General features: G+C 51.8%; 3 protein-coding genes and 1 long non-coding RNA gene across 12 annotated transcripts; 2 read left to right on the forward strand and 2 right to left on the reverse strand.

Moving 5' to 3' along the window:
* Positions 1-27510: 27510 nt before the first annotated feature.
* CCDC88C (coiled-coil domain containing 88C) lies at positions 27511-148565 on the forward strand. Of its 3 annotated transcripts, XM_041758690.1 has the most exons (30): positions 27511-27735; positions 28454-28554; positions 34947-35055; positions 79174-79243; positions 92052-92110; positions 92882-92965; positions 95174-95314; positions 95695-95879; positions 96477-96558; positions 96920-97078; positions 101017-101163; positions 101829-101973; positions 105311-105495; positions 109161-109298; positions 110276-111346; positions 113760-113887; positions 114929-115070; positions 115855-116046; positions 117417-117578; positions 118695-118972; positions 121839-121982; positions 124222-124408; positions 126099-126244; positions 128546-128635; positions 130142-130377; positions 134914-135102; positions 138280-138345; positions 141075-141143; positions 143059-143348; positions 146507-148565. In XM_041758690.1, exons 1-30 carry the CDS (start codon positions 27676-27678, stop codon positions 147491-147493), a joined length of 6042 nt encoding a protein of 2013 aa, XP_041614624.1. In that variant the 5' UTR covers positions 27511-27675; the 3' UTR covers positions 147494-148565. The 3 variants fall into 3 exon arrangements, with proteins under 3 accessions (XP_041614624.1, XP_041614627.1, XP_041614628.1); XM_041758693.1 differs by lacking the exon at positions 141075-141143; XM_041758694.1 differs by lacking the exons at positions 27511-27735; positions 28454-28554; positions 34947-35055 and adding an exon at positions 41867-42263.
* A 14261-nt stretch (positions 148566-162826) lies between these two features.
* GPR68 (G protein-coupled receptor 68) lies at positions 162827-183148 on the forward strand. Of its 7 annotated transcripts, none has more exons than XM_041757766.1 (3): positions 162827-162943; positions 166265-166325; positions 179831-183148. In XM_041757766.1, the coding sequence occupies exon 3, from the start codon at positions 179960-179962 to the stop codon at positions 181040-181042; it is 1083 nt and encodes a 360-aa protein (XP_041613700.1). In that variant the 5' UTR covers positions 162827-162943; positions 166265-166325; positions 179831-179959; the 3' UTR covers positions 181043-183148. The 7 variants fall into 7 exon arrangements, with proteins under 7 accessions (XP_041613700.1, XP_041613704.1, XP_041613702.1 ...); XM_041757769.1 differs by lacking the exons at positions 162827-162943; positions 166265-166325 and adding exons at positions 172292-172574; positions 173384-173612; XM_041757770.1 differs by lacking the exon at positions 166265-166325 and having other exon boundaries at positions 162881-162943.
* A 3949-nt stretch (positions 183149-187097) lies between these two features.
* On the reverse strand, positions 187098-225125 carry DGLUCY (D-glutamate cyclase). Its single transcript, XM_041757776.1, is given in 15 exon segments — positions 187098-187244; positions 192438-192488; positions 192491-192528; positions 200136-200284; positions 203734-203778; positions 203780-203825; positions 209118-209277; positions 209280-209374; positions 216662-216784; positions 217847-217898; positions 217900-217986; positions 220925-221074; positions 223832-224011; positions 224815-224872; positions 225082-225125. Coding segments are annotated over 15 exon segments (1425 nt in total).
* Positions 225126-232467: 7342 nt separating this feature from the next.
* Positions 232468-257635, reverse strand: LOC121492470. Its single transcript, XR_005988243.1, has 3 exons — positions 257463-257635; positions 233484-233625; positions 232468-233067 (listed from the first exon to the last, which is right to left on the reverse strand). It is a non-coding gene; the product is annotated as an uncharacterized LOC121492470 (long non-coding RNA).
* Positions 257636-284364: the final 26729 nt, after the last annotated feature.

The following is a 284364-nucleotide window of genomic DNA, read 5'->3' on the forward strand; positions in this document are numbered from 1 at the left end:
CAATCCTAAAATTTAGATGGAACCATGAAAGACTCCAAATAGCCAAAGCAATTCTGAAACAAAACAAAACAGAACTGGAGGCATCATGCTATATGACAAATAGCATGACAAAGTTGTGATCATCAAGACAGTATGGTAACAACACAAAAACAGGCACAAACAGATCAATGGAACAGAATAGGGAACCCAGAAATGGACTCAAACTCTATGGAAAACTAATCTTCCACAAAGCAGGAAAGAATATCCAATGGAAAAAAAAGAAAGTCTCTTCAACAAATGCTGTTGAGAAAGCTGGACAGGAACACGCAGAAGAATGAAACTGGACCACTTTCTTACCCCATACACAAAAATAAACTCAAAATGGAGGAGATACCTAAATGTGAGATAGGAAACCATCAAAATCCTAGAGGATAGCACAGGCAATAACCTCTTTGACCTTGATGGTAGCAACTTCTTACTAGACATATCTCTGGAGAGAAGGGAAATAAAAGCAAAAATGAACTGTTGGGACTTCATCAAGGTAAAAAGTTTCTGCACAGCAAAGGAAGCCATAAATGAAACTAAAAGGCAGCCTATGGAATGGAAGAAGATATTTGCAAATGACATATCTGATAAAGGGTTAGTACCCAAAATCCATAAAGAACTTATCGAACTCAACACTCAAAAAACAATTCAGTGAAGAAATGGGCAGAAAACATGAATAGACACTTTTCCAATGAAGAAATCCAGATAGCTAACAGACACATGAAAAGATCCTTACCATCACTCATCATCAGGAAAATACAAATCAAAGCACAATGAGATCCCACCTCACACAAGTCAGAATGGCTAAAATTAACAATACAAGAAACAACAGGTGTTGGCAAGGATGAGGAGAAAGGGGAACCCTTTTGTACTGTTGGTGGGAATGCAAACTGGTGTAGCCACTCTGGAAAAGTATGGTTTCTCAAAAAGTTAAAAATAGAAGTACCCTATAACTCAGCAATTGCAATGTTAGGTATTTATCCAAAGGGTAAAAGAATAGAGATCTGAAGGGGCACATGCACTCCAATGTTTATAGCAGCATTATCAACAATAGCCAAACTATGAAGAGAGCCTGTGTCCATCGACTGATGGATAAAGATGTGATGCATATATATATATACACACACACACAATAGACTATTACTCGGCCATCAAAATACTAAATCTTGCCATTTTGCAACAACATGGATGGAGCTAGAGTGTATTATTCTAGGTGAATTAAGTCAGAGAAAGACAAATACCATATGATCTCACTCATATGTGGAATTTAAGAAAGAAAACAGATGAACATATGGGAAGAAGGAAAAGAAAAAAGGAGAAAGGGAAATAAGTCATAAGAGACTCATAATGACAGAGGAAAAAAAAGGTTGATGGAGGGAGGGAGGAGGAAGATGGACTAGATGGGTGATGGGTATTAAGGATGACACTTGTTATACTGAGTACTATGTGTTGTAGGTCAGTGAAGAATCACTGAACTCTACTCCTGAAACCAATATTGCACTGTATGTTAACTATGGTTAAAAAAAAGTCTCTTCTGTTGTTTTCTTTTCTCTTTCCCCCCCTCCCAATGTTCATCTGTTTTCTTTCTTAAATTCTACGTATGAGTGAGATCACAGAAACCATAAAACTCCTTAAAGAAAACATAGACAGTGATCTTTTTGACATGAGCCTTAGCAGCACTTTTCTAGATGGGACACCCTAGGCAAGGGAAATAAAAGTAAAAATAAACATTTGGGACTACACCAAAATTAAAAGCTTTGAACAGTGAAGGAAACCATCCATCAACAAAACAAAAAGGCAACTCACTGAATAGGAGAAAATACTTGCAAAGATATATAACTGATAGATAACTGCAAATTCATAAAGAACTTCTACAACTCAACACCAAAAATACAAATAATTGGATTTAAAAATGGGCAGAGAGGGGCGTCTGGGTGGCTCAGTTAAATGTCTGCCTTGGGCTCAGGATGACCTGGGGTCTTGGGATCCAGCCCCACACCAGGCTCCCTGCTCAGCAGGGAGTCTACTTCTCCCTCTGCCTCTGCCCTTCCCCCACTCCTCTCTCTCTCTCTCTCTCACTCTTTCCTCTCATTCATTCTAACAAGTAAATAAAATTTTTTTAAAAAATGGGCAGAAACCTGAACAAAAATTTCTATGAATACAACAGATGGTCAAAAGACACATGAAAGGATGCTCCACACCACTCATCAGCAGGAAAATGCAAATCGAAACTGCAATGAGATTATCAGTTCACACTTGTCAGAATGGCTAGTGGGAAAAAGACAAGAAATAAGTGTTGGTGAGGATGTGGAGAAAAGGGAACTCTCATATACCGTTGATGGGAATGCAAACTGGTGAAACCATGGTGGAAAACTACATGGAAGTTCCTCTAAAAATTATAAATAGGGGATCCCTGGGTGGTGCAGCAGTTTGGCGCCTGCCTTTGGCCCAGGGCGCGATCCTGGAGACCCGGGATCGAATCCCACGTCGGGCTTCTGGTGCATGGAGCCTGCTTCTCCCTCTGCCTGCTTCTCCTTCTGCCTGTGTCTCTGCCTCTCTCTCTCTCTCTCTCTCTGTGTGTGTGTGTGTGTGTGTGTGACTATCATAAATAATAAAAAAATTTTTTTAAAAATAAAAAAAATAAAAATAAAAATCATAAATAGAGATACCATATGATCTGATAATTCCACTATTGGGTATTTATCCAAAAATAGATGAAAATACTAGTTCAGAAAGATACATGTACCCCTAGGCTTACTGCATCATTATTTAGATCATTATTTACAAACAGCCAAGATATGGAAGCAACCTGAGTCCATTGATGGATGAATGTATATACCACACCCACTTGATCATATATATATATATATAAAATCATATTTTCTTTATATATATGGAATGGAATCATACTTATTAGCAAAGGAGATCTTCCCATTTGTGACAACATGGATGGACTTAGAGGGTATCATGATAAGTGAAGTCAGATTGAGGAAACAACCATATTGATATAGGAATGAGTTAGGGACTCACAGGGCCAGGCAGGGAAAGATGAGGGAAAGGCCCAGAGTTAGGCTCCCAGAAATCTGTGGGCTCCCATAAACCCCAAGGACACTGAGAGGCCTCAGAGTCAGACTCCTACCCATCCCAAGAAAACAGAGATAAGACAATAAAAACAGAGCAAAATAAACCTGGCTCCCTAGCTCCAAAATGTTAGGGAGGATCTCCCTTTAACGGCTACTAAGTAATCACAGAAACTCACCAGACCACAAAGAAGTAGGTCATTAAGGTGTTATCAATAGTCTCCGCTGAAACCAAGACAGCACAGAATGTGCATGTCTCAAGGCCATGGGCTTCCTGTGAGGTTCTCAACAACAGACTAGCCAAAAAGCCCTCAATGGCAACCCTGTCGGGCCCTCTCTCACCTCTGAGCACTTTCCCTGTATCCCTGCTTAATAAACTATCACTTTGCTCACTCTCTGTTGCTCATGAGATTCATTCTTCAACTCTGTGAGACAAAGAACCCAGCTCTCCTATATCAATAGACCATCACTTTTATGTGGTATCTAAAAAAGAAGCAACCAAACAAAAAATGAAATAATCATAAATGCAGAGAATTGGTGGCTGCCAGACAGGAGGGTTTTGGGGAGATGGGCAAAATAGGTGAAGGAGACTAAGTAGTACTAATCCATATCCATTTACATAGCAGTAAGTCACAGGGATGAAAAGTACAGCATAAAATATAGTCAATAATTTTGTAGTCACACTGTATGGTGACAGATGGTAATTACCACTTACAATGGTGAGCACAGCTTAACCCACAGAATTCTCCATTCAATATGTCATACACCTGAAACTAAGGTAATGTATTTTAACAATACTTTAATAAAAGGCTTATTAGGTAGGTGATAAAGGTAGCTAAAGGGTCCAGGGTTTCTTTCTGAGGGGATTAAAATCTCTAAAACTGTGGTGGTTACTACAAAGATCTTTAAATACACTGAATTTTACACTTTGAAGGAGCAAACAGTATGGTATGATAATTACACCCAAATACAGCTATTTTTTAAAATAAGAAAGTCTCAAAACAATCTAGCGTCCACTTTAAGAAACTAGAGAAAAATGTAATTAGACACAAATCAAGCAGAAATAAGAGAAGAAATCAATGAAATTAATAGAAAAACAATAACATTTTTTTTCTTAAAACAGTGTTGAGGGGCACCTGGGGGGCTCAGCATTTGAGCATCTGCCTTCGGCTCAGGGCGTGATCCTGGGGTCCTGGGATGGAGTTCCCCATGGGGTTCCCCACAGGGAGCCTGCTTCGCCCTCTGCCCGTGTCTCTGCCTCTGTGTCTCTTATGAATAAATAAATAAATAAAATCTTAAAACCCTGAAGTTGATAACCATTTAGCTAAACTGACCAAGGAGGGCAGCCCGGGTGGCTCAGCGGTTTAGAGCCACCTTTAGCCCAGGATGTGATCCTGGAGACCAGGGATCGAGTCCCACGTTGGGCTCCCTGCATGGAGCCTGCTTCTCCCTCTGCCTGTGTCTCTGCCTCTCTCTCTGTGTCTCTCTCATGAATAAATTGATAAAATCTTTAAAAAAAATAAACTGACCAAGGAAACATAGAGAAGACACAAATAGCAAACAGCAAAAAGCAAAGAAGAAGCATCAACGTTGACATCACAAATGTTAAAAGGATAAGAGATTAGTATGAAAAACTTTATGGTCATAAATTTGACAATTTAGGTGAAACAGACAAATTCCTTAAAAGAGACAAACTACCAAACTTTAATCAAGAAGAAATCGATAACCTGAATAGTTTGTATTTATTATGGAAATTAAATTTGTAGTTTAAAAGCCTTCCAGTAATCAAAATTCCAGGCCTAGATGTCTGGGGCAAAATGTATCAAATATTTAAGAAAACATAATGCCAACTCCACATAAACTCTTGTAGGATAGAAGAGGGAACATACTTTTTTTTTTTTTTAAAGAACTTTATTCATGAGAGACACAGAGAGGGGCAGAGACACAGGCAGAGGGAGAAGCAAGCTCCCTGCGGGGAGCCCCATGCGGGACTCAATCCCAGGACCCCAGGATCATGACCTGAGCCAAAGGCAGACACTCAACCACTGAGCCACCCAGGTGTCCCAAGAAAGTATATTCTTCATTTTAGGAGGTTAGCATTACTCGATACTAAAATCACGAAAAGAGTACAAAAAACAAAAAACAAAAAAAAACACCACTAACCAATATCCCTCAAGAATATAGGTGTGACTATTTGCAACAAATTACTAGCAAGTTGAGAAGCAGGGCACATAAAAAGAATCATGGCCAACTAGGGTTTATCCCAAGAATGCAAAGCTGGTTTAGCATTTGAAAAAAAAAATCAATCAGTGGCTTTCACCATAATCATAAATGTGAATATGTAGCAATACATCACATTTTCATAGCAAAAACAAGCATCATAAAGTCAAAAGAAACGACAAACTGGCAGAAAGTATATGCAACAAGTATCACAGATAAAGGGGCAAAAATCCCTAATTTATGTCAAGAAACCTGAAAAAAATTTTTGGGCATCCAAAAATCTTGTAGGAAAAAAATGGACAGAAGATTTTTGAAAAGACACTTCAGAGAGATACCCCAAGGCGGCCAACAGATGTGGTGATGCTCAAGGTCACCCTTAATTAGAGAAGTGCAAATTCAGGGAGATGCATTTCTCATGATTACACTATAGACTCAAAAGCTGGTCACCCTCTGTTGGTCGGGCAGTGGGACACTGGTGCTCTCATATTTTGGGGCATTCGCTTAGGTCTTAACACTTGATCACAGATAGTGTTCAGAACTGCAATCAGGACACCAGTCAGAGCCTGCCACAGGCCCTAATGACGCTCTGTCCCGTTCTGGCTTGGCCATAGGAGCGGAGGTCCTGAGGTAACTTCCTCAGTGGCACGATGAAGTCCTTCTGTTGATTTTTAGAAATCCCTTACACCAGCCAGTCTGTGTTGCATACATACTCACGTGGTGGACCATAAACTGTGGTGTCACCCGTAGACCATTCCAGGAGCAAGCACACTACACACATGGGGTTGGTCTAGTCACTGCGACATCTGGGTGGCCCTGTGTGTCTCAAAGCTGTTTCTCCTCTATTACCCACATACCTCTGATGCCAGACAGGTCTTCCAATCCTGCCTCTTTGCAGTGAATCCATCTTTGCCAAAGTGGAGGCTCAGGCTAGAGGCAGGCCGGAATGGAATCAATGCTTCCCAGACTCCAACATGTACAAGAAGCAACTACAGATCTTCTTAAAATGCAGATTTTAGTTCAAAGACACCTTGGGGGAGTGCTGAGATTCTGCATTTCTACCAAGCTCCTGGGTGATACCAGGGCCACTGGTCCACAGCAAGGGGCCACGAGGGAGACATGTGGGTAGGCTCAGGGGTTGGTGGCACAGCTCAGTACCCGTCCCCCCCCCCCCCGCTGCGCCCCTGCCGCCTCCACGTTCAATCAATCACCAAACATCTTCCCCACTTCCCCTGCTCTAGTCTGGACTCTAGTTGTCCTCACGTGGATTACTGCCAGTGTCCAGACATATCTCCCAGCCTCCCCTGCTTCTTTAATCCATCCTTAGTGGTTGCACAGAGATGATCTTCCTAAAATACAGACCTAGTCAGGTCCTATCCAGCTTCAGCCCTTTCGAGGATGTCTCTTTTCCTCAAGTTAAGGTCTAAACTCCTTGACTGGGCCCATCAGGCCCCTGCACAGCCTGGGTGGGTCCCGCCTGTCCCCTTCGCTGTGTCTCAGCACATGTCAGGTCACCCGTGAATCCTTCGAAGGCCTGTGCACATGGTGTACCCACCTCTCTGAAGACAAACTCTTATCCTTAAAAATTCTGGCCCAATATACACCCTCAGCGAAGTGAAGGGTTGGTTAATCACAGCCTCCTCAGTACTATTTCTACACCTTATGCGGGCTTTCCGAGATGTCTCTGAAAGGGATTTATTCATGTGCTGTTGGCACTAGAGGACTCCCAGGGTCAGGGACCATGTGCTGGGCTTCACCATGTTCTCCGTGAACACAGAGTTCTGAGTGGGCCCACAGCTCCACAACGTGGCAATCTGTCTTCAGAGTCATCAGAAACAGACAGCAAAAGACTCATTCAGGACCCCTGGTTCTTAGTCCCAAATCTGCGGATGCTCAGCAAAGTTAGGCACAGGACGAATGAGAATGCTTGGGAAACTAGCAAGTGCTGCAATCATTTGAGTAATAAAAAAAGTCCCTTCCCACCAAATGCTTCCAGTATGCTATACACTTTCCACTCTCCTAATCCTTGTGCCATAGGTGAGGGAGGAGTAGGAGCCCACCTTGCAGAGAGGCAAACCACGGCTAAAAGAAGTTAAGACTCTGACTTAACGGGACGCCACTGGGATGTGGTGGGGCCGGGTCTCAGATCCTTGTTGGCTCTGAACACATGCATTTTCTAGTAAGGTCTCGTGCAAGGTTTTCTCATCGCCTAAAATCATATTGCAATGTTTAATAACCCAGCCTCATAATAAATGATATTTTTATTGGTCCATATATGGCTCTTAAAAATACTAAACACTCAAGTTTACCTGTGTTCACTTCTCACTGTCTCTTGAAAAAAGGTTCCTATCTTACTCAAAGTGCTCATCATGCTTAGCCCTTAGCAGAGGCTTGATGTTTATTAAATGCATCCATTAGGGACATGGTCTTCTAACTGTAAAACAGGAACAATGACCGTGCCAATTTCATAGGGTTGTTGTAAGGACTGAGTAACATAAAATGCTCAGAAAACTGACTAGCAGAGTAAGTACTAAGTATTTGCTATGAATTAGAGATTTCTTTTTTTTTTTAAGGTGGACCATATTAAGTTGCCAATTTTGTAGTTAAATTTTGATAAATATCAAAACTTTCACATGGTTCAACCTATACCTTTAACAGAAAATCAAAGGAAAAAGAAATTGGTTGACATATAGTTTACTCAGGCTTCCTGGTTTTCAATAAAACATTTATACTTCAGCATTGCCATGTTTTAGTGTACTAACTCATGTTCTCTTAAAAATATTTTCTTCAAAATAGTTCATTGAAATTTCCCTCTAGTGGTGGTCTCACATTAATCAAGAGTAGGTTGGCCCAGATACTCTCTTATGCTTTACATTCCAAAGGACTCCAAATCATTTATTCTGTTCCTGCATTTGACAGTAATATTAACCTATTTCAATATTTTAGGAATGTTCCAAAACGTCAGACCTGTGACGGAATATAAAACTATCATAGAATATCATCTTTTGTTATACATATTAATATTCCATTACTTACTTTACACTGATTTCTGTAGAGATATATTCCTTAAAAGGCTGTATTTAAATTAAACCATTAAAAATGAAGTGAAATGACAAAGTTAAATGAATTCAACTAAAAACTGACCATTTAAAGGACATCCGTGACAAACCCTGCATACATAAATATCCACTCAACTTATAAAGATCAAATTTTCGGGATCCCTGGGTGGCGCATCGGTTTGGCGCCTGCCTTTGGCCCAGGGCGCGATCCTGGAGACCCGGGATCGAATCCCACATCAGGCTCCCAGTGCATGGAGCCTGCTTCTTCCTCCGCCTGTGTCTCTGCCTCTCTGTCTCTCTCTGTGACTATCATAAAAAGAAAAAAAAAAATTTAAAAAAGATCAAATTTTCTTTTTTTTAAAGATTTATTTATTTATTTATGATAGACATAAAGAGAGAGAGAGAGAGAGGCAGAGACACAGGGGGAGGGAGAAGCAGGCTCCATGCTGCGAGCCTGACGTGGGACTTGATCCTGGGACTCCAGGATCGCGCCCTGGGCCAAAGGCAGGCGCTAAACCGCGGCGCCACCCAGGGATCCCAAGATCAAATTTTCTTACGCACATTTGACTTTTAAAAAATATTTTTAAGCTTTTCCTCTAAGATCAGGAACAAGGGAAGGATGCCCATTGTCACCACCTCTATTCAACACAGTACACCTACCCAGAGCAATTAAACAAGAAATAAATGTTTTCCATATTGGGAAGAAGTAAAATGATCTGTTTGCAGATGTTAGGATCTTTCTTTTTTTAAGATTTTATTTCTTTATTCATGAGAGACACAGGGAGAGAGAGAGAGGCAGAGACACAGGCAGAGGGAGAAGCAGTCTCCATGCAGGGAGCCCGACGTGGGACTAGATCCAGGGTCTCCAGGATCATGCCCTGGGCTGAAGGGGGCGCTAAACCACTGAGCCACCGGGGCTGCCCGATGATGTTAGGATCTTAAATGTAGAAACCATAAATATTCTGAAGAAAACTTAGAATAAGTTCAATAAAGTAATAAGATATAAAATTAACACATGAAAATCAGTTGTGTTCCATATATTTACAATGAATAATCAGAAAAGAAAATGAGAAAAAAATTGCATTTACAGTAACATCAGAAAATAAAATACTTAAGAATGAACTTAATGGAAGAGGTGAAAGACTTGCAGGATGCCATCTACAAAAGGTTGCTGAAAGAAATTAAAGATATATATAAATGGAATCACATCCCATGTTCATGGGCTGGAAGACTTAATACTGTTAAAATGTCATTATTAACCAAAGCAATCTACTGAATTTACCCAGTACAATCCCTATCAAAATCCCAATGATATTTTTTTGCAGAAACAGAGAAATTCATCCTAAAAGCCACAAGAAATCTCAAGGGACACTGATTAGCCAAAACAATTTTGAAAAAGAACAAAACTAGAGGACTCATATTTCCAGATATCAAAACCTACTACATGATAAACCTAAGGGTTCTCTGAAAAGATAAACAAAATTAATAAACCTTTAGCTAAACTGAGGAAAACAGAGAGAGGACCCAAATCAACAGAATTATAAATAAAAGAGACATTACAACTGATACCACAGATACATAAAGGATCCTAAGAGGCTACTATGTACTATAAACTATATGCCAACAAACTAGACAACCTAGAAATCATGGAAAAACTGTTAGAAACATACAACCCATGAAGACTGAATCAGGAAATCTGAACAGATGAAGCACTAATAAGATTGGATCAGTAATAAAAAAAATCTCCCAATGAAGAAAGCCTAGGACCAGATGGCTTCACAGGTACATTTACCAAATATTTAAATTGGAATTATTGCCAATTCCTTCTCAAACTGTTCCGGAAAAACAGAAGAGGCAGTCAAGGATGGTGACACAGTTACAAACAAATAAATAGACATTTCAAGTGGATTATCACATGAATTAAGTCATATAAGAAAACAGATCAATATACTAAAAAAGGTGAGGGTGATAAAAATCAGTAATCAGAAGTGTCTGGGTGGTGCAGTTAAGCATCCGACCCTTGGTTTCAGCTCAGGTTGTGATCTTGGGGTTCTGAGATCCAGCTCTGCATTGGCTCAGCCCTCAGCACAGAGTCTATTTGGGATTCTTTTCTCCCTCTCTGCCTGCCCCTCCCCACTGTACAGGCACACTCTCCCTCTCTCTCAATAATCTTTTTTTTTTTTTAATTCAGTAATCAACCATGTAACACATTCCATCAGCAGGAAAAAAAAAGTGATATAGGAAAATCTTGAATTCACCTCCTCCCGTAGACGCACTGAATCTACAGCTACATAAAATAAATTCCTATGGGAAAAAACATACATACACCCCTAAAAAACATACACCCCTAAAAACTAGTGGAGGGACTTTGCATATTGGTCTTGTGAAAAGGAAATCATATGGAAGCAGGTAGGAAAGGCTGAGACACAATCCTGCCATATACCCTAGCTGGTGGTGCAGCCACCCATATTCAGGAGGGAACACAAAACCCTGAGGTTCCCCCTAAGGGCTGAGGGGTTCATACCCCACAGATGGAACCCCAATGTTTAAGACCTGAACTTGAGACCAGCCCCCAAAACATCAGTGGGGCTGAAGCCCATAAGCATGGTGGGGCTGTGGCTAACGGAGAAGCAGCTCTTCAAGGGCTCGCATGTAGATTCACTTGCCCCAGGGCATAGCACAGAAGCAGCCATTTTATTTATTTATTTATTTATTTATTTATTTATTTATTTATTTATTTATTTTTTAATTTATGATAGTCAGAGAGAGAGAGAGAGAGAGAGAGAGAGAGGCAGAGACACAGGCAGAGGGAGAAGCAGGCTCCATGCACCGGGAACCCGACGTGGGATTTGATCCCGGGTCTCCAGGATCGCGCCCTGGGCCAAAGGCAGGCGCCAAACCGCTGTGCCACCCAGGGATCCCAGAAGCAGCCATTTTAAAAGCACCCATACTTTATGTGAAGCAGGCTCATTTGATCATTTTAAAGCATCAGACTGGGATCCCTGGGTGGCGCAGCGGTTTGGCGCTTGCCTTTGGCCCAGGGCGCGATCCTGGAGACCCGGGATCGAATCCCACGTCGGGCTCCCGGTGCATGGAGCCTGCTTGTTCCTCTGCCTGTGTCTCTGCCTCTCTCTCTCTCTCTCTGTGACTATCATACATAAATAAATAAAAAAAAAATAAATTAAAAAAAAAATAAAGCATCAGACTGAGGGGTAGGGTCCTGCTAGGATACTCTCCAGGAACAGATGCTAGCAGGTGCCATTTTCGTGCTCCACCTCTGCCTTGCTAGAGCAGACAAATGCCAACTTTTTCTTTCTCTTTTATCCCTTTCTGGCTTTGTCCCCCCTCCCCCCCGCCGCACTGGTACCATCTTGACACTTATCTTTCCTTGCTTCAGCGGACAGGCACCATGTCCACACTTCTCCTCTTAGGCACTCTAGAATGCCAGGGGCTCCAGAGGGAACCTCTTCCCTACAAGTATCAGGTGCCTGGTTTTATATCTGGTCATCTGGTTTTTGCAGATGCCATCCAGGGAATGCCCCTTGACTGTCTGGTTCTGGAGATGGGAAGTGGAGGGTGGGTGGTTGGAGGTATCCCTGGGATTGTTAACAATCAGAGAGACAGCTGTTGGCAGACTACCACTCCAGGTGGTACCAATAACCACCTGAACCACCTGAAAACCACCTGCACCAATAACACGCTGAAAATAGCCCTAGTCCTTCTGTGAAAGAAGCCTATTTGCTCATCCTGGAGCTTCAGCCTGAGGGGCAGGCTCTAGGTCGAGCACATTCTAGGGGCTACAGAGGGGCTTTCAGGAAACGTAGGCTGAGGGAGGCCACCTTGGAGCTCTCCCTGTGCCTCACTACAGCTTGCCAGTATCTCCTAGAAAGAAGCTTACACACGTGCTGGAGCCCCAATTTTCACAACTACCACCTGAGGGACACCTGTAGATTGCTCACTTCTGGTGGGCAGTAGGGCTTACACTTGTGACCCCATAGGACTATATACATGTATTCACATAGTTTAAAAACTGCTGCCTTGAGGGTCTGGCTTCCAATCAGTTAGAATCTAGGTGCTGACTGAGATCTTCTCCTTTGGGACACTAAGTGTTGGCACACCCTCAAATGCTTGGAGCTATTAAAAATGGAATATGCTGTGGGGATCCCTAGGTGGCTCAGCGGTTTGGCCTGCCTTTGGCCGAGGGCACAATCCTGGAGTCCTGGGATCCTGGCATGGAGCCTGCTTCTCCCTCTGCCTGTGTCTCTGCCCCTCTCTCTCTCAATCTCTCTGTGTCTATCATGAATAAATTTTTTAAAAATCTTAAAAAAAATAAAAATGGAATATGCTGCTTGGACCATCACAAAGGTTTGACAAGCAACCAAGAGGTAGGGCAAAGAGGTGAAGGACAAAGTTTATCTCCTACAAGGAACCATTCCTTCAAGACAGAGGTAGCTGTTTCATCTAATGCTAGGAACCAGCACAGAGAGCCAAGCAAAATGAGAAACAGAGTAATACGTTTCAAATGAATAAACAAAATTAAAACCTCAAGAAAAAAAATCTTGGGGCAGCCCTGGTGGCGCAGTGGTTTAGTGCTGCCTGCAACCTGGGGTGTGATCCTGGAGACCCGGGATCAAGTCCCACGTCAGGCTTCCTGTATGGAGCCTGCTTATCTGCCTGTGTCTCTTCCTCCCCTGCCCTCTCTGTGTGTGTGTCTCTATGAATAAACAAAATCTTAAAAAAAAAAAAAAAAAGAAATCTTAATAAAATGGAAATAATAAATCTACCTGATGAAGAGCTCAAAGCAATGGTTGTTTTTTTTGTTTGTTTGTTTGTTTTTTTTTTAGTTTTTTTTTCAAAGCAATGGTTGTAAAGGTGCTCACCAAACCTGGGAGAAAAATGGACAAAAACAGGGAGAATTAAACAAAAAGACAAAAAATATATGACAGTACCAGACAGAAGTCACAGAGCTGAAGAATACACTACAGAAAGCCCCTTGGAACCTGGGTGGCTCAATCAGATGCTTAACTGGCTCACAATCACATCTCACATCATGACCTCAGGGTCCTGGGATAGAGCCCTACATCAGGCTAGGAGCAGGCCTCCTGCTCAGTGGAGGGCCTGCTTTTCCTGATGCCTCTCCCCTTCTGCTCATGCTCTCTTGCTTTCTTCTTTCAAATAAGTAAATCTTAAAAAAGAAAAAAATAAAGCTCCTGACGTACAATGATTCATCTTTTGATTTCTTGACTTTGCAATGGTATTAAAGTGGTATGTACTTGGTAGAAACCATAATTCGAATTCTAAATTTTGATCTTTTCCCAGGTTAGTATATGTAGTACAATATTCTCTTGTGATGCTAGGGTAGTGACAGCAAGCCACAGTTTCCAATCAGCCACACAATCACAAGGGTAAACACTTATAACAATTCTATACCCACAAAACCATTCTGTTTTTCACTTCCAGTATGGTAATCAAAAAATTACACAAGAGGGCAGCCTGGGCAGCTCAGCGGTTTAGTGCCGTCTTCAGCCCAGGGTGTGATCCTAGAGACCTGGGATCGAGACCCATGTTGGGCTCCCTGCATGGAGCCTGCTTCTCCCTCTGCCTGTGTCTCTGCCTCTCTCTCTCTCTCTCTGTGTGTCTCTCATGAATAAATAGAATCTTTAAAAAAAATTAAACAAGATATTAAACACTTTATTATAAAATATACTCTGTTGGATGATCAGTCATATTGCCCAACTACAGGCCATTATAAATGTTCTGAGTACATTCAAGGTAGGGTAGGCTAAGTTATGATGTTTGGTAGGTTAGGTATATTAAATACATTTTCAAATTATGACATTTTCAATTTGAAATGGGCTTATCCAGATGTAACTCTGTCTGCAGAAAGGTTCAACAGCCAAATAGATGAAGGAGAAGAAAGCATCAGTTAATTTGAAAACTGGGCAGAAGAACTCACTGAATTGGAGCAGCTAAAAGAGAAAAAATGTTTAAATGAAGACAGCCTGAGACTTATGGGACAACACCAAGAGGACCAACATTTACACAACACGTGCCCCAGAAGGAAAGAAAAAGGGGTAGAAAGCTTATTTAAAAAAAAAATTTGCGGGAACCCCGGGTGGCGCAGTGGTTTAGCACCTGCCTTTGGCCCAGGGCGCGATCCTGGAGACCCGGGATCGAATCCCACATCGGGCTCCCAGTGCATGGAGCCTGCTTCTCCCTCTGCCTGTGTCTCTGCCCCTCTCTCTCTCTGTGTGACTATCATAAAAAAAAAAAAATTAAAAAAAATTTGCTGAAAATGTCCCTAACTTCAGGAAGGAAACAGACATTCAGATCCAGGAAGCCAAAAAGTTCCAAATAAGACAAACCCAAAGAGCCCTACAAGACACATTGTAATTAAAATGTCAAAAGTTAAAAACAAAGAGAGAATACAGAAAGCACCAAGAGAGAAAAAAACAAAAACAAAAAACTTGTTACATGCAGAGGAACCCCAATGAGACTATATGCAGATTTTTCAGCAGAAGCTTAGCAGGCCAGAAGGGAGTGGCATAATATATTCAAAGTACTCAAAAAACACCTTGTTGGGGACCAAACACTACCCACAATGGGCAAAGGGAGCCTCTGTAAATAAATTAACTGAAGGGAAAAGAGGCCAGGACTCAAAAGCAGAGCATAGGTAGCACACATAGAAGACACTCCCTGAAGCGCCAGGTCCTGGGGAACAGGGGACACTGCACTGCAGGGCAATACAGGATGTCTTCTTCATGAGACCATTACCTTCGAGAGAAAAAGATGTAGCTAACTTTCTTAACACACAGAAACAGGCACAGAAAGTTAGACAAAGTGAGGAGACAGAGGAATATGTCTCAAATGAAAGGAGGACCAAAACACAGCAAGAGATCTAAATGACACTGAAAAAAGTAATATGCCTGATAGAGAATTAAACTGATCATGGACTTGAAAAAAGAGTAGAGGATATCTGGGGCTCCTGGGTAACTCAGCTGGTTAAAGTTCCAGCTCTTGATTTTTGGCTCATGTCATGATCTCAGGGGTTTGAGACTGAGCCCCATACTGGGCTCCTCATTTAGTAGGGAGTTTGCGTGAGATTCTTTCTCTCCCTCTGTCCTTCCCCCTCCCATGCACACATACTCTCAAAGAAATCTCTAAAAAAAAAAAAAAAAAAGGTGAAGGACATCAGTGAGACCCTTAAAAAAGAACCAATCAGAGATGAAGAACATAATAAATGAAATTAAAAATACACTGGATGGAGCAGATAGTAGGTTACCGGAAGCAGAGGGATAAATTAATGCCTTGTAAGTAATGAAAAGTAACCAAGCTGAGCGAATGAGAAAAAAAGAATTGCACAAATTGAGGATAGTCTAAGGGAACTCATCAAGCATAATAACGTTTGCATTATAGGGATCCCAGAATAAGAGAGTGAAAAACGGGCAAAAAATTTACTTAGAGAAATAATATCTGATGGGGTGTTTGGGTAGCATAGTTGCATAAGTGTCTGACTCTTGGTTTTGGCCCAGGTAGTAATCTCAGGGTTGTGAGACTGAGCTCTGCATCGGGCTCCATGCTCAGCGTGAGGTCTGCTTGGGACTCTCTCTCCCTCTCCCCTTGCCCATCCGTCTACTAACTCTTTTATCCATAAATAAATAAATAAATCTTGAAGAAAACAGAAGACTAATAGCTGAAAACTTCCTGAATCTGAGGAAAGAAACAGATATCCAGGTCTGGAAGGCACAGAGATTCCCTCCCCCAGCTTTTAAATCAGCAAAAGAAGACAGTTACATACAAGGGAAACCCCGTTCAGCTATCAGCAAATTTGTAAGCAGATACTTTGCAAGCTGGAAGAGAATGGCATGATGTATTCAAGATGCTAAAAGGGAAAAATCTACAGCTAAGATACTCTATTCAGCAAGGCTATCATTCAAAATACGAAGAGAATGCTTCTCAGAAAAACATAAACTAAAGGAGTTCATGATCATTAAACCAGCCCTACAAGAAATGTTAAAGGGAACCCTTTGAGTGGAAAGACCACAAATGAGAGCAAGAAAAGAATGAAAACAAAAGTTGTAAAAGTATTTCTGTAAAAAGTTAGTCAAGGATTCACTGTAAAATATAATACTTAATATGTGGGAGGTGGGGAGAGGAGTAAAGAATGGGCTTGAAAAAAAAAAAAAAAAGAATGGGCTTGAATTTAAGTGACCAACTTAATATAGACTGCTATATGCAAAAGATATTATATATGAACCTAGTGGTAACCACAAACCAAAACCACTGATATGCAAGGAATAAAGAGACAAGAATCCACATAGATCATTAAAGAAAACCAGCAAACATGAAAGAAGATAAAGGATCAGAAAACAATTACAAAAACAACCACAAAACTATCAAAATGACAATAAATATATGTCAATACTTAATTGAATGTAAATGGACTAAATGCTCCAATTAAAAGACAGGTTTACAGAGTAGATTAAAAAAAAAAAACAAAACCAAAACCCATCTACATGCTGCCTACAGGAGACACATTTCAGACCTAAAGGCACTTGCTGATTGAAAGTGAGGGGATGGAGAAACATTTATCATGTAAATGGATGCCAAAAGAAAACTGGGATAGCAATACTTACACTGGATAAAATAGACTTCAAAACAGACCCCCCCCCCCCAAAAAAAAAACAGCCTACAAAAAGAAACAAAAAGCATACTATATAATAATAAAAGGGACAATCCAACAAGATTTAACAATTGGAAATATTCATGCATCCAACACGGGAGCACCCAAATATATAAAACAATTAATAACAAACATAAATGGGGGATCCCTGGGTGGCTCAGCGGTTTAGCGCCTGCCTTTGGCCCAGGGCATGATCCTGGAGTCCCAGGATTGAGTCCCATGTCGGGCTTCCTGCATGGAGCCTGCTTCTCCTTCTGCCTGTGTCTCTGCCTCTCTCTGTGTGTCTCTCATGAATAAATAAAATCTTTAAAAAAACAACAAACATAAATGAATTGATAGCAATACTATAATAGTAAGGGATTTTAATACCCCATTTACGTCAATGGGCAGATCATCTAAACAGAAGATCAACAAGGAAACGGTGGCTTTAAATGACACACTGGGTCAGGCGGATTTAACAAACAAAACCCTAAACCAGTAGAAGGAAGGAATATAGATTAGAGCAGATATAAATGATATAAAAACTAAAAAAACAGAGCAGATCAATGAAACCAGAAGCTGGTCCTTTGAAAAGATCAACAATACTGATAAACCTCTAGCCACACTCATAAAGAGAGAGAAAGATATAAAGAGAGATAGAATTACCCAAAGGAACAAATCACAGATAAAAAAGGATTAACATCACCACAGAAATAAAAACTGTATGACAATATTATAAAAAATTATATGCCAAGAAACTGGACAACCTAGAAGAAAATGGATAAATTCCTAGAAATACATAACCTACCAAAACTAAAGCAGGAAGAATTAGATAATTTGAACAGACCAATTACCAGCAATGAAATCGAATCAGTAATCAAAAAATGCCCAACAAACAAAAGCCCAGGGCCAGACAGCTTTGCAGGCAAATTCTACCAAACATATATAGAAGAGTTAATACCTATTCCAATCAAACTATCCCAAAAAACAGGAGAGGAAGGAAAACTTCCAAATTGATTCTGAGGCTGGTATCACCCTGTTACTAAAACCAGATAAAGGTACCACAAAAAAAAAAAAAAAAAAAAGTACAGGCCAATACCTCTGATGGACATAGAGCAACAGCCCTCAACGAAATACTGACAAACCAAATCCAACAATACACTAAAAAAAAAAAAAAAAAAAAATCATTCACCATTATCAAGTGGGATTTATCCAGGACAGAAGAGTGGTTCAATTTTTGCAAGTCAAGCATTGTGATACCGTACATCAGTACGATAAACTCTATGAACATTTCAACAGATGCACAAAAAGCATTTGACAAAGTACAACACCCATTCATGATAAAAATTCACTACAAAGTAGGTCTAGAGGGAACATACCTCAATAGAATAAAGGCCTTATATAAAAAGCCCACAGTGAATATCATACTCAATGGGGAAAAACTGAGAACTTCCCCCTAAGGTCAGGAACAAGAAAAGGATGTCTGCATTCACCAACTTTGGTCAACATACTACTGGCATTAGACAAGATAAAGAGACATAAACATTCAAATTGCTAAGGAACAAGTAAAACTTTCACTACTTGCAGATGACATATATAAAAAACCCTAAAATCTCCATCAAAAATCTACAAGAACATAAATTCAGTACAGTAGCAGGATACAAAATTAATGTACAGACATTTATTGCATTCCTACACACTAATAATGAAGTAACAGAAAGTGAAATTAAGGAAATAATCCCATTTACCACTGCACCAAAAATAATAAAACACCTAGGAAAAAAACTTAACCAAAGAGGTGAAAGACCTGTACTCTGAAAACTATAAAACAGTGATGAAAGAAATTGAAGACAGCACAAAAATAGAGGAAAGACATCCTATGCTCACTGATTGGAAAAACAAATATTATTGAAATGTCTATACTACCCAAAGCAACCTACATATTTAATGCAATCTCTATCAAAGTACCAACAGCACTTTTTTTTTTTTCCCAATAGCACTTTTTGCCGAATGAAAACAAACAATCTTAAAATTTGTATGGAACCACCCAAGACACCAATCAGCCAAAGCAATCTTGAAACAAAACAAAACAAAACTGGAGGTATTATAATTCCAGACTCCAAGTTACGTGAGAAAGCTGGAATATCAAAACACTGTGCTGCTACTGGTATAGGAATCGACACATAGATCAATGGAACAGAATAGAAAACCCAGAAATAAACATACAATTAAATGGTTAATTCATCTTTTACAAAGGAAGAAAGAACATAGAATGGAAAAAAGATGGTCTCTTCAACAAATGGTTTTGGGGGACACCTGGGGGCTCAGGGGTTGAGCATCTGCCTTCTGCTCAAGGAGTGATCCCAGGGTTCTGGGATTGAGTCCCACTTCAGGCTCCCTACATGGAGCCTGCTCCTCCTCTGCCTGTGTCTCCATCTCTCTGTGTGTCTCTCATGGAAAAATAAATAAAATCTTTTTAAAAAAACAAAAGATTTTGGGAAAACTGGACAGTTACATGCAAAAGAATGAAACTGGACCAATTTCTTACACTATATAAAAAATAAACTTGAAATGGATTAAAGATCTAAATGTAAGACTTTAAACCATTAAAAATCCTAGAAGAGAGCAAAGGCAGTAATCTCTCTGACATCAGCCATAGCAACATTTTCCTAGATACATCTCAGGCAAGGGAAATGAAAGCAAAAATAAACTACTGGGACTACATCAAAATAAAAAGCTTCTGTAAAGCAAAACAAGAACACTAAAAGGCAACCTATTGAATGGGAGAAGATATTTGCAAATGACATATCTGATAAATGGCTAGTATCCAAAATATAAATAATTTATACAACACCCCCAAACCCCCAAATAATCCAATTAAAAAATGTGCAGAAGACATGAACAGACATTTCTCCAAAGAAAAAATACAGATGGCCAACAGACACATGAAAATACTCACGAGCACTCATCAACAGGGAAATGTAAATCAAAACTACAATGAGATATCACGCCACACTAGTCAGAATGGCTAACATAAGAAACACAAGAAACAACAAGTCCTGGCAAGGATGTGGAGGAAAAGGAACCCTTGTGTACTGCTGGTGGAAATGCAAACTCGTGCAGCTACTATAGAAGACAGTACAAAGATTCCTCAAAAAGTTAAAAATAGAATGACACCAAGATCCAGAAATCACACTACTGGGTATTTACCCAAAAAAGTACAAAAACACTAAATCAAAAGAATACATGAACTCGTATGTTTATTGCAGCACTATTTACAATAGCCAAATTACGGAAGCAACCCAAATGTCCACCAATAGATGAATGGATGAAGAAGATATGGTGTGTATACATACAAGGGAATATTATTCATCTGTAAAAAGGAATGAAATTTTGTCATTTGCAATAACACGGATGGAACTAGAGAGTATAATGTTAAGTGAAGTCAGTCAGAGAAAGACAAATGTATGATTTCACTCATATGTGGAATTTAAGAAACAAGACAAATGAACAAAGGGGAAAAAGAGACAAACCAAGAAACAGATTCTTTTTTAAAAAAAGATTTATTTATTCATGAGAGAGAGAGAGAGAGGCAGAGACACAGGCAGAGGGAGAAGCAGGATCCTTGCAGGGAGCCCAATGTGGGACTTGATCCCCAGACCTGGGATCACACCCTGAGCCAAAGGCAGATGCTCAACTGCTGAGCCACCCAAGCGGCCCAAGAAACAGATTCTTATCTATAAAGAATAAACTGGTGGTCATCAGCAGGGAGGTGGGGGTGGGGGATGGGGAAATGGGTAATGAGGATAAGAGCACACTTACCCTGAAGAACACTGAGTAATGTATAGAATTGCTGAATCACTATATTGTAGACCTGAAACTAATGTAATACTGTATGTTAACTATCCTGGATTAAAATAAAAAACTTAATTTAAAAAGAGTGCTAAAAGACACAACTCCAACCAAGAATACACTGCCTGAAAAATAATCACTCAGAATTGAAGGAGAGAGAGAGTTTTCTAGACATACAGAAGCTAAAGGAGTTCATCATCACTAAACCAGCCCTAGAAGATATGTCGAAGGGACTTTTTGGCTGTAACAAGAGAACATTTGACAGTAGAAATCTCACTGATAAAGGTAAATATATGGTAAAACTAGTAGATAAATCACATAAAGCTAGTGCGAAAGTTAAAAAACAAAAAGTAGCAAAAATAATTATACAATAATTAGTAAAGGGATATACATTAAAAGATGAAATATAGGACCCCTGGGTGGCTCAGCGGTTGAGCGCCTGCCTTCCACTCAGGGCGTGATCCTGGAGTCCTGGGATCGAGTCCCGCATTGGGCTCCCTGCATAGAACCTGCTTCTCCCTCTGCCTATTTCTCTGCCTCTCTCTCTGTGTCTCTCATGAGTGAATAAATAAAATATTAAAAAAAGAGATGTGAAATATGACATCAAAAATATAAAACATGGGGAAGGGCAGTAGAAATGTAGAGCTTTAGAATGCCTTCAAACTTAAGTTGTTAGCAACTTAAAGTAGGCTGTTATGAATTGTTGTAAGTAATCCCTATGGTAACCACAAGCAAATACCTACAGTTAATTTTATATGGAACCACAAAAGACCCTGAATAGCCAAAGCAATCATGAGAAAGAAGCAAGCAGGAGGCATCACAATAACTTCCTAACTTTAACCTATATTATATATTAGAAAGCTATAGTAATAAAAATACTATATGGCATAAAAAGAACATCATATAGACCAAAGGAACAAAACTGGGACCCCAGAAATAAGCCCATGCATATACAGTCAGCTAATATTTGACAAAGGAGCCAAGAATAGTCAATGGAAAAGAGACTACCTCTGCAGTAAATTGTGCCATGAAAACTGGGTATTTGTAGGTAAAAGAATGAAACTAGACCCCATCTTACACCGCTCACAAAATTTAACTTAAGATGGATTAAAAATTTAAATATAAGACTAGAATCCATAAAAATCCTAGAAGAAAATATAGGAAGAAAGATCCTTGGGGATCCCTGGGTGGCGCAGCGGTTTGGCGCCTGCCTTTGGCCCAGGGCGCGATCCTGGAGACCCGGGATCGAATCCCACGTCAGGCTCCCGGTGCATGGAGCCTGCTTCTCCCTCTGCCTGTGTCTCTGCCTCTCTCTCTCTCTCTCTCTCTCTCTCTCTCTGTGACTATCATAAATAAATAAAAATTAAAAAAAAAAGATCCTTTACATAGGTCTTGGTAATGTTTTTTTTGTTTTGTTTTGTTTTGGTTTTGGTTTTTGTTTTTTTGATAGGACACCTAAAGTGCAAGTGACAAAATCAGAGATAAACAAGAGGGACTACATCAAATTAAATAATTTTTCTGGGCTTCTGCACAGCAAAAGAAATGATCAACAAAATGAAAAGACAACCTATAGAATGGGAAAATATATCTGCAAACCATGTATCTGTTAAGGGATTCATATTCACCATATATAATGAACTCACACAACTCAAGAGCAATAGAACAAATAATCCAATAAAAAATGGGTAAAGGACCTGAATATATATTTTTCCAAAGAGGACATAAGAATGGCCAATAGGTATATGAACAGATACTCAATTTCACTAATCATTAGGGAAATGCAAATCAAAACCACAATGACACATTACCTCTCACCTGTCAGAATGACCAAACAGATGAAAGACAACAAATGCTGGCAAAGATGTGGAGAAAGGGGAACCCTTGTGCACTGTTGGTGGGAATGTAAACTGGTGGAGCCACCACAGAAAGCAGGATGGAGGTTCCTCAAAGAAATTAAAAATAGAGCTACCATATGATCCAGCAACTCTACTTCTCTCCTGGGTATTTATCCAAAAATAAAAAATAAAATAACCCCAAAACAGTAGCTCAAAAAAATATCTGCATACCCAGGTTCACAGCAGCATTATCTACAATAGCCTACACATGGAAACAAGCTATGTAGCCATCGACCGATATAGATAAATGGATAAAGAATTTGTGGTACACATATACAGTGGAATACCATTCAGTCACAAAAAAGACTTAAATGTGGCCATTTGCAATAGCATGGATGGACTTTGAGGGCATCATGCTAAGTGAAATAAGTCAGAAAAAGACAAAAACCATATGATTTAACTTATTTTCACAAACCAACCCCATACGAACAAGAAAATGTGGTTATCAGAGGCAGGGGCTGAAGTGGAGGGAAAATTGGATGAAGGCAGTCAAAGGTACAAACTTACAATTATTATTTTTTTTTCAAACTTACAATTATTAATTAATACTAAGAAATGTACTAGTGATTCTAGTTAACACTGCATATGAAATTATAGCTGTTAACTACTTGTGGTAATCATTTTACAGCTGCATGCTTTTAACACTGCTGCAGTTCAATTTTATCTCAAACTGGAAAAAGAACATTTTAAAAGCCTACTATAAAGTCACAGTAATCAAAACACTGTGGTATTGGCATAAAGGCAGACATCCAGACCAATGGAATGGAGAGTCCAGAAATAACACTTACATATGCGGTCAAAGGACCTTTAATAAAAATGACAAAATGGTGCCATGACCATTCATGGGGAAAGACTGGTCTTTTCAACAAATGATGTCAGAAAAACTGGATTACCCACATGCAGAAGAATGAAATTGAACCCTTAACTAAGACCACATACAAACATTAACTCAAAATGAATCAAGTTCCTAACACAGTAAAATTTAGAAGAGAGCAGCCTGAGTGGCTCAGCGGTTTAGCGCCGCCCTCAGCCCAGGGCATGATCCTGGAGACCTGGGATCAAGTCCCATGTCGGGCTCCCTGCATGGAGCCTGCTTCTCCCTCTGCCTGTGTCTCCACCTCTCTGTGTCTCTCATGAATAAATAAAATCTTAAAAAAAAAATTTAGAAGAAAACATAGGAGAAAAGCATCACGATATTGGATTTGGCAACGTGTTCTTGGATGTGATGGCAAGGCAACAAAAGAAAAAAATAAGTTGGACTCTGCAAAAAATTTTTTAAAAGTTTATATGTCAAGGGACATTCTCTAGAGTGTAAAAAGGCAACCCATGGAATTATAAGATATTTGCAAATCACCTGTCTGTGTAAGGGATTCATGTTCAGAATATATAGAGGACTCCTTAAATGCAACCACAACCAAAGACATTCAAAAATAGACATTTCTCCAAAGGGGAGATAACAAATGGCAGTAAGGGCACGAAAAGATGCTCGACATCACAAATCATCATGGAAATGCAAATCAAAACTGTAATGAGATGTCATTCACACCCATTGGGATGGCTACTATCAAAAAACCGGAAGATAAGTGTTGGGGAGGATGTGGCGAAATCAGAACCCTTTGGCTCTGCCGCTGGGACGTAGAATGGTACTGCCGCTGTGGAAAACAGGAGGGAGGCTCCCCTCAAAACTAAAAACAGCATTACCATAGGATCCAGCAATCCCATTTCTGGGCATACATTCAAAAGAACTGAAAGCAGGGTCTCCAAGTGGTAATAACAGCATCATTCACAATAGCTAAAGCAGAGAAGCAATCCAAGGGTCTATCGACTAATAAATGGATAATCAAAATGGGATATGTACATACAATGGAGTAGCATTCAGCTTTAAAATGGAAAGAAATTCTGCAATGTAGTATAACATGGGGGAACCTTGAGGACACCACATTAAGGGAAATAAGTCAGTCGCAAAAAAGGCAAATAGTGTATTATGGTCAAAATCATAAAGTCAGGAAGTAGAATGGGGGTTGCCAGGGACTGGGGGTGGGGAAGGAGAACAGAGAGTGATGGCTTCATAGATATACAGTTTCAGATGTACAAAAAGGAAAAGAGGGATGGGGATGAATGGCAGTGCTGGCTGCACAACAATACGAATGTATCTAATTCTACTAAACTAGACATGCAATGGTTAAGGTGGTTTTACATTAGATCTACTTTGACCAAACAAAAAAGAATTATTTTTAAATCATGAAAGCAATATACTCTCATTCTAACAAAAATAGAATACAGAGACATGTTAACAAATAGCCATTCCTCTCCCCCTGACCTCCAAGTTGTACAAATAATCTCAGGTCCTATCAGGTAACCAAGATATGCCATTAGCTTACATGCCATTAGACAGCATTTTCCAGGAAGGGAAGAGAAAAATCCTTTAAAGAATGAAGAACAAAATTAAAATACTTCTGTCCATGAAGCAAAGTATAAAGCAGAGAAATTACTTTTTATGCAGAAATGAGTGAGAAAAGAAATTAAAGGGTTAGGTCTCAGACAGAGTGAGAGCCGAGGGGCATCGAGGCGAGGATGGGGGGACTCTGCTCAGTGGTTAGGAGGTGCTCCGTGTATGCTCCCTGAAGCTTATGCCCCAACCCAAAGGAGACATATGGGGGAAACAATTTTTGTTAAAGTAGTGATAGAACCCAGCAGAATATCAGGAAGATAGTCATCAATATCTTTATAAACTGTTTTACATGCACCACCTTGACCCTCAAAATTATTGTCATATAGGGGGATATAATAATATAATTCCACTTTTAGGGATTAAGAGGCTCCTAGAAAGTATCTCGTCCAGGTCATCCAGACCTTCAAAGCTTTTTCAACCCTGTAACCTGGGCACCATCTAGTTTACCTGATCCCCTGCTACTCAGGCAATAAGGATGCTGAGCTGGTTCTGAGTGAGGCAGGATCTAGGCAATGAACGATGGATACATCCATGATCATGAACCGGTGCAGACAATGACTGATCCCAACATCAGAAATTCCTGAACTGGCTGTGGCCCAGGGACTACCAACATCCCCAGGGACAAATTCTCTCACCATGATGAGAAACGTCCCACCGCAACTGTCAGAAAGCATTCACTAGTCCCCTTGTGCTCCTCCGAGTGAAATAGTAATGCTTATCGAATAACTTTAGAGATCCCACCTCCTTGTGCCTCAGAAAGAGCTTAGGTCAACGCGAAAAACACTCTGGTCTCACAGACATTCTCTACTTTGCAGAACGAGGATCTTCTACACAAAGATGGACGGATACCAGTTACACCTGTTTTCCAACCCATTTTACAATAAGGGCAATTAGGGAATTAATGCATTCCTGGCGCGTAAGAAAACCACTAAGCTACAAACCTCAGTTCCTCCACACTGTCCCCCACCTCCCCCAGTTACCCTGACTTCCACATTTCTCTTAGGACTCTTCATCTCCCACCTGGCTCCCAGGGCCATAGTGTCATCTCACAGGACCAAGACGCGAAACTGGGCTGCAATACCACACTTCACCGACAGATGCCGCAGCCTCAATACCTGACAGCCAACCTTCAAATTACTACCACCACAACTCGCAACCATTCAGTGCCTACTGCATACTTTTTTCTTTTTTTTAAAGTAGGCTCCACGCTAGGCGTGGAGCTCAACGGGGGGGGGGGGTAGGCAGTGGCGGGGCTCGAACTCACGATCTTGACAGCAAGACCTGAGCTGAGATCATGAGTGGGATGCCCACGACTGAGCCACCCAGGCGCCTTGCCTACCGTACCCTAGGCACTTCGGGTCCATCCCGCGCCAGCTGGCTCGTGAGGACCTTCGTTAATTCGCATGAAGTGCTTTGAACAACGAACTGGATCATAGCAGATTATTACCAGCCCAAGGTGAAGTGGCAGAGAGCGACGGGAACGTGGGTCACCGCAGCTGTCTCAGCAGGGTGGTCTGGGCCAGGGCCTGCTTCCCATCCAGGTGGGGCCAGCCACCGTCCTTTCTCCTGTCGCCCTCCACTAAGCTGCTGCTAGGTCCTCCAACCTGGAGTCCGGGATTTGGCTCCCCGACCAAGTGGCAGCAGCAGTGGGGGTTGGGGTCACAGGTGGTGCGGCGGGGCACTGGCCTCCCGGGGAGCTTGCAGAAGGCAGGCAGAGCGGGAGGTGGCGGGGGGGGCGCCAGAGGTCGCGCTCCCACCGTCTGGACTCAACACTAAGTTTCCTCCCTGGGGCCGCCACCCCCACGAGAAGCGCGCGGGCTCCGCTCCTGTCCCGGCGGCGGGCGGCTGGAGCTCCGCGCGGCCGAGGGGCTGCACCTGCCGCGGGGAGGGCGGGGCGGGGAGGGGCCGGGAGGGCCGGGGCCGCGGGCCGCGGGCGACTCCCCAGTCTCCGCGCTCCGCCGCCGGGGGAGGCACGCAGGGGCCGGGGTCCGCGCGCTCGGGTCCGCGCTGGGCGTCCGGGCCGCCGCAGGCGCACGCGCGGGGAGGGCCACGTGCTGGGGCCCGCGGGGAGGGCCCGGGAGCCGCGCGGAGCCCCCCCCGCCCCGCGCCCTGCGCCCCGCGCAGCCGCGCCCGCGCCCGAGCGCCCGGCCCCGGCCCCGGCTCCCGCCCCGGCACCGCGAGGCGGCGCGCCTGCCGCCCAGGGCCGCCGAGGGGCGGGGCCGCGCCCGCATTGTTCCTCCCCTCGCGCCGGGCCCTCCCCTTCCCCCAGCCCCGGGCGGGGCGCGGGGCCGCCGAAGCCGCGGAACGTGGGCTCGCGCCCCGCCTTTGTCTCCCGGGTGCGAGCTGCCGCAGCCCCGCGCCCCGCTCGCTGGCGGAGCCGCTTTGTGCCGCGGCGCGGGGGACCGGGCGTGGAGCCGGCGGGCGCAGCCTCAGCATGGACGTGACCGTGTCGGAGCTCATGGAGCTCTTCCTGCAGAGCCCGCTGGTGACCTGGGTGAGTGCGCCCAGCTCCCTGCCCCATTGTTGGTGCACCCGCCGTGGCCGCACCACCTCCCCGCCCGGGGGCCCGGGGAGCCTCCGGGACTCGGGGGACTCAGCGCGTGCTCCCGGCTGCGGTCGGGGTCCGAGCCCCGGGTCCGGAGGCGTTTCCAGCTCGGGAGCCCGCGCGCCCGGTGCGGGACCTCGCCGCGTTGCGGGCCGGGCGGGGCGGGGGCTCCGCGGGTGCACCTGTTGGCGCCGGGGCGCTGGGCTGCGGCCCCCGCGCGGACCGGGTCTGAGTACCCCCACCCCCCGGGGCTTGAGCACTCAAGGAGAGGACTCCCTGCCCCAAAATACACTCGTGTAGTGTCCGAACCTCAGGCCAGCAGGTGGGTGGCGGCCGAGCGAGAATGGGTACAGGCGGGGGGCGGCGCAGTCACTTCCAGTAGATTTGAGACGTGAGAAATTTATTGAAAAGTCTCTCTCTCTCTCTTTTTTTTTTTTCCGCCTTGGGCCGCTGGAGAAAAGTGGGGAGGAAGTTTTCGTCTTGCAGTCTTGCGTCTGTTGCCTGGCGCAGGATGGGGGGTAGAGGCCCCTGCAAGGGCGGGCGGGCGGGCGTGGGTGACCCCCTGTTCCCGCACCGGCCCTGCCCGCCTTTGCCCTGGAGAGCCCTAAAGACCGTGCCCTCGGGGCTCACTTCCTGCCTTTCTCTCCGCGCCCCGTTTCCCCGGCAGGTGAAAACTTTTGGCTCCTTCGGAAGCGGCAACCAGGACAATCTGACCATGTACATGGATTTAGCGGATGGCATCTTTTTGAACCAAATCATGTTGCAAATGTAAGTTATCTACGGGGAAGAAGGAAAGAGCGATGCTTCGGAAAGTTTAAGGTTGTAGAATGGGAACGTGTTCAAACAGAGAAGGTTCTTTGCAAGTGGGGGGGGGGGGCGCCGGCATCTCAAGATTAGGGTGATTTTTTTCCCTTTCCTGTGAATATGAAGAATTCCGGGACAGCAGGTTGGCAGCTTGTTTGGTTAAGGCAATTTGGAATTGAATGACTTGACTGTCCTCCACGTGGTGTAGATAGGACAACCGACTTCATGCTTAGATATTTGAAGTTTGAGCAAGGAAGTTAAAACAAAAAAACCCTTTTGGGGGGCAAGGAACTGTAACAGTCTGGTTACAGGAAGTGTTTGGGGTGTACCCAGAGCATCCGTGTGACTATGAAGTTTCACTGTAAGTTGGGATGCCTGTGTTTCTGAGCTTCTTTTCACTTGATCATACGTTTTGTTGCTCTCTGGCGAGTGCAGTTGGCTAAGGCCCTTCCTAAGGCTTAAAGTCACCATGTTAAGAGAGCCTTGGGAGTCCGAATGCTGTGTACTGTTTGTAATACTGAGCTTAAACGGGTCTTGGTGGAAGTTAAACTCACTAGCGTGTATGTTTGACCACATCCTTTCCTCTAGCTAAATTCTGCAGCGCCTGATTGACAGCCTGCCACATGTAGGTGTTGGCTCCTACCTCTGCTTTCTGTTTTTAACTCAGGCGCAGGGAACATATTGGAACTGAGTGTCAGTATGATTCCCAGGCACTAGAAGCCAAATAAAACGTCCTAATAATACTCTCTGTGGATCAGCCCCTCGGGCTTACCTACTCACTGGCAACTAAGCAAGTTGTACTTGAGCACGAACCCATTAGCTAATGAGGATCAGCTTTGTGGCCCGCAGAGGAGGAGCATTTATTTAGCTTTGGCATATTCAGCAAGTGGTTTAAATAGATCTACCCAAAAAGGTCTGTTTCAAAAATTTCCTGGGAACATTGCTTCTTTTAATAAGTCATTTGGTGCCATGTTGTAGGAGAGACACTTCAGTTTTGTTTTGTTTTTTAAAGGCACAACTCATCTTCTGAATCTTGTGTTTGATGAGATTCTAAAAAGACAAATGTGTTGCCAGATTCGGCAGTACTTGTCTGAGAACATTGATGAAAAAGTTTTCCTGGGATTGTCTAGTAGCATATTTAAGTCCTGGCAATTTCTCCCCCCCCTGCCCCATTTTGGTGGACCCCGAAAATGACCGGATTCCATTGGTGCAGTGACCGGTGTGTCCTTACCCAAACCCAAGACTGTTTAATTAAAAACAGCAGTATACCCAGCCTTTTCATTCAGTTTTTACACCCAGGCAGAGGGGAGAACAAAAGCCCTGGGACTGTTTCTCTTTCTTCCCTGACCTTTGGAATTCCTGAAGCGTTTACCACTTGCTTGTAAATCAGGAAAGCCTGATGGACCATTCCTTTGAGAAATGCCAGCTCATCACTTGTTCACACTTGGCCCTGGCTAAATTCAGTGTGAAGGGCTTCTCCACTTCCCTTGTAGGTTTTACATGTTCTCTCCTCTGTGATATGCCAAGATAATTATCCCAGAGGTGGGAACTGAGAAGTTTGCAGCTCGTAAAGCCTCAAGCCATGCTTCTGGTGCCTTCTGGCCTGGGTCAGGAACAGAGGAAGGGACAGTGGGGAAGCCATGTGGGTGGAGGAAATAAAGGAGTGAGGGGCACAAGCAGCACACAGTTTACTGATTGGGTGATCGGAATAACCCTGTTCCAGGTGATAGGCTAGAAATCAGAACATTGTTTGCTCCTGGAGGTGGGTAGGGATCGTCTGGAAAGGAGACACAGGTGAACTTCTTGGGTGGGGGTGGGGGTGATGATAATCTGTATACTGACTGGAGTACATTTAATTTTTCAGGACTCCAAAAGCTATAACAAGATATATGCGTTTCACGCTATGTAGAGCTCTAGGTCTGTGTCATACTGGCCAAGTGATACTGGGCACACCACTCAACAATTTAGTTTCCTCATCTGTGAAATAGGAAGTGCCTCCCTTAAGAGATGGTTTTGAGGATTAAATGGGATGATGTGTTGGCAATTAGCATGGTGGTTTGCCACTTAATAGGTACTAGTGTCAATTGCAAATACACTATCTTAAGCCAGAAAGGACTTGAGGCGTCCTGTAAGAATTTTTCCAGTCTTCCTTTCTCCCACATTCTTAATCTCCTGGCTTAGTGCATGGTTCTTAGCTTCGACCCTCTCTCAATGAGAACCAGAGCATACCTGGACTCTGGGACCTGAGTTCAAGCCCCCATCTAACTACATGTAAACTTCTGTGTTCCTTTCCGCCAAATGGAGAAATGTCGGGCTAGCTAGCAGGTCAGTAATAAGGCTGTATTCTGGTTTATCTCTTATGCCAGTAGCTCTGTGTGCTATTGGCCTATTTTGATAAATTCTCTCCAAGTTGGTAGGACCTGGGAAAATTGTAGAGCACTACGCTGCGTAGGTATGGCAAGCGGCTTGCTGGAACTCAGATAAGAGGCCTGTTACCTAACACTTTAGAGCCATATGGAGGCCGGCAGAGGTCACGTGGCTGCACCTGGGCATTGTCTCTGGCAACCGAAGAAGGCTGCCGTAATAGTCTCTTGGCCCTGGCCTCCCGGTGACATCAGTGCCTGGAAGCAGGAAAGCCCTGTGGGCTCAGCTTTCAGGGGAGGCCCAGGTCCAGGAGAATTTCCCCAGTGAGAGGCATTGAATGGTGTGGACCACGGTGCATGGGGGAACCTGCTGAATAGTTCCTCTGTAAATGCAGTCTTTCTGGGTGATCTGCTGGTGCCCAAGGGAGAACACGATTGCTCATTCACTTTGGACATGTTTCTTACTGTCTTGTAGAAAAAGTATTTAAGTGCTTGGACTCTGAAAGCATCAAGTGGTCAAGTTCACATTCTCCGTTCTGCCCCCTTGGGCAAATTACTTAAACTCTCTAAGCCTCAACTTCCAGGTCTGTAATAAGAGGATAGTATTTTATACACTTGGGAGGATTAAATAAGATCATGCCTATAGAAAATGCCCGACAAACATCCATCATTCTTGGAGTGGGGGCGGGGGTGTTTGTGTGTGAGTGTGCGTGCCCACGTGCCTGAACCTGTACTTTTGAGAACGGACACCTTCTGACTTGACGCAGTGGCTGTTGAGTGCAGTTGGGAACTTGGGATTGGGCCTGAGAGCTTGTGCCTTTGCAAGGCCTGTAGTAAGTCTCGCCGTATTTGCTTTCTTCAGACTTTACCCCTGGTACTCATTGCAAAATTCAAGATAATGTATTATTTATGGGTTGGAAATATCCTTTGGTCAAACTGGAGAGTTTCCTAAGTTTGTTTTTTAAGAAAATATTTTTTAAGCGATCTCTACACCCAACATGGGAGTCGAACTCACAACCTTAAGATCAAGAGTTGCACACTCCACCAACCAAGCCAGCCAGGCATTCTGAGTTTTCTGTTTCTAAAAAGCATTTGTAGTAATGCTTTTAATTCCCCGCCATCCCCCCCCCCTCCCCCAGTGTGTTGGAAGAGGAGTTCTAGTCCTGTTCTGCATATATAAAAGCTGAGGGCAAGTGCTTGTTAGTTGAATGAGTTTGTGTTGGCGGGAAAGTGTTGGAGCAAAAAATATTTTTGTGAACTTATGTTATTTCCTCTTTTGACTACAGAGTATGATACTCGTGGGGGTTTTGAGTTCTTAAAAACTGTACCAAAAATTTACGTTGGTTGTAGAAAAATAGGGAAAGAAAAGTGAGCCAGATAAAATTGTCCATGATTTTACCACGTAGAAGTAGCAATGCTATTATTCTAGTGTCTTCTGGATGTCATCTATAGTATATAGATAGAAACTCCTTAAGGGATTTTTATATGGTTGTGCTTAATAAATAAGCATCCTTATTTATTAACCCATGATACACTGTGGACATCCCTATATCAACACATCATTTCTTGATTGATTTTTAAATTTTGGAAGTCTCTGAACTCTCCTGAGTTGGATGAGCTGTCTGAAGCTTGTACCCAGTGTCTCTCTCCTGTCCTCTGACACCTCCATAGGGGACTCTTGGACTTTTGTATTCTACGGCTATTATGCAAAAAAGATCCTTGTTGTAATGATGGCTTTTGGGGACATGCAGTTGTGCAGTGGTGATAGGATGTCCTCTTCCTGGGACATAGGACCAAGTATGGTCCATGTTTGCTAGTGCAGATCTGGCCCTCTAAAATGACAGCCTAGGGCTGGAAGGATCCTGTAGTCATTTTGCAGCCGAGCACCCTGGGGCCCAGAGAACCTTGGCCAGTCCTGTGTCTTCTGACCCCCCCTTTTTTTTTTTTTTTGAGCACAGAAGGGTGGGGGTTACTCCTTGCTGGGACAGTGATGATGAGCCCTCCTTAACCGCAGTTGACTTTTGTTTCTAGTTGTTTCTCCATAACCTCTACCCTGAGAGCCTTAGTTAAAGGATGGAACACTAATGATGGTGATAATTAGTCTAATTACTCATACGGTAAATGTCAAGGCTCTTGTGGAGTGCTGTTTCAGTGAGCTGAACCTGGAGAACAAAAGCAGAGCTGGTTGGAGGCTTCCGCGCTGTCGTCTGAGAGCCTTGCGGGTCCCCATCCGGGCGGGTCCCCATCTGGGCCTGTGTGGTGCCTTTGCACACTCAGTGAATGCGCATCATGCGTTTCCCCCACCCTCCGGCCCACGCCGGGCCCTTTGACTTCAAGCTGGGACGACAGACACAAAACAGAAAACTCTCTGCGTGTTCTCTGAGTTGTGTTTTAAGAAGTATTTGAGTCGCTTAATGAAGTTGCTTCTCCTCGCTTGAGGTATCTGAAGAGAGGAGAAGTGAGCCTTGAAGATAAATTATTTGTAATGTTAAGTGTATTTTTGTGACTAAAAGTGCCCTTGTGGTTGAAAGGCTGAATGCTGCCTCTATTCCTAAATTAATTTCCACTGAACTGTTAACCTTTGTTTTCTCAGTAATGAATGGCTCCAAGAGACACATAACGTGCAAATGGCTTGGCCAGACTCCATTACTGTGTGGGGACAATAAGAAACGTTGTCACATGACGGTTGAAAAGAGATTCCCTGGTTGCCCCAAGGTACCCATGTGATTATTTTAGGGGATCCAGGCTAACTGAATAAAATCTGTGGCTATTACTGCCCCGAATTGGTAAAGGGCTTTGCATACACGCAGTGTACAGGGCAGGGACTCCTGCTGTATATGTCAAACAGTTAATGGTCAAATTCTAAACAGTTCCTATTTAAAAAAAAAAAAAAAAAAGATTGTAGTTTCAGTGATGTCTGAAATGATTTCTACTTGTGGGTTTTAAAAACATTTTTGTTTGTCGATGTTGTGTTAATTATTGGTTTTGGAATGAGCCGTGTGGCATTGAGGTCAATTTCCTTAACTCCCCAAACCTCCTCTGTGCTCCCATCCCCTTGCGAGGCAGATCCCTGAGGAAGAGGCTGACTCTCTGCCCCCTTGCCACCTAAAGACCCCACAGCTAAAACCCTGAAAAGGGCCCTCATTTGAATTAGTGACATGGGAGGGAGGGCTTTGTTATGAAAAGCGTGGGGTGGTACACGGGGAGGTGAAGCCAAATCTGGTCCACTGGGTCTATTCTCTTCCCAGAAGAATCATTTAGAGAAGTGTCCCGGGAGGGGAGGTAGGTGAGTGGAAATACAGATCACTTGATTCAGATTTCTAGTTTCATCACAACCAGACCTGACTTTTGCCTGAGATTAGAAAATAAAGGACGCCGTGGGGGTTTCCCACATGAATTATGTAGATCTCTGCTCTTAGCCTTTCTCGGAGGGTGCCTGGTACACCATGTCACATCACAGACTCCTGCTGTTGGTTTTTCAGGGTAGAATTGTGTCCCCGACATGTCAGTCACAGGCAGCATCAGCCCTGGACCAATCTGATCCCAGGAATGGGGACCCCAGTGAGATGGAACGTGAATGATTTTAATTTATTATGTCAGGAAATGTACCATATTTTTCCCCTCATTATTTTATATGTTTTTGTTGGTTCAGCTTTTAATGTTTTTAATCTTCAAACAACTTGTTTCGGTCTTTATTCGGTAGAATTTTTGGGGTCTGCATCGACAGCTGGTAGTGGTTTATGGGTGCTGTTAGCAGGAACGGAAATAACTTTGACTCACGGCTGTGCTGGGTTGGTGCGGGGGCGGGAGCAGGGAGGTGATGGGGCCTCCCCTAAGGTCCACAGCTTGGCAATGGGGTAATAAGGATTTGACTCGAGAGGAGCCAGTAGTGTCGGAGGCTGGGGGTGGCCTGGAGCTCACCCTCAGCTGGGAACTCGGGTGGGTGGCAAAATGCTGGGATGTGCAGTTTCCATTCTCCTCTTTCTTTTCTAGAGACCCCAGGCCAACAAATCAGCGCATCAACAAACATGTAAACAACGACGTGAACCTCCGCATTCAGAACTTGACCATCTTGGTGAGAAATATCAAGACCTACTACCAGGTAAGGGCTGGGAACTCTGTTCCCCTGAGGTTCTGTTCTGCATCTGGTGGTATCGTCCCTGAACGGTTTCCCCGCAGGAAGCCGAGAGGAAACAGTGTTCATGGTTAGGCATGTGCTTGCTCAGGCTTGGTGTATTTTCACTTGCATCCTTTTTTCTTTGCGCTGTGGAAAGGGTCAGATGTTGGATCATTTTGTTCAGGGAAATGTCCTTTGCGCTGCGTGCAAAGCATCGTGCCTGGTATGGTGGGGACCCCAGGGACTGTTCTTGATTCACAGCCGCCACCCCAAGAGTGCTCTGGAACGGGGATCGGGCTCTACCTGGGGCACCCTGACTGGGTGTCACCCACAGTTGAGTGAGTCTTTGTTGAGGAGCAACTGAAAGGATGGAGAGAGATAAGGAACCATAGAACAGTTGTTATTCAAGCCCCCAGCTTGTGGATAGGAGCACTGGGGTTTACGGTGTGTCCTCTTGTCAGATGCTCCCTCTGTCTCACCAGCAGACAGGTGATGGGCTGGGCAAGGGGGCCTGATGGGGAACGGCTGCTAAAATCCCCATACCAGCCTTCGGAAGGTCAGCAAGGTGGGAAGGTTGATGTTAATGGGAAATGGATTTAAACTGTGTTATCTCAGAGCTCTGGGTTGTTTTGGTTTGTTTGTTTAACATTTTTAAAGATTTTATTTAACAGAGCGCACAAGCAGGGGGAGCGGGAGAGGGAGAAGCAAGCTACCCACTGAGCAGGGAGCCCGATGTGGGGCTTGGTCCTAGGACCCTCGGATCATGACCTGAGCTGAAGGCGGATGCATCACTGAATGAGCCACCCGGGTACTCCAAAGAGCCCTTAGCAGCAAACCTTTTCTCCCCCTAAACATTTTTTCTTGAGACCCCTGGTGAATCTCTAGTGACTCTGATTGACTTGAGGGTTAGGGGGGCCCCGTGTTCTCTGCTCAGCACCTCCTCTCCCACTGGGGCATCTCTGTAGGTTCCCAGGACCTCAGGGAACACAGTTTGAGAACCGCTGCCCAAGAACAAACCTTTTCCAGAATTCATGCTGGGGCTTCGCTGATTCCTTGGGCAGACTGCCTCTGGGACCTGTTGCTGGCATCTGCTTCCTGGAGTGTACCTTGGTCTCGGTGCTGGGGTTTAGGGATCCTCTTCGGAGGTGAGGTCCCTGTCAGCATGAGGAGGAGCCCTCGGGCTGCCGTGGCTTGCTCTCTGTCCTCATGCAGTGGTTGCAGGTTCTGAGGTCAGCCGAGATGACGTGCTGCATGCTGGGCCAGCTCCTGTTGGGGGCTGTGGTTGCTGCAGGAGCCCTTCCTCTGACTCTGTACGAATTAGCAGATGGAGGGGGTGGGAGTGGATAGTGGGGTGCGTGAAGGAGGCTTACTGTGCTGGGACGCTTCCCTGCACAGCCAGTTTTTCAAGCCACCTGTGCTCACTGCGTGGACCATCAGTGGCCCAGCACCATGGACTTTCTGAGCTGTCCCTGGGAAGCTTAGATCTAGCCCCATCCTCTTATCCACACATCCCCAGAGAGATGTCAACCATGCTGAGGAGCAGGTGCCTAGGCTAGCTGGCTCTGTGGGGCTGAGTGGGTTTGTTTTGCTGTCCGAGGGGCGCCACACTCAGGTTTGGGCATGCTGTGGACAAGCAGGGAATACTCAGCAAGGGTTTCCGTGGGGATGGCCACAGGCAGGGGAAGCTGAGCAAGGGTTGTGGGGCTGCCAGTGAACTTGGTTCTGGCCATCTGGGGGCTGGGCCCGTGGTTCAGCATGCACTTAGGGCTTGAGCCCTATCCACAGGCACTGTGGTGAGCAGGTACTTTTGATGCTGTGTGCTAAGTGCCTGGGGAAGTACATGGTGCAGGTTGCTCGAGAGATGCCTGACCCAGGCTACAGAGGAGTGGGGAAGGCTTCTTGGAGGGGAGGGGGCACTGAGCAGAGTCTTGGTAGGTGATGGAATTTCCATGTTTTGAGGGTCGTGGGAAGGAGAGAAGGGGAAGGGGTGTAGAGGTAGACAGAGACGTGGAGGCACAAGACCGGCCTGTTCTCGTTCTATCAAGGTCTGAGTTGTGCAGTTGCTCAGGTAAAGGTCTGTTTCACCATGTTTCAGGTGAATCCAAACTTGAGAGGAGATGAACGGGAAAGATACAGAAATTCAGAGCAGGCTTGAGAGGCTGGCCAGAGCCAGTGGAGAGAGCTTGACAGGTGTGTCTTGGGCCCCAGGTGTGCTGGGGAGGTAGTAACCTCTCCCTGATGAAACTCCCAGGTGGAAGGAGCTCTCTGCGAGCAGCACAGAGCAGCCAGGCTCTTGCTGCAAGCTGTTGGCCACGCAGAGGCTGTCCTCTGGCCCAAGAAGTCACACCCTAGGGGCGAGCAGCAGCTCCTGACAGTCCAGACCTGGGCTGGCCCAAGGGAACTTGACATCGTGTCAGTGTGGAAGCAGATTGCCACTGTGTAGAATTCCAGAAGATGAGACGTGGGGGTAGGAAAAGAGGAACAGGTCTGTTCTCAGGGCCCAGAAAGACCCACAGGGAGAGAGGAGGACCCCGCATCCTTGTGCTGCTGTTGCATTGTTAACCCTGAGGGCAGGGCTGCTGTGTGTTGAAGCCCAAGCCTGGAGCAGGTGTGGCTGCAGGCACCAGCTAGAGGCTTCAGAGCCGGCTGTGTTCTCAGGCGCCCCTGCTCCCTGGAGAGAGCTAGCGGGCCTCTTCCTCTCTGGGCTGACATGGGTTACGTGTGGGTAGCTCTGAATATTTTTGTTTTCTTTCCAATTTATTGTAAAACAGATGGGAGTCCTGGTCTTATAAGTAATGTATGCTCTTTCTGAATAGGAAAATAAGTAGCAAGAAGAAAAGAACCACCCACAATCCCACCATCTGAAGACAATCCCTATTAATATTTTTACTGTTTCCTTCCAGTTTTTGCATGAATAGTTTTTGTTTCTTACTGTTGTGGTCATGCCGTATATACAATTGCATATCCTGCCTTTCTCCCTTCTACCTGACTTTAAAGCGTAAACATAATTGGTTATGATTATGAAAGGTCACTCAATAAAGTTTCTGAGAGGAGTCCTGCCCAAGTCCTCCTGTGAACGTAGCCCTCCAGGCTGTGAGGGCTCAGGATGAAGCAAGACACATGTCATTCTTTCTATGACGGTGGTGTTCTGGAAGGGCGAGAGCTTGCTCCCGAGTGAGCGGGACTCCCGCTTACCTGTGGTATGTTGGTAGACTCTTTGAGCTCACAGAGTCCAGCCTTGGGTTTTGTTTGCCAAGCAGTGGTTCTGCCCACTGGCCGTCCCCTCCTTTTCCGAGGCACCATGGGGCAGGGGCAGTTAGAAAGGATGGGGGAACCCTTCTTGTGTGTTAAGTCTGTACTATTCAAGGAAGCTCAAGTTTTGCCTCTGAAAACCTGTGGAGACAAGGATCCTTGACCTTATCCTTCCTAGGGCAGAGGGTAGAAGGTGGGCGAAAACCAGCATGACCAGACTCAGTCTGACCCCTGGTGTGTTCGCCAGGGTCTCAGGCTGCCTCCTGACCTGCTGCTTGGACTTTTCTGGGGTTGGGGGCTAGCACCTGCGTTTTCAGAAGTCCCCCCAGCTGTTGGTCTTGCCATTTTTCCAGCAGGCTTGGGAGTCAGTGGGTTTCTTCTCAAAGTGTGGTCCTCAGACCTACAGCATTAACATCACCTGGGAAGTTGTTAGGTGCAGACCATCAGGCCCTTCCCCAGACGGGCTGGGGAGGTCTAGTGGGACGTCTTGTAAGCCCTCCAGGTGGTTGTCATGTGCACCTGTAGGAACCCAGGGTTGCAGTGTTCCTAGAGATGTCTGCAAGAGGCATCTTCAGCTGATCTCCACAGAGGGCTCCTCTCCATCACATACAACAGGGGACATCTCATCTGTCCTGGACAGGGAAGCAGAGAAGAGAATGCTTGGTTTACTCGATGCCTTTTACACAAGAAAAGGCTGATGGTCCAAGGTGGAGGTAGCAGCTCCCGGAGGGGCCTACGCAGACCCAACATCTGCTGAGGGGCCTGGAGGAAAGGCAGTCTTTGACTAGACCTGCTCTCTGCCTCAAGCCACCTGGCTGGCCAGCTCATGATGCCTGTTTTACTTGCTCATCAGCCAAAGTATTTTTTCATCTGAGTCGTTGTCTTTTTTTTTTTTTTTTTTGAGTTACATTTTGGATTTATAGAATGATTTTTTAAATATTCAGATTCTTGAGTATTTACATTAGATGTGTGTTCATTAGCTAGTGGGGCCGGTGGGAAAGTGCATCTAATATAAACAGAAATCCCTGGTACAGCAGTGGCTGATGAGTGTTTATTCTTTGAGGCTTGTGTGTTGGTGTCCCACTGCCATTCCCTGGCCTGGCCTGCTGGTCATGGGAGGTTACTGAGGCTGCTTTGGCTTTTATGCTGGTGGGAAGCACTTCAAACATCAGTCTGGATAAATTCGGTGTGTGTTGATCTTTGTTGTCAGGTATACATAGATCTCTGTCTTGAAATCGGGACCCGCAGGTGGATGGAAGGACCCAGCTGCAGAACTTACCCTGACATGAGGAATTTGCAGAGTCTGGTTGAGCGCCCGTCATTACTAATCATGTGTTGGGAATAGTCGGTCTTCCTTGTCTGGGCCCCCTGGGTTCCCATCTGTCCAGAAGATGATGGGCCCTCGTGGGTCTCAGCTTCCATAGTCACGCGATGGCCAGAGACCGCCAAGGTTTACTGGTCATTTCCAGGAAGCTTTGTTTTATGAGGTCCTTGAACATGGCTCTTAGGAGCTCTGGTCTCTTGCCATGGTTGGAGGCCAGGACCAACCAGAATGTTGTTTGTATCTCAGAAGAAATAGCAGAACGAAGGTGCCTGCCTTTGGCCCAGGGCATGATCCCGGGGTCCTGGGATCGAGTTCCGCATCAGGTTCCCTGGATGGAGCCTGCTTCTCCCTCTGCCTGTGTCTCTGCCTCTCTCTCTCTCTCTCTCTCTCTCTGGCTCTTATGAATAAATAAGTAAAATCTTAAAAAACAAAAAACAAAAAACAAAAAGTAGTACAGATGGTTCTGATGAACTTGTATATCAGAAATAACTATGAACATGTGACTAGCGTTCATATATCTACTTTAGGCTCCCCCCCCCCCCGCCCCCGCCGGCAAATAAAATTCCTCTGATTAAAGCCCCCAGGACACCACTACCATGTCCAGTTATCCTTCCCTCCCTCTCTCCCTCTCTCCCTCTGTCCCTGGAGATAATCCCCATTGTTAACTTGGTGAGTATCTGGTTCATGTCGTTAAATCCTTGGTCCATGTGCGTGTGTCTGTATGTGGACATATATCCATGTGTCGTTTGGGGTGGTGCCTTTATTTTTTTTTTAAAGATTTTATTTATTCGAGAGAAGCAGAGGGAGAAGCAGGCTCCATGCAGGAAGCCTGATGTGGGACTTGATCCTGGGACTCCAGGATCATGCCCTGGGCCGAAGGCGGCACTAAACCACTGAGCCACCCCGGCTGCCCTGGGTGGTGCCTTTATTTTTTTTATTTATTTTTTTTTAATTTTTATTTTTTATTTTTTATTTATGATAGTCACAGAGAGAGAGAGAGGCAGAGACACAGGCGGAGGGAGAAGCAGGCTCCATGCACCGGGAGCCCGATGTGGGATTCGATCCCGGGTCTCCAGGATCGCGCCCTGGGCCAAAGGCAGGCGCCAAACCGCTGCGCCACCCAGGGATCCCTGGGTGGTGCCTTTAGATAAAACTTCCATACACTGCCTGTACCTTTTCCCCACTTGGCCTGTTTTTGAGATCTGTCCATTTTCGGTGGTGGCTGTTATAGATAAGCATGGGCCGACTAGTTAAAATTAGAATTATCTCTGGAAATGCATGCACTCGGGTTGAGAAACGACTTTCATCAAAAGTAAGAATAGAAGGAAATGTACATTTGATAGGTTGGTGGGAATGTGGCCGATGTACTCTGTCTCATTTGTGTGCTTGGTAGGGTGTAAAGCGAAGCCTCCCCGGGTGGGTATGACCTGCTTTCATGGATAGGGAGAGGGTTCGGGGGAACTTAAGAGCCCGCACTGGCCATTTCTGCAGCAACAGCAGAATTTGCCTTATGAATTATACGGTGTATCAAATTTGCAGGGGAGAATTTTGTTTTTATTTTTTTGTTTTTATTTGTTTTTATTCTTTAAGGTTTATTTTATATCACTATAAGCATGAGCATGAGCAGATGGGTAGGGGCAGGAGGTGGGGTGGAGAGGGAGAGAAACAGAGAAGAGCAGATTCTTTGCTCAGTGCAGAGCCAGACACGGGGCTCGAGCTCATGACCCCGAGATCAGGACCTGAGCTGAAATCAAGAGTTGGGCGCTCAACTGACTGAGCTTCCCAGGCGCCCCTCCACCTTTGGTTTATAGAGGAGGGCTGTGAGACTTCATGGGTGGAGAGGGAGGATATTCTTGATTTTGTAGCTTATATTTATATTCTGAGGACGTTAAAAATAATATATTTTTTTAAAGATTTTATTTATTCATGAGAGACACAGAGAGAGACAGAGACACAGGCAGAGGGAGAAGCAGGCTCCATGCAGGGAGCCCGACGTGGGACTTGATCCCGGGTCTCCAGAATCACACCCTGGGCCGAAGGCGACGGCGCCAAACTGCTGAGCCGCCCGGGCTGCCCAAAAATATTTTTATCATAAAAACAAGATTGGGAGAAACAAGGAGGATGAAGTGCACGCATTACCTCACCACTTAGGGATGCCGTGGTCACCCGCCCATCTTTGGTCTGTGTGCACGGGGCGTCACGGTGTGGGTTGGAGCCCTGGTGCTGAGCGAAAGCTGCTTTCTTTTCATTTGCGGTGCAGGGAGCGGCTCCCCGTGTCGCTAAACGTTCCTGCCCGGAATTTTAGCGTCCAGGTGGCGCTCCGTCGTGTGGCTCTGGGTATGGTTGGTCCTGAGTCCCCTCCGCCTGGGGATTGTCAGCACCACCACCGTGCTGGGTGCCCAAACCTTTGACCAGACGTTTCCGGTTCCGTGGGGTCGAGGCCTGCTGCGGAAGCCCCGGGTCAGAGGGCGTGAGGGTCGAGGACTCCGGCCCTCGGCGCGGGCACTGCCTTCTCACAGGCCGTGCGTTCCTCGCGGAGCTGCCGTCGTGCCCGTCGCCTGTCGGGACGATGAGCCTTCCCTGGCCCCGCCGCGGGCTGAAGGGCTGAGCTTCCGAGGTGCGTCTGGGCGAGCTCCCTGGTGTGGGGCTGTCGTCGGGTGCTGGCTTGACGACTCGGTGGTGATGGTGAGGCGGGGCGGCCGGCGTCAGGGATCGCCCGGTCCCATGTCCCCCGTGGGAGCGCTCGTTCTGCCCCGGGCCTGCCCCAGGCCCCGGGAGCTTGCCCGGGAGCCGTCTGTGTACAGTTCCACCGGAACCGTCCAGACGCTGTTGGAAGTGAGCCTGGGGGGCGGTGGTCTGCGGACCCCTCCTTTCCTCTTTCCCTCATCTCACTTCCTGGCCCTCGTCGTTGTCGTCTCTAAGGGTTGTGGTGGAATGTGGGATGGGGAAGCTCCGGGAGCCCAGAGACGTGGGTGACCCTTGCGAGGCGCTGCCTGGCTCTTTTCCTTGTCCTTAAGGCCGTCCTCCGTGCCCCGACGCGACATCCGGTGGTGTGGGGGAGAGGCTCTAACACCCCGGGAAGGGTGAAGCTCATGGGGAGCTCTCTAATGGTGATGCTTGCCCCGAGCCTTAGGAGCTGGACTGGCACAAATTGGGGTGCCTGGGGGGGCGTCCTGGGGCTAGGAACAGCACCTGCAAAGCTTTAGAGACTAAGCTAGCCCCGGGGGTGATTAAATCACTGCAGGGCGGCTAGAGGTTGAGTATCTTTGCTGGGGGTGATGGGTGAAGGAGGAAGACGATGAGGTGCCAGCGGGGCGGATGCCATGCTGATGAATTGACGCTTCATCCTGAAGCACTCGAGAGTCTTCGGGGAACATTCTAAAAAGGAGAAAATTGAAGAAAGGAAATGCAGGCACTCACCCACATCAAGAATGGATTGGTATTGGGAAGGAGTAGGGAGTCAGGGCAGATCCTGGGGGCCTGGACCAAGGGGGGGTCAGAGGGGAGTCCCACAGACACCTGTGGGGTGTTGCCCATGTGGGAGCATGGACTGCACTTTTTGCACACTCCATCTGGGGTGAGCCTCGGGGGGGGCGGGGGGGTTCTGCAGCAGATCTGCCCCCTGCTGCCACCAGGACTTGGGGGAAGGGTTCAGGGCCATCAGATGGGGCTGAGTGAGGTGGAGGTGGAGGGGGAACTGCAGCAGGGCAGCAGCTCTCAGGGCCGCTAGAATTCCCTTTGTTTAGGCCAAACAGAAGGCATTAGCTCCTGACCTGTGACTTTCCCTGTCCTGCTGAGCAGGGATGGAGCAAACTGAGCTGGGGACGCCTGGTCATAGTCCCACCCAGACCTTTCCAGAGGCAGGTTTTGTTTCTGCAAAATGGGAGACCAAGTGTCAGTTGGACTTGATTTCTTTGGTGTTTTTTTTCTCCCTTTTGGTTCTAGAAGAAATGCTGTCGAGGCATATTGAGAGCAAGCAGGGACTTTGAGATTCAGCTTTTTGCCCCCATCAGAAGATTGAGAGAAGGCAGCAGTGCCTCCTGCGAGCCAGGCCTTGGCACCGTGGGGAAGAAATTGCTGTGTCCGTTTGGCAGATGAGGCAAGTGAGGCTCGTGGAGGAAGTCGGAAAGGCAGAGGACAGCCCCAGAGAGCCGAGGCTTTCTTGGTCGTCAGCTGTGTGGTGAAATGTCTTTCTAAAAACTAGGCTCTCTGTAATCCATCGTGTAGGGAGAGAGCTTGATGTGGGCAGAGCCATGTCCTGTGAAGGTTGGCAGGGCTGCTCAGGATCCATACTGCCGCTGGGCTGAGGTGAGGCCTGGGCCGGAGCCTCACATGGTAGGCCAGGCTGGGGTGCTGCTCCCCAAGGGGCTCCTGGCTGTCCCCCCCCACCCCCAGCCCTGTGTTGAAAACTAGATTTCATACCAGCCTGGGGCCCCAAAGGAAGGAGCTGGATTGCTTCAGGCCGCTTCTGAAGCCAGCACTTCCGGGGTTAGGCCACAGGTGGGATACAGGAGTGGCTGGCCTCAGGCTGCAGAGAATGAGGGCTGATTCCGGAGGGTGGGGAGGGTGAAAGGTGGGTCTGATATAATTACTGGAGCTGGACCTCAGCCAGGCCGATGGAGGCTCAGGGCCAGGAGAGAGAGAGAGACCGACCGAGACTGAGGAGGTGGGGAGAGCATGTGTCGACACTGTCCTTCTGGTCTCTGTGGGCTCCTCCTGTTGACCTTGAGTCCAGACCTTGAATTGCTGGGGCTTTTCTTCCTGTCCCCTAGCTGCAAGCTGCACCACGGCGCTCCTTCCCTCCCGGCCCTTGCACGCAGCACTGCACCCAGGTGCCCAGGACGGCCTAGGCGCACCCAGGTCTCTTCTGCATCTGCAAATCCGAACTTTGTCCGGCTCCTCCCCTTCCTCTGACCGGCACGTGTCTCCAGAATCCCATTCCTTTTTTGTTTGTTTGTTTTAAAGATTTTATTTATTTATTCATGAGAGACACAGACATGAGACAGAGAGAAAGAGAGAGAGAGAGAGACAGGCAGAGACACAGGCAGAGGGAGAAGCAGGCTCCATGCAGGGAACCCGATGTGGGACTCAATCCTGGGTCTTCAGGATCACACCCCCGGCCAAAGGCAGTGCTAAACTGCCAAGCCCCCCGGGCTGCCCCAGAATCCCGTTTGTTTTGCGTGTTCTTTCACCAGGGGTTGACTTCTCCACCTTCTGTTCAAGGGTTCTCTGAGTGTGTGGCCGTGGCTTTCCAGAGGCGTCCTTTTACCAGCCCTACTGGGAAGGTTCAAGCATCGAAGAGACCTGGGGGTGGACGTTGGTGTGGGGGGAGGTCCTTTCCAGCCCCCAGTCCGGCAAGTGGTTTGCATTTGTGCTTCCAGCAAAATACGACCTAAATCACAACAGCGGAGCGCCCAGAGGCTGAGGATGGGCCGTGATGTTCTTAGGGGGAGCAAATTGGCCTCCTTTTCAGTTAGTTTGTGTTCATTGTGGGTTCAGAACTGGGCTGTGCATGTTCAAGGGCCTGGAACCCAGCACTGCTGGGTGAGCCACAGTAGAAACTTACTTCGTAGTGCACTAGGCACCTGTGGGGTTGCAGGAGGTAAGAGGGAACCATTCCTTTGTGACAAGAAGGAGGGAAATGGATTTCTCCAGTTTTTAGTGAAAAAAAAAAAAAAAAAGTCTCTCCCCTGCCTTGGGTTTTGGTGTTGAGTGCCAAGATCAGCATGTTGGACGTTACAACTACTTTGTCAGAAGGAGTCTCTGAAGAACTTGCCCGGGCAGGCTTCGCCCCTCCGTGAAGCCGCCCGCATGGCTCACCTCCAGGACTAATAAGTTTTTGTTGTTCAACTGTTCTTTTTGGAAAAGGTGGAGTTTTTCTGCTACTGTGCCGTCACACCCAGGGCCTTGGTCCTTTCCTTTATGACATGACTTGAGCCATCTTTCTGGTGCTGAGGAGGGTGAGGAAGTGCTTGTCTTACATTGGTGGGTTCACCAAGGATGACAGAGGTGTCAAAGAGGCCCCCAATCTGGAGTGTGTTGGCGATGTTTTGAGGGGAGGCAGAGGCTTTGGAAGGGCTCCTGGCTGCACCCTGCAAGGGTTCTGTTGGCTTGGGATTGGGTTTCTCAACAGGTTAAGGGGATGCGGCGGGGTGGGGGTGTTCTAAATATAGGGCCGTGCTCCGAGGGAATGGGGGGAGGCCTCCCATTGCTTCTGTCCACCGCGAAAGGAGAACGAGGAACAAGGTCTCCTGCACTCAGGGTCTCAGAATTGTAACTCAGCGAGTACACATTCGAGAGCGACCAGGGAAGTCTCCCACTTGTGTGGGGGAAAGCAACGAGCTTTTATGAGAAAGAAGGAAGGGGTAATTACATGATGTAGATAAGGGACGGAAGAGGGGGGGAAAAAGGCTCATCCGGGGCTGACTGTTTGAGCTGCTTCTGATTACTATCTCATTGATTATTTTATTGAGGCTTCCAAACAGAACAGTTCCTGGTATATGTGTTAATTAACTTTACTGTCCTAGGTTACAACTGCCTGTCACTCTGTTGAAATTTTATGAGCAGTTGCCTATAAAACTGTGGCCACTTTGGGCCCAGTTCAAGAGTTCATCAGTTGAGCTTGAAAATGGGATCTCTCTTTTTTTTTTTTTTAATAATAAATTTATTTTTTATTGGTGTTCAATTTGCCAACATACAGAATAACACCCAGTGCTCATCCCGTCAAGTGCCCCCTCAGTGCCCGTCACCCATTCACCCCCACCCCCCGCCCTCCTCCCCTTCCACCACCCCTAGTTCGTTTCCCAGAGTTAAGAGTCTTCATGTTCTGTCTCCCTTTCTGATATTTCCTACCCATTGCTTCTCCCTTCCCTTCTATTCCCTTTCACTATTATTTATATTCTCCAAATGAATGAGAATGAAAATGGGATCTCTTTTGTCCAAAATTTTATACTTCGTTGGGTGCCACCTGGCGGGGGCCTGGCGTTGGCTCTGGAGGGGGGAGTAGGCAGGTTTGGCTTCTCAGCTGGGGGTAGGAGCTTAGCCACCGCCCCCTGGAAGCGGTTGAGCCACCTCAGAGCTGGGGGTGGGGGGTAAGGGCCGGAAGGTGAGCTGGAAGTGTGGGGGCAGAAGTGAGGGCAAGCTCCACTGCTTCCTCAGGTTGGGTCACTTAATTCTTTTGAGGGTCTAGAAACTCAAGTGTCATTGTTACTAACAGTGTGACTGAGGGCACGTCATTTGACTTCACATATAACAAACCAGTAATGCCATGTTACAGGTTTTCGTGACACTCAAATAAAGTAACGCCAGGTTTCCTGGAATGCCTTGGGGGCTCAGCGGTGGAGTGTCTGCCTTCAGCTCAGGGCATGATCCCGGGGTCCCAGGATCCAGGCCCACATCTGGGCTCCCTGCAGGGAGCCTGCTTCTCCCTCTGCCTAAGTCTCTGCCTCTGAGCTGAGTATCTCTCATGAATAAATAAATAAAATCTTAAATAAGAAAAAAGAAAGAATGCCAGGTGTCTTGAGTTGGTGAGCCCTATTGGTGATGGCTCATGTTCCTAGGCCAACTTTGTAGTTGGTCTGTGTCCTGCAGCTGGAAGGGCCAAGCAGAGGGGATGGAGCAAGAAAAGCAGCTGCTTTTCTCTGCAGAGGCAGATGGAGACGCAGTTCCTTCAAGCTCACCGCTCACCTTTGTGACCTTGGGCAGCTTCATCTCCCCAGAGTCTTTTTTTTTTTTTACCTGAAACGGGGATGTTAATAGTGCCTACCTTCAGGACCTGAGGAAGGTTGAACAAGGGCCTTGCTCAGGTTCCATGCTGGTGGGTGAGGGTGAGCTGCTCACTGGCTGGGTGGAGGGGTTGTGGGCAGATGCGCCTCTCTGGGCCTGCTGCGTTGATTTATTGGCAGGCGAATTATGAAGGGTCCCCTCCACGAGGTACACTGTGACATGTTGGGATTGGTCCCATAAGCATGCACGTAGGTGTTTGACTTGCCCTTACACATGTTTCTCCTTTATGGGTTTTTTTTTTTTTTTTAAAGTTTCCTATGTGCTTACAGAGCACTGAGCGCCTTAGACCTGTTATCTCACGGTTTTATCTGCCACCAGCAGTGAAACATCTTAAAGGCAAGCTGTGCGTCTCTGTGTCTCATCCGCACACCAGCGCGGAAGCATGTCTGCTGTCGGCATGTGTTAGAGACAGTATACACCACAACAGAACCTGTGACTCGGGAGCAAGTAACTCAGAAGATAAGTAAGTCCCAGCATTCAGGGAACTTGTTCTTGTACTTACTGTGCCTGGACCGGAGAGGCTAGAATGGCCCTACTGAGTCCCCCTGGTTGCTCCTTCGCAGATGAGTCTTGGAGAACAGGGCCTTGCTGTATGGGTTCTGTGTCCCTTGAGTGCCTGACATATCCCGGACATAGGAGCGGACCATTAAGGAGGTCAGAGATGCAGTGCGGGGGTGGTGGTAGTGGTGGTGGTGGGGTGGCTGGCGTCTTTGAATCCCGCTCAGCTTGTACAGGGGTCCCCTGCTGCTTTCATGCCCCCTTGTCTGCTTTTCATGTGGTGTTGCGCTTTGCTGATGGAGATGCCATATGTCAGGTCCCGGGGAGGCTCCGTCCCTGGGGGTGGAAATTACATTGATTGTTTTCAACTTTGTCTAGCCAGCTTGGCTCCCCTGAGCTTTGTAGTGTGTAGGCTTAATGATGTTGAAACTTTAAAAATGAATGCCTCCTTTCCAAACCACAGCAGCCGAACAGGCTACCCATCCTGCTCCTGTCATCAGTCAGAGCAACCTGCTTCCCTGTACAGCTTGGAATCGTGGCTGCTCCGGTTTTCCAGAAAGTATGAAGGCATTTCGGCACTTTGTGTGCTAAGTTGGTCTCCTAGATGCCCTCCCCTCCCCCCCTCTTCGGTGAGAATGTGTGATGTTGGAATTTTATAGACTAGAACTTACAAGGTTGTGCTTTTTTCACATGGAAACTAAGTTGCAGTTGTGGATGTTCCAAGGTTGAGATGCCAAAAGAAAGAGCTAGTGGTTTCTTTTTTCTTTTCTTTATTTATTCACAAGAGATTCAGAGAGAGAGGCAGAGACCTAGGCAGAGGGAGAAGCAGGCTCCCCATGGGAAGCCTAATGGAGAACTCGATCCCAGGACCCTGGGATCACGACCTGAGCCAAAGACAGACGCTCAACTGCTGAGCCACCCAGGGGCCCCTGAGCTGGTGGTTTCTGATAAGTCCAGGCTCCTTAGCCACCTGGGGCAGTCAAACCCAAACAGCTTGCCTATGCTTTCTGTGGGAAGCAGATGGAGATTGGGGTGTAGGTCACCTGGGAGGAGGAGGTGCTTACATCTGATGCTTCACCTGTCATCACCTGTCATCCTGATTTTTTCCTTTGGGAGGTAAACTGTGAGGCCGCCTTGACCTTGTCTGCCCCTAGCCTGTATCTTGGTGGGGGGGGGGGGGGGGGCTGGACAGTGCCCTCTCCATGGTTCTGCAGACAGCAGGCAGGGGGGTTGTTCCTCCCCGGGGGCAAGTGATCTGACCCCTCCAAGCCATTTCCTCTTTTGTCCAAGGGGGACTGGGAGGATAATCAACCTCCCCGGTCAGAGGGTGTGTGCCAGCATGTGAAATGCCCGGCGTGGTGCCTGCTGCAGGATTGGGGCTGCTCTGGGTGTACCGCACCTGTTACCAGGCTGTAGCACTATTTTCGCTCCCCCCCCATGTCCACCCTTCCCCTATACTCCTGTGTCTTGTCTTGGCACTTTCTCCCATCGGAGCACCTTCCCTTGCTCCACCTCTTTGACCCTGATCCCCATCATTTCAGCTCCCACCTGCCTTCTCTGGGTCCTGCACCCTTTTGGAGGCTTTTCTCAGGGAAGGAACTGGCAGCCTTTGCCCTCCCAGGGACTTGGAGGCAATAAATGCTGGGTGGTGGGCCACCATACCACTTAGTGTGATCCCAAGAACTATGTCTGAAAGAAACAGTGCACCTGGCCCATCCGAGGGTCCAGAGCCAGCCTGAGAACTGCCCGGGGCAGTTTTACAAAACAGGCTGTCCCCCACTGTTCTGCTGTAGTGTGTTGCCTGCAAGGAATCTCTGGTCTTTAGTGACACTGGGGCTCAAAAGGTGGGATAATTGATTGCTTTAAAAAAAAATATATATATATATATAGGAGTTCAGTTTGCCAACATATAGCATATCACCCAGTGCTCATCCTGTCAAGTGCCCTCCTCAGAGCCCGTTACCCAGTCACCTCATCCCCTCACCCACCTCCCTTTCCACTACCCTTTGTTCATTTCCTGGAATTAGGTGTCTCTCATGGTCTGTCTCCCTCACTGATATTTTCACTCATTTTCTCTCCTTTCCCCTTTATTCCCTTTCACTATTTTTTATATTCCCCAAATGAATGAGATCATATAATGTTGTCCTTCTCCGAGTGACTTATTTCACCCAGCATAATACCCTCCAGTTCCAACCACGTGGAAGCAAATGGTGGGTATTTGTTGTTTCTGATGGCTGAGGAATATTCCATTGTATACATAGACCACAGCTGCTTTATCCATTCATCTTTCGACGGACACCGAGGCTCCTTCCACAGTTTGGCTATTGTGGACATTGCCATACCACCCTGAACGCACCTGATCTCGTCTGATCTTGGAAGCTCAGGATAAATGATTTCTAAAGGCAGAGTCACTTTGATGAGCTCTTTAGCAGACTTTTTAAACAGAGAGTTATCAGAATTGTCACCAACGGAGCCTCCTTCTTCCTGTGAAAGTTCCCTCCTCTGATTGTGACTGAGGTTTCTCTTCTGCTCTTGGGAGGTCAAGGTCAGGACCTGGGGGTTCCATGTTCATAACCACCCCCCTACCTCCAAAGGGTACTGGGTTGGGTCCTTTTGGGAGTTTGGGGGTTATGTGGTGGGAAGAGGTGATCCAGTGCCAAGGTTGTAGGTCATGCTGCGATGTGATGAACTGGAGGCCATTATGCTGGGGAAGTAAGCCAGTCACAGAGACCAATACTGTGTGATACCACTTATGTGAGGGACGTGGAGCGGTGAGACTCCTGGACATAGCATGCGGCATGGTGGTTCCAGGGTCTGGGGAATAGGGTGGTAGGGATCGGGGTAGAGGTTGAATCTGTAAGGTGAAGAGGAGAGTCCTGGAGCTTGGTACAACAGTGTGAAACGTACTTAACGCTACTGCGCCCAACCCTTGAGATTGGTTGAGATGGTAAATGTGAATGTGTATTTTAGGCGGTTTTATGCTGTGTCTTCTACCATAGTTTTACCCGAAAAAAGGACTGACCCCGACACCCTTTCCTTCTGGAGGCTCCCAGTCCATGTCCACCTTCTGGTTCTGGTGGGTGACCCGTGACCCAGAGATAGGAAATAGGATGTTTCCTCTCCTTTCTCTGGGCTTTGGGAGCGTCCCTGTATTGTTTTGGATTTCTGGGTGTGTTTTTAAGTCCTTTGGGCTCTGGGAATCCCCATAGCAAAGTGAGACCAGCTGTTGGGGTTGTGCATACGGTACCTGGAAGTTGGCCTCAGGGACACTCTTTAGGAGGATGCTGCAGAGGGTGGCTATGGGCGTTACTTCCTAGGGTCTGACAGGATTTGAAACAGCCAGTGAGAACACCAAGAGGTTGGACTGGTGGATGTGCGAGAGAAATGTGGGCGTCACAGCCCCCCAGGGTTTCTGCAGGGGCGGGGGAGGGGCTTTATTTAGCATTGATAGCTGGGAGAGGCCAGCTTGCATTATTCCTGCACTTAGCACCGAGCTCTGGGCATGCGCTGAGTGTCGCAGTCTTACATGGGTCCCCACCTTCTCTAGTACAGTAATGAGGTGGAGACGCTAAAAGCATAAATTAAGGGGGAAATGGAAGGTTTTTGTGGAACGTGTGGCTGTGCGCTGGATGCCGGTCTCAAATATCTTCTGAAGGAATGAAGAGCACATCCAGTAAGAATGTATGTGATGTTGGGACGCCTGGGTGGCTTAGCAGTTGGGCATCTGCCTTTAGCTCAGGGTGTGATCCCAGGGTCCTGGCATCGAGCCCCGCATGGGGCTCCCTGCAGGGAGCCTGCTTCTCCCTCTGCCTGTGTCTCTGCCTCTCTGTGTGTCTCTCATAAATAAATAAATACAATCTTAAAAAAAAAAATGTAGGTGATGTTAATCATCCAGAGCTTGAAATCCTGGCCCCAGTCTAAAAGCCGTGTCTGTCCCGAGAGGTGCCTAAGTGTCCACATATGGCTGGGAGAGCAGGGTCAGTTTCAGCATTTCTTTTCTTTTTTTTACTATGTCTTTTTTTTTTTTTTTATCCCCCCCCCCCTTTTTGCTTTGTTTTAAAAGAATAACCTTTCCACCCAGAGTGAGCGTGGGGGTTTTTCCACATCAAAGCAATTAATCTCAAGTCTGGGCAGCCAAGATACTCCTGCAGATGATGGATAGTCCTAGGAGATGAGGACTTTTTAGAAGTTCTTGTGTAAATCAAACCAGGATTAAATTGTCAGACACAGAACCAGTTCCTTTTCCCCTTGAAGTCTTTTGGGTCTAGGTCAGTGGCTCCAGCTTTGAATTTGGGCTCACATCTGTCTAGAAGAGCGGTCAGTGACGTCCCCCGCCCCCCCCTCCACCGCCAGAAGTCAGGGAGGATCTGAGGGGGGATCTGATAGTGGAGGGGACTGCACACAACCCCCCTCCTCTTCCTATGTCAGAGTCTGGACCTGGATGGAGTGTGGATGGAGGAGTTTTCTCCCCCCTCCCCCAAGCTGTAAAGGCCCCACTCCTCGCAGCTGTGAGCTGCCAAGGCCTTCATGTGAGCTCATTAGACCCTCCTCTAGGTGGAGGACAGGCCTGTGTTCCTCGATCTGTCCTGGATCTGTTGCTGGTCTGACGTTCAGGCTGATATCCTGCCTTGGGCTGGCGAACAATTGCCGGGGGAGAGGTTCCTTTTCCATCTGGAAATGAACTTTTTCCGTGTCCACCCCTTTCCCCCCTCCACGAAGGAGATGTTGACCTGTGCTACAGGGCCAGGTATCTGGACGCTTGCCTTTCTGCCCCTACTGCTACCATGGAACAGGGCGGTAATCAGAATAAAACTTCAGGTGAAAAGAGAGAAGGCCGACGTCTCCCTGTCATCCTGCCAGCTCAGCACATTAGAGTGGCCCGTCGTCCTCTCTCCCTCCCAGCCTGCGGCTCTTCCCTGGGAAGGGAATCTCTGGCTCGCGTGGGGACAGCTGGGGGTTATTAATACCCCATCTTCACACGGGCCCCAAGGGGGAGGAGTCAGCCTCTCCCCAACCCCCCCAAGCATTCTTCTGGGGCACAGCCCACCGAGAGAACAGATCTCATTCTTTATTTGGCTGGAACGTCATGTGTCAGAGTGTTTCGAGCCTTTTTTAGTCATTTTCTGTGCTGCCCAAGGGGTTGACAGTGTGCTGTGTGTATTTCTTGTTTACACATGGGGTTGAGAGCTTACTGTGAGCATCTGAGTTCTGTTCTGAGCAGCAGACAGACTCATAGTCTGCTCCGGGAGGTTGCTGTAATTTGGGCCACGCAGAAAGGGTCCTGGGTCAGCACTGAGAGTCACGATGGCCGAGTGTGACAGACACCTTAGCCCGGGGCATTTGGGGGCAGGTGCTGCCTGGGGCCTGCCTGGATCCCAGAGTGCAGGGAGCCCCAGGCCTGGAGGCAGCAAGCGTCCAAGCTCTGGAAAGCTGTGCAGAGGGTTTTATGTGGGGGAGAGAGAGGGGGTTGGGGTCAGGATCCAGGAAGCAGGAGAAGGGCTTGGCTGTGGGCACAGCTGCACGTCGGTCCCTGAGTAATGGGACTGGGATCTGGGGACGCCCATTGACTGGTGCCCCCTCACTCTGATCCTGTTGCGGCGCAGAGGCGGATTTGGGACAAGCTTGGGACCTGGTGAACGTCCCTATGTGGTGCTGAGGCTCCGCAGGCCGTTGCAGAGGTGTGTTTCCAGACAGGCCGTGGCTGGGGGAGTGGCTGGTTGAACGGGAAAGCCAGGAGGGAAGTGAGGAGCGGCCCAGTGCTCTCACTCTGGAACGCCCGAAGCTCCTGGAACGAGCACATAGGCCCTCCCGTCCCCGAGTGCCGCACCAGGCTCTTACAGGTCCCGTGGGCTTGGGTCCCAGTACCGCGTGAAGGCCCTTAGGTGCCTGTACCCACGTGGGGGTGATGAGCCGCCAGGCCGAGGAGCACTGGTCCTGGGCCGCCTGCCTCCCCTGTGTAGCCAACGGGGGACCGAACACGAGGCCATTGAATCATTTTCTTTCTCGTCCGTTCAGCGGTTCGGAGGCAGCCAGCTGCTGAGTCCAGGCCCCGAGGTCTCGGCACCCATTTCCCTCCTGGCCTTGTTTCTCGGTCCAGCGTCACCCCAGGGATCCTTGTGAGGTCGTGGAAAGTTGCCGGGGTGGCTCCAGCATGCCCAGACTGCTTCTCGGTGCTGTTGTGCAGCCTGACAAGACAGGGCAGGATGGCTCAGGCCTTTCCGTGTGCGTCTGACTTTGGAACCTGGGGGGAGACGAGGTGAGCTCTGCTCTGCGTGCCCCCTTCTAGGGTGGTTTTGTCAGTCCGCCTGGCCTGAGCGGGTTTCTGGGAGCGGACACCGTGGAGCCGCAGACGTCACCTTAGCCTGTGGGCCAAGCGTCCCAGGGCAGGGGACCAGCTCCTCCACCTGGTGTTCCCAATAGGGCGCTCAGGAAAGCTCGACTGTTCAGGCAGGAGACCAGGCGTAGCCTCCAGGGCTTGACCTTGGCCTCCAGGGCTTGACCTTATCAGTCAGGTCCATTGAACCCGAACTCCTAGTGTCCTGGCCCCTAAGGATAAGCCTGGAAAATGCATGGTCCTGGTAGAGACCTTGGAGGCTGTTCTTAGGCAAATGTGTTATTCCCGTTTTGGTGTAATTATATCGTTTTAGGCTTCAACCACCCAAAGGGGTTATCCCAGAGGGTCAGGCGCTCTTCCCATTTTGCTCCTTCTCTACTGAAAGGCTTTTGCAGAAAACCCCGGGTGCTCTGGTGCTCATTGCTCCCAGTCACTCCTCAGCTCCAGGCTGGCCACCTCTCAGAAGACCCTTCCTCTGCTGAGCGCCTACTGTGTGCGCCGCACTCTCACTGGTGCCCCTGAGAAGTTCTGCGATGAGGGAACTGGGGGTGGGGGGGGCGGCAGGGGTTCAGCAAAGTACCTAGGCCAAGGCAGCGCCTTCACAAGGTTCAGAGCGGGAACAGCCTGATGGCAAACTTCTCAAGCAAGTTAAATGATCTTCGCACGGACATTTTATGTTTGCAACCCCACGGTTCATTGTCCCTTCTGACGCAAGCCCTCGCCTTAGAAGCTGCCTGTTTTGGGGGTGCCTGAGCAGCTCTGTTGGTTGTCTGTCTGCCTTTGGCTCAGGCCATGGTTTTGGAGTCATGGGATCAAGCCCCTCGTCGGACTCTCTCCCCCTCTGCTGACTGGCGCATGCACGTGCTCTCTGTCAAATAAATAAAATCTTTAACAGAAACACCCGAGACTGCCCATTTTGATGTGAATGCACCAACAGCTGATGTCACCTTGGGCTTGTCACTCTGCTATTTTGTGGTTCAGTTCACCTCATTTGTAAAATGGGAATCACGACACGGTTGGACTGAGGATAATTAAGCCCATATAGTTAAAATACCCAGGAGAGCACCTGGCACTTAGTACCGAAGTGTTGGCAGTCACTGTCGTTATTGCATCTGATGGTAGAAGATGCCCAGACCAGACCATGGCATTGGGTCCGTGGTTGCCTTCTCTGGCAGAGGTGCCGCAGGTGGTTCTAAGGCCCCTGAGGTGCTCGAGGAGGCAGAACCGACCCCCTGGGTCCCTCAGGTCATCCCAGTGCTGGATGCGAGGAGGGAGGGGTGCCAGCCTAGGGAACTGGTGAGGACCCCTTTGGATGTGAATAGTCCCATCCCGCACTGTGATGTGGGCATTGTAGGAAGCCTGCACCAGGCTATGCAGGCTGCATGGGCAGTAGACAGCTTGGCCTTTGCGACAGAAACTGTCAGCCACCAGAGCAGTGAGGAGTCGAGATGTGACCGTGATGAGGACATGTGTCCACGCCCGTGCAAATACACACTCATCCTGTTGGTTCTGGCCTGAGTGAGCTGGCTACGTTTACGTAAATTGTAGGGTCATCGTGAGAGCAAATATGCCAATAATCACCAGGAGACCTATAAAAAGTACGAGGCGGATGGTTCAGGTATTAGTACCCCTGCTTTACAGATGAGGAGTCGAGGCCTTGGCTTCATTTCTATTGCAAAGTGGTTTACTTGGGGTTGGTCGCAGACGGCTCATGAGTGTCAGACCTGAAATCGGAAGCCAGGCCTTTGTTGTCTTGGTGCGAAGTTTTCCTCTGTGCTGCGTGGCCTCTGAAATAAAAATGCATGTGGACAGTTTTGGAAGTGATGAGAGAGGTGGGCACAGATGAGCCACAAGCAGCCACAACAGAAAGGGACTTTTAAAACCTGGGAACAGGGCAGCCCTGGTGGCTTAGCGGTTTAGCGCCGCCTTCAGCCTAGGGCATGATCCTGAAGACCCGGGATCGAGTCCCACGTTGGGCTCCCTACATGGAGCCTGCTTCTCCCTCAGCCTGTGTCTCTGCCTCTTTCTCTGTCTCTAATAAATAAAATCTTAAAAAAAAAATTAAAACCCAGGAACAGGGGTGCCTGGGTGGTGCAGTCTTGGTTAAGCCTCCAGCTCTTGATTTTGGGCTCCCAGTCATGATCTCAGAGTCATGAGATGGAGTCCTATCGGGGGCATCACATTCAGCGTGGAGTCTGCTTTAGATTCTCACTCTCCTTGTCCCTTTGCCCCTCCCCTGCACACAGACCCATGCATACACTCTCTCCCCCCAACTCTGAATAAAATAAGATCTTTAAAAAGCCCCCAGAACATCCAGACCCCAGTTGGGTGCACCCTGCACTTCCCAGGAAGGACGCCAGCTTCTGGCTTCAAAGCCATCCACCAGCCAGTGACCTGAGGCCTGCCTCCAAGCACAGGTGTCCTGAGGGCCGTGGAAGAGTGGATCCCACCAGCAACCCCCCTCCCCCCTCATCCCTACCCCTGGGGCCAGGGACATGGCATGGCACCTGGCGAATTCCCACCCAGTACCCCTGGCTCCCTTTCTGAGTGAGGCTGCAGGCAGCTCCCAGCATGCCTAGAGACTGTCGTCTGCCAGAACTAAAGGTGGCCTGAGTCACAGGCTGGACGGAGACGGGGTGCCAGGGAGCACAGCCCCCTCTGGCAGAGATGGGGAAAGGCTTGTGGGGACTCTGGTTGGATGACAATCATTGGTAGACTTCTTGTTTTCAGATTGTTAGAAGTAGCCGGAGTCCTTCAGATAAAACAAACCCTGGCCAGCCTACTACTTCTCGCCTGGAGTTCCTGTGTTTCGGAGTCTCACAGACCCTGAACCTAAATCTAAACCTCAAGGACATCCCTGCCTGGAGAACTGTGCTCCTGGTGGACCTTTTGTGTCAAAAAGGGAGAATTTGGGGCCTCCTGCATTAGACTCCCTGCTCAGCGGGGAGCCTGCTTCTCCCTCCTCCTGCTTGTGCTCACTCACTCTGTCTCCATCAAATAAATAAAATCTTTTTTTTAAAAGAATTTGTGGGTACCGGGCTTAACAATGTGGTTCATTAGAAGAGGCTCTTGAGGAGCTAAGTGCTCACATTGCAGTTTCTTTGTGTGTGTGTTTTTATTTTTTTATTATTATTTTTTAAAGATTTATTTATTTATGATAGACATAGAGAGAGGCAGAGACACAGGAGGAGGGAGAAGCAGGCCCCTGCCGGGAGCCCAATGTGGGACCTGATCGCGGGACCCCAGGACCGCGCCCTGGGCCAAAGGCAGATGCCAAACCGCTGAGCCACCCAGGGATCCCCTGTGTGTGTGTTTTTAAAGATTTTTATTAGCACGAGGAGGAATATGTAGAAGCAGAGTCCCCACTGAGCAGGGAGCTGACCTCGGGGCTCCATCCCACAACCCTGGAGCCCAAGGCAGACTTCACCGACCCCCCAGGGAGAAGTTGCTTTGAAGGAAAACAAAGGAAACGTCTGTCTTTGGAGAGTAGGGACTGTATGGTCCTTTGGTGCTGTGCTGGGTGGATGGTGACCTAAAAGCCACCCCCGCGCCACGGGTTTGAGGCTTCACCGGGTTCTGCTGTGTGTCCCCTGTGGTTCTCTTGTGGCCGAGGGCACAGTGGGCCTGGATCCACATGGGCTGTGGCCAGGGAGGAGGGGAGCCTGGCGTCCGGCGGGTGGCTTGTGAGCAGCACCCCGATGAGCCAGTGGAGTAGCCAGATGCGCAGGAGCATGTGGCTGATGGAGTCCCGGGGGTGTCACCGAGGAGCAGTGAGCTGCCCTCTCCGTGCTAGTGCATCCTTCATGGGCGAGCACTGAGAGTCGGGTCTTCCCTTCCAAGATTATCTGGAGGAGCCTGGGCACGCGGGTTTTGATGTGCTGATTGTGTGACCTTAGTGTGTGACCTTAGTCTCCCACCGTGGGCCAGCTGCGGTGCTCTCAGGTCGGCCCCCCAGCATGCCTGGTGTGCAGGGCCTGCCATGGGGCTCTCAGAAGGCCGGTCCTCACCCAGGGCACACACGGGTCTTTGTAGTGGAATGTGAGGACGCTGCCTTTCTGCAGGGATTCAGTGTCACCTGTTGCTGGCAAAGGTCATACACATAGATGAACTTGTTTCTGTCTCACTGTGAGAAAAATGGATCTCACTCTAGTGGGAGGCGATCGCGTTTCGGTGGCACATCCTCTCCCCTGGTGGCCCTGCTCCCTGTCCTAGCACGCAGCTGACAATAAAATGGTTTATAACCTGCAGGAGGGCTTGTGTCTCTTCCCTGCGCTTCGTCCCCCCCAGGGCAGTGCTGTTCCCAGGGGTGTCTGGTTTCCCACCGCTGTTCACCAAGCGCGGTCTCTAAGCGGCGGGAACTGGTTTTGCAAAGTAAACGGATACTTCCGTGGGGATCCTTCCCAATAAGGATGGGGCAGCTTAATAAGTTACTGGCGGACCTTTGAGGAGGCCGGTTGACCCTGGCTCCTGGCCTTTCCCCCACCCCCATTTTTTCTCTAGCTCCTTAACACTTGAGTGCACACCCAGAATGCGGCAGAGCCTTCCCTTTCCTGGGCGTCGTGGGGGAAGGGCTTGATGGGCACAGCCGGTCTAGCCTGGGGCCCTTCACTGCGGGCCCCGCCCCCACCCCCACCCCACCTCCCGCCCCAGTACGGCAGGCCTGGGCAGTAAACAGACCCCTTGGGAGACAAGCTTTCCCACCCACCTGCCTGTTCTGGGCTGACTGCAGCAGATGCTGAGAAGGGGGCTGTGAAGTTTCTTGTGAGGTTTGGCAGGAAAGCCCTGGGGGCTCAGGAGCCTGGCAGGTGCTGAGAAGGAGGTGCAGTGAAGCATGGGAACCAGACCCTGGGGTGCTTCAGCGGCCCTCAGCCTGAACTTAGGGGCTGTGGCTGGTAGCTTGAGAGGCTGGGATGAGGGCAGACAGCCCCAGCCCGGGAGGGTAAGGACCTCATGAGTGTGGCTTGAGGGTCAGGGGCAGGCCCTGAGGCCGTAGCAGCTGCCTCCTCTTATTCCTACGCACAGAAGGGGCCGTGTGTCCTGAGTGGGATAAATCGGGATTGAAGCCTGGTGTGGGCGAGTCTATGCCTCGGGTCTAGGAGGGCCTGTGGTCTCCCTGTGGGTTTTCTGTAGGACCCCAAGGGGACCATCCACTTGGGCTTCACCCCAGGCTGAAGTCAGAGGAGTTTTTATTCCCTAACCTTGGCGACTGTGTCTCTGCTCCTTCTCCGCCCTCACTCTCAACTGCTGGATGCCTTAGGGTGTGTGTGTGTGTGGGGGGGGGGGATCGACGTGGGCGTAGGCCCTGGGGAAGGATGGATAGATAGCCAACATCACCCCATCAGGGTGCTCGGGGTGAAGGTACTTTCAAGCAGTGGAGGCAGAGGCTGAGCTGCAGGCGAGATGGTTTTGTTAAGGGCTTCAACTGGGAGAGCACTTCAGAGTCCAAATACTCCAGTGGGAGTGGTGGTGGGGAATCACTTGTTATTTTGTGCATAGTCCCCTCTGGGTGCTCTGTTGTGGGGCCCACCATGTTTACAGAGTCCTTAGAAGCCTGCCAGCCAGGGAGTGGCTGATGGCTTCACACCTGGGTGCCGGGGGGGAGCCCTTGTGGCAGCCTAGAGTCCTGTGTGAAAGAGGACTAAGAGGCTGTGACCTGGATCTGTGGGACACGGTCTGTCATCAGCAGTGATGCCTGCCACGGAGGTGGGGGGAGGAGGACGACAGTGGGTGTTAACCCCCCCCCCCCCCCCCCCCGTTTCACAGGTGAAGACACAGAGGCCCAGAGACTAGCTCTGTGTTGACCAAGAGTCTGGAACTAACACCTAAGGCTGCTGAACCTGAGCCCAGTGCTCATCCTTCTACCTGGACTTGGAAGAGCCCATCCTAGCTGGAGACTTCTCCTACCCCACCCCCTACACACACACACACACACACACACACACACACACACACACACACACACACACACACGCTTGGCAGGGCTGGCCTGAGGCAGGACAAGCGGAAGCTGCTCCTTCAGCCCTCTTGGTGATGGGTTGGGCTTTGAAGCATCCACCTTCAGTCAGGGGTGGGGGGAACAAGTGACTTTGTGGGCATTGGGGAATGCAGAGAAGATGAAATCCCAAACCCAGAAGATGGTTTCCATACTTGCCCAGCTGCTTCATCACACCTGCTGTGTCCCCAGCACCTGTGCGCTGGTGTTTTTGAGACTCAGGATTTTCTCCCCTCTGTACCGCCCCTTCGGGGACATGTGATGGGTCTGGTGGGTCGCAGCCCCCTTCCTAGGACTCAGGCTCCACACAGAGAAGGCCCCTACACCTTTAATGCCCTCCCCCCATGTTACCACACCCCTGTCTGGTGTCAGCACCCCCCACCCCTGCCCCAGTTTCACTTAGTCCTTGGCCAGGGGTTGGAGTCCCACAAGGAACAGATCTGGGGTGTGCACACAGGAAACCCTCCCTGGAGCTTCCTCCAGTCTCACTGCATGAATTCTGTAGCCACTCACGCCCCACCCCACCCCTCCCCTCCCCATCCCCCACCTTCTCTCCCACTTCCGGGCTGGCCTCCAAAAACATACAGACTGCTTCATTTTAAGAAGCACATAGGAAAAAAAAATTGAAAGACCGTACTTGTGGTTATGTAAGAAAATGCCAGCGTCCTTTAGAGAAGCATTCTGCTGGAGGGGCGTGACGCTGCAGTTTGCATTAAAATGACGTTTACATGCAAATGAGTTTGCATTTAAAATAGCTCAGTGGTCCAGTGTCTGCCTTTGGCTCAGGGCGTGATCCCTGGTCCTGGGATCAAGTGCTGTATGGGATTCCCCACAGGGAGACTGCTTCTCCCTTTGCCTGTCTCTGCTCTCTGTGTCTCTTATGAATAAATAAATAAAATCTTAAAAGAATAAAATAAAATGACATTTATAGCAACAAAAAATGATGCACGCAGTAGCTGTAGCTTGTTCTTGGAATGATGGGTGCATATGGCTTGCTTATTGTACTGTTCTCTCCTTTTATTTGAAAATTTCCACGATCACCTTGTTGTAAAAGCCTATAGGATGCTTCTGGAAACTTTTTGGCTTGCGTGTGATTTTTTTTGGTTGCTTTTCCACCAAACTGCTCTACCTGCTTCAAGACGCGTGTCTGACTCACATGCTGGCATTTGGCTCTTGTGTCCTTGCTCCTCTGGCTGCTTGTGGAAACAGATGTGCTGCTTCACGTAATGTTTTCTGAAAAGCTGGCGAAACATTCAGCCTCCCCGAGGTGACCAGAATTCTATCCCTAGTGTTTTACGAAGGTTTTTAGAGGCTCTTGTCTAAATAGTGATGTGAGCTTTGTCTTTATTGGGCAGATATTTACTGAGCATCTGTGGGTGCAGACTGAACCAATGTGAGGGAGCAACGAGGGGCAAAGGCCCAGCTGGTGTCTCGATGGCCCCTGAAGCTGGCAGGTGCAGCCCCAGGAGCAGAGAGGGTCCTCTTAAGGACCTTGGCACAGTGTGGAGGCACGCTCTCACGGTGGCCTTGTCTAATCCTCAGCCATCTCACTGTCATCTCAGTCCCGATGTCCTGTAACACTTACGTTCAACCCAGACCTCTCTGCTTCTACTTTATGCTCGCAGGGTCGACCCCCTGTCCACTCATTAAACTACCAAAGGGCAGGGGAATGCTGAGCTTTTTGTATGTTGGTTTCAAACTGGGCCACTGGAAATAGGAGCAAGGCCCTCCAGTGGGAGGCCCAAGCAGCCGAGTAGGGACCTGACCTGGCCATGGAAGGCCATCAACTGTCACCTGTCCCTGGAGCCAAGAATAAGGGCAGGTGTTGGGATGGAGGGAGGAGGAGGAGGAGGAGGCAAGCTCCAGGAGCCAGGGCTGGTGGCCCCGTCTGCTGCTGCCTCCCTCGGGTTTGCGTCAAGGATGCTGTGATGGCCAAGTGAGGAAGCGCTGGCTGCCGAAGACCAGTCAGACCTCTCAGCCACTCATTCCAACCCTGGGCCAGAGGCAGGATCCCATACAGACTGGCCTGGGGCGTCTGTGTTTCAGCTCTCGAACTTGATCCTGTTGAGGTTTCTCTGACGTCATCCTTGCCCTTCCAGCCTTCTCCCTCCGGTGGCACTTGGCCTGTCAAGTGGGAGGCTTTCGTGGGTGGGAACACAGGGTTTTAGAGTCAGGCTGGTGAGTCAGGACATGGCTCTTGCACACCGCTAAGTGGGTGGTGGTAGTGCTGGGTCAGTGTTTGCTCCCGGTCTAACAGGCAGTTGGGAAACTCAGGTTTTGCAAATGTTTGCTCTTCTGTTTCTCAGCCGCTCCTGGGGAGAGCACAGGTTGGTGTAGTTACTTTGGAAAACAGTCTGACATGAATGCCAAAAGTTTAGCATCCGCATACCCTACAGCCCAGTGCGTTGTATGCCTCGGTGTAGACCCGAGAGGACTGCCATGTGGACTCTGGGAGACTTGCATGAGAATGTTCACAGTGCTTCTATTCACGACAGTGGAAACCTGGAAACAACCCAGGTGCCTATCAGAACGGGAGTGGGTGAGGGTGAGGGTACGGAGATGTGGCCCCACAGTGGGATATTATCCAACTGTCCTAGCAAATTAATTGCAACAGGCAATGATATTGCTGGATTTTAGCAATGTCATAAATATTAGCTAAAAAGAGCCTGTGCTCCCAAAGGTCACATTACAGCAGTCTTCCTTTTTTTTTTTTTTTTTTTAATAGAAGTGAAAAGCAACAACATGTGCTTTTTAGGAATATTTAGAGATGAAGTAAAGCTGCAATAAAAGAGAGCAAGGGAAAAACGCGCTTGTGATGTGGGAGGATGGTGGTATCTGGGATGGGAGGAGGAGGAGGTGGGGCGGGGGCACCATCTGGTTGGATAGGTGGTCGTCAAGGTCGTAGCCTGTGCTTGGGGTGGTGGTTTTGCAGGTGGTTATTACCTTAGGAAGACTGAATGAATGAAAGTGAGCCATGTGTGACCACAGAGGAGTGTTGTGAGCCAAGGATGATGATGAATAATTAACCCAGTTCCTGCCTATTGGGTCCCACGTACCCCCCTACCCCCTGAGTTAGTTTTCGCAGAGACTGTGATGGCTCTGTGTTCGTGGGGAGGTGGGGGGGGGGTCTGCTGTTCCAGAACAGCCCTTCTGCTTCTCTCTTGCCCCCGCAAGCCTCCACCCTGCCTCTTCTACATTGCCTGCTGGCTGTAGCAACCTCCGCGGTGTGCGGCCCTCTTCTGCCCTAACCACTTGTTTCCTGTGTCTCGGTGCTTGTTAGAGGTGGCCTTGCCCGCTGGTCATTTCCACTTGTGTGTATCTTTCCAACAAGACCATCATTTCCATGAGGCCAGAGGTCGTGTGCTAGTTCCTGTCTCTGGGGGCAGATTCCTCCCCAGTTCCTGTCCACTTGCCCCGACTTCCTTTATTTGAAAGCAGCTCCAGCCCCGCCCTGCAGTGAGGCATGGCCCTGGGGGCTGGGCAGTGTCAGTTGGCAGTGATGAGGGCCACTTCTGGGAAGCCCTCCTGGAAGGCAGTGCCGGCCCCTGGCCCCTGGGCTGGGGGTGGGGGCTCTCGTGGTCGACCTGTCTTCTCAGTGTCTTGACTCCTGTGTCCATCACTGTTTGCATGTCTTTGTCACCCACAGGTTACTGTCATTCTCAAGGCCACATTCTGTAACACCACCACCAGGGCTCCTACAACTGCAAGGTGCCCAGTGACCCACCGTGAGTCTGGTGGGTTCTAGGTCAGTGGGATCCTGAATTGGCATCTGGACTCCTAGGCGCTGGTTTTGGGTCCCACACAGGTGACCTGGGTGTCACTTAACCCCTCTGAACCCCACTAGTTTGGGGAGTTCACACGAGGCCTGCAGGCCCCAGAGCTAATCAGCATTGATGGTCATTCAGCTGTTTGGTGTCCCGTACGCCGTCAGGTGCTCTAATCTTCACAGCAGCCCCACAAGTTCCGGGCTCCAGTCTCAGTCTCGGCCCACCCTCAGCAGTGGTGCCACCTCCCAGCCATGGATTCAGGTATTCCTAGGACCCACCCGTGCCTGTTGAAGGAAGCTGCCCTGTTCCCAGTGATGCTGCCAGCCCTTGGCAGCCATTGCCACCCCTCCGCTCTCTAGAGAAGGCACAGGGATGGACAGTGTGAGACAGGACGAGCTTGCTTTCTCAGGTGCTTTTGCCTGGCTTATTTCTCCTGACTTCTCTGTCTTCTAGCAGAGACTGGTATCTCAGACACAGGGGGAGAGTCACTGTGTGCAGAGGGGGTGGGTAGCTGTGCGAGCGTGATGGGAGCCGCGTAGGTGGTGCCTGTGTGCGCATGGGGCTGCGGCCAGAGTGGCCACCTGCCCACCTGGGGCCATTTCTATTCCCTGCCCAACATCTGGCCTTGTCCTGGGTCTTGGGCCAGGACAATGGCCGAGGGACTGTTGGGAGAAAAGACTTTCCTGCGTCTGTGGGCTCAGGGTGTCCCTGGGCTGTGAGCTGAGCCAGTGCTGCACCCTACTCTACTGCCACTGTCTTACCTCGGGCCTGTGGCCCTGGCTTAGAGGGGATCTGTGATGACCAACAGCTGGCTTTCCAGCATTTCTTCTCTTGTCTGTGTTTATTTGGGAAATGTTTATGTAGAGCCTCCCTTGTGCCCAACTATCCGCTCACCCGCTGAGGGAGGGGGATTGATCAGCACCCCGCTCCCCTAGGAGTCTGCGTTCATGCACCACCATGCACCTGACGCCTCGTGCCCCGCCTGGGGTAGACCCAGGCTCAGTAAACACTGGTATAGTGAACTTCCTCATGACCTAAAAGCCAGACAGTGCCTGTGAGTGTCCGAAGCCCAGAAGGCCGTGGCTGCATGGGGCTAGGCCTGTGCACCCCCGACAAGCCAGACGTAAAACGGGCACCTGCCCCACCGACATGAGCTACTGTGAACACGTGTGGACCAGACTGCACATTCTTCACACACACCTGTCCCACCTGGTGTGGGCTCCTGTAGTTGGTGCTTAGCTGATGTGCATAGAGGAGCCTCGTTGTCCCAGGGCTCGGGCTGGGAGAGAGGCCACCTGCTGCATGGCGAGACGGGCATGGACTGTCCTCCCACCTGATTGGGCTTGGGAACAGCTGGTGACGGGGCCTTTATTCGCATGAAGTGCGGGCTCTCAGCTGGGCCCCCAGGGAAGCCAGAGAAGCTGACCTGCTGTGTGACCAGGGCTGGGGTGGGTGTGCGTGCCTTGCCTTTTCCACCTCCTCCCAGAGGCTCTTTGATTTTGGTGGTCCTCACACCCGCCGTACCCCGCCTCTGAAGGAAAGCTACCCCATTTTGTTTTTAAAAGAAAAAGAAAAGGGCTTTTTGTGTCCTCCTCCACCCTGGCTTTGACTGCTCAGGGCCACGAAGGCCCTGTGGGTCTGCTCGCAGGGCCTTGCTTCTGTCCCTGTGCGGTTGGGATCCACACTTGGGCTGGTCACACCATGAGCCCCAGTGCCAGCTTGGCCCCTGACAGTGGAGCCGGGGAAGGAGGTGGCTCTAGCAGAGGAAGCCCAGGCCGCAGCTCTATGATGAGTGACAGAGAATGGCTGGCCCCTTCCTTGTGTCCCACAGCATTTTATGCCATAAGCAGGTGACAGCACTTACCACCCTGGGTGACAGCAGCGATGCCACTGGGTCTGGTTGGGCAGACATCACTGACGGTGCGTGGCAATTCTGACTCTGAGCCCGGGCCTGGCGGGCTGGTCACACGTGTCTGGCGAGTTCCCTGTGCCCCTCAGGCCTTGGTGGGATGTCACCCCGTGCTCAGCAGGACTGCATGGCAAGTCCCGGCCGCAAGACTGTCGGCCTGTCGGCCTGCCGTTCCCTGCGGCTGCCCACCCGGCTCCCACCATCCCCCCCCTGTGTCTGATCTACCATCACTTCCTTGGGGGCCCTCCTTGGCTATTTGTACTTTCCTTTTCCCTCATTCTGATTGCCTTGCCCGCTGCTCTTTCTTTGGAGCACCTAGCATTTCTTGGTAGATATGTCCCCGATATGCTCATTTACCGCAGCGTTGCCTCCATTTACTGCAGTATCCCCACCAAGCCGAGACATTTGTCCATCTGGTCCATCTTGCATTGGCAAAATGCCAGCCCCAGGGAAGGCTGGAGGTGGGGGGGGGGGACGACGACCACCTGCAGATTGGGAGGGCTGGCTCCTGTGGCACTCAGACCGTGTTCACAAGTGAGTGTGGCTTGCCCTCTGGAAGAAGGGTGTGGGTTTGTTCAGCGGCCTGGGGCCCCAGGGCCTCTGTTGTCACCAGACCCTCCCTCCCTGTGGTCAGTGGGTTGGGTTGAGTCAGCGATTAGCGTCTGTGGGCAGCACGTGCAGGGGCCTGGGGTAGGGCAGAGAGGATTCAGAGATGAGCATCTTAAAGCACCCCAAGAACTTGAGGTTCCTGGTTGCCTTGGGCTGACCACGATGGGTACACTGTGCAAGTGCTCAGGGCCCCCGAGAAGAATTCCTCTTTCCAACAAGGATTTGGGTATGGGATGGCATTGGGTGTGAGTGCTGTAGGGTGGGGAGGATGTGGCCTCAGGTGTTTGGGGCGAATGGGGCTAGCGACCTCCAACCTTGGTCCAGCTGCCATGAAGTTGATACCGTCTGTTGAGATTTTCACTTCCTGCTGAAACGTTACTCATTACAAAGTTGTTGTTTCTTAACCTTCCTCCTCCCCACGTTTTCAACGGTGTCCTGAGCTGCCCTCCCCCAGTTTCCTGCCATAGAGCACATTTTTGGTGACAGAAGAAAAAAGAACCTTCCAGACTTTCTTGGTCTCTCTAGATGAGGCCTGATCGTCAGTGGTCAACGCTCGTAACAGCGGTCACTAGAAGTGACCAGGTCTTAGGAGATTTGTTTGCCCGTACCATCTGTTTCTTCACTGTCGTTCTTCCCCAGTAGCTTCTCTGTTCGGTGGGGAATGCTTCTGCCGATCGGACTCACGTGGCAACTGTTAGCTGAGGATCAGTTTTTAGACGTGCCATCGCTGACAGACTATACTTGCTCTTTCCCCTCTGCTGTCACCTAACGTTGATGTGAGGATTTGTATTCAGAACTAGAATGAGGAGCAAGTGCGTCCTCCCCTTTTACTTTTCTCACAGCAAAATCCTACCTAGTTAGGTAGTTATCTAGTTGATTCCCCTCCAAATGCACAGGTCCTGGTACTCTCCACCCAGCAAAGGGAGCATGTATCACACCCTGTGGGTGTCTCTCCTCAGGGTCACAGAAATCCCTCCTCTTAGAGCCAGACCTCCCCTCTTGGTAACTTGTGCCATCTCATCTGTTTCACCTGCAGCTTTTTTGGAGGGGGACCTGGAGGGGGGGAAGAAGGATAGCCCAGGGTAGGGAGGGGAGGCTGGGGGGAGGGAGGGGAGCTAGGGGGGGAAGGAGGGGGAGGGAGGGAGAAGAAGGGGGGAGGCAGGTGGTACAGTCTTACCAAGAGTTTACTCTTCCCTCCACGTTTTCATAGAACCAGACCAACTTCTCTCAGGCCTTTGCCGTTCTCTGTTCTCCCTGCCCGAGGCAGGGATCGCTAATCCACCATGTACCCCCAACCCCAACCATGTGTGTCCTTAGAGTTCTCAGCACAGCACCTGCCAGCCCTGGGGTTGACCTTGGCCATCCTTTGCCCTATAGGCCGTGGAGTGTGCTTTTCCTCCAGAGACATGAGGGAAGAGAGAAAGGAGAACAAGGAAAGGATGATCAGATGTTCTCTTTTGGTCCTCCCTCCTGCCTGGTTCTGAGCCAGAGCCCATGGAGAAGGCAAAGAGATGTGGGGTGAACGGGGGTATGGAGGATGACCCCATTCCTGAGGGCCTGCAGGGCAAACCCCCACACCCAGGTAGCTTCTATGACAGGCTTGCTGCCAGTGTCTGTGGGCCGCCTGTGTTTGTGCCTCCGAGAGCTGGGCTAGGCCAGGACCTGGAAGGAGGAGAGCGGGGCTGGGCCGGGACCCGTGAAGGGGGAGAGCAGGGCTGGGCTGGCCCCCTGACCCAGGAGCAGCCATGTGTCCTCCCTTAGTGTCTGGAGCGCCCTCTGGGAGCTGCCTGCATGCCTGCTCCGTGCTCCTCTCCTGCAGGTCAGGGTGATGCCCATCTGCCCGCTGGCCCCCTGGCGGGGCTGCAGCTGAGGCCCAGCAGCAAGAGGCTGCTGGGGGATTGGGTTTGGAGACTTGGGAGCTGCTTCTGCCACCACAGTTGCACTGAGCACAGAGCGCAGGCAGGGCCTTGGAGCCCTGAGCGGGTTCTGGTGCTCCACCCTGGGGCTGCCTGGGGCAGTGACTCCAGGGCCCCACGTTGGGACACACGAGGTGGGGGGATGCTTTCTGCTTCTTCCTTTGGCTTTGTTGCCTCCCCCTTCCCCCTGTCACCAGTGTGGCCCCTGTGTGTGCACATGTGCCTGGATGGCACCTGCTCTTCCTTGTCCTGGGTAGCTCAGCGCCACCTCTTCCTGGGAGCCTTTCTGGATTAGCCTCTTCTGGCATTGCTCAGTTCAGGTGTCTCACGTCCTCTCTGCCTGGGCTGTGGGATGGGGTGGAACAGAGTGGGGCACAGTGGATGTGTAGACCCCATGTTCGTCCTGCCCAGCAAGCTTCTTGCACTCGGCTCTGTGGGTGTGCCCAGGGAATCAGCCTGGGGCCCACATCTGATGGGGGTGCAGGGGGCAGCCTGGGGGGTCCTCTGGGGGACATGCACATCTGCCTGCTGCATTCTGGCCAGCGAGTAGTATAGGCTGGGAGCCCCACGCCCGTGCTTGCCTGCCTGTCCGCAGAAACGTTGACTCTGCCAAGGAGCTTGTGGAAGGGGACTGTCCAGTGGCTATAAGATCCCTTCCTGTCGAGGAGTGGGGTTCCTTGTGTCCACCGCAAGCTCTGGTGCTGCTGTCTTGACCAGGAGGAGAGGACAGGGCCACCCGAGCCACTCCGGGCATTGTGTGTGAGCACAGGCCCTCTCCTTCCTCCCCTGCGGCCTCCTGGAGCAGGGTCCTGAAGGTAGGAGGCCCCCCTTGGACATGGAGGAATGGAAGTGGGCTCTTTGCTGTAGGAGAAAGAGCCCTAAGGCTGAGTTAGAGGAGACTTGGGTTTCTAGACCCGAATGTGATGCTGTGGGCCTGTGATTGCCTTTCTGGGCCTCAGTTTCCCTGTCCTGTATGTAACCCGGATGGCTCTTTCCAGTTTAGAAGCTAGTCTCCCTAATGCCCTGCTGTTGCCCGGGATCCATCAGCAAGGCTGTGTGTCCATCCATCTGGCAGGCCATCCGGGCCCCCTGCCCCCACGGTTGCTGATGGCATCAAGGCAGGAGCTCCTCCCTGGAGCCTAGCTTTAGCTGCCGCCGACAGCCTTGTACTTACCATGTGAAGTGGTTCCCAAAACACCATTTATGGGCAGAGATTCTTTTCAGAGGAGCTGAGTCGAGTGCCCTGCCCGTGCTTCCGGGGCCACCCCACCACCTTTTTTTTTTTTTTCTTTTTTGGTCCAGGGGCTCAGGATAGGTACTTCCCAGCATCAGATAAGACAGCTCCTCCCACAGAGCAACCCTCAGCATCATACCAGCCCTCAAGGGCAGGGGACAGGCATTAGTGGGGCCACATGAGCATCCTCCAGATCCGCCCCTGTTGGGGTTCCCCTGGGTTGTCCTGCGACCTGTGGGCACTTGCCTATTTTCAACGTCGGCAGCCCTGAGTCAGCAACTTCGAGAAGCTGGGCTGTGCCCCTCGGTGCCCGCCCATGGTCTGCTTTCCTGGGTCCCCTCCCCCAACTTGTGAAGGGGCCAGGTATCCCTTAGAGATGGTCCTAGTCCTGTTAGAGGTGAGGTTGTGGCTCAGAGCGGGAATGTGGCTTGCCCTCAGGTCACATGGCAAGTAGGATTGCCCACACAGCAGTGATTGAGTGTCCAGGGGCTCCTCTCTCTGGGTCTCTACCCACCCCCCCTCCATCAGCCCAAAGGAAATATTTTGTTTTTCTGTGAACCAAAATTGGTCTTAGTTTGTTTCTGTGAACAGAGCCATGAGGACAGGCCGCCACCAAAATGCTTGGGGGCAGGAAGATTTGTCGCGGGTGGCCGGGTGGGCAGCGCTGGTTCCTGAGATGTGGCGTGGCCTAGTTAGGGCGGCCCCAGCCCTCGGGCTCATGTGAGTGCGAACTGGTTTCAGGCCCTAGGGACCCCAGGATTAATTGAAAGGACTCAGAACAGATGGATTGAATCTATCAGCAGCTTTACGTGACAGCCTCTTAACATAAAAGCACTTCATTACCCACTCGTTTTGCCAGGGCCCCCGCCCCCATCGGGGGTGCAGCAGGAGCCATAGCCCCGCGTCCAGATGGAACCGCAAGCTCGTGCCCCACGGGCCCGGCTTTGAACAGGCAGCTGAGGGTAAATCATCAGGCTTAGGTCTCCACCCAGCAGCTATGTTAGCAACTTGTGCTGTCAGCGGTGATAGCCCAGAGCGTGGGCTGTGGCGCGTGTCTGGGAGTCTGGTCCCTGTTGACCTCAGATGGGGTGATGGTGGGAGGCGTGAGTGGTCAGGGTGAGGGCAGTAGGCTGTCAGTGCTGCGTACCACGGCAGAAGGTGTGAGGCCAGCATCCCCCGTGGGGAGAGCTCCAGTTTGGGGCAGCTGCCACCAGGCAGTGGGCGTGGTGCCAGGGAGAGCTCGCCACCCAGACTGCTGTTCCTCGCCCTTGCTCTGGACCCCACCTGGACCCCCTACCAGCACCGTGCTGTGGCTTCCCCAGACCAGACATTCTAGTGATTCTTCTCCTGACCACTTCATGTGACTGTTGGGAGCAAAGAAGAGATGGGACCCTCTCTGTGGTTAGGTGTGTGCTTGGCCAGGCCAGGCTTTCAGGCAGTGTTTTTTTAAATAAAGATCTTATTTATATATTCATGAGAGACACAGAGAGGCAGAGACACAGTCTCTGTCTCTGTGGGCTCTCAGCCTTGTGGGATCCCAATGGCATCTCACCTGCGTGATCCCTAGCCGGTGCCATGCGCCCCCAGGCAGTGTTCTTGCTGTGGGGTTCAGACGCCCCTTAGAAGGTGCTAGAGTAGGCCCTGGGAACATGGGAGTTCAAGGGATACCTTTCCTGTCTGAGTCACCTCTGTAACATATGAATTCTAAATTAACCTTGTTTTGCTTGGTTTGCTCATAGAACCATCCGATTTGGGCATTAACAATTGGAGAGTGTGGCGTATCCCTACCAGCATCACACAGTTACCCTGAGACGCTTAAACTTTTGTTAACATCTACAGGATTCCCGGCAAAGATCGTTGAGTTACGTCCATCCTGGTGGGGGAGCAAAGCAGATGGTCTTCAGGGCTTCATTCCCCTGCTAGCGTGACAGACAGGACACCTCTTCCAAAAAAAGAAAAAAAAGAGTTTTGTGTTTTGTGTGTGTGTGTGTGTGTGTGTGTGTGTGTGTGTGTGTGTGTTTAAGCTGGCTTCAGGCTGGGTGTGGAGACCAACTCCTGCTGGGTGTGGGGCTTAAACGCAAGACCCTGAGATTAAGACCTGAGCTGAGATCCAGAGACATTTGATGGGATGAGCACTGGGTGTTATACTGTATGTTGGCAAATTGAATTTAAATTTTTAAAAATGTAGGGGAAAAAAAAGAGACAACTAACAGAGCCACTCAGGCGCCCCTTTTTAAAAAAAAATCTTAATATAACTTTTGGGGAATATTTTCGGATGAGTCTAATTTTATCAGCTGTCCCCGGAAATAGCTTTTCCCCACTTCTGAGTGGGGAGTTGAGTTGACCAGGCAACTTGTGGAAGGGCCGCAGATGTGAGCGGAGAAGGCATGAAGAATTCAGAGGAAGGAAGCTCGGATGTGGCCCAAGGGCATCAGAGGTAGCTGTGTGGAGGAGGTGATGTTTTCTGTGAGCTTTGGAGGATGAATTGGGTTGTGAGGGGGCAACAGTCGAGGTGAGGGATATGGGGGAGAAAACGTACCCCTGTGGAAACGGCAGGGCGTCATAGTACAGCTGAACCCAAGGCTTGACTTAGGGCCACAGTTAGCACTGACCCCATCCTGGGCTTTGTCTGTCTTGGGACTCTTAAGCCTTGTGCATAGCCCAGCTCAGAAGCCACCTCCTCTGGGAAGCCTTGCCGACTTGCCTGGGCAGAGTTTGGCTGTGCTACTCTGACCCCTGCCCTTCTGGGCTGGGATTTCTACCTCCCTGCCTTTCCATTCAGGCTGACAGTCCTCAGCTCCCAGCGCGTACTAAATGGTGTCTTCTGAATATCTGAACTGCTGGCCTAGAGAGGGCTAGGTGTGCACTCAGAGCCGATACCGTGCATTATTCCTATTGTCGGTGTGGAGTCTGGGATGAGGCTGATCCAAGTCGATGCTATCTGTTTCTCTGGCTGTGCGGAAGGCACATTTGCTGCTCAGCCTATTGTGATCTCCTTGGTAACCTCCAGGATGCCTCTTCTGTGTGGTTGTGTTACCTTTTCTGGGATTTCCCCTCATTTACTCAGTCATCAGCTCCTATTCAAACCCCTACAGAGGGTCACTTGTGGGCCTGAAAACTTGACCTTTAAAGGCAACATGTATGTATCTGGTCTTCCGGGAGCAATATGAAGCCATAAAATTCAGTTTCATTTGAAGGGAGAAAAATAATTCAGGGTCTTCATGAAACCTATGTTCTCTCTCTCTTTTTAAGATTTTATTTATTTACTCATGAGAGAGAGGCAGAGACACAGGCAGAGGGAGAAGCAGGTTCTGTGCAGGGAGCTGATGCAGGACTCGATCCCGGGACCCCAGGATCACGCCCTGGGCCGAAGGCAGAAACTCAACCCCTGAGCCACCCAGGTGTCCTGAAATCTGTGTTCTTAATCCAACAATCCCGGTGTACATGTCGCGCACGTTTCTACCCTGAAACTTCTCCGAGACCTTGCATTTCTTCCACCATGGGAGAAAACGACCTTTCTGTTTGATGGGGCACAGAGGTCTGGATGGGCCCTGGCAGGACTGTGAGCCCCTTCGTGAGGCCTCTACATGCCCCAGCCCATGGGTAGAACTTCTCTGGGGCCCCCTAAGCCTAGATTTCCAGGACCTCTGGAGCCCACCACTCACTCCCCACAGGGGCCTCCCCCTCCATCCCCAAGGCATGGCCATGCTGTGAGTCAGCCCTGCCCTCCCCTTCCTAGCTGGCATCTGCTCCTCCCAGCTGAGGGGGGCTTTACATTTCCTGGTGGGAGATGCCAGAGTGCTGTTTGATGGAGGGGGGGGTGCGGGGGAGGCAGGGCTTTAAAAGAATGGTAATGTACTTCATTTTCTTCCTGGATATGTGGGGAATTGTCTCACAGGAAAAGATAATTTTCGTGAACCTGTCATTTCACAGCTCAGTGGCTGGCATGGCACGGGGTTGAAATACCGTCATCCCAGGGGGTAGGAGCAGGTTACAGACCCTTAGAAAGGGTGGCGGGGGAGGGGGAGGGAGGTTTGCTCTCATCTGGTGGCTCTAGTGAAGAATGCGCTGTTGTTTTGGTATATGTTCCTTGAGGGTTTCTTTTCCTCTTCTAATACACCCTCAGGGGCCGTGCACATGATTGTGTATCCTCCTCCAAAGCACCTTTTGTGGTCCAACCAGGATAAGCACCAGATCTCTCCGGTCCCAACCATCCCCCCTGGTCTGTTTGTAGCCACAGTGTTGAGGTGCTCCCCCTCTGTCACATACCCTGTTGTACTTTTATTTGTATTTTGAGGTTTTGGGGGCGTTGTTTTAGGTTTACTGAGAGTTTAGGGTATGTGCACTTATTCTCAGAGGTAAGTGTAGGGTTTTAAGGGGCTTGAGCTGAGTCCCCCCTCATTCCTAAACCAAGAGGGGAGGTCCTGGGAGAAAGCATGGGCTCATTTTGGGTCTTCCAGGATATTCAGCTGTCATGGTCAGGTGGGTGCACCCTATATAAGTCCTGAATGGGGACTGGCCAAAATGGAATTGGAGGGCCCACCTCCCCAATGGCGTGACTGGACAGAAGGCAAAACTGAGCCTCACTTCCAAGCCCCCGGAGCTTGGGGGTCACATCAGGCCCCAGGGCAGGCCAGGTGGACTGAGGCCCCAGGCCCCGGTGAGGGTCCATCCGCATCCTTCCCAGGCACTGCTGCACCAGCTCAAGCCTCCGATCCCCACCCCCCCCACCTCTAGCTGGCAGCCCTGTCCACAGGGCAGTGACAAGAGTCTTCCACATCTTTTCATCCTGAAACCTGGCTGATACCTGCCAAATGCAGACATTTAGGGAACTTTGAAGGTTTCCTGGGAGGAGTTGGAGTTGGAGGGAGGACGGAGGAGGGCTGGTGACAGGAGGGATGGCAAGGTTGTAGTGTGACCTCATGGTACTGGCCCGGATTGCAGCCCGGGGCCCCCCATGGGTTCAGAGACCAGCAGGAGGAGTGTGTGGTGTCATGGGTACAGAGGCCATGCTCCTGGGTGCTGGTCCTGTGTGCCGCAGGGTGGTCCACCTGTGGCCACCCGCTTAGTCGTGATCAAGTGTGGGGTTTGCACATAACCAGGTACCTCTGGGATCTGCTTAGCAGCAGCTTCTGTTGCCCTTGGTGTCATTGGCATCGCCCCATCACCTGTGGGGCCTGCAGCGGGGCTCTCCCTCCTGTGGTCTGTGTTTTTCGCCACCGAATACATCTGTATTTTCAGGAAAAGATTCTAACCAGAAGGGAGCGTTTTCCTTCTACTCAGCTTGCTGGTTGCGTTCTCAGAACTTCTCCCCACCCGTGACCTCCGGAGCCATGCTATGGGCCCTGTGTCTCCCTTAGGGTGCTGCTGATGTCAGGAAGCTTAGAGTCCTCGGGCAAGCGCCCAGGCCTGTTGACACCATGTGCAAACACAGGTGTAGGCTCTGGCAACACCCCTCCCCCCCAGCTGGGGTGACAACTCTGGCAATCCCCCCTCCTCCAGGTGACAGACACTCCCTGGAGAGTGTCCTGGCGGGTCCCATCCCTCCCCCAGCAGAAGGGCCCACGTGGCCCTGGGAGGAACCCAGGATTTCAGATAAGATCCTAGCTTCTGAATTTGCAGCCCGTCTGGTGTCAGGTAGGCTCTCTGCCCTCTTTACATTACAAAGCACTCTGTAGCCTCTGTTGCGGAGAACCCATAGACCCCACCCTCCTTCTCTCCCATTCTTAGAACTTTCCTTTCAGTTTGTTGACAGCAGTTAGTGGGAATGGATCCCGGAATGCAGTTAGTGCATCGAAAAAGGAACATCTGGGGTTTCCCCAGCGTTGCCTATTGGAATCCTATAATGGACTCGGAGGGGAGAGGGGGAAGAGAAGGGAAGAGGTATAGAATCCACCCTGGATCTCTTATTTAACCTTACTCTGTCACCGCCCCCGCCCCCGCCACAGGTTCTGCAGAGGGCTGGGGATCTCTGGGGAAGGCTGCACCCTGAGTCTGACTCTGCCCTCCTGTCCATCAGGCCACAGGAAGATGGGTGGCACGGAAGCTCATGGGTGCACTTGTCCCTTGTCCTTGCCTCAGGGTGTGACCATGGCCTTTGCTTGTGCTTTTTCAGCAAAGGCCTGGGTGGCTCCAGGAGGGCTTGCTTGCGAATTTGAGGGCTGCGCAGAGCACAGCACCGGGCTTGTGTTGTCCATCCTGGCTCTGCCCGCCCCGCCCCCCGCCCCCACCGTGCTGCTGGCCAGGGTGTGACCAGGTGCCCGCTGAGCCGCCCAGCGTCAGCTGCAGCCAGCACAGTGGCCTTCTGTTCTGTGTCCCAGGCGGGAGGGTCTCCTTGTCAGCAACCACCTCACGTCCCCACTAGATGGAGGGCCTGGCCTGTCGCCTTGGAGGCCCTGCCACCCCGAGGGGGGGACGAGGGGATGTATTCTCTCCTCTGTCCTTGGGGACTGCCTGCCGCTGCTGAGTGCCCTGGTCATTGGTGTTGGGGGGTGACTGTTGTGATGGGGGTGTGACAGCTGCTAGTCACAGGTGGCTCTTGGAGCCTCCACATGTGCCTAGTGGGGCTGAGGAAGTAAAATTTTAATGAAATTTAAAAACTGATAACTTGGTTCGGTCATTAGAGAACTTCTAAGTGTGTGTGGGACGACTTGGGTGTGTGTGAAGCTACTTTTTCAGATCTGGTGTTCCCAGTGGAGATTCAGCATCTGCATTGAGATGGCTTGTGCCTGTCAATGTCTCCTTGCTGGATTCCAGAGATCTTACTTAGTATAGAAGAAAATGTAAAATATCGCATTTGTGATTTTATGTTAATTATTTGGCAAAGTGATAATATTTTGGGTGTGTTGGCTTAATGTATTATTTGAATATTTTCACACACACACACACCTTTTTTTCTTGCCTTTTTTTAGGGTGGCCGCTAGAATGCTGAAAATTAGTGTCTCTCATTGTCTTTCTGCTGGACAGCCCTGTCCTCGCGACTTATACCCGGAGCCTGCTTTTGCTAGAAATGCAATTGGTGGTCCTTTAGGGAGATGGCTCATGTCTCAGGAGCGCGTTGGGCCACAGGATTAGATCTTAGGAGGCCCACAGTATGTTTTGGAAAGGAACACATTTTTTAAAAAATCCTCTGTTCCTAAAATATTTCTTCTTGATTACACAGGTGACATATTTCTTGTGGGGGGAACATTAAAAGTACTGATTAGGGTAAAACATCCTGTTTGGGGAGGAGAATACGTGGGTTTTCTAGCAATATTTGCTAGCAGTGATTCCAGCCGGTCTTTTGCTGAGATAATCATAAACATAAAAATACCACCTTGTACGACAGCAGAGCTCATGGGGATGATTGCACATTCTGTCTCCTTTCTAGACACAGTAGGCACCCTGATAATGGGGCTGGTGCTCCAGGCGCCTGGATGGTGGCAGAGGGAAACCAGCTAAGACTTCAGAAGGGACCGGAACCTGTTAGACAATGATAACCAGGAATCTCCCAGAAGCCAGGCTGAGCACGCGAGTTTAGTGTCGAGGCAGGGAAGGGACTGCGTGATAGAAGGGGCTCCTCTGGAGTCCTTCCTTTTGCCAGATGGGCCAGCTGGAAAGTGGATTTTGCTGATTTTACTCTTTACCGGTATTTTTGCCACAGGGTGGGACCATGGACTCCTTGGGCAGGAGCATGCAGGTGACAGACTGTGTTGTCTGTGTGCTGACTTCTTTCAGGCCCTGAAGGAGGGTTGACGCTGCTCTGCGGCTCACACTTCTGTCCAGCTCAGGTATTCGCCGACAAAGATGCGTTTGAGAAAACTTGAGCTTCTCTGTTGTGGTGACCCATGACCCCAGATAATAAAAACATGTGCCAGCATTGAGGGGAGACAGTCCAGTGAGTGTGGGGCCACATCCGCTCCCCTCCACCTTCTGGGGTGGACAGGAGCCATAGAAAGACACTGAGGGGGGGGACTAAAATCATTTTATGTATTTTATTATTATTATTTTTTTGAAGGTGGTTGGCCTCTCCAGGCATGCTTGCCAAGGCTGCCACTCTGATGTGATGATTTGGACTTTGCTCTGGGCTGTTCAGCTGGGCCCTGTGGGGTTAGAGGATGGTTTGATTGTCCCTGTTCCCTTCAGCAGCACTGGTTAGCAGGATATGGAATACAGAGATCTTCACATTTATGTTGTGCTGGGAAAAAGCTGTCTCACTGGGAACATTTATAAAAAGAGTAAAAGGGACGCCTGGGTGGCTCAGTAGTTAAGCATCTGCCTCTGGCTCAGGGCCTCATCCAGGGTCCTGGGATCAAGTCCTGCCTTGGGCTCCCTGCAGGGATCCTGCTTCTCCCTCTGCCTGTGTCTCTGCCTCTGTGTGTGTGTGTCTCATGAATAAATAAAATATTTAAAAAATAATAATTTTTAAAAAAGAGTAAGGAAGGGTCCCCTGGGTGACTCAGTTAAGTGTCTGACTGTGGCTCAGGTCATGGTCTCAGGGTCCTGGGATCCAGCCCCGCATCAGGCTCATTCAGCAAGGAGTCTGCTCCCTTTGCTCCTCTGTCCTGCTCACGTGCACACATGTGTGCTCTCTCTCAATCTTTAAAAAAAAAGATGTAGGAGGAGCTTTGTTGGTGAAGAACTTCTATAGTGACCACTTTTGTAAGACCAAGAATACTTAGGAAAACCTGCCCCCTTCCTTGTCTTCCGTAAGATGAGACTTTTACACCTTCTAGTTTGTGAATAACAGGGCACATCTGGGCGCGGAAAACCGACCGGTCCTGAGAAACGTGCTGGGCAACGGGAGTGGTGGGTGGGCGCCTGGGAGCCCGCACACTCGGGGCGGCGGGGGTGGGGGGAGCTTGTTAAAGGCCCCAGACACGGGGGCATGACTGATGGCTGGTGCCTGGGCCTTCTCTCAAAGCCCCTTGGTGTGAGGGCCAGAAGGCGGCTCATTTCCGCGCAGCCTCCTCCCCCCACGGGTGCGGATTAGCTTTGATTTATCCCCTCTCCTGGGGAGCCACTGCTGTAAAGGAGAGAAGGCTCCTCCTCTGCAGCTCCGTATCTGAGACCTGCTGAATGCCAGGATCCTGAAGCATCAGGTTACAAAGACTCAGTAGCATCTCTCTCATCTTTATTCTGTAGTTCTTTTTTTTTTTTAACTGCACCAGCAAACCATATGATGAAAATAAAGACTTCTCTTAAAAAGAACCTTACCCCTAATCCTCTAGCCTTGGCTTGCAGTAGATCCTCATTTTTCCCCAGGGTCTCCGTACAGAGGCGGGTGTGATTTACACTTGTTAGTGATTGAGGCAGAAGTATAATTAACTTGGACTTTTCATGTGTATTTGTATCCTAAATATTCCTTTCTATTATATAGGATCTTCATACGTAACCATTGAGTGGCCATGTGTTCATCCAGTGACTTGATAAACTAATTTTCTTAGTCGTCCTGTCATTTTGTTTCCTGTTCTTAACTGTACCTTTTCCCCTTTGTTTCTGTAGGAAGTTCTCCAGCAGCTGATCGTAATGAATTTGCCCAATGTTTTGATGATTGGCAGAGACCCACTGTCTGGTGAGTAGAAGCTGCCCCCTGTCGTGCCTGGGCAGTGCCGGCGCCTCTGAGCAGCTGCTGGACACACAGCTCTGGCCGCCAGCACAGAGCCCGTGAGGTGAAAACACGGGCTTGTTGGGGTGAGATTCTTAAAGGGTGGTTTATCACGCTGAGGTGCAAAGTCGGGAAAGAGCCCCCTCTCCCCCATCCCACCCCTCGCATACAAGTGCAGGCCAGGCCTGGCTGCTGCCTCCTTTGGCTTAGGGGCCTGAGGCAGTCATATGGTGGACTTGCTCGGGGGGTCTTTCCTTCGTAAACATTGAATCCACACCACCTTGGGACGTGGTTCCTGTTGGCAAGAAAGTGAGACTCTTCGAGGGAAGTCCTGTCCCTTCTGTGAGGATCCTGCTACACATTTATTCACCCGGTGCTCGATCTCTCCCTCATGTCTCACCCTGGATCTGTTTCTATGCCTCCTCCTGGTCTCTGGAGCCCGGATGGGCAAGGTTTCCAAGTCCTAGGCTTGTACACTCGGTGTGACTTTGAAAAGACTGAAAGAAATGTCCTTCTGGGCACCTTCCAGAAAATTAGAGCTTAATGCCTACCTGCCAGCTCACCTGCTGGGTGGGTTTAGGAGGGGGATGCCGTATGTGTATGCCTTGACCCCTGCCCGTGGCTCATGGACATCAGCCTACAGGCCCCAGGCACAGTGTGCTTGCTGGCTGGGCCTTGTTCCAGTGGAGACCTGGTGAGTGCAGGTCTCTGACCGCCTAGGATCGGTGAGGATCCAGGAAGGCAGGAGGGACCCCATGCAGGAGTGGCTTCTACAGAAACTGAAGCCTTCCTCTGTGGCATCTCATACCCTGTTCCCGTGGGCATCTGGCCACCCCTGTTTCTGTCCATATGAGAGTATCTAGAGCTGCCTCAAGGCTTTGGGGAGAGTACCCTGAGGAGCCGGCCTAGAAAGTTTCTCCAGAGAAGCTGTGTTTTAGTGCCATGGCCCTGGGAGCTGCTGGAGGGTCTGGAGGTGCCAGGTCGGGGTAGCCAAGCATTGGGTCACTTTACTCCTGGTGGCTGTGCTGCTGGGTGCCGGCTGCCTGGTGTGTCTACTTTTCTCTCTGTGGGCCCAGAGGACGTGAGGTTTCATGGGTCTCCCCGTGGTCCCCAGCGCAGCTGGCTGTGGTCACTCATGGCCTTAGCAGAGGCTGCCCAGACCCACCTAGAGGCTCCTGGCAGCAAACGCTGCTCCCCTCTCTGTGCATTAGTTAAGGGGGAACCTGATGTTTGCCTTCCCCTGGCTCTGGCTTTATTTCATGGTTCCCCAGGTAGCGGATGCCAGATGCCACCCGCGCAGGCCCCAGCCCAGGCCCCGGCCCCGGGGGCAGTGGCTCCTCTCCCATTTCTGTGGTAACGTCAGGAAGGTGGGGGTCTGCTTTGCTGAGCAGAGTTACGCTGCCTGACCTGGTTTATTCTGGGGGCTGGTTTTATGGGGGGAGAGATGCCTGTGGAAGGTTGGTGGTTCAGGCATGGTTCTAGGTGCTGCCTGCCCCGGAGACACCCCCTGCAGAGGAGCAGGAACAGTGGAGCCTCCCTGTGTGAGCCCCTGGTGAGCCCGCCCTGCGCTGGGTGTCGTGTATGGTAAACACATACAAAGGGGAGCGTACTCCTGGGCTGTGACCGTGCCAGCCCATTGATAGGTGAGAACACAGAGGCTCGTAGGGCTTCGGTGGCAAGCCCTCGGTCACATGGCCCGCAAGTAGACCCTGCAGCCCGAGCTCCCTGGCCGTATCACACACAGACAAATCAGGTTGGGCCAGTCATCAACCCTCTGACCTACGGAAATGGCAGTGGCATGTGGTCCAGTCTGGCGTTACACACGTCCCACTGCCCCATCCAGCCACCCTGTTGCCCCGTCGTGCTGGGCAACTTCCCACCCTCCTCCTGAGGGTACCTGTGGTCTTCCCTGATGATGTCCCCCTGCCGTCTGGAAGCCCATACTCTGGAGGCCCCTTTGCCAGCTACCGCTGCACCCTGGAACCCTGGCTCCTGCCTCCCTGCTCAGCAGTCTCTGTTCCAGCCTCTGAACCACATGGAGCCTGAGAGGGGTTGTCCATACGCAGAGCACACGGGTCTCCTCTCAGGGTCTGCTGCTGAGCAGAAGCCTCTGCAGAGATGTGGACACTGGATCTTGCTTTTGCTTTTTTTCTTTTTTGAAATTGCTTTATTGAGGTATAGTGTGCATACCGTAAAATTGACCTGTCCTTGGTATACGATGTAGTGGCTTTTTTTTTTTTTTCTTTTTTTGTCATAAGTGTCTACAACTATGCACTCTTCACCACAATTCAGGCTTAGGACACCACAGGGAAGCTGTTTTTGAGGCTCTGACAGGTGCATGGGGTGTCCTGGCATCAGATAGGATCAGTATACATCAGTCAGAAAGGTGGTGTCTCCTGCTCTGAAGGACAGGCTGGGAAGAGAATGGGGGGGTTGGCAGGCAGGGGTCTCCGGGGGCATGCGGGGGGTGGGGTGGGTGGTCTCCGGGCAGGGCCTGCATGGTCACGGCCCTGGACGTGGGAGCTGGGTGCGTGCTTGTGTAGGCTCTGACTGGGGTCCCGGGGCCCCCTGAGCAGGGGGGAGGTCAGCAGGGGAGGCCCATCGGCAAGAAGGTGCAGAGACGTATTTATGGAATAGTGTTTCCTGCTTTAAATTGTAAAACATAGATGAGTGAAGCACTTTCAGTTTCTTTTTTAATAAAGACCAAAGTCTTTTTTGTGTGGTTGCCTAGAAGTGGGTTTGGGCGGTGGGAGGGGTGCTTCTTTCTTCTTTCTTCTTTCTTCTTTCTTTCTTCTTTCTTCTTCTTTCTTCTTTCTTCTCTTCTTTTTTCAATTCTGCCCCACGTATCATCTTAGGAGCATGCCTGTGCTCTCTTTGGCTGATATTGATATTGTACTGTTATTTATAACATTTCAGTTTTGGGGTTTTTTTATTTAAAAAAATTTTTTTTTGGCAAATGTACCTCAACGGAGCCATGTGCCAGGGGCAGGACAGAGCCCAGCAGGGCATCTCGTCAGACACACACACACAGGGACACTGATCCTGAGACACTGAGTGTTTGTCCCCTGCCTCCGACCTAAGGAAGGGAGATGTCACAACTCCTACCCTTACGAGAGCTTCTCTGTGTGTCTAACCAACCTGCCCCCCACCCCACGCCACCCGTGGGACGAAAGGATGTTCTCTTTTCTTCTGCCTTGGGTGGGATTCAGGGATGCTCAATGATTGTGAAGAAGAACTTTCAGAGATTTCAAGTCATTGTTAAAAACCTCTCCTCGGTGTCTGGCTCTCCTGGCCCCAACTCTTCATCCTGTCTCTCCTCTTTTGCACCTGAAATCACCTCTCTGCAGTGTCTATCTTGTGGTACACCTGTGGTTTTGCAGCTGTCCTCATGGGCTGTCAGGGGTGTCTGTCCGGGACCTCATCGGGTGGACCCCACATCTTGGAGCCTGGCCTGGGGTCTCCTAGGACCCAGCCCTGAGCCCCTTGATCATGTTCGTATGATGGCCATTGGCAGGAGAGCCTCACGCTGGTGGCCCTCAGGACTGGGTACTGTAGGGTGTCCTTCGCTTTGTGTCGGCTTGGCTGAGTCTCGTCATCTGCTGTCGCCCACATGTGTTCATCAGGCTTCCCTCTTCCTGCCACAGTGGCCTCTTCCCCATCTGCCCTGGCCTTTCCCATCCCCATGTTCTCAGCACAGGCCATGGTCCTCTTAACTGCGGTACCGCCCTGTCCCCTGGCACTGGGGCCTGCGTGCACTGGCCTCGCACAGCTGTACTTGCCCTTAGTAGGCATTGCCTGTGTGCCCCTCACCCTTCAGGATCCCAGTCCTGTCCTGCTTCGCCTTCCCCTTGTTCACAGTGTTTATCACTCTCCAGATCTTTGATCGTTTATTTTCTCATGTCGGTCGCAGGGCTTATCCCCCAGCCCACACACGATGGAGTCTCCCACAAGGGCAAGAATCTTTGGGTTTTTTCTCTTTTTTGTTGCCAGTGTCTTCCAGGTGTCTAGAGCAGTGCCTGGCACGTAGCAGGTGCTCAGTAAATAAAGCACACATGCTGCAGACCCACCTTTGTCCCCTCTGGTCTCCTGTCCCCACTTCCCCAGTCCTTCAAGTGGACGCTCCCGATAGGTGTTAAACACATGCTCCTGCAGATGCCGAGGTCGAAGGTCAGCAGTCAGGGCCGAGCCAGAGTCAATCTCCACCCAGTGCCATGTGTTGATCTCCACCCAGCGCTGTGTGTGGCTCGGAAGCTGCCCTCACCCTGCCATCTTGCCAGCTGCACATCCACGTTCAGCATGTTTCCATGGTTTATCAGAGTCTGTTCTGGAAGAAGTCATGAGAACCACGACAGGATGATGTCGGCTTTATCCGTAAAACGAGGGATGGTTTTGGACCAGATCCAGACCAGCTCCCCGGCCCCTCCGCTGCCGGGCCCTGTCACCTGCCACACAAAGAAGACTAGATTCATCTGACAGGAAGCCAAGGGTGTTAGCAGATTAATTTCTCCGGTGAATCATTCAGCAGGCGCTCGGGAAGAGAGCATTGTATCCACGGGCAGTGTAGTTTTCTGACTTGTACGTGGCTGATCCACGTGAGATGGTGAGAATGGAGGAAAGGCATCTCACGGGTGCGGAAACCTAGCCTTCGAGAAGGCACTCATGCAGAGGCTCACAGCCTGTGGCTGTACAGGAGAGAAGCACGTCTGTCGGGCATCTGGGTGCCCCAGTGGGATCCCAGGCCCTGGGAGGGGCTGAGCCCGTGCCCTGTACAGGGCTGTCTCAGCACAGCTGGACATCTGAGGATAGCCTGGGTGGTTCCAGCGTGCTAGCCCCAGGTCTTCCATGTCCCCTGTGTCCTGCTGGTTCCAGGAGGGCCTCTAGCACAGAGGAGGCCCCTAGGGGCATCGGCGGGTCTGTGTCCGTGGGTGCTGTGCGTACCCTTCCTCCCAGCTCGTTGCGGAGGAGACCCAATGGCCTCTTGCTAATCCTCTCCAGCTTGTGTTTCTCCTGCCACCTGCTGGGCCCAAGGACCCTGGAAACAAATAGGTTATCTCTGCGGAAGGAGCCCCCCAAGTCCTGGTCAGGGCAGGGGTACGTGGGAGGCAGCGTTGGTGACGGGTAGACCTGTTCCAGGGTGAGAAATGGTATAAGCACACTTTTGACGGAGTGCTGTGAGCTCTGCGTGGGCAGGCTGGGAAGACTTCCTGGAGGAGGTGCATGGCCGTGCATCAGAAGGGAGGGTGTCCTGGGATATGGGGGCTCTGAGGGGTGGGACGGCCCTGGGAATCCCATGACGAGCTTCATGCTCCGTACACTGGGAGGAAGTAAGGCTGTGTCGCAGGTGAAGCTACCTCCCCAAGACCCTTGGGATTTAATACTTAACCCTCTCAGCATTGGGTGGCTATCCTGCCAGGGGCGCCGTGGAAGTGCTTTCCAGATCCCACAGAAACCACCCTCGTAGTCCTCACCGCACAGCTCTGCCTTCTGGTGACAGGGAGCTGGTGCCAGGCTGCTGGGCCCACGACTGGCTCACCTCCGCTGCGGCAGCCAGGGGACAGAGCCCAGGGCCCGACTTACTAGGAACAGTCTTGTCGCCCCTAGACCATTCTCCTAAAAACCGCAGGGGCTGGCTTCCCTCCCCTGCCCTCTCCCCGCGGTGCTGCCCCACTCACCAAGCGAACTGGTGGCGAGCATCCGCCGTCCGGGGTTAAGTTAATGGCACATTCTTGCCTTCTTTCTCCAAACCTTTTTTTTTTTTAAATTTTTTATTTGTTTATGATAGTCATACAGAGAGAGAGAGAGAGAGGCAGAGACATAGGCAGAGGGAGAAGCAGGCTCCATGCACTGGGAGCCCGACATGGGATTCGATCCCAGGTCTCCAGGATCGCGCCCTGGGCCAAAGGCAGGCGCCAAACCGCTGCACCACCCAGGGATCCCCTCTTTCTCCAAACCTTATTTATTGTTTCATTTCTTCCCAACTCTGGTCTGGTCTGGTCTCATACACGTGTATTTTTATTTTGGGGGGTTTATGAAAACCTCAGGTCCTTTAAACGAAGAGGGGAGGGGTAAGCGAACGAAGGGAAGCCGCCCTCGCAGCCCTCTGCTCCCGTTTATGCTCCGCGTCCTCTCCTGGAGGGGCCGGGCTCAGGGAAGTCGGAGGGCGCCGTCCAGCCCTTGCTGCGGGGCCTCGGGTGGGGGGTCCCTGGAGCCGAGGCCGGCTCTCTGCTGCTGCGGGCGCGGGGCGCTGGCTCGCGGCGGGCACAGGCGGGCACAGGCGGGCGCGGCCGCACGCCGGCCTCCTGGGCAGCCCGAGGGCTCTGCCTGGATACCAGCCTTTGTTCAGTGGACCGTGAGCGACGCTGTGTACACACGCTGCTGCCCGGCTCTGCCCACGCCATGGCCGCCCACGGGACTGCTCCCCGGGGCCGGGGCCACCCGCGGACGCCGGACCAGACGTTGTTTGTGAGAGGTCTTTGTGGTCACCGCTGGGACCGGGGCTCCGGGTTTTCTGCCTGGGGCGGGGGGCTGCAGGGACCCTCCCCCGCCGTCTCCCGCCTGTGCCGGCCTCTCCTCTGCAGCCCTGGCCGCCGGCTCTCAGGCTGAACTCGGGCCGATGCTGCCTTTCTGGTCATCTGTTGTGTGGAGCCGGAGAGTCAGCGGCCACCTGCTGTGGCCCCAGCGGCCGGGGCCTGGGAGTCCTTTGTGTTGGCGATGCCGTCCAGGGGCACAGTGGGGTGCCTTCAGAGTGTTGTCCATCATCTGGGAGCAGCCGCCTTCTGTCACCGGACACTCGGTGGTGCTGGGGGATCCGGGGTTGGGGACGGGCTTGATGTGCATGGTGGACAGACCCTGAGACAGGGGGCTGCCGGTCAGGGTGTCCTTGGGAGGCCACTGCCTCATTTCGCATGGACACGTGACTCCGTGGCTACCAGAGTCCACCCGTGATAACCATTTATTTAATAATTAGATAAATCGGAGAGGGGGGTGCCTGGTTATGCTAATGCCCGGTGGGGGCTGCATCCCGGGCATCAGAGAGCTACATGAGGCTTTCACAGGGTCGCCCTTCTGATGGTGAGGTGGGGCATGGAGGTGCTTCAGACCGCACACACTGGGACAGGTACGTAGAGGGTCCGCATGGGCCCCCCCACCAGGAGCTCACCCTCCATGCTATTCCTCAGCAGTGCCCGCGAAGGGGGCCCACAGAGCTGGGCCTGCATGCGTGAGTCTCCGGTGTCATTTGACATCGAGGAGACGTGCCCACGGTCGTGCTCAGGGCAGTGCTGTTTTCATATTCACGAGACGGCCCCATGATCATCCCAAGGAAATTGGTGTGTTTTATGTAAGAAACTGGAATGAGCATAGCTGGGAGACTGACTCTGGCACGGACGCAGGGGAGAGCAGCACGGAGAATTATTAGGGGAAAATATGTGCGCACGTACACGTGGTCTCCGTTCCAGCAGGGAAGGAAGGTGGACCAGTTCTCTGTGTTCTTCTACCATGGATTCAATGTGCTGTTTTTGTTTTGTTTTAGATTTTGTTTCTTAGAAACTGTGGGTGAGCGCACAAGCAGGGGGAGAGGGAAAATTGGGCTCCTCAATGAACAGGGAGCCCAAAGCAGGACTTGATCTCAGGACCCGAGGATCACGCCCTGAGCTGAAGGCAGACGTCTGCTCACCCTCAGAGTCCCCTGGGCGCCCCCACGGATCCAGTGTGAGCTGTTAACGTGACCAGTTAACCTCCTGCATGCTGGGCGCCCTGGGATCAGACACTAGACGAGAGAGAGCCTTGCTCTGGGCAAAACCGTACCTGTTCATAATGGCAGTTTTGGAGGAAGGGATTGGTAGGGAGTCAGGGTGAAGCAGGCAGGGACCAGCTCCGAGTTCTGTAGCTGCGCCCGTCCAGACCTGTTCTTGTTTGTAACATGGAGAGGATACTGTCCTGGGGATTAAATCAAACGATGGCCTGTTCTGTGAGGGGCACGTGGGGAGGGCAGTGTCTGCTCGAATAGGCCCGTTTTCCAGGTCGTGAGGGTTAAACCCTCAGCCTTGCAGGCGGTTTGCAGGGCCTGGGCTTGTGGTTGTGGAGAGCTGAGTCGGCGAGACAGGGAAGGGGGTGCGTCACGACTTTGGTCTTACAAGGAATCCCTGTGCCTCCCTCCCGACCTCCGCCAGGCAGAGGATGTGCAGCGGGGGCAGGAGGAGCTCTGTCTCAGAAGGAACCGTGGGCACGTCCTTGCCTGAACGCCCACCTCATCCCTAGGTGGCTGGTTATTCACGACAAGCTTTATTTTCTGTATCCAGACACCAGGAAGTGTGAGCATTCAGATTAGAGAGTCAGGGTAGAGCCAGAAAGGACCCCAGGGATGACATTCGGGGCATGGAGGGTGGGTTCAGTTTCATGGGTCAACTTCTGTTGATGGGCAGTGGCTGTCATTTGCCGTGTTCAGAAGGGTTCCGAGGCCTCCTTCCAGGCTCAGGGAGCAGCTGTTCTGATTGATGAGCCATGTGTCCCCCAGACACAAGATTAGAAAGGGGATTCTCCAGCCCTGATCTCCACGTCCAGCCTCCCTGTTAGAGGCTCACGTGCTCTGACCGTCAAGCTATGCTTCTGTCTGTGCACCCCCACCGCTCATGTAATAGCAGATACTCGTCCTTTTGTCTTGGAATCTGACTGCTTGGAACATCTGGAAGCCTTATACGTAGCTCCGACCAGCAGGTGCACCCTGGCTCTGCAAGGAAAGACTGGGGTGATTTTCTTTGTGTCAAGGCCTCAGGAAGCAGGTAGTAAGGTTTTTGTTAGGCTCGGCCATCAGCTTGGGCTCTCTTGGGATCCCCCCGGCTTGTGGGTAGGTGCAGAGGGTGTTGGATGTGTTCAGCCCTCCCCCACCCCTCGGTTGCATGTGACTCAGTACAGAGATCCACACTGCTGGGGACCCTGTCCCTGTGTGTACCCTTACCCCTGGGCCTTGTGCGAGCTCCTCATTCCTTTCTCCCCCATCACCCCTGGGCCTGAAAAGCTCTGGTTCACCTTCCTCCCTCATAGCTCCTCAACCTTGGATCTCAGGGCAGAGGTTACTTCCCTTAGGAAGCCTTGCCTGGGCCTGACTGTGAACTACATGTCCCTCCTCTGGGTTTCCAGGGCATGTCAGCTCTTTAAAAACTGCTGGTGGTCTTGGTCCGAGCCCAGCGGATGGTGTTGACTCTGGTTCCATCCTCTGCTAGCCCCTGGCATGTAGTAGGCGGTTGGGAGGGAGCCATCTGTATGGTTTATTTCTTCTTCTCTCTTTTTCATGAGAGAGACACACAGGCAGAGGGAGAAGCAGGCTTTCTGCGGGAGCCTGATGCAGGTCTCGATCCCGATCTCTGGGCTCACGACCTGAGCTGAAGGCAGACGCCCAACCATTGAGCCACCCAGGCGTCCCAGGGTTATTTTCTTCTTTTCCTTCCTTAACGGTGTCACTGAGCCAGTCTTACTGGTAGGCACCCAGGACAGACTCTTCTCGTCTGTTGTGATACTATCCAAAACCCACAATCTGGCAGATGTATGAAAATAGCAGTCGTTCTTTGCCTTGCTCATGAAATGTTGAGACAAACTGGGCATCCACTTCCCAGGAGAAACTTGGGGAACTTGTGCTCTTTTTTTTTTTTTTTTTTAGTTTTTAATTTATTTTATTTTTTAAAGTAGCATAGGAATCTGTGTAGTGATAAAACCATCAGGATGCAGTTGTTATAAGCCAATGTTTGTATTCACTTTGCCTGGTGAGACTGAGCAGACAGCATCTCTTCATTTGAATGGGGGGCAGAGGTGGGCGCCTGGGCGGCTCCATAGGTTTAGCATCTGCGTTCAGCTCAGGTCATGACCACGGCCCTGAGATTGAGCCCTGTGTCAGGCTCCCTGCTCAGCGGGGAGTCTGCTTCTCTCCCTCTCTCTCTCTCACTCAAAACGTGAAATCTTAAAAAAAAAAAAAATAAATGAGGGCAGAGGTGAACATCCTAGTACCCTGTTCACCACCGAAAAGTTGTTTCAAAAAATCTTTTCCCCATGAAAATTTTTCTAAGACTCTCTCCCTTTAAAACCTTTGCCCCAACTCTTTTCTAAAACGTAGCAAACAGGAATTCCATACTTTTCTAATGGGTGTGAGTGAGTGAGCGGGAGAGTGACTCACGGTTGGCATTGTGTGTGGCTGCTGGGTGCTGAGGGAACAGAACCCTTTGTTCTTTCCCGGAGCAGCCACAGAATGTCGTTGGGAGCCCTTTGTGTGTGCGCACACGGGGTTTCTGGTCTCTTCCCTGCAGTCAGGTAACTGGCTGGTGCTCCTGCCATTGGCAGTGGGCCTGTTCAGTGCTTGTTCTCATGGGTAGTTTGATGCTTTTTTTTTTTTTTTTTTAAATCTGCCGTGAGCTGGGAACATGGATCATCGGAGTAGTTTAAAGTATTCTAGAGTATGATATAATTAGGACCTTTGGGGCCTTGGCTGTGAATCGGTGAAGATTCGCCGGGTGAACTCTTGCTTCTGTCTGGGCTCACCTGAGACCTTCCAGATGCGTTCCTCCTGTGTGTCTGCTCCCTGCTGGGTATCCACCAGGAGCGTGGCCTGAGGAAGGTGAATCATCACAGGCAATAGCTGGGGGCAGGGGATCTGCACCTGTTATGTGCACCCTGCTTACAGGACAGTCGCTGGGTGTCTGGGGACTGACCTAGGGGACAGCAGAGAGAGGACTCTCAGGCTCTGGATGCAGCTCTGTGGCCAGGGAAAGATTTTCATGAGACAGATTGCAGGCTTCCAATATGCAGGTGGGTATTTCCTTGTTATCAAAACTAAAATCGGGATTGATTGTCAGTTCCACTTTAATACAGAAGTTAGTCATTGTGGTCATGGATTTACTTATGTCCGGGTTAGAACCTCTGAGGCCAAATAAAAGGCCTCTGGTTAAAAAAAAAATGCATAAAAGTCTGAAAAGCTTTCCATTTCACACATTGATCTAGTTTTGCACCTTATCAGCAAGGAGAAGGGCTTGACCATAGTGTGCTGACGGGTAGTGCCAAAGCTTCATCCTAGGTCTATGGAATCTGTGCTCTGGAGGGTCCCTGAAGCCAGCCCCACCCCCTAACCCTTCCTGCCCACCTTCAGTGGTGGTGGGGTGGTTACAGTTTTGACTGAGCAGATGCTTAGCCCCCATTTCTGAGACTCAACTGTGATCTTGGGGAAAAGCTGTTTTGAGCTGTTTGTCAGTTGAGAAATCCTAGGACAGGATCGCATGTCTCTCCATACACGTTACACCCAAGAGACTAGAAATGAAACCCAACGCTAATTCTTGGGACTCAAGTTTGTTCGTCCCAGCAGTTGTTGGGGATACATAGGGCCGTTTTTGTAGGGTGAGTGTGTGCTGGTAAGTCTGTCAAGAAAACCAAGCTGTTTGTGGCACGTCCCTTCTCCCCCACATAGAACAGGACCTCCTGTGGAATTGTCAACTGCAAGTGACCTTGCACATCACCCCGTTCATCACATCATAAGACACAGAAACCATTCCGTAGATATGGAAACCAAGCCTGCGAGGCAGTCTGGCCTGTCAGGGTCACGCTGCTTCTGGTGACCGGGCCAGTCCTGAACCCGGTACCTGACTCTGTTTACGTGATTAAAACTGAAGAGGAAGGCACCTGAAGATGCATTCAGCCTCCAGCATCATCGGAAAGATGTGGTGCAAAACGGTGAAATGAGATTTTCTGGCCTCCCTGGCACAACAGAGAGAGAGCAGTAGGATGGAGGCGTGGGAGATTAGGGACTAGGACCTGCTGTTTTTCGGTTGTGAGAAAGTCCAGTGGTAAAGCCTTTCTGGAGAGCCAATTATTAAAGAAGAAAGTAAGGATGTGCATCACTAGCCACGGAGGTGTTCTCTGTAGCATTGTTTAGATTAAAATAGCGAAAACTAGAACCTCTTGAAGGGGATTGGGTGAATACGTTTGTGGTCTTTGCCCAAAGTCAACATGATTCTATCAAAAATGAGGTATACATAGGGGTGCCGGGGAGGCTCAGTCAGTTGGTTCAGCATCGGCCTTCAGCATGGGTCATGTCTTGGAGTCCTGGGATCGAGCCCCGCATCGGGCTCCATGCTCAGCGGGGCGTCTGCTTCTCCCTCTGCCCCTCCCCCTGCTCATGATCTCTCACAGGCACACGCTCTCTCTCACTCTCTCTCGATTTTTCTCAAATGAATAAAATCTTTTTTTAAAAAAATGACACGTGCGTGTTTGGGATTTGCTTTAGAATACTGCAGCCAAGAACTGAACCAGAGAACACGGGGGAGGCAGCGGGCTCACATGCAAACTGTTGACAACAGGGAGCTAGCTGATGGGGTGGGGGTTTGTGTGGGGCTCTGCACAGTGGAAAGGTAGAGTTGTGTACAGACTCCTCTTGGAGGGCTCAGTATTTCCCGTGGGGATTATCCTCTCCCCTTGTGCTTCCCACGCACCAGAAAGGGCTGCTGATACTGAGGTTCATTCATTATCACAACAGGATATGTCTGCTCTCGGCATGGAAAAGTGCCACAAATAGCTATGGACAGAATTCCCATTTGGTTTCAAGAATAAACCCATCCAAAGAAAACAGATGGAGTGCGTACACCTAGGCGGATGTGGCTGGGCGGAAAGAGTACTTTATTTCTGGCTAGGTTCCCCCCCCCCAACCCCACTCGCCCCCTCGCCCCACAGCAAACACAGATCGCTGGTGAAATTTCATGAACAGTTGAGCTTCATTACATACGTTGCTCTTTTGGTTTAGGGAAGAGCATGGAGGAAATAAAGAAGCTGCTGCTGCTGGTGCTGGGCTGTGCTGTCCAGGTAGGGGCCAGGCCAGGCCGAGGGTGGGGAGGGTCGGCTCTCAGCCATCCTGAGGGAGGAGTGAAGCTGCCACAGGGCTCCTGAGACAGTGGTGGCCACAGACTCTGGCACTGGGCACCTTGGGCCAGAGGGCGGGTGGGAACCCTGTGGGCCAGGATGCGGTTAGCACGCTGTCCCCATCACAGGGGCATCTAGGGCACGCATCAGTCAGCTGTGGCCTGTGGGCCAGATGGACCTGCCACCAGGTTTTTGTAAGTGGCGTTTTGTGTGCACACAGCTGTGCTGACTCCGTTGCATACGTGGCTACGTTCATGCCACAGTGGCAGAGCTGAGCCCACTTGACCCCCCAGTTCTAAGACTCCCCCCTCCACACACACATCTGGCCCTTTTACAGATGAAGTTTGCCAGCCCCTGGCCTAGACCAGGTGGCTTTGTGCTTTACCTGCTTAGGAATCTCCAGGAGAACTTATTTGCAGAGCAGATTTTGGCTTCCCATACCACTCACCCCTCCCCACCCTACTCACTGTTCAGTCTGGCATGAGCTTTTTAAACATCACCCAGTCCCTGCCACAAGTGATACAGGTAGTCCGAGCGATGTCTAGAGAAACCTCCATGTGAGGGCAGATAGAACAGGAGCATGCTGGGTTATGAAAGAAAGTAGAGCCAAGTGAGGGGGTGGGAGGGGCAGTTCATTTTGAGACTGCACTTCGGTGAGGGGGCCATGGGTTGCCCTCTTGTGGTGCTTCTGTTAATGCCCGCAACCTTCCACAGTGTGAGAGGAAAGAGGAATTTATCGAAAGGATCAAACAACTGGACATTGAAACCCAAGCTGGGATCGTGGCCCATATACAGGAGGTAGGTGTGAAGCTTTTGGGGGGTGTGGCTGTGGACTGCTGCTCCCGTGGTCACCTGGACGGGAGCGCTCTCCACCAGTGAAAAGCTTAAGAAAAACATGTCACCCATTAAGGGTCTTGCTAACGTTAGGCTTCAGACACCACAGACAGATTGATTCCATTTGGAAAGGTAACCATCAGCGAACTAAAATGGGGTAAAAATAAGGAAGGTTTTTTTTTTTTAAACCCTCAATCAAGTCGTCTTTTGTCTCCTCTTCTTGCCTAATATGGACTCAGACTATTTTTAAGAGCTGTCAGCGTGGTTAGGCTCAGAATTCAATTTATAGACCCTGAAAATGTATCCTGGCAAATGTCACCCTGCTGGGAATGGTTGATCTTTATAGAGAGTTCTCCACTTCCATCAGTGACACCAGAGAAACAGGCAGCCACCGCTGGGGAAGCTAAAAATCCAGCGAGTCCCAGGGGGGTGTGTCCAGGGACCCTGCCTGCGGGGTGCGGTCAGGAGGGCCCTGCATGGAGGGCAAGCAGCCCCTCTGCCATCAGTCGACCTTGGCAGACGAGGTTTCCCTGGAAAATGAGCCTGTAGAGGCAAGTGCCCACCTGAAAATTCCCTGACCTCTCCCGGGCCCTCAGGAGACATGGTTCAGCCTTCAGGGTAATTGGACAGGTGAGGTAGACACACTGAAAGACAGGAGCAGGAGCCCCCCAAACAGGTGTATAACCGGCCAAGGCAGGTGAAGGCCGAGCACCCCCGTGCTGGCAGCAGCTGCTCTCCTGAGGAGCTCCGAGCCAGGGTTTGAAGCGGGAAACGGGTACAGCTCGCAGCAGGTCTGAGGGCGTCCGCCAAGGGACGTCAGTCATGCAGCAGAGATTCTCAACATCCCATTTCAGGGGCTGGCCCGGCTGTGAGCCTCAGAATGACCCCGCTTCATAATTTTCTTTGCACGTCTGTGTATTCTGAAAACTGTTTATTCCAGGGATGGGGGTCCTTGAGACGGGTCTGTTCTTTCTACTCGCTGTCTTTCCTGTGCAGAGAGTAAGATACTAAGGAGAGAAACAGAGAAAGAAGATGTGTAGCCAAAAAGGAGTCCTGCATGGCTCTCCTCTGGTGGCTGGCAGTGGGGGAAATAGGTGGCTACTTCTTGGACACGCATGGGTCTAGACCCAGGAGAGGCCTTCTGGGTCAGACCCAGGGGAGGAGGGGGAGGAGGGGGCACAAGCCTGTGATGAGAAGCTCCTTGGGCAACTGAGGCGCGCATGATGGGGCTCCTGTGCCCCCTCCCTCCACAGAGGCCTGCCTTCTGCCGGCCTCAGTCTGGGGAAGGCCAAGCGGCGCCCTGTTTGGCGGGATGAGCTTTCTCCTGACCCTTCCTGATCCGAGGGATCTGTTTTTCTTCTGTGAGGCGGGCAGGGGTAAGGAAGTGGATACCTTTGGAGACGCTGGAGCCCCTGTCTGTGTCTGTTTCACTATTTTCTGTATCCGTGTACTGCTCTGAAAAATCTAGGAACTTTTTTCAGATGTGCCTCACTGGGCTGGGTAACTCCGGTTTCTTTTTTATTCAGTCCCCTGTTGAGGCCCTGAGTGCACCAGCATGTCTCTTCCCAGACGCAGGCAGCAGGCGCTCACCGTAGGTCCTCTGCCCCCTCGGCAGGTCTGGATGGGGCAGCGGCGAGAAGGTCACGTGGGAAGAATCCACGGAGAGGCTGCCCCATGCCCAGCCTAGCTGTGGGCCTCAGCTCCCACTTGATGGAAATGGGAAACTGATGATCTCTGGTGGCCCGTGGGGATGACATAGGGGCTTACTACCTAAAGGCAGGCTGCTTTAGATTATGAAATACTTCTCCCCAGAATAAACGGCCCAACACTGTGACACAAGACTGACTGAACACGTGCTGTATTCACGGTCGAGTTTGCAGTGGTAGCACGTGGTCCCACCCCTGCCCCTCAGAGCCCTTGAGATTGCCTCCCTCATAGTGGAAGTGGATCCGAGGGCTGCTAGGGGAGTTGCTGTGTGTCAGGAGTGCTTGCTGGCTCCAAGGAGAAACCTCGGCCCCCTCCAGGGGGAAGCTGGAAGCAGGAGTGCTCGCAGTCCTGGGGCGCCCCCGCCCGTGGCAGGGAGCCTGGGGTGAAAGGTCAGGGGCATCCATCCGTGGAATGGGTAGCAAAGGGAGGTCGCTGGCCTCTGCAGCTCTTGCCGCATGCCTGCAGGTGACCCACAACCAGGAGAACGTGTTCGACCTGCAGTGGCTAGAGCTCCCGGACGTAGCCCCAGAGGAGCTAGAGGCCCTGTCTAGGAACATGGTGTTTCATCTCCGGAGACTCCTGGACGAGCGGGACGAGTGCACGGAGGTACGTGGCCTCAGCGCGGGTGGAGAAGGCCCTGGAAACGCCAGCCAGGGGGCCCTCCCCCATGCCCGTGCCCCTGGCTGCCCCCTGCCCCTCCTGCCCCAAACGACTCCTGTCCTCTTGACCACTTGCAGTGCCTTGTCTGCCTCCCTGACAGTTTCCCTCCCCTCTCCCATCCCGTCCCCTGCCCTGCCGTGCCCCAGGGTGTTGCCGCAGCCCCTGCAGGGCCAGGTGCTGACATGGCCTCTCCTCTCCTCTCTCCCCTCTCCCCCCGCAGTGGGCACCCTCTCTCCCATCCCCTGCCCCAGGGTGTCTGCCACTGCCCCTGCAGGGCCCGGGTGCTGACACGGCCTCCCCTCTCCTCCCCTGTCCGCCCACCGTAGCTCATCGTGGACCTGACACAGGAGCGGGACTACCTGCAGGCGCAGCAGCCTCCCAGCCCACTCAGGTCGTGCAGCGCCGAGTCCTCCCCCAGCCCCACCAGCAGCCTCTCCAGCGAGGACAAGCAGCACCTGGCCGTGGAGCTGGCCGACACCAAGGCCAGGCTGCGCCGTGTCAGGCAGGAGCTGTGAGTCCTTCCGTGCCCCCGCTGTCTGTCTGCTTCCATATGCTGTGTCTACATGATTGGGTCATGCAGTGTGTACCTCTGGGCAGTGCAGCCAGCCGGACGGCAGGGTCTGCCCCAAGCTGGGTCACAGTCCAGGCTCCTGCCAGTGCAGGTCACAGATGGTCTCCACAAGGGGCCTCCTGTCCACATTTGTCCCGTGTGGGGCGGGAATGACCACATGCTGGAGGGGGGATGCGGCTCACCCCATCAGGGGAACCTCTGCCCCCCCATTCCCTGCAGCAGGTGAACATCACCTCCCTGCCTCCCCCTTGGTGCCTGCCCAGCTGTGGGGAAAGCACCTGTGGCAGGGCCTCCTTCCCTGCCCCGCAGCCTCAGGGGGAAGGTGTCTGGTGGGTGGGGTTTGAGAGCGGGCTTTACAAAGTTAAAAATGGGAAAGAATTCGAGTTAGGAACATTTTTGCAGGCTCCACGTGCTGACGGCCCTCCTCACTCGCCGAAGTCCCCTCCCCCTGTCCCTGCTTGGTCTCACGAGGTATGGGGGGCTGCTGGGGCTGCTGGCTGAGGAGCCCTCACCATAGTTCCTCCAAATCATCCCCAGGGAGGAGAAGACGGAGCAGCTTGTGGACACCAGGCATGAGGTGGACCAGCTGGTGCTGGAGCTGCAGAAAGTTAAGCAGGAGGTGAGCGGGAGACCTGAGCATATGCCCAGGGTAGGGGGTTGTGACGGCAGTGGCGGGGGTGGCTGGGACTCCCCAGTAGCTGTGGCCCAGAGCCTCAGGAAGGCAGCATCAGAAGCTTCCAGTAGTGGCCTGTCTCTGTCCAGCTCGCAGCAACACTGCCCAAGAGCCGGTGGCCTGGGGACTGTGCAGAGCAACACTGTGACTTGGTGATGCTGTGTGGGACCCCTCCCCAGACCTGCCCAGCCTCCAGAACCTGGCTTCTCCTGGGAGGTCCTAGAGATGCACTGCAGGGCCTGGCCCCTTCTTCCCTCCCTGGAGAGGTGCCCTAAGCTGGGTCCCCCTGCCTTTTCCTGCTGTCTAGAACACCCAGCTGGCTGCTGACGCCCGCTCTGCTCGTGCCTATCGCGACGAGCTGGACTCGCTGAGGGAGAAGGCAAACCGTGTGGAGAGGCTAGAGATGGAGCTGGTGCGCTGCAGGGAGAGGCTGCATGATGTGGATTTCTACAAAGCCCGCATGGAGGTGAGCCCCTGCATGCTTGAGGCACCTGCGGGGTCTGGGGAGAGGGAGCCAGCTGGCGGGTCTGTGCTGCCTCTGGAGTAAACATCATCTGAGAGGTGGAGATGGAGCAGCACACAGTGCTGGCTGCCACACCCCTGGCTGGGTGTTGGGTGGTGGGTATGGATGCTGCATGAGGCCTTTCCCCACCTGTAGAAGGGGTGCCCTGGCCTCGGGTGCATTAGAGCTCGCTCCCAGTGAGCTGCTTCTACTGAGATTTGGGAACCAGTAGTGCAGTGAGGGGTGGGGTGGGCAGTTGGCAAGGTAGTTAGGAGCTAGGTTGGTGATCAGTCTAACTCACCCCCAGCCCAGCCCCAGGGGTTTCCCCACATGCCAGCCCGTCCTTGCCGCTGCCCAAGGGCAGGCTGAAGTCAGTAGCCTTCTCCATTGTTGCTCATTGACCCCAGGGCCTTAGCACGGGCTGCCTTCCACAAACTCTTAACTGGCCATTCTGCCTCCACCTGTTCTTGTCCACATCCCCTGTCCGGGTGTCACAGTGACCCTTGTCAGACTCCCTCAGGCACCTGTGCATTGTTCTTGGGATACAGTCCACATTCGGCCCCTCATCTGGTGCTCAGCCACCTTTGGTTCCCCAAGAGATGCTCTGTTCTGGCCCCACCTGAGCCCCCTTCTGGTCCCATGGGGCCAGATGAGGAGAGGGTAGGCCGGGCCTTCCTGCTTCCCATTCCCTAGGCCCCCTGCCCACCCCTGGCAGTGCTCCTCTTGGGGTGTCATGCGCTCCTGTTTCCCACCCTGGAAGTCAGGTCGCTGCCCTACTGGCCTCTGACTTGAGTCCTGGAGTGTGTTGTGTGGCGTGGGGACGGCCTGACTGCAGGCCGCCGGGGTGAAGCCTGGCCCCCTCCCACTCTTGGGAATATGAAAGTTTATTGGAACGTTGCTCTGTGCATCCGTGTTGCTCCGTGCATCCGTGTTGCTCCCTACATCTGTTCCCGTGTTTTCGTGGCTGCTGCAGGGGGCACCTGCAGAGCCGAGGCGTCTGAGGAAGCTGGTGACCAAATGTGCGAAGCCATGGCCTGGCCCAGGGGAGCTGCGCAGCAGGGTTTCCAAAGGCGTGGTGATAACCGTATTTATGGAGCTTTCCTCACCTGCCAGGAATGGCAGGGGTCCGACCACATGGCCCCATGTGAACCTCCTGGTAGCCCCCTGAGCCTTAGGGGCTGCTGCCAGTTCCTTTCATCTCTTTCAGAGGAGAAAGCAGAGGATTGATCCATAGCTCGGGCCCTACACCCCATCAGCCAGGATGCAGACCAGGCCTTGAAACCTGTCTGCCTGTCTGTAGGACCTCAGCTGTGATGAGGAAGGAAATCAGGGTGGTGGTGGGGTGGGGGGCTTGCAGACACAGAGGAGGTACAGGGTGAGGTGTCCTTCCTGATGGTTTCTGAGCTCTGATGAAACTGGGTGCAGACTGACGTTCAAGCATGCCGACCCGAAGTGGGGTCTGCAGGTCAGTCCCCTGCACTCCTGGAGCCAGGTGAGGTTTAAACTGGCAGACGCCGTGTGGAGCCTGGCAGTCTGCGATGGAGCCGGCCGAGCAGTGGGGGAGGTCAGCCAAGGGATGTGTTTACCGAGGGAGCAGGAGGTCGCCTGCTCGGGGTGCAGGGCCCAGTGTCCATCCCGAGCACACTCCTGGGCTGGCTCCCTGGTGCTGCAGATGCCTGACCCTGATGTGGTGGGTGCTATGGTGTGAGCACAGTGGGGAGGAGCCTGTTGTGTTTTCCATCCTGCTCCCCCATCCCTGCCTCACCCGGCCGTCCCCCACCCTGGTGTCAGGGGCTTGCTGGGGTCCTGAGGCCCTGTGGAGACAAGGACTTGCCCACTGCTTGGTAGACAGATGCTTGGCAGGTGCTGGACCAAGGGGTGTGTATGGTGTGTGGGGATGGGGCAGCCAGCCCACCTTCCAGGCCTGGGCACCGTGCACAGGGTACACACGCAGGTCAGCACAACGGACCTTGGCTCAACCCCCTTGTGTCAGTCATATGGAGGGAGGACTCCTTTGTCGAGGGACACTGGCTCCACGTCCCACGGCTCACAATGCACTGGCAGGCCTGGGATCTGGAGCCATGGGCCCACATTCCCGGTGTCTGTGCCAGGGCAGTGGCGGCAGCCCCTGAGCCCCTGGGGACCAGCCGTCGGGCCTGTGACTGCCTACATGTGGCCCCTCAGCTGTTTGCATGGCCGGGTCAGGCCTTTAAATAGCTTCCCGGTTCAGCTGAGGTCGGGTGTGCAGGGGGGTGGCTGGCGGGGCAGCTGCCCAGAGCCGCAGGCTGAGCCCTTGACTTTTGCCATGGGAGCTTGGGCTTGGCTTCCTGCAGACCCAGCTTCCCGGTCCTGAGGCCATGGGACACATGAGGCAAGCCCGGGGTACCTCTGTTCCCTGGTACTTAGTCAGCGCAAGATCAAGACTGATCCCAGTAGTGGCTGGAAGTCATTGTGTTCCCTCGGTACTTCACCCCTGGGCACCTTGTCTGTCCCTGCCTGTTGGAAGTCACGGGGCCCTTTGTAGCCCATGTCACGTGCCCTCTGACCGCCCTCTGCTCCCCACGGCGTGATTCAGCCGGCAGGTGTTACTGAACACATGTCTGAGGCCCACAAAGGCGGAAGTGAGCTCACGGTCTGGGGGAGGCAGGCTGCATTGACTGGGTGCGTCCAGGCCCGACGGGCAGGATATGGGGGATTTGCAAGCATTTCTCAGAGAGAGCAACTTAGGCTGGGTTTTGAAGGCTGCATGGGAATTGGCTGTGAGGCTAAGGTGGCAGCCTGTGGGGTGGGAGCCGAGGGCCTGGAGTGACAGGACGGGGGGAGTGCTGGTGGTGGGCCTGCTGGAGCTCAGGGTGTGAGTGTGGGCAGTGGCTGGAGAGGGAGGCCGCCTTCTGGTTCGGAGCCCATCCTGTGCTCTGACTCCTGTGCTTTCCCCACTCGAGCCTCTCGGGGATGGGTTGCAGGCAGCCTAGGCTATTGGAGAGAACGCAGATCTGCAGCTCTACAGCCAGAATTCAAGCCCTAGCTTCACCCCTGGCCAGCTTTGTGACTTTGGGCTTGTTCCTTAATTTATCCACGAGAGTCTCTTCATCTGTAGGAAGGGAGCGTTGCTGCCTCCTTCTTAAGAGACAAGTGGCCGGGGGGGTGGGGGGGCGGCGGAGGGGTGGGGAGCACCCAGAGCAGGGCCAGCTGGACAGTGGGCAGGTTTCCACAGAGAGAGGGCACCTGGGTAATCCTGAGTCCCCAGCCCTTGACAGCCGCCAGCCTTTGATTGGAACCATGACCACTGACCACGCAGCACATGGCTTCCCCTCTACCAGGGAGCTTTGATGCAGGGCAAATGCAATGTCGTGGATAAGCAGGGACTACCCCATCGTGAGGGCACCAAGCCTTTAAGAACTGTGCTGTGGACAAAAGCAGATGCATTCCCCTGTGTGTGGGTTTGTGCACGTGAAGGCGTTCGGGGAAACTTGCCCCCCCCCCCCACGTACCCAGTGGTGCTGGAAGGGCCCCGGGGAGAGGAGAAACCAAGGAGCCCCCCGTAACTGGGTGGGGGAGGTCAAGGAGAGGTGAAGTCAGTGGGCTGAACTTGTCGTTGCCCAGGGCAGAAGTAAGTCCAGTGGCCCCTCGCCCACGAAGTTTGCTGGGACGTGGCCCCTGAGCAGGTGTTCCCTGCAGAAGACCCGAACTCAGATGTCGTGATGCTTGCATTTTCTTTATTTCAGTAGAGAGTGTCCATGTGGCCTGGTGCAGAAGACAGGGGAAGGTGTTGTGAGGGGGAGACCCTGCCCACCCCCCAGCCTAGCGGCCTCACCCCTACAGTGCATGTTTTAGGTCTTGAGCCCCGGGCATGAACCCAGTACCTTAGTCTGACGGCTCTCGTGTGTGTCTTTGCCGAGTAGGAGCTGAGAGAAGATAACATCATCTTAATTGAGACCAAGGCTATGCTGGAGGAACAGCTGACAGCGGCCCGGGCGCGGGGAGATAAAGTTCACGAGCTGGAGAAAGAGAACCTGCAGCTGAAGTCCAAGCTTCACGACCTGGAACTGGTATTGCCAGCCCTCATCACCATGTCACACGTGGGTGGGCGCAGGTTGGGGGTGTACGCCGTGCCCCTCTCCAGGCTTTCACCCCCATCCCCGCCTCCCTGAGTCTGTTCTGCCACTCCCAGTGGGCTGAGGAGAGAGCGGCTTGCTGAGCCCAGTGGGCCTGAGGGCGCAGCCCCTGGCGCCCACGAGACAGGACTTGAGTGCTCATGCTTCTCTGTAAGGGCGAGTGTATGAGTGTGTGTGTTCCAAGAAGGGTGGCCGCCTCGGTGTGGGATGAGCTGGGATCCAGGAGCCTCAGCGCGTGTTGGGCCTGCTCCGGGACCACAGAACTGCCCTTCCTCATGGTACCTGCATTAAAGCTCTGCATGGTACAGCACTTTGTCCTGACAGCTTTCTGTTAGAGACCTCAGGGCTCCATCCGTCACCTAGGTCACCGGGGCAGGTGACCTTTGTGTGGCTGTAATGCTCACAGCTGGCCCTGCATTGGAGACATTTCCTTGAAGCTATGGGGTTTTTTAAATTTTGTTTTGTTTTGTTTTTCTATTTTTTTGTTTGTTTTGTTTTTTTTTTGGAAGTGAGCAGATGCATGGCGTCCCTTCATCCTGGGGAGAATGAGGGTGGGACGTTAGGGCTGGTATTTCATGCTTCCCCTCTCCCTGCACCAGGACCGGGACACAGACAAGAAGCGGATTGAGGAGCTGCTGGAAGAAAATATGGTCCTGGAGATCGCCCAGAAGCAGAGCATGAACGAGTCCGCCCACCTCGGCTGGGAGCTGGAGCAGCTGTCCAAGAACGCAGACCTGTCCGATGGTGGGTAGTGCGGGGCGTCTCGAGCCCTCCTGGCTGCAGCTTCTTCCTCATCCAGGGAGCTGAATGCTTGCCCCAGAATCCTCCCTGTCAGCCTCTCCATTCGCCCCAAGTAAATAGGATTTCCTTCAAGTGCTGTTTGGAACGGTTTCATTGCAGTTCTCCCCAAGGAGGACACGAGGGGTCTGGCTGCCTTGGTGTCGGGACATAAATGCAAATTAAGTGTTGCCAGCTTTCTCATTTCCCATATGGACAGTCCCCGGAGCTTCCAGATTACAGCCTGCTGACACCCAGAGGACGTGTTAGGCTTATCTGTGGATGGTTGAAAGCCCTGCGTGGCAGGTGACATCCCCAGTGGTCATTAATCTCCACTATAAATGTGCCTTGGGCATTATTTCCTCTGCTCATTTGCATAATTGGGCAAGATGGATGCAGTGTGTTTTCTGCCTCTCTGGGTGGGGATGGCTGAGTGGCTGCTCCTCCCAGGCCCCGGGCCTCTTCCTCCCCCGCCTGGTGCTCCGTGCTTGTGTGGCCCCACTGCCCAGCACCCAGACACGTGTTGGCTGGGGCGGGTGGGTGGGGCAGCAGTTAGCGCTGCAGCAGGAAGCCCCAGCCCTGCGCAAACAATAAGCCAGTTCCTTTGTTCAGAAATAGTACATATGCACCTGAGAGCGCCAGGGAACGCGTGCTCAGAACTTTACAGGGTGTCGGTAGGGCATCAGCTGGTTGGGGGTGGCCTGGTCAATTCTAGTAAATGTCCCTGAGCTCAATGGGAAAGATTGCTGGAAGCAGCTGGAAGGTTCCTCAGGCTCTGAACCTACGATCAGTTCAGTAAACTGTTAATCTGGGTGAAGTTAGTTGTGTGCATGTTCCGGGCGTCGTGCTGCGGTGGGGTCTGGGGTCTGTGGTTGAGGTCTGGGGTCTGGGTGGGGTCTGCTGGGGTCTGGAAGAGGTCATCCGGATTCCCTGCTCAGGGAGTCCAGGCCCACGGGGGTGGACCTCTGCCCCCTGGCGGAGCAGAGAGGTGGTGCGGGCTTCCCCGGGCCAGCTCAGGCCGTGCATGTTCCAGTGAGAGAGCAGGACTGTGGGCACCTGGAGCCTGCCTGTTCACGCTCCTCAGGATGTATGTGAGCCCTTCAGGTCAAAGGATATGATTCCCCTCGGTGTTTCTAACCCCTGGTGCACAGCCAGGACCTAAGGGGCATTGGTTTGAGCGGTGGTGTAACAGGAGCAGAGCCCACCCATACTTGTGCGCGTACCGGGGCAGTAGCTTCTTGAGTCAGAACTAGTTGGCTAGGTGACCTCCTTTGAGCCTCGGTTTCCTTATCTGCAAAACAGGGGTGACGAAGCCCCCCTCACAGAATTGCCGTGGGTATGCAATGACAGGAGCTAGTGAAGCATTACGCTGTGTCTGGTGCGCGGGCACTCTCGAACGGGTACCTTTCCTCTTCTTGTATTAAAACCTCCCCCCCCCAACACACACACATACACATGTGCACACATGCACCCATCCCACGACTGATAGCTGGGAGTGCTAATGAGCATAGCACTTGGTAAGGAGCCATCAGTGGTTTTCGTGATACACTGTTGTGTCCTCATCATGGTCTCTGAGGCACCGTCTTTCACGGAAGAGGAAATAAGGCCTAGAATCAATTCCATTGTTTGACTCGTGGCCCCTTCACACTGCTTCTGAATGTAGAACTTCAGTTGGAGTGATGACAAAGTCTGGAGGTGGGTGGGCAGGCGCAGCTGTAGGACAGTGAGAATGTATCTGATGCCACAGTGCTGTACACCAGGAATTAATTGAAATGGTGCGTTTTATATTCTGTCTGTTTCACCACAATTTAAAAATGTTATTTTTTCCCCTGGATGCTGCAGAGGGTCCTGTCCGAGGGACCGCAGGTTCTCTCTGAGTCAGCAGGGTGTGAGGTCAGGCTAGTTTCAAGACACAGCCCTCCATGCATTTTTCTATGTTGAGAGCATGTGTGCACGCTGGCGCCGGGGTGGTCAGCCCCACGGACGACCCGTCCACCTCCACTGCTGCCTGCCTGCTGTTGCCTGGGGTCGTTAGGACATGAGTTTGTTGGGTCTGTCCTGCCGTCCTGGGTGGATGAGGAGAACTCAGTGGGATGCAGATGCCTTCTAGTTCTTAGGGTCACGCAGAGGATTGAAACAGCATGTTGTGTTTCCAGCTTTGTGTGCTTTGCTATGAGAGCCAGCCCATGCGTCCCTCCAGCCCCTGGTGTAACAAACAGGAGCCAGGCAGGGAAGGCTGCCTTGGCTACATGGTATGGTGAGGCGCCCAGAGCTGAGCATGTATGCTCCTGATGGGACAGAGGACAAGACAACTCTGATCCCTTTCTTTTTATTTTTTTAAGATTTTATTTATTTATTTATTTGAGAGACAGTGTACAAACAGGGGAGGGGCAGAGGGAGGAGCAGACTCCCTGCTGAGCAGGGAGTCTGACGAGGGGCTGGATCCCAGGACCCCAGGATCATGCCCTGAGCTGAAGGCTGACGCTTTACCAACGGAGCCACCCAGGCGCCCACACACCCCCACTCCAGCCTGATTCCTCCTTCCAAGGGCTTTCACATACATTCCTTTTTTTCTTTCCCAAAAAGCCCCTTGAGTTACCCAATGCCATTCACCTGCTGAGGCAGGAGGGGGCCAAGAACCCCCGTTCCTGACTCCTGCCCCCTTCTTCATCTGTGTTTGAGCTGTTTAGAAGCAGAGATCATCTGCCTTTCTCCATCTTTAGCTCACATTTTCATCTCACTTAGAATTTTAAACCGTATTTTACACATACATTTCAGTTTTTTTTTTTTTCCTGCAGTATGGTTATGAGATTGCAGAACGTCCACCTGAAGGATGGCCAGTCCTGGGCCTACAGACCCCCCTGGCCACCTGCTGCTCATGGCAGACATAGCTAGTCGATCACCCCACGCCTCCCAGAGCTGGTGCAACACAGGTCACCTGTTTGCCATCTCTGTTGGTCTCTGTGGTCCTCGAGCTGCCCAGTCTGGTTAGCAGCTTGCAGGAATGGTTCTCCGCAGTCTATACCTTCTGCGCTGGCTCCTTCACCATGACCTGCTTTCTTCTCAAGTTGCACTTGGTCCCCTGACCGACCCCAGCAGAGCCAGCAGGACCGTACCTGCCTGAGGGACACTGGGGTGCTGACCACAGCAGCGTCATATGAATAGGGGGTGATGCCCTTGGGAGCCCCTATTGGGCCCCTCAGATGTGGGGTGTGGGGGCCAGTGGCCTCATTTCCAGGCTGGGGGTGGAGAGTGGAAGCAGAGGCTCCTGGAAACCGGCCTCTGACCCAATCTTGCGCTTCAGCCTCCAGGAAGTCATTTGTGTTTGAGCTGAACGAATGTGCCTCCAGCCGCATCCTGAAGCTGGAGAAGGAGAACCAGAGCCTCCAGAGCACCATCCAGGGGCTGCGGGATGCATCCCTGGCGTTGGAGGAGAGCAGCCTGAAGAGTGGGGAGCTGGAGAAGGAGAATCAGCAGCTCAGCAAGAAGGTAACCCCGGCCCTCATCGGCAGGTTCAGCCGGGCGCAGCCGTGGTCCATTGTAACAGACAGACAAGAGTATCATTGCCGAGAGCACAGCCTGGCTTGTCCCTGTACCAGTGCTTTGAGGGTGTGGCCCCAGTGGGACTTGACCTCGTGTGTCTTGTCTTCATCTGTAGAATGGGGTTAACAGGGTGGTGAGGGTTATAGGACTCAGCATAGGCAGAGGGTCTGGCACCCAGGAAGGGCTCCGTGGAAACACAGGACTGGTAAAAAGCACAGGACGGGGCACAGGGAGAGGAAGCAGTGATGGAAGTGTGTGTGCGTGTAGGGGATGCTGGCAGACCAGCCCAGGGCATTGCTGGTGGTAAAACAAGGCCAGAACTCACTTCTTGCGCTCGGTTAGTGGGATGAGGGCAAGGATTTGCCCTTCAGAACGGCTGTGGGTCGTGACCTCTGGCAGGATGCACGGAGGCTTGCTAACTATTATTGTCCCGTAGGTATGAGGACCCCTGTACATCCCGGGGGTGCGGTCTCAGGGGCTCGAGGGGGCTGTGGAGATCTGGGGGTGGCCTCCACGCGTAGGTCACAGGGCTTTGGTATAGCACAGCTGTGTGGTGGGCTCTGAACACACCAGCTGCTGGATCCCAACGAGGGGAGAGCACAGGAGTGCTGGGGCTGGCCGGCAACCACGCAGGACTGACGCTTGCAGGTGTCTGGGTGTGTGTCCTGCCCACAGGCCCTTCTGGCATTGTTGACTGAGGTTGTGCTGGCAGGGAGAAGAGCCAGGGCTTGGTATGGACCCCGTGAAAGGCTCTCCACAGTCCCCTCCTGGGGCTCCCAGGCTCCGTGGCCCTCCCTTTTTGTCCCTTTGAAGCACTGTGGGCCCTGCAGCCAGTGTGGTAGGTGCCAGGAAGCATGTCGTCGTCTCCCAGAGGACAGTGGAAAACACCCAGTCTGGAGCCCCAGCTCCAAATGCAGAATGGCAGATGGAAGGCGTCTAGATGGTTTGAGACCTTAGATTCACACGGTCGAAGCACAGGAAATGTCTTTATAAATGGCAGCCTGACCTCAGCCAAGATAAAACACGTTGACCTTTAGAGAGATGAGAACCTTCGACTCTGCAGGTCCCCATGGTCTGCCATCCAAAGCTGCAGTGTGACCTCGCTGGCCCGGCTCCCAGCCAGCCTCAGAGGGGATGACTGGGACTTCCCCTGCCCGCCCCCGCGGCCACCCCAGCCCCTCCTCTGCACAGGCAGGCCTGGCAGTGAGCACTACCCTGCCAGGCCTGGCAGTGAGCACCCCTCCTGAGCCCCCGTGGCTTAGCACCGCCCCTCCTGCTTCCATGCATTGGCTCCCCGGGGGGACGCCAGCCTTCCCCGCCCCCAGCCCATGGGAGGCAGGTCTTGGCACCGCAATCCTGGTAGAGGGGATGTGTAGTCTTCTCAGACCAGAGCCATCCTGTGTCTGGTGCCGGCTGGAACGCCTTTCGGCCTGTCCCATTCGGCCTGCCCAGGCCTGGCTGCCTCTGCTCTGACTCGTGCGGGTGCTTGTGTGTGCTCCACACACCACGTGGCACACAACGCTGGAGGCAGGAGCCCCTCGACTCACCTTGAATTTACCTTCCCTGACCTTGGTCGCTTCACTCTGCTCTTCTCCTCTCTGCAGGCTGTGTCTCGGCCACTAGCTGGCATTTCTTAGTCTATAGGTGACCCAGCAGCCTGGCTGAGCCCCACAGGGGACACAGCTTTGACACTGACGTTCCCGGAACAGGGGCAGGCTCTGCCTGGGGTTGCCACTCAGGAAGGTGTCTGCAAGGCAAGGACAGGGGCCAACCAGGACACAGGGACCTGGAGGCTCCGACTGCTGGGGCCAGCCTGGCTCTCTCACCATCCCTGGTATAGCCCAGGCTGTAAGCTTGCTTGGGTTTGTGAGTCTGTGGGAACGGTCATCCCCCAAAGTGAATATCCGCCCCCTAACTCATGAAACTGCCACAGACCTTAGAGAAACGGCCTTACTCTCATGCAATAACTTTGTGTTGATATCATGAGAGTTCACATCCTGAGCCAAGTGGTAAATAATCCTTATTTTCAGAGGGAGGAGGACAATCCTTTGGGGGTGCATACATCCCCGGGACTGAGAGGAAGGTCCCTGGCACCCACATGCTGAGCCAGGTACTTGAGGGAGGATGGAAAGCCCTCTCAGGGCTGCAGCTGGCTCACTCCTGAGCCCAGTGAGCTCCCCCAGGGTAACTGCAGACCCTCAGGGTTGGATAACAATCAGGGCTCCAGTTCCAGGGCAGAAAGAACCAGAACAGGGGAATGATGACGATGGACATCCAGCAGCGGGAGGTGGGAGGTGGGGAGATTGTGTCTTCAAACTAGAAACAGCAACAGCGAGAAACGCAAAGGTTGGAATAAGATGTGCTTCTCTGGGAGGGAAGGGGCAGTAGGGGTCAAGGATTAACAGGTCAGGGGGCAAGCCCAGGGCACTCACCGCAGGCCCCCCGACTGTGCACGAGAACAGGCTGAGGTTACCCACTGTGTGTCCACTGCCTGGCACCCCTCCTGAGCCCCCGGCTCCACTTGGTCCTCACCGTAAGGCCCTGGGCAAATCACTTAGCTCCTCTGGCCCAGAGTCGTCCTGGTGATGGTCGGTAATAACTGCCAACACACCCTCAGGGAGGGTCACCTGCCAGGTGTGTGCTGAGCACTTCGTGCTGATGGAGCCCCACATGGATTAAAGAAACTTGCTTGCAGTCCTGTCGTTGGCAGCAAGGGACCAGACTCTGGAGCCTCATCCCTCTTATGTCAGCCCATGCCTCTTTCCCAACTCCCATCCCCAGTGATAAGGAGCTTGGCACTGGCAGGAAGGGACAGCAGCTCCCCCGAAGCCCTCACACTGCAAACAGCAACACAGCCATTGCCCGGGAGCCAAGTGGTAGGCCCTACCCTCAGCCTGCATCGTCGAAATCCACGTCCCCATGCTCTCAGGGTGTCAGGCACAATGAAGCATGGGGAGCCCTGAACTAGGTGGTTCATGTTTAGGAAGGATGGGTGCTGGTGGGTCCCAGCAGGAGTGTTTGGAGCCTGGGAGGTGTCCAGGCAAGAAGCAACGTGGTCTGGCCTGGGGCAGGCATTGAGCCATGAAAGAGAGCTGCCATAGAGAGGACAGGACCTGGAGGAGGAGAGAGGAAGGAGGGGTGTGTCCAAGGACCACCATGAGCAGCTGGGTGGATAGGAGCGTCATCAACCGAGGTGGCTGTCGTGAAGGGAGAGGGCAGGGTGGGAGAGGGGTGAGTGTGACGCCCCTGCAGGGCAGCCACGGGTGGTGGCTGGTAGCCCCTGGAGTGCGGGGTCCAACCATTGGGCAGGTAGACAAGGCCTGAGTTAGAGGCGCCAGACCTTGGGGGTTGGGGGACGAGGTGGGGCTTGAGAGTACAGCGGTGAGAATCAGGAGCAGGGTTGGTGCCAGGCCTTTCCCTTCCTCCTGGAGCCACAGGTGCCAGGTGTGGGCTAAGAGCTGAGGTTGCTATGGAACACCCCTGGGTGTTTCCTCGAGAAGAGACCTGCCCACGTATTCTGTGAAGCTGACAGGGTTTTCGGGGGTTTTTGTAAAATGTTGTTCACCTTGTGACACTGACCTCTGCCCGGGCTGGGCCTCTTGGTTCTGCAGATTGAAAAGTTACAGACCCAGCTGGAGAGAGAGAAGCAGAGCAACCAGGACTTAGAGACCCTCAGCGAGGAGCTGATCAAGGAGAAAGAGCAGCTGCAGAGTGACATGGAGACGCTGAAGGCTGACAGAGCCAGGCAGGTGGGTGCGCCTCCAGGACGGATGCTCCTGCCCCAAGTTAGGGCCGTTACCCGGGAATTGTGGGCTGATACGCGGGTTACCACTTACCTGCCTGAGCTGCTCCTCGGACCAGCAGTTCTCAACCGGCCACGGAGGAGCGGAGGTTGGATTTGGCCTCTCAAGGATGTCGGCAGTCCTGGTGTGACCATCAGGATTTGGAGGAAGAGGGAGAAGGTACTCGTGACAGGTGGGTGGAGGTCAGCAGGCTGCCACATCCTGCAGCATCCATCACAGCCCTGCATGACCAGGTGCTGGCCCAGTCGCATGTATCCACAGTGTCCTCCCAGCAGAGAGCCCTGGCTGGCCTCCAGGCTTTGTGTGGCTGACCACTACAAGGAGTCCAGAGTGGGCGGTCCCAGTAGCTCAGTGATGCCAGCCAGAAGCCAGACCACTCTTGTCCTGCTCTGCTGTCCCCAAGCTATGGGCGGGAAGAAGGTGGTGATGCCCAGGGAAAGGTTCCTGCTGGGTGCCGGGCATATTGGAGTCACAGAGCTGACAGTCACCCTGAGTCCTGCAGGACCAGGAGGAGCCAGGGATGAGCCCTGGCCTTCGGTGCAGGGACCATCATGCAGAGCTGTTCGTGCAGGGCGGGGAAGAGGAGTGCTCCAGGCAGAGAGAAGCTCACCTGGAGCATCTGCTGGGGGAGAGAGGTGTAAGGGGAGGCCACGGGGGCGAGCCCAGGTCATCGGGTGAAAAGCAACAGGGAAATCTCCTTCATTGTTCTCAATCACTGGGAGAGCTGTGGGTCACGTTTCTGAACCATGCAGTGAGTGGCCCTTTATCTCATGTCCATACTGGGCCCCTGAGAAACGGGACTCCGCCAGAGTGGGGGTGGGACTCTTTCAGGGGGTCTGCGCTTCAGCCTCCCGGCCTGGACCCTGATCACTGAACTGCATCTGTGCAATAGCCATGTCATGCTCATTTGCCTTTCTCTGCAGATCAAGGATCTTGAGCAAGAAAAGGATCATCTCAACCAGACGGTGTGGTCATTACGGGAGAGGTCACAGGTCAGCGGCGAGGCCCGCGCAAAGGACATCGAGAAGGAGAACAAGGCGCTGCACCAGACGGTGACAGAGACCAGCAGCAGGCTCAGCAAGCTGGAATTTGAGAAGCAGCAGCTGCAGAAAGACTTTGAGCAGGTAAAGGAGAAGGTGGAGCGGGTGGAAGAGCTGGAGAAGGAGCTGCACCGGCTGGAGAAGGAGAATGAGAAGCTGGCCCAGAAGGTGGCCTCTCTGAAGACGGCCACCGAGAAGGTCGACACCCTGGAGCGTGAGAGCCGGGGCCTGGCGCTGGAGAACCGGAAGCTGAGGAAGTCGCTGGACACTCTGCAGAACGTGTCTGTGCGGCTTGAGGGTCTGGAGCGGGACAACAAGCAGCTGGACGAGGAGAACCTGGAACTGCGCCGGATGGTGGAGACCATGCGCTTCACCAGCGCCAAGATGGCTCAGATTGAGCGGGAGAACCAGGAGCTTGAGCGGGAGAAGGAGGAGCTGAGGGAGAACGTGGAGCTGCTGAAAGCCCTAAGCAAGAAGTCCGAGCGCCTGGAGCTCAGCTACCAGGGCGTGAGCGCCGAGAACGTGCGGCTCCAGCAGACGGTGGAGAGCAGTGGCCAGAAGGCCCGGGCCCTGGAGCAGGAGCTCCGGGAGCTGGAGGCCGAACACCAGGCCCTGCAGCGTGACCTGGAGACCCTGCGGCTCTCCAACAAGCAGCTAGTGAGGTCGGAGGAAGACCGGAAGGCCCTGGAGCAGGAGGTAGCCCAGCTGGAGAAGGACAAGAAGCTGCTGGAGAAGGAGGCAAAGCGGCTGTGGCAGCAGGTGGAGCTCAAGGACGCGGTCCTGGACGACAGCACCGCCCGGCTGTCTGCCGCGGAGAAGGAGAGCCGCGCGCTGGACAAGGAGCTGGCCCGCTGCAGGGATGCGGCCAGCAAGCTGAAGGAGCTGGAGAGGGACAACAGGGACCTCACCAAGCAGGTCACCGTGCACACAAGAACCCTGACTGCCCTGAGAGAGGTGAGCTGCAGTGGCCAGGGCAGTGGGGTCGGTGGGCATCTGCCCCAGGTGGCACGGGCATGACAGACGTGACCCTGAGTATGTCCTCCCCAGTGCCAAACGGGACAGTGTCTGCAGGTGTAAGGAACAAAGGGAGATTGCCTCTTATGGTCTCGCCGCCCCAAGATTAGTGCTACTCGTAGTCCGGCTCGTTTTATTCCATCCCTTCCGATGTGTGTTTGTAAATCGAACCCACATGTAGCATCCTGCTTCCCACAGTCTAACCACCTCTGTGTTGCTTTTTATACCTTTTCTCATTACAGTCAGTAAGTTCTAAGCTTCGGCTTGCTAATGGCTGCGAGGTATTTAATCCTATAGGTTTACTGCCATTCCTTTTTGGAGGTGGATTTCCAGTGTGTTGTTTTTTATAAGATTTTATGTATTTATTCATGAGAGACACAGAGAGAGAGGCAGAGACACAGGCAGAGGAAGAAGTAGGCTCCCTGCGGGGAGCCTGATGTGGGACTTGATCCCAGGACCCCTAGGTCATGCCCTGAGCCAAAGGCAGATGCTCAATCCCTGAGCCACCTGAGCGTCCCCTTTTTCCATTAATTTTTATTTATTCATGAGAGACACACAGAGAGGCAGAGACAGGCAGAGGGAGAAGCAGGCTCCATGCAGGGAGCCTGATGTGGGACTTGATCCCGGGATTCCCGGATCATGCCCTGGGCCAAAGGCGGCGCTAAACCACTGAGCCACCCAGGGATCCCTCCCTTTTTCCATTATTTTAAATAACACGGGGCATCTCACACACACAGCTCTTTTCTCAGGCTGTACTCCTAGAAGTGAAACTACAGGATCCAAGGGTATAAATATTTTAAAGTCTCTTGCTGAGTCCATGTCCTGCTCCTTCTCCAGTGTTTATCACATGGGGTCACCTGGGCCTTCGATCACTACTTTAAGGTGAATAAACTGCTTTCAGAAATGACTTGAACATCTGAATGGCGCAGCACAGAAGCCAGGTCTCATGCATGTAGGAGTCCGGTGAGCTGTTGAGGGCAGCCTTCTGTGCAGCGAGTGGGGCACCTGGTTTCTGTGGCTTGGCTCCCCCCAGGGCGGAGTCCTCGGCTGGCCCCTCCGGCTGCCGTGGGTAGATGAGCGAGAGTGAGAGAGGCCCCGCTCCCCTGTGCATAGCCCAGTCAACAATTACATCTGCTGCAGGTGAGGTGGGGAAATGTGTTTGGTTGTGTTCAGGGAAGAAAAGGAAATAGATTTGGTGAACACAGAGTCGCATCCATGTTCAAAAAGGGGTGCAGACTCTGTGCAGGCCAGTCAGTATGCTTGTGGGAAGAGACAGAAAACACAGGGTGACCCCTCATCCTAGCCCCTGTAAGCATCACATTGGTCACACTGCAGTCACAGATAACCCCAGAATCCTAGTGGCTCCTCTCCCCCGTGGCTGACTTCTCCCTCCCACCCTCGTTTGCCAGAGTCCAGGTGACTCCTGGGGGCCCTGCCCTCTGTGCTGTGACTCAGCAGCTTTGATGAACGGCTCCCCGCCTCAGCGCAGGGCTTGGGCAGTTTGCTCTGGCAGGAGAGAGACAGCTGGGGGGGTCACACACAGGCCCTTATGTGCGGCGGCCAGGAAGTGACCGGTGGCACGTCCGCCGACTGTAGGGTGGCTGGGAAATTTGGGAGGAGGAGCAGTGGAATGTTTGGCAAGTCCCACTGTGTCACACTGCCATCGGAGGCCTTAGTATTTGGCAGCGGGGGTGGGGGTGAGGGGGCCAGCTTACGTACCAGTAGCTGCAGCATTAGGCAGTAAGCAGTACCTACCTGGAGAGTGACCAAGACGCATAAGAGGAAGGTGGCCCAGGCAGAGGGAGAAGCAGCCTCCCTGCAGGGAGCCCAATGCGGAACTCAATCCCAGGACCCCGGGGTCGCGACCTGAGCCGAAGGCAGACGCTCCACCGCTGAGCCACCCAGGGGCCCCAAAACCAGGGTTTAATCTTTGTCCTCAAAAAAAAAAAAATCTTTGTCCTCTTTGTACTTTTTTCTGTTCCAAATTCTTTGCAAGGAGTATTTAATTGCATCAATCCACGGAAGAGACAGCTACATTAGTGTCCAAACCCCCTACATCAAGGTTAACATAAATGGTGTTTCAGACCCCCGTCCTGGCTGCGTTGCCCTGTAGTGGGGTCAGCCTCAGTGCGGGGAGGCTTGGAAAGCACGTCTGCACCCTTCCCTGTGGAAGACATCCCTGGCCCTCCCTGGCCCCGTTGAACAGTTTGTGTGGCCCTCAGGACACCTGAGTCAGCTGGGACTTGGGAAGACAGACAACAATCAGCCTCCATAAGGGCCTGTGCCAGGCCCCTCCCTGCTGGGCTCCTGTCCCTCACAAGTCCTCTCTCCGTCCTACTCCCTGTCCTGGCAGGACCTGGTGCTGGAGAAGCTGAAGAGCCAACAGCTGAGCAGCGAGCTGGACAAACTGAGCCAGGGGCTGGAGAAGGTCGGCCTCCACAAGGATTTGCTGCTGCAGGACGAGAGCAGCCACGGTGACACGTGAGGACCTCCCTGCTGTGACCTGAGGCTCTGTGCTGCTTGCCAGCCCCACCCCCCAGCTCCGGAGCTTGGTTCACTCTGCACAACTCGGGGCTCATTGTCACGCGGTCCTTGTCAGGGGCTTGTATCCTTTACATTACCGGGCTTCTTCCTGGAGATTCCCAGAGAGGAGTGAAAGGATTCTCTCGTGTCCAGTGGAAAGGCTTCTTAATTTGTTTTTTAAACAGATTTTTTAGAGCACGTTTAAGTTCAGGGCAAAATGAAGGGTGAGGTAGAGAGAGCTCCTGAATGTCCTCTGCCCCCCACCCCAGTCATGGCCTCCCCATTATCAGTATCCATGTCCCCCACTAGAGCGGTGCACGTGTTAGCCCCCACATGCCTCCATTGACACCTCACCACCAACGCCCACAGTCAACTTTCGGTTCATGCTTGATGCCGCACACCCGGTGGGTTGTGACAACGGCTGTGATGACCTGTATCTGCTTATGGCACCATCTGTACAGGCTGGGTTCTGTGCCGCACAAACCCTCTGAGCTCTGCCCGCTTCTTCCTTCCTCTCACCCCCACCCCAGCCCTTTAGGTCTTAAAGTTCATCTTTTGCCTGCAGTTCTTTCCAAAATGATCTCATTTCTCAAGGAAATCCGATACCGTGGACTTCCACTGGACTTGTAACTGACAAGATCCACACGACTCCCTGAAAGGCCACACCGACCTGACCGCTTACCTAGCTGGCACTGAGATCTCGGGCAAATTGCTTAACCTTTCTGTGAGACTCAGTTTCCCCACCTGTAAAATGGCCGTGAGCATCCCTCCCTGAGGCTCTGCCTGTAAAACTGCAGCCGTGAGGTTACTTTGCACGAGAAGCACCAGAGAGGGCTCTGGGCAATGGGCTGCGGCCCCTATCACTCTTCTGGGCCAAATGCTGCAGGATTACAAGGGAAAACAGCTTAATGGAGGAGACGGGTGTTGGCAGCTGGGAGGTGGGGAGCTCGTTGGCAGAAGAGACAGGTAAGCACTGTTGTGTATTTGTTATTTTTTCAGGAAATTCAGTATTTTGGAGGGTAGAAATGAGTCCGCATTAAAAACAACGTTAGCCATGAAAGAAGAAAAGATTGTGTTCTTAGAAGCCCAGGTGGAAGAGAAAGCCAGCCTGAACCACCAGCTCCAGAGCGAACTGCAGGTGGTAAGGTCGGGCCCCTATAGCTGCAAGCTGCGAGTCCCAGCCGTGAGGTCCCCTCTTGCCTGGGGGAGCAGCCTGGAAGCCCATTCCTGGAGCAGATGTGCTGATCCACAGGGCTCTGGGGTGGGGTGGGGTGGAGGTGGAGAGGCAGTGCTGGCGTCAGAACCCTACACGCAAGGGTGGATGGAACCTGAGTGAACCAGAGGCCCGCGGGTAGAGGAGGCCACATCAGAGCAGCGCCTGAGTCTGTTAGGATCTGGGACCCTCGTGAGAATGAGAACCCACGTGAGAGTGTGAGCAGCAGGACCAAGCAGAGTCCTAGGGCCTCGTGGGCTCGGGTGGGACAGGCATGGGCCCCCATAAGGATGTCCCCTGCAGGCACCTGCGGGCATCTGCGGTGGGGCCTTGGTGCAGTTCCTGGCTGCGGGATTGAATGAGAGATCTGAGCAAGGCAGCTCCAGAGCTGGATGGGCCTTTGTGACGTCCCCTGGTCCATGGTCCCCAGGCTCACCTCCATGTTGTGGAGTGGGCAGCTGAGGCTCAGAGGTGTGAGGACTTGCTAGGGTCGTGAGGCTGAAGCTGGGCCTGAGGCAGATTTCTGGAAAGAGGGGAAGCACGGGATGAGTTGTGCATGTTCCTTGTAGAGCAGAGGCCAGGTGTGTGGCTCACCTAGTGCCGGGGAGCTGTGGGGTGCACGGAGGATAGGGCTGCCCACTGGCCGTGAACACAGCACGCTGGGCTGGCCTCTCCCTGCCCCAAGTGTGCTGTCCTGCTCCCACACCCGCAGCTGAAGACCGAGTGTGAGCTGCTGAGGCAGAACCAGGAGGAAGGGAAGCACGTACACAACTCCTTCAAACACCCTGTGGAGACTCCAGTCACCACCGCTCACCAGGGCAGGGAGCCCTGGGGGCCCAGCCACAAAGAAGCCACCATGGAGCTGCTCCGAGTGAAGGACCGGGCCATCGAGCTGGAGCGGAATGTGAGTGGGCTGCCCTGCTGCGGTCGCTGAGAGAGAGAGAATGAGAGGGCGAGTGCGCCCCGTTGATGGTCCCATTCATGGGCTTTTTACTGTGAAGGACGCAGGACGTCAGAATCTGTTCAAATTGATCCAGATTTAGTAGAATATTTTTCTTTTTTTAAGCTTTTATTTGAGAGGAGGGCAGGGAGACAGAGCGCAAGAGAGCACAAGTAGGCGGAGAGGGAGAAAGGGTGAGGGAGAAGCAGGCTCCTCACTGAGCAGGGAGCCTGACCCGGGGATCCATCCCAGGACCCTGGGATCCTGCCCAAGGCAGATGCTGAACCAATGGAGCCCCCAAGTGCTCCTTCTCTAGTTGAATACTTGAGTTGTTCTGGCACGGCCCTACGAGCTGCTTTTCGTTTGCAATCCTGTTAGCCTTCCCAGAGGGTAGAGGTGTGCTCCCCGGTCCCCACGGCCAGTCCCTGTCTGCCCACCTGTTGGACACGGTCTATAGCTTGTACACCAGTCCTCTGGTTCCACAGTGCCGTGTATTCTGTGGTCCACCACCTGATTTTGTGTAAATGAAGTTTTATTGGACCAGAGGTACTTCGTTTGCATACTGTGTGCGGCTGGCTTCCGACGTGGTGGCGGCAGAGGTACATGGTGGGATTGGTGACCACCTGCCTGGCAAACCCGAAACCTTGTCTGCCCCTTTACAGAGGAAGTTCACCAGCACACATCTAGTCTCCTCGATACTGTTGGGCTCTGGCTACAACCTCGTGGAACACATGGTCATGGTTTCCACCATCTGACAGATGAGAAAGTGGAGACTCGACCCCACATCCCATGCTAGCGAGGGGTAGCCCCGGGGCTACACCCCATGTGTCCTGGCCCCTGGCCGAGTTGGTGGCATATTTCACACGATCTCTCCCGGTCTCATGTGACATGAGACTACCTGCTGTCACTCCCTTGTAGGATGAGGTGTGGTCGTGGGCTTGGACTCCCTGTGCAGCGGGAGAAGCCTCACAGAAAGGCACCCTCGGGGTGTTGGGCAGAAGCAAGCATCAAAGAGAGAAGAGATGCCTCTGTGTTAACCCCAACTTGCCTGGGCATTGCGCCCAGATGCTCCAGGTTGGAAGCAGCGTCCCCATCACATACATGCATTTCTGTCTGGAAAGCACACAACAGAAAAAACTAGTTCTCTTCTCCTGCCCCACCCAGTTGTGTCTTTTCCAAGAGGGGAACCATGTTACTTCTCTTGCCCTGTGGACTCTGGCTTCAGTTCCTAAGGCGTCAAACTCCTGAGGGTTCTGGATACGCCCCGAGCCTGGGGCCAGGTAGCTTTGGCCAGGCAGGTGTGCGAGGGGCCCTCATGCTTCCGCTTCCCCTAGAACGCGGCGCTGCAGGCTGAGAAGCAGCTGCTCAAGGAACAGCTCCAGCATTTGGAGACCCAGAACGTGGCCTTCAGCACTCAGATCCTGACGCTGCAGAAGCAGAGCGCCTTCCTGCAGGAGCACAATACCACGCTGCAGACCCAGACAGCCAAGCTGCAGGTGCGTCTCCCAAGGACCAGCACCTGATGCTGGCTCTTCGTCATGACGCTAGGCGTGCAGTAATATGTGGTTTCATAAACATGGAAGCCCCGTCTCGGGTCTTTGAAGGTAGTGCAGGTTTATGGCCATTTGCATGACTGAGCGTGTGTGCAGCTGCAGGGCTGGCCACTTGGCGTCTCTGCTTTGACTTGCAGGATTCTCTGTTTCGCAGAGTCCGTTGAGATTTTACTGGGAATGCCTTGGAAGGAGATCCAAGGCTCAAGTGAGTTGAGCTTCACAGAGTTAAGCAGGTTTCTTTACCATAACACCTGGCTGAGCCTTTTTTTAAACTGATGTGAATTTTTCATCTCCACGAGGGGAGTCGGGTGCCATGTGGCTGCCGGGCTGTTGAGAACTTCTAGCAAAACTCGTATTCTGTGCCACCTGTTTGGACATGTCGGTTTTTATTTGTGGTTGACACAGATGGTGGGGAAATGAATTAATCCATATTAGTGCTGTTGGTGAGACAAGTGTTTGAAGATCTGCAGCATGGGTCAGGACAATAAACAGGAAACTGTTTGGCAAAGAGGTTGGGATATGTTCTATTAAAACAGCAGAATAGGATATTGGGTCAGGGTTTTGGTGGTGGCGGTGGTTGTGTCTTGTCTGGTTTGGGGATAGGTCGTCCTGGTGCCAGACTGAGTTAGGCAGTGCTCCTTGTTGAATCTTCTGGCAATTCTGAGTGTCGTTGGGTGGCAGTTGTATAAACATCAGTTAGGTGAGGTTGGCTGGTGGCAGCTTTCAGGCCTCCTAGATGGTTCTGGATTTTCTACTTATCCCAGAAAACAGATGTTTTAAAAGTGGTCAAAGAGGGCACCCAAGGAGCTCATCCAGAAAAAGGACATAATTTGCACCCAAAGGTTGCCTGTGTGGAGGGGCACTGGACCGGAGCCCCCGGTGATGGTGTCGTGCCAGTCTGGCCTCAGAGCAGTTCCTCAAGTCCAGAGAGAACTGTCCCAGCATCGGGGATGTTGCGACTGCCTCCGTTGTGGTGTGGTCACCGTGAGTGGGGATACGGGGCCTGTGGCCCCCAAGGGTCGTGCCAGTGGCAAGGCCGCACCTTCTCCCTCTCGGCAGGTGGAGAACTCCACTCTGAGCTCCCAGAGCGCTGCGCTCACAGCACAGTACACGCTGCTGCAGAACCAGCAGACGGCCAAGGAGAGTGAGCACGAGAATCTGCAGAGGCAGCAGGAGCAGCTGACGGCTGCCTACGAGGCCCTGCTGCAGGACCACGAGCACCTGGCTGCGCTGCACGAGCGCCAGTCCACGGAGTACGAGGCCCTTATCCGCCAGCACAGCTGCCTGAAGACACTACATCGCAACCTAGAGCTGGAGCACAGAGAGCTCCGCGACAGGTGTGTGCTGGGGACTGAGAGGCAAGGAGGGTCCTCAAGTGGAGAAGGGGGTGCCACGGCTGGGCCCAGCTCAGGGAAGCCTGGCCTTGGGGGTCCTTGCTTCCCTAAGGATCCCCCCCACTGACCCCTCCTCTCCAGACCAGGCACATGGAGGTTGTCCACCCCACCTGCAGTTGACAGTGACACATTGCGTGGGCTTCCTGGGCCTTCTTTCCCCATGCGGGTGTGGGATGCCTGCTTCCCAGCCTTCAGTTAGGGCAGCTTTTGAACATACAGGAGACACACAGAAGGGTGTAGTGGAAGCCCCATGTCTGGTTCAGCCATGCTCTCTCTGTACCTGCCTTTCTTTTTTTATTAAAAAAAATTTTTTTTTAAAGATTTTATTTATTCATGAGAGACACAGAGAAAGAGGCAGAGGGAGAAGCCGGCTCCACGCAGGGAGCCCGATGTAGGACTCAGTCCTGGGACTCAGGGATCACAACCTGAGCCAAAGGGAGATGCTCAACCACTGAGCCACCCAGGAGTCCTTCCTTTCTTTTTTTAATTCATCTGCATGGAAATGGACAGGTCCTAAGTTTGTGCTCTCAACCAACCAGGCTCCTGGGCGTCGTGTGAGTTGGGTCAGCTCGTGTCACCTGAGCTCCCACCCTGGCAGGCTCCCGATTGCCACGGGCCCCTAATTGCCCCTGTGGCAGGACCTGGAGTCTGGTGGGAGGGGCGCTGTGCCTCTGATCCTGACCCGGGGCAGCCCTGTCCCTACAGAGCGGCTCTCAAGTACACGGTGCAGATGCCGCATCTGAGGGAGTGATAACCCCATGTCCTGTGCTTGTCGGGTTCCCTGCTTCTGGCATCCCCTCAACTCGTCTTGATCACTGGGCCAGCAGAGCCTTGTGAGGGCATCTGATGATGCTGCGGGCACAGAGGTAGAGTCGTTTATTTATTCGCTCACCCGGGACTTCCTTTTTGCCTCTGTCTGGGCTCCTCGACCTGCTTTATCCACCTGGATCTCTTCCTTCCAGGGCTGCGGAGGCCCAAAACCAGCATCCTCTGCCTTCGGGTATTTCGGTCTCTACCTCCCCGCCCCCACTCTCCTCCCCACCAGAGCCCATCCTAGGTTCACGCGACACGGAGTCAGTGTGTCCTGTGTGCATGCTGCTGTGTCTGCACATGGTAGGGGTGCTCCTGGTTCCCTAGTGAGGTGTAGCAAAAAGCATTCACTGAGCCCTGAAACGGGCTCCATGCCCCCCACTCAGCGGGCACCTCTGGGTCCTATTGTTAACGCCCTGTTACAGGTCATGAAAGCATCTCTGGGTATTCTCAGCATCTGTATAGACCTTCCAGGGAAGGTTTCTGCAGGTGGGATTGGGATGAGCCTTGAGGGGAGGGGGGTCACTCTTTGCCTGGTTCCTCGTCAGCACAGCAGGCCGAACTACTGCAGTACTGGAGTTTTCACTGCCTGGGCAGGCGGCTGGACGGCCAGGGGCCCCTTTGGTCCATCTGCAGCAGGGCTGTAGGTTTGGGAGTATAGGTGCCTGAAACACAGGGATGATGGCTCCATATTCCTTTCACTTGTCACCTAAATGGGATGCTCGTTTCTCAAGGTGTGCCCACCTTGTCGCCAGGACTGACTGGTGAGCAAGAGGCACTGGGTCTGTCCTGTAGCTGGGTGGGTAGTGACTCATCCCGGATCAGTGGGCTTTTCTAAGATGTTACAGTAGAGAAGCAGGATTTGGGGAACCCTAAGCATTTGCCCATGGGCTCTAATTTGTCAAACCTGGGTGACTTGTTGCCACCAGAGAAGCCAGACAGGGCGTCCCCCCTCCAGCTTTACACTTGTCCAAGTGTGTCAATGGACACCTGCCTGACCATGTTCCTGAGTTCGGTCCCCTGATAGGGCCTGGCTCTGGTCAGATGGCACGAGGGGCTGCAGGAGTGGAGGTCTGAGGGCAAGTGGGGCACTTGGGAACACCCTGCCCCTAAGTGTGAACAAGTCCGACAGGGAAGGAGATCTGAGAAGAGGGATTTCCCTGTGTGGGGACCATTGAAAGGCGGTGCCTGAGTTGCGGCCTTGGGCCCGAGGGAGCTCCTGCATCCCCTGTGACCGAGGATGATTCCAGCAGGCAGGAGGACCCAGCCATGCGTGGCATGTCAGGGGTCCATCCTCCTGTGTTCTGCTGCCCTCTAGAGCCGGCTGTGTGGTGACCACGGGGACAGGGCTGCAGGGGGAGGGGGAGAGACCAACGGGGCTGGGGGGCTGTGGTTGGGGGTGCGGAGAAGGGGGCGTGTGCACCTGCGACCTGGCCTCTGGCCACCACCAGGCAAGCCCCTGTCCCTGCAGCAAGGGCAGAAGATTTGGTTCCCAGGGCCAGGAGGGTGAAGGGCTTACCCGGCCCCAGTGAAGAGGGATTAGCTGTTTTGTGCAGAGGAATTCAGCTGTTTATTTTGTGGTTTCTTTTAGATCTGTGCTTAGTGAACCACCTAGTGACGGATTTATACCTCCTGAGGCAAAGGGCTCTGAGTGCAGAAAACATAGTCTGTGCCCTCGGGTGGCCCAGGGAGGAATGGCTGCTTTCATGGGAAGCAGAGGGGGACCTTGGAGACCCATCGGGTGGGAAGAAGAGGGCCACACCTTGGGCTCGGGGAGACCCCTGGCCCAGACAGCTCTCCCATCCACCATCCTCCCGTTTCCCCGCTGCCCTGCTTCTTGCCCATGTGTTCCCTGCCCCATCCTCCTCAGTTCTGCAGAGAGAAGCCATCAGAGGAACCCCATTTTGCACAGGAGGCTTCACAGTCTTCTGGGGGGTTTGTTACCTGGAGGAAAAGGAGGCCCCAGCCAGGCTCCCAGCAGGTGTGTTCTCTCCAACAGGCACGATGAGGTGCTGAAACATAAGGCGGAGCTAGACGAGCTGGAGAAGGTCTTGAACACCGAGCGGGAGGCTCTGCAGCAGGAGCAGAGGACGGGTGCCATGGCTGTGGGTGAGAACCAGCGACTGCGGGGTGAACTGGACAGGTGAGCACCAGGGATCTCACGCGACCTAGTGCGTGGCAGCTGCCAACCAGGATGTCCTGTAGACTGACCTGCCCCACCCAGAGGAGGTCAGCGGGGTCTCCTCAGTCGTGTGTTTTACAAACCCTGTCACGTTCACAGCTGTGTGGCACAAGTAAAGAGGGGACCCAAGCTGGTGGTGGGCACTTGGGAAGGACCCAAGTGACACCTGAGGATGGTGCCTTGTCCGGCGAGGGGCTTCCTCTGACATAGGCCATGCAGCCATCTCAGGAAGGACATGCCGTCGACCCTCATCATTCACACATTCCCTTTTTGTGACTTCACCTGCTTGCTGAGACTTGTCACCCCCGAATCCATGGTCCTGGTGCTTTCATGCATGTGCCCAGGGTGTCCTGATGCCTGAGTCACACAAAGCACAAGTCTCCAGCTGAGGTCAGACAAGGACACTCCTCCTTCTTACAGCTCTCGAACTGCGAATAAGCATCCTTTATGTAGTCTATGTGGTGTCATGGTGTTTACAGATTTTTGTGCTTTTTGGTGACTATTTTAACTTTTTTTTTTTTCAGATTTTATTTATTAGAGAGCGAGCACCTGAGCAGGGAGAGGAGAAGCAGACTCCCCACTGAGCAGGGAGCCCGACATGGGGCTCCATCCCAGGACCCCAGGATCATGACCTGAGGCCCCCCCACCAGGCGCCCTAACAATTTCACTATTTAAAATAGCCCCCATGTGGAACGCTGTAATGTGGTCTGGGGCTCCTGGTGTAATAATGGCTTTGTGGAGGAAGTACACGTTAGGGAAGCTGCATTCAGGCTGCAGCTGTGGTGCTAGGGCCTTGAGCTCAGTACAAGAGATATCTTCAGACAGAAGCCCTGATGAAATAAGGAACATCTTGATGCCATTGACTAAAATGTAACCAGAGCTTGTAGGATCCTATACTCTGTGTTTTCTCAAGAGGCCGTGGTTGGTTCAGTATCTGCCAATCTGGGGATCATGGAGACTTTAGAGCCTCACTGCCTCGAATACAAGAATCCGTTGTACTACTATCATCCCACAACCTCTTTTTTAAAAAAAAAAAAAAAAACAGACAAGGCGATAGGCTTAGGGAGGAACTAATGTGTTCAAAGTCAGTGCGTCTAGTTAACGGCAGAGTCAGGATGTGAGTTGGGTCTGGTCTCCTCACAAAGGCACAACCATATGAAGCTGCCTCCTCTCTGCAACCTTGCACACCCTCGGGGGGCCTCCAGTGACCGGGGAGGCCAGACAGAGAAGACACAGGAGCTGAGGGTTGTTGGCCAGGAGGCAGGCCCAGAGCTTTCCAGGTCATTCTTTGATTTTACGCCTTTCTTCTTAAGGGAAACTGGACATGTGGGTGTTGACGTGAGACCTTCACGTTTTTCAATGTTGGCACACTGACCCGCTGAAAAGAAGCGTGTGGGCCAAACAAGACGCATCTGTGTCCACATGAAGTCTGTGAGCCTCCAGGAATTGGAGCTTCCGGATACAAATCTTCCCCTTAGAAGCCCCCATTGGATGACAGTTACAATGATCATTTTAGAGGATTTCCATAATACCCTGGCGTCTCGTACATTATTCGTCTCATGAGTTGAAATTAGAAAGGAGCTTGGAATTGGGAAGAAGAGCTGGACGTAGACCCAGCATTTTAGAGAAAAGTTCTGGCTCAGTGTTTTTTTTTTTTTTTTTTTTTAAGAAAGAGTGGCTGAACTCTTTTTTCCAAATACGTATGACAATACACCAAAGCTTTGAAGTGTAAAAGAGAGCTTAACAGTGATGGTCTATTGGAGCAGGTGTCTGAGCCCACCCACTCTGTCTCCCCCAGCCCAATGGGGGGGGGTACCCATGGGCCTCATAGAACCCCAAAGAACACGGGGGGCCTGGGTGGCTCTGGGGTTGAGTGTCTGCCTTCGGCTTCAGCTCAGGGCATCACCCTGGGGTCCTGGGATCGAGTTGCATCGGGCTCCCTGCAGGGAGCCTGCTTCTCTCTCTGCCTGTGTGTCTGCCTCTCTCTGGGTCTCTCATGAGTAGATAAAATCTTTAAAAAAAAAAAAAAAAAAAGAGCCCTGAAGAACACAGTTTGGAAACTGCTCATTCTGTTCACCCCTCTCATTTTACACATGAAAACACTGATGCGCAGAGACGCTGCCGTCTTCTGCAAGGTTGCACAGTGGGGATGGAACCTGGCATGCCCTTCAGCTCTTGACCTGTGGCCCTCTGCCCCCAGGGTCAATTTCCTGCACCACCAGCTGAAGGGAGAGTACGAGGAGCTGCATGCGCACACCAAGGAGCTGAAGACCTCTCTGAACAACTCACAGCTGGAACTGAACCGCTGGCAGGCACGGTTTGATGAGCTGAAGGAGCAGCACCAGAGCATGGATATCTCACTGACCAAGCTGGACAATCACTGCGAGGTAAGGTCTCGGGACATGGACAAGTCCCCTGGGCCGGGGGTCCGGGTAGGGTGTTTGTGGTGGGTCCTCATTGGCGCTGGTGCTCGAAGACCACGTAGAGGGCAGTACAGGGGCCAAGAGGGGACAAGGCGTTTGAAAGGGCGGCAGAGGCCACGTGACTGGCAGGGATGTACCAGAAGGCACCTTTCCATCTGCTGTTGTTTCCTGCAGGGTCGGGAGGTGCATGGGAATTTCCATCCTCTCGGCCATGTTTGTGTTTGTCTTTCATCTTTGCAATTCAGTATCCACGAGAAATGGCGCACGTGGGTGGCTGGTCTGGCTCTGGTCCCAGGGCAGCTCAGGTGGTGCTTACCCGTAAGTGCCCCGGTCTCCAGAGAGGACGAGCTATCGGAAATTGCCTTTTTGCGAAGTATAACCATCTCAGATGAGATCACGAGTGGATCCCAGGACCGATGAGATCGAGTGGGGAAGAGCAGCGTGGTGCCTCCCCACTCTAAGATGCCTCAAGGATAGCAGCGTCCACCCGACGCAGCCCCTCTTGCCTCCTGTTTGTTCAGAAACCCTCTCAGAGGCCTTTTCCTTTGGACTCCTGGTGGTCCTGTGGGACATCACAGCAGAGGAATCCAAGGCTTGGGGAGCACAGATGCCTTGAGGACCCCTGGGCTGGGACAGAGGGTGTCTGGAGGAGGTGGGGACTGCACACTGGGGCAGAGGAAGCCTCAGCCACCATAGGCTGTGGTGTCACAGGGAGGTGCTGTAGGATTTCCGAGGAGACCTCAGTCTGGAGCCTTGGGACGTGGTGGGAACTCAGGCTGTCTGAAGCCTAGGCTTGGGGCCTTCCTGCTGCATCAGCCTGATGATGTCCTCAGGCCCTCGAGTCAGACCCAGCCCGCTGCCTGTGTGTCTACAGCAATGAGCTAAGTCTGCCTTTTACAGTGTTCATGCTTGGGAAAAACCCAAAGAAGAATAGTTTATGGCAAGTGGAAATGATTGAGAATTTAAATGTCCGTGTCTGTGAGCGCTTTATTGGGATGTAGCTGTGCCTCCGTGCCTGTGTGTCTTTTATGTGTCATCTTGGCTCCTCCCTGCTACAGAACCACCACCACCACCACCCCCCCCCCCCCCCCGCCCATCCAATCCAACCTGGGGAGCCCGAGATACATAGTGTCGGGCCCTTCACAGAAAAGCTGTGCCAACCCTGTTCAAGAACAGAGCTACCCAACAAATGTAACTCAGGGCATGTACACAAGTTGATGTTTTCTAGTAACCATGTCAAAAAAGAAAAAAAACGGGGGCTTCATTTTAATCTATTTTATTTAGCCAGCCTAACTAAAATACTGTTTTGACCTGTAACCCCCCCCCCCCCCCCCGGCCAAAAAAAAACCTTACTGAGATAGTTCACGGTCTCTTCTTTGTTATCACAAAGTCTTCAGAATCTCTTGGATATTTTGGCACGTTTTATGTGCTCAGTGGCCACGCGTTGCTGGCGGCTGCCTGAATGGACAGGGTAGGCACAGAGGGAACTCGTTCCCTAACCCCCGAGGCCATTGGCTCTCTGGGTCCTTGCAGGTGGTTTTCACCAGTGGAGGAGAGGTGCTCTGTGTGCACGTGGCCCTTTCCCTGGTGGCTGGGTTCTTTGCAGGGGTATCTTGGGATCGCGTGGTGCTTGAAACATTGATTTGTGTTTTAGCTGCTGTCCCGTCTCAAGGGCAACTTGGAGGAAGAAAACCACCACCTGTTGAGCCAGATCCAGCTGCTGAGCCAGCAGAACCAGATGCTTCTAGAGCAGAATATGGAGAGTAAGGAGCAGTACCATGAGGAGCAGAAGCAGTACATGTAAGGACGTGTGTGGGGATAATGGCTATAGACTTAGGGCCCCGTGCTGGGACCTGCGGCATTCTGGACGGTGGTGTCCCAAGGGCAAGGGGATAGACCATCTTACCAGCACATCCTTCTCTTGACTTCTGGAACAGTTCTGGGTTTGTGTGAGTGTGGTGGTTGGTCTTTGTTCGCTTTCCACAGGCAGTGCCCGCCAACAGGAGCTTTGGAATCTGATTTGGGGATTAAGCTTACTTTTAAAAATAGGACCGTGCCAATGAGAAGTATCTCAGGGAAGAATTCCAATGGAAGGCTGAGAACAGGTGCTATAACTGGTGTCTTGCTCCTTCCTCCGTCTGTGTTCCCCTGGATCACAGGACAGTGGGTTACTGGTATGCTGTGGCTGACCTCCCTCAGCTGGTGTTGATGAAGTACCGGCTCTGGCGTGGGCCCCATGAGGTGCACAGAACCCGTTCCCTGGGAGCCAGGCACTGGTGTAGGGGTGGCAGGATGTGTGGGGAGCGTGTCCCTGCTGGGCAGCTGTTGAGCTACAGGTGGCGGGAGTTGGAGTTCTGGTTGCTGACATGGGATGCGGAGAAGGTAGGCAGGTGGGGGGGGGGACCCAAGGGAGGACGGAAGTGGTCTAGCAGCAGGGAATGTCCAAAGAGAAAGTGGCTGGAGAGGGAGGCGGGTGCTCAACTGTGCCCAGCTCATGGGTTTGGATTCACCAGGGCTGCTAGAAACAGAGGTCATGAGGAAGAGCCCTGGGTACTGGAAGCCTTGTGATTTAGAAGTCCAATAGTCCAAGATACGTCTCCTGGATCTGGGTAATTTTTACTACCCTGTGCTGTGGTGGTGGGACTGTCCTGCCTCGTGAGTGGGAATGGCTGGCCAGCATTGGGAGAGCAAGAGGCGACATGTGGCAGGGGCATGTGGTCACGGTGGATGCCAGCCCACTGGCTGTCTTCTCCAACATAATGATTGTCAGGAGCTTTGTCTGCTCCTGTAGAGCTGGCTCACCACCTGCTGGAGGATGGTTCACATTGAAAACCACGCTGTAAATTTGGGGTGCTTACAACCGACCCTTGGCTGAAGTTGGCCCTCTGTAACCAGCTGGTAAAAACTGCCAGCAGGGGTTGGGCAGGTGCTCACTGGGAGAGTAGGGGCCTGGTGCCCATGGGGGATGATTTGATGGCAGTTTTGCATTAGAGAGTGTCTGTCGGGTGCCAGAAGTTGGCAAGTGTCCCAGGGCCTGCTCTGAGCAGAGCACCCTTCTTGGTCGTCTGAGCGGCCGCAAGGCCTGCTGTCTGTGAGTTTGTGTGCATCTGTGGGGCCAAACAGCCATGGAAGCACGTGGAGGAAAAGGCCACACAGCGTGGTGGTGAGGACAGGAGAGCAGCATAGACATCAGGCCGGGGGTGCTGGGAGCAGAGTGGGCTTCTGTGATCAGGCCCGGAGGTTCACCAGGCTGTTGGTCTTTGTGGAGGTGCTCTTGTGCAGAGAGCTCTCCAGCTGCAGCGTGGGGAGCCCCGCACTCACCTCTGGTTCAGAGGCGTCATCTTCAAAGGAGGAGCCCAGTGGGTGGAGGCCTGTGGGCAGTGCAGAGGCCTGGGGGCATCTTGACCCTTCCTGCATTTCTGAAAATGTAAACTGGTTCCCGGAGGCTTTGCTGCATAGCCCAGGGGTTTGGCTTCTCTGGCAAATTGGCAGACTTGCCCTGCAGGCCTCACACGGGCCCGCCTGGCGGCAGGCTGCCACCACTTCAGTCCCGACCGCTCTCCTGGCTCTTTCCAGGCCCGCTGTGCTCCTTACCTTCTCTATCTGGTCCCTAAAAGCTTTTGAGTTTGCCCCTGTGGAAGCATTACCGGAAACCAGCGTCGGAGTGGGTTCAGGTCAGAGGTCACTCTTTCAGCCTTGCTGCCCCTCAAGGGACCCGCTCCCTGAGAGCACACGTCTGCCCCTCACCAAAGGTGTTAATACACGAGCCCGGTGTCCGACCCCAAATGCCCCGTGTACTGCATGACCGCCATGGCTGGCAGGTCCTTCCAGAAGTGTCTTCCGGTGGTTTAGGGGCTTGCTCCCTTGAGTTGACTTGAACCCGGAACCTGAGTGCTCTAACATGAACCCCTCAAGGCACTGGGGCTTCCCGGACCCATGCCAGACGCTCCCGTCCACATACCCCATTTCACGACAGTGGCGGTCATGGGCACGATGACGTCTGAATCCCAGAGAAGGTCCCGCCAGGGCTGGGCTGCTGAGTAAATGTATGGGTCTAACTTAAAACGCAATTGATCATCCTCCTTTCCGCTCTCTTCACAGAGACAAATTAAATGCCTTACGGAGGCATAAGGAAAAACTGGAAGAAAAAATCATGGATCAGTACAAGTTCTATGATCCTGCTCCAAAGAAGTGAGTTCATTTACGTGTCTGTGGTTTAAGTCCAGAGCAGAGAGCTTCTGTGTTCGTGAGCAGAGTGGAAACTGCTCCCGGCCAGAGCAGCGCCCTGCTCCGTGGAGGCTGTCCTATGACTGTCAGCCCTGGCCTCTGTGCTGTGGCCTGTCCTGTGAGGGTCAGCAAATGCCAGCCAACCCTGTGAGGACACGGGGGTGACCCTGAGGACACCGGGGGGACCCTGAGGACATGGGGGCGACCCTGAGGAGACAGGCTCACTTTAGCACGGCTCTTTCAAGGAGGCAGAGAGTCTGTAGCCTGGGAGCCAGACAGCAGGGTTGTCATATCAGAGTCTGTCTCAAGATTTTTTTTTTTTTTTTAAGATTTTATTTATTTATGAGAGATAGAGGTGAGACACAGGCAGAGGGAGAAGCAGGCTTCCTGTGGGGAGCCTGATGTGGGACTCGATCCCAGGACCCCGGGATCACGACGTGAGTCAAAGGCAGATGCCCGACCCCTGGAGCCACCCAGGCGCCCCCGCCTCATGATTTAATTGGACGTGGGAAATCACATTCCTGTTCCGGGGGAAGCTGGTGCGCCCGTATCCTTCCAACACGGGAACCCCTGGGCCTCACGTGGATTCCTTTGGACTCCCTGACCCCAGGGCAGGTTCCCACATGCATCCCTTTCTCCAGGCCCTCGGTGGTGGGCCCAGCTTGGTCTCCGGGGACTGCTGGCCTTGTGCCGCTGGGCTTCCCCCCACAGCCCCCATCCAGCCCCGAGCCCCCAGCAGCTGCCCCAGCCCAGCCTCAAAGTCGGGTCCCTGTAAACCCTTTGAGGTTCTCTGGGGAACCATGGAACTCCTGAACCTCAGTCCTTGCTTTGGCAGAGAGATGAAGACTCAGATGAGGAGACCGTGATTTGTGTAAACATGGTACCAGCTAGTTTGAGCCATGTTTGTTTTTTTGTTAAATCAGAATTCCCATTTCCTGTCAGCAGCAGCTCTGTTGCGTACTCTTAAAATTATCTGGTTTTACTTTAAATGAGTCATTCTTGCCTATTCCCAGACTCCTCCACACCAAGGGCTGGTTGAAGAATGTCCACTTACTCTACTTACTATTAACTTGAGCAGAAGATGAGGAGGTCTGTGACTCAGTTCTAAAATGGCTTTTTAAAAAAGTTTTTTTAAAATGGCATTTTTGACAGAAAAATTGCCAACAGAGCTGAGGTTAGCACAGTGCAGCTTTATTTTGCACGGATAATCAAGAGTTTGAGGTTTGCACCATGTTTGACACCCTGTCTCCCCCAGAGGCTAGTGTGAATTTCTGCACGGTACACACTTCCACCATCACTAGGCCCCAAGTCCAGGGATCCTGGTGATGGTGAGGAGCACCATTCTGAACCCCTAATGAATGGCTGCCACGCTTGTGATGGAAAGCCCAGCTCATGTCAGTCAGGGCACCCTGTGGCCTGGTGGAGGGGTGACGAGGGTTGGTTGTGTCCTAACAATCTGCTTCTCACTAGGAAAAACCACTGGATTGGCGCCAAAGCCTTAGTCAAGCTCATCAAACCAAAGAAAGAGGGTTCCAGAGAACGATTGAAGTCAACGGCAGACAGCCCTCCCTGGCAGGTGGAGTCCCCAGAGCCAACCCTGCCATCTCCTCAGGCCCTCAGATCGCAGCCAGAGAACCCCGAGGCCACCCCGTCCAGCTGCAGCGGTGCAGAAGATCGGGACGCCCTCAACGGGCCTATGGGTAAAGGTAGGAGCGGCCAGCCAGGCTGCAGTTGGGCTACAGAGGGGCTTCTCTAGAGGGCTGTACCTGGATAGGGGAGGATGAGAGATAACGTGTACAGGTGCACGGGAGCATGTAGGAGCTTGAAGAGGGTGCGCTGCATACACACATGTGCCTCCTTGCACATGTCAGCAACCTTAACCCAGGAGAAAACACAAATTCACAGCCGCAGCTGCATCCCTTGACAGCTTTGTTATTTTAGAATGAAAGCATCACTCGTCACGTAGGCTGTGGTAGGGCCTTGGCGTCCAGACCTACATGCATGCAAGTGCTGCAGAGGTTCTGACATGGATTCCTGTTTTTTTTTATTTTTTTTTTATGCTGTGTTTCATCTAATCTGAGAGGTTATCATGATACACTGCATAATTTCTATACTGGCAGGAAATACACTGCAGTTAAAGAAGGCAGGGCTTTACCACTTTAGGATTTCTTTATACTCTGGTTGGACGGCTCTTCTGAAGATGTAGGTTGGGGCATAAAAGAAATATAGGAGCACCGTAGATTGGCTGTGGCCATGCCACCTGGCCAGCGAAGACTGTCAGACACCATCAAAGCTGCATCTTGATTTCAGAAACATGAAGGAATGGGTGGGGGGGATGTGTACCTTAGAGTCAGCTAGGCACAGCAATTGCCAGAAACATTGTTAAATTTTCAGATTTACTTTTTAAATATTTCTTAACGGGTTATTTACTCACAACCTGCCCAGCATGCACCCTGAGTAATTTAAATTGTCGTGAAGGACACTAGAACTTTCTGAAGACCAGGCCTGTTATGCCTGAGAGTCCTGTGCCCCCGGGGGCTGATGTTGTGGTGCTGAGGGCCAGTGGTGACAAGCTGCCCGGTGACTGTGACATGTGCACGAGCCTTTTGGAGGTGCCATTCAGTAGGTCCTGTTGCATCACTTTGGAATGCCGAGGAGAAAACGTGCACGTGCACGCATACTGGGGCCTAATGCCTGCATTCCCATTCTTCAGAGAGAGAGAGAGTAGGTAAGAGGCTCAAGTGCAGCTGGGTGATGGTGAAGCCGAGCCTTTGCTTCCATGTAGGGGGGCTCACTCCCCTCAGGTGCTCACAGTAGCTATTTAAAGTTGACCGTTATGCCCTCAATTTGTATTATCCTTTAAATTGACTTAACTACCTACCCTTGGTCTCTATGAGCTAGGAAGACTTGGAGAAGAAATAAAGACTTGACAGACGAGCGGGTAGGGGAAAATTCTTTGTAGCAGCAGCTGTGTATGTCCCGGTGCTGCTTCTGGGCTGGGCACCCTTCTAGCTCATTGACCTGCTGTGCCTGCCTCATGGGGTCCTAATGACCGCCCAAGGTGGGCACAATTAATCACCCCTTCTCAGAGCAGAGAAGGGGGGGCTTGCCCAAGTGAAACGCTTGCCAGAGTAATCAATGGTAGAGCTGCAAACCACCCCTGCCCGCCACCCGCAGAGCCTGGGGTCCCTGAGTCGGCGGCTTGAGCGCTGGCCGCCAGGTGGTGCTGTGGAGGCAGAAATAAGCAATTACTGCTATGTCTGCTCTAATCCTAAATCAGAAAATGGTTAACCCAGCTCTGGTATTATAGGTCGAGTTCAGAAAGTTGTCAGAGCAGATGAGACTTGATTTTCAAGGCCACGATGGGTAAGATTGGAGTACAGGTTGCGTAGATCTTGAAGGGAATGGCTCTTGGTGTCGTGGGGTTTGGAGGTATTTTCATGATTTTCAGAGGTCATTTTAGATGAGAATTACCAACGAGTACTTCAGTAGACCATCGTCTTGTGACATTGGGCCAGAAAAACATACCATTAGGGGTTTCCAGGGCCTTTGAACAGGAACCGGGAGCAGAGTGTGCACCAGGTCATCTGGCGGGGCCTGTCATTAAAATGGATGAGTAAGAGAAGCCAGGTCCTAAATTAATAAACATCCTTACTTAATAATTTAACACACACCAAAATTGAAAAAAGTCTCAGCCGTCGGCTCCCTGAGCGACACATAATTCTCTTCACGTGCCCAGTAACACATTGACACTAAGACGCCCCTGACTTAATCACGTTGAGTCAGAGCATAAATGATTCACTGAGTCCCGGTTCTGGGCTTGTCAAGGGTATTGCTCCCATCTTTCCTGGGTTGGACGGGACTCTAATCTCCTGTCTACATTTAGCTAATTTAGAGTCGTTTGTTATTATTCATTTCATTTATTTGTTGTTTTGTTTTTTTTTCCTTCCTCTCTTGGGTTATCCGGGGAATAACAATTTAGCAGCTCAGCGCAAAAAGAGTCCCTTTTTGAGAAGCAAAAGCAAGGACAAAGACAAGTCTCCAACGGCCCACCCGACTCTCTCTAAACGCCTGCGGTTCTGGTCCTCCTCTGACATCCCATCCTCTCCTAACGAGCCTGTCCCTTTTTCAGAAATTGGAGATTTCTGATCCTTTCCCTTTATCATACCATTTTCATCATGTCTCCTCCTTCATTTCTGAAATTCAAACAAACCAAAAAAAAAAAAAACAAAAAAGTACCTAAAGGCCTGATGACCTATAGTGGACCCCTCCTAGGACCTCCTGATCCTAATTTCAAGCCAAGTTTAAAGTAGCCCGCGTGGATTCTGATTTCAAAAGAGAAGATGAGTTGTCACACCCCTGGACCATTTCTCCAGCACAGCACAGTTGTAGGGGAGCCTCGGGACATCCATGCACAGGTCCTCGGGCCAGGATGTCCGTGCCAATCAGTAAGTGCAGTGGCCATGTGCTGCCTCCCCTCGCTCGCACCTGCAGGCTTATGTCGTGCCCGTGTGTAAAGCAGAACTGGTCGGTTGTCGCTTTGCTTCCTAAAATATACGGCCTCTGTCAAGTGAGGTGGTTTTTTTTGTTTTGTTTTCTGTTTGTTTGTTTGTTTTTTAAGACTTATTTTTAAGCAGCTAAATTTAAAACCGCTGCCCTTTCCTCCTCCTCTGTCAGAGCACCAAGTTGTTGGCTTTTGCTGACAAGGCTATTTTTCAGACATGCTCTGTGTCCGGAAGGATGTATTGCTCCCTTCAAGCATTTTGTATAATTGGATCGATGTTGCCAAGCCAGAGGTCAGCCCAGACGAAGTTTTATGACTGTGCGGTAGCTCTCTGACCTCTTGGACACAGAGGTGAATGCGATAGCGGACAGAAAGACCATCGTCACGTCCAGAACGGGGGGAGTGGAGTGCTGGTCGCTAGAGGCCTTTAGCTACTGCGCTGTCTCCTGTCTGCTGTCCTTCTTGTGCCATCTTCCTGAGTCTTGCCACATCTTTCCATCACCTGTGTGATTGCTTATGTTTTCTCCCTTCAAGTGACTCACCGTTGCCACTTAAATTTATCTTAAATTAAAGGGAAAGATTATTACTCATGCTGTCGCTGGAAAACCAGTTATCACCATAAAAGCAAGGTAACCATATGAACAAATATCTGTTAAGCTGTTAAAGTTGGTCAATGTGGCACGGAGTCGATGTCACGCGCTTCACCTGGGGGACCCCAGTCCTCTGGGTCCCTGTGTTGCCAGCATGCCATCAGAATCGCCCCATTCTCTGCCATCCGTGCTAACTGTCGCTCCCCTCCACCTCCGCCCCCCGTCGTTTTAACCACACCTGTTGGATGCTTCTCCCTGCTCATCCCCCTAGACTTGAGTCTTGCTTCTCATCAAGGGTATCTTTCAGAATCCAAATTTTGCCTTGGTGTTTCAGGTCGTAAGATTTGGGCACTGAAAACTTCCCCAGTGAGTCCAGACGTGGCGTGGCTAAGGCTGCCAGCGGGGTCGGTGTGGCGGGAGGGCATGCTCCGGTCCCTGGTGAGGGGTGCCTGGAGGGGGATGTGCTGCAAAACAGCACTGTCCTTGTGCCCTTGGGAGCTCCAGCTGCTCTCATGTTTGTCTTCCATCCACAGAGCCCGTCCCTTGTCCTGCCACTAGGTAGTTAGAGGGTTTTTTGTTTGTTTTTTAAACATTTTTATATAGATTTTGTTAAACAAGAGTATATGTTCCTGGTAGAAAGTGTAGTGATTTCAGAACAGCACCAGATACAAGGTAAAAGTCATTCTTACAGAGACTAAGACTTCTTAAACAAATGATTGTTGGTGCCCCAATAAACTCCTCTCTCAAAGCCTAAGAGGGCCGTTGGCAGGATGCACGGATGTCCTGGACCTTTGGGGCTGTGGCTGCAGGCCTGGAGTGACCCAGGGCAGATGCCACCAGGGTCTTCTAAAATTGGGCATCTGAGTTACATTCGGCACTCTTACACAACAGGTGTGCCCCAAGCTCGTGCGTTGGCCTCCTGGCAACCGTGGGTTTGTCCTCTGGAGCTCTTGATCTTTTCCGAGGCTTTTGGGGCTCGCCCTCTGACCTGGCTTCTTGAGGCCTCGCTTACTGGCCTGCAGCCAGGGCCCTCCTGTTGAAACAGCATCCCAGCTTCCATGCCTCCAGTCCCTGCACCCCAGTGCCCTTGCTTCCAGGCTTCGGTGCAGTAGCCCAGCCCCATTTCTCAATGTCCTTCTCTGCCCCAGGCCCTGGGGACCTAAAACCAAAGCAAGGGTCCCCGCACAGAGGCAGCCTTGACCGCACGGATGCCTCCGCTGACCCAGCCATGAAGCCCTGGCCCTTGGAGCTGAGCTCCCGGACCTGTTCGACCTCAGCCATCACTACGACCCCTTCCAGCTCCACCCCCCTCTCCCGGCACCCAGGCCGCACCAAAGGTGAGTTGTGGGTGCCTGCGGAATTAGAGGGCTACACACCCAGCGTCCTGCCTGGGAAGACCCCAGGCTCACAGAGCGCTTAGGCTGTAGGCAGACTAGCTTTGTCATCATGTGGGCATAGCCCCTGCCTGTCAGCTGGGTGATGCAGGGCAGACAGCTGCCCCCTCTGAAGGCCCAATGACCGGCAGCCCTCACCACCCTGCTCAGGAGCTGGTGGCGCCAAGTAGCTCCGGAAGGGAGGTGAGCCACAGTCTGGACTAGAAGCAGGAGTGTGGAGGCGTTTTCTCTAGGGAGGAAGCGTGACAGTGTTGGAACTGAGGACTGCCCCATGGAGTGGGAGGCAGGGCTCTGGGTAGCTGAGAACAAGTGATTCGAGGAAGGTTTACAAACCGAACACCTCCCAGGGTGCCAGTGGCCATGGGTGCTCACACTGTTAGATGGGAGATTTCAACATCCTTCAAGCTGTATGAAAGCCTAGGAAATTCCCATCCGAATGGCTCAGGTGGTCAAGTGGTCAAGGGAAGCCAGGGGATGTTCAGGGATCCCTGGACCCCCAAGGGGAGCCTATAAACAGCAAGGACCCAACCCAGCGTGGGGCTGCAGAGTCGATGGGTGCTCCGCAGGGGTGGGAGCTTTCTGTGCCTGTGGTTGATGGAGCCCAAGAGCTGTGAGGAGGTCGTCCCTGTGAGGCAAGACCAGGGTGCCATAGAAGAGAACGGTTGAGAGAAAGGCACTTAGGTGTCTAAAATACACAGACAGAAGGGAAGATGAGGCTTAATGCTAAAAATTAAGATGTTCTGTTAATAATTTAAGGACATGAAAATATCCGAAGCAACTGTGTGGGAAGGGGGGCCTTGGGGGTGTTCGGAATTGGAGAGAACCAGGAGGGGTGATGGTTTTCATCATGCCACCAGCCACTCGACTCCTGGAACCTGGCTGTGTAGGGCGGAGGGTACTGAGCCCTGCCCTGAAGTACACTGGGTTAGCCGTGTGACCCCTGGGGACAAGTGGGGTGATGAGCACAGGGCTGCCTGGTGGTGCTTCTCCATGTCTGGCCAGGCCCTGGAAGCGGCAGTCACTTGCTGCTAGAGGTCAGCTGGGGGGAGTGGGCAGTTGGGGAGGGGGGTTGCTACGTGCTGGCCGGGACAGGCACACCCTGGGCCCCCATTGTCGGCAGTCCCCCTTCCCACCCACCTCCCGGGCTGGGGGCACAGAAGCCTCCACCTTCCCTCGGACTTGCAGCGGACTGCATGGCTCTGGGTCCCACCCTTCAGACAGACCCATGGTCCGTGTCAGCCGAGACCCTATCCCTAAACCAGAGCCCAAGCCCAGGAACACTGCAGCTGTTCCTATACCTGTGGAACCCCGGGGAAGGTCAGTCACCACGGGAGACCCCGGCCATGCGATTCCCTGCCAGCCTGTTCTCAGCTTCGGGGGGCACATAGCCAGCTTCAAGCAGAAGGAAACCCCCTTAGAATCAGCCATTTCTTTAAGCAAATCTAGTTCCTTTTATTTTACATACTTTTTTTTTTTTTTTTAAGATTTTACTTATTTAACGGGTAACACACAAGCAGAGGGAACAGAGAGAGGGAGAGGGAGACGCCGTCTCCACTGAGCAGTGAGCCCAACGTGGGGCTCGACCCCGGGACCACGACCTGAGCTGAAGGCAGATGTGTAACCAACTGAGCCACCCAGGCGCCCCAAATCTAGTTCCTTTTAGAGCTGAATTTAATAAATGAGATCTGGGCCCTCAGAGTCGTCATTACATTTAGACCCTTCCAGTAAAGGAAGATAAGGACGCCTCTGTGTCCCTGGTTTGTGTCAATAGTTCCAATTCAGATTTAATGTTACAGGAATGTTTTTTTCTTCTTCGATGTCCTCTTTGGGTGTCCTTTCCTTACACGGAACTCTTGTCTCCCGAAACATTTCTTTCTCTTGAAACTGTGCATCATGGTTTAAAATGCAGTCGTGCCCGAGCTGCCAGTAACAGTAAGTTCAGCAAGCAATGTTCTCTTTGCGGCTCTTTCAGTCCTTAGATTGCATTTCACTAAGGACACTCTGACAGTTTTACATTCAAAATTCACTGCAGATAAATGTCTCTCTCTGTGTGATCCTGGTGACAGTTGAACACAGTAGGGTTTGTTTCCGTTTTCAGACCTTTTTCTTCTTAAATCACCCCCGTGTTTTTTTTTTTTGTGTGTGTGTGTGTGTTTTTAAGATTTTATTTATTTATTTATTAGAGACACAGAGAGAGAGAGAGGCAGGGACACAGGCAGAGGGAGAAGCAGGCTCCATGCAGGGAACCTGATGCGGGACTTGATCCTGGGTCTCCAGGATCATGCCCTGGGCTGAAGGCAGACACTCAACTGCTGAGCCACCCAGGCGTCCCACCCCCATGTTTTTTAACATGCAAAACAGATTTCAAAAATCGAAATAGTGGTGAAAATGTGCATGTACTCCATGTGGTAAATATCTTTCCCTGGATCCCTTCCACACCATTCCAAAACCACCCTGTACATGACCTTTATTCTTCGTTCCTTGCTTCTGCTCCCATTGTTTCTTCCTGCAAAAATAAGCAAAATAGGGGCACCTGGGTGGCTCAGCTGGTTATGAATTTCATCTCTTGATCTTAGCTCAGGTCTTGATCCTCAGGGTCGTGAGTTCAAGCCCCACATCGGGCTCCACCCCAGCCATGGAGCCTCCTTAAACCAAAAACATAAGTAAATGAACAAAATATACACACCTTGTTTTTTTCCCCACCTAGCTGTGCCTTGTGGAGACTTTTCTCAGTCTTTTTACGTTTATGGCTGCATGGTAATGAAAATGGCCACATGGTGATCTTTTCGGCCACTGCACCCCTGGAGTTGATGCTATTAGGGTTGCCATGTCAGAGGACAAATAAACATAGGCTTTTCCTACATAAGAGTCTGTAGTTGGTTACAGTGTTCTAGGCACCCCTGTCTTAATAACCAGTGACCTAGGGGGACCCGAGGGGCTCTGTGGTAGAGCATGATCCCAGGGTCCTGGGATCAAGTCCCACATCAAGCTCCTGACAGGGAGCCTGCTTCTCCCTCTGCCTATGTCTCTGCCTCTCTCTGTGTGTGTCCCTCATGAATAAATAAATAAAATCTTTAAAAAAGAAAACAAAAATAACCAGTGACCTTCCTTCCTCCATAGGCTATAATTCAGATGACAGCCTCTGTGACCCAGCCCTGGAGTTTGAGTTCAACCATAGGCAGTACGGTGAGTGCTCAGGCTTCAATGCCCTTGCGCCTGGTTTTCATCAACAGGACTTTTCTTCTGATCTCAGTCCTGTATGGAAGTCCAACATACGAAACAGGCAGAAGTGTGGTGGTTGTATTGGAGTGGGGAGGGAGGGCCCACAGTCCCTCCGGGCTCCCTTCTGCCTTCCCCTGGGGCCTGGGCATGTGACTTCTGCTTGCATACCTCCACTGACGGGGAAGTCACCACCTCTGAAGTGTTCCACTTCTATTGGCAACAACTTCCCCTGCTTTAAAGTGCCCCTCAGGTTTGTCAGGACATTCTGGTGACCCACACAGGGAGCAGTGAGTGTGGGGAGGTCTCTCACGGTTCTTATGTGAATTTTGGTGGTCCAGAGTTGTTCAGAATTGTATGTGGTCTTAGAAGCAGTTGGTCCTCTGACTTAGATATATCGTGAGTTTCTGCAGAAAGAAAACTGCATTACACCAGCCTTCCCAAACATTAAAAGCTGCTTTGGATTTTTATAATTTTTGAAAATCAAAAATCCTAAAAGGAGGGGGAGATAAAATTAAAACTCAGAAAGCTTACAGTGAGCTCTGTTTATTTCTGATCAATGAGAAACGTAGGCACCAGCATTATCTCCTACCCTAGTCACTGTCTTTTTTATTTATTTTTTTTTTAAGATTTCTTTTAGTGAGAGTACTGGTGATGGGGGTGGAGGGGCAGAGGGGACAGGAGAGAATCCCAAGCATGCTCCCCACTGAGCACAGAGCCCAACTCAGGGCTTGAATTCATGGCCCTGAGATCATGACTTGAGCTGAAATCACCAGTCGGATGTTTAACCAACTGAGCCTCCCAGGTGCCCGCCCTACCCTAGTTGTTGTTTTAAGCATCTTGTGATGCAGAAACCGACATGCCGCTTTTGAGAAAATACAGAAGAGTTTAATGCACAGGGCCCTTGTGTGTGCACAGGGAGTGGAGGGTTAACACACCAAGGTGCTGGCTGCCGTGCTTTGTGAAGGCGCCCTAAGAGCCAGAGCGACGCTCCAGCAGCTCACCACTGAGGGGTTTTCTTCCTAAGTACTCTGATTCCTTGAGATTTTTTTTTAAGATTTTATTTATTTATTGGACAGAGAAAGCATAAGAGCATAAGCACAGGGGAGCAAGAGGTGGAGGGAGAAGCAGGCTCTCCTCACAGAGCAGGGAGCCCAGCACGGGGCTGGATCCCAGGCGCCCTCCTTGAGCTTCTCTTATCAGGAAAAAGAAGGAAAAGAAGTAGCTAAATAAACAAAAGTGCTTTGAGGGCTGGGGGACCCCTGGGTGGCTTGGTCGGTGGAGCATCTTCCTTCAGTTCAGGTCATGACCTTGGGGTCCTGGGATAGAGCCCCACTTGAGCTCCCTGCTCATTGGGGAGTCTGCTTCTCCCTTTCCCTCTGCCCCTGGCTCGTGTTCTCCTCTCTCTCTCTCTCTCTCTCTCTCTCTGTCTCTGTCTCTTTCTCTCTTTCTCTCTTTCTCTCAAAATTATTTTAAAAAAGCACTTTAGGTCTTATTGATTTGTGTTAGTTTTCTTTTAATGAAACTTAATTCCTTTTTAAAGAGAGATGTGCATTCTTTATGTCATTTTTTCCCTTCTCAAAGAGAGGACTGACTCTTCTTTTACACTTTTCTCAAACACCAAGTGTTTATTTGGCTCCTCCCCAAACTCCTTTTGCTATTAAGAGTTTTCCAGATGCCTGCTATTTGCGGAGCACACCAGCACTTGGGAACCAGGCGCCCTCTAGACCCAATCAGAAGAAAACTCTCCCCGGGGGAGGGTAAGCAGCGCACCTCCTAGCACATCTCCAGTTCCCCACACGGTTTCCCTCAACACCAGCTGCAGGCTGAGAGGGATGCAAGGATAACAGAAAAGCAGTTCCCGTCCCCCAGGGGTTCATGGTCCAGCAGGACAGATGCTGGTACAGAGCAGGCTGGCAGGGCTCCTGGGAGAGTGGACCAGGAGAAGCAGGCCTGCAGGCCTTGAAGGGGGCAGCCTGCAAGGAATGGAGCACCCCTCCTGCAGCCAGGTTCCCCCTCCAACCTGAGAGCTGCCCCACACGGACTCAGGCAGGGCTGGTTTCTCCAGCCCTTGTCACCATACTGGCCAATTTTTCGCTTGGGGGTAGATGTAGGTTTGAGACAGGTGATGCAAGGGGCTGGCAGACCACGAGTGACCGGGAAGAGCGAGCCCTCTGTCTCCTCTGAGGGTCCCAGCTCTCGTGCCTGTGCATCACTGAAGTGTGCAGGCACACTGTGCAGGCACACGCCCCCTCGTGCACCCATACACATGTAGACATGGCTGTTTCCTGGCTCCCACCCTCACCAGGTTGCACGTGTTCTAGAAAGCTCTGTGCAGTAATAGGAGTGGACATTCCCACCTCAGCCTCAGTTGGCTTACTTTGAGCCGTCCTTGGTTTTGGTCTGCTTACTGTACTAGGGTTCAGTGTGAGGCTTCTTCTAAGTCCTAGCCCTGGACCCAGCAAAAACAATAGGGTCGCCTACTGGATGCTGTGCCTCGCACTCAAGTTGGCAGAGCTTGAGCTCCTTATGGGAGAACATGGAGAACTCCGAAATCCATCCTTTCTGAGGACATTTACCTTAACATTGTTGGCACAGAGCAGCTTTGTTACGCAGCTTTTCTCAGATGGTGCGGTCCGAGGCATAACCCCCCCACCGCCCCCTGGCCGTTGAGGCTAAGTGTCGCTTCTTTTCAGTGTCCCGGCCAGACAGCTTGGAGACCAGTCGGAACGCGTCCAGCGACAGCTCACCTCTTAACCTCAAAGGTGGGTCAGCCTTGGCCTCCGTGCAGTTGTCGTTGTAGTAGGGTCTTTGGTTCTAGGCTCATGCCACTTTTGTGGTTAAAGCGGTAATCGTCATGGGCTCTACCACCACATCACGCATTTGCAGTTCCAGCCTGCATCATGCAGTATTAGGTGCAGACCCAGGCGATTGAGTGAATCCCTTTAACCCCAGAGCCAAGCCAGGGCCTCTAGGCATGGCACCCTTGCTCCAAATCTGAGCTACTTGATCTTCAGAGTGGGAGTAGTAACCATAGTTCCATCCATGGTGGTCAGAGAGCACCGTCAGATAACTTTGATTCTTTTACATGTTTTGATCATATTTTAATAGCGCACAGTGTCTTCTGTCTTAGCAGACATTTCTGTGCATTTGAAAAGAATGTATATGTGGTCCCAAGACTAGAAACTTTGCAGGTTTTTATTTCTGCTAACATGCACATGACCAGCCCCTAGAAGAACCCTAGCATGTAACAGGCGCTGAGTAAATCTTTTTTTTTTTTTGAGTAAATCTTTAATAAATGAATAGATGATACCTAATGTGTGCAGGGCCTCATAGCAATTAATATTAGATAACAATTTAAATTTCACCAGAAGCTTACGCTTCTTTCTGAAGTTGTTCTGTTTTTTTTTTTTTTTTTTAATTTTTATTTATTTATGATAGTCACAGAGAGAGAGAGAGAGAGAGGCAGAGACACAGGCAGAGGGAGAAGCGGGCTCCATGCACCGGGAGCCCGATGTGGGATTCGATCCCGGGTCTCCAGGATCGCGCCCTGGTCCAAAGGCAGGCGCCAAACCGCTGCGCCACCCAGGGATCCCAAGTTGTTCTGTTTTTAAATGCCAGACTGAGAAAGGGATGGAGTGGGGAGGGAAGCCTCTTACACTGCTGGTGGGAATGCAAAGTGGTGCAGCCACTCTGGAAAACAGTGTGGAGGGTCCTTGAAAAGTTAAAAATAGAGCTACCCTGTGACCCAGCAATTGTATTACTGGGTATTTACCCCAAAGATACTGATGTAGTGACCCAAAGGGGCACCTATACCCCAGTGTTTAAGCAGCAATGTCTATGATAGCCAAAAATATGGAAGGAGCCCAGATGTCCATCAACAGATGATGGAGTAAGGACATGGTCTATATATACAGTGGAATATTACTCAGCCTTCAAAAATGCAGTCTTGCCATTTGCAACCATGTGGATGGAACTAGAGGGTATCATGCTAGCGAAGTAAGAGAAAGACAAATACCATATGATTTCTCTTGTGGACTTTAAGAAACAAAACAGAGGAGCAGAGAGGCAGGGAGGGAAAAAAATAAAACAGATGAAACTAGAGGGAAACAAACCATGAGAGACTCTTAACTCTAGGAAACAAGCTGAGGGTCGCTGGGAGGTGGGGGAGGTGGGGGATGGGGTCACTGGGTGACAGGCATGAAGGACGGCACGTGATGGGATGAGCCCTGGGTGTTGTGTGCAGCCGATGTATCACTGAGCTGTACCCCTGAAACTAGAAATATATAATATGCTCATTGAATTTAAATAAAAATAAATGAATTAACGAAAGCATGTATGCTTGCAAAACTGAAATCCTAAAGCTCTCCCCCCAAAAAGTGCTTTTTAAAGTAGGCTCCACACTCAGTGTGGAGCCCAATGCAGAGCTTGACCTCATGGCCCTGAGATCAAGACCTGAGCTGAGCCCAACTGACTAAGGTGCCTAACTGACTAGACCCCCTGAGCGCCCCTTTCCAAAATGTTCTTCACACCAGAATCCCCACCAGGTTCTCGGGCAGGGTTCTCTCTGTTCTTGCTGAACCCAAGGAGCACAGAGCCCCCTGGAGGCAGATGAGCTGAGGAGGGAGACTCAGGTGTGCTCCTCTGTTTCTCCCCCACCCCCACCCCTGTGCCCCCCAGGTTCCTCCGACCAGCTCCACGGCAGGTCCGAGAGCTTCAGCAGCGAAGACCTGATCCCCAGCAGGGACACAGCCACTCTGCCACGGGATGCCAGCACCCAGGGGCGCAGTGCCCCCGGCCGCCACGAGTACCCTCCACCCCGGAACGGGCCTCTCCCCCAGGACAATGTCCAGAAGAGAGGCACAGCCCAGCTGTACGCGGGGGCCCGGCCCTGCTCCGCCTCCCCGAGCAGTGAGATGGTCACCCTGGAAGAGTTCCTGGAGGAGAGCAACCGGAGCTCCCCGACCCCTGTGAGTGGCCCAGAGCTCGGACACAGCATCCCTCTCTTCCCCTGCCGCCTCCCCGCTTTGGGGCTGGGGGCAGAGACCCTGGTAGCAAAGTTACAGAAAGGGATGGGGCAGCAGTGGCCTGGCCTGGGGGTAGGGGAGGATCCCCACTAGCCTGCTGGCAGCCAGCCCCCAACCCCAGGGCCAGTGGGCGCCGTCTGTGAGGTGAGCAGGTAGGAGGTTGCCGCCAGCATGGAGGGGGATGGTGTGTGGCCACCCTGGGGAGCTTCTCAAGGTCCAGCCGGCATCCCACTTGGCAGCATCAGGGTCTCACGGTGGCCCTTGGGGTGGAGCCTGAGTACTGCTTACCCTGAGCCTTCACCTGCAGGCTCGGCAAACTCTGTAAAGGGGCAGTATGTTTTAGGGGTTCCGGGCCCCATGTTCTCCTACAGCTGCTCAGCGCTGCCGTTTCAGGAAGAACAGCCTGAGCCCACCTGGCAATGAATGGGCATGGCTGCGTGCCGACAAAACTTTGCTAACGGACGTTGACCTGTAAACTTTATATAATTTTTGTGTGGCCCGTAATGCTCTTCTTTTTTAAAAAAAATTTTTTTCCAGCTATTTAAAAATGTAAAGATTTTTCTGAGTTCCTAGGCCGTACAAAGGGTATGGCAACCCGAGACTGAGCCCCAGCTACGGTTGGCTGATCTGTGCTCTGCAGCTGCAGCCCAGATGTCACGGACATTCGGGTCCCTCCTCTAACCCCTCCCAAGGCTCAGGGCAGCTCTTCCAAAGCTGCGTGTGTATCTTTTACACACTCCACCTGGCTTCAGTCTTGTGAGCAGTTGGGCAGCGGGACAGATGAACTGGGCTATCTCGCAATGGAGATCTTTCAAGGATTTTTAATGCTTCCCATGCCTCCGTGGTATTCCGCTTAAATAAACAGTAGAACTTTCTTTAGCTCCTCTGTAGTAGGCCACGGTGGAACCCACAGTCTTGCTCGGTGGGTATTTACTGAGCACCTACTCTGTGCTCTGCAGCATGCACAGGGTCAGCTCTCCAAAAGCAAAGCAAACCACTTAACTGGCAAATTTTTGCCACATACTTGCTAGTGCTGAGTCTTATGGTCGGCCCTGAAAGGAAATTGAAGAACATGGTCCCTGCACACCCCCCACCCCCCCGCGTTCTGTTCCTGTCTGGCAAGCACTTACTCTATGCACCAGGAGTTGGAGAAACCCAGCAGAAGCCCTGCTGCTCTCGGGAGGTTTGCCACTCAGTGGTTTGCACGCAGGCTTAGCCGGTGGCACCCCGGAGCTTCCGACTCGCTGGGTATGATGGGGGGCTCCCTGAGGGCCTGCATCCATACAGGGTTTCCAGATGATGCTCTGGCTGTTGGCATGCATCTAGGCATCCCACAGGTAGCCCTGATGTGGCAGAAAAAATGAGGATGGCCCAGAAAGCAGGGATGCCTGAGATCAGAAGGCTTTCCATCTTGACCCTTTTCTGTGTATCTGTCACAGTGAGTTTCCTTTCCCTTTGCAGCTCTCAGGGGGCCCTGCTCAGCTCAGACATGTCCCTGGTAGTCACCCTTCCTTACTTATGCCCCATATCAGCAACCATCCCTTCTCAGCCTAAACAAGCCCAGAAGGATCTATGGCTGTTCATGCTAGGAGCTGATGTGTGTGTGGCCCTGGAGCACACCTGCACCTCTCAGCCTGCCAGCCCCAGGCACCTGACCCCTCCCCTGAGCAGCCCCAGGGAAGGTACAGCGTGCCCCACCTGTGCCTGCACTCTGAGGGAATAGGGTGTCTCAAGATGGGCTTGCTGGGTGGCCACATGGGGCTGCATATCAAAGAATTAAGAATGTGCATCAGGGAGCTGGGTGGTGCAGGCCGCAGCTCCAGTCAGACAGCCGTGGGTGAGCTGTGGAAGCCCCAAGGCTTCAGCTTCCTTATCTCTTAAAGGTTGTTCTAGGCTAACCTCAACCTCGTGAGGCTGCTTTGAAAATTAAGGGAGGTGTTAGCTTTTTGGTGGTTATGCAGTGCCTGGCATGCAGGAAGCTGTCCGTGTTGATGACCACAGCCTCGCTGCTCCCTCAACCGGAATCTGGCTTCAAACCAGCCTAAAATGGCAGACTGTGTCTCCGTCAGGCTGAGCATCCAGATGCTTCCGTGGACGAGGAGTTGTTGGTGGGTGCAGGTGGTTTCTGAGCTCTGCTGCCCCCGCGACAGGTCACAGCAGGTCCGGGCTGACCCCCACCTGCCACGGGAACATATTTCCCTTCCTGGTTTTGCGGCATCCATGAGCCTAAGGAGGAACCGCCACTTGGCTCCTCCAGGCTGAGGTCCTGACAGAGGCCAAGGTGACCGAGCAGTGTCCCCTGCCTTGGCCTCAGCAGCTATTTGCCTGCAGGGCGGTGATGGAGGACTCAGCCTCACTGGCCGGGGGAAGCCCGGCAGGGTGGTGACTTGAGGGGAGCAGCCTGGCAGCTGGACTGTCCCATGCACTTCTTTCCTCCCTTTTGCCCTCCACTTCCCACCCCGGGAGTCTGCCTTTGTGGACCTCACTCCCTGACCCCCACCCCCCCTGCCTCTCACAGACAGAGAATGGTCCAAGTGGCAGTGAGGGCCCCGGCAGGCCACTGTGCCCCTGCCGTCCCACACGCCCACCAGCCGGTCCCTGAGCCGGGCCTGCAGCCTGGCCTCCGCCGACCTTCTCCGGGCCAGCTTCTGTTGTTCCCCCTCCCCTGTGGCCTGGACAGAGCCTTGAGTGTGCACGAGTGCACTGGGCTGACTGGGGGGAGAAGGTCTGGTGCCACCAGTAGCTTCCTCCCGCCCTGCCAGGTGGGAGGGTGAGAACAGATGGGGGCGGGGGAGGCAGGCCTTCCGCCCCGACCTCTCCATAGACTGGGGGAGCTCTGAGGTACGTCCTCTCCTGTCTGCTGTATCCAGGTCTGCACAGTTAGGCGGCTGCCACATGGCACCTGGGGTCCCCCCATCGGTGACCCACGTACCTGACCAGGGGTGCGTGGTGGGGTAGCATTATACCTGGACGAGGCCAAGCAGGAGCAGGAAACCATAGTTCGGCCAGCTGCACAGCCCAGTGGCCGTCCAGGGGGGTGCAGGCTGCCCCAGCACCGCCTGGCTCTCACACCACCTCTCGCCCCTTCTCCCTTCTTGTAGGACACTCCCAGTTGCCGGGATGACCTGCTAAGTGACTACTTCCGAAAGGCCAGCGACCTCCCAGCCATCGGAGGCCAGCCAGGACCCCCTGCCAGGAAAGAAGGGGCCAAGATGCCCACCAGCTTTGTGACCCCTACCATCAAGATGGCCAGCAGCACCTCCGAGGGGCAGCTGCTGAAGCCCGGGCAGTATGTGAAGCCAAACTTCAGACCTGCCGAGGCCGAGGTCCTGCCCGGTGTCCCCCCGAGACAGGCCCAGCCCCCCCAGAGCCTGTCCCTGGGCCGACCCCGGCAGGCCACCGTGCCCCCGCCGTCCCACACGCCCGCCAGCCGGTCCCTGAGCCGGGCCTTCAGCCTGGCCTCCGCCGACCTTCTCCGGGCCAGCGGGCCAGAGGCTTGCAAACAGGAGGCCCCTCAGAAGCCGGGGAGTCCCGACCCCTCAGGGGGCAGAGAACCCGGCAGCCATGCCCTGCAAGGCCCCACACCCCCCAGCTCCCACTGCCTGGCCCGGGAGCGGACCCCACTTGTGGGAAAGACTGGAAGCCCCGGTCAGGGCCCGGCCCCCCGCAGCCGGGCCCCGGACGTGAGGCGCTTCTCCCTGGCTCCCCCGAAGGAGGAAAGGCTGGCCCCGCTGCCGCCGTCCGCCACGGCCCCGGCCATCGCCGCTGTGGGGGGCAGTTCCTGTGGCAGTGGTGCCGCGGCCCCGGCCGCCAGGACCAAACCCCCGACGCCCCCCAACCTGGCGGAGGTGGCCGCCATCACCGCGGTCCGGGGCGTGCTCGGCCTCTCAGAGGGGGATGGGGCCCCAAGGCCAGGCCACGGCGCGGGGCTCCCCGCGAAGAGCCCGGGGAGGTCTCCTGACCCTGCTCCCCGCGCCGGCCGGGTCCCGGAGGACTCGAGTCGCGGCAGCAGCTTGAAGAGCACGCCGGCGTCCCCCGAGCCTGGAGGGGACCAGCAGACGGTGTGGTACGAGTACGGCTGCGTGTGACTTGTGTGACTCGTCTGGGCCCGTGGCGCCCGAACCTTAAAACTACTGACTCACCTTGAAATGACGATGGCCTTTTCTTCTGTCTGCCTGTGGTGTCAGGAAAGGGTTTGAGGATGAGGACGGGCTCCTGGGCCCCTCTCCTGCTCGTTTTGTTGATGGAAACACTGTGCCAAGCCCTAAGAGGATGTCGCTCCCAGGTGTGTGCGCGCGTGCTGTATCTGTAGCCTCCAGCAACTGCTATCTTTTGAACAATCCACTTCAGCTTCGGGACACTCAGAACACAGTGACCAAACCAACTACAAAGTAGACACTATTGAGCATGTCCCTGTAGAACACTCATTTGCAACTTGTCGACCTCTCTTAAAGCACACACCTGCGTGTGTGCGTGCACAGTTTTGTGCAAACACACATTCACATGGCCAAGCCCTAGTGGCTCTGGAAACTCCATGCCCTTTTCCTAAAAGCCATTTGATCCTAAGAGAAGTCCAGACTGGCCAAACTACAAAGAGCTCAAGGACCTCAGGTCGACCCCAGAATTAGGGTTGCTGCTGAAAACCAGGAGCATTCCCACGCCGTTCCTGGGGTCCCAAGCAATTCCCTTTCACCCCAAGGCCAAGGACGCCTTCCAGGCAGGTGGCCGGTGGCCTCGGGCTTCGGCCACATGGACACCTGCCCTCCCTGGCACACTTTTCTACAAACACTGGATGTGCTGGGTCTAGGGGCCGGGGCAGAGAGAGGCGCCTGCCCCAGCCCTCTCCCAGCAAGTGTACATAGTGTACAGAGGGGAGGTGTGCAGGAGGGGGTGCACGCCTGGTTCGTAATGTGCACCTTCCCCGATCTCAGATGTTGATTTATTATTTCTGAATAACTTCTTGTGGTAGAAACCAAATTTCTTTTAATATATTACATATATATGTACACGCTCCTGTGAAATACGTGTACGTCGAGGGGGAATCTATTTATGTTCCATTGGGAGTCTTTTCGATCAGGAATCTCACCTGCTGCTTTGTGTATTTGGTCGGGTTCCTGACACGTTTTGTCTTTCTGTTTAGTAAAGGTGCTCTTTCTGGGATGTACTAAACCTGGTGATTTTTTTTTTAAGATTATTTTCTCTTTTGATTTAATATACTGAGAAAGAAATGGGACTATTAACAAGATCGGTGGTAGGTGTGCTTTGGGTTGTGTATTAATAGCCATTCACTCTGGAACACAAGGACAGGATTGTAATAAAATGAAAAGGCATAGAATCGAGTCCTGGTTTTTCTCACTGGCCGGTGCTGGCGGCATTGGACTGGCTGTCGGGGGCTCTCCAGGCGCCCTCCCGGCCATCGAAAGCCACAGCCCCCTTTGCTACCAGGTCAGAGGAGACAAAGCAAGATTTCTGTGCTTACCAGACAACAGCTTTTTCCCAGACTTGCGTTTATTTTCGATTAGTAAGAGTCGGGTCCCATTTTGATATGGGATTCATCTCGTGACGGAATCTCAGCTCCTGCCAGTCCTCTGGGTTTTCCCAAGGCTGCTCAGCTAGGAAGGGCCAAATCTGGAATTTAGATCTTTAAGACCTCAGCTCAGAGGCTTGAGTCAGACGGAGGGAGGCCGGCTGTACATACCCACACAGGACAAGATTTTCCTTCAAGTGGTATTTTTCTACTTGCTCGCTCAGTGTCTCCTTCCTCCCTCACCAACCTGTAAGAGCCCCACTCCTGGCCCTTCACTGGCCCTTTCCAAAGCTCTGTGGTCTGTGGCACATGACCACTCAGCGGGAGACACCACCCACAACACCTGGGCCAAACTGAGCAGTGGCCACCTCGTGCCTTCCTCCTGTGTGGCCTTGGCAGGATTTTTTTTTAATTTATTTATGATAGTCGCAGAGAGAGGGAGAGAGGCAGAGACACAGGCAGAGGGAGAAGCAGGCTCCATGCACCGGGAGCCCGATGTGGGAATCGATCCCAGGTCTCCAGGATCGCGCCCTGGGCCAAAGGCAGGCGCCAAACCTCTGCGCCACCCAGGGATCCCCCTTTGGCAGGATTTGACACCTGCCCAGTTACACCTTGAACTTTGTCTAGGATTCTCTGCCCTCTGGAACATCTCTGCAGCTCACACTTGCCAGCTCTTCAGGCTTTCTGTAGACTCATTGAAAGCTAAGGTGCGGATTATGATTCAGTCATCAAAAAAATGAAATCTTACCATTTGCAACAACATGGATAGAACTAGGTGTGATGCTAAGTGAAATAAGAGAAAGACATGATTTCACTCAGGTGGAATTTAAGAAAATAAGGGAGGGGAAAATAAAGCAAGACGGAATCAAAGGGAGACAAACCATAAGAGACTGCTAACTCTAAGAAACACTGAGGGTCACTGGAGGGGAGGGGGTGGTGGAGGAGAGTGGGGGGATGGGCATGAAGCAGGGCACATGATGGGATGAGCACTGTGTGTTCTATACAACCAGTGAATCACTGAATCACCTCTGAATCACTGAATCACCTCTGAAATTAATACACTATATTAATTACTTGAATGTAAAGAAAGCTGAGGTGCTAGGTCCTAGAGGCTTCCCCTTCCACGCACCCCCTAGAGTTAGCTGAGTACTGACCACTCCCAAGGTTGAGGCCTGAGGTTGCACTTGCTGTCTGATGCCCCCGCCTGGGCCTGTAGGCCTCAACTCCTCTGCCTGGCCACCCTCCCCCATCCCCACCATCACCCTTCCAGCTCCCCTAGTTCATCCAACCATAAGCAGTCCTACAATCACAAAAACCGGAAGTCTGTGATGCAGGCTTGGCTCTTCCTCTCCCTGCACCCTACACGTTATAAGTCACATCCTGGACTGAGAATGTGTCTGGAATTTACGTGCGTGCACATGCGCGCATACACGCACACACACACACACACACACACACACACACACGCCGCCCATTATCCTAGTCAGCCATTCTCAGCCAGCTGTTCTCATCCCAGGTCTCACGCACACCTGGCCCTGGGGTTGGCCACAGCTTGCCAAATTGGCTGCCTCCCTCAGACAACGTCACCCTCATGGCACCTCTCCGGGCATTCACCCCAGATGACCTTTCGTTTTGAACCATTCCCCCATCTGCCTACCTCCACACTCGCGCACCCATCCTTTTGCATTCTGTCCTCTCTACATGGCTCACTTGAGGTGCACCCAGCCCTCTGATCACTCCCTCCTCTCACCCTGGACAAGCTCATACACATCCTCCACATCCACGATTTTAATTACAATCTGTTCCCAGAAGGCTCCAGAAATCTCCAGCCCCAGACTCTCCTTGGAACCTCCAGAGCTGACCTGTGTTTCCAGCTTGGATGTCCCAATAACACCTCCAACTCTGAACACTCACCATCCTCCCCCCACCAAAGCCTCTCTGTATCACCCATCTTGTCCTACCTGTCCCCTTATATCTAGACAATATTCGATGTTGCTTTCCTGTGTCTTATCCATGACTTTGCCAGCTGGTTCCAGTTTGGACACCTCACTGACATTCACCGCCAACCCCAGGCTCTGGTCCCCCCCTGGGCAGTACCACAGGGTCCTGCTGCTGAGCAGGGCATCCTAGATCATGCCCCTCCTGAGCTCCAGGCCTGCTCTGCACTGGCCTGGGAGATGCGTGACCTGGTGTCTGGGAGGAAGCTAACCAATAGCTGGTATTCTTACCCGTAGCTCAGGGGTGAGGTCTGCCTGGCCTGGAAAGAGACCTGGGATCATCTCTGGGTCAAGAGGGGCTCACCCCGGGTAGGGCACTGAAGTGGGAAAATGAGAAAGCATAGGACAAATCCTGCGAAGCATCCAGCCAGGGTTAAATATCCAGCCAAATGTTTATCAGTCAACTGGAGAAGGGGGAGAGCACGCATGTATGTATAGACACACACACACACACACACACACACACACACACACACACGTATACATATATGAAAAGTTTGGCTGGGCAGCCCTGGTGGCTCAGAGGTTTAGCGCCGCCTTCAGCCCAGGGTGTGATCCTGGGGCCCCAGGATCGAGTCCCACATTGGGCTCCCTGCATGGAGCCTGCTTTTCCCCCTGCCCGTGTCTTTGCCTCTCTCACTCTGTGTCTCTCACGAATAAATAAAATCTTTTTTTTTAAAAAAAATGAAAAATTTGGCTGATACAAGATGTGTAACAAAATTTACAAATAATAAAATATGTAATACGTTTTGTTGCAAAATCCATACAGCCAATTGCTTCTCTTAGAAAGCTCTTGGTGATTTTTGCCAAACTTGCGTACTGATAGCCCACATATGCTTGCAAGCCGTGGGTGAGTGTGGCTCCGGCAGGAATGCTGGTTCATATCTCCATTTACGTTAACCCGTAAGATGAAAGTGAGACAGGCTAAAGATGCATGTCACAACGTCACTCCTTTGTGCATGACCCGGTGACTGCTGGGTCACGTAGTTCTGAAGGCAGGACGAGCAAACTTCCTCAGTTCCAGCCACGCATGTCGTGACCGCTAAAGACCCGCACACCTGCCATAATACGTGCCCAATGCACACGTTTAAGTTTAATCCACACTCTTTTTTTTAAAAAAAAAGATTTATTTATTTATTTATTTATTCATGATAGACATAGAGAGAGAGAGAGAGGCAGAGACGCAGGCAGAGGGGGAAGCAGGCTCCATGCCGGGAGCCCGACGCAGGACTCGATCCCGGGACTCCAGGATCGCGCCCTGGGCCAAAGGCAGGTGCCAAACCGCGGAGCCACCCAGGGCTCCCTTAATCCACTCTTAATGCTTTCTCCGTCTTTTCTATGTCCAGGTACTAGACGCTGAAGAAAACACAGCAGAGGCGCCCAGGTGGCTCATCAGCTAAGAGCCTGCCTTAGCTCAGGTCATGATCCTGGGGTCAGGCTCCCTGCTCAGCGGGGAGCCTGCTTCTCCCTCTGCCTGCTGTGTGGTTTCTCTCCATCTCTCACATAAATAAAGAAATAAAATCTTAAAAAAAGAAAACATACACCAAGCCTTGATTGATGATGTTTGCCAATTTCTGTGGCGTAAATACTCTTGCCGGGTGGATTCCAAGCTGCCGATGGTGTCAGGAAGCAGGGAGGTGGGAAGGGATGTGCAGTAGCACCTGTCACACACACACACACACACACACACCATAGAGTGGGTGTAAATAGCCTCAAGGGTATAGGAAACAGTGAAATAATTAAGAAGTGGCAAGTTTTAGGTATTGATTGCCTTTGCTTTTAATGTCCAGTAATCAGTCACAGGTTTACATAAGTCAGGTTTTAATGATGACTGCGGAACCTTAAACCTTAACCTTTAATGATGCCTGGCTTGCCACATCCCTGCGTAGCCCCAGAAGCACCCCGTTTCAGGGATGGGTTTACAAAGCAGAGACAGAACAACTGAGAAGTGACCAAAGGAGGAGGGGGAACCTGGGAAGCGCTGATCACCCGCCCCATGTGGGTGCGTGTGGCTGTGTTCCTAGGTGGTGGAGGAGGCTGGAAAGTGCCCCCGGGGGCTCGCTCTCTGCCCACCCACCCCTCCTCGTGCCACTGCAGTAAGCGGACGGCAAGAGTGGCCAGGACAGCCCATCACCTCCGCCCCTGGAAGGTGGGGCGCTGAGCAACAGGAGGTCAGGCAGGTGGGGGGCCGGGGGATGTGATGGGACTCAGAGCCGCCCTCCCCTTTCCAAGCTCTGGCTTTTTGGCCCAGCCTTCTGAGGTGAAGTTAAGGGGGGGGGGGGTCACAGGGCCCGAGCAGACGCAAAGCGCCAGCCACCTGCCCCCCCACCCAATCCCCTCTCCCAGGGGACCCCCAACCAAGGGCAGAGAGGAACTTCTGGGCCGCGCGGTGCTGCCCCCAGGAGCACAATGGCTCTGGGGCACAGCTTCTGGAAGCCGCCCCCTCCCCGCGCCCCTGGAGCCCCCGCCCCCTGCACCCCCCACCCCTACCCCCTCCCAGACGCCGCAGCTGGAGCAGGTGCGCAGGGCCCGCGCCACGCCCCCCGCCCCTCACCCCTGCCCGCCGGGTCCCGCCCCTGCCCGGTTCCCACCCCACCCGATCCCTGCCTCCGCCGGGTCCCCGCCCCCCTCCGGCTCGCCCCCGCCCCCGCCCCCGCCCCCGCCCTCCGGCTCGGCTCGGCCGCCGCCCGGCCTCCTGCGCCCCGGCCCGGGAGAGGTGAGTGCGCCGGGGCAGCGGGGCCTTGCGGGCGGGGGCCACAGCGGCGGGCGGCCCAGGGACCCCTGACCTTCAGCCGGGCCGGCCCCCCGACCTCTCCTGCGGCGGAAAATTCAAAATCCAGTCCGGGATTAAGGCCTCCGGGGAGCGCAGGCGGAGGAGCGCGGGGAAGTAGGTCCCTGTCGTTCCGCGGTCACAGGGATGGTGCCCGGGGCCCCAGGGACCCCCCCGGAGCGTGGGGCACGAGGGTGCCGTTGGGGGGCGCAGCAGGCCAGGGGCTGCCCCGCCCAGGGCCCCGCGGTGGCCGCGATCGCCGAGATCCTACAGCATCCAGGTCCCCGGGGGACGTGCCCCGACCCTGCGGCACCGCCGCTGAGGCCCGGGGAGGAGCCCTGGGGACGGGAGTCCAAGGACCAGGTCCGGGCTGGAGACCGTGGGGGGGGGGGGGCAGCGTGCTGCGGGCGCCTGCGGTCTCAGGCTGGGGCGCCCCGGCTCCGCCCCCCCCATCCCTACCGCTCAGCGCGCGGCCCCTCCGGGCTGGAGCCCCACATGGGGGCGCTGGCCCCGCTCTTACATCACGCCCCAGCAGGAGTAGCTGCTTCTCCCTCTGCCCTAAATCATCAGAATCCAGGGGGCGCCCACCCCCAGCAACATGTCCCGGCACTGCCGGGAAATTCTTTTTTTTTTTTTTTTTTAATTTTTATTTATTTATGATAGTCACAGAGAGAGAGAGAGGCAGAGACACAGGCAGAGGGAGAAGCAGGCTCCATGCACCGGGAGCCCGACGTGGGATTCGATCCCGGGTCTCCAGGATCGCGCCCTGGGCCAAAGGCAGGCGCCAAACCGCTGTGCCACCCAGGGATCCCTGCCGGGAAATTCTTAAGCCTCCACCATGGACGCGCAGGCCCCGGTCTGTATCCACAGCGCCACACACACCAGTCCCCCGGAGGATCCCCAGCAGGCCTCCTCGGTTCCCTGCAGGTTTCAGTTTAGAAGTCACCTCTTCCAGGAAGGCTGCCCTGACTGCCTCCTCGTGATCAGGTTCTCTGGCAGCTCGGGCTCCTGCAGGGTGGCCCTCCCCACCCATCCTCCTCCCCTCATGGCTCTTATCAGGGTATGCTCATGGCTTTCCCTCCTAGGTCACTTTCAAAAACTCAGCCATCCAAGTTCCATTTTATTACATACGTAACATTTCTCTTGACTATTTTTACTTTGGAAACTGGATTATTGGGGAACAGAAACTTGAAACTTAATGTCTTGGGACCACTATGGTCAGATCTCCCCCCTGGACTGCCCCACAGCTCCCGGGCAGAGTCCATCAAATTTTTGGTCCCTTGGATACAAGCCCTGATACCCCAGAGTGACCCCTGGGGCTCCCACCTGAGGGCAAAGAGAACTTCTATTCTGAAGAGGGGATGGGGACCAGGGCCCCCTCCCCGTCCACTACTCAGGGCCTGGCTCCCTTGCTGTGGGGGCAGCAGGGAGAGGCCACCATCCGTGCCCCATGGTGCAGCCTCCCCCAGTTATGTCCTCTCACTGCTGTCATCTCTCCTCTCTGGCCCTGATGGCACCTGGGTGGCCCCTCAGGGGCGCAATGCGCAAGGTGCCTTGGGGCGTCCCTGCTGTCCAGACCCCGACATGGGCACCGTGGCTTCACAACGGCTCTCCCCACTGCTCCCTTGGCTCCTGCCCCCAACAGCCCCCTGGGAGCCCAGCTCCCCCCTGGCCCCCACCCCCCGACAGCCCCCAGGGAGCCTCCTGCCCCACGTGCTACCCCCCCCACCCCCCCCGCCTCTCAGGCCCGCAGCACAAGTGGAGGCCGGGCGGGCCACTCCCTCTGCCTGGAGGTCTCTGCCCGTCTCCAGGCTTCTGTCCTTCCTGCCTCAGAGGCGCAGGGAGCCGGAGGGCCAGCATGCTCCTGCCCACGCAGATGGACCCCCGGGCACTGTCTCTGTAGCAGCCCCGACCCCTCACCCCAAGAACGCTCTTGGGGAGTCTCAGCCTCCCAGGGCTCGCCCACCCGGGTTTGCAGATGCATGTCCAGGTGCAGATGAGGATGTGGAAGTCACAGGGGGCAGAGGGGCGCACTCAGTGTGGCCGTGTTTGTCTTCAGCTGGACCCCAGTGCTCAGCTCCAGGGCAGGAAGGAGAGCCCCCCACCTCCCAGCTCCCGACCCACTCATGGTTCTGTTACACTTAACTACACTTGTTTTTAAAATGAAATTGTGTCCCACTCGCAGAGCTGGCACATTAGCACCCTCTGCCACTGAAGGCAGTTAAATAAAATCAAGAAAAAACAAGCAGTGTTGATTTTCAGCTCAGGTCATAAGCACCTGTCGCCTGCAGGGCACACCCGAGGCAGCTCCCTAGTTTAGGGAGATTAGCGAGAATTAGGAAGTAGAGACACACTAACCCCCAGCTAAGACTTTCTCCTCAGTGCAGTAAAACAGGTTAAGAGAGAGTTGGATGGGGAACAAGAAATACGTGGCTGCACTCCTGCCAGCGAGCACCTACTGAATACAGAGCCTAAGTGATACAGAACAGGCCTTCCGCTTATCAGCCCCTGAAGGGCCACTTCCTCCAGGAAGCCCCCCACCATGTGCCTCCTCAGCCAGCTGTACTTCTGCTCTAAGGGTTGTCGTGCTTTACCTCATGGGTATTGGCTTCCATCCCAACCATAAGTTCCTAAGAAGCGCCACCAGGTCTGGGGCACTCACTTCTCTATCCAGGTGTCCGCCCCTGGCCACGGGGCCTGGAGCCCCGGTGTTGAACAGATGTGTGAATAACGGGGTGACCTCCTTGACGTTGGTCCTGCTGGGCCCCTTCCGGCGATGCCTTTCCTTCCTCCTCCTCCTACCTGCGCAAACCCTACACCTTCCACCGGCCCTGCTCGAGGGTCCAGCTTTTCCAGGAGGAGTTTTTCAACCCACTGAGCCCAGGCCGAGCTCTCCTGCTCTGGGATAGTCAATCCCTGGTGCTCCCTGTGCCCCCGGGATGGTCCGTGCCATGGTCCCGTGTGGTCACCACCCCAAGCAGTATGGTGACTCCGTGGATGCTTAATAGCTCCTGTGGACTGATGGGCGTGGCCCTCCTTCCAGGGTGCAGGTGTGGGCTGGGGTCTGGGCGGCTGTGTGAGGCCCCGGTGCCGCTGCACCAATTATGAGCTTAGGGGCTTAGAACAACGCAACTTAGTCTTACGGTTTTGGAGGTCAGGATGGGCCTCGGGCCGCGGCCACAGTGGAGCTTCTTTGGAGGCCTCAGGGGAGACCCCACCTCACTTCCTCTGTGCGTCTAGGGGCTGCTGCCTTTCCTGGTTGGTGGCTGGCTCCCATCTTCAAAGCCGACTGTTGCTCGTTGTGTCTTTCCCCCCATGGAATATTCAGAACTCTCTCCCCATCTCAAGATCCTTAAATGAATCATCCCTGTTGTTGGTAGTTGTTTTTCTTTAAAGATCCATTTATTCATTTGAGAGAGAGAAAGAGAGCAGGGGGTGGGACAAGCAGGCTCCCCCTGAGAAGTGAGCCAGACGAGGGGCTCAATCCCAGGACCCCGAGATCACAACCTGAGCCAAAACCCGGAGTCCAACCCACGGAGCCATACTCGTGGCCCATTCCTTTTTTCTTTTCTTTTTTAAAAGATTGATTTATTTGAGAGAGAGAGAGAGCAAGCATACTCTGCAGAGAGTATGGGGAGGGGCAGAGGGAGAGACTCTCAAGCAGACCACCCCCCCCCCAAGCTGAGCGCAAAGCCAGACACACGATTTGATCCCATGACCCATGAGACCATGACCTGAGCCCAAACCAAGAGCCAGAGGCTCAATGGACTGAACCACCAGATGCCACTGCCAAGTCCCTTTTGCCATGAAAGACCCATGAGACCATGACCTGAGCCCAAACCAAGAGCCAGAGGCTCAATGGACTGAACCACCAGATGCCACTGCCAAGTCCCTTTTGCCAAGTCCCTTTTGCCATGACTATGTGACAACATAGTCACAGGTCCCAGGGATTGGGACATGGGCATCATTCTGGCTGCCGTTGTTCCGTCCTGGTGGTCAGAGCGTGTTGTGGCTGGAGGTGTATTAATGGTCACTGAGATTTACTGAACACTCACTGTGAGCCAGGCACTGTGCTGAGCACCTTCCACACCACTCTGAGGTAGGTGGGAGCCACTGTCACCAGCCTCACCGCGCAGGTGAGACACTGACAGATGAAATAGTTTGGCAGAATAGCAGAGCTGAGATTTGCACTGGGCAATCTGGCTCCACTGTGTGCATCCTCCTAACCTTGGGGCCACAGGGCCTGACACCACTCTCACCTCCAGTCTACCTGCCAGGATACAGAGCCTGGGAGAGGCCAAGTCGAGAAGTCATGTTCCAAGGCCCAGCCAAGATTCAGTCCATAAGCAGGAGGCCCAAAGCAGAGGCCGGCCCCAGCCTGGCCCACCCTATTTTGGTCGGCCAAGCCCCTTTTGTACCTTCCCAGCAGAGTCTGCTCTCTTTGTACCTGCTAGGTTGGGCCTCTGGTTTCTTGAGAGCACTTTTATATTTCATTCTTACACAGACCTTCACTAGTACCCCCATTTTTAAAGGAGGAAAAACAGGCACAGGGAGACTGCAAAACTTTGCCGGAGCTCTCCCAACCAGAAAGCTACGGGTTTGGGATTTGAACCCAGAGGTTCAGATGTTCCCCCCCACTCCCGACTGCCTGAGCCTGAGCAAGCTCAGCCTGAAGGGGTGCTCCAGAAGTCTGCGGTCTGGCCAGGCATGCAACAGGGTTTCCCCGGCTCGCCAGATGTGTGTGCTCACACTTCATCTGGGCTTGCGGTCCCTCCCCACCAGTCTCAGAGTTTCCTGCCTTCAGGTGGCCACATTAGTCACACTCTGTCTGAGAGCCGAGGTATGAGTGGGAGAGGAAACAACCCTGTGTTACTCAGGTCAGTCTGATTAATCAGTTCAGGCCCAAGCCTGCTAGAGTGTAGCTGATGCCAGGAAATGATAATTCTCAGAACAACCAACTTCTTGCTGCTTGAAACTGTCCAGGGAGCCGCTTGACTCCACAGTGGCAAGTGCTTCTCAAAAGGAGAGACGTACGCTCCAAAATGAGCAGCCAGGAGGCTCACCGTGACAGGAAGCTCGGGACCGAGGAAAATCTGCAAGAGGCAGAGGCCCCGGGACTGAGCAGGGGCCACGAGGAGCTGGCGCCAGAGCAGAGTGAGAAGCAGGGACCTTGTTATTCAGGGGATCCAGGCAGAGTTCCTCTGAGGCTGGCCAGCTGTGCTAATTACAACAAACTGGAAAAACAGTCATTTCTTAAAGTCAATCATCTGTGCACATTCTAAACCGTGTGCATAGTCTTCCCTTAGCATGTGCAGTAGAGATGCCCCCGGTCGCCCACTGGGGGCGGTCAGGGTCTGGCGGGAAGCAGAGGCCCAGCCCGGTGACCGAGCCCAGGGAACAGGGACGCTTTGCAGAGGCGTGGGCAGGGTTCAGGGAACTGGTGCAGGACGGGGTCTCAGGGCAGCCGCACTGCCCACGCGGGAGGAAGGAGAGCGAAGGGCAGGGCAGGACTCCCGCAGGAGCTAATGGGAGGCAGCCAACCTGACGTGACCCTGGCAGGGGATAAATACCCCTTCCCCTCCCCTCTCTGGCCCTCCTCGGACCTCAGTGGGTGCTTCCCACGGGCCCAGCCTGGGGGCGAGGGAGGCGGGGATCCCACCCAAGCAGCAGGATGGAGGCAGGTGGAGGGTGGATCGGGATGGATGGATAAAAAGTCCTCAGCAGTGGCAGCGGGGGGGGGGGGGGGGGGGGGGGGGGGGGGGGGGGGGCTTTGTGGTTTGGCGCCACCTTTAGCCCAGGATGTGATCCTGGAGACCAGGGATCGAGTCCCACGTTGGGCTCCCTGCACAGAGCCTGCTTCTCCCTCTGCCTGTGTTTCTGCCTCTCTCTCTCTCTGTCTCTCATGAATAAATAAAATAAAATAAAATAAAAACAAGTCCTCGGCACACTTCCGGCCCTGGTGCAATCGCCTCTTTCATTCATCCTGTCTTTTGCCATTTCTGAGCACCTGCAGGTGCTTCCCTAACCAGACACAGGGGAATCCAGATGCTGAGACCAAAAACCCACGAGAGACTAGAAAAGCAGCAGTGGACGTAAACGTCACCTGGGCCAGGTATGGAGACATTCTGCCCGCATCTCTGGAGTCCAGCCCGTTGTGGGAGATGATTGCTATGGGCAAGAAAGCCGGTTATTAGTGCCGTGTCTCAAATCAGCATTTCATGAGCGTGGGCCATAATTTGCCATTCCCTAGGACCAGGAAGGTTCTGGAAAACAATACATGCTTCATTTTAACTTAGTGAGCTGTTTGTTGTTTGCAAGGCCAATGCCCGCTTTTATTTACAAAAGAACGAACCCTGCCACCCCTGCCGAGGACTCGATGGGGTAACACCAAGAGACACAGCAAAGTCTAGCCCAAAGGTGACGTTGTAGGCAATGTGATGCCTCTCTTTGCTTCTCTAAATCGAGCATCTTTTTTTTTTAAGATTTTATTTATTTATTCATGAGACACACACACACACACACACACACACACACAGAGGCAGAGACACAGGCAGAGGGAGAAGCAGGCTCTATGCAGGGAGCCCGACGTGGGACTCTATCCCGGGTCTCTAGGATCACGCCTTGAGCTGAAGGTGGTGCTAAACCACTGAGCCACCCGGGCTGCCCTCGAGCATCTTTTTGAGGGGAGCACGACCAGAGATGCCGAGTTCTGGCCAAGTTGGGATCTTTAAGTAACAAGTGGGAGGTGCCACGCTGTTCTCATCTCTAAAAAGTGGAGCCTGAATCCAAACGGAGCTCATGTTAATTGGAGAGTATTGACACTTGTAAAAGGATCTGTGTTTGGAGATCTGCAAGGAGCCCGCGTGCTAAGAAAAGGCAGGGAGAGGGGGCCGCCATCTGATAAGTTACGGTGTGTATTCCTCCCCTCACCCCGGCCGGAATCGTGCATCACGGCAGCCCGGACAGGATTCACTTTGTAATAAACTGTCTAAACGGCATACGCTGTATGTACCCTCGGGAGCTGGGGTCCTGGATTTGGCGATTGGTGATAGGCTTTACAACACCCCACTTCTCTCCTGGGGAGCTAGGAGGATCATTGTTGTCAGAAGCAGCTTCAGTTAGGAGCCTATTCAGCTCCTGGTTCAGACACTCAGGATTGAGTGGCCTCGGGTAATTCGCCGAACCTCAGTTTCCTGCTCTGTAAAGTGGAAAGGATAAAACGCCTTGTTGGAATTCAGAGAGACACCGGGCAGAAGTGCTAGGGACATGGTAAGAGACTCATAAAGAGGGTCTGTAGAGGGGACAGTAACAGCGAGCCTTCCTTGAACCCTAATATCTGCTAGTTGTCAAGCTGAAGGCTTTGCGTGATTTAGTCATGAAATCAACCACCTTTTGAAGCCCTGTCCCTATTTTGCACATGAAGAACTCGGTACAGAGGGGTGGAGGGACTTACCCAAGGTCACCCTCCCTGCTGCAGGTAGCAGAGCTGGGACTCAAACTAGGCACCCTGGCCTTTGAAGGCGAACTCTTAACAACTAGTCTCAGGGTAGCGATCTTTAAGAAGCAGATGTGCGTTTTTATGGCATGAATAGTCAATCCAGAAAACTCCATCTGTGAAGATTTTGCAAGAAGGAGGGGTTTCAAAATGAGGACCCTCGCAAGGGGCTGATGCAGCCTCTGAGAAGAGCTGGCAGGGAGGTGCTTGCTCCCCCGGCCTCGCCGGCCTCCCCTGCCCCCCCCACCTCCCCAGCCGGGGCATCTTGCCCACTGCCCATGTCCCTCCAGAGACTCACTGAGGGGCTGAGTCACCCAGAGGGCTTAGGAGAAGGTGAGACGTCCATTTCTCTCTTTGCCTCTGCTGCCCGCTATCTGGCTGCCCGGCATCCTAACCTGGGCCCAGTGGTCCTGGTGACCATGGCACAAGATTCTGCACATGCCTGCAGCGACCCTCTCCAGACACTCATTGCACAAGCAGGGGCGGGGTGCTCCCCCCCCAGAACCAGGCGCTGGGCCAGGACTGAGTGTCCCGCAGAGGGATGCTGTGTGCCAGTGACCCCAGTGCACAGTGCAGAGATGCTGGGAAGAGGCCTAGCTGACAGGGTACAGACTGGGGGGAGCCAAGAAAGTGTGAGCAGGCTCTAAAGACTGGGGCTGGAGTGCAGGGGACAGGGACAGGAGTGCTTTTGAATGGGGGGGGGGGGCTAGAATTCAGGTAGGCAGCTGTGGAAGAGCAGAGCACACAAGGAGCAGCTAAAGGTAGCCTGGGGCGGATGCTGGCTCTGGGCTCCCCTGCCTGGGTTTGAGTCTCAGTGCCTTCACCTATCACCTGTGTGACCTTGGGCTTGTTCCTCAGCCTCTCTGTGCCTCATCCCCCCCATGGGCAGCATGTACCCAACCCACTGGTGAGGATCAAATGAGCCTTGTGCCACTAAGTGCTTCACACAGTGCCTGGCACACAGTAAGTGCTCAAGTGGCAAGCCTGGCTACTGTCACTGCTCTGGGCATGCGGGGTGCAGGGCACGCAGAGGGCCATCAGGCCTCCCCGAATTCTCAGCAAACCGGGCAGGACGTCCTGCTGTTGTGTGCACCACCCGGGCCCCGGGGCACCAGGCTGGGAGGCACCGGGGCAGGGAGCCTGGGCGCAGGAGGCTAAATGCAGACCCCTGGGCGGCGGGAGCGGAGGTCAGGGGAGGTGGAGGTCGGGGAGGAGGGAGGCCCAGGGCAGCAGCGCCCCAGGGCGTCCACCCGAGCCGCAGATGCGCGGGCGCCCAGGTTGTGAGGAGCAGAGACAGGTGCTCGGCCGGCTCTCCTGTCAGCCTACCCAGGGGTGTGGCTGAGGGGGACCCTCGTCCTCTTGCGGCCAAGGCCAGTCTGAGCCCACACGTGGCGGCTCCGGAGCCTGTGCTGGGGACGCGGTGGCGGCGGGGGTGGGGGTGGGGGGTGCTGTGCCTCTGGGGCAGGTCTGGGCGACTGCGGTTCTTCCTGGCAGGCGCCTGGCCTGTGGCTTGCGGGCAGTGAAGGGCAGGGCAGGGACGGCAGGGCTGGGTGTGCCGGCCGGGGGTGGGGGAGATGGGGGAAATCGGGGCGCAAGGAGGAGGAACCGGCCCCGCCGGCGCTCCCGCCCCACCCCTGCCAGCAACCGGAGGACGCAGCGCCCACCCTGCCTGCTGCGCGCCGGCCCCAGGCGGGGGCGCGGGCCAAGCGTGGGGTGACTGCGACCGGCTGCCCGCCCTCCACCGCGCAGGTACGTGCCCCCGCCGGGCTTCTTCCTGTCCCCACGGCCGGGGGGGTCCCCAGCGCACAGGGCTCCGCTGGCGGACGGCGGCCTGGGGCCTCGGCACTGGCGGCCACTTCCGCGCCTTCCCGGCGGCGCCGCGGGCCGTGGGTCCAACCAGGTGTAGGTGCGCGGGGCGGGGCTAAGGTGGGAGGGACCGCGGGGGCGGGGAGGGGGCGGGGGACCGCGGAGCGGGGGGAGGGGGCGGGGCCATCGCGGGATGGACCGCGGGGGCGGGGCTGGTGCGGGAGGGACCGCGGGGGCGGGGCGGGGGCGGGGCTAGTGCGGGAGGGACCGCGGGGGCGGGGAGGAGGTGGGGGCGGGGCTGGTGCGGGAGGGACCGCGGGGCGGGGAGGGGCGGGGCTAATGAGGGGGCAGGGCTAGTGCTGGGGACCGCGTGGGTGGGGGCGGGGCCAGCGCGGGATGGACCGCGGGGGCGGGGAGGAGGTGGGGGCGGGGGCTGGTGCGGGAGGGACCGCGGGGGCGGGGCTAGTGCGGGAGGGACCGCGGGGGCGGGGAGGAGGTGGGGGCGGGGCTAGTGCGGGAGGGACCGCGGGGGCGGGGAGGGGGCGGGGGCGGGGCTAGTGCGGGAGGGACCGCGGGGGCGGGGCCAGCGCGGGATGGACCGCGGGGGCGGGGAGGAGGTGGGGGCGGGGCTGGTGCGGGAGGGACCGCGGGGGCGGGGAGGGGGCGGGGGCGGGGCTAGTGCGGGAGGGACCGCGGGGGCGGGGCTAGTGCGGGAGGGACCGCGGGGGCGGGGAGGAGGTGGGGGCGGGGCTGGTGCGGGAGGGACCTTGGGGCGGGGAGGGGCGGGGCTAATGAAGTGGCGGGGCTAGTGCTGGGGACCGCGTGGGTGGGGTGGGGGCGGGGCCAGCGCGGGATGGACCGCGGGGGCGGGGAGGAGGTGGGGGCGGGGCTGGTGCGGGAGGGACCGCGGAGGCGGGGCGGGGGCGGGGGGACCGCAGGGGCGGGGAGGGGCGGGGCTAATGAGGGCAGGGCGGGGCACCAAGTGGGTGGGAGCGGGGCCAGCGCGGGATGGATCGCGGGGGCGTGGCTGGTGCGGGAGGGACCTTGGGGCGGGGAGGGGCGGGGCTAATGAGGGGGCGGGGCTAGTGCTGGGGACCGCGTGGGTGGGGTGGGGGCGGGGCCAGCGCGGGATGGACCGCGGGGGCGGGGAGGAGGTGGGGGCGGGGCTGGTGCGGGAGGGACCTTGGGGGGGAGGGGGCGGGGCTAGTGCTGGGGACCGCGTGGGTGGGGTGGGGGCAGGGCGGGGCCGGTGCGGGAGGGGACCGCGTGGGCCGGGAGGAGGGGGCTAATGAGGGCAGGGCGGGGCACCAAGTGGGTGGGAGCGGGGCCAGCGCGGGATGGATCGCGGGGGCGTGGCTGGTGCGGGAGGGACCGCGGGGCGGGGAGGAGGGGGGCTAATGAGGGGGCGGGGCTAGTGCTGGGGATCGCGTGGGTGGGGCGGGGCGGGGGCGGGGCTGGTGCGGGGGCGGGGTCGCGGCCAGAGGAGCGCGGGGTGGGGGCGCCCAGCGGACGCGGGGCCCAGGGGCTGCGGCCAGGCCCGCCCGCCGTCTGTGCCGAGCGCCCGCCGGCCGGGCCCCTCTGGGCTAGCGTGTGTCTGCCCGCGGTCGCTGCCTCCGTGGCCACCCGGTAATTACACACCAGCACACACGCGCGCGTGCACGCACTCGCACAGAAGCTAACACCTCGTTTCCCGGGGCTGGGCCAGCACAGGTGGCCCAGAGACTCGCGTGGCCAGGCCCGCCTTTCCCAGAGCCGCGCCGCGTGCCTTCCGTGAAGGGCAGGTGTCGGGACGCTGCAGGGCCCCGGCGATGGATGGGGGGAGGGAGCTGGGGAACAGCGATGCGGCGGCCAAATGGCACAGGGAGGAGGTTGGGGTTTAGGAGCAGGACTAGAGGACGGAGCCCTGACTCGGACGGAACCAGAGACTGTGTGACCCAGGGCAGGCAGGTCGCTTCCTGTGGCCAGGGCTCTGTGCAGAAATACCTACTGCTGCGGCCACCACCTGAAAGAGTGGTGAGGCGGTGTGAGGACAAAAGAGATGCGAGAATGGTCCGAATCTGAGATGCTGTGATTGGTTTTGCCCGCCCCCACCCCCACCCCCGCCTTGCACACAGGTGAGCTTCTTGTGCTTAGCAGGATGCCACGCTGGAGCCCCTGGCCTCTGCCGCTGAGAGCCATTCCAGAGCCAGATGAGTGCGGTCGGGGTCTCAGCCTTTTCCCTTATTACACCTATCACTGTAAGCAAATCAGTTACCCTGTGTTTTGAGCCTCGGTGTCACTTTCTGTGAAATGGGCATGATAGTGGAGCTTGCTTCCTAGGCTTGTTGTGAGATCATGCAAGTGAAGATCTTGCCTTGAGAGCCTTGCGGTTCCCCCTAAACGTTAGCTATAAATATCGTTGTTACCCTTGTGTTGCACCCATTTGGGGTACAGTGCACACTGTAGGGAGAGAAGACTCTCGCCCAATAGCAATCAGCAGAAAACACGTTTTATCCCTCCTAGCTGACTCGTCTCAAACAAGCCACCTTCCCTCTCTGAGCCTTAGTAGCTCATGGAAAAAAATGCAAATTATTTATACCCATCTCACGAAGTTGTTACAGAAATTAAAATAACAGTATGAATGAATCCAGCACGTGATAAGCCCTTTCCTGATTTTGAAGCAAAAGAATACTTGCGTTCCAGTTATCTACTGCCGTTTAACCAACCACTTTGAAGACAGTTGCTTAATAAACAGCACTCATCTATTTTGCTCAGGAATGTGCGATCTGGGCAGGTTTTGGTGGGGACGGCATGTCTCTGCCCTTTGCACCACCTGCCAATAGGGCCCAGCTAGGGCAAGAGGATCTTCCCAGATCCCACACTCATGTGACAAGCCCTGGATCCTAGCCATCAGCTGCAACCGTTGGCCAGGTTCTTTGTTCCTCTCAATGGGGCCACTCCATGAGGCTGCTTGGGCCTCCTCACAGCATGGCACCCAGGTTTCAAGAGCAACTCTTCCCATTGATGGGAAGTGGGAGCTTCCAGTTTCTTCAGACTTGGACTCAGAAACTGGCACAATGTGGCTTCCACTTTATTCTATTCATAAAGTAGTAACAGAGGCCACCACGGTTCAGGAGGAGGGGACTTAGACCCCTTCTCTTAATGAGAAAACTATCAAATAATTTTCAACTATCTTGACTCTACCACAACTTGAAAGCCTTCCCTTGTGCTTTTGCCTTTTTTTTTTTCTCGGTGACACAGTGACCAATTAATTTAACTTTGCAGAGAAGACCAGCAGAGATCCGGACATATCCCTCACTTGGGCCTTATCACAGAGCCTGTTTTGGTGAGTATCCCCTTCCCTGGGCCTGACTCCAGGCTGACAGGGCAGGCATGCTATATTGTGGCTTCTCTAGTGTCTGTTTCCCCGGAACATCTGAGGTTTCGATCACCAGTTCTGCCAACCTCTTGTCTTTAAAACAGGAGGGAGAAGCCAGGAGGAGGGTAATTTGGATTCAGAGAAATAGATTTAGCAGGTGGCCCAGGCTGAGTGTAACGAGCATCTATGCAGCTCTCAGTTCTCTAGAGAAATCTGTTTTTCAAGAGGGTTGCTGCCTGGGTGTTTGGAGTGACTGTTGTCCTACATTATTAGGTTATTAGCTGATGGGTTGGAGTACCGTGGGTGGGGAGGCAGGAGGCCAGAGAGGGCTGCAGGCCCCGGCGAGTCACTATGGCAACCTTCAGGTCTGTAGTTTATGCTTTGGCTCCAGCAGGAAGGCTGTCCCAGACAGTGGAGACCTTCTCAGAGAGACCAAAGTCTCTCTCTTCAGCCGTAGGTTTCCACTGTACTGTGTTTTCGTACATGGTCACCCACCCACATTCTCAGAGTTAAAACCAACCCTCTTCTTGTTGCCTTATCCCAGAGCCTGACTGTCTGCCCCAGTCTATTAGCTCCTGACTTCACTTTCAGCCACACTGAGCTACTGAAAGGAATGGATTTTAGGTCCATTTATTCATTCGAACATTCAACACATTTTTGTTGTGCATTTATTTTGGGCCATACCACATCCTCCCTGAAAACAGACTGAGCTCCTCCTTCCTCATGGGGCTTACTGTCTAGAAGGGGGGATGGACACGATCAGATAATCATACAGATTCCCATGCATTGGATTGGTAATTATGAAAATATACTTAATTTAGACTTGACTCGAATAGCAGTGCTGCCACGAGCCAGCCCTGTGACCCTTGGTCTCTTTGGTGGTGAAGCCAGGATAATAATATTTACCTTTGAGGGTTGTTGTGAGGCAACATCAAGGCTCTGGGATGCACAGCACCTCGCACATAGTGGTAACTCAAAGTATGGAAGCCACCCCCCCCCCCCCCCGTCCTCTTGTCCACACCTGCTTGTTGTTTGGAGCTCACTGGGCACCTGTGTCTGTAGGAGGAGCCCTGGCCCCAGCTCCCTGGCAGTCATGGCGGTGAAACGCTCAGACCTCATCTTTCGGAAGTCTCAAGTTGGCCAAGGAAGGACAAAAAGAACCCAGGGAGGGATAGGTGGTGGAGGTGGCATTTGGGCTGTGGTTCTTCGACTTTGGTGTGCGTCAGAAAAACCCAAAGGAATCGCTCAAAGTGCAGGCTCTTGGACCTCATCCCTGAGTGACTCTGATTCAGCAAATCCAGGGCAGGGCCTGGATGCAGGTTTCCTGAAGCTCAGCTGGGAGACTTGTGGGCAGCACTGACCGGAGGGGGGATTTGGCCTCAAAGATTAAGGAGAAGAGGCGAGCAAGTGGGTGGGCCATGTGTTGGGCCTCAGAGCAAGGGCTGCTGGGGCCTTCTCTCCTTCTTCCCACTTCCACCACCTGCTGCCCATCCTGCCTGTCCTCCCCTCTCAGGGCCCAGCTCCAAGCCCACCCCTGCCCACAAGCTCTGTCAAAATCACCACCCCTCACAGGTGGCTCTACTGATTGGGCCACATGGCTTTGGTTCCATGGCGCTCCCTTCTTGCTTCCTGTTAGTCCTTGTCCAGGATTCAGGGTGGGGGTGGGAGACCATGCCCAGGTATTTGCTTCCTTCCTTACCTCCTCCACCCCGCAGCCCCAAGCTCCAGCTGCCCCCACTTCCAGTTATCAAGCACTTATTAATGCCAGACCCTCAGGCAGCAAGGTACTGGGCACATGGGCCTACAGGAGAGACAGAGACAGGCCTGGCTCAGGGGCCTGGGGGCCTGTTAGAAGTGCAGAAGCTCAGGACTCACCCAGACCTACTGAGCCACAATCTGCACGTAAACAAGATTCCTGGGAAATTCACACCAACATTTGGGAAGCGGTTGCTCTATAGGGTTTTTAATAAGTGCCACATGGTGGCATGGTTGGCAGAGTAATGCCTCCCAATGACATCTACATCATATTTCCCAGGGCCTGTGAATATGTCACCTTATGTGGCAAAGGGAAATTAAGTAGCAGATAGAATCAAGCTTGCCAATCAGCTGACCTTTAAATAAGGAGACTGTCCTGGGTTATCTGGGTGGACCCGGTACGATCACAGAGGTCTTTAGAAGTGGAGGAGTTGGGCAGCAGGATCAGAGTCAGAGGAGATGTGAGGCTGGAAGCAGAGGCCAGAGTCACACAGCGTGACAGGGACTCAACCTATCACTGCTGTCTTGGGAGTTGAAAGGGGCTGAAAGCCAAGGAATGTTGGAAGCCTCTAGAAGCTGGAGAAAGGAAGGAAATGGATTTTCCCCTAGAACTTCCAGAAGGAACGCAGACCTGCCAACACTTTGATTTCAGCCCAGGGACACCAATGTCAGACTTCTGACCACTAGACTACAAGACAAGGAATCTGTGTTGTCCTTACAACACTAGGTTGGTGGCAACTTGCTCCAGCAGCAACACGAAACTCATACCATGGTCAAGAGTCTTTGGAGTCAAACAGCTCTGCTCTTTCCCAGTGAGGGGACCCCGGGAAGGTTCCTAGCACTCTTGAGTCTCCATTTCCCTATACCTAGAAGATGGGCATAACCGTGCCTCACACGGTGGGTGCAAAAGTTAAAACAGGAAGCATCTGAAAGGTGCTCATACCAGTGCTAAGCTCATGCTCCCCAAATGGCAATGACTACATTCCTTGATCCTAAGTGGTTCCCACCTCTTCCCTGACTCCACCAGGGCTGTGGTGCCAGGCGCTCTGGGAGGTTCTCTGCTGGTTCTTTTCTTGGTCCTTGAAGCCGCCTTGACTTCACACGTGGCCATCTTTGAACCTGCAGCAACATGGCACCTTGCATGGGCTCCTCCGACGTAAGCCTATGCCAATGAAGAAGGCCTGGGGAAGGCCAAGGCTGGCCTTCAAGACACAAGTCAGGAAGGTCCCTGCCGTCAAAGATGGCTCATGATAAGATACTTCTTGTGCTTGTTAGAGCCCTTGGGCAGCCTCCGAGGTCTTTACCCCAACTAGCCCCAAACTGGTAGAGTAGCCATGGGAACGAGGTAGCGCACCATAGTAAACACCTCACCAGGGCCTGCCCTCCCTTTACTCTTTCTAGGGTAAATCACTGTATCCTGACTAATGCCAAGAACCTACTGGGTGCTGGACACTTGTGGGACCTCATCTCCTTTGGTTCTCATAGAAGGCCATTGGTCAGCAGCTGTGCCATCTCTGAAGGTCACATAGCCATAGCCAGACAGTGCCATTGGACCTGTGCAGTCTGGCCCAGAGCCTGTGCTCTTATCCTTCATCCCGTGCCCTTGGGTTTGCTGCCATGTACTGGAGGTCTTGCATGGGGCCACCAGCCCAGGGCGGACTCCACAGTCCTCCATCTGATTTTCAGGTTTCCTGGACTTGTAGGAGCAAGTGGGTGCCCAAGAGCCTTGTGGCCTATGGTCCTGTGGCTCAGAAAAGTCCACCAGCCCTTCAGAGCCAGGGTCATCGGAGTAGAGGTCTACGCTGGGGGCAGACAGGGTTTCCCAAGGCTCAGTCTGACATTCTGGGGGTTTCCATTCTACTAGGGGCCCCACAGTGCTTCCTGGCTGTTGTTTTGGAGGGCTGAGAGGGGGACAGTTGGCAGGCTTGGCACCGCTTTGGCGTTATGTCTTTTCCAGATGGAAGGAGCCACCAAGGTGGACCCTGGCAGCCCCTGTGAGGTCACCATGCCCCCAGAGCTCAGGCAACCTTGCCTTTCACTTAATTCCCTGCTCTGCTCAGTGGCAGCTGCAAGATACTGCCACTCTGGGCTTGAGGACAGGAAGTGTGAATGGGGGCGGGAGGTGGGGAGACAGGCCAGGGGCCTCTCTTGAGGCCATGTTTTTATTACAAACTCATTACTTTGTACTTAGATGTAGGTCTATTTCGTGAGGTTTGGGGGAGCCGAAGTCATGGGATCCCAAGGACCCCTCAGGCCGCTGCTCCATGCTTGGTGTCATTACAGTTCCTAGTCCTTCTTTCTTGTTTTGGGTTAAAGAGAAAAATTTTGGCACCAAAGTAGAGCACAGCATGGGCTCCTTTTTTCTCTTACTGAGTGGGTGTCTTAGAGGATGTGGGCTCAGCTGATTTGAGTTGATCTAGAGTAAGCACCAGCCCTCCACCTGCAGTCCCAAACTCCTCCAGGGAGGAAGAGGGGCTCTCCGGCCCTGCAGAGAGGAAGGCTCCCCGCTCCAGGTGAGATACAGTCCATATCGCTTGCAGAGGGGAGCAGCTCCTGGGGCGGGGGTCCTGGGGGACGGAGGGTGTGCAGTGTGGTCAGTGGTTCCTGCGGGTGTGGCCAGTCTGTGCCTGTGTGCCCTGTTAGGCTGGACCACCCCATAGAGACAGCTAGAGGCATCCGCCGGTCGCCACTCACTAGTAAGTTGACCGGGAACTCATCACCCACCCGTTCCTTCCTGCGACAGGAGGGAACACCAGCCACCTTCCACGGCTGGGGAGCATGTGCGTCTACACCCGCACTAGCACGCCATCATGAGGTGCAGCCTTGTAGCAGCTGACATAGAAGCATTTGCTTGGAGGGCTCAGGCCCCACAGAAGGGGATTTTTTTTCCTGAGACCCCTACCGATATAGTCCCCCCGAAAGACTAGAGTGATCCACCCTCCGGAGAGGGTGAGTCCCACAGATCACCCACTGGGGTGAGCACCTGCACTTGCTTGGGGACTCCCATGACTGGCGGATGTTGGCTCTCTGGCTCCGGCAGTCCTCCCCTGAGCAGCTTCCGAGGAGATGGTGTCCAAGGGAGGAAGCTCTGCCAACCTAGCACCGTGCCAGAAGTCAGCAGCACATTTCGAGAACGCGGCTCTATCCTTTAGCTTAAGGTCCCGGCCTAGGGCCTTTGCCCCCATGTGTCTGACTTTCCCTGCTCATAAAACAAGGGGGCTGAGCTGGGTAACCTCCAGGGGTCCTTTCAGTTCAGCTGCACCAAGAAAGTTCTATATGTGGTCCTGAGAGATGGAGGACCCCACGAGTCCTGAGCCCTGCTGGCTCCCTGCTCTGGGCCACGCTGCTTCCAAACACTGACGCTTGCCTGATTCCTAGCCCAGAACCTTCCTCCGGGGCCCTGGCTCTGCTGGCCTGCAGAACAGGATCCAGCTTGCCTACCCACCACATCGAGTGCTCCTCCACCTGGCTGCCCGCTGGAGTTGTCCCGAGACCTTTTAAAAACATTGGTGCTCGCACCTGGCCTCCAGAAAGTGTGATTTAATTCCTGTGAGGTAGGGCCGGGGCAGCGGGATTCGTCTGTGTAAGCTCCCCAGGTATTTTCTTAGGTGAGGTGTGACCCACTGACCCACATGTTGGTTCTCCGCAGCAGAATCAGTCTGGGGACGGGAGTGTAAATCATCTTCCCCTGCCCTTGCCCGTGGCCTGGCGTTGCTGCCGGTGTCCACAGTAGATTCCAGCTGCCTGAACGGCTCAAGCAGGGACCCCCGGGGGGCAGGGGGTTCAACATCCCGCAGCCCCTCTGCTGGTGTCCTGTGGGTGTTCAAGGTAGTCTGATGGGTGGGCTCCTCCAGCATCCCCCCTCCCCACTCCCCGGGCCTCCTGCCTCTGACTCAGGCTTCCCCATCCGGTGAGGGGTCGCCCTGCCCCCTGTGGGAGGAGGATTCGTGGAGGGAGCACTCCCCCGCTCCCATCCCTGGCTGGGGAGTGTTCCTCGGCAACCGCCCAGCCTGATACCGGATCGGAGTTCACATGATTCTCCCTCGGCTCCAACGGGCAGCCTCCAGCTGGGGTTTTCTAAGCCCGGGCTGGGAGGTGTGGTCTATGGAAAATCTCCGAGGGGAAGCCCGGCCGGCTGCAGGGCGTCCGCCAGTCCCCGCAAGGTGGGTCCAGTCTCCTCCCCCAGGCCTCCCGGAGCGGCTGCGGGGAGCCCGGCTGTTGGAGGTTTGAGGGCAGAGCCGGGTGGACAGAGAAGCCCCAGGTCCGCTGGGCTGCGGCTCCCTGCTGCTCCTCCTGGCCGCCCTCCTGGGGTCTGCAGGCTAAGCAGGCGGGGCATCGTGCCAGCTGTGTTCAGACGGAGGAGCATGACTCATGAATGGGTCGACAAACCCATTTAGTAGCTAACGATCCGCGTTTTAGAAAACCTAATAGCGATGATCCGGGTGCCCGGCAAGTAGCAGGGTGAGTACTGCTCCGGGGAAGTTGGTTTCTCCGGCTGCTCCGGCCGCGTGCTTGCGTGTGCACCCTGCCTGTGCGTGCTCGGTTACAACGTCAGGTGGGTTCTGACGGTGGCTTGTGGTCACAAGAGCTGAAAAGGGAACCAACTCGTGCCGTGGTGCCAGGTTCGGGATTCGGATCCACCCAGCTTACTGTGGGAACCTGAGCCACCGGGTTCTGCGCAAGGAACGGCAGTGCCAGCCCCACTGGCTTCGGAGCCACCCACCTTGGAGGCAGTTACGAGGGTTGTAAAGGTGACACTGTCTCCCTGCCATTGTTGCTGGAGGGAGGATATTTATTTGGGAGCAAGGTGGGGGAAGGAGGGCTGTCCCAGAGGGAGGTAAATGTGAGGCTCTGACCGCGTGCGTGGGGAAGGGCGCCGAGGGGCAGGGAAGCTGGGCCTGCAGGAAACCCGGGCTCGTGGGTAAGTGCGTGCGAGCGGCCCTCGGAACAGACGCGGGGATGAGATCACCGTCTACACGGCCCTCAGTGCCAGCGGCAGGCGCCTCCGCCCTCTGGCAGGAACGCACGACACTGGCCTGGTGTCCAGGGGGCGCTTCCTTCCTTCCGGGACTGATCTCTCGTGGTGGTTAAAGTCCCAGGAGATGGTGCTGAGGCGCGTCTGTATCCAGATTCACTTTTAGGTGTTGGGCTGTCTTGCATATACAGCCTTCTGGCTTCTCAGCCGGATGATGAGGCTCGGGGTGGCAGGGGGACACAGGGGCCCTCGTGTCGGTTCTCTGCCCCGACCCCCACTGCTTGGGCATCTGCAGGACCAGGTGCACACGGGGTTCTGCTGGCGGAGGGGCCAGCACAGGCCTCAGCCCAGGGCGCTCGTGGGGCATCTGAGGACTGGGGCTTGGAGAAGCCCCGAGGTGGACGGTGACACTGGCGCTCAGTGGTAATCGTGACAGACGGAACGAGAACGTGACGCAGAAGAGAGCCTGGGCCCATCTGAGTTCAAAACCTGGCCTACTCCGTCATGACTCGAGTCCTATGCAGGTCAGTTCACCTGTCTGAGCCTCAGTTTCCTTGTCTGTAAAATGAGCCCCGGTGAGAGTGGTGTGGAAAGAACGTGTGCACACAAGGGCCCCCGGCCGGCGGAGGGCTCTCTGCCGATGTGGCTTGGCTCTGCCGTTCTGTCTGGGTTTTCCCATTTACATATCACTTCTGCACCCACTGTGTCCCCTGATTTATGAGGAGCAGGTTTCCTATGGGGACCAGGTTGAGAAAGGACACCCCTCGCAAGGCGTAGTTTCCACCCGGGGGTACCTTGGGAAGCAGTAGAAGGGGAGGCTGACTGTGATGATAAGACCTGGGTGATCTGGGGATCCCTGGGTGGCTCAGCGGTTTAGTGTCTGCCTTTGGCCCAGCGTATGATCCTGGAGACCCAGGATTGAGTCCCACATGGAGCCTGCTTCTCCCTCAGCCTGTGTCTCTGCCTCTCTCTCTGTGTGTGTGTCTCTCATGAATGAATAAATAAAATCTTAAAAAAAACAAACCTGGGTGATCAAGCTGGAGTCTCTGACCAGCTCCAGAGGCCAGAGCAGGTGCCAGGCTGCTGGAGGGGAGGCCACAATGAATCTTCTTTCTTTTTTCTTTTTTTTTTTTCTTCTTTCTTTTCTATTAATGATATGCCTGCTGTCCCAGCACCCAACCTCAAAGCCACCCATCTAGCTACTCACCCATTCATCCATCTGTCTGTCCATTCACTCACTCATCTATCCATCTACCCCCTCATCCACCTGCCCCTCCGTCTGTCCACGCACCCACCTGCCTACCTCTCCACCTCTCATCCACCTATAAATAATTTTTGAGACCTCAGGATCAAGTGCTGAGGAACATCTCAGATTTGTCCCTGACTGGGCTCCCTGACCCTACCTCCCTTCTAAATAGTAGTCAGTTTCTCCAGCTTCTTGTCTCCTCTCTGGCCCTGCTTCCTCCTACCTAGACCTTGTCATGCCAAGCTACTCTACCTAGACCCTCTCATGCCAAGCTACTCTACCTAGACCCTGTCATGCCAAGCTACTCTCAGTTCTCCAAAAGTGCCAATTACCTCTCTCATATTCAGCCTGTTGCACACATTGTTTCCACAGACAGAAACCCCCCTCTGCTTGGACAGCCCTTCCCCCTTCTTCTGTCTTAGCCTAACTGGCTGCTCAGGAAGGCTTTTCTGGCTGGGTCAGGGTACCTCCTATGAACTCCCTTAAAATCCCATGCTCTCCTCAGGAGCTGGCTTCACCTGTCTTCACCACTGTCCCAGGAGAGGAAAAGCAACTTGAGTTACACTAAGTGACTGTCTAGTGCAATGGCTTCCATGCAACAGATACTCAATAAGTATCTGTTGTGTGAATGGATAAGTGAATGAATAGATGGGTGTATGTATGGATGGATGGGTGGATGGATGGATGGTTGAGTGGATGCATGGATGGGTGGATGGAAGGTTGGAGAGCCTTTGAAGGATTTGAAGTAGGAATGATTACATTAGATTTGCATTTTAGAGGATGGCTTAAAGGGCAGTAAGAGGGAGCCAGAAAGTCCAATAGGAGGCCATTGTACTGATTCTGAGGATGAATTCCTGACCAAGCCAATCTAGAGCATTGGTGAGGGAACAGAAGAGGAAGAGACTGTTGGGGGAAATATTTAGGAATTGAGAACGCTAGAACTGAGTAATTAATTGGATGCTTTGGATGAAGATGAGGAAAGAAGCCAAAAGCCATTCAACTGGGCAGGTAGAGATGCCCCTTCTGAGAGCAGATTAGTGCAGAAAATGATGGGAGTTGGGGGGGTGCTCACTGAGCAGGTCCAGTGAGGCAGCAGGATGCTAGTTGTGTCCACTCTCCACCTGCTGGGAGTCATCAGAGTACAGATGGGGTTGAAACCACAGGGGCATGCTCTCCACAGAGGATGGGCGTGGAGTGAAAAGTACAAGCCAACATTAAATGTGAGTGTGAGGGATGCTCACGGCACCACCGTACCCTGTCTCAGGTGATAGCTCCTGTTCTATGAGATTGGAGGCTACCTGAGGGTGGGAGAAACAGAGAAACTGGACTCTTGGGCAAGCCACCCCATCTCTCTGGGCCTTGGTTTCCTCATCCCTAAAATGGGGGAAAGAACAGGACTGTTGGGAAGACAGAGGAGGGCAGACATGAAATGCTCTGTAAACCATAAAAGATTTGGCAAATATGAGGCATAAGTACCCTGACAGTTCTGGTCACTATTTCTCGAGAGACTGAAGCAGGTTACTGTATCCTGGCTCTGCCCACAAGGTTCTGCTAGGTTTTCAATTTCCCTCTCACGCACCTCTGCTCCCCAGCTTGGGAATGCATGTTATCTGGACACTTACCCTGCCCCTTACCAGGAGCCAAATCGTAGGCCTTCTGGACCTCTGAGAGCCTTGCTGCTCAGAGTGCGCTCCGTGGGCCAGCTGCGCCGACGCCACTAGGAGCGTGAGGCAAACTCCCCAGCCCCACCCCAGACCCACTGACTTGGAAACTCTAAAGGTGAGGCTCAATAATCTGTTTTAAACAAATCTTCCAGGTGACTCAGAAGCACCCAAGTTCGAAAACCACTGCTGTGGAACACCCAAATCCTCTTTTCTTGCTACAAGCAAACGTAGGAGGTGCTTTAATCTAAACATAGTAAATGTTTCTTCTTGGCCCTGCAGGCTTGACTATTTTTTACTTTGGTTGCCCAAATTTGATTATTGCTGGCCTAGGAAAGAGGAAGGGACAAGCTGTTGCCCTGGCACCAACCCCCACATTCCACGGTGCCCCCACCCCCCACGTACATTCACCGCTAGTAAACAATAGGCTTCAGCCTGGTGACTTTCAGTGAATTCCTAAGACCTGAGAGCACCTGTTTTTTTTTTTTCCTTCACCCTGTTTTGTTAGCACCTGGGGGTCTGTGCTGATAAATGATCTTATTTTCTTCTTCTTCTTTTTTTAAGATTTTATTTGTTTATTCATGAGACACACACACACACACACACACACACACACACAGAGTGGCAGAGACAGGCAGGGGGAGAAGCAGGCTCCATGCAGGGAGCCCGATGTGAGACTCGATCCTGGGGTCTCCAGGATCACGCCCTGGGTGGAAGTCAGGTGTTAAACCGCTGAGCCAAAAAAAAAAAAAACTGCTGAGCCACCCAGGGATCCCCTGAATCTTATCTTCTTGTGGGTGGACTTTATCTGGACTGCAGAGCACCTGAGGTAAATGCAGAGATGGGCACTGTCCTGGGCAGGTGCTCCTGGGGACTGTCGGGGACCTGTGTGGGCATCTACTTCCTCGTATGGAAGCCAGTGGGGGGTTTGGCCCCACAGGGTTGGGCTTGGGATGCAGGGATAGGAGGGCTGGTGAGTGGAAGGTGAGTGCAGCCGAAGTTTGATGCGCTGGGCTGCTTGCAGAGTTTTGGGGTTGTGGGGCTCAGCCACCCCTTTCCCCTTCCTCTCACCATGAAAACATATAAGCAAACCCAAAAAGTAAAAAACCAAAAACCAAAAAACAAGAAAATGCCCTTGTGCGCTGTTGATGGGAATGTAAAATGGTGCAGCTGCTGTGGAAAACAGAATAGCAGTTCCTCAAAAAATTAAAAATAGAACTACCATATGATCCAGTTATTCCACTTCTGGGTATCTACCCAAAAGAACTGAAAGCAGGGACGCAAATAGATACCAACCTTCCATGTCCATAGCAGCATTATTCACAATAGCCAATAAGTAGGGTAGAAACAACTCGAGTGTCCATCGACTAATGAATGGAAAAACAAAATATGGTAAATACTTGCAATAGAATCTTATTGAGCCTTAGAAAGGAAGGAACTTCTGTGCTATGTTGCAACATGAATGAATCTCGAGGACATTTCTTCGCTAAGTGGAATAAGCCTGTCACAAAAAGACGAGCCCGGAACTGTTTCCCTTATACAAGGTCCCTAGAATAGTCAGATTCCCAGAAATGGAGAGTTGAGTGGTGGGTGCCAGGAACTGGGGAGCAGAGGAGGATGGGGATTTAGTGTTTAAATGAGACAGAGTTTCAGTTTGGGAAGAAGGGAGTGTCCTGGAGGCGGCTAGTGGTGCTCGTTGCACAAGTATGAAGGTTCTTTGCATTGCTGACCTGGGCACCTAAAAATGATTAATGTGGTGAATTTTATGTTATATAGATTTAACCACAATTAAGAACAAGAAGAAGCACTCCCCCCACCACCATCACTGAGACCCCAGGCTGTGTCCTGGGTAGGAGGATGGAGAGCTGAGCCCCACCGGGGCCTCTACTTCTTGAGGCTGAGAGGTTGGGAGTGAGTCTCAGGTGGGGGGACTGGCTGGCAGGGGGCCGGGGGGGATTGGACCTGGAGCAAGGAAACCTGGTTTCTTTCTTTTTTCTCTTAAAGATTTTATTTATTCATGAGACACACAGAGAAAGAGGCAGAGACACAGGCAGAGGGAGAAGCAGGCTCCTTGTGGGGAGCCCGATGCGGGACTCGATCCCAGGACCCCAGGATCACTCCCTGAGCCAGAGGCAGACGCTCAACCGCTGAGCCACCCGGGAGCCCCGGGCCTGATTTCTAATGCATATGCTTCCTCCCTCAGCCTGGCTCTGGGCAACCTTGGTTTCCTCACCTGTCAAATGGGGAAGTGGCAATCACTCATTCATTCCAGAAGTGTTTGAGGGTGCCCATGAAGAGCCAGGCACTATTGGAGGCACATGTGGCCTCGGCCTCTTGGAATTCAGAATTTGCGACCACGGAGACTGTACATTCTGAAGGCAGGGGGGTGACGTTGGATAGTGGGTGGGGTGAGGAGAATCTTAGCTATTACAATGATGTGTCACCCTTCAAAGGGCCACAGCACGTAAACAGGTGTGTCGTGTGTCTAAGGAATTAAAATTTCATGGAAAGGAGGTGGTCAGGGGGAGCAAAGTGTTTAATGAGGCCCGCTGGGAGGATGATTCTTAAATAGAAAAATTGAAAAGTCCTGATTTAGATGCAATGCTATTTTTCAGTGGAGCCAGAAGGTTCAATCAATAGAGTAGCTTAGGGGGTGCCTGGGTGGCTCAGGCAATTAGGCAGCTGCCTTGAGCTAAGGTAGTGATCCCGGGGTCCTGGAGTTGAGCCCCGGGTCAGGCTCCCTGCTCAGCAGGGAGTCTGCTTCTCGCTCTGCCCCTGCCCCTGCTCATGCACTCTCTCTCTCTCTCTCTCTCTCTCTGTCTCTCTCGCTTGCTCGCTCGCTCTCATAAATAAATAAAAATCTTTTTAAAAAGTAGCTTAGGGCTTTCATTTTGATAGATTAATTTCTAATGAGGGCTTACAACAGAAATCTTTATTTTGTCTTGTTCAGACGTGCCTGTATACATAGCAGGCGCCTTCTCTTTGTTAAATTCTTGACAACGTGAACTTCTCACGAGTGTAAGACCACCGTCTTTTCCCCTGCCTCTTTGCCTCTAGCAAGACAATGCCGTGACTTTGGCATCCATCCTTTTACGGGGCCCTGACACTGACCCAAGGGCAGGTGTTTCCACGCCCGCATCACAGACGAGGATATGGGCGCTCAGAGAGGGGGAACCATGTGCATAGCCTGGACAGGGCTCACCCCAGCAGGGTGCTCGTGTCTGAGGACCTCGCCTTGGGTCCTCAATTCGATGGACAGGTCGTGAGGCGGCACCTCCTGAGGAGCGCCCCGGAATCGAGGCAATGCCCCATGGGAAGCACGGTCTTTGTGTCTTGCCAGAGCACCACAGGACAAGGCAAGGTTGGGCCTCTTTGGGGCTGTCTGGAAAGGCCCCCAGAAGGGACTGTGGCCTCAGAGTTCCTGGGAGCAAGTAGGAAAAATGTGAATGATGCCTAGTGTGGTGGTAGGGAGAGTGGTTGGGGCCCTCACTGTGTGTGTGGCTTGTGATTGATCTTACCTGGAGCGTCGCGTGGAGAGAGGGGGCCCGGGAGGAGTTTGTGCTCCCAAGAGCTCCCAGCCTTGCTCACTGCCCTGAGATACCGGGGGAAATGAATAAGGGATGGGGAGCTGGGGAAGAGGGTTAGGGAGGCAAAAACCACGGTTGAGTGTCTTAGTGTGTGACCAAGACCGTGAACCAGACAGTCTAGCTGGGTTGGCGTTGGTCCATCTTCTCAATTAAGGGAGGCCCTGAGAACAGCACCTGACATACAGCAGGTGCTACATAATGGTAGCTGCCCTTATGTATCCTGAGCCTCCCCTGCCTTTACCTTTCAGGGGCTGGTCACCCACCGCCGAGGAGGCCCAGCCTTTGCCCAGCTCCAGCCACAGCCTCTGAACACGATGGCGGTTGAGCCCCGGGCTGATCCCTGAGCCCCTAAGCGGGGAGGCCCCCGAGGCCCGAAGATGGGGAACTCCACCGCTGAGAACAACTCCCTGTGCACCATCGACCACACCATCCACCAGACGCTGGCCCCGGTGGTCTACGTGGCGGTGCTGGTGGTGGGCTTCCCGGCCAACTGCCTGTCGCTCTACTTCGGCTACCTGCAGATCAAGGCCCGGAACGAGCTGGGCGTGTACCTGTGCAACCTGACGCTGGCCGACCTCTTCTACATCTGCTCGCTCCCCTTCTGGCTGCAGTACGTGCTGCAGCACGACCACTGGTCGCACGGGGACCTGTCCTGCCAGGTGTGCGGCATCCTCCTCTACGAGAACATCTACATCAGCGTGGGCTTCCTCTGCTGCATCTCCATCGACCGCTACCTGGCCGTGGCGCACCCGTTCCGCTTCCACCAGTTCCGCACCCTCAAGGCGGCCGCGGGCGTGAGCGCGCTCATCTGGGCCAAGGAACTGCTGACCAGCGTGTACTTCCTGATGCACAAGGAGGTGGTGGAGGACGAGGACCGGCACCGCGTCTGCTTCGAGCACTACCCGCTGGAGCCCTGGCAGCGCGGCATCAACTACTACCGCTTCCTGGTGGGCTTCCTGTTCCCGCTGGGCCTGCTGCTGGCCGCCTACCGCGGCATCCTGCGCGCCGTGCGCCGCAGCCACGGCACCCAGAAGAGCCGCAAGGACCAGATCCAGCGGCTGGTGCTCAGCACCGTGGTCATCTTCCTGGCCTGCTTCCTGCCCTACCACGCGCTGCTGCTCGTGCGCAGCCTCTGGGAGGCCAGCTGCCAGTTCGCCAGGGCCGTCTTCAACGCCTACCACTTCTCCCTGCTTCTCACCAGCTTCAACTGCGTGGCCGACCCCGTGCTCTACTGCTTCGTCAGCGAGTCCACGCACCGGGACCTGGGCCGCCTCCGCGGGGCCTGCCTGGCCTTCCTCAGCTGCGCTGGGCCCGGCCGGGCCGGGGAGGCCTACCCGCTGGGCGCCCCCGACGCCTCCGGGAAGAGCGATGAGCCCGAGCTGCTGGCCAGGCTCCACTCGACCTTCCAGACCCCGAACTCGCCCGGAGTCGGGGGGTCCTCCGTGGGTGGCTTGGCCTAGCCGGGGGGTGGCCCACCGTCGGGGGCCCCGTGGGGCCCGTGCTGGCACTGCCCGCACCCGCTCGGCCAGGAGCCAGAGCCTCTTTCCGCTGCGGGGGATGGTGGGCCTGGGCCGTGGCGAGACCCCTCTGGTCCCAGGGAGCCTGCTGCGGCTTGCTGAGCCCGGGGGCGCGGGGTGGGCCCCGTGGGCTCCCGGGTGTTGCTGGGCCTCTGGGGAGGGGAAGACAGTGAACTGTCACCTCCGGGAGGTTCTCCAGGAGAAGCTGGGGAAGGGGTGCATGTGCAGAGTGAGGACGTGAAGGGTGGGGACCGGGAGATGGGAGCGGGTACCCGGGTGCGCACCTGCCGGGACCTGCCAGTGCCATCGTCACAGATGATGCCTGTGCAGATGCCCTGGAGCTTCCCGAGGAGGTGACACATATGGCTGTATGGTCGTTAACATGCGGGCCCCAGTCCTCTGCGGAAAGCTGACCGGCGGGGGTGGCATGGGAAGGGAGGTGGGGAGGCGTTCGGGCCCTGGCACTGCGTGGGGGGGACAGTGCAGGGAGTGACGGGAGAGGACGTGCCCAGCTCCAGGAGAGAGTTGAGCGGATCCTCCAGGCCCGGGGACTAGTGGAAGACAGATCCCGGGGCACCCTCGGGCTCCCTGGGGCCATGCCTGTGGGCCTTTTAAACAGCCAGTACTGAAAGCTCAGGGTAGAGGCCTAAGGCCAGCGTGTCTCACGGAGTTCCCAACACACAGTCTAATGAGTTTTCCGTTTCCATCTGCCCAGAAGCACTGGACACGGAAGCCGCTGTGTGTGTGCACATGCGTGTGTGCACGTGAGTGTGTTCACGGTTGAAATGCCAGGGTCTCCGTGACAGCTGTGTGCCATGACACTGAGGCGAGGGTTATGTGCCTGCTGGCAGCATTGCTCCCCCCCCACCAGTTCCTGCCTTTGTCCCCTGCCACACACCCTGTGGAGTGTCGAGCCGGTTCAGAGGGGCGCGTGGCATTCTCTCCGTGTTCTCACATACAACAAAACAGAACAGAGACACGTTCTCCAGCATGTCTCAGCCTAGAGGCCTGGGGTTAAGCTCCCCAGTGGTTTAATAGCCCCTGGGACAAGGAGAGGAGGTGGCCCTGGGCTTGCCCTCCCTCCTTGGTCCTCCAGCGCTGGCCCTCTGGCCAGGGGCCCTCCTCACCACCTGGAGAGTGAGAGTGGGCCCGTGGGGCCACCTGTAGCCCAGGGGACTGACTGCCATCTTTTGTTCTGTCCTGGAAGGCTCAGCGCGGGCTCATCTTTCCCACAACTTTGTGCCTGACCGCGTTGAGCCTCCACCCTGGTGAACATACCAAGGACCAGAAGAACTTCCTGTTGCTCCAAGGATCTGTCCACCTTTGCGTAAAGTGCTAGCCCTTCGGATTTCCTCGTGGGCGGGCTGGGGCCAGCTCTGACTTCCCTCCGAGTTCTGGGATTCAAGCCACCCATGCCCAAGGGGCTAGGTGGACTCGAGCCTTGGGAGGGGCCAGGGATCGGGAGATACCAGCTGGTGTCCACAGAACATTTCTGGAATCTCCTGAAAGGAAGGCCAAGGGGAACATCTTCTTGAATCTCTCTTCCCCTCTACCCGCATCCTTCTCTAAAAGGTAGAGTTATCCAGAGTCTCTTACCCTCCAATGAGAAGTACCCAGAGGCTGGATGTGCCCAGGGAAGCGGCTTTGGCTTTGAGTGGGTAGCCCTATTCTAGCTCCTTATGGAGAGCCAACCATAACCCGAGGAGCTTCTCTTCCCCTTCCTGGAGAAGGAAGTGACCGGATCTGAAGGTGGCAGAGATGGCCACACTGCCAAGGAAAGTCTGTCCAGCCCCAGTGCAGAATCCGAGTGGGGCAATGGCACTGGTTGAGGCCTCCATGCCTCCTCATCCCAAATTTCCCCCTATTTTGACCTTAAACGTGGGTGTCCCCGTTGGGATGGACTGGGATGAGCTGAAGGTGGTTTCTTTTCTTATCAAGAGTTGTATTTTTGTATTGTCCTCTCTTTTATGCCAAGTATGTGTGTGTTGGACTGTGCAATGGATTTATGTAGCAAACTTGAGTCTGCAAATAAAGTAAAGTAACCAGCCACAGCTGGAGTGTGCTGTAGTCCTTATGGGGAAGGGGGGTCTTTCAACACCAGGGGGATCTAGAGGGCTCTGTGAAATACCCAACAGAGTCAGGAATTTCCAGGGATCGGCTTTCTTAGGGAAAACTCAGAGAAATTAGGGTATTTGGCCTTGGTTACCCAGCAGTAACCAAAAAGGATGAAGCCCTCCAGTGAAGTTGGGTCTTCTCTCCCTCCTCTTGAGACTCAATCAAGTATCTTTAGCTCTTTAGCACATTGTTGCAGATCCACTCTGGGACTTAATTCAGCCCCCTTCCTTTTGAGGACAGAGCCCAGCCCTGTGATCAGGACACTATCACACCCTCTGATCCCTATCTCCTCCCAGGTCCCTGTTCCCCACGATGAGAAAAGGCTTGATCAGACCCCCCCACCCTCCTCGTTAGGGAAGATTGCCAAACTAGAAAGACGTGTTGGAGTCATCTCTTGGGGCTGTCCTCACTGCTTGGGCTTTGTCTGGGGAGAGTCACATTCGTTGACCAGCCCTTTTAGGTTTTAGCATCTTCTTGACAGGGACAGGCTACATGTTTATTGCTCAAGATCAACTGCATCATGTTAAAACGTAAATTTGGCTTGGGTTACTTAATCCTTCCCTGGGTCAGATTCCGGAGTCCTGAAGTATTCTGCAAGAATTGATCCTTCTTCCAAACAGACTAAATGAGGACATCACTGGGGATTAAGCCTCCTTTCTCCCCCGAGAGAATGGATGGACGAAAAGGCCCATCTGGTTTGGAAGGAAGGTGACAGAGTCATTAGATTCCGTTCTTATTCACCAGTGTTGCTTAGCAAGAGGAGGGCTCATCTTCCTGTTTATATACACTGGTCTGTGGGTTGGCCAGACAAGAGTGGGAGAAATTTTCAGAACAGAATACATCCCCATCTGCTGCTTTCCTCTGACTGATATGACCAAGCGAGCCAGAAGGTAGTCCACTTGGTTCAGTGCTTTTCTGAAAAACCTACTTCTTGAAGCTGGTGACCCTGCCACCTCCATTCCTGGAATTCACCTAGCAAGACAACAGCGTTGGATGGCAGCCACCCCGAGGTCACAATGGTACCTAATAACCTGGAGAAATGGTAGGATTTCAATTCCATCAGCTTTAATTCAACAACTCTCAGGACACTGCTAGATTAGACATTAGACGTCAGTGCTGGAGTGTACCATAGAGGTCATGAGATCCAATTTTCTCTCCGCTAACTTATCCCAGGTATATCCCCACCCCCACCCCCAAATGATGGTCCAGTTTCCAAACAAATACCACCAATGACACGTTTGCTCCTACCCAAGAGAAGTCATTCCAGGATTGGGGAGAAAATCCTAACTCCTAACAACAAAGCAGAACCAGTTTCCCCACCGGCCTTTAGAGCACATGAACTGTGTCTCTGGGGCACATGGTCCTTCAGGTACTGGCATCTAAAGACGGTTTTCTTAGACTCCTTCTCAGTATTAACCCTTCCAAGCTTGTATTAGACAACGCCGCATTATACCGTAGTCATGAATATACCCCTCAGAACACAGTGCCTTCGAACAAGAACAATTTGTCTCCTGTTCATGCAAAGTCCAATGAGAGGCTGCTCATTCTGCCAAGTCTTCATCCAAGTAATGGCAGTGATTTAGGATCATTCCATCAAGAGATTCCAGCATCTTGAGGTCTTCTCCTTCCATCCACACAGGTGGGGGAAGCGGCACAAAGAAAATCTCTTGGGGCATTTACAGCCAACTCTGGAAGTGGCTGCTATCCCTGCTGTCCATGCCGCCCCAGACGTGGACACAGGCTCTTCATCAAAACACTGCCGAGACTGGGACGAATGTGAGCAGAACTTTGCTAAAGGCTTGACCTGGAATCATCCTGTGGAACAGAAACACATGAAAACTGGATTGTGAAACCCAGTGCTCCAGTGGTCCCTGGGCTGGACCCTGCTAAGGAGTCTACCCTTGGCTTTCTTGCATCCTTGCCCCTTCCTCCCTTCAGGGCCGGGGGGTGTAGATGCCTCACCCCAGAGCTAGGACCCTCATCCTCAGCCTTCTCCGGGCTCCCCCCGGGTCTCAGGCTCTTTCCCAAACAACTTCATCATCTCCCTGTAACCTCCTAGCCACAGTGCAGATAACCTATGACACAGTCATGCCTTCAACTGCTCCAGGCCAGAGCGGAGCTCTGTTATTACTATTGCAAAACCAAAGGCCCATTAGCGTCTTTCCCCAAAATATGAATCAGAAGTGTGATGGCAGCTTTACCAAGGTGAGGTTTTCTCTCTCCTAGCCATGGAGACTTCAGAAATGCCAGGGACACTCTCAGAGGGCCCCCGTTCCATGGAGCTCTGCAGTCGCCAATCAGGGACGAATATATCCCTGGAGGATGACTGGCCTGTGAAGCTGAGAGCTGGGAGGGGCTCGGGGAGCTGTGAGAAGTTGCAGATGGACGGACTGGGAGCTTATCTTGCCATGAGCACGTCAGCCCTGAGCCCACGCCAGCTGAAGCATAGACCTGTAGGTGGGGGCTCCTCGCCCAAATGACAAGGGAAAGTCTGGACAGTCCCCACCCCAGCTATTTCCGGCCAGGGGCTAGGCTGTGCCCCTGTGTAGGGAGCACTGGAAATTAATCCCAGATTGTTTACTGATACTTAACTTTAACTTCTGCAGTGGAGTAGGCAACTTAAAGTAGCATGTGTTCCGTGCTTTACAACTAATTCCCCTTCAAGAACTGAAGTAGACATGTTTGTTTTTGTTTTTGTTTTTTTAAGATTTTATTTATTGATTTGAGAGACAGCAAGAGAGCACAAGCAGGGGGAGCAGCAGAGGGAGAGGGAGAAGAGGGACCCTCGCTGAGCAGGGAGCCCCATGTGGGACTCGATTCCAAGACCCCGGATCATGACCTGAGCTGAAGGCAGACACTTTACTGACTGAGCCACCAGGGTGCCCCTGGAGTAGACGTGTTTGAGGAAATAAAATGAAGCAGGCCTAATAAGCGTCTGGGGCTGTAGCTGGGAAGCTGGACTACCCCATCTGGATGAGTCAGCCATCACTCAGCAGGGAACTAGCACAAGACACTGTCCTGGTGCAGCATGGGAGTGTAATGGGATGTGGTCAGTGACTCTGCTGTTAATTTTTTGGGAAATGTGCAGCGGAAGATGGTAAAGGAGATAAGGGCGAGCTGACTACAGCTGTCCCAGAGGATCCTGGGAGCCACCTGAGCCCCTACAGGGTCCCAACCCACCCCCCAGCTCCAGGAGCCTGGCTGCCCTCCTAGGCAGGGAGGCCAGAACCGCCGGCTCTGGGCTGGGTCTGAGCACATGGGGAGGAAGCAAGGAGTAGGGTCTGGCTCTGTGGTGGAGGGGTATCTGGACCCACGGGGGTGACCAGAGGTGAGCGGCAGACAGGAGGTGATGGTGATAAATGGAAGGTTTGAAGGCCCAAGTAAACAAAACATTGTTTGAAAAAGAGCATTTCAGAGGTATAAATATTTTGATGGTGGTGGTCAAGTCCTGAGCTTTGTAAATGTACACTACATATTTGAACGTTCTATCATTTCTTAATTAGCCTGGGGGATTATTCTCGGCCCTGGTCATGCCTACTCTTGTGTCTGCCTGGCCAGCAATATTTTTTGCGGGTGTGCCCACAAATGGTTGGTCAGAGAACCCTCGGAGCAGAACCATGTGGGCGCCCTGAAGGCGCCAGGGTGAGGAGGGTGGAGATCAAGGCCTCTTGGAACTTAGGAAGAAAAGAAAAAACCAGAAACCCCAAAGAAATGTTCACCTTGGTCCATATCAGCTGCACTATCCTGTCCCAGGCAGGGGCCTTGCGGGGGCCCGGGCGTGGCTCACCCAGGGCCAGTGTTTCTTCACAAGGCCGTCGGGGAAAACCGGGGGGTCCTCAGGGAACTCCCCCCCGGGGTCCAGGCATGGCCACTGTGTGCACAGTCACACGCACCGGGTGACATCCACCAGCCTCTGGATGACCTGGGCGTGGGTGGTGTGGAAGGGCAGCCTGTCCACCTCCATGCCCACGTTGCCGGAGACCCCGCTCCAAACTCTGTGGTGCACCAGGATGCCCAGCATTTTTTCTTCCTGGAAAAAAGTTGAGGACAGAGTCAGAAGTAGTGGAGGGGGAGGAAGAAGAGAGACAGACACACGATTACGAGCACGGGAGGCATGTTTGGGCTCAATCTCTCTCTCTCTCTTTTTAGAGCAAAATAAAATTTTGCTTTAGCCATGCGAATGCCCCTGAGAGACTCATCACAAAAGTCCTGCATCACGTTGGGCCTCGTCTGCCCCAAACCCACTGCTCAGAAGCAGCAACTTGGAACAGTTTGGGGTGCTTCTTTTGGGAGTCACCCTCCTGTAACTACATATGGTTCTTAGAAAACCACGTTTAGCGTTTGTTAAAAACACTGAAGATTCACTTCTGCGGGTCCAGCGTGAGCTACTCCCTGTACCCTCGTCCCTGCTCAGCTCCCATCATGTGCCAGTGGCCTGACTGCCAGAAGGGCTCCCAGTCCCCTGAGCCCCCAGCATCCATGGGCCTGTCCACATGCCTGCTGCAGCCGTCCTCTTGACATCACCCGGTGTGGACACGGGAGCATCTGCAGGGAGCAGAGCCAGGGAGAAGATGCAGCCCGACCCAGGGCCCAGGAGGCAGGGTTTGGGATCACACAGATCTGACTTGGGTCTTTCCTGGCAGCCTCTCCACGCCTCAGCGTCCTCATCTGTATAATGGGGATGTCCATGATAATAATAGTAATAATGCCCCCTGGGTGGCTTGTTGTAAGGATTACATGAGAGAATGCAAGGAAAGCACCCAGTGTGGTCCTTGGCGCACAGCAGGTGCTCATGAAATGGGGTGAGTTGTTACTAGCAGGGCTGGGTCCCCTGGCCGTTAGCCCAAAGCTTGTTTCCTTTGACATACTTGCTGATTATTATTATTATTATTATTATTTAAGTGATTTGATTCTCCTCCTCTCTCCCACTGAGAGGTCCCGAAGAACCACTTGTCTACTCATCCACCATGCATGTCTCTCTGGCTGAAAAGTTCTGGTCCCCCTGAGGAAGGTGGGTCTTAGGTGAAGACATGAGGAGAGGGGATGGAGGAGAGGGGATGGAGTCCAAGGGGCCAAGGTGAAGCGCATCCTCTCCCTCCTCCTCCACCAGCAGAGGAGGGGGACGGTGCCAAGACGAAGGACTCTACAACAGGAAGGTTAGGATGGGTCTGAGAAGGGCTCTCGCCTTCCTCCCCGGGTCCTTGCTCATTCATTCCATTGCCCATCAAAGTTTTCTTGAGCACCGGCTGTGTGCCAGGCCCCGAACCAGGGATACGATGGGAATGTGACGCAGTCCCTGCCCTGTGGGGGGGGGGGGGTCACAGTCTAGGAGACTGATGAGGCAGACACAGTCCGTGGGGATCACAGCGCTGAGCAGGGGCTCCAACCTCATTTATCAGAGTGGCTCAAGTAAGACTTTCCGGAGGAGGAGCAGCTAGGACTACAGGTGAGGAAAGAGCAGGAATGAGCCAAGCCAGGGGCGGTGAGGAGCACTCGCTGAAAACTTGTCTGAACAGCACAGAAAGTACTGGCAAAGGTCACATGGGAACTGTCTACTCCCAGCTGGCCCGAGAGCCTGCATTTCCATAATGCCCTGGGGGCCATGGTTGGAGGGCCACCCTAGGGCATTTCCTGGCATCTCTTTGCCCACCTGCCCACAATGCCATTTCCTGCCCTTTGTCTGGGTTTTATTTTCCATTTCTTCCTCTCTTGGGTCATATCCTCCCTTTATAGGGGAATGCTTCTGGGACCCGGGAGTTAGTGTGGGAGCACTTCCTCCCAGCACACTGCCTGCTGGCACCATTCCCATCCTTCGGGGTCCTGGGGAGGGCCTTGGGGGTGTCAGGCTGCAAGTGACCAGTCAGCAGTGTAGGAAGAGCCCCAGGGAGCTGGCACTCAGCCTCTACGAAGAGCCCCAGGGAGCAATCTGGCCAATGGTGCCCACCTGCAAATTTCCAGGAGTCACGGAATGACCACATGGTCTTCAAGGAGACCCCTGCAAGTGGAGGTGGCGGCACAGGGAGAGAATGGACCTGGAGGCTGTTACACCAGCCCAGGCTGAGACAGTGTGACATGAGAGGAGGGACAGAGGCCTGAAGTGAGACAGAGTGGCCAGGGCTTGGGGTCCAGTGTGTTGTGAGTAGGGACGGAGGCCCCGGATGACTTCTGGGCTTAGAGGCTGAGTGTGTGGGTGGTCTCCGTGGTTGACGCGGGAGCATGGCAGGCTGATATTCACGGGCAGGTGGTGGTGCTCTTCAAAGTGGGACTGGAGAACGAGGCCTTCTAGGAAGTTAGAACTGTAGCATGATCTTGGCAGTAGCTGCATGGATGTGCACATATGTAAAAATTCATCTATTGTCCACTTATGGTGCATGCACCTCTTTATTCTATGTAACTCAATTTTAAAAGGTTAGGAAAGAAAGTGGAGTGGAATGGAAGTGCTAGAAGAGAATGGGAATCCAGGATAAAGCCATGTTCCTGTCTCTCTGCATTATCCATCCACATATCCATCCATCCATCCATCCACCCATCCATCCATCCATCCACCCTTAGTCCCTCCTGTAAAGTGTCATCAATCAGCTCTTAGCTCCTGACAAAGTCTGGGGAATGCTCTCCAGCCATTTGCTCTGCCCTCAGACAAACATCCTGGGCACAGCAAAGAGCCACAGTGGGCAGAGTGTGCCCTAGATGTTGGTGGCCACCTCCCCGGGCTCCTCAGCATGGTACCCACACCTTCCACAGTCATGATCAGATCAGACCCCTAAGAATTGTCCCTCAACATGGGAGGCCCTGCTTGTAAGCAACTTACAGAGCAGAGATGAGGGACATCCCTCACCCCCTCAGCAATCAGGCCACACCGGCTGCCCAGACCACAACTCTGTCCAGCATTGCTCCGGGGCTCAGGGATGCCCAGTGAGTGACGTGTGGAATTCTAGTACGACGATTGCAGTTCTTCCTCCTGCATGCTGCATGGCTTCATATGCCTGCACCTTTGCTTATGTGAGTCTTGCTGCCTGGAAGATCCTTCCCACCCTTCCTTACCCGGTTACTTACATCCTACTTGCCCTCCAGGACCCAGCTTAGTGTCACCTCCTCCAGGCAGCCTTCCTTGAGGTGAGCTAAATGCCTGTTCGCTGTCCCTACAGCAGCTTGCTCTGCACACTTCCATCCTTTCCTGTGTCTTGCCCCAACCCCCAGTGGATCCTGAGCTCCCCACCCAGGGCCTGGATCTGATCCCCCATCGTCTCCCACAGCAAACCTAGCTTGGCCCAGAGGAGGGGCTCAGGGGCTCAACACACTTTTGCTTTGAAAATGTTCCCTTCTCTTTTCCTCACAAGGGTGATGCATTATTAATGTATTTATGATGGACTGTGTAGAAACCTAAAAGGAGAATTTTCCATCCCTGGCGGGTAAGCGCTTGGGTTGTGTGCATTTGTTTGGGCGGGTTCATTCCTTTGTGTCTGCGTGAATCAGGAATCATGTGTGAGGCAGCCCCCTGAGTGAATGTTTCCAATTCAGATCCAGGAAATGCAAAGAAAGCACAGAAGGCCCTCTGGGCCCCACGGGGGCAGACCATTTCCTCTGAAAATGTCACTTGAGCCGCTCTAGTCCCCCCCACTCCCTGTGGCACCCTAGCATTCACCAGGGACCAGGAAACTTCTGAGCCATGGAAAGAGCCCAGAGAATGGAGTCAGAGGTCCCAGTGGCCCCCTGATCTGGGTGTGTTGGGCAAACCATCCCTGCCCCCACCACCTGCTGGAATCCCAGCTCCCTCATCTGTAAAGTGGGTATAACATCAATCCAGAGAGGTGTTGGAGAGAAACATGGTTTCAGGAGGGAGAAAGAGACAGAGAAGCCGAGGGAGAGACAGGGCTCTGGATGGGCTCTGGGCCTCAGCGACCGGCTGCCTGGGGACTCATCCCAACCACTCGGCCCATCTGAGCTGCTGTGTCCAGGCTCAGTGCTCAGGAACCTTCCTGCCCTTAGATTGCATTCCCTTCTCCCCAGACCAAGCCTCTAATGCAGGGTCTCAGAATGTGGTCACCCAGAACATGTCGGGGATGCTCTTGTCCAGCTCACCTCCAGCCTACTGAGTCAGGACTCCTGGGTGGGCTTTGCGCTCTGTGATTTAAGATGCCCCAGAGGTGATTCACATGCCTTTGAAGTTGGGAAACTGCTGCCCTGCGTCCAGCCACCCACTCGTGTATGCATTTGTTCGCTTATTCATTCATTCCACGAGAATTTACCAAGCGCCGTGTTTCCCTCTGCTGGTTGTTGGAAAAGCAGACATGGAAGACCTGGTTCCTGGTGTTGCAAGTAGTAATCGAGACCTTTGGGGGACCAGACTGTGAAAGTGAGGCCCTAGGTTGCAGGAAAGCTGATTTTTTTGGACTGGTTAGGAGTGGCCGAGGGGTGGGGGGGCTCAGCCTGACTCAGCACGGGAACCCCTCCCTGGGCCTGATTGGGCCCAAGTCCTCCTCCTCCTCCTCCTCCCTGAAGAAGGCAAACTCTTCTTTTCACTGAACCTCAATCTGCTCTTGTGACCCCTGCCCCTCAGGCAGCTTTTGTCTGTCAGGTGGCCTAGGGCAGTGGTCCCTCTCCCTTCCCCCCTTCAGGTGTGAGGCCTGGAGTGGGGCTACTCTTCTGGGCTCCAGCCAACACACCCCAGCTCCCTCCACTGTTTCTTCTCAGACTTTGCAGCCCTGTCACCTCCTGCCTGCTCTCAGGTGAAGGAGAAGCTCAGGTAAAGCTGCAGCTCACAGGGGGAGTCATTTGGGGCCTGGGGTTTAGACATAAAGTCAGGGCTTTCGATGCCAATTTCTCACGATCCAAATGGATCCAAATGACTCTGGGAAATTCCCCCCGAAGGTGCTCTAGGCTCTGGGAGGAGCCAGGGATGGAGAGAGGGTTTGAGCCTGGAATCCCTGTCAGTGGGTGTGGCCGAGGGAATGGCAGAGTCATGGAGTCCTCCTGTTTTTCGTTTATTTGATATATTTTTTTAAAATAATCAGCCTAAAATAATCCACACACCAAAGGGCCAACATCTTCTGGTGGCAGAGTCTGCTCCCCTAGGGTGAGGCTGAGGAAGGGCAGTAGTGATGCTGGGCCTGCGCCCCTAGCCTGGAACCTTCCTCCCGTGGGTGTGGCCTGCTGGGTGTGTTACCTTAGCAAGGACAGAAGGGCCTGATCCCAGTCCCCTTTCCCAGGCGCTCCTGGACCCAACTGCCTTCGTTAGGTAAGGTCTGTGGACCTCACAGGTGTTTAGGATGTACAGCGTGCACAGGCCAAGGCATAGCCTCCCCAGTTAGAAACACCTAGAACAAAAAAAGATTCTATCATAGAAGTGGAGAGGTGATGGGGTCCGTCACCCTGCCTCTAAGCAGCAGGACTCGTCTCCAAGAAGGGCCCCACACTCAGTGGCACCAGCGGCCCCTGGGAATTGATGAGAAAAACAGATTGATGGGCCCCAGCGCAGACTCATCAGAAACTCGGCGGGGAAGGCAGGGGCCACACTGAGGGTTCATGAGCCTCCAGGTGATGCTGATTCAAGTTAAGGTTTGAGAACCCCTGCTCCACACCGGCTGGGTTACGTCCTGTTAGCTACCCACCATCAGGGAGATTGGCTCTAACCCTGGGGAGCTGTTTCAGGACTTCTGATCTTAAGGCCTGGCCCTCCCACGTGGCCGACCTGGGTCCCTCCTGCTGCCTGGGAGCCGGTCCTCCGAGGGGCTCACTGGCTGTGCGGCATCGCCTCTGCGTGGAGGGTGCCCCCAAGCCAGCCTCTGGCCTCCTGCCTTCTCTGTCAGCTAGCCCCAAGGTGCCTATTCCCCAGGCTGGGCACCACGTCACTGGCTCTTCTCTGAAACCTGCCCAAGTGCTCCATTCGGCTGAAGGAGGACTGATTAAGGACCTGCTGGACTGTAGGTGTCAGAGCCAAAAAAAAAAAAAAAAAAAAAGAGAGAGAGAGAAGAAAAGAAAAGAAAAAAATGAAGAGCCCCAAACCAGGGGAGAGAGTGAGGTGCTCACAGGATGATGAGAGCACTCAGGAGAGGCCTGGCTTGGGAAAAATTCACAGAAAAAGGGTCATTTAATACGGCCTTGCAGGATTTGGCAGAGAAAAGGTAGAGAGTGGGGCACCTCAGGTAGAAAAAATCCCAACATGCTGTGTGTACAAAGGCGTGTGGCACACAAGTACAGGCACGTATGAAAACGTGGGACGTGAGGACCATGCAGGCTGGGGGTGGGGAGGTCCAGGGGGAGGGGGAGAGGGAGAGGGAGCCCAGCAAGGAGCCCGACATGGGGCTGGATCTCACCACCCTGAGATCATGACCTGAGCCCTTACTATTTTTCTGCCTGCTGGATCTGTCCCTGACAGATGGTGATTAAAGTCTCCATGGATATGAGAGTGGATCCACCCATTTCTCCCTGTAGTTCTATTTGTCTCACATATTTGACACTGTTTTAGGAGCACCCACACATTAAGAATTTTACATCTTGGGGCGCCTGGGTGGCTCCCCAGTTGGTTGGATATCCAATTCTTGGTTTCCACTTGGGTGGTGGTCCCAGCGTCACAGAATTGAGCTTCATGCTGGGTGCAGAGTCTGCTTGGGATTCACCTCCCTCCCCTTCTGCCCCTCCCCTTGCTCACACTCACTCATACACTCCCTCTCTCAAAAATAAATGAACAAATAAAATCTTTTAACAAAATTGATATGTCTTTGGGGTGCCTGACTGGCCCAGTCAGAAAAGCAATGAGACTCTTGACCTTGGGGTTGTGAGTTCAAGCACCACATTGGGTGTAGAGATTACTTAAATAATAAAACTTAAAAAAAAAAAACACAAAGAATTGTTATGTCTTCAAAAACAAACAAACAAAAAGAATTGTTCCATCTTCTTGGAGTCTTGACCCCTTTACATTATGGAATACCCCCCTTTGACCCTGGAAACTTTCCTTGCTCTAGAATCTGCTCTGAGATTAGTATAGCTACCGATGCTCTCTTTCAGTTCTTGTTAGCCTGGTATATTTTTTCTCCATCCATCCACTTTTAATCTATATTTATTTTTAATGTGGGTTCCTTACAGACAACTATAGCTGGGTCTTGGTTTTTGATCCACCCTGACAACCTCTGCCTTTTAATTGGAGTATTTAGGCCATTGACATTTAAGGTGATCAATTATGGTGGATCAATATCTGCCACATTTGTTACTATTTTCTGTTTGTTGATGGAGTTCTTTTTTTTTTTTTCCTGTTTTTGTCTTCCACTCTTTTTCTGCCTGTTGTGGTTTTCACTGAGCACTTTATATGATTTTATTTTCTCTTCTTTCTTAGCATATCAATAATACCTCTTTTTGGGGCACCTGGGTGGCTCAGTGGTTGAGCATCTGCCTTCAGCTCCAGGCATGACCCAGGGGTCCTGGGATCAAGTCCCACATTGGGCTTCCCACAGGGAGCCTGCTTTTCCCTCTACCTGTGTCTCTGCTCTTTCTGTGTCTCTCATGAATAAATAAAATCTTTAAAGAACCACCTCTTTTTTAAAAAATTATTTTTAGTGGTTGCCCTAGAGTTTGCAATATACATTTATAACAAATCCAAGTTCACCTTCAAAGAACTGTTTCACAGGTAGGGCAAACACTTTAGATAAAACACCCCTCATTCTTCCGTCCTATCCCTTGTATGATTGCTGTCGTCCACTTCACTTACATACATGAACATGACTGAATGTGTCGTTGCTATTATTATTCAGAACAAAGTGTTATCTGTTAGATCAATTCAGAGTAAGAAAAACAAAAGTTATTTTTACCTTCATTTACTTATTCTCCGTTCTTGGTATAGATCTGAGTTTCTGACCTATGCAATTTTCCTTCTCCCTGAAGAATTTCTTTCAACATTTCTTGCAAGGCGGGTCTCCTAGCAACAAATTACCCTCCGTTTCTGTCTGTCTGAGAAGTTCTTTGTTACTCTTTCACTTTTGAAGGATAATCTCACAGGGCACAGAATTCTAGGTTGGTGGGTTTTTTCTGTCAACACTTCATACATGTCATGCCACTCTTCTTGCTTGTGTGGTTTCTGAGGAGAAGTTGGGTGTAATTCCTACTTTTGCTACGCATTTATCTGGCTGGGTGTTCTCTGAGCTTCCTGGATCTATGGTTTGGTGTCTGACATTGATCTGGGCGGAAAACCTCAGTCATTATTGCTTTAAATATTGCTTCTTTTCCTTTCTTCTCCTGCTGATATTCCTACTACATGTATGTTAGCAATTGTTCCACAATTCTTGGATATTCTATTCTGTTTCATCCAGTCTTTTTCTCTTAGCTTTTTAATTTTAGATGATCCTATTGTCCCCTCTGCAAGAGGTGATTTTCTCAGCTGCATCCAGGCTACTGGTCAAAGGAATTCTTTGTTTCTGTTGCCGTGGTTTTGATTTCTGGCATTTCTTTTTTTCTTAGAATTTCCATTTCTCTTCTTATATTATCATCTGTTCATGGCATGTTTGCCATGTTTGGATGTTTGGATATTTCCCTTCCCCCAGGCAGGTTAGGCTCTGATAAAATCCCAGCAGGCTTGGCTCTGGTAAAATGGTTTCTCTTAAGGGCGGGTCTTGTCAAGAGTGAAGTGTTCTGGGTGGCTCAGTGGTTAAGCATCTGCCTTCAGCTCAGGGCATGATCCCGGGGTCCTGGGATTGAGTCCCACCATCCCACCATCGGGTTCCCCGTGGGGAACCTGCTTCTCCCTCTGCCTGTGTCTCTGCTTCTGTGTGTCTCATGAATACATAAATAAAAAGAACAGAGTGTTCTGATGTATTTTCAAATGGTTTCTTCCCTCTACCCCCTAAATCACAAGGGGATTTTTCTCTGATATCCATGGTGTGGACTGGATAGAACTCATGGGGGGTAAAGGTCACAAACATGTGGCGACCCCCTGTGACCTGGACCACCTGGAGTTTTGAACTCAATTCATCAGTTGCAGGTTTTCCTACTTTGACACTCATTCCCTCAGGGATTTCTGCTTATCTCCAGGCTCCATTTTGAGGATGAAATGGGAAAGTCTTTTTTAGGTATTTGTCAAAAGTACTGAAACTTGTGGTGCTGTCAAGGAGGAGAGGTAGGGCCTAGAAGGACCTGGATACCAGAAAGATCAGTCCTGGTAGGGAGGGGTGAGAGAGGGCAGCTTGGGGCAGAGGTAAATTTGAGGAGAGGTGGGAAGTCTTTGCTTCCTCCAAACATCTACCAGATTGTTCTCTTCCTTTCCACCATGCGGGAGGAACCGAGGAAAGCATGGATGACCCCTCCTCGGAGAGGCCTTCCCTGACCATAATCTAAAATGGCCTGCCTCTCCCTCTCTCTCATCTACCCATAGCTCTCAGCACTATTTAGCATGAGCTGGGTACTTCTTTCTTAGAGCTCCTTGTCTGTCCACAACCTGCAAGAGCCTTGTGGAGCAGGACCCTTGCCATGTTAACACCAGGATTCTAGAACAATGGCTGGCACACAGTCAATGTTTGTTGGATGACTGAGTGAGAGGCCAAAGGCTGAGAACCAGGTTCCCTCTTGCTCTTGTGCCCTGGAGCCCCCACTCCCAGAGGAGAGGAGACCAGCTGGATGGATTCCAGGCCTCCAGGGCCCTCCTCCTGGGTAGCCGGGCCCGATGGACCTGGTGATGACTGCAAAGTCGGCCTCCACGTCACAAGTGATCACATCTCCATTTCATATGTGTCTCTTCACAGCCCCCTTGACTTTGCCCATCCTGAGCTCGTTGCCCCTGTCACTGACCCCTGAAAGGAAGCGGAACCACATCAGGCAGTGTTGAGGACTGACCAATATGGGAGTGGTTGTGGGGCAGGGCAGCCCCTCAACATGGAGTTTGTTGCCTCGGGGAGGGGAAAGGGTTGACTCTGGCTATATTTTCAGACAACCAGGAGATGTACATCTCCTTCAGATCGTCGAGAGACTAGTTTGGAACTCGGCAGTGTGGAGCCATGTCCCCAACTGAGTCACACTCTCTAGTCACAGATGGAGCACCCCCTATCCTGCTGCCACCATCCCTGTTGGAGATGTGGGGTGGTGGTCTTAACTCTTGAGTGGCTCCTGCTCAGACCAGGGCTGCAAGACCCCGAACCCCATCTGTGTGACGGGGAACTGGTACGGATCATTAAGCTCAACTCTGTAATTTACTTTTAAAAGCTTCTGTTTAAAGAGTATGAAATATCTGTGTGCCAGTTTATCTTAACCTACAGCAGAGGGTGCCTGGTGACCCACAAGGTAGCTTAATCAGGAGCCTACACCACAGGGGAGTCCACACCACATGAAGGACACCAGGTCTGACTGAGCACTGGGTGTGATAGTATATGATGGCAAATTGAATTTATAAATAAATAAATAAATAAATAAATAAATAAATAAATAAATAAATGCCAATCTGATCATCAGCACCTGAGGGCTTGTAATTGGCATAACAGATGCTTGAACAAACAGCTCAGAATACATCAGTGTTAGAAATTACTGAATTCATTGGTGAAACGAATGGTGTTGAAGGTGGGCGAGTTGGCTAAAAGGAATGACCAGGGCAGGTGGCTCAGAGGTTTAGTGCCGCCTTCGGCCCAGGGTCTAATCCTGGAGACCTGGGATCGAGTCCTGCGTCGGGCTCCCTGCATGGAGCCTGATTCTCCCTCTGCCACTCTCTCTCGCACATGTGCTCTCTGTGTCTCTCATTAATAAATAAAATCTTAAAGAAAAAAAATGACCAGGCAGGTCCACCATCACAGGAACAAGGTGACAAAAATCTAACCCAGCCTGCAGCCTGCTGCTGTCTGAGGTGGTGCTAGAGAACGGCTGTTGGTCCTGTGTCCAGGTATTTCTGGAAGAGTCTGTAGGTCGGATCACCTGAACCTGCCTCCAGGACCGTGGCAGCTGCCTCAGGATAACCACTCACCAAGGCACTGGTCCGAGTGCCTCAAGGCCTGAGGGCCAGGCCTGGCGAGCCTGCTGCACGGTTGCGCGGCTATTTCTGTGTCTGTCTCTACGAAGGCCTGGAACGTGTGGAGGGAGCCCACCCGACGAGGCCAGCATTCATCACGAGGTGGCTGTGGTAGGGGAGGGGGCTGGAGCTACCCCACCTCGAGCACTGGACACCTGCCTGTGGCCAAAAGAACCCGACTGTTTGACCGGCCAAGGGACCTCAGGTCCCCCTCCTGAGCATGTCTCTCAGAATAATTTTCTAGGCCCACAGTAGCTGACTGAATGGAGGGAAATGACCACAAGCCTAGAGCTGCTGCTTGTCTACCTCTGTCTCTGCTCTTTCGAATTGTCTGAATTTCACCTTGTTTGCTTCTCAGTCCTGCCTGTGGCCTTGTCGTCCTCACCTGGTGGCACTCCCGGGGCCTCCGAGAGGGGAGGGCCCCTGGGTGCTGAGTGGAAGGCCAGTGCTGTGTCCACAAGGCAGCTGCCTGTGGAAACTGAGGCATGGGGTGTGGATGGAGCAGAGGAGAGAAAAGACCAGGGGTGGCCCTGCTGGGCAGTGGGCTGTGGGGAACCACAGCCTGAGGGTACCAGAAGTCTCTAGGGTTCCACCAAAAGGGCAGTTTGAAGGCATAAACAGCCAGCTCCACCCGCTTCCTTTAGGCTCTTGGGAGCAGCCTTAGGGGGACCAGCAAAGATGAGGAGGACCTTCAGCAGGAGGAGAGCAGCTCCTTTGAATCATGACTGCCCCTTTGGGCTTGGAGACCCCTTCCTCCTGCACCAGGGCCATTCCTCCCTCCAGCCCCCAGGTCCCCAGCCTGCCCAGCCCACAGAGACAGGAAGTAGGAGCCAAGTGTGCCCTGGGTACCACACCCAAGGCCTCTTCTGGGAAAGACCAGGCACTTTGTAGAAACTTTCTACTCAGCCAGGAAGACTTTTATTGTCTCATCAAAGCCTCAAAAGCCAAAGGTGACTAATGAGTCTGGGAAACACTCTGAAGTGTTTGAATGAAGAGAACAATTAAACACAGAACAAGAAACTTGCCTTCATTACCTAGGCCTTTGCCTACCCTCAGGGGAGCAACACTGTTCTGGGAGCTGCTTTAAGCCTTTTAGAAATTCATTAAGGCAACATGACTCCACGAAAAGCATGTCGGAAGGGGTTCCGGGAGTCCGGACTTCCTAATTCTAGACCAGCCACACTAATGGGCTAGGCGACCTCAAGGAGCTTCCCTGGGCCTCATTTTTGGACACTATCTGCTTCTCTACTTGCCAGGGCTGTAAAGAGGCTTCAACAATATATGGATGTGAAACCTCTTTGAAAACAATGAAGTTCTGTACAAACACAAATGGTCACATTATTACGTTCCCAACAATCAAAATATTGCACTAATCATGTATTTAAGTCATACTTAAAAATTAATGCGCTCATAAGATGAAACACAGTAGACACGGTACATTCGTCCTGTATGGCCAAAAGAATATACCATGCCCCAATTTTATTATCACTCTTTTTTTTAAATTTTTTTTTAAATTTTTATTTATTTATGATAGTCACACAGAGAGAGAGAGAGAGAGGCAGAGACACAAGCAGGCTCCATGCACCGGGAGCCCGACATGGGATTTGATCCCGGGTCTCCAGGATCGCGCCCTGGGCCAAAGGCAGGCGCTAAACCGCTGCGCCACCCAGGGATCCCTATTATCACTCTTATTCTTAGTTTTAATAGTTTAGAGCTGGACGAGTACAATACACTCTATTACGTGTCATTTCCCTTCCTTGCTTGTGGGAATGTCGGATTTCTACGTGACAGTGTCTTTATCGTCTATACCAGCCGTAATAAACAAACAACATCTCTGGAGTAGAAACCATGGTCCCCATATAACTCCTTCTTGTCATACATCCCCCTATCAATAAAAAGGCAGTTAGTGTTGACACATCCTTATTGAATTCTCAGCTCCCTGCTTACCAGTTGACGAGATTCCAGGAATTTTCTGTGTTGCAAGGAAAAGGTCATCAATTGGGTCAACCAAGTGTTTGATGTTCCTTTTCCTGGTGTTGTAGTAATTGCCATCGACAGCCCTTCCTGAGCAGTCTATTGCCACCAGATGGTCGAATCTGCCAGAAAGCAAGGGCATAGGGGACTCATGGAGAGGACAGCTGCCTTGTTGGCTTGGTCATGTGTTTGTGTGAAGATCCTTGTATTCTGTATTTGATCCCTTCATTCTTACAGAATTTATGAGTAAGTGACAAGGACCTATGCTGGGGGTTAGTCTATCATATCCTTTTTAAAAATACCATCAGAATCTTAGGGTGTCCAGGTGGCTTGGTTGAGTGTCCAACTCTTGATTTCAGCTCAGGTCTGATCTCAGAGTCATGAGATCCAAGCCCCATGTCTGGTACCACACTCAGCGCAGAGTCTGCTTGAGATTCTTTCTTCCTCTCCCTTTGCCCTCCCCCCACCCCCATGCTCTCTCTCTCTCTCTAAAATAAATAAATAAAATCTTTTAAGAAAATGAAAGTACAAGTATCATCAGAATCTTTAGCAGTTCATTAGTCAGAAGTTGTGAGATTAGGAAGGCTGATGGTCAGGGTCACATGCTGGATGCGGGCGGCATCCTGGCCCCGATCTCCACTAGCCAGTGGGTGCCAGCACCCAGAGGTCTACTCGGTGGTTGCTATTGGTACACTGATGGCTTCTTCCAGGATCTTGTTCCATTTATGTGCACAAACAGACTTAGAAAGAGTTGGAAGACAAAGGAAACTAATGCAAGAGAGAGATTAGACAAGAGGCATAGACTGGTGGCAGTAAGCTTGCAGAATCAGGAATCAAATGGTGTAGGCTTGAATCCAGACCCTCACACTCCTGGCCTTGGCCAAGTGCTTAACCTCTCAGACTGCCATTTGCTACAATAGGACCTGTCTCATACAGTGTTGAAAGGAACCTCCCTGCACCTCATCTTTGGACATGATACCTGCATTAACCACTTTACAGGGTTTTAAAGAGGGTTTAATAATATAGTGGAGAAAATGCACAAGAGGTGCTTTGTAGAGAACCTTGTACCTACCCAGTGCTTGGTAAGTGGTATCATTATTGTGGCTGCTATCATTATTAGGAGGAATATTGTCTTGATAATCCAATTTTAAAAAGTGAAAATTGCAGTTTCTTATCTTCTAAATCCCCCCAAAATGGAGTTCCTTATTTTTTTTTAAGATTTATTTATTTTAGAGGAGGGGTGGAGAAGGGGCAGAGGGAGACGAGAGAGAGAATCTTGAGCATGGATACTTGAGCTCGGAGCCCAAAATAGGGCTCAATCTTACGACCCTGAGATCATGACCTGAGCCAAAATCAAGAGTCAGAGGCTTCACTGACTGAGCCACCCAGATGCCCCATGATGGAATTCCTTAAAATCTTTGCTGTGGAAAACTGTGTGGAGGATCCTCAAAAAATGTGAAATAGAATTATCACCTGATCCAGCAGTCCACCTCTAAGTATGCACCCAAAACAATCAAAAGCAAGGTCTCAAAGAGACACTGGAACACTCTTGTTCATAGCAGCATTATTCACAATAGGCAAACGGTAAAAGCAACCTGGCATCCACTGACAGATGAACAAAGAGGCCAAATGTGGTATGCGCAAACAAGGGAATATTATTCAGCCTTAAAAAAGGATGGAAATGCCGACATATGCCACAATATGGGTGGATCCTGAGGATAATTTGCTAACTGAAATAAGCCAGTCACAGTAGGACAAGTACTCTATGATTTCACTTACATGAGGTATTAGAGCAGTCAGTTCATAGGGACAGGAAGTAGAATGGTGAGTGTCAGGGGTTGAGGTCGGGGAGAATGGGAGTCAGTGTTTCAATGGGTACAGCATTTCCATTTGGGAAGATGAAAAAGTTCTGGAGATGGATGGTGGGGATGGTTGCACAACCATGCAATTAATTAATGCAATGCCTTAATGCCACCAAACTGCACACTTAAAATGGCTAAAATGGTAAAATTGATATTATGCATATTTTACTACAATAAAAAAGTCTTAAAAAAATCTAAATTCTGAATGCCTAGCTTTGCCCCCTGGTTGCACAGACTGTGGTGGCCTCATATATGCTTGGAATCAGGCCACTGAGTAGCTTTTGGGATGTAATCCTGAGGCTACATGCCCAGGGCAGAAAAAGGCCACCACTAAGAAGCAGAGTCAACAGGAGGAAGGAGACTTAACCCTGAATCTCCCCTGGATTGACATCAGTGGTGATGAAAAGCCTGTTTAGAACAAGACCTCCAAATGAGATCAATATGTTCTCTGTTCTTCAGGGACAATATCACCTCTGGACCTTTCCCCCAGGAGAATTCAGTTATATGCCTCATAAAGGTGGATTGATTTTTTTTTTTTTTTTAGGCCAGCAGGCTCCATTTAGTTACAGTGGGAAGTAATTGACTCCTGGGAAGCCTGCTCCCTGGGAAGAGTTAATGCATCATCTCCAAAGACAGCACGAGCCTCTCTCCCCACGATCAGATCTGCCCCACCTCCCTCCACTCTGAGAACAGAGCAGCACCTGCGTTAACTGGCACTGGGGATCCCACCCAAGAGTACTTTCTAGCTTCTCCCTGAAGATCCAGGGCTTTGTTTATATGTCAACCGTTTGGAGACTATAAACATCTCTAATATGAACCACACATGTTTTTGCAGCTTTAAATAGCATATGGGATCCACAATTGAACTTTTCTTGGTGACTCAGGTCCTCATTATGCTCATCAAATTCTGCTGTGAGCTGCAGCACAGCTACATCCTCCAAACCTCTTAAAGCAGTGTTTTTAAGTTCTAACTGGACACTCATTAGTGGATTGTGAAATAAATATACTAGGCCAGGTTGGCATCTCCAGAAAAGTAAAATAGAACACTCTAGAATTAGAATACAACGGACTGGAATGGAAAATGTCAGAATATATTGCACATAGCAAGAGTGAATATTGTTTTTTTACATCTTCTGTTTTGGTTGTGTGTGCATGTGCTTGTGCGTGCGCACGTATTGGTTTCCAACGCAAAAGGTATTACGTTGTCAAACCGGTTTGAAAACACTGTTTTGTATCATTAAAAATGATACAACCTGCAGTACATCCCTACATACCATAAAGATGTATTTTTCAAAATATCTGATCACAACACACAGTGAAAAAATACACACCCTTGCACAAGTTTCCCGAGAGAGTGCTCACCATTACAACAGAGGCTGTACGACGTGGCGTTTGTCTCTCTTCCCCTGCAAATGGGCTGGTTGTTCCCGCTGAAAGGACACACCACTCTCTCACGGGTTCTGACCCAGTTTGAGAAACTGCTGGTTTTGGGGTTTTATGATTTTCCCATCTTCTCCATCTATCGGGAAGGCTTGCCATCTCTCAGGTGTGCCAGGCCCGGAGAGCCTCTGTCAAGTGCCCAGTGCACCTTGAACCCCGGTGGCCTGGCCTGTCAGGACCCCTGGGCTCACGGCTCTGCTGTCTCTGGAGCCGTCTAAGTTAACAGTACCCTACGCTTCCCCAGGTAGGCTGGGATGGGATGCACACACCTGGGGGGCTTGGGGTCCCCATCTTTACAGAGGAATGCCGGAACGACTCCCACCTTGGAAGGTCAATATGGGGATCTGGGTCTTCAGAGCACCTTGAAAATGAAGGCAAAGGGTTGGACACATCATTTTGGAAATTCATGTTGGCTTTTCAAAAGCTTCTGTGCAAAGTATCACGGTCATTCCTGGGAAGCGCCTCCCCGTAGAATACACTTGGCAGGGAAAGCCGAGCCCTCGACGCCAGAACACTGGGTTACTCTCCGTCCTGAGTACACCCTGCAGTTGGCATAGTGGGTGACCCTGAGTGGCGGTGGAGCTGGGTCAGTGTCACCGCTATCGGGAGGCTAGCAGATATGCTGCTTGTACATGCCCATGACACCCCGTGAACAGAGGCCTCTTCTGGGTGATTGCCATCACGAGTGTGGGGGACATGTGGCACCCACGGTGACGGGGAACTGGCCCTCTGCTGAGCACGGGACATGCATGCTCTCACTTCATTGTCACAACAATTCTATGTGAAAAGAACCATCATTAACCCCACTTTACAGAAGAAGACTGAGGCCCAGGGGTGTTGAGTAAAGCCAAGGATGGAGGTCAGTGCCACGACCCAGTTTCCACCCCAAGTTCTCATCTGCTCTCCCCGCCCCGCATACCTTCAGGGAGGCCCCAGAAACAACAGTGAAGAGGCCCCAGAGTCTGGACTTTGAGTCAGCGATCAGTATTGGAGGGGTGGCCAAAGTGAACAGGACTCTCAAAAATAGCACCTTTTCCAACGACAATGATAGTACATGTTAGTGTAGACTGCGTGGGAAGCACTCACAAATCCCACAGTAAAATAAAAGTGACTTGGTGTCCATGAACAGATCCACCTTGTAGCACTTGGGGGTAGAATGCTTGTGAGGTCTCCACGCAGAGCCTGCGGTGGCTGACAGGGCCGGCCACAGGGCAAACCCAGGACCTATGGCCTCACTGGCCTGCAGGACCCCCCAGGCCTCTCTGTGGACCAGAGGGGATGTCGCACGTCCATCATCAGCCCCTCACACCCCTCATGCGAACCCAGCCCCAGTCAGCCCCCTGTCTATGTGAGAACCACCGCTTGTCCTATAAATGTGGTTTCATGATGCCTGCTTCTCCCCACAGCTTCACCGTATGGTTGCCCCAAGCCCTTTGGGGGCTACCCCCCAAACCCCAGGGGGTCCAGGAGCCAGAGTCATTGTCAGACACCCTAAGGGGCCCCCAAGGTGGCTCCCTCCAACCTCCCTGTCCAGTCCCACCCCATGTCTAGGGGAGAAAGACAGAGGACAGGCCGTCCATCAAGGGATACTCACCGAGCGCATTTTCCACGCGCACCAACAAGGGGGGACGGGGGTGGGAGTGGAGGTGGAGTGGTCCCAAGAAGCTGGAAGACCCAGACCCTTTCTATGCTGTGAAGAGGTGACCCTGCGAGCGGACTGAGTGCAGCCAAACAACCCTGGGTGGGAAGCAACATTCTCAGCTGTGTGGACCTTGGGCAAGCCCACCCAAACTCCCTCAGCTGTGCTCTCTGCAAGGTGGGGCTCACCTCCCCCCAACCCCACCCTGGTCCCAGGGTTACTGTGGATGCAATGATGAGATATGGGCCGAGCGGAGCCGGGACCGGGCAAGTACTAGGTGCTCAGTTAAGGCTGGTGCTTTCTTGCGTCCTTGGCATTGGCCAGAGGGTAGAGGATTCTCCTAAGAGGGGCCCCCGGGGTGCCGGACTGGGCAGGAGCATAACATGCCCCCCAGGGGCACACGGAGAGAAAGAGGCGCAGCTAAGGACCCTCAGGGCGAGGTGAGAGCCCGCCCTCACCCCCGAGCTACAAACAACCACTTTCTGCAGTTGGTCCATTAACGCCTGAGACTAAGGGGGAGAGACTAAGGCTCTTCCTTCTTTAAACCTGTGCAGCCTTTGGTTATAAAAGGAACTGAAATAATTTTCATTAAAAGGCCAAATCTCTTTCACGTTCTTTGTCCACAGGTAACAGAAGTTCTGCAAAACCCAACAGAGCAGATGCCACCTCGTGAGGCGGGCGCCGGCGAGCCCCAGTGCGGGGCATGGGGGTGCGGCGGGAGCCCCTGGGCCGGCCGGCAGGTGAGGGGGGCGCGGAGCCGGGCGGGAGAGCGGGCGGCTAGAAATACCCCAGCGGGTCGTCAGGCGGGAGACACTGCCCGCCTGTTGGCAGCGGCTGGCACGGGGGCCTGTCCCTTCTCCTCGGTGACAACTCGTCCATCGTCCTCCGTGTGGCTCCTTTTCGGCCTCCCTGGCTGGCTCGCCCCCTCCGCCCCCGCCCCAGGGTGCCAGCCTGGGGCCCTTTCCCCGCCTCTTGTCCCCTGGGTGATCTCAGCCTGTGCCTGGACTTCACAGGCCGTCAGGAAGCCAGCCGCTCTCCGGCCCCCTGCAGCCCAGACGGCCCCCCTGAGCTGGACGTGCACATCCATCTATTGACGTCTGCACTTGGGTGGCTGGTAGACGCCTCACTCTGAGGCTCGGACCCGCGCCTTTGTAAAAATCTTCAAAAATTACAATTGTAGGGATCCCTGGGTGGCTCAGCAGTTAAGCACCTGCCTTTGGCCCAAGGTGTGATCCTTGAGTCCTGGGATCGAGTCTCGCATCAGGCTCCCTGCATGGAGCCTGCTTCTCCCTCTGCCTGTGTCTCTGCCTCTCTCTGTGTGTCTTTCATGAATAAATAAATAAAATCTTTAAAAAAAAATTACAATTGTAGGGGCTCCTGGGAGGCTCTGTTGGTGAAGCGTCTGCCTTCGGCTTAGGTCATGGTCTCAGGGTCCTGAGGTCAGGCCTGCATCGGGCTCCCCGCTCAGTCTGCCTCCCCCTTGCCCCCGGCCGCTCCTCCTGCTTGTGCTCTCTCTCGCTCTCTCTTGCTCGTTCTCTCTCTCTCACCAATATATAAATAAAATCTTGTTAAAAAATTATAACCGTGAGGGCAGCCCGGGTGGCTCAGGGGCTTAGTGCCACCTTTGGCCCAGAGTGTGACCTTGGGGAGCCGGGATCGAGTCCCACATCCGGCTCCCTGTGAGGAGCCTACTTCTCCCTCTGCCTGTGTCTCTGCCTCTCTGTGTCTCTCATGAATAAATAAATAAAATCTTTTTAAAAAATTATAATCGTGGTAAAACACATAATGCACATTTTACTTTCTTTGCCAATTCTAAGTGTACAGGGTCTAGCCTTGTTGTGGGACCTTGTCCAGAACTTTCTCGTCTTCCTGAACTGAATTGCTGTCCCCATCAAACACGAGCTCCCCAGCCTCCCAGGACCCCCAGCAACCACCCTCCTTCTCTCCATCCCTATGATATTAGTCGCTCTAGGTCCCTCGTGTAAGTGGGGTCCTATGGCACCTGCTCCTTTGTGACCAGCGTGTGTCACTTAGCAAGATCTCACCCAGGCTTCCCCACGGGTCAGAATCTCCCTCCCCTAAGGCAGAACATCCCCCTCCTCCCTTCTGCAGGTGCCGCCCTCACTGTTCGCAGCTGCCCCTGGTTGCTCCCGCTGCCTGCCTGCTGGGACCCTGCCTGAAGGACCCTGCTCCCCCCACAGATGTGGGAGGATGCCTTTGCATCCCCTGCTTTCCATTCCTCTGGGGAGCAGACACCCAAAAGTGAGGTTGCCGAGGCACATGGGATTTTCCATATTACACCCTGGGGAGCTGCCTTACTGGCAGCCACGGCACCACAGTGCCCCCCGCAGCATCTCCCCGAGCTGTGCCCTCAGCCACCTGCCCAACCGCGGGCCGGGCTGTCCTCACCTCGGGTCGCACACCTGCCTCCAATCCACCCGGACCCACGACTCTACCGTCAAACTATAGACAGACCTGTCTCTGCCTTGAAGCCTCCACCTGTACCATTCATCTATCTGGGGACCCCTGAAGCCAGAGTCTGACACCCAGACTTGGGCATCAGGCGGTGTACTTGGGAATGGGCCCAGGGGGCAGGTGGGAGGAGTGCAAAGTGAGGAAAAACCATGAGGAGCCTTTGGGCACTTTCGAGGTCACCGCTCTGGGCAGCAGGGGCCCAGTGCAACCGTCTCCAAAGGACAAGAGGAAGCAGGGCGGTGCCCCCCTGGTTGAGGGGCTCCCAGAGGCATTCTCCCCCTTACTTTGGGCTGAGTGGTTTTGCAGAGCTTTGAAGAAACCCCAAAGACACTGGCTGGTGATGGGGCTCCGTCAGTCAGTGTGAGCCAGAACTTCTACTCCAGCTGTGGCTGAAAACTCTGGGGGCTACAGGGGCACCAGGCCACTCTGTACCCCGCTGGCAGTGACCTGGCCAGTTTCCACCCTTGTCCCTACAGTTCCTGCGTGATCCTTAAAAACTGAAGTTAGAGCGTGGCCCTCCTCTGCTCAGTGACCTCCTAGGGCTCCCCACCCCAGGAACAAAAGCCCAGCTGCTCACGTGTCCCTTGAGACCCTTCCAGGCTGGCCTCTGTGACCTCTCTGTGCTCCCTTCTGGGTTCTCTTCTCCGCAAGCCTGCCAGGGTCCCGCTCCACCTCACGGCTCTGCTCGGGCCCGTGTGACAGGCAGTCTTATCCATCGGCGGATCGCCACAGCCCCCGACAGTGCCTGGCACACGGTAGGTGCCCCGTACACATGTGCCGTGTGAAACGGCCTGTTTGTTCAGACACAGCCTTCTGGGACCTTCCTTACAGTGTCACGGTGCTACAGAGCATGCCTTATGGGGGGTTTCAAACCTGTTTTGGGGCTAAAAGGGAAAAATATGTCTCTAAAGAATGTATTTTCAGGGACATAGACAGCGGCAGCGGCGGGAGGGGGGCAGGTTAGAGCACCAGCGCCCAGCTGATGCCTGAGCAACAGTTGCAGAAAGGAGGAGAGGTGACGAGCGGAGGCTCCCAGTGGACCCCGGACTGACTCTGGTGCACAGACAGTGGCATCGTGGCCCTCGCACCCCCTGTGTGCTCCAGGGACCTGTGCAGTGTGGGCCATTCCTGCCCACGTGACCCGGGGTGCAGGAAGGGGGGGGGAGGGGGAAGGGGGAAGGGGGACACTGCTGTCTCCGTTCCTGACTACCACACCTCCAACCTGGGATGTCCAGAACTGGCCTGGGTTGCCGAGTCCTCTGCAGGCCACACGTGGAGGGGAGTGGGTGCACAGGAGGACCCTGGGCTCTGGAGCCTGGAGGATCCAGGTTCAAACCCGAGCTCCCCGTCCCCCCTGGGGAAATCACCTGGCCCTGGCAGAGACTCAGCTCTTCAGCCATAAAACGGGGATAATGCTGCTCATGCCAGAGAGGTTCCGGACAGGCAGGAGAAGCCCCGCGCCGGGTGCTTTGGGAGTTCCCCACTCGCTGGATCCCCCACTCTCTGCTCTTTTGGGGAGATGGCCCATCCTCATCTCACGCCTCACCTTGACAAGCTTCTCAAACAAACTCAGGGCTCTCAGGTTGACGATCATGGAGACCTCCTTCTCCGAGGCCTGCAGGAAGGCAGCCAGAGCCATGGCTCCTGGGGGGCTGTCCATCTCTTTGAGGGGCTCGTGGCTGCATGCATACTGGATGCCAAGCTGGTGGTGACCAGCACTGAGCAGGCCTGGGACAGTGACAGGGCGGCTCTCAGCAGCTTGTTTCTGCAGACCAGGTGTCTGATTCCCAGGTGGCCTCAAATGATTTAAAGATTATTCATTTTCTCTTAGAGAAAGAGAGTGAGCAAGGGGAGGGGGGGCAGAGGGAGAGGGGGGAGAGAGAGAGAGAGAGAAGCAGACTCTGCACTAAGCAGGGAGCCCAACATGGGGCTTGATCTCATGACCCTGAGATCACAACCTGAGCTGAAACTAATAGTCGGAGGCTGAACCGACTGGGCCATCCAGGCGCCCCATTATTTTTCTTGAAAAGTCACAGAATAGCGTGTGTTTTAAGTAGAAGCTTATGTAAACAGCAGTTTGGTTTTTAATTTACTTTTGTTTCTGAAGTGGGACCGAGGGACGAGGCAGAGACTGCGGTTCGTTCCCCGGAATGGGCCCAGGTTGTCTCTGCCACACAGGGAGAGCCGGCCAAGGGAGAGCGGGGGTCCTGCATGCCCCCTCTGCGCCCCCTCTGCACCTGTTGCACACCTCCCTTCCTTGGTGCCTGGGGGGTCACCTCCTGGGGGTCACAGGGTGTCACGGCAGGGCTACTGGGTGGAGCAGGTCCCCTTCCTGCTGAAGCCCAGCACTCCGTGGGGAAGGCCCGTCCTGGACAGTTGTGCGAGAGGCCCGCACTCGCTTGGTATTTGCAGAGAGCACCCTGGGGTTACTGGGTTGTAGCGAGCCAGCGGACTAACGCAGGAATGTCCATGTGGGGGAAGCAGTGGGACTGCCCTGATGGGGGATTCCCCAGAAGAAGGCCCCGGGACAAGGACTTGGGGGCCGGTGTTTCCATGGGAAGTGAGCCCAGGAACACGAAGTCAGAAGATGGAGGAGGTATGAAAAAAGGGAGAAAGGCCGCTGAAGAATGAATGAGTGAGTGAGCAAATCAACCGCAAAGCAACTGGGGCTTGGTCTTGCCCGAGACCCTCTAGGAAACCAGGGGTCCCTCCTCCGGCCAGAGGACAGGGGGACCCGGCACTTATGCACCCCGCCGCAGTGGAGGGCGTCTGTAAGTACAAGAGCGGCCTCCGGTGGAGGGACAGGGGGACAGCTGTCCTGTGGGAACCCCCGAGGCCGGGCCAGGTGAAGCCCAGGGGACGGGGGAGACAGGCCCAGTAGCTGCCCATCTGGTGCCAGCCGGGCAGCACAGCCTCCCAGGGCCCGTCACGTGTCATCGTGCCCCTGTCCATACCCAGGTCACCTCAGAGCATGTCTGTGCCCCGTGTGGCAGGCTGTGACTGGGAACTTCCCCCCAGCCGTGGTCGAAATGACAGGGAGCCCGAGGAATGTGGCCAGAGGACGCCGGCTTGTCCCTGAGATACTTGGGGACACTGTGAAGGGACAGGGTTGGAGTTCCTGTCATGGGTGAACGGTTCCAGACTTAGAATCTGGACACTTATGGTAAAGCCCAAAGTAGCTGTGTGATCTTGGCCTCATCCCTTGATTGCTCTGGACCTCAGTTTACCTGCATGGAGCATGGGGGCGTCCAGGTGGAGGGGGGAACGCTGCAGGAAGGGGCCCTCCATGTGCCTGCAGTGGGAGTGGAAACTGGGACATTTGTCTGGAGGGGGATTTGTCCTCAGATTTGTATGTTCCACCGCATGAGCTAATCACATCTAGGAGCTTTACCCCAGTAAAGGGATGGTGGGGACGTACTCCCACGTGGTAAGAAGGTGTTCATCGAAGCCTTGTTTATGGTGTCAAAAAATGGATGTTAATAAAAATAGTGCGACATTTGTAGAATGGAATTCTATGCAAGTATTAAAAAGAATGCTGTAGAAGATTAATGACATGAAAGGATGTTCACAATATATTAAAAAGGAAGATATATATATATATAAAGAATATATAAATTATTTTTTCAGTCTTACAGGTTTAAGACTGAAGAAAAAGAGTTTTAAGGGCAAATATCCAACTGTTTGTCAATAATGGTTCACTGTGATGGGCTTCTGGTTGTTTTCACTGCCTCTTTACACTCATATATTTTCTGATGTTTCTACAGCGAACATGAATTGCTGTTGGCAGTTGGGGAGAGAAGAAGAATATTTTTTAAAGAAAAACGACTGGAATGTAACCTATTTCACAGGATGTGATAAACATCCAAAGAGAGAGGAGAGGAGAGAGAACTTTGTCGAATTCAGAGCAGACGATCATCTCGTCATTTGTGATGATTTTATTATGAGAGCAAATGATGTCACTATAAATAAACTTTGTGTTCCTCGTATTCCCCAGGCACCTCAAAGGCAAGCCAGCATCCTCTCAAAAATGACTGAGTGGCTCTATTACTATGCGCAGGGAGTGATGCTCATCTACTGGCATTAATCTTTTTTTTCTTTTTTTTTTACTGGCATTAATCTTATATCTGCTTACCTAATATAGTAGGCATCGAAACGTCTGTTGTTCTTGAGGATTAAAGATGCCATTAAAGTACTCCTTAATAGACAGGATTGACTTGCCGGGACAGTCATAAATCCACCTTTCCCCACGCCTCACTCTTCAAACCTAGACACAGTTTGCACAGGCACCCTAGGGGGGTTTTGTGGATGCCCTCCCAGGTCATTCTCATGAAGCTAGGATGCACTGGGTCTGCAGTAAGTTTACTTGCCACCTTTTTTTTTTTTAAATTTGGGCAATTGGCGGAATTAATATATCATCTTCCCTTGTGACCCTTGTGCTGAATAGAAGAGCTGTCAGCCTGGGTTAGAATGTTCGTGGGGGAGACAATATCACAGAAATTTAAAAAACATATCCACCCAGGAGATCAACTATGGAAGAGGCCCTCTGTGTACAGAGCCAGGAGCTTTCCTCTCTACACATGCACGTGTCCTAAAAGGTGCATGGGTGTGTAGGCACGGGTCCCAGAACCACTGTGGGTTTCTATGCCAAATAAACCATATTCTCTGCAGAAGGAACAAATGAATGAGCAATCTGACAGACAAAAACGTGAAATAGCAATGCCTTATAGTTTTGAAGGAAGTTTTGCTACTGAAGAACTTTGATCCCAAGCCCATAGGAGAGCTCATTTTTAAGGCTGTTCTGCACTGTTAGATTCTTGGCCGAAGGATTAGTCAGCCCAAAAAGGGACCCAGCTTGGTGGCTCGGTAGCTCTGCCCAGGTGCTGTTCTCTGTACCACCGTCACCGTAATCTGCTCTGTCTGGGTCTTGGGCCTCTGACCACGAGGCGTGACCTCTCCAGGCTGACCTCACCCCGCTGTCTTCCACGGGGACCCCACCACCATCTATTCAGAGATCTGCTTGGCAAAGAGGGGACAGATGGGCCTGCGGCGAGACCACATATGCCTCCTTCAAAGTACAAAAAAAACCCCACCGAGATCAAGACTCATGGCTTGTGAGAAGGTGTGAGCCAGGGGAGGCAGGAGCTGTTTTAACTGGCCTGACCGGACTGTGATCTACCATTTAAACTCAGATGCCGATTTATCCAACCCCTTTATTGATCGTGGGCCTTGGAGTCAACATCTGCCCAGATCACATGCTAGGTTATGTGGACTTGGGCAAGTTTCTTAACCCTACATGCCTCAGTCTCCCCATCTATTAAAAGAAGTTATAATAGCTGCCTCGTAGGGTCAGTGGAAGGATTTAATAAGAGGAAATGTGCCAAAGCTTTTAGCACATGTCTGGCCCAGGGTAAAACTCAGTGGATGATAGCTGTCATTATTATTACCGACCACAGCCCTGAGAGGGAGGTCTAGTGCTTATTTCTCCTGTTCTGCTGAGGAGAAACAGAGGTGGAGAGCCCCAGGGAAGGCTGCACCTTCACTCTTTTGGGAGCCTTTGCCAGTAAATGGATTGAATTTCTGTGCACGTCAGCGTGGGATTAGACATGCTGCTCTTCAACGACGGTGCAGGGCAAAGAGAAGAGCCCCTCAACTAGCTTGCAGCTGACCTCCTCCTCATTGGAACCAAAAGACCCTCATGGATCCCATGTCTAGAGAGCCAGGGGTCGCAAGCCACAGAAGGACTGTCCTTTCTCTGAGATGCAATATGCAATATATGTGTTGGTTGCAAGCCCTTGTGAGGCCGTCACTTGCAGGGCTCTGCCCCAGCAGCATCCTCAAGGGAGTGGGGGCCAGACCCTGCACCCACCTCTGCTGCCCAGCACACACACACAAGAATCTATTCTACACCCAACCTCAGAGAGATGGCACAAAAGGAGGAGATTAGGGACATATGGATGACTTTGTTTAAATGGTGGCGGTTGACAACTTAGGAACAACCACACTCCCCCCCTTTTTTTTTACCTTTCCAGTCCCAATTTAGTGGTGATGGCAATGTGCCCAGTTAATAAGCTTACCTTCCAAACCCTCTCTTATGTTCAGTGTTGAAATTAGTGTGTGTGTGTGTGTGTGTGGGTGGTGGTAAATAAATTAAAAACCCCCAAAAGTATTCAAAATCGAACCACCAACATCAGTATTTTGGTGCATTCGCTTCTTTTGGGAATTCACAAGCACTATATGCATTTAAAAAAAAATCAGCACTGGTAATTGCACAAAGCTTTCCCACTTAATTTTTAGAGAGGCAAGAACTAAGGATTTTGATGAATGCAATCATGATTTTTCTGTGTTTTGGACACGACCTAAGACTGGGCCCTCTCATGTCAGGAGCACACCAGGACAGTCAGCTCAGAGCGTGACCCAAGGCTCCACTCCATTAGCTGTGAGGTGTGTGGCAGCTAATCTAACACTAACAGAAGTTTAATTATTGAAGTCTGAGCATGATTTTTTAAAAAGATTTATTTATTTTTAGAGACAGAATGAGAGAGAGAAAAAAGAGAGAGAGAGTGCTAGCTTGGGGAAGGGCAGAGGGAGAGGGAGAGAGAGAAGCAGACTCCCTGCTGTGCACAGAGCCCAGATGTGGGGCACGACCTCAGGACCCTGAGATCACGGCCTGAGCTGAAATCAAGAGTTGGATGACACCCCAGTGACAGCCACCCAGACGCCTGAGTGTGATTTTTATAAAATTAAAAATATTCAAGGTCGTCCCTAAACAATGATGTCATTTGGCCTCATTTATAATCAGGTGGGCTTTTTTGAGCCAGAGCTAATGGGCTCGAGTTTGCTGGGCTGCCCAAGGCAGTGGACCCTCTTCTGCAGCACCTTCTCCCCCACCCCCGCAGTTGGCGGCAGGACGGGGATGCCACCGTGCTGGACAACATTTACCACACGTGTGTGGGTGTGTGAACACATAGGAGCACATACACATTCAGGAATGACCACAAACTTCTGAGAACGGCACCTGGTCTCGTGCAGCGTTTTATTCCCAAGGTCTGGGTCCGTGCCTGGCATGTAGTAGGTGCCCAATACATTTAATGTCAAAGAAACAAATGAATAGAATTCCATGGACCTTGGCATTTATGCCTCACTGCTATATTAGAAGTAATCTTCCTCTATTATGAGGCCATTCTGATAGCTAAACGTATACGAGTGCTTTCAAAAAAAAAACTGAAGCAATACTCAATTCTATGATTTGTAGCTCAAGGGTGGCTGGCCTGGCTAGAATTTTCTGGTGTCTACCAAACAGGCTGCAATAGTTATTCTTAGGATCTTTCTTTCTTTTCTTTCTTTCTTTCTTTCTTTCTTCCTTCCTTCCTTCCTTCCTTCCTTCCTTTCTTTCTTTTCTTCTTCTTTCTTTCTTTCTTTCTTTCTTTCTTTCTTTCTTTCTTTCTCTCTCTCTTCTTTCTTTCTTTCTTTCTTTCTTTCTTCTTTTCTTTTCTTTTTTAAATTTATTTTTTATTTTTATTTTTTTTATTTTTTTTTAAATTTTATTTATTTATGATAGGCACACAGTGAGAGAGAGAGAAGCAGAGACATAGGCAGAGGGAGAAGCAGGCTCCATGCACCGGGAGCCCGACGTGGGATTCGATCCCGGGTCTCCAGGATCGCGCCCCGGGCCAAAGGCAGGCGCCAAACCGCTGCGCCACCCAGGGATCCCTAAATTTATTTTTTAAAAGTTAACATGTGCCTAAAAGGAAACTGAAAAACACAAGAAGCAAAGAACAAAGTCATCCATAATCACAAGCAGTTTACAGTTTGACTTCTAGGTCCCACGTGTGTATCTAACACAAGTAAACATTTTAATGCAATTGAGATTGTACAGTTATGTATCATGCTTTTTTTTTTTTACACACCATGAATATTTAACCATGTCAAAGTCCCCAGACTGTATTTTGGTAACCAAGAATACACTACACCAACTCCATCTGAAAGAGAGAAAAATGTAATCCTGCCTTCCTTGAGAGGCGACAAAAATGGCAATGGGCCTCTAGACAAAGATATTGGCAGAGTTATAATTAAAATACTGCATTCCCTTAATGCTCAGTTAAAATCAAGGCATAAAGTAACAGAGTACACAACAGATAATATGCTTCTAAATGTTCCTAACACACCCCTGCCTCACTGTGAGCGAGTTAGGGCACCCTCGTGTGTCTCTCCATTGTAATATCACCCCACATCTTTGAAAAAAATAAACGGACAGTATTGCTTTAGCCAAGATACATTCCAAGACCCCCCGTGGACGTGAAACCGCGTCTAGCCCCGAACCCTCTATAGACGAGGTTTTCTCCTATCCGTACCTCCCTACGATAAAGTTTAGTTTCTAAATTAGGCACAGTAAGAGATTCATGGCAATAACTAATTAAAAAACAGAATGATTAGGACAATATACTAGAATGAAAGCGTTGTGACTGGGGTCTCCTTTTCTAATAAAGATCTTACTGTCCTGTCCTCACCCTTCTTCTTGTGACCATGGGAGACAGTAACATGCTCACGTGATGAGAGGAGGCGAAGGCAATGACACAGGCGTGTGACGTGCCATGAGGCCACAGCAGACCTCAGGGGATGGTCATCGGCTTCTTGACTGCAGCTGGCTGCAGGTAACTGGCCTCCGGGGACAGAGCTGTGAGGAGCAGGGGACCTGCACCTTGCAAATACCACGTCACATGGGGTGTTTAGTTGTGTCATTTGCTTTCGCTCCTGTTTTCAAAGTCCCACCAGCCTTCAAAATGTCTCAGAGAGTCACGTTAAGTATCTGTCTTTCTGGTAGGATGGACTGGGAGCCTTCTGAAGATGGAAATATATTTAATCAAAACGTATAAGCTGCTGGGGAGACCCAGCCCTGGGCAGAAGAGAAGGGAGCCCGTGGGCTCTGCATGTTCTGTGTTTTGTGTTGGGACTCTGTTTGCTAAGTCACTGCACTGAAAGCCTATGCTTCCAAGAATGAGAATCCACCCGTTCCCAACCTGGGTCTCAGGGTGGAACAGCCCCCCTGGAAGCCCTCTGGAAGCCCCCTGGAAGCCCGGATGTACTGCAGCTGCTGAAGGCCTCGAGACTGGTCACCAGAGAACGCCAGAACCCTGGGACATCCCCTGGCTGACACACCACAGGATCCCCCTAGCCAGGTTTGGAAAGATCTTTGATTCCCAACCATCCTGCAAATGGAAAAGGAAAATGAATTCCTTTGGGTCTTGCCCTGGTAGGTCCCATCCAAGTTGAACACGTCGAGTGGTTTATGTCTCTTTCTCCCAGAGAAACTCTTAGTCATGGGCTTGCTGTCAATGGTACTGGAGAAAAGGAATCGAGACTTGAACAACCCAGGACACCCTCTAACTTCTAGTCCATTCTGAGTCGCACAGCTTCAGAACACAGCATCTCGAACGCCTGGCATGGTTGCCAGATGGGCCCTGGGATGTGCTGAGCCCAATGCCCAGTGCCGATGGCTAAGCAAGCCAGCATTTGTGAGCTAACGTTCATTGTGATACAGGCTGGGTCACCGAGCACAGACCTAACCCCTATCGCTTGACCACCAACAGCATCCCTACCCCTGGGCCGGCATCTGAAGGCTCGGAGGACAGCAGAGATGGATGTGTTGGGCCCAACCCATTCACAAGAAGACAGTTCAACTTTGCCTTGGGTGGCCCTGAGGTCATCTTTCTATGAGGAAGGCGGCTGGTGCTGACTGCGTCGTCACAGAACGCAGGTCCGTCTGAGCTGCTTGTCACACACTGAGCAATTCAGGCACACTGAGCCCTGACTCTCAGCCAAGACCCAAACCTGAGCCTTCATGAGGCCCTCTGAGAACCACCTAGACGGCTGCCATGCTTGGAGCTGCTCACTCAGGCTCTGACCAAGTTAATACACTGGGGATCCGTTCGAGCCAACCTTTGGAACAAGGCCCTTCCCTGCCCAGATGTGCTACTGAACAACAGCCCTGAGCTGTTAGAGGTTGCCCTGAGCTCAAGTTCAAGGACAAATAGGTTAGTGGTCACTCTCTACCACCCGCTCCTCCCACCCCAGGTTCACCTGTGCTTGGGTGAGGTTGGCTGTGAGTCTGAGCTTCATCCAGGATCCCCACCCCCCCACCCTCCACCACCCAGGAACTCCTGGGGAAGATGAGGACAAGCTGGAGCTGCTCAGGAACTTAGCAATTTCCCTATCTTCTTGGGCCAAAGTTCAAGGGTGGCTGTCAGAACCATGTGAGAGTGGACACTCACCCAGGTCACCGATATGAATGGGTCGTCCCGTGTTCCCCGTGGAGAAGCTGGCCCCGCACTAGATGGTCCTTGGGGATGGGCCTCACTGTGACCACCAGCAGGCACCAAAAGCCAGCCGTGGTGGTGCAAGGCACCGTCGTCTGAAATCCAGGCAAAGAGGTGGAAAACAGAATTAACAACAGAGGGAAACCCTGGGCCCCAAGAGTTCAGGGCAGCCGAGTGAAGGAGGGGGTCCAACCAGCTATTATGGCTTCTACTTTTATGTGACACAGAAATGAGAACGTGCTGGTACTGAGAACCTGAACTTTGTAGGTGCTGTGGACCCTGCTGGTAGCCTGCTGGGCTCCGGAACCCACGCCCCCTGCTCAAAGTAAAGTCTTTAACTGGCTAAAGGGAAATGCATAGGTTTACAGAGGAAACCGACTCTATTGCCAATGCTGTCATCAGATTATGGGAAAGTATGATACGGTGCTATGGGTGCCTCCCGAACAGCCTAAGGAAGCAGGTGACCATGATAATTTTGAAGCAGTGACCAACTTAGAGGGTATTTTTGAGATATCTAGAAGACCTGCCACGGGACACGAGCATATGCAGGAGTTCTCTGGGAAGCCACAAAGTCATGAAAATAAACACGTAATATTTTTTCATCCAATTCCATGGGCCCCCTCCATAGGGGCCATAGGGGGACTTTCCTCCATAGACCATGGGCTCCCTCCATAGGGGACTTTCCTCCATAGACCCCAAGGGGCCCGTGGATCACAGGTGAGGACCTCTGGGAGAGTCAGAGGAGGAGCCAAGGGCAAAGGGTCTGGAAGGAGGTACTTTGGGGTCTGCTCTGCCTCCTGAGTCCCCGAGTGGGGTGCAGAACTGTGCCCGGACCCCACTGGACCCCACGGGGCCCTGCCGTGCTCCCCCTGCCTCAGGATGACCTGTGTGACTGTCACGGGCAGTGCTGTTTTCTCCCTTGGGTGGTTTCTGGCCGTGGCAGTGGGGCTTATGGAAGATTTAGGACATGGCCAGGATGCCGATCCCCTGGGACAGTCTCGGCTGTGGGTGCCGAGGGGGACAGTGTGCCACCCCCACACCTGCCACTGCAGCACACTGAGTGCTTCAAATTAAAGTTACCTGAGAAGTTGCCACGCAAGACAAAGACTCTGACACCCGTCTCCCCCTGAGAAGTAGGAAAGAAATCCCACATGTGAAGGTCCCGTCCCTGTACGGGCGTGCGGAAGGCCTCCCCACGGCCACCGATGGCACATCCAGGGCTGAGGGGCTCTAGCAACAAACCTTGCGACTTCCTCGCTACTCTACTACCCCAAGCCCGACTTCTTTGTCTGCTCAATCCTTCACAAATGTGTTGTTGGTTTCTTTGTCTGAAAGGCATTAAGGGCCTCCTGCTTTGGTCACGTAGGTATGAAATTAAATTTGTTTCTCTCTTGTTAATCTATCTTATGTCAGCTGACATAGGAGAGCAGCCAAAGGACCTAGAAGGGAAGAAGGGGCAGGTTTCCTTCCCTGCAGCGCGCCTGGCAGCAGCGGGGCAAAACCTGGCCGTGCCCGAATCTCAGGATGTAGAAAGGAAGGGGCACGTGGCAGGGGCTTTCGCAGGGCATGGGCAGTGCTCCCTGAGGCCTCCTTCCGGGGGCGCTTCCTCCTCTCTGGGCCCCACGGAATCCAAGATGCCTGCCTGGACCATCCAGACCCCAGGCCCGAGGTGACCGTACTCAGTCAAAACCTACTGGGGCCCCTGGGTGGCCCAGCAGTGGAGCATCTGCCTGCAGCTCAGGGAGTGATCTGGGGTCCTGGGATCGAGTCCCAGATCGGGCTCCCTGCATGGAGCCTGCTTCTCCCTCTGCCTGTGTCTCTGCCTCTCTCTGTGTCTCTCATGAATAAATAAATAAAATCTTAAAAAAAAAAAAAGAAAGCTATTGGTAAGTGTGATGTCACGGACAGCCAGGGCTGTGCTGAAGATGCACCAGGGGCCAAGACCAGTACTCTGTGCCAAGCATCCCTTCCTCCGTCACTGACACTTTACAGATGGGAGCCGGGAGTCCTGGGTGCCAGGCTGGCTTCAGGGTGTGGGCAAGTCCTTTTCTCTCTCAGGGCTTTAAGCTCATGCAAATGAAAAGCTGCACATGATGCACCTCCTGCAAATGGTGGTATGTTTGGGGCCCCCTCCCCCACCTCCAGCCCCCAAGTAGCGGCCCCTGCCCCCCTTCTCCCCTGCCTTTGAGGAGACCACTCAGGCACATACTTCACACATGAAAACTGCTTCTCCTCAGAGGCAGCTTGGGCCTCCCTGGCAGGAGCCCCAAATGAGTGGGTTTTCCTAAACGCTGGGGAGGCCATGCCCAAATCTCCACTCTGAGGACCTATGGGGGAGCCCGCAGAGGACCACGGGCGCTGGCTGTTCCCCCAGCATGCAGCCTGTCAGTCCTTACACCGAGGTCCCGGAGGGCTCCGTGGCTCGGGGGAATCTGGTCCTCTGGCCTCAATGAGCAGCAGCTGGGCAGTACCTCAGGGACCCGGCTGGGGGGCCATCACAGCAGCAGGTGCATCTCGGGGAGGGGTCACCACACTGTGGTTTTGGCCACCAGGGGCCACCGCTGGCCCAGAACAGCACCCAGCCCTCCTGACAGAAAGTTGACCCTGCTGCCACCTGGCCGGCCAAGGCTCTGCCCCGAATCCCTGGGCTTTGGACCAGTGGGGCCCATTCTCCCCGACCCCAGGAAAAGTTTGAGCCCAGGAGGATTTTAAAAAAACTCACTGAGATGCTCTGGGTTGAAGAAGCCAGACAAGTTTCTAAACAGGGTTGGTTTGCACAGCTGCAATAGTGTGTAAGGGCTCAAGGCCACATGGGGTGCTCACGGCCCTCCCACAGGTGGACGCCCTACTTTCCAGAAGAGGGTACATGCTCAGAGAGGCCAGCTGCCTGTCTGGGGCTGCGCACCTAGAAAGTGACTGAACTGAGGCCACGTGGGGGTCCTGCATCCTGGCGTCAGTGCTCTCCCTGGGAGCAGAAAATACGCGGCCATCTCCATTTCCAAGTCATGCCACCCTTGTAGATCATGCCCCTACCTTGTATCCCCACATGGGGCCGTGGCCTGCTGAGTCTCTTCTGGGGAGGCCCACCCTCTCCAAGGCTGCTTCCAGGGAGAAGCCACAGTCCAAGAAGAAGGCTACCATGTCCCTCAGCTGCTCCGCGTACCCCTCCAGTGAGGTCTGGCTCTCCATGCAGGTTCAGGGATGACACTGAGCCAGAGCCAGGTTACTAAGATCTTTTTTTTTTTAATTTTTTTAAAATTAAAAAAATTTTTTTTTAAATTTTAGAGAGCGAGAGCAAGAGACTGAGCACATATGCATGTGAGCAGGACAGGGGCAGAGGTGGAGGGAGAAAAAGCAGACTCCCTGCTGAGCTGGGACCCCCCCAACACAGGGCTCGATCTCATGACCCTGAGATTTTTTTTTTTAAGATTTTATTTATTCATGAGAGAGACACAGAAAGAGGCAGAGACATAGGCAGGGGGAGAAGCAGGCTCCTTGCAGGGAGCCCGATGTAAGACTCCATCCCAGGACCCCGGGGTCACACCCTGAGCCAAAGGCAGATGCTTAACCGCTGAGCCACTGGATGCCCCATACAGATCTTGGTACCAGGCTAAGGGGCAGCCATGGAGAGACACTGAGGCATTAGCAACAGTCAGTCTGTGGGTGAGGAGAGGCAGAGAAGGCGTGAGCTGAGCTGGGAGAAAGGTGGGCTCACTGCGGAGCTACCGCAGGAGCAGCATCAGTAGCATCAGTAGGGCCCTTTGTGCCATGTGAGTCCGGGAGGACACAGGCGTGGTGTCAGTGGTGGCTGCCTGCAGGTGTTGCTAATACCAGTGTTTTTATTTTCTTCTGCAAGCTGTGCAGACAGGTCCCTGGCCTGGGCCATGACGTGACTGTACTTCTGCAGCCAGGGCGAGAGGTTCTTGGTGATGCCCTTGGGCTTTAGAGGTAAACCAACCTGTGCTTGAATCCCGATCCTGCCCTGACCAGCAGTGTGGCCCTCAGCCTTAGTGTTCCCTTGGATGCGACGGTGGTGATGACACCCACCTCAAAGAGAACCCCCAAGTGTCTCCCCATGTGTCAATCACCAAACACACAGGCAAACCAGACTTAGGGATTGGAGTTACCTTCATCCAATGGAGTCCTGCATAGATAATTAAAATTTTGGTACGGAAGGAATAGCTAATGATGTTGGAAGATGTTTTTAACATACGGTTAAAGGAACACCACCAGGTAACAAAACACTGTGTCTGGCATGGGCTCCTTTTTGTAAAATTGGTGAGAGAAAGAACTAGGAGGAAATACATCTAAATATGAATCATGGTTATCCCTGGTGACAAGACTGACTGTTTTTTTTTTTTATGTTCTCTTTTGGGCTTTTCTCAACACTCTAAAATTCATGTAATAAATAGGTATCATTCTGTAACCGGAGGAAAAACACAAACAAGAAACATCATTTTTTAAAAAGGATTATTTGCTTTAAAAAGACCTTCCCAAAGAAAAACATAATTACGCCGTTTTGGAGAAATAGCCCTGGTGACAATTCTCCCAGATGCTCGATTTGCTGTATCGACATGTGGACGTATCTTTCCTACGATGACACTGTCCGCTAATATTTCGAGGGCTTGCTACATGCCAGGCTGTCCGCGCTGAGTACTCTGTAGGTGTCAATCACTTGTATTTTATACGAGGCGAGCAAGGCTCAAAGGGACGAAGTGACTTCGCACAGCTGGTGTGTGGCACAGCCAGGATTTCAGTCTGTGATGGGGGCACCCCTGAGTCCCTCTTGGGTCCCTGTGGGGTTGCGGGCACCAGGCCTCCCTGGGGTGGGTCCTCCACCCCCTCTGGCGCCTTCCTCCTCGGGGATGGTAGGAGGGAGTGGCTGCAACCACCTGCGGGGAACATTCTAGGACCCACTTCTGAGCTCACGGCCTGGGATTCGTGACATCCAACCCCCGGTGTCTCTGCCAAGGTCACAGACTTCCAAAGTGAGGACAGACTGGAGGACCCGCCAGTCCCGGACAGCCCAACGAGGCTGACTGCACGTCTTGAGCAAGCCCAGCGGGTGTCCCAAAATAATCTGGACGGAGGGGGAAGGGAATTCAGGGCCCCAGACGCCTGGCTTTCCTTAGCCAGCCCTTTCTTTCCTCCAAAGCCTGTTGTGAGAGCAAATTGGATTTTTTAATACCACAAATCAGAGTGGTATGTGCACAAACCGTCTTTGTTTCTTTTTTAATTAAATGTACTTCAGAGGGCGCTGTGTTTTGGTTTTGTTCATCTCCACTGTGATGGTGGAGAGTCCCCGAGCTGTCCCCATTAGGAGCAGCACGCCCAGGGAGGCCTCTGCGGCAGGTGGCTTTGGGACGGGGTGGTGCGTGTGCAAGGCGGTGCAGAGAGGTGATTCCTCTCCGGCTCCAGCTAAGGTCACGGAGGCTTTTTCTTTGTGAAGAGAAATGAAGTGAGTCTCCTGAGTCCTTTTACCTCATGGAAACATTTTATTTATTTATTTATTTATTTATTTATTTATTTATTTATTTATTTAGTTTGCTTGTTTGACTTCATGCCGAGAGAGGGGAGAAAAGCCCCTTTAATGTTCCTGATCTGATGCAAAGCCCTGGAAGACATAGTCCCAAACTGGGGTGTTCCGGCCGTTCCGCAGAATGAGCCTCTTTCCCTGTGGAACATTCCACGACGGCGGCTAACTCGGGTGGGCCGTCACTCCCCCCGACGGCTCCTGTTTCGTCCAGTTCACAGGAGCCGAGGGAGTCACCCCCCTCACCGGGGGCTCTGGCCTGTAAGGAGCCGAGCGGGGACCCCTGGCTCCCCGGGCAATGCTCTCCCGGCGACACTAAGTTCCAGCGAGCAGTGGGGTTCAGCCGGTGTTTGCGGGGCACTGCGGGGACAGAGGGGTGCCGGCCTGTCACCCCGGTGGGTCCCCACCACGCGCATTCGCAGCCCCTCGTGGCCGCTCCCCATCGACTCCTCTTTGGCCCCACACGTCGCTGTGCCCGCGGGACGCCGGCAGGTGTTCTCGACACGTGCTCGCACCTTCGGGCTCATCTTGACCTCCTGGAGTCCCGACCGGGTGAAGGCTTCCGGCCACCAGAGCAGGAGAGGCCCCTGGCGACAGGGAAGCTTGTGCAGCCCGGCCACGCCATGCAGGTGAGGAAGGAACCCCGCGACGCTGCAGCCCCAGCAGACACGACACCCCCCGAAGCAGAAGAAGCACCCGCGAGGCCCAGCCTCATGGCACAATAGGGTTTACGCTGCTGAGCCTGGGGCTGCTTTGTTCTGCGACAGTAGACGATCCCGATGGCCCAGAAACGGCACGAGAGTCATACGGGTCGATCAACGGTGAAAGCTGTCCCGCTCAGCTCTTTGAACCATGCTACCGGCTTTCTCTTTGGCTGTTCCAGTTACCAGAACAGTCTCTCTGGTCGTGAAATCATGCTGGGCCTCGGGTCAGGGACAACTTTGCTGGCTGTTTTCTCTCACAGGACCTTTCAGAGCCTTGAGTGTCATGTGTCGTCGTGGGAAGAGACCAAGGCGATGGTGCACCTGGGGGGACCTGGTCTGAATCAAAGCCAGATTCAAATGCAGTGTCATCTGGGGACACTTTTCCCCCAGAGGAAAAACCTATCACATCCTTGGGGGCTCTCGGAGGTTCTCGCCATGGGCTGCGGTGACCACGTGGAACGGGGGGTGCCAGAGCCATCTGATGGGGTTTGCACACCTGAGTCCGGCCCAAGTGCCAGACCTCCTCCTGGGAAATGAGGTAGCCACCAGAAGTAAAATCATCCCGCTCTTACTTCTTGCTTCCCAAGCAGAAGCTAGAAATCCCAGGGATTCCCAGGCCCCACACAGCTGGTATGTCTAAGGTTTTTTTGTTTTTTAATTTTAAAATACATCTTGGCCCCACTTACCCCAGCTATGTTGGACACATTTCTGATGTTTGGTTTTGTGTGTAGAATCAAGGTCCTTGGGATCCCTGGGTGGCACAGCGGTTTAGCGCCTGCCTTTGGCCCAGGGCGCGATCCTGGAGACCCGGGATCGAATCCCACATCGGGCTCCCGGTGCGTGGAGCCTGCTTCTCCCTCTGCCTGTGTCTCTGCCTCTCTCTCTCTCTCTCTCTCTGTGACTATCATAAATAAATAAAAAAAAAAAAAGAAAAAAAAAGAATCAAGGTCCTCATGGCAACGGGGAGGCAGGACTGCAGGTGGAATGTGAAGGCCATCATGCCATCTTGGAATGGGCCAGGGTGAAGGAAAGAAGGGGAACAAGATGAGAAGCTGGCTTCCCCGAAAGGCGGCAGATTCAGCATCAGGTGCCTACCTCCTCTCCTCCTGCCCTTCCCGGTCCTGCCCCCAGGGGGAATTGTTTGGAGCAAATTCTGGCCCCCACACCACATTCCCTCTCCCTTTGTGTCTCAGTTTCTTTCTTTCTTCCTTTTTAAATATTTTTTAAATTCATTTTGAGAGGGTGGGGGGGGGCAGAGGGAGAGAGAATCTCAAGTGGACTCACCACCAAGCATGGTGTCAATGCAGGGCTTGATCCCATGACCCTGAGATTATGACTTGAGCTGGATGCTCAACGGACTGAGCCAACCAAGCGCCCCTCATGACTCAGTTTCTCATGAGAAATTCCTAACACGTCAAGAACTTTGCTCATGCCCTTCCCCTGGCCTGGCATGTCCTCCCTCCCTCCCTCCTGAAGACCTTCCATTCCTCAGAACTTCTGGGATCTTCTGCCTCCATGAAGCAGCCAGTAGGCTCACACCAGCTGGGGCTGGGGCTCCTTGCCCCCAGAATGTTCTCTGAGCCGCGACTTGGGCCTGATGTTAATTAGGCTCTGAACTCTTCTCTCCCTTTCCCAGGGAGATCCCAAGTACCTGGAGATCAGGGCCTCGTCTCGGGCCTATCCCAGTGCTTACCACGGAGCACAGGACTTGGGCTGGCCATGAACAAGTGATGGCAGGCCACATGCCGTCACAAATGGAATAGGCCAGATTTTCTGTCTATGTGTGACTTCTTTATTTAGACTTAGTCTTTTAATAAAGACAAAGTCTTTATTTAGACTTAGTGCCCAGAAGGAACAGGATTTTACATTTTCCTCTTTATATCCCACCACCATCACCTCCACCACCACCTGCTGCCACTCCAAATACACCACCTTACAGAGATTTTCGGCATATGAAAAAAATGCCGTAGATTTTTATTTTTATTTATTTTTATTTTGTTTATGGTTTTCTTTTTTATTGGAGTTCAATTTACCAACTTATAGCATAACACCCAGTGCTCATCCCATCAAGTGCCCCCCTCAGTGCCCGTCACCCAGTCACCCCCACCCCCCGCCCTCCTCCCCTTCCACCACTCCTTGTTCATTTCCCAGAGTTAGGAGTCTCTCATGTTCTGTCTCCCTCACTGATATTTTCACTCATTTTTCTCTCCTTTCCCCTTTATTCCCTTTCACTATTTTTTATATTCCCCAAATGAATGAGACCATATAATGTTTGTCCTTCTCTGATTGACTTACTTCACTCAGCATAATACCCTCCAGTTCCATCCACGTCAAAGCAAATGGTGGGTATTTGTCATTCCTAATGGCTGAGTAATCTTCCATTGTATACATAGACCACATCTTCTTTATCCATTCATCTTTCGATGGACACCGAGGCTCCTTCCACCGTTTGGCTATTGTGGACATTGCTGCTAGAAACATCGGGGTGCAGGTGTCCCGGCGTTTCACTGCATCTGTGTATCTTTGGGGTAAATCCCCAGCAGTGCAATTGCTGGGTCGTAGGGCAGATCTATTTTTAACTATTTGAAGAACTTCCACACAGTTTTCCAGAGTGGCTGCACCAGTTCACATTCCCACCAACAGTGCAGGAGGGTTCCCCTTTCCCTGCATCCTCTCCAACATTTGTTGTTTTCTGCCTTGTTAATGTTCCCCATTCTCACTGGTGTGAGGTGGCATCTCATTGTGGTTTTGATTTGTATTTCCCTGATGGCAAGTGATGCAGAGCATTTTCTCATGTGCATGTTGGCCATGTCTATGTCTTCCTCTGAGATTTTTGTTCATGTCTTTTGCCCATTTCCTGATTGGATTGTTTGTTTCTTTGCTATTGAGTTTAATAAGTTCTTTATAGATCTTGATACTAGTTCTTTATCTGATATGTCATTTGCAAATATCTTCTCCCATTCTGTAGGTTGTCGGATTTCAGGTTGTACTACAAAGTTGTGGTCATCAAGACAGTGTGGTACTGGCACAAAAACAGACACATAGATCAATGGAACAGAATAGAGAATCCAGAAGTGGACCCTCAACTTTATGGTCAACTTAATATTCAACAAAGGAGGAAAGACTGTCCACTGGAAAAAGGACAGTCTCTTCAATAAATGATGCTGGGAAAATTGGACATTCACATGCAGAAGAATGAAACTAGACCACTCTCTTGCACCAGACACAAAGATAAACTCAAAATGGATGAAAGATCTAAATGTGAGACAAGATTCCATCAAAATCCTAGAGGAGAACCCAGGCGACACCCTTTTTGAACTTGGCCACAGTAACTTCTTGCAAGATTCATCCATGAAGGCAAGAGAAACAAAGCAAAAATGAACTATTGGGACTTCATCAAGATAAAAAGCTTCTGCAGAGCAAAAGAAACTGTCAACAAAACTAAAAGACAACCTACAGAATGGGAGAAGGTATTCGCAAATGACGTAGATTTTTAAATACAGAGGTGGCTTCCGGGAAATTACACTCAGAAAGGAATCCTGTTTGTTGATGTCTCGTGGAAATTAAATAAAAGGAAACCTTGAGTTTTTTTCAGTGTGTAGTTTAAATGGAGTAGTTTAAAATGGAGTCGGGAGACCAGCAGGAGGAGCTCTCACACCCCACCGCTGGGCGGACTCAATAGGAGCCCCACACCCTGCAAGTGCCACACTCCTGTAGCTGCTATTTCGCTGCCCGGGAGGAGGAAGGAAGGTTTCGTCCTCTCCCACGACAGCCCAGTCAATGACAGTCATGGCTCCGCCAATGAAGAGCCACTGTCCTTCTAACTCCCGGTTTACCCCAAAGGACTTTCTGGTTTCTGTAACAGCCCTCCCAGTGTCCCCCCCCTTCGCTCTGGAGGGGAGCTCTTATCTCTCCTTGGTTCCTTGGACCTGCCTCTGGACTTGTCTGTGGTTTTGCCACAACTTGCTTATCTTGAATTGCAATTCCCTGCTATTTCCAAATAAGCCCATTTCTGCTGGTAAAATAGCTGGCAGCTTCATCTGGAAGGTTAACATGCTCTGGAAAGAGGTCTCGATGTGTCAGCAGAACCCAGGGCTCGGAAGATGAAGAAATGGGGGGGATAGAAGAACCTATAGAATTGTCAGATCGGTATTTGTACACCTGAAACGAATATAACGCTGGATGCCACCTATACTCCAACTACAAAAGAATCTCGGGCTAGACAGTCAAACTGTGTTGGCCTCCAAGGCACAGCCCACGTCTTCTTCGTCTCAGTATACCAGATGCCTAACGCAATGCCTGGCACAAAAGTGGGAGTTCAGTGTTTGTCGAATGACTAGCTGACTGCGAAAGGGATGAAAGCAGGATTCAAAGGCAGTGTCCACAGCAGAGGTTCTGGGTAAGCAGGATTTCCCACAACCCTTGCTATCTGGAGAAGAACCCCAGGAAATTCCAAACCACCAATGTATGTCTTCAACTCCAGCTTCATAGATAGAAAACCATGCAAACCCCAGAGTCATTTTGATGAAGGGTTTGAGCTTGTACGAAAACTCTCACAAACAAAACAGAAGAAATACTCCCCTGGATGGGGCAGAGATGCATTTTAAACCAACTGTGAGTTCTTTGATAGCCACAGAAGAAAGTGCTTCAGGGACACAGAGGAGAGGACAGTTGGTCCCACAGGGCTGAGGTGGTTGTGTGCCGGGAGGGTCAGGTGAGGTTGGAGTCCATCCCCTGGTTGAAGATACTGAGTATTAAAGCAGCTGCTTTGGCAGGTCAAGCCTGAGCTTTCCTGTTGGACTGAGAAGGCACTGGACCCGGCGGGCCTGACCTCTGGGCCAAGCATCCGAGGCACCAGCTGAAGTGGCAATTGGTGGCTCCCCCAAGGTCCCAGCAGAAGACCTAATGCCTCAAGCCAGGCACTCAGCAAAGGTGGAAGAGGGAAGCATTCCAGAATAATGCAGGGACGGTGGCCAGACCCCTCTGATGATGGCCTTCACTTCCTATTTGAAGGAGGGAATGGATTTTACCCCAAACCTACCCCCCAAAGGGTACCTGGCAGCCCTTGCCCCTCATTACTATTACTCTATAAGGCAGCCTGTAGAAGTTGGGTGCTGTTTTGCAAATAAATTGTAGCCAAAACACCAAAATCAGAGAGTGATTGCTATTCCTTTCTTTTTATTATTTATTTATTTTTTAAAATATAAATTCAAGGGGATCTAGGTCATTCCTGTAACAATGTTGTTTTTCTGGCCTGGAGATAAATGAGTGTGGCTTGAAATCCTGCCCTGTGCAATGTACACTGGGAGTGTGCCAGGCATGTGAATATCACCCGCTGTGCATGTCGGGAGGGAAAGAAGGCTGAGAACCCTTACCTCACAGAGTCATCCCCTCAAAGCAGGGGTCAAACATGAAGTACATGCCCATTGGCTCATTGCCACAGATGTGCCCTCAATACACCAACCAGAGAATGCCCAGTCATACAATACCCAATAGCAGTTACCATATATGAGAACCCACTATGTGCTGGGCACTGCACCAGACCCTTTACCCTCATTGGTTTACAATCATTGGTTCCTCACCACTGCTCCAAAAGAAGACATTGTTAACCCCATTAGGGGCAGGGAATGGGTCTTGGGGAGATCCAAGAAACTCCCTAAAATCCCATACCTCATAAGTGGTAGAGCACAACCCCCCAAACAAGGTCTAACTTTATGCTTGTTTGACTGATATATACCTCTCTATGTCTATGTATCTGTGTATTCACCCCTCCCACCATCCCTCCCTCCATCCATCCATCCCTCCATCTATTCCTCCATCCCTCCCTCCCTCCATCCTTCCATCCATCCATTCCTCCAACCATCCATCATCCCTCCCTCCATCCATCCATCCCTCCATACATCCATCCTCCATCCATCTATCCCTCCATCCATCCATCCCTCTGTTCATTCATCCCTCTATCCCTCAGTCCCTCCCTCCATTCCTCCATCCCTCCATCCCTCCATCCTCTGGTATTAATAGGAATCACATCTTCGGGCACCTGGGTGGTGTAGTCAGTTAAACATCCAACTCTTGATTTTGGCTCAGGTCATGATCTCAAGGTCATGAGATTGAGCCTCACATCAGCCCCAGTCTCAGTGCAGAGTCTGCTTCAGATTCTCTCTCCCTCTCCCTCTGTGCACCTGCTCATGCTCCCTCTCTCTAAAATATAAATAATAAATCTTAAAAGAAAACGGGGAGTCATATCCTCAGTAGGAAGAGTAGGGGACCTTCCCCTTTTCCCCACAAGGTGATTCCAGAGCCAGAGTCTCTTGAGTCCATATGTTTCTGTGGAGACTAAACCCATTGGTAGGGCATGGGTTCAAAACACGTAGACCAAACAAACTGAAGTTTCTCAAGCTTTCCACCAGGGCCTCCAGTGAATTCAACATTGAGTGGCTGTGAGTGGCCAAGAGCCTCAATGCCCGGTGAGGTCTTACCTTAAGTAAGGGATCTAATCAATGAGCACTGGTTGCCCCGAAAGAAGCTACCTTTCCACTGTGAATTCTCTTTTCAATTTAGAGAGTAACAAACTCAAAGCCCACAAGTATCATTGCTAGCCTCGAATCTACCAGAGAGGGGCCCATAGACAGACCATCAACTCTTTAGAAGCATCTGACACACCCCAAAGCTCAATGTCAAAATAGCTCAGCTATGCCTGTCACAGATGACTGAAATTCCACCATTAGAAAGTCATTTCTCAGCCTTACCCAAGTAATCCAGTTCTAGGAAGGCAAAGCTCCAGATGTGCTCAAACAGTGGGGTGGAATCATGGGAGCACACACAGCACCATTTGTAATAGAAACCATTTAGAAACAACCTAATAGAGGTTGATTACATACATGGAGGACTGGTTAAACGGGAGAGTCGCTAAACTATGGTACCTCCACACCATACAACTAAAGACTGCATAATTATTAAAAAGAATGAGGCTACTCTACACACGTCATATTAGATAATCTCCCAAAGACCTAAAATGAGCAGTGGAAAATGAGTAAAACGAATGATGCAAGGTAAAGATAGTCTATGTTGAATAACACACCCATGATCCATGGAAATGTGTGCAGACAGTCTCTGGAAGGTTGGAGAAGAGCATGGTATCGGTTGTATCTGTAGAGAGAGAAACTAGGTGGACGGGGCCCTGAGCAGGGGCATGTATTACATGTGAATGGCGCCCTCTGGAGTTATACCATGGGGGGCACTGGTGGAAGAGGGAGTTTCTGCTGTTTATCCTTTCTTTTATTTTTTATTTTCTTTTATTTATTTATTTTACTTTTTTATTGGAGTTCAATTTGGCAACGTATAGCATATCACCCAGAGCTCATCCCGTCAAGTGCCCCCCTCAGTGCCCATCACCCAGTCACCCCAACCCCCCGCCCACCTCCCTTTCTACTACCCCTTGTTCATTTATCCTTTCTTCACCTCTGAGTGGGACAACATGTAAGGATCACATAATTAATCCATCATTTATTTATTTATTTTTAAAAGATGTTATTTATTTATTTGACAGAAAAAGAGCACAAGTAGGGGGAGGGGCAGGCAGAGGGAGAGGGAGGAGCAGACTCCTTGCCGAGCAGGGAGTCCCATGCAGGACTCGATTCCAGGACCCTGGGGTCATGACCTGAGCTGAAAGCCGATGCTTAACTGCTGACTGAGCCACCCAGGCACCCAGTATTATGTGATGTAGAAGTAGCATTTAATTTAAAAGTATAGAAAGAAGTTAGAATCCGATCCTTTTTAAGTAATCACTACACCTTGTGTGGAGCTTGAACTCACAACCTTGAGACCTGGGGTTGCACACTCTACCAACTGTGCTGCCCAGGAACCCCAGGATCAGGTCCTTTTTTAAAAGAAATAAAACATTATGATACAATAAGTCATTCCTTGGGTGCTTGGGTGGCTAAGAAGGTTAAGCATCTGACTCCTTTTTTTTTTAAGATTATATTTTTTTAAAGATTTATTTATTTATTTATTTATTTATTTATTTATTTATGATAGACATAGAGAGAGAGAGAGAGGAGAGAGAGAGAGAGAGGCAGAGACACAGGAGGAGGGAGAATCAGGCTCCATGCCAGGACCCCGACGTGGGACTTGAACCCGGGACTCCAGGATCGCGTCCTGGGCCAAAGGCAGGTGCTAAACCACTGAGCCACCCAGGAATCCCCAAAGATTATTTTTAATTTATTTATTTGAGAGAGAGAGAGAGAGAGAGCACAAGCAAGGGGAAGGATAGGAGGAGGAGCAGACTCCCATCTGAGCAGGGAGCCCCGCACTGGGCTCGATCTTAGGACCCCGAGATCATGACTGGAGCCGAAGGCAGATGCTGAACCAACGGAGCCACCCAGATGCTCAAGTGTCTGAATCTTGATGTCAGCTCAGGTCACAGTCTCAGGGTCAGGAGATCAAGCCCCACATTAGGCTCCGTGCCGGATCTGAAACCTGCCGACGATCCTCTCTCCTTCTCCCTGTCCTTCTGCCCCTCTCCCCTACCCCTTCTCTCCCTCTAAAAAATAAATAATAATAATAAATAAAAAGTCATTCCTTATACTTCTTTCACAAGTTTTCCCTCCATTTGGGAAATATTTATTTAGCCCCTGCTGTCCGGGGTAGGCTAGCACACCGAGGTGACTGAAGCAGGACGCAGCCCCATTTAAAAGTCCGGCAGGCCTACGAGTGTGGACACCGTGGGGATAACAACAGGGTGGCTTCCTGGGTGCCTGCGGGTGCCTGGCGTCCAGACGCAGACCATCCTCCACCTGTCATTCAACGGGCATTGCAGTGCAGAGCCCGGGCCAGGCTGCCCGGGTCCTTAACCTGCCTCTATGATGAATAGAGGCTCCCTGGCGTCCGGCGGCTGCTTTCTCATCCAGAGACGGGCTGTGGTAACAATACGCACCTCCCTGCGTTGCGGGGAGCCAGGGGTGAGCTAACACCCGGGACAACTTCAGGACAATTCCTGGCCAGGCGCGGTCAGCACCCCGGAAATGGTGCCTGCTGGCTGCTCTGCACCTGCTGCGGGGCGAGGCAGCCAGGCCATGTGCTCAGGTGCTTACCGCCCCCCCCGGCCCCAACGGAGCATCCCTGCGGGGGGGCCTGTCTGCAGCAGCTCGGACACCAGCACCGTGTGCTGAGCCACGGGGAGTAGGGGCCGGGCCGGCAGGGCCATGCACTCCGGGCCTGGGGACGGCTGAGCAGCCGCAGGGAAGCACAGGAAGGGAAGCTGCTGGAATAAGGGGTGGGGGGGAGCCAGGCCGGGAGAAGCCAGCTGCTGGGCCATCCAAGAGCAAGCAGAGAGAGTGGTCTGCACAGGAGTGACCTGTAAGACTCTCCTTTCATGAAGAAGGTTCTGGCTGCAGGTGGGGGACCAGACTGCAGGGCAGGTGAAGTAGAAGGCAGGCAGAAGACAGGGGAGGCCAGGTGAGGGTCCCCCGGGGAAGTCTCCCTTCCAGACAAGAAACCTGAAAGAGAGATGATGTTTTAACCACTCCTTTGCCCGATTGGACCCGCCAGTGCTCAAGAGCCTTCTGGGCACTGGCACAGCTTGCTCCTCCGAAACAGGGATCTGAGCTCACACACACACACACACACACACACACACACACACACACACACAAGGGGGAAGGCTTTCTGTGTCCCTTCAGTTCTGCTTGGGAAGGACTTCGGACCTGCTTTACTCCTTCTTGCACATCTAGTACCTACAACAGTGCCTGGCACGTGGACAAGGCCCAGTACATGTGCACTGTTGGAGGAAGCAGGCAGAGCGAATGACATGCACAAAGCTGACTGCAGTGAGAGCCAGGGAGGTAGGAGAGCAACCATGTGGCTCAGAAGCCAAGGGAAGCAAATACTGCAAGGAGACATTTGTGGTCGTGGAGGTCAAGGAGGATAAAACCCAACAGGCAGCCCTTATGGCCAAGTCATCACTGTTTTGTGAGTTAACAAGCACAGGGAGCCCCATGCCACTACAGGATTGTGCTTAGCACCTGACCTTGAAGGGCACACAAAAATAGGAGGAGACCCAGTCCATTCCCTTGATGTTCACAGTCCAGCCAGGAAGATCTCAATTATTCGCAAGCATAAGCAAATTCACAATAAAACTCTATTTCTGGTTTCTGTAGATGTCCCCTGGATCACTCGCTCGCAGTCCTACAACTTGATAATGGAAGAACAGAATAAGTAGGTGTACAGACCTCGTCTTCACTCATTAATTTTTGTGGTGGGAGTTGCTCAACATTTGCCAAGAGAGTGGCTGGTGACAGCCTAAATACAACTGCACATTTGCAAAATAGATGTTGCCACAAGGGAGAAACCATCCTAACTGAATAAATATTTCATAAAGTTTTTTTTATTACAATAACAGAGGCAAAAGATTAGGGGAAACGCTGGCAGTCATGGTTAGTATTGTTTATCTAATAAGTCATATATGAGGGCTCCCAACAAGCAAAAGATTGTTAACAAAACAAGTATTTTCAACCAAATGGTGGTCCCTTTTACTTCCCCTTCCTAAACAATTCAGTCCCATTGTCAGTAGGTAGAGCTGAGTGAGCTAGGAGTCTATGTTGGGGGATAGAGGGCAGGGGCCATGGTGGCCCAAAGCAAGGGATCGGAGCTCATGTGAGGAGGAGGACACCCTCAGGGAGGGTGGCCGGGGTTATGGTGTCACCGCCTGACCAGGGCAAGGAGGGATGCTTCATAAGGATGGAGAATGCCAGCCGGGCATGTGCCACGTGTGCATGTATCCATGTATGTGTGTGCACGTGTGCACGTGCGCACACATGCACATGCAGGGAAGCATATATTCCTGAGCTCTGCCTGGGACCAGCAACATTTCAACAGGAACGTGCATGTCTGGTGCCCAAACCTTGGATGCTAAATACCATCTTCCATTAAAATGAGTCAAGACTCCTTGGAAAAAATGGTTGATTCCACAACTGGGGCCAGGAAATCAGAAGGTGAGCCTAGAACATCTTGTTGTGCTGGAAAGTGAGGGCGTGGCTCAGAGAATGAGGGGGCCATACGGGAAGAAGGACACAGAATCAAAGAGCTCTCAGTGGTCAAACTGGGGACAATGTGAGCTTTAAATTAAATAACGATGGAAATGGATATAACCCACTAACTTATATGGGAACCCATAAGTTCACGTGGAGATAAAAAGTAATTAAAGTTGATGAGGGATATTTACACAGTTGCAAAGTAACTCCCCATAAAATAGCTGTCCATTACAAAGAGGAAAAGACTAGTTTTATAGTGAAGACACGTAGTAGATGCCGCCTTAACGACGTGATCAAAGTAGAGGAAGAAATCAGAATGGAGGACCCTGGGGGTGGGTGCAAGGAGAAGAATGCAGTGTCACTACTATGATATTCCTGCCATAATGCATGACTTGAACCCAATCAGAAGGAAATGTTAGACCTTAACCGAGGGACATTGTACAAGGTCTGATCTTTAAAAGTGTCAAGGTTATGAAAGTCAAGGAGAGACGGAGGAGCTGTCCTCCCAGACTGAAGGGAGACTAAACAGACATACCTAAATCCAAGAGTGATTCTGAACTGGATCCTTTTGTGATAAAAGACACTACTGCAATAATCGGCAAAACCTGCTTCCCGGTTTTGATGGTTGTGCTGTGGTGAGGCGGGGAAGTGACTTCGTGTGTAGGAAAAACACAGGAGCATATTGGAAGATGATGGGATATCAGGATAATTTATTCCCAAAGAGTCCAAGGAAAAGAGTATTTTTTTTCCTTTGGTGCCACCCTTGCAATTTTTCTGTTACTTCGGGATCGTTTCAAAATTTTAAACCGATAAGGAACAAATGTAGAAAAATTAACTTGTAAATAAACCAAATGCAGCATATACACACAATGGAATATTATTTAGCCTTCAAAAGGAAGGAAATTCTAACAGATGCCATGACATGGAGGAAGCTTAAAGACATTATGATAAGTGGGACACCTGGGTGGCATAGTCGACGGAGCATCCAACTTGGTTTCAGCTCAGGTCGTGTCCTCGGGGGGTGTGGGAGCCAGCCCTACAACAGGCTCCATGCTCAGTGCAGGATCTATTGGGATTCTCTCTCCCTCTCCCTCCTCTCTCCTTACCTCTCCCCTCCCACTTATGCTCTCTCCCTTTCTCTCCCAAATCAATCAATTAATCATCTTAAAGGAAAAAAGGCATTATGATAAGTAAAATAAGCCTATCACAGGGACCAAATACTGTATGGTTCCACTTATAAGCTGTACCTCAAACAGCTCTTGGAGGGGTGCCATGTGTGTAGCAGGAACAGATCGTAAGTTTGGGATGTTGAAAAGCTCTGGAGATGGAGGGTGGTGACAGTTGTACACCAACACAGATGTGTTCAACACCACTGAACTGTACACCAAAAGCTGGTTAAAACAGTAAAATGTTATGTCTCTTGTACCACAACACAAAATTTAAATTAAACAAAAGAAACCGTGATTGTTAACGTGCATTCACATCCAATGTTTAGTTTCAAATCGTTGCTGTGAAAAGCGACACCAGCATCGGTGTGTGTCTTGAATATCAAGTATGCCCTAACTCAGGGTTTCCTGTTGCAGCTCCATGAAAAGGAGCTTATCTTGGAAGAGGAAAGGTTTGGCTTCCCAGGGCCAAACATTAAGTTTACAGCTCTGTGGAAATTTAGAGAAAACTCCTTCTGCCAAACGTGGCTGTGAATGTCCATTCTTCGAGAGTTCTAGAATGGTTGAGAGCCTCCGTCTTCAAAGTCAATCTGCTTTTTAGTTACTTCACTAAATAAAGCAATCCAACCTGGTGGCAATACTCCAAGGTCTGACATTGCTGCAGGCAAACAAGGCAAGCCCTTCCATTGCGTAGTTTGCTCGGGCTGTAGAACCAGGGCACAGGTGTCTGCTTATTTATTACAGAGGTGCCGCGAGGCCCTGTGGGAGCAGATTCCTGTAGCCACAAAACGGGACACATGAATCCAGATAGAGGTTAAGCATACGATGTTAACCGTAAAAATGCTTCATGTGGTTCCACAGGTGAGGCCTCGGGATAAAGCGAACCGTGGCTTTCATGTCCAGCTACCCTTCCCCTGCGCAGCCCAAACGACGGCATGACCCATAAGCCTTCAGGTCTGGGCAGGGGTGCTGGGGGCTCCATGTACTCCCACCACTGGAAAAGGCTTAACCTAGCGGCCCTACGCTGGCACAACACATAAGACACAATGAACCAAACTGAAAAGCACTTTAACTCTTTAGGCCACCGTCCCTTTGTGTCAAATGTCAGACCTGCAGGATAGACTTTTTTTTTTTTAAGATTTTATTCATTGATTTGAGAGAGAGTGAGAACACTCAAGTCCAAGTAGGGGCAGAGGCAGAGAGAGAAGCAGACTCTCTGTTGAGTGGGGAGCCCAAGGCAAAGCTCGATCCCAGGCCCCAGGGACCATGAACTGAGCTGAAGGCAGACGCTTAACCAACTGAGCCACCAGGTGCCCCGGGAAAGACATTCCTTTAGTGCCTTCCAATTCTATGGCTTTCATGATCTGTAACTACTTAGCCAATTTTTTTTTTTAATTCCTTTGTTAGTGCATGTGCGGGTGTGTGTTTCTTTGAGAGTAACATCAACTCTTAGTTGGTTAGTTCTTGGAATTATTGGTCTCAGGACTGTACATTAGTCCAGAATTACACTTGCCTTACCCCAAAGAAAGTCTGCCACCTGCTAGCATAATTGTATGGCAATGAATATATATAGGACTAGAGCCCCATTCCAGAAGTGGAGATTATGGGCCAGATAGAACAACACATGCCCTTTAGACAATCCTTTTATGCCAGGCCTAATATAATTCAGGTTTAAAGGGCATATGTCTCTATGGGTCACATTTCAGAAGACCCCATAATGGATCTAAACCCAAATAAACATGAGCTAAGCTTGGACCCATTTCATTTAGACGCAGCTATCGACAGCTGTACAGAGACGGTTGTGCGAATGCTCAGGGATGGCTGGGGCAGTTGTTTCCAAGGGTCTTCTAGCCCCATTAAGGCTGGATCCAGAAATAGCTGAGACTGGGCCCCAGCCTGTAGGGCCGGAGCTTTCACGGGCTGGAAACTACACTCTCAGACTCGACTGTGCCCTTCCCTGGTCTGAGTTCTGGTTGAGATTCTCTGAGATTTCCTTTCAGGAGTATTTGGACCCAGGGTCAGTGGCACATCTCGCAGACTGGCGATGGTGCAGGGGACAGCGCTCTCCTGGTGGCGGGCGGGGAGCACTGGCTGTGTCGGGTCAGAGCCCCCCGAAGCCCCCGATGGCAGTTCCACAGGAGGAAGGCCCCACGGGTGCCCTCGGAGAGACCTTGACAGTCACAATGAGCAAGTTAGGAGCTTCCTAGGGCTAACCCACCGTGGCACCTTCCCTCCGACAGAGGAGTGGGCAGGTGCGACAGGTGCAACGGGCCCCCCCGGGGGTCCTATCCTGCTCAGCAGCCACCCAGCAGAATCGCGGGCTCTCCCTAGCACCCAGTGCATTTCCATGGGAACAGCTCGGGAGCCCCGCGCTAGGCGGTATGTTCCATCTATTTCTATGGCACCTATCACCATGGCACCTACTTGCTCTGAAAAACACAGGCTAAAAACAGAACATACAAGAGAGGGGGGCAAAATCCACTTCTCTGCAGTCACCTTCCACAGCTGCTGTTAGACCTAGGGCTGCTCACGCCGACCTCGGCATTCCCAGTCTCTGTGTGTTTGTTGTGGGTGGCCTTAAAGGACAACAGGCTGGCTCCCTGCACCACATCCTGCATCCTCTTGGGGTGGCGGGGCCTGAGGCTCTAGGGATTTTGCGCCCCACTCACCGCAGGGGTGAATCCCCAGGCACAAGGAGCCCCTCGGAAAAGGTTCCCCCCGGGGCTGGTTCAGGGTCTCCCATGACATGTTCAGGGAAGGCGGGACAAGTGGGGAGTAGAGGAAGGGGAAGGTGACATCAGGGACACAGAGGACCCAAGAAAGGACTCGTATTTGTTCCAACCAAGTGGATCACGAGCTTCTCTGGGCCCACATGGGACCCTCTCTTCAGAGGCAGATCTGTGAAGCCAAATAGCTTCCCTGAAGGTTTTCCCTAAATACAGGGCCACCCTTTACAGCACAGCCCTTAACCCCGACTCTGGAGACAGGCAGAGCATGAGTGTGAATCCTGACTCAGGGGAGATCCGAGAGCCACGTGTGAGCGGTGGGTTAATATGCCATCTGGGAAATGGGCATGAGAAGACACAGCCCTCAGGGCCAGGCCACTCCCTGTGACCTCAGCCCTCCTGCTTGTTTCTTGCTTTGCCCAGCTCTAAAATGGGGGCAGTAACCGGCCTCGAAAGAACTTTGAGACCGTGGAGGAGATGATACATGTCAAGCATCAAGCACTGAGCAGAGCGCTTGGAGTTGCTGGAGAGGACGCCATGAGGACGTGGGTGGTGACAAGGGCCAGGACAGGAGGCTCAGCCAGCCCTGGTTCTCCTGGGCCCGACCTCCTGCCTTGGTCCTGATGGGGCAGGTATGAGCAGGGTCCCCACCTTCAGACGCTCATGGTCATCAGTGTGCCCAGGCATGACAAACAAGCTTGCACTCCACAGGAGGAGTCACTGCGCAGCAGGGTCATCAGCTGGTGCTTGCTGGGACACACGGGATGGTGAAGTTCTCATGAACTGAAGGAAATCCCAACTCTGTTCCCTGCTATGGGCTTTTGGAGTCAAGCAGCCCTGGGGACTCAACCTTCCCTCTGGCTACCTATTGACCAAGTGACTCAACTTCACCTCCCTTTCCTTCCCCATCCGTGAAATGGGGTCATGCCTCCTGTCACAGAAGGTGGTTGGGGCATTAAGGGGGGGGGGCATGCAGGAAGAGCCTCCAGCCCAGAGCCAGCACTTAGTGGGCTCTAATCCCCCCACTGAATGTCTTAAAGTGGAGTAAATACTCTTTTTAGTGAATTAAGGGTTGGCCTTTATAATAGAAGGAAACAGGCGTGTTTCCTGAATTTGCTGAGATGCTGGTAAATGCTGAAACTTCCAGATTCGCACCAGGCGGGGGAGGGGGCTGGGGTTGGCATGCCCCCCTCCTGGGGCCTCCACGGCCCTTTCTCACCACCCCCTCTCAAGAACGCTCTGCCAAACTAGACAGTGGGCTTGTGCTCACACACTGCTTACTAGTTCCTTTTTTTGTGTTTTCTTTTAAGATTTATTTATTCACTTGAGAGAGAGAGAGAGAGAGAGAGAGAAAGAGAGGAGGGGCAGATGGAGAAAATCTTCAAGCCTACTCCCCACCGAGCACAGAGCCCCATGCAGGGCTCCATCTCATGACCCCAAGATCATGCCTGAGCCCAAAAAAAGAGTTAGACATTTAACAGACTGAGCCCCCCCAGGTGCCTCTACTCATTCCTTTTTATTTTATAAAAGTATTTCCCGTGTTGTAAGCGTTGTGGCCATCTTCCTGCCAAATCCCCCCCCCCCACCCCCAAGAGGGCCCACTTTCCACTTGAGGGTTCATGGGCTTCTAAGAAAGTGGACTCTACTCCAAGGTGCTGGGGACTGAGCTGTGGTCTGAGCCAAGCCAATCACATAATTCTATCCTCTGCATGCCAGGACGGGTTCATGTGGCCTCAGTGGGCCCAATCAGAACGTCCCTTGGGAGGTCCTGTGAACGAGGAACAGAAGGTCCAGCAGGGGCTGTAGAAGTGAGGCCTGGATGACTCTAGCCATTCGACCGTCATAAGCAAGGCCAGCCTGTGAGCAAAGCTGACGCATGAAGGGGAACAGCCAAAGCACCACCAGAACCTGGAGCTGGTGCCACGATGGCTTTAGAACGCCTAGATCAAACTGATTCTCTGCCCCTCGGACTTTCTTGGGCCTGGGAGTCAATGCATCCCACTCCCGTTTAAACTGATTTGAGTTGGGTTTCCCACCATGCGAGAAAAATGCACCAGGAACATGATTTCCTCTTTAGAGTTCCAAAGCCCCTGTCACGTTCAGACCTCTGTTCCAACGCGAGGTCTTGAAGAAAGCTCACCTAATGCTATTACCTCCTTCCCCTTGGCTCCTGTGTGCCGCTTATTTAAAACTCAACCACGCGTGCCAGCCTCACAATAAAACCGGTAGTGTCTCTAATTCCCCACTGAGGACAATGAGGCCCCAGCAAAAGCGTTTTCTCCAAGGTTACCTATTGAGTAGCTGGTAAGATCCAGACTAGAAATGAGGACCCTGTGTGCTAGGTAGGCCATTACTAAATTCTTATTTCTTTTTCTAAATGTGAAATGATTTTAATTCCCCAGTTGGATTCTAATTTTCTTGAGGCCAAAGCTATTTTTTCCTTCCTATTTCCACCATCCATTGTAGTCACTTGAGACATGTTTGTTACCCGGTGACCAAGGGAACCTCCTGCAGCCAGGAACACAATGCCCGGAGGTCTGCCTCGTATTTTAAGAAGTACCAGGCACTGGGCGAAAGGCTTAAGAAATGTATTCTCATTTTTTTAAGAGATGGCTTGTTGTATTTATATTACTCTTGGGCCTGAGGGCAAGTGGCTTTTCATCAAGGCTCTAGCAGAGCCTGTTTGGACTGAAAGTGTAGGATCTTTCCTAAAGAACAAACACGGAACACAGTGGTCCTTTACTGTGCACATGGCTGTGTGGAAGGGCCGAGGACTCTGGGGTTTGATTCCTGATACTACTTCTTATTATCTGGGTGGTCTTGGGCAAGTTACCCTGTGTATTTGTGCCTTAGTTTACTCATTTGTCGAATGAAGATATAACCCCAACACCTCTGTGGGCTGTGGGAAGAGTCCATAATATCAAACACCCAGCACACTGCCTGGCATCATTTTGCTCTGTTCCTGCTATGTTTCTTCTTTGCTGGGCACTAACCAGTGGCTGGCCCTCACAGGCGTGTGCCCCACCCCCCAGCTTCATGGATGAGAGCCGACCCTATCCAGGGGCCAAGAGAGAGAAGTTCAAGGAAACACTGGCCACCAGGTGGGAGAAGTTTCCATCCCATTCCTTGCCAAACATAGATTTGCTGCTGGAAAGCCCAAGCACGCCAAGGAATGGTTGTGGCCCAGGCTGCTTTGTTTCATTGCAAATTCATTGTGTTTGGATTATAAAAAAGCGTTTTTCCTTTTGTCTCTGCCCTGCAAACCATGAACTGTTCCAGATCTGACAGCCTGAGCACCGGCTCTGACTTATTCAAGAAAGGAAAGGGGATTTGCTGGGTGGTGCAGTATGTATTTTTCAATTACGATGGGAAATTGTTCCTCCGAGCAACCAGGCTTCCCCTCAGATTTTGAGCATTATCGTATAACCAGTTTACACTTGCTCAGGGCTCTTTGTCAGCCAAGGGGAATGTTCTACCTCTTTTAGTAAATGAGACTGAGCAGCACTTCTCTGTGGCTTAGGCGGGGAGTAGGGTAGGGAAGCCAGAGGGACAGGAAAAGATAAGATGCCTTATATTTTATCACTTCTTCTAATCTCCTCCTCTATTCAAAGAAGGCAGGTAGGCCCAGCATAGTCTTCCACCCTAGGATGAGGCTTCTGGTGTTAAATAGTTCTACGTTTCTGCTGGAAGAAGCTCAGTTTCTATTTATGGGAGGCAGTGTTCTCAAAGTATAGATCTCCAGGAACCTTGCATCAGAATCCCCAAGTGCTTGATGAAATGGCAAATTTCTGGCCCCATAGGATTCCTGCTGATGAGACTCTACCAAAAATTGAAAACCTGTCCGGAAGGTGAAGAATATGGTTTTTAGAGTTAGATCAGTACGGACTGAACCCCAAGCTCCAGCTCCACTATCTACTACCTGTGGACCTTGGCCAGGTTATGTAATCTCTCTGGGTCTCAATTTCATCACCTGTGAAATGGAGCTCATGTGGCTGTTACAAGGATGAAGGGAAATAATGCTTGTTTAACCATGCTTGGCCTGTTGTAAACATTCCCTACATGCTAACTCCTCCTTTTATATAATACCTGCACTCAAAAAGTCTTAGGACCTTTTTACAAGAAATAATACACTTGGCCATCACGACCAGTGTTAAGAGTCCTGCTAGTACTTTCCACGGCTACAGGTTTTGACAAGTCTACGGACCACCAGCAACCAGACTTGGAGGTATCATGAGCCACAAGAACTCCACCAGGACTCACATCTAATTCTCAACAACGAGCCAGCCAGGAGAGGGCAGCAAGAGAGAGCCAGAGTCTAACCGACATCGTTTGAATCACAATGCCTGAGTGTCAGAGGCACTTGGTGTGGTCCAGGTTGGTGCTAGTTTGAGAAGACACTGGATCTGGTGGGTGGAGATACGGCAGTGTGGATTTCACGCTGGGTGGTGTACATTAGCGTGGTGGGTGGTGGCTGTCTCTCTGACTCAGGGCTTCCAAAGATATTTACTTTAAGGAATTACACGAGCATCACTCTATTGTAGGAAGCAGCAAAACTTCATTGAGATGGGGGATAATCTAAACCAGGGATTGGCAAATTCTTCTGTATAGCCTGGGAACTAAGAACGGTTTTTATATTTTTAAAGCATTGTTTAAAAAGTGGAGGAGGAGGGGAATAGTATCAAATAGCAAACAGCAAAATAAAAATAATAAATAACAAAAACAAGAACAATATTGTGACAGTTAACTTTTTTTGTCAACTTGACTGGGTCATGGGGTGCCCAGATAGCCGGCTAAACATTATTTCTGGTGTGTATGTGAGGGTGTTTTGGGATGAGATTAGCATTTGAATCAGTGGACTGAGTAAAGCAGATGGCCCTCCCCACCTTGGGTGGGCATCACTCAATCCTTTGAGAGCCTGAACAGAGCAAGAAGGCAGAGGAAGGGAGATTTGCCTTCTGTCTGATAGTTTGAGCTGAGACATTGGTCTTCTCCTGCTTTCTAATGAGGACCTACACCACTGGTGCTCCTGGTTCTCAGGCCGCTGGACTAGCTGAGGCTGAAAGTACACCACTGGCTTTCCTGGGTCTCTGGCTTTGCAGATAACAGATTATGGGACTTCTCTGCCTCCATGATCCCTTAAGCAATTTCTTCTATATTATATATAAGATATAATAGATAATATAGATATATCTCCTATTGGTTCTGTTTCTCAAGAAAAGAAAAAAGAATTTAGAAAACCTATACCATACTTACTGATGAAATGTTGAAAGCACTACAAGGCCTAGGAAGTCCTATTACCACCACATTATACTGGCTAGTATAGTAGAACAAGGAAGAAAAAAAAAGCAAATCGAAATGCATAAGGATTGGAAAGGAAGGGGGGAAAAAAACCTTGCAGGTCTTATGATTGTCTGGAAAACCTAACATTATCTACAAATAAATTATTAAAATTGGTATGAGAATTCAGGAAGTTTTCTGGATACAAAAGCAATATGTAAAAAGTTGATTGCATTTCTATTTATCAGTAACTGTTAGAAAATGTAATTTAAAAAGATACCACATATAATAGGATGAGCAAATACCAACACTCAGGAGTAAATCTAACAAAACATGTGAAAGCCCTTATGGAGAAAATCATAAAACTTTACTGAGAAACACTTTAAAAGGCCTACATAAGTGGAGTGCCAGCATCTCATGACTGAAGGATTCAATATTGGAAATATATCAGTTATCCCCAAATTGATGTTTATATTCTAGGCAATCCCAGTTAAAATCCAAACAAGGTTTTTAGAAAGAAACCCAACAAACTGATTCCAAAGTTTATTTGAAAGAGCAAAGGGCCAAGACAGGCCAAATCATTTTTAAAGAATAGACAAGTACGTGTCTGCTTGGTGGCAGGGTACATTTCCTCAAGCAGATATCAAGACTTCTTATAAAAACATAGCAATTAAGATTAAATGAAAGAACTCCCATAACTCAACAGCAAAAGCAGGGTAACTAAAAAAACAAAACAAAACAAAGAAAAACCCTCAACCCAATGAAATAATGAGAAAGGACTTGATTAGACATTTCTCCAAAGAGGCAAATAGGCCCATGAAAATATGTTCAAATCACTTAATCATTACAGAAATGCAAAGCAAAACCACAATAAAATACCGCTTCAGGGGCACCTAAGTGGTGCAGTCAGTTGAGTGTCCGACTCTTGGTTTTGGCTCAGGTTAAAACCAAGATCTCAAGGTCATGGGACCAGGCCCTGAATAGGGCTCCATGCTTGATGTGAAGTCTGCTTAAGATTCTCTCTGTCCCTTTGCCCCCCACCCCCACTCTCTCTCTCTCTAAAATAAATAAATACATCATTTAAAAAACAATCACTTCACACCACACCCATTTGGATGACTACTATTAAAAACAAAACACAAAAACCGAAAATAACAAGTGTTGGCGAGGATGTGGAGAAACTAGAACACTTGTGTATTGCTGGTGGAGATGTAAAATGGTGGATAACATTTACTTAAAATCATTAAACATCAAACTACTATCCCACTTCTGGGTATGTACCCAAAAGAATGGAAAGCAAGAACTCAGACATCTGTTTTTTTTTTTGTTTTGTTTTTTAAATTTATGATAGTCACACACACACACACACACAGAGAGAGAGAGAGAGAGAGAGAGGCAGAGACACAGGCAGAGGGAGAAGCAGGCTCCATGCACCAGGAGCCCGACGTGGGATTCAATCCTGGGTCTCCAGGATCGCGCCCTGGGCCAAAGACAGGCGCCAAACCGCTGCACCACCCGGGGATCCCCAGACATTTGTTCACCCATATTCAAAGCATCGTTATTCACAACAGCCACAATAGGTGGAATATTCACAATATTCTACAACAGATGGAAGCAATCCTTTTTTTTTTTTTTTTAATTTTTTTTTTTTTTTTTTTTTTTTTTTTTTTTTTTTATGATAGTCACAGAGAGAGAGAGAGAGGCAGAGACACAGGCAGAGGGAGAAGCAGGCTCCATGCACCGGGAGCCTGACGTGGGATTCGATCCTGGGTCTCCAGGATCGCGCCCTGGGCCAAAGGCAGGCGCTAAACCACTGCGCCACCCAGGGATCCCTTTTTTAAATTTTTTTTTTTTTTTTTTTAGATGGAAGCAATCCTAATGTTCACTGATGGATGAATGGATGGATGAAACAAAATACGGGGTATACACATTCCATGGAATACTCCAAAAAGGAAGGACATCCTGACACATGCTACATGGATGAACCTTGATAACAGTATGCTGATGAAGTAAGCCAGACACAAATACCATGTGCTTCCACTTATCTGAGGGACGTGAGATAGTGAATCAATAAAGACAAAAGTAGCGTGGTGATCTCCTCCGTGGGAAGAGGGAGAGATTGGGGAGTTACCGTTTAATGGGGACAGAGGTTCAGTTCGGGATTTTGAAAAAGTTCTGATGAGTGGTGTTGACGGTTGTATAGTAAGTGAATGTGCTTAATGCACATTTAAAAATGGATAAGACGGTAAATTGTAAGTTATGTATATTTTACCACATTTTTAAAAAAGATTGATTGGGTGAAAGGCACCTGGGTACTCAGTCGATTGGGCATCCAGCTCTTGGTTTTGGCTCAGGTCATGGCCTGGGATTGTGAGATAGAACCCTGCATTGGGCTCAACTCAGTGCAGAGGCTGCTTGAGATTCTCTCTCTCTCTCTCTCTCTCACCTTCTGCCTCCCACCACTCCTCTCACGTTCTCTCTCTCTCTCTCTCTCTCCCTCTGCTCCCCCCCACCAACACCACTCCACTCACATTCTCTCTCTCAGGTAAATAAATAAATAAAATCTATTAAAAAAGAGATTGGGGTGACATTAGAGCAGTTATAACAAACGTATCAGTAGAGTCGAAAAGTAGCACTACTCAAAGTGTGGTCTGTACATTGCTTGTTGTCTCTGAACTATTTATCACATGCCCATAATCTGTACAGACATGAACAGCAAGCATTTGGAAACTTGGATAGCAACCTGAAAGAGTAAGTTTAAGTTTGTTGAATCTAATAATAAAGACTTGGGCCCTTGATTTTGTGTGTCTTTTTAAATTTCGTTTTTCTAGTAAGTGATTTTTATTATATTTGTAAAACTATTGATCTGAAATGGATTATGGGAAAAATTAGCATTCAACACAGAAAGTTTTGGAGCTCGGAGGTAAAAAAACCCAACCACTCACACATGGAAACTTGATTTTTGATGGAGAAGACATTGCAAATAAGTGAGGGGGAAAGTAAAACTGGGAGCCCATCATCTTAGAGCAATCACGAAAATCAAATCTAGGTAGATTAAATACTTCAAACATGAAAGATTTAACTCTTCAAATATGAAAGACAAAATGAGAAATTCTTAGAAGATAATATTGGAAAATATCTTTATGACCTCAGCCTGGTAAAGGTATCTTGGGCAAGAAAATTTCTCATGAAAATGAACAGCTTCTGTTCACATCACCATAAATAAAACTCAAAGGCAATCCCAAACCGTAAGTGGACGTCTCAACGTACAGAACTGATATTGGATTATAATCCTATAAATCCATTAAGAGCTCTTATGAGAAAAAATTTTTAAAAATACCAACAGCCCATTAGAAAATAGGGAAGAGAAATACACAGGCATTTCACAGAAGAGGAAAAGCAGATGGTTCGTAGAAAGAATCTCCACATCAGTGGTAAGCAAATACACGCGAATCACAACCATAATGAGACACAGGCCATGCCCATTTGCCTGACGAAAATCAGAGTTGACAAGAATGAGATCAACCAAAACACTATCATTAACAATTAGGAGAGGCATATATTCTTACAATCACTTCGAGGGGAGGAAATTAGTGTCATCCCATAGATGTGAGGGTGTGAGTACCCTTCAAACTGGCAATCCCAGGCATAGGTATACACTGGAAAGGATAGAAGAGACACATGCACTGTGGGAAACTTCCACCATGGAGTAGTAAAAATGAACTACGGTGACTCGCATCAACATAAATGAATCTCAGAAATGTGATGTTGAATAAAAGAAGTCACAAAATATATTCTTAAATATAGCATTAAAATAGGCATGCATGCTCTGCAGGACCAAATCTGCTTAGAGATATGTGTGTGTGTGTGCGTGTGTGTGTGTGTGTGTGTGTGTGTGTGTGAAGTAAAACTATAAACAAAAGCATGGCTGACGAATTTTGTTATAGGTTCTCTCTGATGGAGAGGGGAGTATTTACTGGGGAGGAGCATTCAGCGGCTTCTAAGAAACTCACACTGTTCTATTTCTTAACTTGGGAGGTGGGGATGCAGGTGCTTGTTTTACTATTCTTTAAACTGAACATATGGCTTATATGTATGTATGATATATTTTGCAATTTCAAAAAACTACCATAAAGGATAAAAAGCCTCTCCGTGATGGTTGAGGATGCGGGAGACAGGTCAAATCCCCTGAGGGTGCAGGCAAAGGCTGGGCAGTTCATCATATTCCAGACCAATGGGAAAATGCAGATCAAGAAACTGCTCAGAGGCCTAACTTCTGAACATTTGCTTTTGCCTCTCAAGCATTTTTTTTTCCTTTCAGAAACTTCCTTTCCCAGGAACCCAGAGGGGCTGTCCAGTGGGCATGTGACTCAGGACAGTTAATCAGGGTACCTCTACTTGTCTGGCCTCAGTGGTTAATACGGGGATGAACAGAGGTCCCAAGCTAGCCCCATCAGAGCTGTCCACATCCTGTAGGAGCAAGCAAGCAAGGGGCAATATTGCCACGTGTAAATGCATGGCAAGTCTAGAGCTCCATGAAATCAGACTAAAAATGAAGCCACCAGAGAGAAAAGCAGAAAAGAGGACTGAGGAGTCACAGAGGGGCAGAGAGAGGGGTGAGAGAGAGAGAGAGAGAGAGAGAGAGAGAGACAAAGTTCTCATCCCATCATTTGAGTGTCTTAGTCTAACCATTCCTGATTCCCATACGTAGACAGCTGTACATCCAGTTGCGATCAAAAGTGTGTTGTGTGGCATAGGATTTTGTATCAGGAGCAGGGGTTTGCAAGTGACAAGCTCTAATATGTGGCATTGGCTCTGTTGGGGTGGGGAGCAGGGCAGCGTGAAGTCTCCCTCCCCGACCAGGAAGTTAGCAGTATCTGTTAAGTGCAGCAAAGCCACTAAACTCTCTCCCATTGAGTCTGGGGATTCAAACCACATCCCCACTGAGTTTGGAAATTCAAAGAATCTGTTAAAACAAAAACCAGTCAGGTTATGGTGTGCAATGGCTACTTCTTCTGTCTTTAGTTCTATAATCTCAGCTGGCCTTTCAGAAAGCAGGGAAATGGGAAAATAGAGCCACAAGATCCTCCTTCTGCCTGTGGCCAGTAATTCAACTCAGCTGAGAACCAGAAAATCATCTTTCAGGACTGCAAAAGTCAGATCCTTGCCCGGGACTAATGTCGGTGCCAGCACAGACCAGGAGAAGGAAAACACAGTGGGAGATAAGAGAGGAAGCCTGGAGAGGGCTTGTTCCCCTCCAGTAGCTCTTGCTGGGCCCTCCCAGACTGGCCAAAGTGGCCATTCCCCAACTCCCCTGGAGACCGCTATCCACTGGGAAAGAGCCTGAGGGCAAGTGGCCAGATGAGCCCTGCCTCTCCCCCACTACCCAGTGTGTCCAGGACAGAGGCCAAATGGCTTCAGTTTAAATGAAAGTTAGGGGAGGGGAGAGCACAGAGATATTAGCAGACAGACATGGTGAGGACAGGGTCCAGATTCCAGAGCATGACTTGACTGGGCTCCAGCTCTGGTTGCCTGCTCACCGAGTTATCAGAAAACCAACTGCCCAGCAACTGTCTCAAAGTTTAGAGAGCCATTCTGCCAAAATCACTGGTGCCAGACACCCCTGTCTAGCAAACCACAGCATGAGATCGCTCAAATGCTGGGGCCAGCCCCAGACCTCTGGACTCAGATCTGCACACAGTGGCCTGTGAGAGTATACAGCTTCCAGAAGGCTCGTTCTCTCTGATGCCACTCAAGGAGGATAATGAGCAAGGGAGAGTCTTCCAGACAGCAGAAGCCCAGGCACCCCAGATGACTGAGGAACTCCCGTCTTCCAAGACGTGGCTTCTGGCCAACCCTCTTCTGTAGTACATTGGACAAGTGACCGCAGAGGGCTGTTTCCCTGATTCCCTTTACTAAAAATGCCAAGCGGTTTTTATTTTTTTATTCCAAGTATCTTAAATGCTGCGGTGTTGAACTCAATCATTTGGCTGTCAGTTGACTGACGCTTAAGAGTAACATCCAGGTCCAACCAAGAAGAATGCACATTCGCCAGCCTTGCTTACATGGGGGCAGCGTGCACCACGTTGGGCTGGTGCATTTCTGAAATTGTTTATATGGGAAAAAAATGTTTGTATGGTGGTGCATTCAAATTGTTTATATGCTAAGCAATCAAGGGGTACAGTAGTGGCTACCTATTACTTTCTTTCTGCCCTACGATTAAGCTGAATTATACCCCCTGGCAAAAGATAACATCTAAATCCTAACCAGATCCTGTCACTGCAAACTGATTTGGGAAAAGGGTCTTTGCAGATGTAATTAAGTGAAGGATCTCAAGATGAGTTCATTATGGGTTAATCAAGTGGGCCCTAAATTCAATGACAAGTATCTTCATAGGAGGACAAGACACAGAATAAGAGGAACACAGAAGGAGAAGCCACAGGATGGTGGAGCCAGAGACTGGGATGATGAAGCTGTAAACCAAGCAACACCAAGGACTGCCTGGGGCCAAAGAAACTGGAGGAGGCTGGGAAGGATTATTCCCTAGAGCCTTCTCAGGGAATGTGACCCTGCTGACACCTTGCTTTCAAACTTCTGCCCTGCAGGACTGTGAGATAACACATTTCTGTTGTTTTTAGCCACCAAATCGTAGTGATTTATTGCGGCAGCCCTGAGAAACTCAGATATGTCTGGACGTTTTTAAGACTGTCCTTCCCCTGATGGGGCTGTCAGTCACCCCCACCCAGGTGACCAATCAAAAGACTCCATCCCCACCAGGGGATGGAGAGATCACATTGGTTGGTTTGGGTGTGGTCAATGCAATGGACTATTTATCTGTCCCCAAAACTCAAATATTGGAATCCTAACCCCAAAATTCATATATTGGAATCCTAACCCGCAGAGTGATGGTCTTAGGCAATGGGTCTCTAGGAAGTGATCACGTCATGAGGGTGGAGCCCTCCTCAGGAACGGATTTCGTGCTTTCCACAGAAGAGACCCCACAGAGCCTTGTGAGGACGGGGTGAGAATACACCTGTAAGCCTGGGAGTGGGCTCTATCCAGACACCAAATCTGCCCCCACCTCGACCTGGAGTTTCCCAGCCTCCAGGACTGTGAGGAATACATGGAGGTTGTTTAACCACCACCACCACCACCACCCCCGCCCCGGACCTTGGTGTTTTTGTCTCAGCAGCCCAAACAGACTCACATAGTCGCCCGACCCCGGAGAGGCCATCAGAGCTTCGTGTGGAATTAGAATGGCTGTTAGGAAAGAACAATCTTTCCGGCCTGAAATGGCTAGATGCAGGGACCCTTTCTGGGGAGGGGGCTGGCCTGGGAAGGAAGCTAAATACAGAGCTCCTCCTGGGACTTTGCGGCCAGTAAGTTCATCTTTCTGGCCTAAGACATCTTTCTGGCCTAAGTCACCAGTCGGGAGCGTCACCATCACCCGGGTCCTGCTCTGCTCTGTTCGTTCAGTGAAGCATCTGATCCCAGCCCTTCTCCCTTCTCATCTGGTCCCTTGTCGGGTGACAGGGACGAGGCTCCTGACATCCTTGGCTCAGGGTCTGGGCCAGCGGACCGGTCTCGGTCTACACAGCCGGACAGCCGGCTGCGGTGATCACCGAAGACCAGAGGCAGACTCCTGCTGTTCCCAGCCGGCTGGGCACCAAGGAAAGCTCAACGTCCGTGGGTAAAATCGCATCACAGCAGACAACAAAGGCTGCTGTAAAATGGGGCGATGTGCTGCTGTGAAGCACGGAATCCCAGCAAGATGCAAACAGCCATCCTGGGGCCTGAGCTCTCTCTGCCCTGGGAGCAGCACCTTGTGGGGGGAGGCCCAGCTTTCCCTGTGGGGGTGGGCAGCACCTTCCCAGAACTTCCTCCAAGGCGCTGTTCACAGAAAGTCCACTCCACCATGAGTTAAGGAGCAGCTATCCCCAGGGAGACCCAGTTTCCCACCCGAGGCCCTAAATCCTGCTGAACTGCCAACCACCCAACCACCACCCCCAGGCTGAATGCAGTAACTAAATAAATTCAGAAACCCTGGAGAATACAGAACCCCGGGCAAATGCAAAAATACCATGTATTCTTACAGCCCAGAGAAAGAGGCAGCAGGGAGGAGGGACAGTGGTGCTCCCCTCTGCCTAGCTCCTTGGGGGGAAATCAGCCAGGCTGTCTGCTCCACCCCGTGCGGCTAGGCTGGTTGTCGAGGCCACACCATGCTTCCATGAACAAATCAGACACAGGGGCACCTGGGGGCTCAGTGGTTGAGCATCTGCCACTCAGGCCATGACCCCTCAGAGTCTCGGGATCGAGTCCTATATCGGGCTCCTGCATGGAGCCTGCTTCTCCCTCTGCCTGTGTCTCTGCCTCTCTCTCTGTGTCTCATGAATAAATAAATAAAATCTTTTTTTAAGTGGGGTGTGTACAAGAGTAGCTAGGCTCTAGAAAGAAAGAGTCACCTCAGGAAGGGAACCCCCAGCTGGACTTGGGGAATGGCCGCCTGTCACATTAGCTTGGGCATGTGCTCCTGGGGACCTACACCAGGTCGTGGTGGGGGATGGAGGACTGAATGAGGACTGAATGGGCAGGTGGGCGGTGTCCACAGCCAGCGTAGATGACTCTTTGAAGAAGCCTGGCTGTGAAGCGAGAGAGAAAAGGAAACTAAGGGAGAAGTTAGACAGAAATAAGGGATCTAGTACAGAGGACTATCTGGACTGGAGAGACACATGAGAATGTGGGTAGACAGGAGAGCACAGTGACTGAAGGGAGCTTCCAGGGGAGATGGGACGGCACCTGTTGCACACGGAGAAGGTTGGCTGAGGGCAGGAGCACACCCCTTCCTGCGGCGAGAGGAGCAGAGAAGCAGAGTAGGAGACATGCTGGGGGCCTGACGACCAGGGAGGACCTGGAGGGTTGCTTGGGTTCAGTTTTCCCAATGGACAGAATGGGTCCTCCATCATGACAATGACAGACAACGAAATGGAGGTTCGTATGGGGGTTGATGGAACAGGAACAGTCAGGAGGAGACACCAATGACAAAATTGGTGGGACAATTTTGGGATTCCAATTCCCGTGGGACAGGGGAGGGTCTAGGGACACCTGGGAGGGCCTTCCCGGCAGCCTTGGGAGCCCAGGATTGTAATGGTCCAGATGACGTGGTGGGCAACTCCTCCAGCAGCAGCCAGAGCCCCAGGAAGGAGCAGGGTGGTTGAGCGGGAGAAGCACACACAGAAGGGTAAGTGGGCAAGAGGGAAGAGAGAGAGATGTGGGCTAGAGCGAAAGCCCAACCACCATGGTCAAGTGAAGCCAAGCCCTGAGTTAATAGCAGCCACTGGTTCAGGTGTTAGCACAGGGGACCAGGTCACTTCTCCAGTGTCTGGGGGCAGATGAAACAAAAATGGAAAGAGGAGGAGTTTTAGAATCAGGGAGGCGCAGCGTTAAAACCATCCCTACCATTTCCTTCTCTGAGCTCACGCTTGGCGCCCACAGAATACGAGAAATGCACGCTTTGCAGAATGTACAAGGCTTAAATGAGATGGTTAATGCAGAGCACTCCTGCTAAAGTGTAAACGCCATCAGGTGCCTGTTTTGTTATTTAGAGCTCTCTGGCTTCCGCCTTGAACAGGTGCTTGGCGCGTGGCGGGCCCTCAACAAATACAAATTTCCTTCTTCGTCTGTTATGCAATATACATCAAAGAACCTTCCCTGTCCCTGGAGTAGGCTCCCCCCTAGACCGTGAGTATTCCTTTTTTGGCCCATCCAGGCTCAGCTACTTGCAGTGGTAAGAATGGAACATTGAGCTACACTTCCTTTCCTCGAGCCAGCTTGTTATTTAACTTAATGCTTTCAGGAACGTATACACCATGGATGTTGAACTCTAAGACCACAGAGCTGCAGGACCATGTGGCGGCCCATTCGCCCACCAAACATGTGGCTTATTTCTTTATTACAGCCCTGTGGGCTCCTAAGTAATCTTCGATGGGGTGGGGAGAAGATTCCCTCCTCAACACATGTGAGCATGGCCTCCAGGGAGTGGAAGGAGAGCAGTGGCTTTCCTTCCTCAGCCACTCTGGACTCAGGATCACAAGGGGTAGTGACTCTCTGGAGACAACCCCTGGAGCATGGGATTGACATTGCATGTTGGGGAAGTTGTCAAAAGATCCAGAAGAAACAAAAAAAATAAACAGAGCCAATGCCACCCTTGCTAGGAGGTTTGGACAGTGAGGGGACAGGCTGCCCAACCCAATGGACAGTCAGTAGGACCAGCCGACAGGAGATACCCATGCTGCTGCCAAGGGCTGCCCTGGATTTTGCTACAGAAGAAATGCAAGAGAAGGTCAGGCATCCAGTCGGAAGGAGAGCTCACCGGACCGAGAAACTGGCAGCCTGAGCGGGCACTAGTCACTTTAGGCACAGGTCCGAAGTGCACGTCTGTGGTGCTATGGCCCTGTGGCCGGGAGCTATTCGCAATTTCCACCCTCCCTTCCTTCCGTTCAGGAAGAGAATTCTTACGTTCTCGTTGGGCGTACTAAGTGGGCCTGGCTATAGGCTACACTTCCCAGACCCACTCGCAGCCAAGTGTGCCTGAGTTCTGGTCCATGAGGGATACAGGTGAAGGGGCCTGAACCCCTCCTGAGTTATGTCATCAAGAAGGGGACTGTTTGCCTGCAGGCAGGGGCGGGAGGCAGACGCAATGCCGAGCAGCTACGACTGGGCACAAGAGGCAGACACCCTAGGGGATGGGGAGGAAGGAACACAGTGCAAGAAACCGGGTTCTCGAGGGACCCTGTGGGGCAGAGTCGTTCACCTGCCCTGCGCTGACCATCTGCCTCCTGGCCAGTAGGTGAGAGAGAAATGCACTTCTCTCCTTTGGGAGCCACAGTATTTTGGGGTCTTCTTGTTACGACGTTTGCCCTAATTCATATACGGAGTGTTTTCCAAAGGTACAGAAAATAATAGCACTGACAGTAGTATTTATTAAAGACTGACGGCGGACCAGGTATTGTGCTAGACACTTTGCGTATGTTATCTCACTTGATCCACACAACGCTCCTTAGATAAGGGCTGCTCTCCCCATTTCACAGAAGGAGGCACAGCGAGATCCAGTAGATGCCCAGCGTTGGAGCGGCCTAACCAGGGGTCAAACCCGGATGGAGACCCTGCCCTGCCCTTAGTCACTCTGCTTTTCAAAGCAGAACGTTTTACACTTCCATGCGGCCTCAGAGACATGGCTTACTCTAATCAATGTTTCTTCAAAATTACTGCAGGACCAAGGCAAGTCATTTAGTTTCTCTGCTGTTGGTTTTCTCCAAGGGAGCCCAGGGAAAGGGACCCAAACTATCGACCTCACGGAACTGCTGGAAGGAGGAAATGAATTCACTTACGTTTAAGAAATGCTTTAGAAGCTCTCAAGTGGGGGCATACGTGAAATATCGCCTCCATGCAGGCCGGGAAATACTGAACACCAAAATAAGAAAATGCTCTCCATTTCTTAAATGCAAATGCCATCTAGCAATTTGGCGGATCGCCTGGGAAGGCTGTGGAATCTGCTAAGGAGAGGGGTATGTTTGGTTTTGTGCATCTGTCATCCTCAACGGAAAAGGGGAGAGATTAATTGAAATTCATTGAAAGAGAGCATACCCGCGTGCCTGGCATGCACACACACACACACACACACACACACACACACACACACATAGGCTCACGCGTGCGCACACACACTCAATAGAAGGCTCAATAGAAGAGAATCATTATCAAGACCAGGAGCAGCAGCAATTTGCAGAGCCCATGGGAGCCAGGCAGGTGGGTGGGTGGTGGGGGGACTGGGGAAGGCAAAATGGGAGTGGGAGTGAGGCCTGCCAGGTGAGCCTGGTGTTCAGATCTTTCGGAGGTACAGGTGAAGTCTCCCCATTTTCCCAGGATGCTCAAATTAATAAATACATAAAACATCCCAGGGGCGAGCAACTGATCTCTGGAATCTAGCCCCGCAGCCAGCCGGATGTCACATCTGCTCCTTTGAATGCTCCATCATCACTATGGATAAGCCACAGGGAGGCTTTGTCTCACCCCACCCCACCCCACCCTGCCCCGCTCACCCCAGGCCCTTCCTCTTCCTTCTTCCTCATCTTCACCTCATCTTTCTCTTTGCTCCCTACTCTTGGACCTCCCCTTCCCTTCCTTCTAGTTTGTGCCCAGTTGTCTTGAAGACACAACGTAGCTTCCCTCCTCCGCGTGCCAAGCAAGGCCAACCCTCTTCTTTCTGCCAAAGCATGTAATCTCAAACATGCTTCCCGCCCCAGCGCATGGTAATTTTGGCACACGTTCTCAGGAAGCAAGGTGGGTCCTAGCTAGTTCTAGACTGTCCGGGAGGAAGGAGGGGGGCAGGTAGGCCCAACTAACGTGAGGGAAGAGACGCCCAGAAGTCGCAAGGCTTTGCCTTTAGCATTTGGTGGCACACACGGGTCAGAAGCACGCCACTGTAGCCACCTGTGCCAAGTGGGTCCCCACCACCCCCTGCACCCCGAGTGGAGACGGACCAACAGGCTCACAGCCTGGAGAAAGCCTGGCACAGGGTTTACAGAGTTCTGCTTCCAGCCCAGGAGGTAGGGGTGATGATCCAGCTGCTGCCTCCCCTCCACATTTCCCTCCTCACACAGGCCTGGGTCCTGCAGGTGCCTCGGAAAGCTTGCAGGCCCACCGCCCTGTGTCTGCCATACGGCCTGTGGCCATCCCCGGTCATTCCGGCTGTTGGCGTCCTCGCCTCATCCCCAGCAAGCACATGGCCCAAAGCCTGACAGTTCAGCAGACGGGTTTCGGTTTTCCTTTCTCTGTTTTCACACGACCTTGGTATACTCAGGGCCATGAGGTGGACCTCAAGAGGACAGCCACCCACACCTGAGGGGTGGTGGGTCATCGGATGCTACCTGATGTGAGCTGAGCCCTGACTTTCAGGACCACCTCCCCCCAGCCGCCTGGAGAAAGAAGCCCAGGGAACAGCTCCTGGGCAGCCCCCCTTCTGCAGAGCCTGCAGGGGTGTGTGTGTGTGTGTGTGTGTGTGTTTGTGTGTGTGTGTGTGTGTGATGTCCTGGGGCATGGGAGGGGCTGTGCAGTGTCCTGTGCCCTCCTGACTTACTGTTTGTTTGAGATGTCTGTCCCAGGGCTACAAACAGTTCCTCTCTTTGTTTCCATGGCCTCGCAGAATGTGTGCTTCCCCCAAAGAGGCATAAAGATCCCCTTTCTCCAGCTCAACTGGTGGATCAGCAGGGTTCAGGTCTGCAAGCCCAGGCCAGCCTGGCGTGCACTGCGGCAGCCTGCAGCCTGTGCTCACGAGGCCCTGCAATGGTGCAATGGTGGGGTGGCCTCCTGTAGCCTCCTGGGCGGCAGCCAGCAACAGTTCTTAAAGCTGCAGAGCCTCCGGTGGGGTGGCGAGGTGCCTGGGGCTTCCTGCAGAGTTAGCCTGCCCTCCCTGGAAAGGGGGATGCATAGTGTAAGGGGTTTGGGGCACCTTGGAAAAATCCTGCTGCCTGAGTGGCAGCCCTGGGAATTCTGATGGAATTCATCCAGGAGGTTAGCTCAGGAGGTTCTAATCTGCACTTAGCCTTGGGAATCACTTTAGGGCTTCTCAGAACCTCAGTGCCCTTGGGAACCACCTGGGGATCCTGTTCAGATGCAGATTATGATCCAGAAGGAATAGGGCCTAGGTTCTGCATTTCCAGCCACCTGGGAGTGGTGGGGGTGTCGCTTCTGCTCCGCAGACCACACCAAGTCACAGAATGATGTCTGTGTCTGCCTCCTGCCGCTGGCACTTGGAGGACTTGGCAAGTCTCCCTTGACCTCATCACCTATCTGCATCCACTGTCTCAAGGATTCCCAGCCCAGCCCTCGGAGAGTGCTCAGTAGATGTTGGCTCCCTCAAAGGTAGAACAGGATCTGCTTTCTTCTCCTGCTTCAGAGCCATCAGGACTTCTCTTTTGCCCCAAGATTAAGCCCAAACACCACGAGTTCCCTCATCAAACAGTCCCTGTCCGCACCTGTGGCTTCACCGCCTCTGCCTCTCACGAATCTCTGTGTTTCCCACCTCAAAACACAAGTCACACACACGTAAACCAGCTGCTGGTCCTCCCTTTCATCTCTGGGCCCTTGTGTGCCCCTCCCAGGCCTGGTTCACTCCATCCATCCTCTGCTCCACTGGCTAACTTCTTCCCTTTCCTAGTGACTTGACACAGTTGTGACTTCCTCCAGACAGCCTTTCCTGGCTCCCAAGCACAGGAGAGGTGCCTCCTCTGGGCTCCCACAGCACGCCATACTTCTCCCGAAGCCCTTACCCTTGGGCTTTTGTCAGTGTCCATTTGCTGGTCTCTGTGCCTCTTATGGTTGGAAGCTCAGGATGAATGAATGAGTGAGAGAACAATAGAACAAATGGATTTAGTTAATTGAATGAATGAACGAATGAAAGTTCTCTTTTATTGTAGAATCAGGAGACCAGCGTTGTGCGATCTCACCCACCTAAGGATGCCATCTCTGACCAGCCAGACCCTCAAGTGTAGCTCTGCAAAGATCCATAGTGACCATAGTCACTCATCCTTCCCCATACTTAGCCTCAGCTTTGCCTGTAGAGCCCGGATGTTGAAGTTGCTCTGACTGACCTCCTGTTTCTAGAGAATGAAATGAAGTAAAAAGTAGTTGTTACATGGGTCCTAAGTCACAGAGGAGCCAGATCCCATGTATCATGTTAAAACTTCATCAGACACTAGCCCAAAGATGCAAATAACCCAAGTGTCCACCAACAGACGAAGGGATAAAACAGTACGTGGCGTATATACACACAGCGGGATCTATAAACAAGGATGAGCCTATGCAAGCCACAACATGGAAGAACCGTGAAGACCTTGTGCAGAGTGAGAGAAGTCAGACACCAAACGACAAATATTATCTGATTCCACTTACGTAAGATACTTAGAAGGGTCAAGTTCATAGAGTCAGAGAATAGATGAGTGGTGTCCGGGGCTGGAGGAGAGAATGTGGAGCTACTGCTTAATGGGCACCGAGCTTTTGTTTGGGATGATGACAATAGTCTGGAAATGGTTAGTGCTAAAGATCGTAGGACACTGTGCAGGTAACCCGATGCCACCGAATTGCATACTTATAAATGGCTAAAATTGTAAATTTTATGTGTCTATATTTGACGAAACACGTACAAAAAGCTTTATTAGAGGGACACCTCCTGGGTGGTTCTAGTGGTTGAGCATCTGCCTTCGGCTCAGGTTGTGATCCCGGGGTTCTGGGATCGAGTCCTGCAACGGGCCCTCCGCAGGGAGCCTGCTTCTCCCTCTGCCTGTATCTCTGTCCCTCTCTCTGTCTCTCTTATGAATAAATAAATAAAATCTTTTTTTAAGAAAGCTTTATTAGAAACCTAAACTATGGCAACTCCCTACCCCTCACCCCTCAAGGGGTGACCACTTATTACGTATTTCGGGTTCCGAAACACGCCCTGGCCTTTTCTTCCCATTTTTCCTTGAGGCTTAAAGCTGAAATGGAGAGCCCCAGAAGGTTGGACTGTGGGGACTTCCAGAGGTACAAGGAATGTCAAATATTTACAGTTGGTTTCTTCAGTGGGTGAAATCCAGCAAAACTGCTAGGAGAGGGAAACAGCACAATATTCTGATAGCGTCAGAGCATGCTTTGGAAGAGAAGTGGTTGCTTGTGTTGAAAGAATTTAGATGTATAATGAGCTATTGTTGGTAATTGCTTAGCTAAAAATGAGTCCCTCTTGAAAAAAAAAATTAAACCCAGGTGACTATTGTATGTCAAGTCATTACAACTATTCCAATGTTGAGGGAGGGCAATTGAACAGACCTAGTGGGTGATCGGATAAGAAATTCGAGATGCTTTTCCCAGCCTGAATTAGATAGGAAGCTTCCAGAAGTGTCTGCCTCTGTCAGTGGTGGGGCTGAGGGATGGGTCCTCAAAAGTCGACCCGGGCCTGGTTAGAATTGAGGTTTCTTCCAGCAGCTGAACAAAGACCAATGTCTTGTTCTGGCTCCACGGAGACCTCGGGAAGAAACCTCGAGCCATCGGCCCACAGCCAGGGCCCGCGGCCAGCACCCCTCAGCGTCGCTTTGCTCCTTTTTCCATCAGCTCAGAAAATATCAGTTAGGCAGGAAAAATGCAAGCCCCTGTCTGCTGAGTCCACGGAGGCAGCGGGGAAGGACTTGGATTCCCATCCTCCCGTGCAGGCCTGCAGGCCTGGTCTCCAGCCAGGTTTCTGCCTTTTCGGGCCTCCTACTGCTTCTCCTTCCTGCAAAGTGCTCTTTTTCGACTCTGACCTCAGTCGCTTGACCTCTGGGGGGCGGGGAGGGAATGCGGGGAGGGAGATGCCTGAGCATTGCAATCTGCGTCTTCCACCTGGTGGCCGAGCCCCCCCCTCCCCCCCAGAAAATAGGGGAGCCGAGGTGTGCAGACCTCCAGGCGTCAGAGCCCCTGCAGGTCCAGGGAGTGCCCTAGGGGCACACTGAATCTCTTCCCTCACCGGCAGATTGGCAGATCGCACAGCAACCTTCACTTCCTCCAGAAGTGTCCCTGCCCCCACCCCCGCCCCCACCCCAAGTGGCCACCTTCTATTGTAAGTTCTCATAACCGCCAGATTTTTCCTTCAAATCACTTTAGGGAACTCTAAGTTCATACAGTTATTTGATTATCTGATTCTCCACTAGACATTAGGGTGCAGCACAGGGCCCCACCCTGCCCATAATATATTTAATAGGCTAACAATGTTTTAGAAATTAGATGCCTCTCAGTTGAAGTAATGATTTGTAGAAAACTAGGATAAACAATTCCAATAAAATCTCAGAAATAAGTGTAACAAATTTTTTTAAAGAGCAACTGATTGAGAAAAAAGAAGACTAAAAATAAGAAGGGATAACTAAGAAGTATTAAAAGTTGAAAAATATTTAGAAAGGATGGAGACCTGAAATACTATCCCAGAATGAGAAATGTCAGCAATAGATAACGGTAATCAATCCTCCCACAAGTATTGGTCATATCTGTGATCTTTAGTTCTGGAGGAGAACAGAAGTCAGCAAGCTGCGCCCAGCCCAACGGACTTCGGTTTATCTCAGGGGAAATCCAGGTAACTTCCCTTCTGGGACAATGGGATGTAGACCATTTAGAAGTCTTCTAGAATGGCTGTCAAGTTCTGGGCCTTTATGATCATTTAGAGTTAGTGATTGTTCTTCTCCCTTGGTCAGGCGGGTGTCCGCCGCCGTGCACGGAGCCTGCAGCCGGGTCCTCACGCTCAGGGGGACACCAGTTTATAGGGCAAAAGGCAATGGGCAGGTAACTCTTAGTCAAGCGTTTCTCCGCTAGTTGAGCCACACACTCCTGCAGGCGCAGGTGCACACGGCACGGCTGAGCCCCGGGAGCCTCCGCGTGGCCTCCTCAGCCCCGCAAGCGGCGCCTCGGGTGTCCCTTCACTGCCTCCTCTGCCCAGTGCAAGTTGAATCTTGCTCCCATGTTTATTGCACTTTATTCCAAAGTTATGTTATAATAGCTACCACGTCCAACCATACCGGTAATCATCGTAACCATTTATTGAGTTCTTCCTGTATGCCGTGCTCATGTTTTATCACATTTGATCCTGACAACTATGCTCTGGAGCAGGCACTACTGTTTTTCCCATATCAGAGATGAAAACACTGAAGTTCCAAGCCACGGGTAATAGACATCAAGTGGCAGACCAGGGATTCGATTGCCGGGTTTTATCACATAAACTCCATGAAGGAAGCGAGGCTCAGAGAGGTCAGGTAACCTGCACAAGGTTACTCCACTGGGAAGCTACAGAGTCAGCTTTCAGACTGGACTCTGATGCCAAAAGACTACTCTCCAAAAGAAATATTGTCAAGGCCCAGTAAAAAATGTCATTTGGGGGAAATGACTAGAGAAGTCGGAGTCAGTGACTCCACCAGGATGGACCCGTGCCAGAAATTCCAATTCCACTGAACAGAGATGAGAGGTTCCCACTGAAGGGTCTCCAGCTTGGTAACCACCACACATTCCTGTCTGCCTCGGTCTCCAGGAATGACCTGGCCTCTGAGTCCCCCAGCCAGCAGCTGCCAGCTACCTTGGATGGAACCATTTCTCTAGGACCAAAGCCTGGGGCGGGGAGGGTTTCCTGTGACCTCCCTGTACATGTCCCAGCCTCCACAGGCCCTGGCGGGCCCACAGCCAGGTCCTCTCCCCCGCAGGGCCTGGGCCCCATGCAGCTGGGAGTTCCCAAAAGGCTAAGCAGCCTCGTCCCCTGCCTTAGGAACAGAGCAGCTCTTGAGTTCATGCTGTTGGCACAGTAGGGAGGGATCTCGGCCCCTTAGGAAGGGGCCCACCCAATGGCAGATTCCTAAGCTTGGCAGAACCGCCTCAGAGGGGACCCCTGGTTTTTAGTGTTCTCAAAAGTACGTTTCTCAGCAATGAATAATGCCATTGTCACAGCAGAACTTCCTGTTTTGCACAAATCGACCATATTAAAAACAGAAAGAGGCAAGAAGCTGGCCTTCATCGTGTCTGTTCCGTTGCTTGACTTCTGGGGCCAGTTTAGGGGCAGGCAAAGACATGTGAAGGGCATGGGGCCACCAGCCTTCCTGCCACAGCCTACTGCTCTAGCACCCCAGATAATTCACAATAAATTTCCCCGCAGATCCGCGTTCTGGTCATTTCCACTCATTCTTCACACCGCTTCCAGACCAATAGCCCCTAGGTGGTATTTTTTGGTCGCATCACCTATTTGTTCAAGACCATCCAGCGGCCTTTCCAAAGACCACAGAGTGAAGTCTGAAGACTTAGCGAGGCATCTTAGCCCCTCTTGTGACTGTGACCACATTTACCCAGACCCTGTTCCGGTGCTGAAACCAGGGTGTGAAATTTAAGAGGGCACCAAAGAACTCAGTAACCAAAAGTGCTGATTAAAAAAAAAAGAAGAAGAAAAGAAATTAATGCAAAAAAAAATCCATGATGAGCAAAATACCAAAATTTCACGTAAAAACATGGTCAGACCATGCACCACACTGGCCTGTTTGCTTGCTTAGCTCCGACCTCTCGTGGCCTGCTTTAGTTTTTCCCAGCACAACTCACCATCTGATGCAACCTCCTGTTTATTTCTCTCCAGTTACTGCTCTAGAATCTAAGCCTGGTGAGAGCAGGGCCTGATGTCTGTTTGTTCATGGCTGAATCCCAGAGCCTGGAATGGGGCCTGCTGCGTGGCACATTTCAATATTTGTCAAATTGAATCTCTTCAATTGAACTCCTATGTACATCCTCAACATATAAAGCAGATAAATGAAGAGTTTTAGTTAGTATGAAATAACCTTCTACATTCAAATTTATATAATCACTTAGAAAGACAGCCAAAGGAAAATATTTTGGTTGTTTGAACATAAAAATTTGAAAGTTGATATTATGGACACTTATGGGCATCGCCTCACAGCATCTTCATTTTACTTTATTATTGCATTTTATATATTTTTTAAAGATTTACTTATTTATTTTAGCAAGAGAGAGCGAAAATACGATTGGGAAGCGCAAAGGGAGAGAGAGAATTACATGCAGACTCCATGCTTAGTGCTCACAACCCTAGATAACAACCTGAGCCTAAACCAAGAATCAGATGCTTTATCAATTGCATCAGGCACCCCTATTGCATTTTCTTTGTACAACCTGGAGAGAATCTGACTGACCAAGCTAAGATAAGCAGTTGCAAATTGTAACTATTGAAAAAATAAAAAAACAACTCAAACTTTAAATGGGTGAATTGTAAGGTATCTGAACTATATCTCCAAAAAAAGCTGTTTAAACAAAACAAAATAGCTCCTCTTGCAACTCTTCGCTGGATGAATGAAGATTTTCTGCTATGAAATAGAGATGGAAGGAGACACTTACTTCCTCACAGTCTGGACAAAAATCTGTCAACCTGAAATGAAGCTTAACATACTGCCTTGAAACTGAGCCCATAACCTGTTCGTAAGTGTGTTCTTCTTACTGCAATTTTAAAATAATTTGAAATAAGGGTGCCTGGCTGACTCAGTCAGTGGAGCATGTGACTCTTGATCTCAGGGTCATGAGTTCAAGCCACACATTGAGAGTACAGATTACTTAAAATAAATAAATAAATCCCCCAAAACATCATATATAAAAAAATAATTTAAAATATATCTCAAGGGAGGCCTGGGTGGCTCAGTGGTTGAGTGTCTGCCTTCGGCTCAGGGCATGATCCTGGAATCCTGGGATCGAGTCCTGCATCAGGCTCCCTACAGGGAGCCTGCTTCTCCTTCTCCCTATGTCTCTGCCCCTCTCTCTCTCTGTGTCTCATGAATAAATAAATAAAATCTTTAAAAAATATATATCTCAAAATAGAAATTTGAATATTGAATCATTATGCTGTACGCCTAAAATGAATACATTATGTGTCCATGATATTTCAATAAAAAAAAATACAGAGGTTTGAATTCCAGAGTTTGAGGACCTTCCTACCTGAAGCGTCTTTGATGAATGGATTTCATGGAATCCTGTTTGAAAACCGTTGCCTTCTGGTAATTGGGCACCCATCTTAAGCTAGCTATCATTTCCTTGTACTCTTCTGAGTTCCTTTTCTGTGTACTCACGGCAAAGAAGCTCTCTGGGGTAGGAATTCCTAGCCTGAATACTGTGCCAGGCACACAGCTCGTGCTCAAACTGTTTCTTTTTTTTGTTTTCTTTGGAATTAGATTGGACTTGACCCCTGTCTTGATTTGATCTGCTGAGTTCTCACTAACTATCTGTGTTTGAGCTCTCTGGTAAAAAGTAAAAAGGCACACAATTTTTATGTCATAGAGTCAGAAACACCAATAAAAACAATTAATGTGCATTTAAACTCTTTGTCATGAGATTTACTTGGTTTTCCTCATTGAGTAATTACATTTCTGCAATTAAGTGCTATAATTATTCCCATTTTACTGAAGAAGAAACTAAGGCTGCTGAGTAACTGAGAAGAAATTGTTACTCTGGTCACACAGCTGAAAAACTGAGAGCTGGCACCCAAACCAGACAGAGTGGCTCCAAAGCCAGCGTGCAAATGATAGGAAGCCACTGGGTGGGCCAATTAGGAAGAGAGAGAAAAGAGAAATACAAGAAGAAAGCCCAGGACTGAGTCAGGTAGAGGAAGAACATGCAAAGGGATGCCCCAAAATATAGGTGTAAAACCAAGAGAGAGAAGCATCTCAGAATCCAAGAGGGAAAAAGGCTGGGTGTGTTGAGCACGGAAAATAAGTTCTCAGACTTGGCACCATGGGAGCTTTGGGAACCTTGGCAAGAACACTCTCCATAGCGGGGGTCCCAATGACTGCCCTACTGACATTTGTGGTCAGATACTTCTGTGCTTGTGGTGGCTGTCCTGTGCACTGTAGATTGTTAAGCAACATCCCTGGACTCCACCTGCCAGGTGCCAGCAGACCCCTCCCCTGAGTCGTGATGACCAAAAATGTTTCTAGACATTGCCAAATGTCTCGCAGGGGACAGAAATGCACCAGGCTGAGAACGACAGCTCTGTGGTGTGGTGGGAACAGAAGCTAGATTGGAGGGAGGAGAGGAGAGAGACAGAAATGGGGTGGGAGGCAGTGTCAAGGGAGTACCTGTTGTTATCTTTAACACTCATAGATAGTCATGAGTTTTATATAGATGTGCATGTATAAACATACATGTGTGTGGTGTGTGTGTACATGCATACATGTCTACAGATGAGTTTCATTTTAACATGTATATATTATCATTATACATGAAAGTTTTACAACTCTCTATATACATATGAAAGACAGCAGAGAAGATCTATAGGTTGATGGCAGTGATCCAGGGGAGAGTGAAAATTTGCTGAGGAAGGAGAGAGAGAGAGAGAGAGAGAGAGAGATAGTGATGATTTTCTGGGATAAGCTAGAAGGAGTAGGATCCAGACCACGAGTTGAGGGATTTGCCTTTGAAGGGAGTAGAGACACTTGTTCCAGTGTAAGAGAAGAAAGAGAAGCGTGTTGCAGAAGTAGGTGTAGGAAGGTGTGTACATCTGATGGTGGCAAAAGGAGGGAGTTCCCATCTGTTGGCTTCTATTTTCCCAACCAAACATGCGGGCTTGGTCAGCAGCAGAAGCTGGGATGGAGAGCGGGGAGGAGGTGGGAGGAAAAGGCACAATACTTGTAGTGGAGTGAAGCAAGCCAAGAGGAGAAGAGGTAGTGTTGATGGCCCATTTGCAGTCTGAGACCAGGAGTTTGGAATGAAGCCAGCCTCTGTGGTATGAGGATTTTCTCCAGTAACTTCACCTGTGCTGGGGTCGGCTTGGAGCCGGTGGATAAAGCCTCTAGTGCCTGGCAGCAACTCCCCACACGCAGTATTCAGGAGCCATGCCCCAACATTTGGTTGTTCTTCCTTGAAGATCAAGATCCTTTAAGATCAAGATCCTCCAGATCAAGAACCAGGGGCCACAGCACCTTCTCCTCCCCAGGAGCAGGTGCACAAATCTTCCAGCCCGTCCCCCATTCTGCAGGTCCACACTCCTTGCATATGCACCTGTGAGTCCATCTCTACTCCGCTAAGCTGTGCCCAAAGGCCACTGACCCCCCACATTCTCCCAGCGATACCCCTGCCCCTCTGTAAGTCATGGACACTCCCACTCCCAAGGACACCTTCCTTTTGTCTCCTGTTCCCAGGCCCAGAGAGAGGGACAGCAAATATGAGCAAGGCTTCCACGTAGGAATCGACATGCAAAATTCTAAGCCTATGATCTGCACATAAATGAGGCAAGTCCTCTACTAGATCTGAGACAAATGGAGGCTCTAGTGAGGGAAATTTCAATTCACCCCAACACCTCCTTCTGGAATCCATCCATCTTCTCCGAGAGAGCACCCAGAATTCTGGAGTGCTGATCAATTTTTTGGAGCCAGGAAACCAAATTAGAAAAACTATCTCTGGCAGCTTACTTTGACTTGACTCAAGAATGCTTCAGTAAGCCAACTGTATGACTTCTGTGGCATTTGGAACACCCCTCGAGTGTTAAGATATTACCCCCTATGCAGGGAGTGGATGGTTTCAAATGTCTCGGGCATATCATCGTAAGGGCATCAGGAATGTCGGCCTTCTGAGGATCTCCAGGTGTGACCCTGCTCAAGCTACTGGCAAGGGACAGCCTAACATCATACAGGGATTCTCAAATGTGAATGAACATCAGAATCCCCTGGAGGGCTTTCTGGGGCGGGGGTACCCCCAGACTTCTTGATTCCAGTAGACCAGGGATTTTGCATTCCTAAACTTCCAGGGGCTGCTGCTGCCGCTGCTCTGGGGACCATACTTTATAACCACTGGCCTAGTGGAAGACAAGTGTTGGTTGGCATCGGATTCGAGTTTGAATCTGGTTCTGTCAAGCTGTGGAAGCCTGGGCAAATTACTTCATTGCTCACTTATAAAATGGGGATCGTACTGCACACTTTGAGAGCTTGTTTTGCGAATCAGAGTCAGGTCCACACCCTTAGTAGGCAGTCAGTAAAGGAAAGTGGCAACTATTTTTATCACTTCTCTAACACTCTTAGCTATTTGGATCAGGCATTCAAGACAAGCATCGACTTGGCCTCAGAAGTCGAGGGGAGGTTACCGAATTGGTAATCTCTCCACCCTCTCTTCCTCCTCTTCTGAGCATCCAGGCACCAAAATAGCCACCCCCCCCCACGCCCACCAGTGCACTTCCAGCGATGACACTGCCAAGCGGAGGAGATAACTGATCACTTTCACATTTTGTAATATTTTAAGTGCATTATCTTTAAAATCTAGGTCAGGATGAAAAGTGAACTTGGGCTCATGAAATGTTAGAGCTGAGAAGAAACTTTAGAACCGTCTAATTTTCTTGCTAAAGATGGGAGAGCTGGAGGTGAGGAAACAGAGACCTGAGGCCAGGGGGGGGCAAGGTTAGGGGGGAGGGCAGGTCTGTGACCTGTGAAGACGGCACAGCAGGTCAGGTGGCAGCTGCAGCCCTGGAAGCCAAGTGTGCTGCCTGCCAGCCCCGGGCTGTCTGTCACCCCATGATTCTCAGCCTGTTGAGGGGGGGGGTGAGCATGGAGAGGGGTCATTGCAAAAACAGCCCAAGCAGACCTAAAATGTTATTCTTTCATCAATATAATTGCAAATCCCCTGGGGGGTGGTGGGGAGACCCAGGAGTTCTGACTGAATATGAGAGGTTGTCATCCAAAAGCAATGGTTATATTTCCTGGGGGGGGGGGGGGGCGGTGGTGGAGACAGATCACAACCTCTGGGCAGGAGGGGACATGTTTATGCTTATCAGTGAGGGCCATGTGTTAAAAAGAGTTTGGACACACTGACCCAACACCATGTCACTTCCCCGTTTAATTTTTTATTCTCTTTAGTAGGCCAGAAAGGTAGGCCGGTTTCTTTGCCTTAATTCTTTTAAAACTACTTCCTGCAAGCAGATTCCTTCTGCCCTTTTTCGTCCATCTTCCCCTAGTCACCCTCGCCAATGCACAGAGACCTTGCTCAGTGCCTGGTGCAGAAAGGACATCTTTCCCTTTTATTTAACTTATTAAAATGAATAGCTCAAAGACCTATTTGCATTAATTTTTTAGCCTTAATTTTTCCGCTTATTCCATTATTTCCCACTGTTCAGAAGCCTATGATTTGCCAAGCACTCTTTAACTGCCTCGGTGGTTCAAAGACAGCGCCTTGCCGTCAGCAAGCAAACATGTGCTAAGCGAGCCTCATACGTGCTGGCCACTGAGCCCCACAGGTGATTCCATGATCAACAAGATGGGCACTGCCCCTGCTCTTGAGGGTGTCCAGGCTGCTTTCTAGGAAATGATGTCTTTCCAGTAAAAAGGCAGGCATGGCCAGGATGAGATAGGAGCTGATCATTAAACTTTTAGGGACTTTGTGAGCTAGTGGTTAAACACAGCCATTATTTAAAATTAAGTCACAGACACTTACAATGAAGTAAATGTAAGATGAATGTATACACACAATATTCATCACAAAGGTGATGGAAACACACTCAAAAGTGATACGCACTCAAAAGTCATCCCTTTCCAACCATTTTACGCTGCTTTATGTGTTTCTGGTTATTAGCATCCATCTGGTAGAAATGCTACCTACCAGTGCCCTGCCACGCACTCCCCAACTCTGCTTCAGCCATCCGGCAGCTAGTTTGACCTAGGCTGAGGTTTTTTTTTTTTCTCCCCCAACAGAGCTGGTTGTTAACCATGTAGTAGCACAATGCTGCTGTGTACAAGTGACACAGTATAAGGTAGAAGAACCAGATGAATAACTAAGAACGTTTGGTAGGAGTGGCTCTAACTGGTCCTTGAATGCTAAGTAGAGAGAGATGCGTATAATGGTGGGCAAATCCGTCTACACACTTGTCTTGAGGGGATCGTCAATGTTGAATTGTCTTTGGAGGGAAAGATGAGGCTATTTGTCTCAAGCAGTTTTATTGAGATGTAATTCATATACTTATATAAGTTGCCTATTTGAAGTGCACAACTCAATGATTTTTTTTTTAGCATAGTCACAGAGTTGTGCAACCATCACCACAATTAACTTGAGGACGTTTTCCTCACCCTGGTACCTATTTAGGAGACACTCCCCATCTCCCCATTTCGCCCCAGCTCTTCTCCCCACCCACAGTCTTAGGCAACCACTAATCTACTTTCTGCCTTTATAGATTTAAGGTGTTTTGTTTTTTTATTTTAAAGCTGACACAGAAACCAGAAATTGTATGAGTTAATCTTGGAGAGTGCGTCATGGGTTGCATGCCCTGTGTCAGTCAGTCATCTACCCAGTTTTCCCAGTGCGAGCCTGACCAAATGGCCTCTTGACTGTCGCTGACCTACCCCCTCCCAGGGGGCTGACTGGCTTCCCCAGGAAGGAGCAAGGAGGAGAGTTGATACAAGGGAGCTGAGCTGTCATTCAAGCTAGCCCCAGGCTGAAGGTGTAAACTGCAATCGTGACAGTTGAGGAGTTCGGACCAATTCCTCAAGCAAACCAGGGGCCTGCACAGCTCAGCAGTGGCCTGACGTGACTGTAGAGCATTCCAAGTTCAGACAAGCTTCTCTGGAGAACTGCGGTGTGGTCAGTCTCTAGGCATTTCTGAGAAAGCCCAAAGCCCAGACAGCTGTACAAACTCCTCCACCACTGACTTTGGTGACTCCAGGAGGAGCAGAAAGAGGGTCTCACTCCCTCATATTCAAGGGTGTATATGGCTCCACGGGTTCAGGAGGGCCCTTGTGCAGTATCACTTGAGGGCATGATGAAGACTTCACCTACCTCAAACTAAATGCCCAACTCCAGCCAACAATAATACCTGAAGTCCCTATCATTCTTCTGAGTTGTCCCATTATTCCCAGAGGCATCGGGTAAGATTCCCATGATGTGGGCTTGGGTCAGGTGGTTCAGGCCAGCAAGATGTCACCTTGGGGAGCAGGGATGGGGTCCTGCATGCAAGGGGACACTGAGATGTGAGGTTTGGACCAAGGTGGTGAAAAGTAGTGATCATTCCAGATTCTAAAGATAAGAGGGGGTATTTTGGGGAAAGGTGGACCCAGATGAGAAACTGGGGTTCCATGAGGATCCTGAGAGCCAGCAGTCAGGCCCTCCGTGCTCTGCAGGAAACATTTTTCCCACCCACAACTCCCAGAGGTGGATTAGTTTCTTAGTGGTGATGACTGTGACAGGTGAGGTGTGGCCACGGCTCCTAGGTACTCTTCTTGGAGGGCCAGCCAGTCTCTGGGATCTGGTCTTCATGTGGGCTGTTGTTGCTATTTTGTGTGGGTTTTGCTCTTGTTGCTGTAAATTGTGATAAAATGCACATGACAGAAAATTTGCCACTTGTAAAGTGTACACTTTGGGGGCATTCAGTGTACACAGTGTTGTGCGGCCACTAGCTCTACTTCCAGAATGTTTCATCACTCCACATGGAAACCTCATACCTATGAAGCAGTTCCTCCCCGCTTCCCCCGCTCCTTACAGCTCCTGGCAACCACTAATCTGCTTTCTCTCTCTATGGATTTACCTATTCTGGACATTGCATATAAGGAGAGTCATACTTCAGGAGCCTGGGGGGCTTAGTCGGTTAGGTGTCTGCCTTTGGCTCAGGTCATGATCCCAGGGTCCTGGGATTGAACCTGGCATCGGGTTCCCTACTTGGCGAGGAGCCTGCTTCTCCCTCTCCATTTTCCACTCCTCTTGCTTGTGATTTCTCACACCTGCTCTCTCTCAAATAAATAAATAAAACAAATACATAAATAGAGTCTTAAAATATGTGGTCTTCTATGTCTGCCTTCCTTCATTTAGCATAATACTTCAGCGATTGTCCACACTGTCGTGTGGGTCAGCCCATTTGTTCCTTTTTATGGCTAAATAATATTCTATCACATGGATAGACCACACTTTGTGCATCTGTTGTTGCTGTTCCACACCTCATCAACCCAGATGCAAGGCTTGGCTCCTTCCTCCATTTCTGCAATGACCCCTGCTCACAGTTTCCACCTGGGAATAATGATGCTTCATAGCATCCTAAGAGGGTTAAATTATACATAACAAATCACCTCATGCGCCCAGCAACTAGTGCTTGATAAACATATCGGTAATTCTATCATGATGAGTACATGAATTCCTCTTGCCCCCTTCTTCTGTTGTATCCACCCATTTATTTTACAAACTATCTTAAATGCCATCAGGGTTGGACAGCAGAGAGAGAAGACGCCTGGATTAGGTACTCACAAGCATTGTGTTGAATGCATCCCCCCATGGTTCCCAATTGGGGGACCACAAAGCCACAGGGTCCTTGGCTACCAGGTCATGGCACAGGGTTCCTGAATCAGGTCTGTAGCAAATGTTCTCCAGTGCCTCGTGGCCTCTCTTCCTCTCCTGCACACACAGGCATGACTGTTTCTCACGTGTGTGTAGCCTTTGTCAGGATGAACAAAAGCCAAGTCATCCAAAGCCCTTGTTGCCTTGTGATTCTTCGGTTCAGCAATACTCAGGCTGCCACTCGTTGCAGGCGGAGGTCCTCGATTTTGCAAAGGTTAGGAGCCCAGCACACAGCAAAACCAAAAGAAACCAAAACATTCTCACTCGCTCAGACTGGATACCAAACCATTAACAAGAATTGATTGAACATTGACCACGAGTTTGGCACTAGCCTGAGCAACCACAGGGGGGGCATGGGAATATGAATAAGCAGAAGACTGTTTCTGTCCTATGTGCTCCAGGGTTGAGAAGATCAGACCCACAGGCCAGTGCAAGAGCCGACGATGCATCTGCACAGGGGGGTAGGGAAGGAAAAACACATTTTTCTCTACCCTTCCCAGTTCTTGGCTGGGATACCTCCTGCAATGAGACAGGAATTAACAGCAAAAAGACCAACCCAACAAATTTAATTTCATGTGTATGTTTTGGGGCCCTAAAGATATGAGACCCAACTAAGTGACCAAAACAAGGGAGCTTTTATACCTTTATCACAAATGATACATTGTGAAGGGTGTGGGTTTAGTGCAGCAAATTACTGCAGAAGTACTAGGTTTGTTGATACGGCTTTTCGGCCCTGGAGTCCCTGTGTCTGGGAGAAAGGCTGCCTTCTACCCCTCAGATGCAGAGGGTACACTTCACCTGTGGAATTTATTTTCTGCTTTCAGGGGGACAGAGGAAGGTCAGAATGCCTTATTGACACTGGTTGCTTCCTAAGGAACTTTTAATTAAAAAAAATATTAGAAAGTGGCACACCTTGGGGCTGCCTGCCCCGAACCCCATCAAGATCAACTGTTAAATTAGCCATATGGAGGACAAACGAAATCAGAAGGGGCGGAAATGCTCAGGAAAGGCTCAAGGAAGAGTCTGGCTTAAAGGACAGGCGAAATTTGAAAGGGCAGGGGACTCTAGGCAGGTGGCGACAGGAATGAGTAAGGTATTGGTTTGCCTGGAGTCTAGGGTCTGATTTGGGGGACATGGCCAGTCCCTAGGATGAGGAGGTCAGAGGATGGAGCACCAGAAGTACAGGGGTGACTGATGGGCATCCAAAAGCCCTGAAGTGCTAGTGCAGGAGATGGTTGAATGAATGGTGTGTCCTAGGCAACTTAGCCTGGCTGAAGCAGAAGAGCCTGGAGCCAGGGAGGGGTTCAGGGCACTCAGGGATCTTCATTCCACCCTGCGGTTATTGCAGACACTCCTCCGGGGCGAAATAGGAGTCTGTACTCACAGTGGGCTCCTACGACAGGAGCAGGGGTGTGTTTGCCCTCTATGCCCACTCTCTTCTGCTCTGGACATGAACCTTCGAATTGCTCAGATAGGCTATTGGATGTTTGCCTAGTCGCCAGAGCTTTTTGTGTTATTTCAAGGTTCGGGGAAAGGCCTGTGCCCCCTGGGAATGGACAGTTGGACTGGGAAGTTGCCAAGCTGGTGTTTTATAGATTTCTTCCCATCTCGACACTCCTTAGAGCAATCGCCCTTCCTGTGGCAAAGTCCACATTGGCCACACCTCTCTCCCACTCCTGTGGAGGGCAAAGGGTGGAAGACTGATGGGGAGGGATGTTTCGAGAAGCCAGAGTACAGGTGGATTTCCACCTGAGGAGGCAGCCTCTGGGGCTGACTCTTGGTAGCCCCTGACAGCTCAACCTAAGCGGCCCCGGGTGACAGGGCTGTCACCACCCTCAGGTTGCACATTTCCTGGGGTTCTGACCAGAACGGCATGGAAGAAGCAGCCTGGCTCCACGAGGAGCCCTGGGCATCTGCCTCTTCCTACTTGTCCTGGGGGCTGACCTGCGTGATTCCTCAAATGGCACTAGAGGAGTCTGGGGGGCCAGGGCGTGGGGGCTGGGTCACACACCCATGGCCGTCAATGGGCTCTCTTTCTTACTGTCAACAAGCTCCTGCTGGGGGCTCCTAGTTTCCTAATTGGGACTGGCCTCCCCCAGAGCCTGCACAGGAGACACTGCCCAGCCCTCGGAGACTCCCCATGGTCCTCAGCTCAGGCGAGGAGGCTGCTCGTGGCCGAAGCAGCCCGGGAGGGGAGGCCTTAAAGCAGCCACAGGCAGGTGGTAGCCCAGAAGGCGGTGGCACCTGCAACAGAAGAGCAGAGCTCAAGGGGACGGCATCGCTGCCGCTCAGCGGGTTCCCTTCCCCTCGCCTTTCCTGGGTTGAGAACAGGGGGCCGCACAGAGGAAGTGGTCTTCACTGAGATCCACGGCTGGGGTGGGGACCAGTCTAAGTCCTAGTCTTCGGGGTTCTCCCCACCAGAACCCCATACGGGTTGGAACAAGCCTGGAACAAGGGGCTTTCATCGGCAGGGAGCCAGGAGGAGGAGCTGGCCTGGTGGGGTCTGCAGCTCCAGACCCCACACATCCCCGACCACGTACCCTCCTGGCGGCCCGCCCGCTCCACCTCGGCTCCACCTCGGCTCTAGACGGACTGACGTCCCCCACCGATGTAGTCCTGGGCTGCGGGGAAGGTCTGCCGGCACCATCCCAGGTCATGGCTATTGTCCCACAGCAATTATTATTACTAGTGACCTCGATCGTTCTTAAAATGTCCTGGTGCGGACAAGAAATAGCTCAGTCCTCCTAGTGACGAGGGACAGGCTTGCCTTATGCTCAGAGTCGCGTAAGCAGAGGGAGGTTGTGCTCAAGTCCGCAGGCCGGCGGGGTGCAGGGGGGCAGGGACTCCCAGCCCTCACGACCCCTCGCTGTGCACCCTTTCTGCTTTTCTTCACTCTGGGGCCTCGCTGCCCCTTCCCTCTGCACCCCTATCCCCCACCCAGTCCCTGGCTCCTACGTTGCACGGCTTCCCTCACCGCAGAGACGCTTTCTCAGCCCAAGTGCACTACCACCCCAAGGAAGGGACTGGGCCACCGCCCCAAGGAAGGGACTGGGCCGCACGGGGTGGGGGGGAACCTCAGGGCTCTCCGGGGACCAGACACACGGAGGGGGAGGCAGTTTTGAGAGGTGAGAGGGGCGGAGAACATGGACCGTCGCCTCCATGTCCAACACAGGCAACACCAAGCCGTCACCGGGTGACCCCGAGTATCTGACCATCTGGCCGCCGTTTATGCGCCAGAGAGGAGGCCTTTCCCTCTTGGGCCCCGCGGACAGAGGTCAGTCATCCTGGAGCCGGCGACAGGGGCGCCCTTGCTCCAGGGCCGATCTCCCCGGAAAGATGCTGGTTCCCAGATCGCGGGCGGCCTTAGGTTGGGGGCCCTGTGTGAGGGTGTACATGCCTGTGTCTGTCTGTCTGTCTGTCTGCCTGCCTGCCTGCCTGCCTGCCTTCACAGGGCCTGACGCCCACTGTGGCCAAAGCACCCCCCGCTGAGGCTTCCCGGGGAAGGCGGCCCCCCTTCCCTGTCTCTGCCTGCGGCCCCGGGGCGGGGGGACACAGCTGCTCCTCAGCCTCTCTGGCTTTGTCCCCAGGAGACACAGCCTCCGGGACGCCCTCATGGACTGAGGAGGGCCCTGGGGTTGCGGGACTTCCAGAGGCCTCCCAAGAAGGGAGGAAGCGCATTCTCAGAGCAATGGCATGGGGGTTCAGAAGCACATTCAGACCATCTTTCTCCTGGGGCTTCTGGCTGGCTCAGGCTGGACAGCCTGTGACTCTTAACCCTGGGGTTGGGAGTTCAAGCCCCATGTCGGGTGAGGCACCTACTTTAAAAAAAAAAGTACCCCCAGGTAAGAGGTGAGGCTGAGAATAATGCTCTGAGTTGTTATTTATTTCACTTTTAATGTATCTTTCTTTAAAAAAGGATTTTATTTATTTGTTTGAGAGACTGAAAGAGCAGGAGAAGGGGCAGAGGAGAGGCAGACTCTCCGCTGAGCAGGGAGCCCAACTCGGGTTGGATCCCAGGACCCCAGGATCATGACCCCAGGCGAAGACAGGTGCTTAACTGAGCCACCCAGGCACCCCTTCATGTATCTTTCACTGTGAATTCCTTGACGGCAGGGTCTCTGTTTTCCACTTTGTGTCACCCTAGAGCTGGGAACAGCATGACTTGGCACATACCCTGAATTCTCAGTAATTACTTGCTGTTCCCAAAGGGCCCCTGCTCTGCCTGGCTTCCGGCTTGCCTTCTGCCTAGAACATCTTCTTCGGGCCCTTTGCTTGCCTAACCCCTCTTCATCCTTGGAGACCCGATTCCGATGTCCCCTCTGTGAGACACCTCCTCCAATTCCCAGGCTGGGCTAGAGGCTTCCCCCATGGGCTGTCTCACAGCACAGACCATACTGCACGACTGCGGCTGGTTGTGGCTCTGTCTCCCCCACTGGCTGGGGGCTTCTGGAGGGCAAGCCCACAGTAGGTGACAGGAAATCTTTTTTGAATGGACAAAGATGATTTTGTAAGCAATGTTTGATTCTGGGGGCAGCCCCGGTAGCGCAGCAGTTTGGCGCCGCCTGCAGACTGGGGTGTGATCCTGGAGACTCAGGATGGAGTCCCACATCTGGCTCCCTGCATGGAGCCTACCTCTCCCTCTGCCTGTGTCTCTGCCTCTCTCACTCTGTGTCTATGAATAAATAAATGAAATCTTTAAAAAAAAAAAAGTTTGATTCTGGGCACAAATCAGATGAGTAAGATGTTGGCCGAGGCCCCTGAATTTCTTTGGGGATTGACTTTCTCAACCTATGACAGGGAGGCAGGTGACAAGGTCTCTTTATATCAACATTATAGCCCATTGCTGGACTCCATCTGTGTCTCTGACTTTCAAAGGTGGGTCCTGTGAACTGCACCTGCTCGGGGCTCTGGGATGAGTTCTGTCCTTAGGGGGAATCTAAGGAAGCATAGGTTCTTTCTTTATTTTAAAATGTTTCCTGAGTATTATGGACCAAATGTTTGCACAAACTCCCCTGCCTCTTCCCTCCACCCCCCATTCATACACTGAAGGTGGGGCTTTGGGAAAGCAAATTAGGTTTAGATGATCTCATGGGGAAGAACCCTGGTCTGATGGTATTCGTGTCCTTAGAGATACCAGAGAGCATGCTCTCTCTCTCTCTTTCTCTACCATGTAAAGACACAGCAAGAAGGTGGACACCACAAGCCAGGAAGAGAGTTCCTACCCAAAGCTGAACAGGTTGGCACCCTGATCTCAGACCTCCAGCCTCCAGAACTATGGGAAAATAAAATTCTGTTGCTAAAGCCACTAAGTCCATGGATTTTGTTATGGCGGCCGGAGCTGACTAAGTAAGATACTGACTGTCTTGCCCTCAAGGACGACTTAATCTGATAGGGAATTTGAACAAGTGCAAAATAATTACCTGTCAGAGCTGTGGACAGAGTGCTGTGGAGCTTAGGGAGTGGGCAGTTAGCTCTGCTGAGGTAGAAGAAAAATATGTGGGCAGGCATCACAGAAGTGCCCTTTGAACTGGTCCATGAAGAGAAGCAAGAGTTTCCTAAGCACAGATCCAGAGGGAGGACCCACATGGGTGAAGGCAGGGCAGAGGGCTGAGATTTCACAACCTCTTTAGGAGGCAGAGCAATCAACAGCTCCCATAACTTTGAAAACCACACCCTAGCCTCCTTGATAAACACAAAATCTCAGGCCCTCCCCCTCCCAACATTTGATTATAAAAAAAAAATTAAACCTTGTGAGTATAGAACAAAGCAAAGCTAGGGTAAGAAAGCAGAGCTTTGCTTTCAATCTGCACACCCATCCTCCCTACTCCCACCTCCAGTTCCAACATAGCTGCCTGAGGATGCCCCTCTCTGCTGCTCTACAGCACGCTGATTTGCATGGGGTGGCAGTGGAGGTAAGGCTTGTGAATACGGAAGCAGAAGTAACCCTTGGTGGCAGAGTGGGATAGAGACTGAGGCAGACAGAGCAGTTAGGACCTGTCTTAAGGGCTGAACGTTAGTGTTGGTGTTTGGGGGGATAGAGAGGATGAGAGGGACTCAGAATGGGTGATGGAGGAGAGAAGCACGGAATTGAGTAGTTGTGGCGCAAGCAGGAGTTTAGAGCCTTGACCCAGACAGTACCACTCACTTGCTCGACAATATGCACTATGAACCCTATTGTGTGCCAGGGACGGTGCTAAGCACTGGGCATTCAGCAAAGACCATCACAAGGAGTACCCCAGTTCCCACATAACTTTCATTCCAGAAGGGGGGAAATAGGCAGCAAACAAGCAAATAGATACATGAACAAGACCATCCGGTGAGCGGTTGGTACTGGGAAGGCGATACAGCTGGGTGAAGAGATGGGGGTGAGGCAATGCTTTCGTGGTGAGCTGTGGGAAGATCTGGAGGCAGACCATCTAGGGCTCCAGGGCAGGAACACGTATTTCTTACATATTAAAACAAATTTTGTTCTTTTAAAAACGCACGTATCCTGTTCTTAAGTAGACATAGAGGCAAAGAGGCAAAGAGACATCTCCATATTCTCCTTCTCCTGTTCTTGCTTGTTCACAGCTGGACATCTGGAGACTTGTTCTTTTCTGGGTCTTTCTCTCTTCATTCTGTAAGAGCGAGGCAGGCCACAACCCCCAGTGTGATGGAGGTGTAAATGGGCTCAGAGCAGGCCCACAATCAAGACTCCCCTATGTTGTTCCCACATAAGATTTAGGATTGTAAGAATGAAAGACTTGTACCTGTATCTCCAACAAAGTCAATCAAAAGCCTGTGTTGGGGATGATGGGTCTACACCAAACATGAACTTCACTGGGATACTTAAGTCTGCCTTAACCCAGTTTCCAACACTGAGGAGAAGAGGGGGTGATTAATTGGCACTGTCAAACCTGTAAGATCTGGCCTCAATCTTACAGAATACCAGGGTTCCATGTTGAGAACTGGGAGATGTTGAATTACAGGAATCACAACCTCAATAAGTCAAATGTAGGTCATATGCTCAAAAGGATTGCAGGTTTCCCTGGTATTGAGACTAAGAAACTTTTCCCCTCATAAGGATGTGATGAGGGGCATTTGGTTCCTAAGTGTCCCCGAAGTGACCACAGTAACAAGCTCCATGTGGCTGTTTCTTAGAAAGTCCCTACATGCAAGGCCAAGAACAATTAGTGAGAGCAAAGCAATTTTGGTGAGTGGGAGCATCACAAGGGCCACACCTAGGTTATGTACCTCTTTCATGGGAAGAGGGTTGCTTGTCTCACATTTTATGTTGGAATTCTTCTCAAATATGAAAAGGTGTTTGCATGCTGGTAGTCAAACTAACAAATACCCTTCATATGCTCTTTCTAGCACAATTTCCCTCTTTCCTGCTTTTCCAAATCCTACCCAGCTGTGGTAGGCTGAATAATGGCCCCCAAAGATGTCCATGATCTAATTGCTGTCACCTGTGAATAGGTTATTCCCAAACATGACTGGGACTTTGAAGATGAGATTAAGAATCTTGAGATGGGGCGGGTGCCTGAGTGGCTCAGCTAGTTAGGCATCTGCTTTCAGCTCATGTCATGACCCTGGGGTCCTGGGATTGAGTCCTACCTGTCCTGCACCGGGCTCCCCGCTCACTGGGAGTCTGCTTCTCCCTCTGCCCCTCTCCTTGCTCAGGCTCCCTCTCTTTCCCTCTCTCTCCTTCTCTATCTAAAAAAAAAAAAAAAAAAAAAGGAATCTTGAGATAGGGAGATTATCCCAGATTTTTCCAGGCAGGCCCAATGTAAATCACAAGGTCCTTCTAAAGAGGGTCATGGAGAAGAGATGAGATGTAACAATGGGATTAAAGCTTGGAGGGACAGTCTTTAGAAGGCTGGAGGAAGAGGCTGTGGGCCAAGGAATGCAGATGGCGTTTAGCATCTGGAAAGGACAAGGAAACAGACTTGCCCTAATTGGCTCCGGAAGGAACAGAGCTTTGCCAACATCTTGATTTGAGCCCATAAGACTGATCTCAGACTTCTGACTTCTGGAACTGTAAGATAAGAAATGTGTGTCATTTTAAGCCACAAAATACATGGCAACGGATTACAACAGCAAACGGAAACTACCACACCAGCTAAAATCTTCCAACCTTTGGAGGAGTTCTGTAGGCCCAGACCTGAGGCCCTAAAGGACTGTTATAGTTTATAAATGCCTATTACTTGCTGTTTAGTCATTTGAAAGTTAATATTCTGTAGCTGTGGAATGTGCCTCCTGTTTTTTTTTCTTGAACAATTCCCTTGGCTTAGTTGACATGGCACTTATAGAACATAGAGCAGGGCTTTACCTAGCATAGTGCTTTCTAAGTAAATGCTTTTGAATTAGTGAGTGAAAAAATAAATCACAATTTCTCTAGACTTCTTTGTATTTCTCAGAAGGATGAATACTGCATGAAGCGCACAAAAGGTACTCATATATCTGTTGATCATTTTCCTAAAGTTTAAAAGCATGTCTATATTTCACCATGACTCTCCTTTTGCACTGGTTTCACTTTTTTTTTTTTAAGATTTTATTTATTTATTCATGGGAGACACACAAAGAGAGAGAGGCAGAGACACAGGCAGAGGGAGAAGTAGGCTCCATGCAGGGAGCCGGATGTGGGACTGGATCCCGGGACTCCAGGGTCAGGCCCTGGGCTGAAGGCGGTGCTAAACTGCTGAGCCAACCAGGCTGCCCTGGTTTCACATTTATAATTGAAGGCTTTTTATGTGAATTTGGGACCGGCTGGGTAAAATGGAGAAAATCATTAAAAATGGCAACCCCTTCTCTAAACATTTCTTTTAACTTAAAACATATAAATGTAAACATTCACCAAATTTTGATGGACTGACCAAGGACTTGGTGTATGTGCTAATTGGAGTTCCGTCCTCCAGTCACTTTTGTCTAAGTAACATATAAATCTCCCCGGTAATTTTTTTTTTAAGATTTTATTTATTTATTCATGAGAGGCACACAGAGAGAGGAGGAGACACAGGCAGAGGGAGAAGCAGGCTCCCTATGGGGAGCCTGATGCAGGACTTGATCCCAGGACCCCAGGATCACACCCTGAGCCGAAGGCAGACGCTCAACTACTGAGCCACCCAGGTGTCCCTCATCAGTAATTTCCAGTTGGGTCCCTATAAAATGGTATGAGGTTCCTCAAAAAGTTAAACATAGAATCATCTATTTCCAGGTATATAAAAGAATTGAAAGCAGGCACTCAGATGCCCAGACACTAACACGCACAAGAGTATTGCTCACAACAGTCAAAGGGGGAAACAGCCTACATGCTTATCAACAGATAAATGGATAAATGAAATGTGTGGTATTTATGGGCAATGGAACATCCCTCCTCAATAGGAACAGAATGAAAATGTATGGGATGGCCCTTGAAAACTTCACCCTAAGTGAAGTAAGCCAGTCACAGAAGGGAGATTATCATATGATTCCACTTATATGAAGCCCCCAGAAGACAAACTCACAAAGATAGAAAATGGAGTAGAGGGTCCGAGTGGTGGGGGGGCGGCGAGGGGGGTACCATAGAATGGGTACAGTTTGTGTCCAGGATGATGAAGTGTTTTGGGTACAGATATAGAAAAGATTTAAGCCACTGTGGGACACCTGGGTGGCTCAGTGGTTGAGTGCCTGCCTTTGACTCTGGGCGTGATCCCAGAGTCCTGGGATCGAGTTCCGCATCCGGCTTCTTGCAGGGAGCCTACTTCTCCCTCTGCCTGTGTCTCTGCCCCTCTCTCTCTCTCTGTGTCTCTCATTAATAAATAAATAAAATATTTTTTAAAAGATTTAAGCCATTGAATAGCACACTGACAAATGGTTAAAATAATATGTATTATGTTTTATATAGTTTTACGACTTTTAAAAGTGGTAAAAAAAAAATTCAAACGTCTTTGAATCTATACCAGTGCAATCATATGAAGCACAAATATTTCCCCCCCCCCTTGTTTTTGCAGAAGGCTCTTCACCACAATGTTGTTTTTAATTGTAAAATATTCTAAAGAACTCAAAAGTTTATTAGCTGGTGATTCGTTAGGGTGCTAATATGTATCCACACTGTGGACAGCCATTAGGAGTCCTGTTCACCGAGAGATCTTACTGACATGGAGGGGACGCTTATAACAACGTTACAATAAAAAAAAGGCAGGACAGGGCAGCCTGGTGGAGCAGCGGTTTAGCGCTGCCTTCAGCCCAGGGCCTGATCCTGGAGACCCGGGATTGAGTCCCACATCAGGCTCCCTGCATGGAGCCTGCCTGTGTCTCTGCCTCTCTCTCTCTCTCTTTCTGTGTCTCTCATGAATAAATAAATAAAATCTTAAAAAAAAAAAGGCAGGATATACTTTTGTGCTTAGTATGATTCCCAGGGATGTTAAAAATAAAAAACCGAGGGGCATCTGGTGGACTCAGTCGATAGAGCGTGTGACTCTTGATCTTAGGGTTGTAAGCTGGAGTCCCATGCTGGGTGTAGAGATCACTTAAAAAAAAAATCTTAAATTTTTTTTTTTAAAAGAATTAAAAACCTAGGATAAAAATATTAGGAGAAAAGTGTCCCAAAACAGCAGAGGTTTCCCCCACGTATTTGGAGAGAAGGTTGCTTTCCCCCATTTCTTTATTACTCCTCTGTACTTCCCAGTTTTCCTCAGGAAACATGGAATACTTTAAAGACCAAAAACCGAAACCCAAAAATGTCCCAAACCCCAAAACTGCAGTGTGGCAGAGCCGTGGCTTATTTGGGGCTGCCGCATCCTCCCGGGTACAAGACTATCTTCTTTTCTGACAAGTGCCACTTTAATCCTAGTTGTTGAGGTCAACCTAGCATTTTCAAAAAGAGGCACAGGCTCGTCCACAGAAACACAGAGGGACCAGTCCTTGAACAAATGAGAGACTGGAAAGGAAAGAGGGAAGGGGAGGGGAGAGGGGAGGGGAGGGCAGGGCTCTAAGGAGGAGACCCGCTGGAGGGGCCGTGTTTCCTTCTCCCCTACTGTGACCTCTCTGGGAAAAATTAGGTTCTGAAACCACAAATTTCTATTTCCAAGATAAAAGCAAATGACTGGGGCACCTGGGTGGCTCAGGGGTTGACAGTCTGCCTTTAGCTCAGGGTGTCACCCGGGGTCTGGGGATCGAGTCCCACATCGGGCTCCCTGCATGGAGCCTGCTTCTCCCTCTGCTTGTGTCTCTGCCTTTCTCTCTGTCTCTCATGAATAAATAAGTAAAATCTTATTAAAAAAAAAAAAAAAAAGCAGATGACCAAATCCCTTGAAAGTAAGTGTAAGGTCAAGGTTATTAGGTTCAGCTTTTGAGGGGGAGCACAATTTAATTGTTCACTGGCTCATGATCCAAAGTAGCCTTTGTTGGCATTGATACTGCCTTTAAGAACAATTAAGACAAAACAGCTTTGTTTTCTAAAGCCCACCAACGTTGACTGCACCAGAAAGACCTGACAAGCGGGGTCTGTTTTGCAGGATGTTATTAAAAAGCAGCTTATTTTACTCTGCCATCAGGCTTTCCCAGCTCTTGCGGGGTTGCCGCATCCTCATGGCCTGGCGTGTGACTCTCTCTCGGGCCTGTGGCCTCCTGACTCTGGTCACTGGCAGTTCCTGGTGCCTCCTGGGCTGTGTCGTGCCCTTTGGGTTTTGCTCTTGCGGCTCTGTCGCCTGGCATGCCCTCTTCAGGCCTCACCTGCACTCACACACCTCCCAGCAGGGGCCGACCCATGAAGTTCCTCCCCTGCCCCTCCTCGGGGGCTCTCCAGCTCTCACCCCTCCTCACCTCCACTAGGCTCCTATCAGAACCTCCAGGTCACCGCTGCACACGCTTGTTCCCACGTCTGTCTCCTCTTGCCGTGAGCTTCCTGAGGGGAGGCCCGCGTGAGATTTGAGTTTATGACCTCCGTAAAGTAACCCTGGCCAAGGAAAGCTGCCTGGCAAGAACAACTGCTGAATGGAGGGGAAAACTTCCCACCAAGCTAGCGTGGATGGCTTCTTAGGTGGTGGCAAGACCGGACTTAAAAGGGGATTTAGAGTCTTACGTCTAGAAAAGAGAGAATTCAGTCAAGTTATAAAAGTCAAGGTCTTAAAGAAATGAGCAGGGGGCCAAAGGGAAAATAAAGAAAACCAACAATTGGAAATAGAACTGTAAAAAATAAA

The sequence above is a fragment of the Vulpes lagopus genome, chromosome 6, assembly GCF_018345385.1.
Source record: "Vulpes lagopus strain Blue_001 chromosome 6, ASM1834538v1, whole genome shotgun sequence".
NCBI lineage: Eukaryota > Metazoa > Chordata > Mammalia > Carnivora > Canidae > Vulpes > Vulpes lagopus.

Coding starts and splice junctions, on each gene's coding strand:
- GPR68 (XM_041757766.1), top strand. CDS start 179,960: ATGGGGAACTCCACCGCTGAGAACAACTCCCTGTGCACCATCGACCAC.
- CCDC88C (XM_041758690.1), top strand. CDS start 27,676: ATGGACGTGACCGTGTCGGAGCTCATGGAGCTCTTCCTGCAGAGCCCG. Junction 97,079..101,016: donor TCTACAAAGCCCGCATGGAG/GTGAGCCCCTGC, acceptor TTTGCCGAGTAG/GAGCTGAGAGAAGATAACAT. Junction 101,974..105,310: donor GAACGCAGACCTGTCCGATG/GTGGGTAGTGCG, acceptor CTTGCGCTTCAG/CCTCCAGGAAGTCATTTGTG.